Below are 218,570 nucleotides of genomic sequence, written 5' to 3' on the forward strand. Positions count from 1 at the left end.
TTCTCCTGCCACTGAATTCAATATCCATTTCCTGCACCACTGGCACACTTATAGTCTTATAGTATACAGAATGCATTGGAGCACCTCCATATTCTGTAGCCTCAGCTATCACCAAGAGGGACAAGAACAACAGTAGCAGAGCAACACCACTGCCTCTAAGCTCCCATTCAATTTATACGCCATGCTTTGGAAATGGATTGCCATTCCCTTATCGTTACAGTCGATATCCTGCAATTTAACAACTTAATACCACCTTCTCCAGATAACTAGGAGCAGGTAATAAATACAACCTTGCAAACGTGTGCTCTGATTGTGAAAACAAATTATAAAAATGTTGCAGTTTTAAATCACCCAGAAGAAATATCAATTTCTATTTCAATTTTGACTATAATGTAGATTAATGGCTCAAAATTAGAACTGTACTTTGTTCTTCAAGTCATTGATTTTTGGTCCAGATTATTTCCCTAACTGGATGAAAAATATATTGAAAGCATGTCAGAAAAGGGAGGCGATGGCCTAGTGGTTTTATCACTAGACTATTAATCCAGAAACTCAACTGATGTTCTGGGACATGGATCCAAATCCTGCCACGGCAGATGGTGGAATTTGAATTCAATTTAAAAAAAATCTGGAATTAAGAATCTACTTCTGACCATAAAACCATTATCGATTGTTGGAAAAACCCATCTGGTTCACTAACGACCTTTAGGGAAGGAAATCTGCCGTCTTCACCTGGTCTGACCTGCATGTGACTCCAGAGCCACAGCAGTGTGGTTGACTCTTAACTGCCATCAGACAATAAATGCTGGCCAGCCAGTGGCACCCATGTCCTATAACGAATATTTTTACAGCAGTATGAGCAGTTTTATTGTATCTTGAAACAGAAAAGATGAGGGTTTGTTCATGCAAGCATGGCTGAATTTTTTTTTAAACAGTTGGATACTTCTAATTACTGCCAAACTCTCTCGCATTGAAAGTTTACAAGTGCTGTTCGGCATTTCTATAGATATAATTATTGCTGGAGATTATATACAAAATAAAAATGGAAACAGTATTTTGAACTTTTCTTTCCATCTATTTTTGAAAAATGCATTTGCATTGAATTAAATATTTTATCTTACTTTTCCTGGTTCAGGTGGGATTTTATAGCCTCGCTCATCTCGAACTGTAAAATCCCACCTGAGGTCAATGGACCTTTCCATGTCCTGCCCCTCGCCTGCTCAGATTCCTGCAGTAGGCAGGAAGGAAAAAGTCTGGCCTGTCTCAGTCAGGATTCTTCAAACTGCTTATTTGAAAAGACAGAGAGCTGGTAGAGGCCTTGGAGGAATAGGAAACCATGCATACCCCAAAACACAGGTAAGTCTGTGATTCCATCAGGGCTGAGTTGACAGGCCCCATCAAGGAGAACAGGGATATGTTGAACAGGCTGGGATAGGGAGAGTAGACACTTGCACTGTGCAGAAAGCTGGAACACTGGGGTGAATGAAAGTAAATTCTGGAGGGCTGTGGCATACCTTTGCATTGGTTCCAGATGAAATGAACAAACCAATATTTGTAACATAGAAGGGAACTCGAGGGGAGAAGAATAAATAGTAGAACTGAATTTATAGCTCAAGTCCTTAATAATACTATTATGTTAGTAGTTCTTACTTTGTTGAAGTTTCTTTCATATACAATGAAGTTTGTTTTTATTTAAAATTCTGAAATCATGTGGCCCAGTTTTGTTCATTAATTCCTGGGTGTTCAGATGTTTCTTCTTAATAACATTCCCTGACAGGATCCCTAATGAGAGTTTGGATTGGCCAGGGTGAGTGGGGCCTAATTTTGGAGGATGTGGTTATAGCAGAGATATTAATTAAACATTTTGTTTTTTTTTTAAATAATGGCAGGAGTGAGAATACAGAACAAGAACAAAGAACAGTACAATATAGGAGCAGGCCCTTTGGCCCTCCAAGCCTACGCCAATCACGTTTATCTATCTAGACCAACCACTTTTATCCCTCTATTCCCCATTTGTTCATATATCTATCAAGATAAGTTTTAAATGTGGCTAACGTAACTGTTTCAACCACCACACTTGACAGTGCATTCCAGGTCCCCACCACCCTCTTGTGTAATAAACTTCTCCCGCATATCTCCACTGAACCTTCCCCCCACCCCTCATCCTGAACTTGTGCCCCCTTATAATTGTCATTTCTGCCCTGGGAAAAAGCTTCCAACTGTTCACCCTATCTATACCTGTCATAATTTTATAAACTTTTATCAGGTTGCCCCTCAGCCTCCATCTTTCCAGGGAGAACAATCCCAGTTTATTCAATCTGTCCTCATAGCTAATACCCGCCATACTAGACAACATCCTGGCAAACTTTTTCTGTACTTTCTCCAAAGCTTCCACGTCCTTCTGGTTGTGAGGTTACCAGAATTGAATGCAGTATTCCAAATGTGCCCCTTTTGACGAAGGCAAACATGCCACATGCTTTCTTCATCACCTTTTCGATCTGTGCTGCCACTTTTAAAGATCTGTGGACCTGTACACCCAGATCTCTCTGAGTGTCTATGCTCCAAATGGTTGTGCCATTTATTTTATAGCTCCCACCCGAATTGGATTTACCAAAATGCATCACCTCACATTTGTCCGGATTAAATTCCATCTGTTATTTCTCCGCCCAAATTTCCAGCCTATCTATACCCTGTATTCTCTGACAATCTTCATCACTATCCGCAACTCCACCAATCTTAGTAGCATCCACAAACTTGCTGATTAGACCAGCTACATTTTCTTCCAAGTCATTTATACACACTACAAACAGCAGAGGGCCTAGCACTGATCCCTACAGAACACCACTAGTTACAGACCTCCATTCAGACTAGAGGGACTGATGGTGGACAAGTCCCCAGGACTGGATGGAATGCATCCAAGGGTTTTGAAGGAAATGACAGAGGCGATAGTGGATGCCTTGGTGATTATTTTCCAAACCTCGCTGGATTCCAGGGAAGTGTCGGAAGATTGGAAAACGGCTAATGTTACGCCGCTGTTTAAAAAGGGTAGCAGGCAAAAGGCAGGGAATTATAGGTCAGTTAGTTTAACGTCTGTTGTAGGAAAAATGCTTGAATCCGTCATCAAAGAGGAAATAGCGAGGCATCTTGAGAAGAATTGTTTAATAGAGCAGACGCGGCACGGATTCGTTAAGGGGAAGTTGTGTCTGACGAATTTATTGGAATCCTATGAGGATGGGTCTAGTGCGGTGGATAGAAGGGAACCGGTAGATGTGGTGTTTCTCGATTTTCAGAAGGCGTTTGATAAGGTGCCGCACAAAAGGCTGTTACAGAAGGTTAGGGCTAAGGTGTTAGCGTGGATAGGGGATTGGCTGTCAAATAGGAGGCATAGAGTGGGTGTCAATGGGTGCTTTTCGGATTGGCGGTTGGTGACTAGTGGAGTGCCCCAGGGATCGGTGCTGGGGCCTCAGCTATTTACCATTTATATAGATGATCTGGAGGAGGGAGCCGAGCATAAGGTGTCGAAATTTGCTGATGACACAAAGATAAGTGGAACAGCAAATTGTGCGGAGGGTGTGGAAAGTCTGCAGAGGGATCTAGATAGGCTGAGCGAGTGGGCGAGGACCTGGCAGATGGAATACAATGTTGGCAAATGTGAGGTTATCCACTTTGGTAGGAACAATAGTAGGAAGGACTACTACTTACAGGGCGAAAAGCTGCAGCATGCTACGGTGCAGAGGGACATGGGGGTCCTTGTGCATGAGTCGCAAAAACCCAGTCTACAGGTGCAGCAGGTGGTCAGGAAGGCAAATGGGATGCTGGCCTTCATAACGAGGGGGATTGAATATAAAAGTAGGGAGGTCTTGCTGCAACTGTACAGGGCACTGGTGAGGCCGCAGCTGGAGTACTGTGTGCAGTTTTGGTCGCCGCACTTGCACAAGGATATTTTGGCCTTGGAGGGAGTGCAGAGGAGGTTCACTAGGCTAATACCGGAGTTGAGGGGGTTGACCTATGAGTTGAGGCTGAATAGACTGGGTTTGTACTCGTTAGCTTTTAGAAGGATGAGGGGGGATCTTATTGAGACGTATAAGATGATGAAAGGGATGGATAGGGTAGAGGTTGAGAGGTCCTTCCTGCTCAGAAAGGACAGCAGGACTAGAGGGCACAGCCTCAAGATAAGGGGGGGGTGCAGTTTAGAACAGAGGGTGGTGAATCTCTGGAATTCTCTGCCCGTTGAAGTGGTTGAGGCTACCTCACTAAATATATTTAAGACACAGGTAGATAGGTTTTTGGTAGGCAAGGGGATTAAGGGTTATGGGGAGAAAGCAGGAAAATGGAACTGAGCCACTTCAGATCAGCCATGATCTTATTGAATGGCAGGGCAGGCTCGAAGGGCTAGATGGCCTACTCCTATTTCTTATGTTCTTATTATGTTCTTATGTTCAGAAAAACATGCTTCCAACCCTACCCTCTATCTTCTTTGGCCAAGCCAGTTCTGAATCCATCCAATTCATCCTGTGAGATTTAATCTTTTGCACAAGCCTGCCATGAGGGACCTCGTCAAATGCTTTACTGAAGTCCGTGTAGACAACATCCACAGCCCTCCCCTCATCAATCATTTTTGTCACCTCCTCAAAAAACTACTGAGGTAGCTGCAGAGAAGGAATTGATTCTGCCAAAGCTAGTAAAATACATGGTGCATAATGGTATCATGGCTTACCCCACAGGCCATTCTTAGGAGCTCAAATTTTCAATTCTCAATGATGTAGAAATTGTGCCACAGGACTAGCTCATAGCTAACGTAATGCCATTGTTCAATAAGTAAAGAATAAACTAGTATCTATACAAAGTTAGTCGAATGCCAATTGTAGGCATATTTTAAAATCCATAACTTGAGTTAACTGATTGGACAAGAAAAAGAAATTAGACGCATATGGAGTTTAGAAGGTGCTCAATAAGTTGTCTTACATGGGGCTCATTAGAAGAATTCAGACATACTGTATGAGGAAATTAGTATGTTAACAGATAGAAAATAAAGAGTTAGGGTAAATTACTGTTGCTCGGTTTAGAAGTGGGTTGAACATGGTGTTGTCAGCTGTTCTTAGCTTCGAGGATGATATCTACTCAGGGTCCTGAGTTTCCACCTTTGGTCTTAACCCACAGATCTTTGGGCATGTACGGCAGGATGCCCCATGAGATAGTGGGATCCAGAATTGTTTCTTTTTTTTTCCTTCCCTTGCCTCTGGTCTACCTCATCATCAAGACATTATGACTCACACTGTGATGCAACTTGATGGACAAGTTGTCGCTACTCTAAATGATTGGTAGCAAGCTTCACTGAGTCATTAATGTCAATGCTGCCACACTTTCATAGGAGCTTAAGAGTGTTTATGAAACTTCTTTTTTGTCCTCCCTGGAACATTGGCCATGTGAGAAAACGGGCATTGGTATATTGGATGATGTACTTTACCAGTCAATGCGGAATCCATTTTTAAGGACAGTACATGCAAACGATTTTATACTTTGAGCACTATCTCAAAACTCACAGAAGGTGTATCATTAGACAGTGGGATGCATTTTGGATTATGTTAATTAAAAGCTAGCATGGGCACAATGGATTTTAATGACCTCTTTCTGTGCTGTAGGTATCTATAGTTCGATGGAATGAAAACTCTAGTAAATAGTGTATTTCACATTGTTAATGTTGGGCTTTGAAGTCTTTGTTGAATTTTTAATGAAAATGTCTAGCTCTGAAAATATGCAATGAGTTAGTTTCCGTTGCTCTGTGCTATTCAGCAGTTGCCACACATCGACCTGAGGGATTCTTGGATAATCAACAGCAATCAGCACATGGAAATTAATTAACTTGGTAAATTGTTGGCAAACCTACAAATTTCTCGTCAGGATGATAACAGAACATGCCAAAAAGGTTACACGGAAAAAAAAAAATCAGTTTTGGCATGGCATTTTGAGATGTGAAAAATGCCTCAGTTATTAAATTTATACAGAAACAATCAGATGCTTTCTTTGACAACATAAACAAATCATATTAAAGTGTTTGCCATTAAAATAATATGCTTCCCACACAAAAAAACAGTAAGGGCTAAATATACAAAAATAGCCAAGCAAATCAACAGATTTTAGGGTATAATTCATTAAGTTGGGTGAATGAATCTAGGGTTATACCTTATTATTCACAAAGGCTTGCCTTCTCAATCTTAACCCCCCCCACCGGAGGTGTGGTGATCCTCCGGTTAAAGCAACACCAATCAGCTTTCCCTCTGAAAGAGCATTTTTTCTAAGCAATAATTTGGTCATCTGGGATATGGCAACTTCATCTTTTTAGTATTCAGTTATTCCAAATATCTTGATGCATACTATATGAACAATTAAAATGAAATAAAGTCTTTGCAAAATACAATTATTGCAACTTTACTTTTTAACGTGTTATACAGCATAGAACAAACCAGCTAATACTTACTGTCTGTGTCAAAGAACATACCCAACCAAATAGTTCCAGATTGTGCAGTCCTTTTATACTGGTCGACAATGAACTGGTTTTCCTGCTCATTAAGAATGTTGACAATATTACCACCTGGGGCTGAGGGAAAAGTAATAGTCACAAACAAAATAAGAAGGGATCATAATTAAAGTTTGAATATTTGGCAAATTTAACTGCTTCAAAAGATACCTTCAAACCCATATAATGAAAATTGGAGCAATGAATGAGGCTGTCTGCAATCCTCAGTATCATGGTAAATTTGTTTGTTAACTTGAATCATGCATGTAGTTAAATTATCTCAAGACTAAAAATTTAAATATGAAAAGTGATATTTGTTTCAAGACATTGTGTATTGTAAAAGTTAATTAACGGTTCAAAAGAAGTACATATTAACTAAAATAGTGTTTCTGTTTAAAAATAGTCAGCATATAATATGTTTTTAATTCTTCAAGACGTCAGCTATCTTCAAATAATACTACACAATATCCAAAATATAGAAACGGTAAAATCCCTTCATTTGTTAGTTTTTTGGCACAAGCAATGATTTAACAATTTAAAAGACTGAGAACATTTCAGCAATGCAGGACAAGGTTATTTTAAACAACACGAAAGGAAGTGAAACAAATGCAGAAAATGCTGGGGAAACTCAGCAGGTCTGACAGCATGTGTGGAAAGAGAATAGAACCATTCTCTTGCCATAGATGCTGTCAGTCCTACTGAGTTTCCTCAGCATTTTCTGTTTTTGTTTCAGATATCAGCATCTGCAATATTTTATCTTTACGGAAGGAAGTGATCTGGCAGCATAGTACTTGAAAATTCTCAGTGCACAACTTCAGACCAAATGTGAACCACATATGAAGCACATTACCAGCAGTTAGTTCAGTCACTTGATAGCCTGTCTTACAGAAGTGTGATGGATAGGATTTTGTGGTGGTAATGGTGGCAAAATGATCAGCGTTTGACATTGACATTCCACTGAAGCTAAAAGCAACTTTGGGAGTGCACATGTGTCAAATAATAGAGAAGCTAAGGTGCTTTTCTGGAAGGTATAATGTTGAGGTCTCTCTCTCAATGGGATTTTTTTTTAAGCTAATGTGAACTTCAGAGAAGCCCATGCCACAGAGAATGCTAGATCTTTGTGGGCAACTTTCTTTGAGGTCAGCAGTGAGCACTGTTGTTAAGTCGCCCACAACAAAATCCAGGCCATTACCTTCCCTTCTGGTATGGGTATCCACTGAATCTGCCTCCACTACACCCTTAGCTAGTGCATTCCAGAATCTAACATTTGCAGGGAAAAAAGTTTTCCCTCATGTCACCATTGCTTCTTTTGCCAATTACTTTAAATTGGTGCCCTCTGGTTCTTGGCCCTTATTCAATGGGGAACAGATTGTTTCCATCTACTCTGTCTAGTTCCCTGATGTCTTTCAACACCTCAATCAAATCTCCTTTCACCCTTCTATTTTCTCAGAGAATAATCCCAGGTTTTCCAATTTCCATGCAACTGATCCCTAATTCCCTGCACCATGGAACCATTCTTGTAACTCTTTTCTGCACCCTCTCTAAACCTTTCACATCCTTCCTAAAGTGTGAAGCTCAAGATTTGGACGCAATACTCCAGTTGAGGGTGAACCTGTATAAATGTTTATCATAACTTCCTTGCTTTTGTACTCTATGCTCTTATTTGTAAAGCCCAGAATCCTGAATGCTTTATCCTTGGAACTTCAATGACTTGTGCAATATGCCCCCCAAATCACACTGTTATTGTACTTCTTTAGACTTGTATTTTTTTTAAATATTGCATCTTATTCTTCCTGTCAAAATGTATCAATTCTCTGTATTAAATTCCATCTGCTCCATATCCATCCATTCCATCAGCCTGTTTACTTCCTCTCGTCATCTCTCACAATCTTCCTCAAAGTTCACAATACTTAAAAGTTTTGAGTCACCTACAAAATTTGGATCTATTACATATATTAGAAAAATCACGTGTCTTTGGGAAGTCAATCATATGTCTTCCCCCAATCCAAAATACAATTGCTCATCATTACTCTCTATATCACACAGAGAAATTTGTCTTCATTCTGTCCCTTTTATTTCATGGACTCCAACTTCGTCAAAGTGCATTTTGGAAGTCATAGAATCCCTACAGTGCAGAAAGAGACTATTCGACCCTATGAGCCTGTACTAGGCCCTATCTCTTTAACCCCATGTATTAACCCTACTAGTCCCCCTGACACTTTGGCCATGCTAAATTGCCCCTATCAACTGAACTTCATTGGAGTGTAGGAGGAAACCAGAGCACCTGGAGGAAACCCACGAAAATACAGGGAGAAAGTGCAAACTCCACACAGATAGCCTTCCTTAGTTAATCCACACTTGTTCAAGTGGCTGCTAATTTTGCTCTGGATTATCATCTCTAAAAGATTTCCCACCACTCTGGTTAAACAAATGGCCTTTAACTGGTGAGATTACAACTTTTTTTAAACAAGAATGTAATGTTTGCATTACACCAGTCCACTGGCATTGCCAATATATCTAAGGAAGATAACGGTCAATGCCTCTGCAAATTTCACCCGTATTTACCTCAGCATCCTCAGTTGCATCCCATCCAGAACTAATGATTCATCAACTTTTAAGTACAGCCAGCATTTTGAAAACCTCCTGTTCTTCAATGTTTTGCCTATCCAATATTGCAATGACTTTCTTTTACACTGAGCTCGGCAGCACCTTCTTCCTTGAGAAACATAGATGTTTAGTTCATCAGCCATATCCTCCACTTGCATGATTAGTTCCCCTTTTTGGTCCATTCTTGGCCCTACCTCTCCTCTTACTATCCTTTTTCTATTCATATGTTGATTGTAGACTTTTGGATTCCCTTTCATGTCACCTATCAATCACACACTCTCTCTTTGCCTCTATGATTTCTTTGCTCACTTCTCTGAATTTTCTACATTAACCCTGTTCCTCACTTGTATTATCATTTGCATCTTTTTACTGCCTCATCTTGCCCTCTTTCTGTTTCATCATCCAGGGAGCTCTGCTTTTGGTTGCTTCATCTCTGCCCCTCATGGGGATGTACTTTCACTATCTCCTCTTCGAAGGCAGGCCACTGCTCCATTATAATTTTGCTGCCAATTTTATATTCCACAGGAAGTCAAGAACACCAGAAGTAGGGGCAGGAGCAGACCATGCACCTGTCAAACCCGCTCTGCCATTCAATATGATCATGGCTGACCTTGGGCTTTAGCTGCACTTCTCTGTCCACCCCCATGATTCACTAAGAGACCAAAAATTTGTCTATCTCGCCTCAAAAATGCAGCACCTTAACCCTCTGGGACAGATCATTCCAAATATTCACAACCTTTGACGACATATCTCCTTATTTCAGTCCTAAATGGCCGATATCTTATCATGAGACTGTGCCCCCATGGTTCAGATACCCCAGCCAATAGGAACAATTTCAATATGATGAGCGGGTCTCCCAGGGAAGAGGTCCCCACCAGTAAGGTCTACAGGCATGCTCAGAGGACACTGAGGCCCTCCCTGGGAGGTTGGGGGCGTGGGGGGGTAGGTTGCCCAATGGCAGTACAGATAAGCGTGGGGCCAAAGGGGGGCAGGATGATCAGTGGTGGGAAGGGGACCCACTGCCACACTGCAGTGGGATCGGGGTGGGGGGAGAAGGAGGGCGGCAGCAGCGGCAGAATGGATGGAAGAAGGGGACTAGCCATGGTGGGGGGGACTGGCAGCCTGGGAAGATATCAGCAACAGCGGGGCCAGCGATTGGGAGGCTGATGACGACAGGGCCAGAGTGCATTGTTTCCATCGTTATTTATCCAATGATAGCCACAGTCTCTCCAGCAAAGTGATCCCTGTGTTTCCAAACCAATACCTCTGGCATCCACCAATATCTTTCCTTGGCCATCTCTTCTTCCTCATTTACTTTCTGCCCTTTTGCAATATCATCCATAGACACAAACCCATAGATAGATAATCAATCTCTTCAAAACCTTGCTTAATCAGATCACTGTCTCTATGTTGTCAGCCTGGAAATTCCACTACCCAGCCTTGAATAAAGTATGGTCTCCTCTATTCAAACAATGTGAAGAATGAAAAAGTTATCTGCAGCACCTATGGACGTCAATACTCTCAGAGCCAATCTTACCTTCTCCCCAGCTACTGTTACAGCTATTTGAGTCCATATTTAGCTTCTCACCCCATGTACTCTCCTCAACAAATATCACCTATTTCTACATTAGCATTGCTGCCTCACAGCGCCAGGGTTCATTTCCAGCTTTGGGTGACTGTCTGAATGGAGTTTGCACATTCTCCACGTATGTGTGTCGGTTTCCTCCAGATGCTCCTGTTTCCTCCCACAATCTAAAGATGTGTAGATTAGGTGGATTGACCATGCTGAATTGCCTTTTAATGTTCCAAGATGTGCAGGTAGAGAGATTTGTGGGGTAAACATGTGGGATTACAGGGATAAGGACTGGGTATGATGCTCTATTATAGAATTGGTGCAGGCTTGATGGGTCGAATGGCCTCTTGCACTGCAGAGACTGTATGATTCTACCTCTTTAGCATTTGCCACCTCTTCTTATGTTAACACATCTGATGCTGAAACCATCATCCATGCCTATATCACTTCCAACTTTGATCATTCTATTGCTTTCCTGGTTGGCTTTCCATCTTTCACATTCTATAAGTTTGAGTTCATCTGCTGTCCATGACCTATTTCACACCAGATGTCACTTATATATCACTCCTTTCCTTACTGACCAAGTATGCTAATACTAGTTGCTCATCCTCGTCTTATATTCTTCCATGACCTCATCCTTCCCTATTGTTCCCTCTTGCTCTTCAATCCCCCCCCCCGCCCCCCCAAACCCTGATTCTGGACTTCTGTGCAACACCCCTCTCTTCGCCCTACCACAGGTGAATGTGCTTCAGTTGTCAATGTCCCAACCTCCGCAATTCCCTTCCTAACCCCCCAACTTCCTTCAATACACTCCTCAGAACTCATGTCTTTGATATGCTTTTTGACAATCACACTCATATAGATTTCACATACCTCTGTGAAGTGCCTTGCAATGTTGCTCTATGCTAAAGATGCTATAAAAATTCAGAGTTGTTTTATCCGTGACCAAATCTGAAACATTTGCTGCAATGTTGCATAATATCTTGTATGAAATGTACATTCAACGATTTTGAAAAATATTTTAGAAGGGAAACAGTACCATTTTCTTTGCATATTTCTTGAGCTTTGTTCATTGTGTAGCCATTTCCAGGAGTTGAAATGAAAGTGTACCATTTGCTTTCAAATGGAATCCATGAAGCACCAGAATCGAAATCACAGTCTTGCAAAAAGAAAGAATAAAACTTTATTACATCCAGCTTTCAAAATCACAGATTTTCAACATTAGTTTCAGGAAACCCACTACACTTGATAGCAATCAGCCAATTTTATAAGTTTGCATGGTGTGTTCATTGTAACCTACTTTGTAACCTACATTGTAACCACTCCATATTTTCTCCCCTATGGTTATCAGGGATAGAATTTCATGATTGTGGTGGGGGGGTCCCACGCACTGACTGGAAAACCAAATCCAATCCCTCCCCCAACTCCCGACAAGCTATTTTCAGGAGGCACTTACCTGTTCGTTCTTGGATTTCCTAGCTCCTATGAGAGAAATTTCTTCCCAGAAATCCTTCTGCAGGGCAGATATCCCACTTACAGAGAGCTGCCGCTCAATCAGAAGCTGGCAGCTTTTAGAACTGGCACTGCCATTGGGAGCAATGCCTCTTCTCACAATATGACTAAGTACAGGATCAATGATTGTGCTCCAGGAATAAGCTGAGAGTGGCGGCTTCGCTGGGTTCAGACAGAGCGTTTCTGGTGAAGGGGGATTGATTTGAAGGTTTGGGATGGGAGGGGTGTCTTACTCTGGGTCTTTGTGTCCTCACCAGCAGTTGCCACCACCCAGGAGAGACACCATCTCCTTCCTTATTATATTAGTACCTCCTAATTGTCTACATAGTCAGCACAAAAACTACTCTGCAAGTGCACACAGTATTAATAACGTTAATGGATTTTTTTTCACTTCTTTCAAGGGATCTGAGTAACAGTGGCAAGTCAAGATTTTTGTTGTTCATTCCTAATTACCCTCAATGTGGTGGTGAGCAGCCTTCGTGAACAGACGCCTCTGGTGCAGTTAGGGAGTTCCAGGATTATGATCCAGCGACAACAAAGGAACAGCAGCATAATTTCAAATCAGGATGGTATGTGGCTTGGAGAGGAACTTGCAGAGATTGCAATTCTTGTGTGTCTGCAGCCCATGTCTTTCAACGTGTAAAGGTTGTGGGTTTGGAAGGTGCAGTTGAAGGAGCATTGCTAAGTTAGAACCACAGAATCCCTACAGTGCAGGAGACCATTCAACCCACTGAAACTGCACCGACTCTGAAGAAACATCTTACCCAGGCCCTAACCCCTGTTCCTTTCCCTGTAATCCTGCACATTTACTATGGCTAATCTACCTAACATACACATCTTTGGACTGTGAAAGGAAACTAGAGCACACAGGAGGAAACCCACACAGTCACAGAGAAAACGTGCAAAGTCCACACAATCATTCAAGGCTGGAATTGAACCTGGGTTCCTGGACCTGAGTGTTACTGCAGTGCATTCTGTAGATAATACACATTGCTGTCGCTATGTGTTGTTGGATGAGAAATGAGTGTTTAAGGTGGTGGAGTGCCAACCAAGTGGGCTGTTCTGTCCTGGATTGTACTGAGCTTCTTAAATGTTGTTGGATCTATATTCATCCAGGCAAATGGAGAGTATTCGGTCACACTCTTGACTTTTGTCTTGTAGATAGGGAGTCTGGGAATTAGTTGCTAACTGCAGAATTCCCAGCCTCTGACCTGCTCTTGTAACCACAGTATGTATGTGCTGGTCCAATTCTATTTCTGGTTAATGGTAACCCCCAAGATATTTTGTATTTATTAGTGTCATAAATAGGTTTACATTAACAATTAAGTTATTGTGAAAATCCCTGACTTGCCAGACTCAGATTCCTGGTCAGGTACACTGAGGAAGAATTTAGCATGGCCAATGCACCTAACCAGCACGTCTTTTTGGATTGTGGGAGGAAACTGGAGCACGCAGAGGAAACCCACACCGACATGGGGAGAACATGCAAACTCCACACTGACAGTCACCCCAAGATCGGAATCAAACCTGGGTTCCTGGCACTGTGAGGTAACAGTGCTATCCACTGTGCAAACGAGATAGGGGAATGGATTTATCATTGTTCTAATGTGTTCTTAGCATAGTTGTGCCGTTTTAATTTAAAACCTTTTTGCATTTCACTCTAACTTTGTAATGCACAAGAACTACAATTAAAAAACCATCACACTCCAAAGATGTCCACTTAGTTTACACAATTTGAAATGCACTGACACTGCTAAGTGACAGTCAATTTGAGCACTGAAAATGTTCCACAAAGTACGAGTGACAAAATGACTAACTGATCCGTTCATGCTGACATTACTTGAGGGAGGATTTTTGGTTATGGCACCAGGAGAACTTAAATTTTCTTCTGAAAGTACCATGGAATCCTTTCCAACAACAGGCATCAATATGATGGCACCTTTGTCAGAACAGTGTTTACTTGATGCTGAACCGCATTGTCAATCCAGATCAGAGTTCTCAGTTGGGAGAACTGAGAGAAGATTTCAGAAGATCAAGTTGGTTTGTCTCATTAGTCTCCCACTAATTGGTTTCTCCCTATCAGTCGTCTTCTGTGCTCTCCTATCTATTGACAATCAGAATAGTGTCCAATACTAAAACTGTGTATGTGTTAGCTCTCATCATTAGATGCCATTTTCAATGTGGTCAGAACAAGTTCTTCCAACAAGTATCACTGGCTTCTATGGATTTATCTCACCAAGCTTTTTTTCAGCATGTCTACATTCATTGTAGCCCACTTGCTGGTTTTAATGATAAGATAAAACAGTGAGAGTTAGGAATTCTTGAAACCACAATTCAATGCAGGAAAATCAATGAATAGTGTTGCAGGAGCCAAGGTAGCAAGGCTTCCTTTCAACCTTTTTCCTTTCTTCTCTTACAGAAACCAGCCCTTGTAGGTTTGAAGTCTGTTACTTAATTTAGAAAAAGAGAAATCTTTTTCCACATTTAAGCGATAGGCGAGTTGGGGAGGGACATCATTAATGGAATGCTCATGTGTCAGGTGACCTTCAGTGGGGAGGGTCAGAGAAAAAGGGACTTAGTTGGTGGTGGTGAGGTGGAGGAGGTCGAGATTGAAGTGGTGGAGGCTACCTCGCTAAATATTTTTAAGACGCGGGTTGATGGGTTTTTGATAAGGAGAGGGGATTAAGGGTTATGGGGAGAGGACGGGAATGTGGAACCGAGCCACGACAGATCAGCCATGATCTTATTGAATGGCGGGGCAGGCTCGAAGGGCTACATTGGCCTACTCCTGCTCCTATTTCTTATGTTCTTATGTTCGAGTCAAGAATAAAAGGCATGGAAAGAAAGACTGGCCAATCTCTGGACCTGCAATAACGAGTCAGGATATAGTGTGATTCTCTCCTTTGTCTTCAGTCTACGTTCATACAATAGCAGAATGCATTATCATGGGTTCCCTTCATATCCAGACTCCAACCTTTATACTGATGGCCACATTCTTCTCTGATGGATGGGTAGGCGTGGTTTGGCTGTCTATATCTTTTGAGTGATATGTCTGACTATTCGTGAAGTAGTAAGAGGAGGAAAAGATTGATGGTGACAACGTTAGGTGAGTACAGTGGCAGACTGTCTAATTTATTTCTGGTTCTCTCTGATGTGGTTAATTTGAATCACTGGCTTTTATGCCATGTTGGGATTTGACAGAATTCAGAAGAAAGTTCTGTTTCCAAAATGGAGGATGTGAATTTGGAATATTAGTCCAGTTCAATACAAAAAGGGGACACAGTGAGCACTGTGTATTTTGTTCCTAATTCACTTTTTGGTAGGCAAATGGTTGGTGGAATGGAGCAGACCTTAGGCTGTGAAAGGCACATAAAAATTTATTAAGTCCTAAAATTGAATTATGTATGGCGCTACTTCAGGAGCACGAAAAATGACAACACCACTAAGGTAACTGTAAACACACATCATTAAATACATGCCTGTTTTGAGCAAGAGGTCAATGAGAGCGTGCTCTCCACCCCGGATGAACCTGTATCTGGGGTCACCATTACAGATGTCAGAGCAGCCTTCTCGAAGGTCAACCCAGAGAAAGCCACTGGCCTGGATGGAGTACCCAGACGTACACTCAGATCCTGCATTGACCAGCTGGCTGGGGTAGTCACAGGTACCTTCAACCTGTCTTTACAACAATCTGAGGTCGCAATCTGGTTCAAGAAGATGACCATCATCTTGGTGCAAAAAAGCCAAGCGGCAGACCTTAATGACTATTGTCTGGTGGGATGGCTCTGACATCCATCATAATGAAGTGCTTCGAAAAGTTAGTCACGGCACAAATCAATTCTGGCCTCCCGAGTTGCCTGGACAAACTACAGTTTGTCTAGCGCTGCAACAAATCCATAGTTGACACCATCTCCCTGGCCCTGCACTCAACCCTGGAACACCTAGATAACAAAAACATCCATGTCGACTAAAGTTCACCCTTTAACACCAATTTTCCTATGAAACTCACCTCTAAACTCCATGGCCTGAGGCTCGGCTCCTCCCTCTGCAGCTGGATCCTGAACTTCCTGACCCATAGGCCACAATCAGTATGGATAGACAATAACACCTCCTCCATGATCATCCTCAACATTGGTGCTCCACAAGGCTGTGTTCTCAGCTGCCTACTATATTCATTGTACATCTATGACCGCGTGGCCAAATTCCCTCCAACTCGATTTTCAAGTTTGCTGATGACACCACTGTAGTGGGGCGGATCTCAAACAACAAGACTGAGTACAGGAATGACAGCCAGAATCTGATGAACTGGTGCAATGTCAACAAAAGGAAGGAAATCGTCATTGACTTCAGAAAACGTAGTGAAGGACATGCCCCGTCTACATCAATGGGGACAAAGTTGAAATGGTCAAGAGCTTCAAGTTTTTAGGTATCCAGATCACCAACTTGTCCTGGTCCCACCTCCTTGCCAACGCTATAGTTAAGAAAGCCCACCAACGCCTCTACTTCCTCAGAAAACTAAAAGAAATTCGGCATGTCCGTTGTGACTCTCACCAACTTTTACAGATGCACTGGCTGTATCACAGCTTCGTATGGCTCCTGCTCTGCCCAAGACCACAAGAAACTATAAAGAGCTGTGAACGAAGTCCAGTCCATCACTCAAACCAGACTCCCACCCATTGACATCCACTACACTTCCCACTGCCTCAGAAAAGCAGCCAGCATAACTAAGGACCCCATGCACCCCAGACATACTCCCTTCCACTTTCTTCTGTTGAGAAATGTCTGAGGACACATACCGACTCAAGAACAGCTTCTTCTCTGCTGCCATTAGACTTTTGAATGGACCTACCCCGCATTAAGTTGATCTTTCCCTATACCCAAGCTATGACTGCAACACTACATTCTGCACTCTCCTCTTTCCTTTTCTACGAACGGTATGCTTTGTCTGTATAGTACCGAAAAAAACAAAACTTTTCACTGTATACTAATACATGTAACAATAATAAATCAAGTCAAATGATGCTCCCCTCCCCCTGCCCCACACACACAGATCACAGAACTTTCTTCATCAAGTTTAACCCTAAGGACTGAAGAACTCTTCAATGGTGAAGGTGAGTTTAAAAAAAACTACATTTGTCTTGCAAATCAAGGAAGTATGAAGACTGGTATTTAAGTTTTGGTTTCACTATACCTCAACTACAGGATGTAATTTTGTGCAGAAGTACTGTCAAATGATCTTCAAATGCTTTCAATTACAAAGATATGTATTCAATGCTGGTAATAAATAAAAACAAGCAACATTTTGACCCACTAAAATTCACAATGATTGCTTATAAAAGCTTGCAGCCTCATCCTACACATCAGTGCAGAAAATTGCGAAAGCAAACAAAAGAAGTGACATACCATTGCTAAGGGATTGATAATACAGTGTGCCATTGAAATTGTAAGGAAAACATTTGGAGATCAGAAGGCCAAGGAACCGGGGAAAAAAACAATGTCAAATGACATTGTCAAAGGATGGATTGATTTAATGTCAGAAGACAGTTTTGCTGTGCATTGATCAACTCAGAGGCAATAGCTTTGTTAAACAACTTGATGAAGCCATTCTAAGATTTCTAAGATGTATCATTTGTCTATGTTCAGTATGTGTGGTGTAAAGAAAATGTAGACGACCTATTTTGTAAAGAGTTCAAGACAGCAAAGGGTCGGTAATATTTTCAAAACATCGGATGAATTCATGAGCATTGTTTTTTTTCCCACCAAACGATATTTGCTGCAAAAGATATTGGATCAGATCTTCTTGGTGTCTCAGCACAGCACTAACAGTCATTAATTTTATTAAATTCGAGCAACAGATTCCAGATAGTCTGCTGGCTTTTGAGGAAGATGTGCAGCATATTTCTATGCTCATGTTTACAGAGTTAACTTGGCTATTATCAGGAAGGGCAGGTACTTTCTTAGCTGATTTAAGGAAGACTTAAATCAGTAAGGAAGGCAAATTAAAAGCATTGTTCACAGGCACACTCTCTGACCTGCCTAATTTTCTAGTATACCTGTTTGTAAAGTAAGGAAATCTTCCCATGGGGGCCTAATTTTCTATTTGATTAAAAGGGCCAAAAATTCTTAATTTGACAATGTAAATTCTGATCTGTTTTCTGAAACAAAAATAATGGCCAGAGACTGAATTTATTTCAGGAGGCTAAGGAAATTTGACATGTCTGCTACGACTCTCACCAATTTTTACAGATGCAACATAGAAAGAATCCCTTCAGGATGTATCTCAGCTCGATGTGGCTCCTGCTCTGATCAAGACTGCAAGAAACTACAAAGGATTGTGAACATAGGCAAGTGCATCATGCGTCCCATTCACTGACTCCATCTACACTTCCTGCTGCCTCAGAAAAGTAGCCAGAATAATCAAGGATGCCATGTATCCAGGAAATATTCTCTTCCACCTTCTTCCAGCGGGATAAGATATAAAATTCTGAAATCACGCATCAACTGACTCAAGAACAGCTTCTTCCCTGCTGCTATGAGATTCTTGAATGGACCTACTTCATATTAGGTAGATGTTTCTGTATACCCTAGCTATGACAGTAACACTACATTCCGCACCCCTTCCTTTTCTTCTCCTTTATGTACTCTGAACGGCATGTTTTTTCTGTAAAGTGATCAAGAAACAATACTTTTCACTGTATCCAGTACACATGACAATAACAAATCACATTTTAAAACAAAATCAAGCACAAAGCCTTCAAAGCAAACTGGCAGGCAAGAAAGATCTTTATATTTACATGTCAGAAAAATAAAGCTGAGGACTTAGAGATACCAAAAAGAGAACTATAACCTCTTCACTATCTTGGATAAGGAATTCCAGCTTACTAAACAATGCTAAATTACAGTAGTTGGCCATGTTGTTCAGAGCGGATCCAAAAGTATCACCAGAGTGGGGATGCATAAATTTGACAGCCAGTTTCACAAAAAAGATAATGAGGTGCTGTGGTTTAAAAGCCTTATTGAACAGATGGTGGAACGATAAAAGGATATGTATCCCTTTTTTTGTAATCACAGTCACCTTGCGCCTTGGGCCAAACATCCATCATTTTCACTTGTACAACTCTTTAGTGAAAAACTTAGGATCAGACACAATACTATAATTGCTCTAAACTTCACACACTGGGGAGTCAGTCTAATTTGTTTCCTAATTTGGTTCTTCCCAATGGAATTACCAAGCAAGGTCTTTGTAGTCTGCAGAATCCTCATGAAATCTGTTTGTCCCAATATGTTTTTGGGAATGGGCTGTGGGTGGAGTATCACTGCATTTAGTTACATATAAAATTTGCTTTCTGAGATAGATGCATCATAGACATGTTTATTTTTTTTTGTAGACAGGCTTAGATTGTTAAAGGCATAATGACTGTGCTATCATGCCATGAAAAATCTCCTTTACCATGACCAAATCCAGATACTGGTTTAGAAATGTCGATGCAGAGCAGAATTTTGCTTCCTCAGAAATGTACACAGAACCTTTTGCACACTCTCTCTCTTTGGTTCAGGACAGTCTGTACCAGTCAGCTTTGATGCATCAAGTCCAAATGCAGACTTGCTCTGAATGAAGCTCCTAGTTCTGGGATGTCATTTTCAGTTCAGAGTCCAAAGATACAGGGAGAGGTGGGCCCAGTTAAAAATATCAGTGACTAGCAGCGTGACCACACACAGTGTAAGGGATACCTTCTTCAGTATTCTCTCCTCTTTGTCCTTGCTTTCCCGCATTATTGCCTGTTTTGGGGTGGTTTCCTATAGTTCGAAGAACATTTCACACAACAGTTGCTGGTGCAAAACCAATTAACAAGAGCACTCAACTACCCTTTATTTCTGAAGGATATCTCCAACCAGAGACAGCAACTTTAATTTTGACATGCAGCCATGATTGGATGGAAGAGAGAACAAAGCATTGGCTAAAGCACAGAGAAGGAGTTGGAAAGTGGCACCAGGAGAAATAAAACACACAAGGGATGTGATTTAAGTAAAAACCAAGATCAAAAAGAAGAAATGGCTGCCTTTCTGTTCTTGTAAAGAACTGATTGGTTTATAGCCACCATGTGATATACCACAGCCAATCAGCAACTTCACAGGCTTACTAAGTAGTACAGATTTATTTTTACCTATAGAAGATAAGCTGCTTTTCTTTCGAAATACTGAGCAAATAAAAGTGTTACTTTGACAAAGCAGCACTTTTAACTGGGACGTTGGTTGTTTCTGTTTAACTTTTCGCAAAAGGCAAAATTCTTCTGAAGATAGTGAATGAAATGCAAAAATATTTTGGAAAAAGGCTTGTCAGGATCAGGGAAAACTTTCAAAATTCAAATCAATACAATGCAACCCTTGATTAAGAATTAAGTGTTTACCCCGAACAAAATTGTTTGGCCTTTAGAGGGCGACAAATATAGCCCTGCCTACATTAAAGTTTTTTTTAAAAAACGACAAATGTTTGTGTTAGTTCTTTTTAAGAGTCTGTGAAGACCATCTGGCGAAGTCACTAAGAAATAAAACTCTGCTAGGCTTCATACCGGGATTCTGAGAAGATAACAGTTCAGAGCAACTCCGGATTGAAGTGTAAAGAGAATTTGTTGGAGAATATCTCCCCAAACTTACACATCGCTTCATCCTAACTTTCTGACTCTTCCATCTAACGGGAAGTAGAAGGGGGAAAGCTTCGAGTTCGAAACTCTCCGAAGTTTTATGAAGAAATCAGAAACAGCGAGCGAAGGGGAGAAAGTCAGTTTAAAACTCACCCGCTTGGGCTGAGGGAGACACAGGAGGAAGGCAGCAGGCGACCAGGCACATACAGTACAGAGCTCCAGTCCTCCTAACGTCCATGTTTAAAACTCTCACCCCACTGTCTGAAAACAGATGTTAGGAGCCCATAAGCTCTAACCTCGTGAACATTTGAACTTTAAATGCGTCATGTTTGCGTTGCAAAACGAACTGGCAAAAACAGAAGCAGCCGGCCGAGCTCAGACAGCGGCAAGTGGACGCATGACAATGCAAGCTACAGCCAGCACACCTCAATACACATCCACTTATCAAGCTACACAAAACCTGCCTCGATTTTAACATACCACTGTGCTGTCAGATTATCAAGCACCAGAAAAAAATACTGAAACAATCCAAATGTGGTTGCAAATGGGAACGAACCTTATATAAGTATTCCAAAACTAAGGGTTTAACCTAAAAAGAAAAATAAACTTGTGACAAATGTGATGGGCCGAATGGCCTCCTTCTGCAATGTAGTTCTTTATAATGTCTCATGAAGAGGTTTCAAATGTTGTAGGGTTGAAGAATAACTGTATTAATAACTAAGCATATACAGGATAGAATCCTGACCAGGTGCTATCTTCAATCTTACTTCCATCGCACTCACCACGACCTCTACTATTACCATGTGACTCCTCCACATCATAATGTGGGTGGGAGTGTTTCCCCTGTCCCACATTAACCCTTATAGTCCCGAACAGCCTAATACTACACTTGCCCCCAAGCCTTTACCCAAATATATTTACAATCATATTTACTTGCAACCCCTTCTGCTCCAAATTTCTGACTTTACAGATCCAGATCTGGAGCCTTTAGGACTCTTCCAGTCTCATTCTTTTCAACTTTGAAGGAGTGGTAGTCTCAACTGTTTCTGGATGACTTTGTTGGTCTGGAGTTGAAATTGCAGTACTTAATGTTGCAATTATTTGGGTTTCCACCTTCACTTCGCTCAAATGTATGATAAGGATTTGTCATATGGAATGAGGAGCAGACTTTTCCTGTTCCCACTTCTGGGGTATGCATCAAGTGAGGCCTTTGTTGATTTTTATCCCTCAGGACAATGATGCCTCTCTGTCAAGATCCCTGATCCAAACCTTGTTACCCCTGTTTAACCTGGGCATATTTCTTCCACTCTAAGTGGAAGCTTGTTGTCTGTCGGACTGTCCTTGGTACTGAACCTCGTAATTATCTCATGGTTGGTTGTCAGGGACTGACTGATTTCTTTGGCCTCTTTTAGGTCAGATGTTGGCTTCTTTTATGTGATTTCTTTGGCAGCTTGGGTGTGAAGTTTTCTGCCCCGCCAGCAGCTCCGATGGGGCAAATCCACATTGTAGTATGGTAAACCTACATGTCAAAAACACGGTTGGAATGTCATCATGTTTCATCAAGAGTGTTTTAATAACGTGGACACCCCTTTCTGCCTCACTGTTAGATTGTGGATACCTTGGGGAACTGGTGAGATTTTGAAATCAGTAATTCCTGCAAAATGAGTACAATATTCATTAGTGAATTGTGGACCCTTGTCGGACACTACCTGGTCTGCGATGTCATGGATCACCAAGATTTCTTTCAATGACTTAATGACCAACTCTGTGGTCATTATGCTTATCCTTCATTTGGATCCACCAAGAGAAATAGTCAACAATGATGAGGAAAATATGAACATCCATTCCCAGACTTTCTCAAGGTCTGATAGGGAAGTGCGTGAGATAAAGGGCTCCTTCAAAACTGATTTGTGCAATGTGTACACATGACAGTTTTAAATCATCAGTTCAGTTGCCCTTGATATCCCTGGCCAATCACACTGCATACTGGGCTCACACTCTGCACTTTGTGATGCAATGTTGCTTTGACAGATTCATTGTAGGATCTCTGGCCAGAGTGAATGGGAATGATCAAACACTCATCATGCATCAGTAGGTCATCAGTAACAGTGAAGTGTTTCTGCACTTCAATGTAAATTTTCATAATATAGCTACATGAACACGGTAGTGGACAACTTTGTAGGCAGTACTGATAGATGTGGGTGTGCTCTTCGCCTTGTATCTGTTCCTGGCATATATGTTGAAGCTTTTTGGAGCTTGCTGACAGTTGAATTGGCATGAACTGGGAACATAACCCGAGCTCATCAACCAAATTGATATCATGTGTCACATTCTGGGCACTGTGTTCTGGACAACATGTCCGCAGTTGTTTGATGCTTCCTTTGGATGCAAAGCACATGAGACATAAGCAGAATCTTTGACTTCTAGGGGCACCCCTGGTGAGGTCTTTCTCATCCAACAGTGAGACCAATGGTTCATGGTCTTACATGATGATTACTTTCAGCCACCAATTAGGCAGAAAGTTTCTCACAAGCTCACATCACTGCGAGAGCCTCTTTTTCAATAACTGCATTTCTGTGCCTGACAGCTCCTTAGATTGCAATATACTGGTCAGTGGCATTCATTCTGCTGCTCTTGGAACAGAACTGCCCCTAATCCTATAGACGGGGTATCTGTTGTCATTGTACTTGGCAGGGATGGGTCATAGTGAGGCAGGATATCACATGAGAGCAGCATGCCTATAATCTGATGGAATACTTGCACTTGGTGTGCATCTCAACACCACTCTTGAGCCTTTTTCAGGAGGAGAGGATCTGTGATCTGCACCAGGTTGGTCAGAAATGGATTTCAGTGTTGGAAACTCACTAATTGCCCTTGCTTTATGTGGGTCCACCATGATTTCTTTACTGTTCACAGTATGACCCAAAAACAAAACTGAGGTCTTGGAGAGAATTTGACTTGATTTTGATTTGATTTATCATTGTCACATGTATTAGCATACAGTGAAAAGTATTGTTTCTTGCACGCTATCCAGACAAAGCATACTGTTCATAGAGAAGGAAAGCCTTTTCATAGAGAACTTGGACTTTTGATTCAGCATTGATCCTGCTTCCTGCAAACAGTTCAAGACAGCCTTGAACCTACTCTCCTGTTCCTCTATAAGCATACCACGGACAAGGAAATTATCCATTTGCCAGATGACTCCTTTCAGGCCTTGTAAGATGGCCAACATTACGCACTGAAAAATCTCAGGTCCTGTGGAAATGCTGAAGGGTAAATGACTGAAACAGAATCTGGCAAATGGGGTGCTAAAAGTTGTTAGCAATTTATATTTCTTGTCCAACAGAACTGGTTTTCTCTTTTGAAAATACTGCCCTTGGAAGAGCTTGTTCAAACTATCCTCCATGGGGAACATCAGATGGATTCTCTCCCCACTGCTTTATTATCTTGTGTCAAGTTAACACAGATGTGGATGGATCTATCTGGCTTTGTAACTGGGAGCATCCTGGAACATCATTCTGTTAGCTGAGTGATAGATGAGAGCCCGCCCTTCCACTTTGGTCATCTCATCAATTGTTTGCTTCATAAGCGGGTCTGGTATTTTCCATGGTGTAAACAAGCATGCAGAATTGGCATTGTTTCTCAGAGTTTTGTTGTAAGCAGTCACCCCAGCCCTGTAAATAGTTTTGGAAAATCCTTTTTAAAATTGGAACCAGTACCATGGTTAATCTCGTAAATCTTTTGGCATTGTTGAGGTTGATACAGGTTTTCCTATTCAGGAGAGAAATTTCTTGATTGTGGAGCACCTATAACATCTGCTGTATTTTTTTTAACACGAAAGCATTGCTTGCTATATACCTTTGACTTGGAGCTTGAGGTTTCCTTGTCACTGTGTTGTTGGAACATTGCTTCACTTCACCTTATCCAACAGGACTGCCACATTGGAAATTTGTGAGATGACCATTTACAGATATGTCAGCATTCCAGAATGTAAATCTTGGATCCTAAATTTTCCCCAAGAAGTATTGTTAGATTTCTTCTTTATTCCAATATGACATGTAATTGCTAGGCTGACCAAATTCCAAAGGAAAACATGCTCAAGTTATCACAGCAATTTGTATCTTTATTATGAGAATGTATGTGAACTGAAACATAGAAACCAGAAGCAAGAATAGGCCATTCAGCCCTTCGTGCCTACTCCGCCATTCATTTTAATCGCTGCTGATCATCAAATTCAATACCCTGATTCCCCCTTCCTCCAATCCTTTGATTCCTTTAGTCTCTAATTCCTTTTTGAATTCAGACAATGTTCTGTGGTAGTGAATTTCACACATTCACCATCCTCTGGGTGAATAAATTTCTCCTCATCTCAGTTCTTAAAGGTTTACCTTTATCCTCAAACTATGACCCCTAATTCTGGACTCCCCCCATCATCTTGTGTTCTGTTTGAGTATTGTTTTCCTCGCTCTGGACTCTCATTGATCTTTTGTTGCTTTATTAGCTGGAATGTTGGGGTTGTTCTGTGCCATTGTTTTTTGGTTTTGCTAGCAGACCTCCAATTGTCTGACAATTTTGATGGCTTTTTCCAAAGTTAGATCTTCTTTAGATCCCCTGAAAGCATTTCACCAGCCACTGACACTACTATTTGGTCTCTTATGAGTTCTAACTTAAGGTCACTATAGTCAGAGCCTTCAGCCAATTTGTGTATCTCATTTATGAGAGAATTTCCAGGTTCTCCAGGTTTTTGGATTCTTAGGATTTGGTTACTCCAAAATTTTATTGTTTCTGAGGTTACAGGAGTGTCAAAGGACTCATGCTTTCTCAAAGTCATCATAAGATTCATTTATTCCTTGCCTGGCAATTAAGTTGTTGGCAATTGGACCTACTGGATATAATAATGTATTTACTTGTTCAGTCTCTGTTTTCTTATTCAAACCAGGTGTTAAAAATCTTTTCCATAATGGCCCAATTTTGCACCTAGTCTGGCTCTTCCCTCTGCCTTAATTGGTCCAGAACTGTTGATTTATCATCCATGGCTGCTTTCAAGGAAATACAGCTTTAAGTCTTGCTAAATGACAGTGCAGTAATCATCTTTTCTCTTCCTTAATTTGTTAAACTCCCATTATGGTTACTGAACTGTTTTAAATTTAAAGGATTTTCAGAAAATCATTTGAAGGAATTACTTTGGTCAGCAACTTGCTTCTCTAAGCTTGGAAAATCAAATCAAAGCTGATCTTTTGCTCTGGCTTCTCTTTTTGTATACCTACATTTACCATGTATTATGGCACTGGTTCTGTATCTGGGTTATGCCAATCCTTCAAGCTAACATCATTAGAACAATCAGTTTGCAGTGCTGCCTGAATATTGCACCAAATTTTAAAAATTAATTTTAGCTTTTTTTTAGAAAAAGAGTTTGCTCACCCATTTTTCACTCAGGCTAGGTCCTTGGATTCTGTTTTCAATTGGGTCTCACAATGGACCTCTACATATACACTGGTGGAATCTTCTTACACTGCACAGTGGGTCTTTCTTCTGCCATTTTACCATTTTGATTCTAATTGGGGGGCAGACTTGAAACTGGGAATGTTTCAGATCCAACTTTTAGACCTATTCTCAGGCGCCCCCTTATGCACTCTGCCTGAAAAAAAATCAGCAATTCTGAATCGTGCTGCAGAAGCTTGTGGGCTGGGCTTAACACACCTGAAACCTTGCAGCTCCGATTGGTGCCTCTAACTATGGGCCAGATAATGTCCCCCCGCCCCACCCCCCCAACCCCCGCCCCACCCCCCCACCCCCACCCCGGTCCCCACCGCCATTGCCCCACCCCACAACATTACTGACGTCCTTGTCCCCCTATTCCCTCCACCACCCAGACCGATCACAGGCCTCTCCCCCCACTTCACCCGCCCACCAATCTCCGGCAGAGGAGCCTCCCTGCCTCCTCACTGATCTCAGGCAGAGTGGCAGCGGACCACCCCCTCCCCTCACTGATCTCAGGCAGAGTGAGAGCAGACCATCCCTTCCCCCTCACTGATCTCAGGCAGAGTGGCAGCAGACTCCCCTTTCCCCCTCACTGATCTCAGAGTGGCAGAAGACCCCACCTTTCCCCCACCCCACTGATCTCAGACAGAGTGGCAGAAGACCCTACCTTCCCCCCACCCCAGATATTTTAAGCAGAGAGCTGTCTGACTCCTGCCCCTACCGATCTTGGCACTTACCTCCTCACAAACTGGAGCGCTCAAATCAGACTTTTGTGGACCATATCTGTTTTGTGTCGACTCTGGATGGGCAAACATGGTGGTAAAGGGGGAAGTACTGGTAAGGTTGGGTGTGCAGCCCATTAAGTCAATTTAAATGCATGCCTGTTTCGGGCGCGGCCCCTATTGCAGCGATTTTAGGGCTTTGGTAAAGGAGGAATTGCTGCAGAGGTAGGCGCAGATTGTGCTACTCGCCTCACGCCCGACTTTACTTAGTTTTCACACCTGAAAACAGGCGCAACTTGAATAACTTGGCAAAATTGGGCCACATCTGCAGTGGAGCTTCTAAGGTAATCTCCAGCTGCGTATTTGAAGTCTTCAAGTTAGGTGTACTTCTCTCAGGTCAGACTGCAGTTTCTTTACTTACTTCTTAGGGGTTTTGAGGTCCTTCATCTGCTGCCATCATGTTGTATGTTATCTCACTGAAGAGATTTAAAGGCTTGTATGATGAACTTTGTTAAAAGCACATCATTAAACATATAAGAAATAGGAACAGTAGCCCCCTCAGTCCCTCAAACCTGCTCCATCATTCAATAGAACCATGGCTGATCCAACATTCCTCACGTCCACTTTCCTGCACTTTTCTTGTAACCCTTGATTCCCTTACTGACCAAAATCTATCTATATCAGCCTTAGATATTCACAAGGAGTCTGCCCCCACAGCCTCCATAGGGTATGTAGGTCTTTTGTCTGCTCTATATTGTCATAACTGGTAGTTTTATGCAGAAAACTAAAAACTTGAACATGGACATAGCTCCTCGAGAGTCAGATGTACAGAGAAAATACTACCAGGACAACAATCATCCAGGATTCTTCAGCAACTCCTGAAATGAGCAACATCTAGAAATGATAATATATCTGATCAAAATAATATAAAATAGATTAATGAATACTCAGCAAAAATGGAGGGAATTTTCCTTGACCATCTTTATTGAATTTTTGGGGAATTAATAGGTACAGTAAATAATGGTAATGGAGTAGATGTAATTTATCGGGATTTTTCAATGATTTTCAAAAAGGTGCCCCTTAGATTCATGAATAGGGTCAGAGAATGCTGGGAGATAGAATGGATTGCTAGCTAGCTTTGTGACAAAGCAGAGAGTGAGAGTAAATGGTAATTATTTCAAATGGCTTGGATGAGGCAATTGTGGGTGGAAGTGGTGTAACAAATGATCACTGCTGGGACTACTACTGTTCACAATTTATATCAATGTTTTGGGCTTTGGAATTAAAAACACAATTTCAATGTTTGCACATGACACCAAACTGGGGCAGTGGAGGGGCGGGAGAGACGGTGGTGGAGATAATGCTGAGAGAACTGCAACAAATTGCAGAAGAAATTAATAATCCTGCAGAATGGGCAAATAATTGACAAATGAAGTTCAACACAGATACATGGGATGAAGAATATAGCGATTACTTATTACTTGGAAGATGCAGGTAGAGGAACAAAGAGATCTCAAGAGTATAAGTGCACCAAAAGTTGTGTTACAGATTAGCAAAGCCATAAAATAGCAAACCAAGCTCTAGGTTTTATATCTGTATGGATAGAACTGACCAGTAGGGAAGACTGTGTCGAACCTGTTTCTAACCTTGGTTAGACCACACAGAGTACTGGGTACAGTTCCGGCTGCCATATTATAAAAAGGACATACAGAGCCATTGGGGAGGGTGCAGAGAAGATTTAAAAGGGCAATACTAAGAATGTACAGGCTTAAATATCAGAAAAGAATTGACAGGCTGGGTTTCTTGAAAAATGGCCAAGGGGTGATTTAATGGAGGTCCTTAAAACTAGAGAAGATTTTGATAGAATGGATACAGCGAGAATGTTTCTTTTTAAGGAGAGGAGCATAACTAGAGGCTATTGAAAAATAGGGACCAATAAATTCAGGTGGATTTTCAGAAGAAATTCTTTATCCAGTGAATGGTGAGAGTGTGGAACTTTCTGTCATAGGGCCTGGTTGAAGTCAATAATGAAGGTCCACTTAAAGAAAAACAGGACAGGCATATGAAGAAAGGGGGAATAATGGAGAAGTGCAATGGTAGATTTAGATGAGGAAAGATGGGAGAGGCTTGAGTGAAGCATAAGCATCAACATGGACTGGCTGGGCCAAACAGCCCGTTCCTGTGCCTTATTTCCTTAGTAACTTAAATCCTTGAATCATTCTCTTCTATCTTTATCAGCTTTGCCTAACTTTCTGTTCCCTTTCAAATAGTAGATTGAAACTTCAATCTTGTACCCATCTTAGAACATGACATCTAAATCAGGAATCAGCATCAAATAGTGCACCCTTACTTGTATAACTGTACTTTCAATGAATAACAGAATACGACGCAAGTGTGCATTTTCCTTTGCTACAATAAACTCCAAAGTAAATAGAAGCTAGTCTAGTTTTTAAATAAATTAAAATGCTGGAAATAATCTGAAGGTCAGGCAGTATTTGTAGAAACAGAGTTACTGTTTTGGGTTGATGATTACTCTTCATCAGAAGTGAGGAAAGGTAGAAATATAATGCATTTTGAACAAGTGAAAGGAAACAGGATAAGATGAAAGTAAACTGAATGTGGGTGGTTGGGGCAGGGGATGGGGGGGGAGGGAGGGAGGGTGGGTGGAGGTCCCCTGATAGATCATGGATTTGCAGGTTGTCCACTGCAGGGCTCAGAATAGGTCTTTTAAATTGCTTACTCTGGAGTTACAAGTGTTTTTGTCCTCTTTAAACTTTTTCAGAATTACTATCAGAACCATCTGAAGTTAGTGATTTAAACCGCATTATTGGATAGTTCCCAGCATGGCACAAATGTCCCAGGAAGTTCGCAATTCTTGTTGTAAAACAAAATATGACACCAGGTCACATTAGTTGACGTTAGGTCTGATGGCTTGGTCAAAGATATAGATTTTAAGAGTATCTTAAAGGAGGAAAATAATGTCCATGAACACAAACTACTAAAAATTAGTAGAGAAATGCAAAAAGTAATCAAAAGTGCTAATCTCAAGTGGACTGGAATATAAAGGGGAGGAAGTTATGTTTCAATTAGACAGGGCTTTATCCGTAATCCATTTGAGCACTGTATTCAGTTTTGCACGCTGATAGATACAGATGATCTTTACCAGGAGAATCCTGAAGAAAAGAGCAGAAGCTGACATTAACAAGGAAACACCATTTCCCACAAATAGTTGTAAATGTCTGAAATTTTCTCCCGATAAGAATACGAGTACTGGACCTTAAGAATATTGATTTTTGTTAGCTAAGGATATCTATGGAAATGGGCCAAAGTCTTGAAGATGCAATTAGTGTTCAGATCAAATATGATCTAATCGAATGGTGGACAGACTTAGAAACAGGTGTAGGCCATTCAGGTTTTTTTTTAATGTCGTTCACTTTAATGCAGTAAGAAGTCTCACAACACCAGGTTAAAGTCCAACAGGTTTATTTGATTGTAAATGCCACTAGCTTTCAGAACACTGTTCCTTTGTTAGGTGAGTGGAGAGTTCAATTTAATAGACAATTATTATTGGTATTGGAAGAAAATAGCAAATTTAGAAATTGATTTCTTGATAATTACAGAATTGTGAAACCTGCACAACAGGAAACTAGGGAGAGATAGGAATTCTAGAATTATAGCAATAAACCACGGGAGATTTGGAAGGATAAACCACATGCACCATGTTTCTACTGTTCTTAGCTTTCCTTTGTTAACAAGTTCTTTGTTTCTTCCTTGCTTGGGAACTGTAGTTTAAAAACACATTTCCTTTCCCTCATATATTGCTTTTTAGCTACATTCTTACTTCTCATTTTCCTGGACCACAAAGATCATTCGCTAGATGAACTGGTGACAGGTGGCATGCTCCCAGGGATCTGGCAGTGATGATCTGTAACTGTCTGCCAGGATGTGGGAGAAGAGTCTGGGGAAATGAGCATGGGTTACTGCGGTTTATTTCACTTAAAAGCTTTAATGAAGTGTCATGAAAATAATTGCATTGTGCCTTTAGGGTGAACAGTGCTTTTCCAGTTTAATAAACAACCATGGGCATCATTTACATAATTGTCATTCTATATCTTGGCTTTATTTTGAGAAACCATGTAAATCTACTTTTCCAAAAGTAATTATGGTCACAGTTAAAATAGATCTCCTAGGTCTCTTGTTTTTAGCTGCTTATTTTGTAATATGCAAAAACACACAACAAACAAACCTATGCAGTGTTTGTGTAGAGGTGCATTATTCATATTAGGCACCAAAAAAGTCAAAGGTACATCCAGCCCAGTCAACGCTACAAAGTCCTCCTCATCTGGGCTTTGTGCCAAAATTGGGAGAGCCATCTCAGACTCGTTGAGCAACAGCCTGCTGTAATCACATTCACAAATCATACCTTTCAGCCAGTGCCCTGAAATCCTCCATCACCATCCCTGGGAATGACCCGTCCCACCAGAAAAACAGAGTAGGAAATTACATTCAGTGCAGATTATTAATCGAGGTGAGAAAATTACACTAGATTTAGCAATTTTTTAACAATGCCACAGCATAAAAAATAACTAATCATGTTACAACACCACTTATTGTCTGATTGCACAGAAGTTTAATTTGATACCGATAAGACATGTAAATGCAGGAAATTGATGTTCCTTTTGTCAATCTCCTTTGGGTTCTGCTGAAGATTTTCATGTCAGTTCATTGTTAACTACCTCAGATGGCTATGCTGAATGTAGAAGCATTTTTGGCTTGCTGTTTGGTTGTAGGGACCATACATCCACATGCCTAGGCCATGATTTTCCATCCCACTAATTACAGGCATCATTGCAGGTGGGATGTGAAAATTTGGAGACCAGCCTAGACCGCTTTCCAAATTTTCTCTTCCAGTCCATGAGGGTGTCTGCTGTTCACAGGACAAGAAAATCCAGGTCAAGCAGGGATTACAGAACAAATTCTCCTCTGTATTTCTGAGGACAGTTGTAGTGTCAATCGACGGGATCCAGAACAGGTGCCATGGTTACACCCACCCGCATCATAGAACATCTGCCTTGAGCGGGTCTATCATGTCACTGGGATGGGAAGCATGGTGATGCAAAGCTGGGATGTTGACATATGATCTTATTGAATTACATTTTGTTGATGCTTGGTTGATTTCTGGTTTCACTGAATATGTTTAAGGCAGACATAGATACTCTTGCCATAAAACTTTCCCAAGAGCTATTGAAATGGTCACTCACCCCTTTGGAGACAATGGGCTAATTTTCAGCTTTGGCTTACACCTCAAAGTCTGGGCATTGAGTCTTGACCCTGCTACTGAGGTGGGTGCCTTACACAGATGTCCAATTAATGCAGTTGCGTTTAGTCAACAATAGCTGCAGGGCCAATAGGAGGTCCTCTAGCATAGGAGGCCTTCAGAAGAACTTTAAAATATTAAGATATATTGCTACAGTTATCAGACCATCAGTGTGGAGGAAGAACCCCTCCAAAGGGTAGACTATGGCTGCAGCTGTGATCCTATGGTTAGTGACTGCAGGACAGGGATTAGATTTAATTCTGATAATGGAGTGCAGGCCCTTCAACCTACTGCCAAGAGGCAGTCTCCATTTATCTGTTGGGTTACTGCAGGAAAGTGGCCTTTGTAGGCCCCTCAATTGGCTGAAATAGTTACTCGTCACTTGTGGGCAAGTAGCTACCCACAAGTGACAGGTAAATATTTCCTGAATCAGCTTGCTCCAAAATAGCCAGGAAGCTGGAACAGGCCAACAAACCCACCAACATGTCAGCCATTTGGAAGAAATTGTCAGTCCACCCACCCATGGTTCTGCCTTTCTAGCTGAACAAAAAATTGTCTAACATCTTCTTCTAATCTTTTTCCATCCCCTCTTTGACAATTTTCCTTCAATGTTCATGCTGCCACCTTTTATCCACGTCCCTCTGCTGCACCTTTTAAAATTTTTCCTTTTCCCTCTCATACCAAGACTTTGCGCCAAAACTTCCCAACCTCAGATCACAATGATTTATGCCCTGCGCAATTCATGCTGGCATGCTTCAGGCTCTTGCCCTTCTCCTCAGATTCATGCTGGCAATTAATAGCATGCTGCGTTCTGCTCCCACTTCCTTCTCTCCTCTCAAGCTACTCTTCTTCCCTTCACAGTAGAATTGCTGCTGGATTTGGGTATTTTGTGATACGCAATTTTCTTGACTAATACCTCATCCAGAATAGCATTTTGTATCGGTTGGCATGTGGTGCCCATGAGGAATGGCACTGATGAACCACACAAGAGCAGCATTAATTTTTGCCACTTCAGATATTTAAAGAAAGCGCGCATGAATACAATTTGGTCGTCAAAGCTGAAACTCATCTAATCTAAACAACCCAAGTGCAAAGCATAGTAATTTCAACATTTTGCACTATTTTATCATCAATGATGACAATGTATTCTCAGCTACTTAAGTTAATCACAAAAAAAGCAAGACATGATGAATGCTACTAATTAAACATGTGCTGATTTTAATAACTTTGTAGTAACATACATGATAAGTATGTGAAACAGAGCAATTTACACTAAAATAATCTTCACGAATAATGATTATTTTCCTCTCAGTTAATTTCACAGCTTCCAGAAACAGCAAAAGGCACATTTAGAACCCATATATACATACAAACATATTTTACAAGAACACTATTGACAAATAGGTCTGCTTAGCAGAGCAAGGATAAATTTACACCCATCCATATTTTAGGACATATTTTGTTCTTTATTTTCTCTTTGTTCTCTCTTTTCTCCTTGTGCAGTATGTGCACCAATCCACACAAGTAGAATTATTTGTACCACTGATTTCCCCATGATTATCAGTGATGCAGCTCCCCAACCACAAAGCTTATTTGGTGAACCTTGGTGCTCGAGTGTTAATTTTTAATTTTTTTTTCCGCAGGATTTGGATATCACTACCAAGGCCAGCATTTATTGCCCATCCTTAATTGCCTTTTGAACTGAGTGGTTTATCATGCAATTTCAGAGGGTAGTTAGGAATCAAATATGGGTGAGACTGGTTAAGGACAGCAGATTTTCTTCCTGAAAAGGATATTAGCGAACCAGGTTTTTAGAACGATCGATAAAGATTTCATAGTCACTATTATTGAGTTCAGCTTTTAGTTCCAGATTTCATTAATTGAATTTAAATTCCACCAGCTGCCAGGTGGGAATCCTCAACATTGGCGTAGGCCTCCAGATTACTGGTCCAGTGACATTATCACTACCCCACATTCATGTGCAGCACAGGGCGAGTGCATAATAAATTTATCTCAATGCGAATTTCAAAGGAGCAACCACTTGTGTAGTGGATTAACATTTTGTTTGCTTGCTATTGTTGCTGCCTCTGTGAGATTACCAAATGAAATGCATTTTTGTGCTATTCCATCTACTCACTACAGGAATTGGAGTGCCCCAGGGGTCGGTGCTGGGGCCTCAGCTATTTACCATTTATATAGATGATCTGGAGGAGGGAACCGAGTGTATGGTGTCGAAATTTGCTGATGACACCAAGATTGGTGGAACGGCAAATTGCGCGGAGGGTGTGGAGAGTCTGCAGAAGGATCTAGATAGGCTGGGCGAATGGGCCAGGAAATGGCAAATGAAATTTAATGTTGGTAAGTGCGAGGTGGTCCACTTTGGTAGGAATAATGGTAGGAAGGACTATTACTTGCAGTTTTTCACCCTGTAGCAGGCGACGGTGCAGAGGGACCTCGGGGTCCTTGTGCATGAGTCGCAAAAACCCAGCCTGCAGGTGCAGCAGGTGGTCAGGAAGGCGAATGGGATGCTGGCCTTCATAGCGAGGGGGATTGAATATAAAAGTAGGGAGGTCTTGCTGCGGCTGTCTAGAGCATTGGTGAGGCCGCAGCTGGAGTACTGTGCGCAGTTTTGGTCGCCGTACTTACGCAAGGATATTTTGGCCTTGGAGGGAGTGCAGGGGAGGTTTACTAGGCTGATGCCGGAGTTGAGGGGGTTGAGCTATGAGGAGAGGCTGAATAAACTAGGCTTGTACTCGTTAGAGTTTTGAAGAATGAGGGGAGATCTCATTGAGACATATAAGATGATGAATGGGATGGATAGGATAGAGGTGGAGAGACTCTTCCCGCTCAGAAAGGACAGTAGGACTAGGGGGCACAGCCTCAAGATAAAGGGGGGGGGGGGGGGGGCGGTTTAGAACAGAGTTGAGGAAGAAACTTTTTCACTCAAAGGGTGGTGAATCTCTGGAATTCTCTGCCTGTTGAAGTGGTGGAGGCTGCCTCACTAAATATTTTTAAGACGCGGGTTGATGGGTTTTTGATAAGCGAGGGGATTAAGGGTTATGGGGAGAGGGCGGGAATGTGGAACTGAGCCACGACAGATCAGCCATGATCTTATTGAATGGCAGGGCAGGCTCGAAGGGCTAGATGGCCTACTCCTGCTCCTATTTCTTATGTTCTTATGTTATGTTCTAATTGTGATACAATAGCCCAAAGCCATTTTGCATAACAATCTTACCAGGCAGAAGGGACTTTTATTGGAAATGGAATTGGTTGGCAGAGAGGAAACAAAGAGTAGGAATTAATGGGTGCTTTTCAAATGGTCAGGCAATGACTAGTGGGGTGCCACAGGGATCAGTGCTGGGACCCAGCTATTCACAATATATATTAATGATTTGAATGAGGGGACAAAATGTAACATCTCAAAGTTTGCAGATGATACGAGGTTGGCTGAGAGGGTAAACTGTGACGAGCAGGCAGAAGTCCTTCAGAATGATCTGGAGAAGTTGGGCGAGTGGGCAAATCAATGGCAAATGCAGTATGATTTGGAGAAATGTGAGGTTATTCACTTTGGAACCAAAAACAAGGCGGCAGATTACTACCTGAATGGCTGTAAATTGGGAAAGGGGAGTGTACAGTGGGACCTGCTTGTCCTTGTGCACCAGTCACAGAATGTAAGCATGCAGGTGCAGCAGGTGGTAAAGAAGGCAAATGGTATGTTGGCCTTCATTGCGAGAGATTTCAAGTACAGGAGCAGGAATGTGTTGTTGCAAGCTATACAGGGCCTTGATGAGGCCACGCCTAGAGTATTGTGTGCAGTTTTTGTCTCCTTTTCTGAGAAAAGATGTTCTTGCTCTCAAGGCAGTGCAGCAAAGATTTACCAGGCTGAATCTGGGGATGGCGGGACTGATATACGAAAAGAGATTGACTAAGTTAGGATTGGTTTTACTGGGGTGGATCTCAGAGACTTACAAAATTCTAACAAGACTAGACAGGGTAAATGCAGGGAGGATGTTCCCAATGGTGGGAAGTCCAGAAGCAGGGGGTCACAGACTGAGGACTTTGGATGAAGAAATGTCTCCTCACCTCCATTCTATATGGCCTATCCTAAGAGTGGTGAGCCTGTGGAATTCATTACCACAGGAAGTAGTTGTTGCCAAAACATTGAATGTATTCAAGACGTGGCTAGATATAGCAGTTGGGGTAAATGGGGTTAAACGTAATGGAGAAAACCCAGGATTAGGCTATCAAGTCGGATGATCATAATGAATGGCAACGCAGGCTCGAAAAGGCCATATAGCCTCCCCCTGCTCCTATCTTTATGTTTCTATGAAAGATAGTACATCAATCCATTGTATTCACTTTTCTGGACAACAAACTTAAGAAGCAAGGTCACTCAAAATGAAATACACAGAAACAAGTCAATTGTGGCAAAATCAGAATCTGGCAACTTAATGGGAATGAAGCACTTAATGTTGAGCTGCCCCCACCTCTTATACATCACAAAATATTTTTAACTCAAAAGAATGTCAGTAATATTAGCATGTAAAATAAAACCCTGAAAAATAACATTATTTATGTGCAATTGCATAGCTCCAAAGTCGCTATCTAATTCAGCATGGGGTGGCATTGTAGCACGGTGGTTAGCACTGCTGCTTCACAGCTCCAGGGACCTGGGTTTGATTCCTGGCTTGGGTCACTGTGGAGTTTGCACATTTTCCTCGTGTCTGTGTGGGTTTCCTCCGGGTGCTCCGGTTTCCTCCCACAGTCTAAAGATGTGTGGGTTAGGTTAATTGGACATGCTTAATGCGTAAGTTCGAGGGATTAGTGGGTAAAATATGTAGGGATATGGGGGTAGGGCCTGGGTGGGATTGTGGTTGGTACAGACTTGATGGACTGAATGGCCACTTTCTGTACTGTAGGATTTCTATGAAGGTAATTGTTTTGTCCCATTAAAGCTGTAAAATTTGTGCAATTAAAATTAAGTTTAAAAACAAAGACCACTTCATATTACACAAGGAAGGAGAGTACTTTTCATTATTTTTGTCAATTTCTCCAAGTTAATTTGAGAGAGATGAACAGGTAAATTGATCAAATTTAACACACACTCCTCTTCCTAATCCACATTTTAATGTTTGGCTGTTCTGACCTCAGATAATTATCGAGATTTTGTTAGGTAGTTTTTGCAATGAAATGGAAAAAAATTTATATACATTTCAACGAAACATAAAATGGAAAAATTATAGTACTGATTTATCCATTTGAGCACTTTGTTACAGATACTTAATTTTCAATATTACAATTACTAAATTTGGTTCACACGATTTAAAAAAATAATTCAAGATAAGGATATTTAGCAATACAGACCAGTAATGCTATGCCTTTTTGGTCTTTCTACTTCATAAATATGTACATAGCAATGTTATACTCTTCCCATTGTTGTATTCACTAAATTGAACAGTAGTATAGTCATATGCAGACGAATGTTCATCAATTAGAAGTGCTTCTGTCAAATCCCTCAATTAAAAACAGTACAACAATTAATCTCTGCTCCTAAATTTCTAACAGTTCGAGCTCTAAATACACACAAATAGAAGCACAGCAGAACCTCAAGACTAGAGATTACCAAAATATCCATAGAGATTAGATGCCGATTTTCCAAGTTAAAATGAACCTTGCTTTCGAGATGGTTTTACTGTAACCAGCAATTTCAATTTGTTGAACATGCCGTAATAGTTGTGAGTTTCTATTAATTAATAGCCCCAACCCTTAAAAAGAGTAAAGCAGCATATCATGTGTACCTTAATGTGACTTATTAATACTCATTATGGATAACAGATCAATTCACAAATAATTCTTAACTTTGAGGTTCTGCTGTGAGGTTACAAGGCACTGACATTAAAAAAAAGTAAGGAGGATTTCATAGACAATAGCAATTTTCCCCAGTTTACACAAGTCATTTAAAACCCAAACATGTTATGGCTTTTAACACACCTTACACTACACATCTTTAAAATATACACGCACATTTGATTTTTCATTGAAAATTTTATGTTAACAATGGCTTTATGATATACAGAGACATAATTAAATGCCTGTCACATAAGCAACTGCATGATATCGCAACATGATTGGCAACAATTTTTTTTGGAATTAAGATATTGCATATATTATGATTCTTTGCAACATTGGAATGTTTACTTAATATAGTATAAAAATATGTTTTTAAAGCAAATATTTCACAAAAGAACACAACCTCTGTAAACTGCTAGAGTAGTAACTATGTAGCAATGTTCATCAAAAATGTAAGTAGTGCAAGTAAGGAAATATTTAAGTGAAATTATTTAGCAATCTTTCAAATTAAAGACAAGGATCTCAATGTTATGAAAATCCCACTTCAGCATTTTGATAACAGAGATAACAGTAAGCTTCAGTCATGGAATTCCTTAAGTTCTGATATCATCACCGTACTATCTGAATCTGTGGGATCATTATAACTACGCTCATAGTGCACTGCTCCAAAGGGATTAGCCCATCGCCACTTATTCCTTTTGTACAAATACCACACCATTCCACCAAGTAGCAGGAGGATCAAAATCACTGTTATCACTAAAGCTGCAACTTTGCGACTGGATCCTGCAAAACAACAGATTTTAATTAAGTTTGTAGGTTTTTTTCATAAACATGTAAGCAAATCAATGAATAAGTGTTTTTCCAGTAAATGAAAATGCATCGTAATAGAATGATATGAAAATACTTTAAGAGTACAAATTCTATAATTTGGCTATAACTCACCAGTTTGACAAATGGAAAATTTGAACTGCTGGAAATAATTATTTGGCAACAATGAACGTGAACAACTAGACCCTAAGATTCCATGGCTGGTGATTCTCGCAGTTGTATTGGTAGCATAACCTGATTATCCTCAAACATTGTGAAGGCATATACTTTGGATAGCTGACCGTTCTGGACAGATGGTCAGTCTGCCAGCACATTTCCAATGATGTGAAACAGGCAGAACATAAGAACATAAGAACATAAGAAATAGGAGCAGGAGTAGGCCATCTAGCCCTTCGAGCCTGCCCCGCCATTCAATAAGATCATGGCTGATCTGTCGTGGCTCAGTTCCACTTTCCCGCCCTCTCCCCATAACCCTTAATCCCTTCTCTTATCAAAAACCCATCAACCCGCTTCTTAAAAATATTTAGCGAGGCAGCCTCCACCACTTCAACGGGCAGAGAATTCCAGAGATTCACCACCCTTTGAGTGAAGAAGTTCCTCCTCAACTCCGTTCTAAACCGCCTCCCCTTTATCTTGAGGCTGTGCCCCCTAGTTCTACTGTCTTTTTTGAGCGGGAAGAGTCTCTCCACCTCTATCCTATCCATCCCATTCATCATCTTATACGTCTCAATGAGATCTCCCCTCATTCTTCTAAACTCTAACGAGTACAAGCCTAGTTTATTCAGCCTCTCCTCATAGCTCAATCCCCTCAACTCCGGTATCAGCCTAGTAAACCTCCTCTGCACTCCCTCCAGGGCCAAAATATCCTTGCGCAGGTGCGGCGCCCAAAACTGCACACAGTACTCCAGCTGCGGCCTCACCAATGCCCTATACAGCTGCAGCAAGACCTCCCTACTTTTATATTCAATCCCCCTCGCTATGAAGGCCAGCATCCCATTCGCCTTCCTGACCACCTGCTGCACCTGCAAGCTGGGTTTTTGCGACTCATGCACAAGGACCCCGAGGTCCCTCTGCACCGTCGCCTGCTGCAGTTTTTCGCCACGTAAGTAATAGTCCTTCCTACCATTCTTCCTACCAAAGTGGACCACCTCACACTTGCCAACATTAAATTCCATTTGCCATTTCCTGGCCCATTCACCCAGCCTATCTAGATCCTTCTGCAGACTCTCCACACCCTCCGCACAATTTGCCGTTCCCCCAATCTTGGTGTCATCAGCAAATTTCGACACCCTGCACTCGGTTCCCTCCTCCAGATCATCTATATAAATGGTAAATAGCTGAGGCCCCAGCACCGACCCCTGGGGCACCCCACTAGTCACCATCCGCCAATCCGAATTGCACCCATTGACCCCCACTCTCTGCCTCCTATTTGACAACCAATCCTCTATCCACGCTAACACCCTACCCCCAACTCCATGTCCCCTGACCTTTTGCAATAACCTCTTGTGAGGTACCTTGTCAAACGCCTTCTGAAAATCCAGAAAGACCACATCCACCGGCTCTCCTCTATCCACTGCCCTAGACACATCCTCATAGAACTCCAGTAAATTTGTCAGACACGACTTCCCTTTAATGAAACCGTGTTGCGTCCGCCCTATCAAGCAATTCCCTTCAAGATGCCTCGCAATTTCCTGCTTAATGATGGATTCTAACATTTTACCTACCACAGACGTTAAACTAACCGGCCTATAATTCCCCGCCTTTTGCCTGGCACCCTTCTTAAACAACGGCGTAACATTAGCCGTTTTCCAATCTTCCGGCACTTCCCCAGAATCCAGCGACGTCTGGAAAATAACCACCAAGGCATCCACTATCACCTCCGCCATTTCTTTCAGAACCCTCGGATGCATTCCATCCGGTCCTGGGGACTTGTCCACAATCAGCCCCTCCAGTCTGTCGAGCACCACCTCTCTAGTAACAGTAATGTCATTAAGACCCTCCATTCCTACCACCTTTCCATCGCTAACACCCGGCAAATTATTCACGTCCTCCTCCGTGAAGACAGAAACAAAAAAGTTATTCAAGACCTTCGCCATATCCCCATCCCCTACCACTAGCTCCCCTTTCTCATCCTCTAAAGGACCAACGTTCACCCTAGCCAGCCTCTTCCTTTTTATATATTTATAAAAACTCTTGCTATCCTTTTTTATATTAAGTGCTAGCCCAGCCTCATAGCTTCTCCTACCCTCCTTTATCAACTTCTTTGTCAATCTTTGTTGACATTTAAACCTTTCCCAATCCTCTTCTCGCCCACTGCTCTTAGCTACTCTAAATTCCTCCGCTTTTAATTTAACACTTTCCTTCACCTCCTTCGTTATCCACGGCTTATTACCTCTCTTCCTACTGTCCTTTTTAACCATCGGAATAAATTTCTGCTGAGCACCAAGAAAGATCTCCTTAAAGATCCTCCACTGCTCCTCAGCAGACCTACCTTCCAACACATTCCCCCAGTCCACATTCGCCAATTCTTCTCTCATCCTACCATACTCCCCTCTATTCAAACAAAGGACGCGCGTCCGGGAACCCACTTTCTCCTCCTCCATCTGCACCAGAAACTCCACCATACAATGATCACTCTCTCCAAGAGGATCCTTCACCGCAAGGTCCCTAATTCTACCCGCCTCATTACATAGCACCAGATCCAAGATAGCTTGCTCCCTCGTCGGCTCCAACACACACTGTTCAAGGAAATTATCCCGGCAGCATTCCAAGAACTCCTCCTCGAGCCCACCTCGTCCAACATGGGTCGACCAATCAATATGCAGATTGAAATCTCCCATAACTACTGCCGTCCAATTCCTGCACGCCGCACTTATTTGCGTGTTAACAGCCCGCCCCACCTCCAGATCATTATTCGGGGGCCTATAGACGACACCCACCAGCGTCTTCCTCCCTTTGCTGTTCCTAATCTCCACCCACAACGATTCCACAACCAAAGGTGTACTCCAAGTAGTGCCTATGTTGAACTATATACATGCAAAGTTTAGCAAGTATTTATTACTTCAGAAATTCTTTGTGGAGACCAAGAAAATCTTACAACAAAAGATTGAACTCCATGAGGATTTGCATGATCAAATGACAATGCATATTGCAACTTAGTCATGAACTAGGTGATAGCTTGGACCTTCTAAGGCACTGTGTCCAGGAACGTGTGCGATGCCAGCTGCTTGGTGTTAGTTCTTTAGTCTTCCACTGCTCATATTCCAGTACAACCTTCCCATTAAATGTCTATACAGTCAGGTCGTCATTTAGAAAACACCTGTGTATTTCAGATGTGTAATCTCCAAAGAGATTACTATTTGCTCTTAATTTGCTTAATTCCATGACATGAATCTTGACTTGAAGCAAAGGACAGTTGAACTACCTAACTTTAGAATTTGGCATGATTTTTGTTGTCACAAACTGAAATATGTTTCTTTTTCACATGTTCATGAATCTGTTTTTAAGAGTGGTAATATATCACTGCTAAACATGGATTGACAATTAGCACTTCATATCAACATGACACCCCTTTGAATTCACAACACTTTTCCTCCAAAATAAACATGCAGTAAAATTTAGTTTGACATACAAGGCAAGAACGAAAGAATTGTTGAACCATTGGAGGCTATTCATGTGAAACTTACGCATTGGAGCCTTGCAAACAAGTCTGCTATAAGTATTTGAACAGTTGGTCAGAATCCATGTCCCATTTTTGGATGATATAAAGGCACACTTATTATGAGTTGGAACGGAGAGATTTTTATTAATCCAGTTAGCATAGGTAAGATCTGAACCATCCAACCACTGTAAGGATTTATCTGTATGGAAGGACAAAAGTACTCAATAAATTAAAGCAAACAAGTGCAACATGCACATTTATATTTTAACATAGGATTAAAATCACAGTGGTTGTGATTATAAAGACTTGCATTTTATAGCATCATAGAAAGTGTATGTGCATGAGGTGGATGATATGGGAGATTAGCAAGAGGAGCCAGTTCGTGAATTTTTCTTGCTTCAGTTGAACCTCTGCTCTCCAGTGCTGTGCTTTGACTTTGAAGCTCCATTTGTGATGAGATGATTACAACTTTAATGCAATATCATTTATAGTACATTGCAATTGCAGACAGCAACATCTTTGTAATATTATGGGCATCTCTTGCAGCAAATTTCATTCTACCAACCAAGAGTGATAGCTATTCAGAGCTCCATTTCTGGTGTTAGATGTTAGCACAGTTTGTTACAACAGTCATTTTAAAAATATATTACTTAAACATTTTTTAAAACCAGCCTCAACACATTGTGTCAAGCACAGCTGATTTGAAACAGCCAGTGTGAAAGTCTCACACTTCTCTGTTTCGGATTGTGATCAGTCATTGAAGTTAAACTGTCACTTTAATTTTGATGCTGAGCAATTTATATGGCAATGCAAAAAAAGAGAAACACATTATTTGTTTACTGGGTAATCTTAACATTCTTTAAATTAATCATGGAAAATAATTTTGACAAAACTGGAAAAGCAATACTTTGTATGGGGGAAGAAAGAATCAGTAGTCAAAAGAAGTCTGTTAATACTTAGTTCATATTTGAAGTGTGGACGTTTTAATTACTCGGTGATTAAAAGTAAAATTTAACTTTAAGTATGAAAATGTGGATTTCCATTAAATAAGAACGTTGCACTAAAATTGGGAAAGTATAACGTGGATACTATTTCCATGTTGGTGACACAGTGGTTAACAGTGCTGCTTCACAGCGCCAGGGACCCGGATTTGATTCTGGCCTTGGGTCACTGTGCAAACTCCACATGGACATTCTCCTCATGTCTCTGTGGGTTTCCTCTCAGTCCAAAGATGTGTGTGTTAGATTGACTGGCCATGCTAAATTACCCTTTAGCATCAGGGGGATTAGCAGGGTAATGCGTGGGAAGTTATGGAGAGGGGACCTGGGTGGGATTGTTGTCGATGTAGGCTTGATGGGCCAAATGGCCTCCTTCAGCACTGGAGGGATTCTAATGATTCTGTAAATAACTTAAAGGTTCTGGCTCACACTTGACAACTGCTCAGCACATCCAAGATTGGAAAAATACAAGTAAATAAATCACACATTTTCTAAAATTGCACATGGCAAAATTCTCAACGTTCACCATGCTGACAATTATTTTATTTTCTCTCCTCCTACACCTATATATGCCTTATATAAAAATTATAGCATTGCTGAGCTGGTAGAATTCCCAGCATCTCATCAAATGTTTATAGCTTATATCTTACTTCTGAACCCATGCACATAATTGAAACTGACATCCAGTGCTGTAGTCTTCCTATTGTTTGTGTTTTGTGTAAAATGGTCATCAAATTTGCTTACATTAAAATGTAAAAGCTAATTCAAAGTAGAGCACCTTCAGGGAAGTTTCTTGGGGACATGATAATGAACTGCGCAAATGAAAAGTGTTTGTTTTTTTAAATGCACAATTGCATATTGGATCAATAGTTTAAAAATGCCACCTAGTGGGCAGTGGTACTTTGCACCCATTTTCACCTGCACCACTATACAGTTAACTTCAGCTGATTTGCGAATGGGTGTTAAGTAAAGGAGAAAGACAATGGGAGAAGCATCACCTTAATAACTAATCTCAGAACAAAACTGATCACTGATCTATTTATCTTTCACTGAGGTGGTGTTTCAAGCTCCAGTTGAAAAATGGAAGAAAATAACTTGAAGATGCAGAGTTGCATATAAAAAATAAAGTTATTCACACAGTTTATAAATATAAATCTCCATGAAGAAAGGTTCCCTTACTTTTACTATGTTGAACAATTCCCAGCCAGATTCGTCCAGTGATTCCACGCTCTTCTTGTATTTGTCTAGTTACAAAATCATTTTCTTCCCTGTCTTTAATGCTCAAAGTAGTAGCAGAGGGATCTAGATATTAAAAAGTTCATAAGTTGCTATTAACAATGAAAATGAAAGTCATGAACCATACAAGTGCAAAGGGGTCTGAGAGTCATTTGGAAGTTTGCATATAGGTGTAAAAAGCAATCTAAACATTTAATGGAATGTTGACCTTTAGGGAAGGAGGAACAGAAATAAAAAAAACTTGTACTTCCATTTTAAAGTTCAAAACCTTGGCCAAGTCTCATCTGGAGTACTACATTCAGTTTTGTCCACTGTACCTCAAGAGAAACACAAATTGGCTGGCAGAGGGTCCAATGCAGATTCAACAGAATGACGTGGAGATGTCAGTAATGGACTGGGGCACAATAAAAAGTCTCACAACACCAGGTTCACCAGAATGATACCAGGGTTTAGAAGGTTAAAATATGCGGACAGTTGCAGAAACCTGTATTTTCTTCAACACAGAAGACTGAGAAGTGAGCCAATCAAGGTATTCAAAATATTAAAAATGATTTGAGAGAGTTGTTATGAAGTAATTATTCCAGTAATTGGGGGTGGGGTGGTGGAAGGGGAGAATTGAAAACAAATTGAGAACTCAAGGACAGCGTCTTAAAATAAGGACTAGTTTTTGCAGAAGCAAAATGAGGAAGTGTTTTTTCCTCAAAAAGAACAGCAGAAATCTGGACGACTTCTGCTCTCAATAGGCTGCAGATATGGTCAACAATATAGATAGAATTGTGTTAGGAAGAGATATGGAGAAAAAGCAGATAATGGTACTGAGGTACAGATTATCCATAATCTATCTGAATGCCATACTCTTGACCCTTGAAGATTTAAGTGAGATGATAATGTACAGGCAATAAATAAAAGGGTTATACAATACAGAATTCATTTATAGAATGTGGAGATGCCGGCATTGGTCTGGGGTGGGCACAGTAAGAAGTCTCATAACAACAGGTTGAAGTCCAACAGGTCGAAGTCCAACAGGTTTATTTGGTGACCTGAGGAAGGAGCAGTGCTCCAAAAGCTTGATTCCAAGTAAACCTGTTGGACTTTAACCTGGTGTTGAGAGACTTCTTACTGAATTCATTTCTAAACATCTTAACTTATTTTCTTTTACTTTTAGGCTCCATAAACAGACATTTTGGTGATTAAAGAATAGATCTATGTGAAATAGTAATGAATTACATTCCAAATTATACAGCAAAAATAGCACAAGCTCAAAGCAATAGTTTCAAACTAATAGTGAATCCAATATGTGTAGAGTGCCTCATTGCAAATGCTTTCTTCAGCACTTTCAGGTGCTCCAGTAAATTGCACCAATCATAGAAGCAGAACATACCTAGCTTATGACAAACTGATTTGGTCTCATCCATGGTAAATAGAGACCAGTTATATAAACCCATGTCGAATGCATAGCAGTGTTCTCTGAACCTAATCCACGGTGACTTCCCATTTTCCTGAGGGCAGAATCTTGAACTTTCTCCCTGCTGTTTAGGTAATGTTCCTGGAAAAATATGTTTTGTATATTAATTGATTAGAACAAATGCTTTTTGTTGACTCCAGTTAGATTAGTAATAAATAAAGTTTATTAGTCAGAAGTAAGGCTTACAGTAATACTGCAATTAAGTTACTGTGAAATTCTTGTAATCGCCATAGTGTGGCACCTGTTCAGGTCAATGCACTTAATCAGCATGTCTTTCAGACTGTGGGAGGGAACCAGAGCACCTGGAGGAAACCCACACAGACACAGGGAGAATGTGCAAACTCTGCACAGTCATCCAAGTCAGGAATCAAACCTGGGTCCCTGGTGTTGTGAGACAGCAGTGGTAACCACTGTGCCACCATGCCACCCATAGCTTGAAAATGAGCTTTCCTGTAAGGATGTGGGTGTCAAGGCATAGCAATGGTGCTCACTGTTAGTCACACTGAGCTCAACAAGTAAAGCATTTCCCAGCCTGGAAGAAGGAAAAACGTAACAGAACAAAGTCACGCTTTGGAATCTCAGAGATCAACTAGTGAAGGCAATGGTGGCAATGTCACCACTTCAACTCTGAAGACAATTGTGTGAATTTGCTAATTGCAAGTGTACTCCATGTATACTTCCCATTACCAGCACTGAATCTCCATTATCAACATTCTGGGGACTGCTATTGACCAGAAACTGAACTGGATTCGCCATATAAATACTGTGACTGCAGGAGCAGATCAGAGGCTGGGAATCCTGCGGTGAGTAACTCACCTGCTGATCTCCCCCAGAGTCTGTCCACCATCTACAAGGCACAAGTCAGGAGCATGATGGAATATTCTTTACTTGCTGAGAGAAGTCTAGCTCCAACAGTATTGACATCATATAGGGCAAAGTGACCTGCTTGATTGAAACACCTTTCACAAACATTCACTTTCTCCATCACTGAGGTGACAGCAGTGTGTATCATTTACAGGATGCATTGCAGGCTCACCAAGTCTCCTATGGCTACATCTTCAAACCCACAATTGTTACCCTCTAGGACAAGAGTGGCAGACATCTGAGAATATCTGGAGATTCCCCTCCAAATCAATCACCATCTTGACTTGGAAAATTACCACTGTTCCTCCAGTTCACTGGGTCAAAGTCCTGGAACCCCTGCCAGAACAGTATTGTAAGTACACCTAGAATACAGGAACTGCAGCAGCCAAAGCAACAACTTATCATTACTTTCTCAAGAGCAGATAGGAATGGGCAATAAATGCTGGCCTAGCCAGTGATGCCCATATCCTGTAAATTAATAGCAAAAGAAATTGTTGAAAGAAAGCACTACAAAAATCTGCAAAGAATAGTGGTAGTCAGATCATTTCAAGAACCAGCAAAAGACGACAAAAAAAAGGATAATTAGAGTACGAAAAATGCTACCTAGAAATATAGGGGGTGATTCTCCTATCTGGGACTGCTCATGGGGGCTGCAATCAGGCTGTGGGAGTGTCGAGAGGGGCAGCACTGTGAGGGTCCTGGACTGGCCAGCGATTGAGCTGGCTAGCTATCAGGAGGATGATACATAGAGGCTATTGCGCATGCACAGAGGTCCAGAACTGTCAGCCTCTGGCATGAATAGGTACCACCTGGGAGCTTTTAATTACATTCATGATTGTGATCTCTGCATTGCACAGTGTGGGAGATTCAAGTGTGAAGTTGCACTGAAAATACTGGCGTGATTTGCACCAGTTTATCCACGAATTAGAGAAGGAGTTGGTCCACTGAAGGACAAAGGAGGGAAATTATGTGCAGAACCAAAGGAAGTGGTGAGTGTAAACCCTTTAAAACAAGACATCATTGAGGGAAGAAGTGTTGGGGGAATTAAAAAACATTAAGGTAGACAAATCCCCAGTGCCAGATGGCATCTATCCCAATGTTATCCCATTATTTAAGAAGGTTAGCAAGGATAACTCAGGTAGTTATAGGTCAGTGAGCTTGATGTCAGTGATAGGAGAACTGTTGAAGAAGATTCTTAGGAATAGGATCTATACACATTTGGAACCGAATGGTCTTGTCAATGAGAGACAGCATGGTTTTGAACGTGGAAAGTCATGTCTCACTAATTTTTGAGAAGGTAACAAAAATGATTGATGAGGGAAAGACTGTGGATGTTGTCAACATGGACTTCAGTAAGGCATTCAACAAGGTCTGTCATGGCAGACTAGTGCAAAAGATTAAATCTCACTGGATCAGAGGTGAGATAGCTAGACGGATTCAGAACTGGCTTGGTCATAGAAGACAGAGGGTAGGGGTAGAAGGGTGTTTTTCTGAATGGAGGTCTGTAACTAGTGGTGTTCCACAGGGATCAGTGCTGGGACCTCTGCTGTTGGTAATATATATGTATGACTTGGAAGAAAACGTAGCTGATCAGATTAGCAAGTTTGAGGATAATACTAAGATGGGCAGAGTTGCGGATAGCGATGAAGATTGTCAGAGAATACAGCAGGATATGGATAGGCTGGAAAATTGGGCAGAGACGTGGCAGAGAGAATTTAATCCGGACAAATGCAAGGTGATGCATTTTGGTAGGTCCAATTCAGGTGGGAGCTATAAAATAAGTGGCAGAACAATCAGGAGAATAAACACAGAGTGATCTGGGAGTAAAGGTCCACAGATCCTTAAAAGGTGGAAAAGGTATTGAAGAAAACATATGGCATGCTTGCCTTCATTGGACGGGCTGTCAAGTTGGAAAATTACACCACAGTTATATAAAATATTGGTTAGGCCACATTTGGAATACTGTGACCAAATCTGGTCGCCACACTCCCAGAAGGTCATCAAAGCTTCAGAGAGAGTGCAGAAAAGGTTTACCAGGATGTTGCCTGGTATGGAGAATATTAGCTATGAAGAGACAGTGAATTAACTGGGATTGTTCTCCCTGGAAAGATGGGGGCTGAGGCGCGACATGATAGAAGTTTATAAAATTATGAGCGGTATAGATAGGGTGAACAGTTGGAAGCTTTTTCTCAGGGCAGAAATGACAATTACAAGGGGGCACAAGTTCAATATAAGGGGGGAAAGGTTCAGTGGAGATGTGCGGGGGATGGTTTTTACACAGAGGGTGGTGGGAACCTGGAATGCACTGCCAAGTGAGTAGGGTTGAGGCAATTACACTAGCCACATTTAAAACTTATCTTGATAGGCACATGAACAAACGGGGAATAGAGGGACATAAGTGGTTGTTTAGATAGGTAAACGTGATCAGTGCACGCTTGGAGAGCCGAAGGGCCTAATCCTGTGTTTTTTTTGTTCTTTGAATTTGACACTTCAAACTTTTCTTGGGAGAATTGCAACCATAAAAACTGATCATTGGAATTTCTATAAGCATTTACACAGGAAAAGAATAACTAGAGCTAGAATTTGTCCTTTAGAAAGTCTGGTGAATTAATGGAGAACAAGGAAATGGTGGAAGCATTGAACAGATATTTTGCATCTGTTTTAACGTAGAAACTAAGAACAGGAGTAGGCTATTCGGCTCTTCAGGCCTGCTCTGCATTCAATGGCATTTGAAAATCAGTAAGTGAAAGGAAGAAAATTAGAAACAACCACCATCACCAGAGAAAAGGTATTTTTTAAACACGTCCGAGTCTAAAAAAAGTGGTGCTGAGATAGTGGAGGCATTAATTAAAATCTTCCAAAATTCCTTAGATTGGAAAATAGTTAATACAACACTTTTATTCAAGAAAGGAGGGAAACAGAAAACAGGACACCATAGGTCAGTTTAAGTAAAGTTGGGCAGCACAGTGGTTAGCACTGCTGCCTCACAGTGCCAGGGCCCCAGGTTCAATTCTGGCCTTGGGTCACTGTCTGCGGGAATTTGCACATTCTTCCCTTGTCTGTATGGGTTCCCTCTGGGTGATCTGGTTTCCTCCCACAATCTGAAAGATGTGCTGGTTAGGTGCATTGACCCGACCAGGCACTGGAGTGTGGCGACGACGGGAATTTCACAGTAATTTCATTGCAGTGTTAATGTAAGCCTTACTTGTGACTAATAAATAAACTTTTTAACTTTAACGTGGCATACTTGGATTTCCAAAAGGAATTGTTAAGACGCCACAACAAAGGTTACTATACAAAATAACAACTCATGGTGCAGGGGTGACATATTAGAATGGATAAAGGACTGGTTAACCAACAGGAAACAGAGTAGGGACAAAAAGTAAGTTGTCAAAAGGAGGTGAAGAGTCTCAAAGGATATAGACAAGTTAAGTGAATGGACAGAAATTTGGCAGATGTATGTCAGTAAATATGAACTTGTTCACTTTGAAAAGAATAGAAAAGCAGTATACAATTTAAATGAGGAGAGATTGCAGAACTCTGTAGTGCAGAGAGCTGGGTGGCCAAATACATGAATTACAAAAGTTAATGGATTAGTGCAGCAAGTATTGAGGAGGTTAATGGAATGTTGGTGTTTATTGCAAGGGAATAGAATATAAAAGTAGGGGAATAGAAAATAAAAGTAGGGGAATTTTGCTACGGTTGTACAGGGCTTTGATGAGACCACATTTGATTACTTTGGATTCCCTATTTGAAAAAGGGATATAATAGCATTTGGAGTAATAAACCGTAATAAGCCGTGGATAACGAAGGAGGTGAAGGAAAGTGTTAAACTAAAAGCGGAGGAATTTAGAGTAGCTAAGAGTAGTGGGCGAGAAGAGGATTGGGAGAGGTTTAAATATCAACAAAGATTGACAAAGAAGTTGATAAAGAAGGGTAAGAGAAACTATGAAGCTGGGCTAGCGCTTAATATAAAAAGGATAGCAAGAGTTTTTATAAATATATAAAAAGGAAGAGGCTGGCTAGGGTGAATGTTGGTCCTTTAGAGGATGAGAAAGGGGACCTAGTGGTAGGGGATGGGGATATGGCTAAGGTATTGAATAACTTTTTTGTTTCTGTCTTCACGGAGGAGGAGGTGAATAATTTGCCGGGTGTTAGCGATGGAAAGGTGGTAGGACTGGAGGGTCTTAATGACATTACTGTTACTAGAGAGGCGGTGCTCGACAGACTGGAGGGGCTGATTGTGGACAAGTCCCCAGGACCGGATGGAATGCATCCGAGGGTTCTGAAAGAAATGGCGGAGGTGATAGTGGATGCCTTGGTGATTATTTTCCAAATGTCGCTGGATTCCGGGGAAGTGCCGGATGATTGGAAAACGGCTAATGTTACACCATTGTTTAAGAAGGGTGCCAGGCAAAAGGCGGGGAATTTTAGGCCGGTTAGTTTAACGTCTGTGGTAGGTAAAATGTTAGAATCTGTCATTAAGGAGGAAATTGCGAGGCATCTTGAAGGGAATTGCTTGATAGAGCAGACGCAGCACGGTTTCATTAAAGGGAAGTCGTGTCTGACAAATTTACTGGAGTTCTACGAGGATGTGTCTAGGGCGGTGGATAGAGGAGAGCCGGTGGATGTGGTCTTCCTAGATTTTCAGAAGGCGTTTGACAAAGTACCTCACAAGAGGTTATTGCAGAAGGTCAAGGGACATGGAGTTGGGGGTAGGGTGTTAGCGTGGATAGAGGATTGGTTGTCAAATAGGAGGCAGAGAGTGGGGGTCAACGGGTGCTATTCGGATTGGCGGATGGTGACTAGTGGAGTGCCCCAGGGGTCGGTGCTGGGGCCTCAGCTTTTTACCATTTATATAGATGATCTGGAGGAGGGAACCGAGTGTAGAGTGTCGAAATTTGCTGATGACACCAAGATTGGGGGAACGGCAAATTGTGCGGAGGGTGTGGAGAGTCTACAGAAGGATCTAGATAGGCTGGGCGAATGGGCCAGGAAATGGCAAATGGAATTTAATGTTGGCAAGTGTGAGGTGGTCCACTTTGGTAGGAAGAATGGTAGGAAGGACTATTACTTACGGGGCGAAAAACTGCAGCAGGCGACGGTGCAGAGGGACCTCGGGGTCCTTGTGCATGAGTCGCAAAAACCCAGCTTGCAGGTGCAGCAGGTGGTCAGGAAGGCGAATGGGATGCTGGCCTTCATAGCGAGGGGGATTGAATATAAAAGTAGGGAGGTCTTGCTGCAGCTGTATAGGGCATTGGTGAGGCCGCAGCTGGAGTACTGTGTGCAGTTTTGGGCGCCGCACCTGCGCAAAGATATTTTGGCCTTGGAGGGAGTGCAGAGGAGGTTTACTAGGCTGATACCGGAGTTGAGGGGGTTGAGCTATGAGGAGAGGCTGAATAAACTGGGCTTGTACTCGTTGGAGTTTAGAAGAATGAGGGGAGATCTCATTGAGACATATAAGATGATGAATGGGATGGATAGGATAGAGGTGGAAAGACTCTTCCCGCTCAAAAAAGACAGTAGGACTAGGGGGCACAGCCTCAAGATAAAAGGGGGGCGGTTTAGAACGGAGTTGAGGAGGAACTTCTTCACTCAAAGGGTGGTGAATCTCTGGAATTCTCTGCCCGTTGAAGTGGTGGAGGCTGCCTCGCTAAATATTTTTAAGACGCGGGTTGATGGGTTTTTGATAGGAGAGGGGATTAAGGGTTATGGGGAGAGGGCGGGAAAGTGGAACTGAGCAGCGACAGATCAGCCGTGATCTTATTGAATGGCGGGGCAGGCTCGAAGGGCTGGATGGCCTACTCCTGCTCCTATTTCTTATGTTCTTATGAGTAGTTTAATGATTTGCTTGACTTGTTCCTGAACTGACAGGCTTATCGTATGAAGAAAGGTCGGGCCTATGCTCAATGAAGTTGAGAAGAGTGAGAGATGATTTTATCGGAACATAAGATCCTGAGGAGACTTTACAAAAGGCATATTTCCTCTTGTGGCAGAGACTACAACTAGGTGACATCATTTAAAATGAAGTCTCCCTTTCAAGATACCAATGAGGGGTTTTTTTCTCCCTCAGATGAGTCAGTCTGTGGAATTCTCTTCCACAGAAAGCAGCAGAAGCTGGGTCATTGAATTTATTCAAGGCTGAATTAGATAGATTCATGAGTGACGAGCAATTCAAGTGCTATGAGGGCATGCAGGAAAGGTCATCTGGACTTGAAACGTCAGCTGTTTTCTCTCCTTACAGATGCTGTCAGATCTGCTGAGATTTTCCAGCGTTTTCTCTTTTGGTTTCATATTCCAGCATCTGCAGTAATTTGCTTTTATCAGGTCACCCAAGATCTTTTCAAATGGCAGAGGAGGCTCGAAGGGCTGTATGATCTACTCCTGCGACTAAGTCCTATGTACTTAAGCTCCTGTTGAGAATACCATCATAACTGGAATTTCAATCAGCTAAGCACAAGACACCTACTGCCAGCAGTCTGCAAGATGTGCTCCATTTTGTTATAAAACAGCATGAAAATGTGTTCATCGTTAACTGGAAGCTTAGCATTTTGAGTTGCAAATTGCAATGGAACCAGGGAACTATATTGTGAAGTCAGGGTATCAGTGATGTTACTTATGAAATTAATGAGCTGAAGCTGATGAACCCTACATATTTCAGTGAAAATATGATGAATTCAAAGTAATTGAAAATTGTCAACTAGTTTTGACAAATTAAGTTCATTGACGTTTTGCTTGTTTAATGAATTAATCTGGATTGTAAGCAAACATGAAAGAGACTTGCTTTTAGAAATTTTACTTACTTTTCTAATATTTATGTAATATAAATAATGCTATGTTACACTTACTAAAAAGTTGGTCTGACTAAGTTTTTTGCTAGATGAAAACAATTCTGGGAAGGAGTAAATTATTTTGTTGGACTTTGATACGTACTTTTATTCTGCGAAGCATAACATATGGCTCCTTCTCTCATGCTGTAACAACTAGTACGATTCCAGATGCCTTTTGTGTCCATAAACACACAATTGCCAGTTGAAGCAAGATGTCCATACTCCCAAGGTTTGTATTCTGGATTCCTTCCATCTGCCCACTCAAATGTTGACCCTCCCTAAAACAAAAAGGTAAAACAAAATAAAGGGTCAGTTGCAGTGAGCTCACTAAAATTAGATCTTAAACTGATCTTTTAACAAGAAGATGCAAAATATCTCATGGCATTATTTATAGAAGTGCCAGAAATTCTCCTAGGACCTAGCCAAAACCACAAAGTTAAATTGATTGGCCATTCATTAATTTGCTCCTTTTGGACTGGTGAGCTCTGTTGACCTCCTTAACAAGTAGCTGCATTGCCAGTGGGACATCCCACCACATGATAAAATATCTGACAAATATTTTTGTAAAATTCATCAAGGAGTTACAGTAGCAGTGCTAAACAGCCTCTCTAATCATAGAATCCCCACAGTGCAGAAGGAGGCCATTCGGCCATTAAGCCTGCACTGGCCACAATCCCATCCAAACCCTATCCCCTAACCCTATGTATTTACTCTGTTAAACCCCCTGACACGAAGGGGCAATTTAGCATGGCCAATCCGCACATGGAGGGAGGATTGGGAGGAAACTGGAGCACCCAGGGGTAAACCCACCCAGGAGCAGGCCGAACATGCAAACTCCACACACAGTCACCCAAGCCAGGAATGGAACCCAAGTCCCTGACACTGAGGCAGTAGTGCTAACCACTGAGTGAGAGAGAAATGTATTCTCATGTAGTTCTAACTTAGGCTACGCGGCAACTATTTTAAAAATGGAAGACAACTTTTAATTTAATTTTATATTTTTTATTCCTTTATAAAACATTCAGATAGCGAGAAAGCAATCAAATTTTTAAGATCTTGAACAATATAATTGTGTGGTTTTGAGTCACTTGTTGTTTCTACTGCCTGTATTTAATTCAGCAAAAGTTAGGCGCTTCCTGAAATGCAGCCTCCTGAATTGCATGCTAGAAACAAGTGAGTGCGTGTTCTTACCCCCTTATTGATCAGATTATAAAATACATGGATAGGAGATCTTGGGGGCGATTCTCCCATTGTGACTCACTAATTTTTTGGGGGTCAGAATGGGAGAAAGGCACGTGTGCCGATTTGCAGGATTTGCACGTGTTCTACACGCATGCGTTTCTTCCACTGCTGGAAAGCAGGCGCAGTCGGGACCACGCAAGAAACCGGTGGGAAGACGAGATAAGTGATTTTAATTTATTTTAAATTAAGTTTAAGTGTTATTATCGGGCCTGGGACAGAATTCTCCGGGTGCGATAGCATCTCCCACCCCGCCAGTGCAATTTCATTCCAGCAGGATTTAAGAGTAGCTCCCCACTTTTGGGGAATTAACGTGAGACCCTGCTGGAGTGAAGGGGGTGGGGTGGGGGGTAGTCAGGGTACCCCAGATGGCAGTGCCAGCTTGTGCCACCTGGCACTGCCCAAGGGGCAAAGTGCCCAAAGCCAGCAGGGCACCTTGGCACTACCCACCAGGCATTGGGCAGTGCCAACAGGGTGGGACCAAAGGGGTGATCAGTGGGGGCTCCTGCATGGGGATCGAATGGAGTTGGAGAGAGGTCAGCGATCAGGGTGGGCTGGGGGGGGTCTGCCTGCTGTGGAAGATGGGGTGTGGTGGGGGGGGAGGGGGAGGTGAGGTGCGTCTGTCGGTGTGACAGGGGTCATCACTGCTGGTGTGGAGGAGCATTGGAGATTGAGGCACTCCAGGATGGGTGGTCGGGACTAGCCCAGGAATGTTTGTGGGAGTCGTGATCAGGCCATTTTGCAGGGGGGTGGGGGGAGCGGCAGTGAAGAGGTGGAGTGTGGAGGGACAGCACTGTGGGGGTCCCAGGCTGGCCAGTGATCAGGAGGCTGACAGTTCCAGGCCATGGCGCATGTGCAGAGGCCCAGAACTATCAGACACTCTGGTGTGAATAGGCCCCATCTCCCAAACTTTTAATGGTAATTATGATTGTGACCTCTGCATTGCACAGAGTGTGGGAAATTCAAGTCCGAACTCCCACCAAAACAAACAATTGTGAATTACACAATTTTTCCCACCAATTCAGCATTTAGAACATTTTGGGGAGTATACCCCCACTTGGCTTTGAGAGAGAGTGTTAAATGGTGGAATTGAATTAACAGCTAGTTTCTGACATTTTCCCCATTAACTTATTTGTAAACATTTTAACTTGCTGGAAAACAAAACTTCAGCTGGAGTAGAGGAGCGAAAGAATCAGGGCACTGGAAGTAGTGCAACAGACTTAAGTTTCTAGAAGAGCAAAATACTGTAGATGCAGGACCTGTGAAATAGGAACAGAAAATGACAGAAAAACTCAGCATCCCAGGCTGCACATGTGCAGAGGGAAAAAAGCTAATGGGCAGTATTTTCCCAAAATCTGACAGTGTGTCGGGTTCAGACTAAAAACCTGCGAGCATCTCTCCAGATGCACAGCTGAGTTTTCACTCCAGATTTTCTGGTACTCTGTGCTCAGAGAATTTGTAGGTGTGGTTTGCACACTATGGCAAGTAATGCTGATAGAGTTGGCATGCTGATCTGTGCTAAAAAGAATTTTCTTTTTTTAAAAGACTTGCACATTCTGCAGTAAGCGCAAAGCATATTAAGCAGTGGATGGATCACGATGGTAATCTGTTGCAAGTTAAAAGATTACGAATGCAAGGATGGTCAAGTTTTAAGAGAAGATGATGAGTTGAAACCTTATGTGAAGTGAGGGATAGGTGTGCAGGATGGATGCATCCCTTGGGGGGGTTAAGGGTGGTTGTTTTACTCCCTGGTCCTTCACAAGTCATGGATGAAATTCATGAGGCTCATCCAGGTGCATCTAAAATCCAGCCAAGTTGTACGTTTAGGTGCCTAATATGGATCTGGACTTGTATTTATGGTGGAATCATGTTTGCCAAGTCAGATAAACCAGGAGATGGCACCATCAGCATCAATACATCCTTGGGAGTGGACTGATAAGCCGTAGTCCAGATTGTATATGGACTTCGTGGGTCCTTTCAGGAACCACATGTTTATGGTCGTCATAGATGCACGTTCAAAATGATTGAGAGCACATATCATGAGTAATATTACAGCTCCTGTGACAATTGAGAAGCTACATCCAGATTAGTTTGTTTCGGATAATGGCACTATGTTCAAGAGCATGTTGTTTCAAGAATTCACCAACACCAATATGTACTTCTACCATCTGCCTGATTTTACTCCCTTAAATTAGGTCAAGTCCCGCTTCCCTCTTTTGTGGGGCTTTCTACGTGCTGGCTCAGAAAGCTCTCCCAGATGCTTTTCACACTCTGCCTATCCCAATTAATATTGGGGAAGTTGAACAAAGAACAAAGAACAACCCAGCACGGGAAACAGGCCCTTCGGCCCAACAAGCCCGTGCCCTGCATCTTCCTACACCTACTCTGCCCTGTGTGTATGTGAATGGAACCCCTAATGTAGCCAGATTCAGGGGAGAATAGTGTCAATTTGGTACACCAATCAGCCTAAGAGCACATCTTTGGGGCGTGGGAGGAAACCGGAGCACCCGGAGGAAACCCACGCAACCTTTGGGAGAATGCGCAAACTCCCACAGACACAGGCCCAAATCCATGTATCTGCACAGCTAGCAGTGATAGTCACTGAGCTGTTGCGGTGCCCGTCTACCGGTCCAGGATTAAGCATACACAATGACACAAAGTACTAGGCCACTCTCAGAACCTCCAAGAGCAGCCCACGCACGACCCACCGTGTGCATGCCCCTCGTTTGACAACAAGGTGGACAGACACCTGTGGAAAAGACAAAACATTAACATGTAATACTACATCTCCGGTGTCGTCCCGAGGCTCTGACCCTATTTAATACCCTCTATAACCCTTCATCCCTGTTTCACTCATGTGTCTAAGTAAACCTTAAACAAGTCCAACGTGCCTACCTCCACCACCTTACTGGGTAGCACTTTCCATACCCCCACGACCCTCTGCGTGAAAAACCTTCCTCTCGTATCCAAATTATACTTCTCCCCCCTCATCCTTAGATCGTGACCTCTCGTAATTGTCCCCAATCTAGGGAAAAGCCTGCCACTGTTGACTCTATCTATTCCCTTCATTATTTTATACACCTCTATCAGATCCCCCCTTAATCTCCGTCTTTCTACGGAGAAGTCCCCTCTTATTGAGATTTAAGATAATTTGGCCAATTGTTCAGCCAAAAACTGAAGGAAAAAAAAAAAAATCACCATTTAAAACACTCTTCTTCCCACTATGCTTTTCAGTCAGGTGTTCAATCCTCCATTCTGTTTGACCTCAAATCAATTCTCAAGTCCTCAAAATACTCAGTAGGACATCCTTCTTAGTTCTACCCATCACTGATTCCTATATGGACCAAGACAATGGAGTTCACTCTTGCCCACTTCATGTTCATCTCCAGCTGACACAGATCTCCAACCCAGACACTGGCAGACAACACAACTTCTGAAAATCCTACTTGTACATGCAGAGAACAGTATCTATCCTCCTAACCGTGCTCTCCTTTTCAATTTCCCCACATGAATGGCTTCCTGTACGATGGTGCTTTGCAGTCCCTGTTCTCATCCACACAGGTAACAAGTATCTCGCACCTGTTATCAAAGTCCATGGTTACGGCTCCTCTATTACTACATCCCTGATCTCCCATAATGGCCTGACTCAATCACAACTTTCTATCCCTGACCACTGGTTAGCTCTAAAGTTCCACTAAATGAAAAAGTATCAAGGCAACACCCCCCTTCCCTGATGCTCAGCTAAGTTTGCAGTTCAGGCTCCAGCTCAACAACTCTTAAGCTGGAGTTACTCAGCTTGAAGGGGCTTAAGTTACTGCCGATGCGATTGTCTGGGATTGCAATGCTTTCCACAAACTTCCACTTGCTGAAATCATTGAAGACCACCTGCCCCGTCATATCTGTCTACCATTAGTCATTTAGTTGATTGGTTAACCAATTACTAGTTTAGTAAAGAAATAGCAGGTTACACTCCTAAGAGGAACACTCACCAACTGCTAGAGGTAAAGCTAAACAAAAAAGGAAATTAAATGAGTAAAAAGCAACACCACCTTTTCCTTTGCACCAAATTCCACTTTAATGCACAGTTTGCAAAGCATTCTGTTCCCTGACCACACTCTCACTCCACACTCTGGCTAGTAGTGAACACTGTCTACTTACATACTCACACCCATGTTATACCTGCTAAATAACCTTCCTGCTACAGCAATATTTACTCAGGTAAGCACTTTCAGTTGATTGCCAATTAACTATGATGGGGAGATGCCGGCATTGGACTGGGGTGGGCACAGTAAGAAGTCTCATAACATCATTTTAAAGTCCAACAGGTTTATTTGTAATCACAAGCTTTCGGAGCACCGCTCCTTCCTCAGGTGAGTCCAGTTAACCATCACTGATGGTCATCTTTTGTTAACTATGTATTTTAACTGGCTTACAGTTACTTTGGCAGTTTTAAATTTCTAAGCCAAATTCAAAATGTTTATTTGAATTACAGTTTGAAAAATACTTACTAGTATATTTGCACAAAATTCCTGACTTTAGTACTTAGTTTATGATGTTTCCTGATCACTGTGCCGCACAGTCTCTGTGCTGTATTTTCTATGTAAAACAGATTGCTGACTTGCTATTACCCATTTTATACTACTGCCCAAAATGAAGATCTACTTGACTTTCTCCAAATGGGATGTCAAACCAACAGACCACTGAGGGACTTTCCACAAGGGGAAAACAATTAATCAGACTGTTTCCCCAGACTGCTCTCATATAATTTCTACAGGTAAGATGCTTCACTTGGTTTGGGAACTTAGAACCAGGGAACATAATTTCAAAATAAGGGGGATGCCACTTTATGCTGAGACGAGGGGAAATTTCTTTAGGAGGGCTGTGAAACTTTGGAATCCTCTACCCCAGAGGGCTGTGGAAACTCTATTATTGTGCATGTTTAAAGCAGAGTTTGACAGAATTCTGATTAACAATGACGTAAAGGATTACGGGGATAGTAGGTGCAAAAGGCACGGAAGTGTTTCATCAGCCATGATCATGGGTGGCATAGTGGTTAGCATTGCTGCCTCACAGTGCCAGGGACCTGGATTCAATTCCAGCCAAGGGTCACTGTCTGTGTGGAGTTTGCACGTTCTACTCTGTCTGTAGGGGTTTCCTCTGAGTGCTCTGGCTTCCTCCCACATTCCAAAGACGTGCGAGCTAGGTTGATTGACCATGCTAAATTGCCCCTTAGCGCTCCCAAGATGTGTAGGTTAGGGGATTAGCATTTTAAATAGCTGGAGATACAGCCTGGGCAGGATTGTTGTTCGAGAGATGGTGCAGGCTTCCAGTTCAAAATTCAGACTTGACATTTTGCTGGTTTATCATACAAGCAAAGACGTAGAATAAGAGAAACAAAAGCTATTCAACAACTCTATTGGCCTGACAGAATTTTAAGCAGCAATTGGTTTTTGCTTGTGGGCATGTTATTAATAATATTATGATGATGTCATGTGCCTTTAAAAAAAAAACTTACATCTTGACTGAACAAGCCAATCCAAAGAGGAAAACCATCCGACTTCACCAAGCTCTTCAGGAATAAATGCTGAGATTCATTATAGACACTGACGAGTTGGTATCCAGACATTTGACATTGTTGTAGTGCTGAATACCAATTCACTTGGTTCTGAATTACCGTGTACTTGTGGTTTCCGTATTCTGTAGGCGGGGGCTCAAAATGACTTGGGTTTGGGTCTAAACATATAAAAGATGTTAAAATATGTTAAGATTAAAGCAAGAGTCTTTATTCACTATTTAAAGCATATTAATTCTAAAAAAGCTTCACATGACTGGGATAGGACTTATATACAGAAACATTTTAAGGATAACTAGAACCCTTCTCACTTACTGTGTTCAGACTGAGGCAATGTTACAAAATATAGGCAAAAATCACGTTAGATGCCTGGATTTTTTTCCTTTCCATATTGTTGAAGTTCTAGAACAAGCTCCCCAAGGATATATATGATATGATATGGATGAGCACAAAGGAGCTTATTCAAATAAATTTCCTAATGAAAAATTTCCATAAGTTCCTGAGTGACAGAGAAGATACAGGGTTTATGTAGGGCTTAGATTAGGCTAATTCAGGGGCAACCTTGGAGTTTGTTTAATTGCCTTATACAGTTTCTCTTAAGCTGTTCTAAAATTGGCTGCTATTTTTTGAACCTCTCTCCACCCACCCCTCACAAACCTAGAGGTGGCATTATTGGAAGGTAAGTGGCAAGCTCTGCTGCCGAGAACATGGAATGGGTTTTGCTGGGTTCGATTCTTTTGAATGCTCAGAAGCAACAAAATCTCAAATATGAAAAGAAAGAGTCTGAAAGAGAAGATTATATTAGAGCTAGACTATTCCCTTTGGCCCAAGGGACAGACAAAGCGAGCTGCTTTTTGACACTCATTATTTTAGCTTACAATTGAATAAGATACTAAGATTTGGATAACGTTCATTGTTCTGACTTTGGCAATGATAACAATTGTTGGATGGTTCTGCTCATAAGGAATAGGTTCAGGAATAATGGAATTTATCTTCAGGATTTTAAATGCCAGGAGTCATTTTGCACAAACCAAATTTGAGTGCAAGGCCTCACATATTGCCTCAGAAATGAGAGATTAAAAAATATTAGCTCTTAGCTGAAAAGCATTTGAATGATCTCAGGGAACCTGCCATTAAAACGCTGCTAGTAGAGAACCAAATATGTGTATTCCTGCAAGATCTCTAAACACGTATAGCAGGCGGCCAGGCTGACTATACAGTTGAATATTCTTCTACGCAATAACACCAACAATGACAGTTTATGTAACCCTCAAAGCAAATCACTATTTGGGCTTCTAGTGATGACATTAATACCTCAAATGACAAAATATCCATTTTAACAGCAACCAAATTCTGAATACTATCAGTATTTGTAGGAGATTTAAAATAGTACGTCCCAGAAAGACCTTGCGTATTATGTGTTAGCTTTTTTGCCCATTGGGTGCGCACCTGGACCATAGAACATAGAACCCTACAGTGCAGAAACAGGCCCTCCGGCCCATCGTGTCTGCGCCGACCACAATCCCACCCAGGCCCTATCCCCATATCCCTACACATTTACCCGCTAATCCCTCTAACCTACACATCCCAGGACACTAAGGAGTAATTTTAGCATGGCCAATCAACCTAACCCGTGCATCTTTGGACTGTGGGAGGAAACCGGAGCACCCGGAGGAAACTCATGCAGACATGAGGAGAACGTGCAAACTCCACACAGTGACCCGAGCCGGGAATCGAACCCAGGTCCCTGGAGCTGTGAAGCAGCAGTGCTAACCACTGTGCTACCGTGCCGCCCCACTGAGTGGACACAAAACACGTTTAGTGCCACAGATGGTCCTGGAGTGCAATATCACACTGACTGGTCAATTAATAACATGCACTCTGTGAAGGGCTAACCACTGCCAGGGACGGTGGGAGCAGAGAAAATGGAAAGTGCGAGCTGGTGTTTCTAATGTGCCCCCTCAGGGATCAGTCACTGTGGAGCTGTTGACCCATGAAAAATAAATATCAAATTTAAAGGGGGTCATGTGTTTTAAGCATGGGAGTGGCTGTGTTTTCACGAATTCTTCTGCTACACATTAATTTTGAACTTACTTTTGGGTCTAGTCAGAGGGTGGAGCTGAGCATAACTAGCAGCAAGAAACTGGAAGTCAGCCATGGCGAGTTCTGGGGAGGTTTGCAGCTTGCCCTTATAGTGCGGGTCGCAGTAGTTGCTGGTTAAGTGCTTTATTTTTAACCTATAAGTTGGGCAGTTCCTAAACCCGAGACACTACACTTGTAGTGTCCCCCACCCTTCCATCTCCTCTAACCTAAAAGGGGGTGAGTGAAAATCAGGCAAGCTCTTTCTTTCTTTTTCTTGTTTTATTTGCAAGTTATCTAGAGGGGATGGCAGGGAAGGCAATGCAATGTTCCTCCTGCAGAATGTTTGAGGTGAGGGTCCCTGCTGATTTCACCTATGGGAAGTGCACCCATCTCCAGCTCCTCAAAAACCATGTTAGGGAACTGGAGCTGGAGCTGGACGAACTGCGGTTTCTTTGGGAGGCAGAGGTGGTCATAGATAGAAGCTTCAGGGATGTAGTTACTCTGAAGAATGAAGATAGATCGATGACAGTGAGACGGGCTGGGAGGAAGCAGTCAGTACAGGATCCCTTGTGGTCGTTCCCCTCGGCAACAAGTATACCGTGTTGGATATTGTTGAGAGGGACAACCTACCATTAGTAAGCCATGGTGACCAGATCTCCAGCACAGACTGTCCCAGTGGCTCAGGGAAGGGGGGGCGAGCAGGAGAGCAATAGTTATTGGGGACTTGATAGTAGAGGGACAGATAGGAGGTTCTGTGGCAGCGAAAGAGACTCACGGATGGTATGTTGCCTCCTGGGTGCCAAGGTCTGTGATGTCTCAGACTGTGTTTTCAGGATCCTTAAGGGGGGTGGGGGAAGAGTCAAGTCATGGTACACATCGATACCAACGACATAGGTAAGAGAAGGGACGGGGATTTAGGGAGTAGGGTGGAAGCTGAGAGCCAGGACAAACCATGTTGTCATCTCTGATTTGTTGCTGGCACTACGTGCGAGCGAATTGAGGAACAGGAAGAGAGTGCAGTTAAACACGTGGTTGCAGGGATGGTGTAGGAGGGAGGGTTTCAGTTACATGGATAATTGGAGCACATTCTGTACAAACAGGACGGTGTGCAAATGAACCAGAGGAGCACCAATATCGTGGTTGGGACATTTGTTATGGTTCTTCGGGTGGGGGGGTGTAACGAGGGGTGTGTGTGTGTGTGTGTGTGTGTGTGTGTGTGTGTGTGTGTGTGTGTGTGTGTGTGTGTGTGTGTGTGTGTGTGTGTGGAAAACGAGCTGTAGTCCAGAAGCCATGTTGAGTGTAGCGTAGCGAGGTACTGAGGGGGGTATCAAGGTCACAGCAGTGTACCAACAGACAGGAAGGTGGGTTGAAGTGTGTCTACTTCAATGCAAGGAGCATCTGGAATAAGGTAGGTGAACTTGGAATATGGATGGTACTTGGGACTACGATGTTGTGGCCGTTACAGAGACCTGGTTAGAACAGGGACAGGAATGGTTGTTGGAAGTTCTGGGGTATAGATGTTTCAGTAAGAGTAGGGAAGGTGGTAAAGGAGGTGGAGGAGTAGCATTGTTAATCAAGGATAATTTAAATGGCTGTTGGAAGGCAGTTTGAGGGGGATCTGCCTACTGAGGTAATATGGGCTGAAGTTAGAAATAGGAAAGGAGAGATCACGTTGTTAGGAGTTTTCTATAGGGTCCAAAATAGGAAATTGCAAAGCAGATTATGGGTAGCTGTGGAGGTCACAGGGTAGTTATCATTGGGTGACTTTAACTTGCCAAATATTGATGGAAATCTTCATAGGTCAAATACTTCAGATGGGACACTTTTTTAACAGTATGTGCAGGAGGGTTTCCTGATGGTATTTGGATAGGCTGACAAGAAGTGAGGCCACATTGGACTTGGTACTGGGTAATGAATCGGGCCAAGTGTCAGATTTGTTTGTGAGGGGGCACTTTGGAGATAGTGACCACAATTCAGTGTCTTTCATTATTGCAATGGAGAGGGATAGGGCCATACAGCAGGGCAAGGTTTATAATTGGGGGAGGGGTAATGATGATGCGATTAGGCAAGAATTAGGGAACATAAGATGAGAACAGAAACTGTCAGGGAAAGACACAAATGAAAAGTGGAGTTTGTTCAAGGAACAAATACTGCGTGTCCTTGATAGGTATGTCCCTGTCAGGCAGGGAGGAAATGGCCGAGTGAGGGAACCATGGTTCACAAAAGAGGTTGAATGTCTTGTGAAGAGGAAAAAGGAAGCATGTGTAAGGATGAGAAAACAAGGTTCAGTTGGGTTGCTTGAGGGTTACAAGGTAGCAAGGAATGAGCTTAAAAAAAAAAGGGCTTAGGAGAGCTAGGAGGGGACATGAGAAGTCCTTGGCTGGTCAGGTAAAGGAAAACCCCAAGGCTTTTTAACTCTCATATGAGAAATAAAAGAATGACCAGGGTGAGGTTAGGGCCGGTCAAGGATAGTAGTGGGAACTTGTGCGTGGAGTCAGAAGAGAGAGAGGTGACGAATGAATACTTTTTTCAGCGTTCAGCAAGGAGAGGGTTCATGTTTTTGAGGATGAGTGTAATACAGGCTGAGGCAAGATATATTAGCAATTTTGAAAAACCTGAGGGTCGATAAGTCCCTGAGCCAGATGGGATATATCCTAGGATTCTTTGGGAGGCAAGGGATGAGATTGCAAAGCCTTTGGCTTTGATCTTTAGGTCCTCACTGTCCACAGGGATACTGTCAGAGGACTGGGGAATGGCAAATTTTGTTTCTCTGTTCAAGAAAGAAAATAGGAATGACCCTGGTAAGTATAAGCCAGTTAGTCTTATTTCAGTGATCAGGAAATTAATGGAAAGGGGCCTGAGGGATAGGATTTATGACCATTTGGAAAGATACAGCTTAATCCGGGATAGTCAGCATGAATTCATGAAGGGTAAGTCTTGCCTCACAAATTTGATTGAATTCTTTGAGATAACTAAGTGTATAGATGAAAGTAGAGCAGTTGATGTCGTATCCATGGATGTGATAGTGTACGAATGAAGCAGTGGCATGATGGGAAAAATGGCCAAATATTTAGTATGAAATAAGGACAGCAGACCCAGCCATTTCAAAATGCCAGACCCCTGTAAAACTGACTCTGAACAAAGAAATGACTACAACCAGAGAATGCCATATGCTTGGCCTCAGTCTGTTTTGATAAGGTTGACTCCATATACTGTGAGATAACATACGTGACATTAGATAAGGTCGGGGAGGAGGAAGTCAGAGAATTTGTTTATTACAGAAAACAAGGCATAAAGGAATAACAGCACCAAGGTCGGGGATGAAGGAGTCACAGAATTTGTTATGTTCATTGTACCACTGCTTGTATTACTAAAATCATGAATGCTGATAAGAAAAGGTATAATTATTGAATTGATCCTTGTTGTGGGCACGGTCTTGGGATAGAATCAGCAGTTTGTGCAGACTGCTCTCTGTTTCCAAGATTCTGCCATATAGTGCACGCAGTCTTTCAGAAATAAAGATGTTGTTTTGTTAGAGAGACTCAACAAAGTTCGTTCTATCACAGTCAAGCAGGAAAAATTTCCACTTCAACATGGATTTTAGTAAGGCGATTGATAAGGTTCCCCATGGTAGGCTCATGAAGAAAGGGAGGAGGTGTGGGATAGAGGGAAATTTGGCCGATTGGATAAGTAACTGGCTATCTCATAGAAGTGGAGATACCAGCATTGGACTGGGGTAAAAACAGAAAGAAGTCTCACAACACCAGCTTAAAGTCCAACAGGGACTCATAGAAGACAGAGGGTGGGGGTGAATGGAAAATTTTCAGACTGGAGACCAGTTACCAGCGGTGTACCACATTTGTGATTTTTATCAATGACTTGTAATCACTAGTGATTAGTATTGTAGTGATTTGTAATCACTATGTGATTTTTATCAATGACTTGTAATCACTAGTGATTAGTATTGTAGTGATTTGTAATCACTATTTGTGATTTTTATCAATGACTTGTACTCACTAGTGATTAGTATTGTAGTGATTTGTAATCACTATTTGTGATTTTTAATCAATGACGTAGGAGGGGTTGAAGGATGGGTCAGTAAATTTGCTGATGACACCAAGATTGGTGGAGTAGTGGATGAGGTGAGGGCTGTTGTAGGCTGCAAAGAGACATTGATAGGATGCAGAGCAGGGCCGAAAAGCAGCAGATGGAGTTTAACCCTGATACGTGGTAGAACAAATTTGAATGCAGATTACAGGGTCAACGGCAGGATTCTGAGGAATGTGGAAGAACAGAGAGATCTTGGGGTTCATCTCCACAGATCTCTGAAGGTTGCCACTCACGTGGATAGAGCTGTGAAGGCGGCCTATTGTGTGTTAGCGTTTATTAACAGGGGGTCTGAATTCAAGAGCTGTGGGGTTATGCTGTAATAATACAGGACCTTGGTGAGACCACATTTGGAATACTGTGTGCAGTTCCGGTCACCTCACTATAAGGAGAATGTGGAAGCATTGGAGAGAGTGCACAGGAGATTTACCAGGATGCTACCTGGTTTGGAGGGTAGGTTTTATGAAGAAAGGTTGAGGGAGCTAGAGCTTTTCTCTTTAGAATGGAGGGGGATGAGAGGTGACTTAATAGATGTTTACAAGATGATGAGGGGGATAGACTATTTCCTCGGGTGGATGTAGCTGTTACTAGAGAGCATAAGTATAAGGTTCATGGTGGAAGATATAGGAGGACTGGTCGGAGTACGTTCTTTACTCAGAGTGTGGTTGGGCTGTGGATTGGACTGCCTGCTGTGATAGTCGTGTTGGACACTTTAGGAACTTTCAAGTGGTTATCGGGTAGGCCCATGGAGCACACCAGAATGATGGAGTGGGATAACTTGATCTTGGTTTTGGACAAAGCTCAGCACAACATCGAGGGCCGAAGGCCTGTACAGTGCTGTATTATTCTATGTACACATCTTCTGATTTTTTTTCAAAATCCTGATGCACAAACCATAATTATTTGATCCTGATGTATATAATTTGTGCTATGTTCCTGGAAGATTCTGGCCAAACTTTGGCGCAGAGGAGTAGAGTTAAGTCAAAAAACTCCTCATTTGATTGAGGAGCTTGGAGACCATTAGGCTGTTCAAGTCAACGAACTGAAGATGGATTTTCAGAGCCCTGTCTTCAGTTCATGATTCAAAGGGGCATTGCTTTGCTGGGATTACCCGTTGCCACTTGGCTTCCTGGCTCTGTGCATCACCAGATTGAAACTGGAGCCAGAGCCAGAAGATTCAAAAAGGTCCAACATAAATGGTATATACACAGTTAAGTTGCAACTTTTACTGATCAAAAGATCTGGGCCTCTAATATTGTCATACTGTGGCATTCAATAAAATGCCTTTTGCAATCTGGTCGTGTATATTAGCAATAACTACAATTAACTGCGCTCAAAAAAGAGTTTGTTAGTTTCTTACCCATTTCTATTTTACAAGCAAAAAGGCTTTGCCAAATCAAACGTATCCGCTGCATAGGGAAGTCAAAATGATGCCAAGTACCACCCATATCAAGACCAGCTGCTTGAAAACGATATTGTTCATTCCGTAACTTGAGTCTTCCACTGTGCCAGTTTGAATATTGCACATAAGATCCATCATACCACATTGTGTGATTACCTAAAACAAAGAACAAAAAAATTATAGTTTCTAGAATTATAAAAAATGGCAAATTTACAAAAAGTTTTCAATGCAAAATAAAAGAACGTAAGACAGAGGGGGAAGCACTGTGTGACCTCTTGGTTGTTCAACACAATCATGGCTGATCTGCCTCAATTTCATCTTCCCACCCATTTCTGTGTCCCTTAATTCCCTAAGAAACCAAGACTGAGATTTTTTGCTCTCATTCTTCTTGGGTGGATTGGTGAAGGTAGCAAAAAATCTCGCCAGAGGCCCAAATTGCATTTTATGTCACTGCCATCCATTCACTATCCCACCTCCCCCCCACCCCACCCCCTGCCCCACCCCCCCCTGTTGTATCAGGAGAGATGGAGTCAGTTAAGATTATATCCTCTGCTGTTTAGACAAATAGGGGGGAGTGCGGCGAAGGGGTGGAATCTCAGAGACATATACAATTGTAACAGGACTAGGCAGGTTAGATTCAGGAAGTATGTTCCAGGGGCCACAGTCTAAGGATACAGGGAAAATCATTGAGAATGGACATGAGGAGAAGTCCTGCACCCAGAGTGGTGAGCCTGTGGAATTCTCTACCACAGAAAACAGTTGAGGCCAAACATTGCACGTTTTCAAAAATTAAACACAGCACTTGGGGCTAAAGGTACCAAGGATACGGGGGGAAATTCGGGAATAGGTTATTGAGTTGGTTGATCAGACATGATCATAATACATGGCAGAGCAGGCTCGAAGGGCCAAATGGCCTACTCCTATTTTCTACGTTTTGATGTTTCTAAAGATTGACAATATTACATGTCCAAGTTTATCTTGAGGAACATACCATATCATGACTCCAGGCACCAAGAAAGGAAATTAAACTATATAAACTCAAAGTATTGAATTATGCATCACTTACCGTTCTGCCTAATACTTAGCCACACCCATTTATATAGATCACTGCGAATTTTAAGTTGTTCTGTAACAAAGTTGTTCTCTTCTTCATTTCTAATAGTCAAAATATTGGATCGTGGGTCTATTTGGCAAAAGATATAAACATAAATTATACTTTTTGCCTGGTTTAAAGTATATGCACATCACAATTTGACTGAATTATTTAAAAAGGAAACCTAGGGATTAAAGAAACAGCTGGTTATATTATATTTTTCAGCTCTGCAACTGTATACACCAATATATTTTAAAGCATGTTGCATGAAAAAAATTTGAGGATGCTGAACTACTTCAAATGTGTGGTGTGCAGAATTTATTGGCTAGAACTTGTAAATTACAGGATTAAAACTGGCAATAGACATGCAGAATATTTCTCACCCAATTTCTTGCACATGCTGTGGACAGTGCTCTCTTCGAAATTTCTGGGCTTTTCAGAATTAAGTAGAAAAGCATAACAATTATTTCTGAAAGGTATCCATAATGGTCCTTGAAGCTTATGGGGGCACCTCACGGTTTCAACATCAGACTCTTCAGGTGCTAATTCTTCTGGAAAATTGAAATATATATTTTAAAACATGCAATCTAGATCAGACAAGAAGCAGAAACAACATAATCAATCATTGCAGACATACTGCTGTTGCCAAGCACAGAATTCAAAATCCTTGTCTTGTTTTACAAATCTTTCTGCAGCCTCCCCCACCTTTCCACTTCAGCAACCTCCATCAACCCAAGATCCATCATAAGCCTCTGACCTTCTGATTCAGGTTCCTACACATCTCAAACTGTCACAGGAACTCCTTCCCTCAATCCTCCCACTCGGTTACTTTTGTCTACATCTTCAAAATCTTTTTGATGAGGCCTTGTCATCATTCCTAACTTTCTGTTCAATGCGTATTTCCGCATTGTGATGTGTCTTGCGACAGTTAATTGTTCATTGTTGCTAGTCCCACTAAAGTAAAAAATAACATACAACTATATAATATGCTCAGGCTGTTTCAAAGTTCTTTAAACTATTAAGCGCTAATGTGCTCTACTTATTGGTGGAATGTCAGGACAAATGGCAGGCATATCTGCATATCTAAGTTCCCCAAAACAGCCTAGAAGGAAATGATCAGATAATCAGTTTCAGGGATGTTGTTTGGGGATAAATCCTAGCTATGAATGAAAACTCCCCTTCGATTCTTTGACGACAGGGCAGCACGGTGGCACAGTACGTCATAGCACCAGGGACCCGGGTTCGATTCCCAGCTTGGGTCACTGTCTGTGTGGAGTTTGCACACTCTCCCTGTGCCTGCATGGGTTTCCTCCCACCAAAGATATGCAGGTTAGGTGGATTGGCTATGCTACATTGCCCCTTAGTATCAGGGGGACTAGCTTAGATAAACGCATGGGATTACAAGGATAGGGCCTGGGTAGGATTGTGGTTTGTGCAGACACAATGGGCTGAATGGCTTCCTTCTGCATTGGTAGGATTCTATGATTCTACTGTTACAGAATCATTTGCATCCATCCAAGAGGATTATCCAGGCATTAAGTTTTATGTCATACCAAAAAAGTGAGGACTTATAGCAATCCATCAAATACAATTATAGAAAATATTGTGAATCAGATGAGATACTTACTTTGTTGAGAATGGCAAATAGCTCCTCCTAAAACTAAATCACAGTCTGAAGTTCTCCAGAATCCATCAACATCCATGTACACACAATTGTCAGTTGGCGCAGAATCATCGCTGCTCCAGTGACTAAATATTGTGTGTCTTCCATCTGACCAGCGAAAGTGTAACCCATCCTGATTTTGAAAACAGAACAAAATGTTACATTACACACCACAAACTCTCAGATATTAAACGCGTCTACAGTTTACACCTGCACCCAGAGACAGCTGAGGAGATCAGGATTGTAGTCTACACACAATTCACACATCACCAGCATTTTACTGGTCATTTTCCTCAATTCTGGAAACGCAAATCAATATTTGGGCTTCAAAGATTACAGAATAGATTAACCAAATCTTCAGCCTTCAACACGGAACCTGAATTCAACAGAACGTAGATTGGAAAATTGACAGTACGGCATTGTCACCTTAGAACCAAACACACTATCTGTGACGGTAGCTGTTGCAGTTTTAGTAGGAAATGTTTGCCATGTTCAACTGGGAAGACAGTATCGAAGTACTGGGGGTTCACCGGTACTTCAGTTTCATCACAATTTCACCAAGCAGCTTGCCTTTTGGGTATCTGCTCAAACAATCCAGTTGAGGTTTGGGATTTGGGAAGATCTGTTCTAAATAGCGTCAAGTGTTTAAAAAAAAAGTCTCACAACACCAGGTTAAAGTCCACCAAGAAACAAGCCAATTATTTTGAGGTGGGTGGTAGGTTAAATGGATTCAATTAACCTCAATCATTCTGTACATGCCATATAATTGACATGCAGTAAATTTTGCTAGCATCAAAAATTACAAGTGGATTCTCTCTCAAAAAAAATTCTAGACGTCAAAATCATGTGAAAACTGGAGTAAATCCTGCTTTTATTTTCAGTGGGAGTTTCAAAATGAATCTCCCCCACTTTACACTGCAGAGTGCACTAATGTCAGTTATTTTTAACACTGGCTGAAAGATATTAACCTAAAAGAAACATGCGTATTAACTTTTAATCTGTTAGCATAAGTGAAAGCGTGATCAAAACGTAGTGGGTGATTCTCCCAGCCCGCTGTGCTGCAAAAGCAGTCTTGATGTGGAGATGCCGATGTTGTACTGGGGTAAACACAAAGAAGTCTCAACATCAGGTTAAAGTCCAATAAGTTTATTTGGTAGTAAACGCCATTAGCTTTCAGAGCGCTGACCCTTCGTCAGGTGAGTGGGGAGTTCTGATCACAAACAGGGCACATAAAGGCACACACAGTTTACAGAATGCTGATTAGAATGTGAGTCTTCACAACTAATCAAGTCTCAAAGGTGCAAACAATGTGAGTGGAGATAACATTAAGCGTAGGTTAAAGAGATGTGTATTGTTTCCAGACAGGACAGTAAGTGAGATGTTGCAAGCCCAGGCAAGTCATGGGGGGTTACAGATAGTGTGACATGAAGCCAAGATCCTGGTTGAGGCTGCCCTCGTGTGCGGAACTTGGCTATCAGTTTCTGCTCAGCGATTCTGCGCTGTTGTATGTCGTGAAGGTTGCCTTGGAGAACGTTTACCTGAAGACCAGAGGCCAAATAGCCATGACTGCTGTTTATCAACAGGAAGGGAACAGTCTTGCCTGGTGATTGTTCAGAACACCACTCGACAATCACCAGGCAAGACTGTTCCCTTCCTTGTTGGCGAACACTTCAGCGGTCATGGGCATTCAGCCTCTGATCTTCAGGTAAACATTCTCCAAGACAGCTTTCACGACATACGACAACGCAGAAACTGATAGCCAAGTTCACATGAGGACGGCCTCGACCAGGATCTTGGCTTCATGTCACACTATCTGTAACCCCCCATGAGTTGCCTGGGCTTGCAACATCTCACTTACTGTCCTGTCTGGAAACAATACACATCTCTTTAACCTATGCTTCATGTTATCTCCACTCATATTGTTTGCACCTTTAAGACTTGATTAGCTGATTAGCTGTGAAGACTCACATTCTAATCAGTATTCAGTAAACTGAGTGTGTGCCTTTGTATGCTCTGTTTGTGATCAGAACTCCCCACTTACCTGATGAAGGAGCAGTGCTCCGAAAACTAGTGGCGCTTACTACCAAATAAACATGTTGGACTTTAACCTGGGTGTTACGAGACTTCTTACTACAAAAGCAGTGTAGGGGCTGGGAGACTCAAGTAGAAGCCACTTTGTGGACTTTTCGTTGAGTGCCATGGCCTCTGCTCGAGTCTCCCACAAATGGGGAGCTGTGGCCGGGGGATTGGGGGGGGATGCTAGGAGGCCCAGAGATTTCAGTTCCAGGCCTGCTAATGAGATTTAAATTGTATTGAAATTAGAATCTAAATTAATTATGCAGCTCCGCACCAATTTCTGGCAGCAGAACAGTATTGGCATCAGAAATCCAGCTGCTGGGAGACTCGAGCGGAGGCCATGGCACCCAACAAGAAGTCCATAAAGTGGCTTCCACTTGACTCTCCAAGTCTCTGCATTGCTTTTGTAGCACTGCAGGCTGGGAGAATCACCCATTACATTTTGATCATTTTTTCATTTACGCTAACAGATTAAAAGTTAATACGCATGTTTCTTTTAGGTTAATATCTTTCAGCCCGTGTTAAAAACAATTGCACAAGAGTGGATATGTGGAGGCATGAACAATGCTCCTCCCACACTGGATACACTGCAACATGTAACATTGCAATACTTCTTGCATTTTATATACACCTATTAATATCTTCAAAGGGGATTAAAAGACATATTTTATGCTGTATAGAACCACCTGTTACTTACTTAGATTGTACAACATTGCTTGCTGCAAAGGGTTCCAGTAATTAGTGGCAGCGTATACTGCATCGTAGCAAAGGATGTTTTATAAAGATATCTGATGTCAATTATACATACATGCAGAAACAACTGACCAGATGATCCAAGATATAGCAACGTATTCTAATATTGGGAAAGCTAAAAATATCTTTAGAAATGTATTCTATACTATTTTGGGTAACTTTAGGTTTGCAATGTGGTTCTGACTTCACAGCTACAATTACAAATTTTTTGCCGCATTAAGTTTATTTTTCTCTATTGGTTTTGAGCTCCTTGGGTTTTAGCAATACAACAAGAAATAGATTGCAATGAGTGTCACAATCATCCAGTTTCCAGATTTGTGTTAACATTTTTTGAAGTAATTTTTAGTTTTGGGGAAAAGAAAGTCAGAGGAAAACAGAGTAAAAGGGACAGCAATCTCAAAAAAAAAAGAATAGGTGCTTTGCTGGAAAATTGGAAACAGCATGCCTGGCTTGACCTGCACTGTCGTGTCTTTGTGGGATAGGTCAATTATTCATGCAAACCTCAGGGTTAAAAGCTTAGAACAACTTTGTAAATAAGGCATTGCATAGTGGAACCAGCAAGTCTGCAGGAGAGGACAATTATATTCATTAAACAAATAAATTATTCACGTGGGTCACAGAGTCACAAGGGATTGTTTTGAAGGCAAAACACAGTTAATATACATTGCTGTTTGGAACATCTCACGTAGGCCATCTTGCCACAGATATGGGCTGTACAGCTCAAGGAGATCCTTTTTTTTAAAATCTGTATGTTGTGCTAACAAAGAGACCAGCACTTCAGCTTGGAAACAGTGGAAGGGTGGCTACGAACTGTAAAGCAGCTCTTAGTAAAAGGGTTATCAGAAATCAGAGCCAATTTCTGAGGTGGAAGCTCTAAGCCAGAGTGCCGTGGAGCCCATTGTTCAACTCGAGTGTCCAGAACTGAGAGATGCTTAAGGAGGTGAAGGGTTACTTAGCTGCAGGAAGGTGGAAGGACCCCAAGAAAACTTATACTTTAGAGAACAGCAGGAACATGGAGGCAAATCAAAATGAATTCCTGAGAGCTGTGGCACTTTGGTTTGGTTTCAGGAAGTGAAGGAAGAGCTTATCAAGTAGCCAAAGGCTTTCTGGGTAAGGGACGTTATAATGAAAAAGGAAGTCTGGTTAAGAATTCTAATCTAAAGTATACGTGAGTGTTTTATTGTGCATTTTGATGTAAAGTAGTCTGACTATTCACCCACGTCAGTGTTTATTTAGTAGTGCTTGCTTTATTTGTATCTCATATTAAAATAAATTTGTTTTAAACCATGGAATCTTATGGCGTTATTTCTTTTAGGTAATACCCAGAATATTAATGATTTCTTCGGGGATCAGACAGCATTGGCTATACTCATCATTAGTTCTATTAAAACAGGACTTCCTATAAACCACCTTCCCCATTAAAATAAAACATATATACATACATCTTGACTATACAGTCCGATCCAGACTGGATACCCCAGAGTGTTCACGGTAACTGTGAGGAAAGCCTGATGATAGGGTTCAGTGATGCTAACTAACTGGTAACCACTCTTCTGACATTCAGTGAGTGCTTCTTCCCAGGTTAGGTTCTTCCTTATTATTGTATAGGTGTGATTGAGAAAATTCAATGTGTCATTTAGAGGCGGAGTGATCTTATCATGGGTGGAATGTCCTAAGGAAAAAAACATGGAAAAAACAGTTAAGTGAACGCTCAGATAAATACTTAATACACCGATTATAAAACTGCTAATGAACACCATTAGCAGCAGAGCCAACAACATGGTTTTAGCTTTCAGATATTATATCCCAGACGCTGAAGAAATAAATTCCAACACATTGAAGATGGTACACTCTATTTCAACAATCATTTCCACCAATTGGAGGCCTTCCTCATCTATATTGTAGTTTCAAGATATATTGGCCAAATATAAAGATGCAATATTCACATTTTTGTGTCCAACTTTTCTGAAATGAAGAAGGAAAAGTTGGACAATCGCTTCCAATTTATATAGAAACTTCCTCAGTGAATAAAAACTTTTACGTTATCTTTAAGTATTTTCCTTTAAAAACATACAAGATATTTTCTATGGGTTTTTTGGCTTTAAACAGTTTAAAATCTGATCAAGAAAATTAGCCTCTCAACTGCAGAAAAACAGAATAATTGGTTCTTAAAGAGGCTCATCACTTCACATGAATTAGTACTTATGAGCAGAATACACTATTATTTAGGACAATAGAAGAAAATTCTACAGCAGAGGCTGTCTAATATCAACTTTTCTAAAAGGAAACCAAAACTAATTGCAATCCTTTATTCTCTCTCTCCATTGCCTTGTATCACTACTTTTACAAATGCTGATCTGCTCTTCCAGTATTTACATTTTCCTATTTACTTCTCAGGTCTGGAATCTAACTTTTTGAAAAAAAGAAACAATGGTGTTAATTGAAATTTAGCAGTCGGGGGCAGTAATCTGGAGGAGTGGGTTTAAAGCAGACATGATGGATGTTAACAGAGAGCAAGAACAATGAGGGATTTGAACGTGGTGATGGGAAATTAATTTCAGGCAGCTGAGGGGCAGCAGACATTACCAATGTATGTTAGCAAGGAAAGATGTGGGTGAGCATAGAGTTGAATGCAGCCACAGTTTTGGATGATCTGAAGTTAGCAGATAGAAGATGGGTGGGCTGGCTCAGAAAGCAATGGAGGTTACACAGATATGGCTGAAAGTTTCAATAGCAGAAAGACAGAGGTAGGGGCAGACACAGACAATGTGTATGTTGGAGAGGATATGGGGAAACACATTCAGTTTGTGGTCCTAAAGGTCCAAAATTGGAAACAGTGTGGTGCAGCCTGAAGTGGCTAAGGAGAAGGGATAATATCAGTGGTGAACGCATGCTATCTGTAGTGGGGACTAATGATGATGGCTCCAGTCTTCCCAGTACTTTGATGAATAAAACTGCATTTCAAGTAAGTTTGTAAGTTATTTTGTTTTTCACAAGCATAGGATGTCTTAAAGTCTATACAACCAATGAAGTACCTTAAGTGTAGTCACTTTTGTGTGTAGGAAGCATGGCAGCTAAATTTACAGAGCTACAGGGAAAAGGCAGCACAGAAGATCTAGGTGAATTGTACTTGCAGAGAACTGGAGTGGGTATGATGGGCCAAATAGTCTTCTTCTGTGCTATAACCATTCTAGGAGTTACAGATGTACAAATGTAAGCAAGTTTATATCCAATTGTTGTTTGCCCTTTCAGAACTCTACCTAAATGTGCTAATTGAGATCATCTGGAAAGAAATCAATCCCAACTGACCCACAAACTAGGAGGAGTCACAGGAAATTTGAATGTGGATTTTTTTTTCGCGTGAAATGAGGAGCACACTGTTGATTAAGAGTGGGGTCTATAAGGTTTAATATCAATTAATATATAATTAATATAGGAACTAAATTAGAAATAAAAGTTTATAAAATACATGTAAAAATGTATTACCTCGATGCTCCTGGCACACTGCAACATACTGCATATCATCACATGCTGTCATATCCCATTTTCCAACAAATGCTGTGTTTGGGTCATTTAACAGAACAGCACACTGTTTTTCTATATGAAAGAACTAAAAACAGATCACAGGAAAATATTATAAGTCATCATTATTGAGGAAATATACAAATTCCAATCTTTTGCCGCGATCATGTTCTTATCTTTTCAGCCTGTTGGCCGATGGGTAAGACGAGCTGGTAACATTGCGAGAGTGCTGAGAAATCAGGTTTGTGCTTAATTTCTCAGTTCTCGCGAGCTTACCGGCATTAGATATCCAGCAAGACCAGCCTCACACTGAAAAAGGGTGCAAGGCTGTTCTCAAAATTTAGCTTGTATTAAAATTAGAATTTAAGTACTACAAGTGAACCTGGGACAGAATCGTTTGGGCTGACTTGCCTCTGCGGCTTCGCCAGTGAAGGTTCTCTCCGGTGGAGGATCACATGCGGTCCCCCTCAATGGGGACCAAATGTGGTGGGCTCGCTAGTAGGACCGGAGGCCTTTGAAGACCCCTGAAGAGATTGGGTTGCAGGGGCAAGTGCCTCTTGGACACCTGGAACTCTGGCAGCACCAACTAGGTACCGGGAATGCCAAGGGGTGATGCTGCCACTTTGTAGCCGGTGATCACCAGCTGGTCCACGTGCAAAAGTTGTGGGTGAGCCGGAATTGGCCACAGAAGCCTGAGTTTCGGCCCTGCTCCCTTCCCCTGTTGGCACGAAACAGGCTTGACTTCAATTTTTTTGACAGAGAGAGATTTGATTTTTAACTTGCCCCCCAAACAAAAGGCAGGAATTTCTTCCATTTTCACGCTTGTTTGGCACTTTGAATTTTTTGGTAAGATCAGCCCCTTTGACTCCTTGAATTCTCCCACAGGATTCTTTTTACAATCAGTGGTTAGCACTGCTGCCTTATAGTGCCAAGGACCTGGGTTCAATTGCCAGCTTGGGTCACTGTGCAGAATTTGCACATTGTCCCCGTGTCTGTGTGGTCTTCCTCTGGTTGCCTCCCACAGTCCAAAGATGTACAAGTTAGGTGCATTGTCCATGCTAGATTTTCCCTCTATACGCTCGAGCGGACGCCCGAGTGTGGCAACTATGGGATTTTCACAGTGGCTTCATTGCAGTGTTAATATAAGCCTACTGGTGACAAGTAAATACACTGCTTTAAAGCCAGCTTTTTGACAAATTCAGCATAAAAAGGGAATTACAAATGGTAGAAATTGGAGATTTAAGAAAAAAAATGAAGGGTCCACATAAGAACATTAAACTGCCTTTTCTCTTCTCAGCCACTGAATAAAAAGAACAACCGTGTATTTCCAGTGGATTCCTTTTTATTACTGTCTGGTCTATTCAATATTTACAACTCACTTTGAATCCACTCTGAAATTAGGAAAGGTCTGAGGGAAGACCTCTATTAGATCAATCCTCAGCCTTCCGCCCCATCACCACACTCTTCCACACATTCCCCCACCACCGTCCCACCGAGAGAGAAAAGACCTAGACATCAATCCTTTCCCAATATATTTTTGTTGTTACCCTTTTAAATCTCTTCACCCTCTCCAGTGCTTATTATATTATAACTGGGGTACAATGCAGACTGTACCACATTGGACACAGCTCAAGTAGGTCACTACAACTTCATGCCAGATCTATGATATAACTTATAAATAGATTTAAAATGAAAATTGTCAGCTGTCTAATAGTGCCAACATTTATTTTATTGCCAATCATAGGAAAATGGTGTTGTCTGGGAAAAATGAGTACGACGTTAAAAGCCAGATGTTGCTGTGCTATTTGCCTCTTCGACTTTAAACATTAGTTACATAGATATGATCCTTGTACAGCCCTCTACAAAGCAGGCCAGGAGAATCCCAGATTTGAACCTTATCTGTACTGAACTAGCATATTTTAGTTGGAGTAAACTTGGAGCACTATAAGTGATTTCACTGTCTCCAAGCTATATTAAGAAAAGGTAGGTAGTGTTTTCCATTTTTGAGTCATCCAGCAACATCTGCGATAACATACATGTGTTTTTTGGGCGATGACAGGGTTGGTCTTAGAGCTTAGATCCTTATAGTCAGACAGCTGACCATCAACCACTGAGTTCATCCATGACCTGCCAAACTGGATCAGGTACTCAGACTGGAATACTGAGAAAGTCATCATTCTTCAACCAAAATTTACACGTGTTTTCTTCCAAAAACAAGAATCCTCATCAATATTCCCCTCTCTTGAGCCTAGGGATGCTGAGGTCTGTAAGAGTCTATAACTAGGCATCATAGTCTTAAAATAAAGGATCAGCCATTTAAGATTAAGATGAAGAGAAATATTTTCACTGAAAAGGTTGTGAAACTTGGAATTGAACATACTCAATTGATTAATATATTGAAGATAGTGATACTTAGACACTGTGGAATCTTGGCATTAGGAAATGGGTTGGAAAGGTGGAGACTGGTGTAACCATCAGCTTTCCTGAATTGAAGAACAGGCTTAAAAAAAGGGCCAGAGGACCTATTCCTGTTCCAATTTCTACGTTGCTATGATTCAATATTAGAAGTAGAAGGATTTTTGACAAAAGGCTTCTGAGAGGAAAAGATCAATCAACTCAGTACAACTTAAAAGATGGTTCTGGGACCCATCAGACTCAGTTACTCAAGAAAGATAGAATAATAGAGGAAAACCGCTCTCAACTTATAAAGAATTGGCAAACATTTGTGATCCACATGTACTTATGACTGGACGCAAAGCAATCAAACACACAACAGTTTAACTCTACACAATTTAAAAATGAACCAAATGAACATTTAGCTTACATCAAAATCTAAAATACCCATATCCAAGTCAAATGACGGTTGCCAATTTGCGTAATTAACTGGTCTTCCGGTTATCCATTTGTTGGTTCCAATTCTACTCGAGGCCTGCATACCAAGCCAAATTTTGTTTCGAAGCGACGACAAATGGGATAAAATAAAATCTGTTGAACAGAAAGTGCAAACAGATTTAAGAAGTAAAATTCAAATCTATACGAAAATAAGATAATAATGTTCACTGGCAATTTTCTTCCTTCTTTGTCCCACCCATTTCTCATCAAGATAATAATGGGATGAATTTTAATCTTATTTACATGGCATTTGATAGATTGTCCAAGCATTGGGATCATTGATCGACAGCCTGCCAACTAAGAGGTAGTATTGCTTGCTGACATAGGATCAGCACAGGTCTTAAGATGTGATGAGGCACCTTATCAAGAGTTCTGCCTGATACTAATTTACCAGCTATCATAATTTTAGTGGCCTCCAAATTCCATAGGTTTTGGTTTTATTTTTAAAAGGTGAGATTTCTTTTGGTATTAACTTTTTGCTCCATGGTCCCGTAAAGGGCGATTTCAAACGTTTCTTCAATTGTTTGCAGTATGTGCGGAACGTTGTGATGCCATAGGACAGACACAAACAGGAAGATGACATATGATTGTTTGGCATCCTTAACAGCAAATTACGGTAGATGCTGGAATCTGAAACTAGAAGAGAAAATGCTGGAAAATCTCAGCAGGTCTGGCAGCATCTGTAAGAAAGCAGCTGATTTTTTGAGTCCAGGTGACCCTTTTGGGGGTAATCTGGACTCGAAATGTCAGCTCCTTTCACTCCTTACAGATGCTGCCTGACCTGCTGAGATTTTCCAACATTTTCACTTTTGGAATCATGACAGCAGGTCTAGAAGGCTGTCAGCGCTGACAGCATTAACTTAGGTTTAGTTAATGACCCGACTAGAACAGCAAGGATAAATGTCTCGCTGTCTCCATTTGTAAAAGTTGCAACCTTTCCAAAGCAGTTTCTTTTAAAACCTCCCCCATATTCCTCTGCAAGCCTCATTCTTTTCTCCTTCTCCCCATCCCATCCACTGCATATTTCTTCAATACTCACTAGGAGTCAGCGCATGCAGCTCTCCTCCTCGTTACAATTGCAAACTCCCAAGTCAACAAGTTGCATAAGCAGTCTGATTCATTCAGATTGTAACTGGAAGGCCTTTTCACTTCTGTCTTTTCTAATTGCAGCCACTCATCACAGCACTTCCCCATTTGAACACCTGCTGCTTCTCCTCTCAGCATGTTCTCTCCTTGAAGTAGCCCCACAAAGTGCTGCTACTGACTCAAGGCTGACAACACTACTGCTATGCAGAACAAGCATAGTGCATTAACTTCCTATTTTATACTAACTTGAAAATACTGAATGCCAACATCCTACTGGGGATGTTCAGTATTGATTGAAAGAGGGATTTTAATGGCAGGATGTTGAACACTTTTTCACTTTTGATGACTCCAACTGGATGTAGTTGCATTTACTTGATCACTGTGGACCCTACGAGTTCATCATGCCTTTAGTCTGGCTTGATTTGAACACAGATTGCAAAGCTAAAACGGTAGCAACATACCCACCTCACACTCCTCAATCTGCGCAAGCTGAATGGAAATTTAATTGAGTATTAAAATGGTGTTAATATTAGTTACGTCTTAGGAAACCACAGCTGTAGGCCTAGAAATGCAAAATATGCCCAAAAACTGGTATGCAGTTTGCAATCCTCGCACTCAAATGCAGAAACCGAAGGTGCATGTAATGTCAGGCCTTCAGCTTCCTCATCATTATCAAGTTGGTGGGTTTCAGACGCGAGTGGGCATTTCTTACCCTTCCTGGCTCTACATTCGGGCAAGTAGAATTTGCTGCTCGTCCATTAGGCAGCATTTAGAATTGGCTTAGGACATCTCAATCTTGGAGAGGATGTCAAACAGGCACCCAGCTCCCGATCTGAATATGCAAAGGATCTCACACCTGTTTCAGACATATGGCACACAGCAGACTCCTGGCTCATGATCAATGTGTACTTCCTGCCCACAATACTGTAAACACAATGTCTGTTAAGCAGCCAAAAAAAAGGGTAGGTGTCATCCAATCTCGAGGCAATTCTGCCAAAACAATGTCTTTAAATTAAAACAATTAACTTAAATATACAAAACACAGTAGGACATTTGTTCGAGTTCATTGTACACTCTGGTTCAGCCAGCAACATACCTTGTTCTACAGAATTGGCGATAGTCGGCAAGTTCCCACCTAGGCTCTGACAGAGTCGTGCTCCAGCTTCCCATGTAAAAACTCGTGGTTTTACAAAGTTATAGCACTAAAGCAAATGAAATACGATTTGTCACTACATCTTCTACTACCCATGCTTGACATACCAACAATTCCTTTTCACATTTAGAGAATTCTTATTCCAATTTAATGCTGTTTGTGCTTTGGAAAAGGACTTGGCTCACAAAAGAAACATTTATTCTATAGTCCTTTCATACAATAAGCCCTTTAAAATTTATAAAATTATAAATATTTGTGAGCAATTTGATTAAAACAACATTTGTTTCATTGATGTAAAGCAGACATAAACAATAACAAACATCTAATAGAATAATAAAATGCCTTTCAATTGTGAAAGGACACTGATTTCCTGTTGAGAGAGCACAATGGGAAAGATTTTTCACCATCTAGAGGGGAGAACACTGGGCCCCTGAAGATGGCAAGGTATAACCTAACATGTCATTCTGCAAAGAAAGCTCCTGCAAAGTCTTCCTAGACCAATCTTCAGTCTCCTCCACCCTGACCTCCAATGCCCAAGACAGGTAGTGAGAGCCCTGTCTTGTCAGCTTGGATTGGGAATGGCCCAACTTGGTGGGACTCTGAATTAGCTTTAATTTGACTTGATTAGATTGGAATAAAATTTAAGAAAAGTAACTGCAAAGAGCTTGTGGACTTCCATGTCATTAAGATCAAGGCCATTCAATTAGCCCCCACTGCTTCACTCCTTACACTAATCCATCTGGCCAAACCCACTGTAAACTTGAGGCCATATAAATTGCTGAAGCCTGCGTCCCTAATCACAGCACGTTCTATTCATCAATCACCTATCAATTGCTTCAAGTCAAGCAACATTTTGGGGGTGATTCTCTCACACTTTTGCATTAGTTTTCTAGCATGGCGTGGTGGGAAAATCTCGTGTCTGGGCACGTGCGGGATTCACGATGTGTTTCTGCCATGCGTGCATGTCCCAGTGCTGGATTTCTGATGCCATCATATCCACGCTGGAAACAAGCAGGAACACCAGTTAAGTAATTTACATCCATTTTTAATGTAATTTCAATGTGATTAATGAGCCCGGGACTGAATTCCATCCTGCCAGAGTGTTTCACTCTACTGGAGTTTACAGTAAGTCCCCTCTTCCACGGAAGAATCAGTATGACCCCAATGGAGGGAGGACGGGCAATTTGGGCCTGCCAGCAAGTCGGGCAGTTGGGGGTTGCCTCCTTGATATGTGCACCCTGGCAGTGCCAGCCTGTGCCACTTTACTGTCCAAGGGGCAAAGTGCCCATGCCCAGGAACAGTCAGGGAGTGGGGTGGAGAGCACAGTGAGGGTCCTGGGCTGACCAGCTATGAAGCTGCCAGTATACAGGAAGCTGTCAGATCGGGGCCACTGCACATGTGCAGAGGCCCCTCTGGTTTTGGTCTCCCAGATGAGGATAGGCCCTTCTGAGATTTAATGATATTCTCACTGGTGGCCTGCACGTTGTACAGAGTGTGGGAAATTCTAGTGTGAACTCGCACTGCAATAGCCAGCGTGAATTATTCCAGCTTTCTCACAAGTTTGACACTTAGAATATTTTTTGGGAGAATCGCCCTTGATTTTAAAATTCTCGTCATTATTTTCAATGGCTTCTCTAAGGCTTCACCCCTCACTATCTCTGTAATCTCCTCCTGCCCCATTACCCTTTAAGATAGCTGTTCTGGTCTAACTCTGACCTCTTGCGCATCCTTGATTTTGATCTATCATTGGTAACCATGTCTTCAGCTCTGTAGGCCCCAAAGCTCTAGAATGTCCTTCTTAAACCATACCGTGTCTGAGTCTACTTCTCTTTCTGCCTTTAAAGCAGTCACTAGAACTTTATCATTTTGATTCAGGGATTGGTGCTGAGTCCACTGTTATTTGTCATTTATGTTAATGAGTTGGACAAGAATTTAGGAGGCACGGTTCTTAAGTTTGCAGATGACACCAAGATTGGTGGCGTACTGGATAGTGAAGGAAGTTATCTAGGATTGCAATGGGATCTTGATCAATTGGACCAGTGGGCTGACGAATGGCAGATGGAGTTTAATTTAGATGAACATGAAGTGATGCATTTTGGTAGATCGAAACAGGGCAGGGCTTATTCAGTTAGGGTATTGGGGAGAACAAAGAGATCTAGGGGTACAGGTTCGTAGCACCTTGAAAGTGGAGTCACAGGTGGACAGGGTGGTGAAGGTGGCATTCGGCATGCTTAGTTTCATTGGTTAGAACATTGAATACAGTAACTGGGACGTGTTTTTGAATTTGTCCAAGACATTGGTACAACCAGACTTGAAATACTGTGTACAGTCCTATTATAGAAAGGGTATTATTAAATTAGACGGAGTGCAGAAAAGATTACTAGGATGCTATCAGGACTTGATGATTTGAATTGTAAGGAGAGGTTGGATAGACTGGAACTTTTTCCTGAAGCGTAGCAGACTTTGGGGGTGATCTTATAAGGGGTATAAAAAAAAATGAGGGCCACAGATAAGATAGACAGTCAATATCTTTTCCCAAAGGTAGGGGAGTCTGAAATTAAGACCGTGGATTTAAGTTGAGAGGGGAGAGATACAGAAGGATATAGATGGACAGTTTTTTCAAACAGAGGGTGGAGTGTGGCTGGAACAAGCTGCCAGAGGTAGTAATAGAGGCAGGTACAATTTTGTATTTTAAAAAGCATTCAGACAGTTACATGGGTAAGATGGATCTTGAGGGATATGGGCCAAATGCAGGCAATTGGGATGAGCTTAATGGTAAAAACTGGGTGGCAAGGACAAGATGGGATGAAGGGCCTGCTTTCTTGCTATAAACATCAATGACTGAGCTTTTGGCCCTAATATCTCATGTGACTTGTTGTTGTATTTTGCATTATAGCTTTCCTGGGGAGCACCTATGAGTGTTTTATGTTAAAGGTGCTAAATAAACTATAGGATTCTATAAATTCAAGTTGTTATTGTTGTCCCTGTGATGCCATGGCCGACATCATATTCCCAAAACTTATATATGTATTATGCTCTTAAATAAAACAGAAAAATAGAAAGCTTCTTTCTTCTTACATTGTCTCCAAAGGGGATCCAATTCTCAGTGCATGGGGTACTTGACACATTGGTTTCTGGAGACCATATTTCTAATGATGATATATTTAACTTTTGACAAATGAAGGGAAGAAGTTTGGAGCAGTCCACAAAATCATTATACTCTGTGGGGTAAAAATAAAACATTGAAGCACTAGCATCATAAATTGGTGAGCATTATGACTGTTATAAAATTAGACAACCGCCACTTAATTTATGTTTATTCGTAGTCCTGTATATGATGCTGCTGTCTTCGGTGGCACAGTGGTTAGCACTGTTGCCTCACAGTCCTAGGGACCCGGGCTGGATTCCCAGCTGGGGTCACTGTCTGTGCGGAGTTTGCATGTTCTCCCCATCTCTGCTGGTTGGATGCACTGGCCATGCTAAGTTCTCCCTCAGTGCACCTGAACACCTGAACAGATGCCGGAGTGTGGCAACTAGAGGATTTTCACAGTAACTTCATTGCAATGTTAATGTAAGCCTACTTGTCATACTAATAAACAAACTTTACTTTAACTTTTATCAAAAAGGAACTTCATCTCTTTTCCCCACATTAAGGTTAAGCAATCAGAGTTTCTCAGTTTTGAGGCTCACAATCATCACACCCAAGTGCAGCATTCCACACTAACATACACATTACGGAAACTGCAATAAAACATGGCATGACCACACACAAATTACTTTGTCAACAGATTACTTATCAGTGGTAGAACTCTTGCGGGAGTCAGAAGCACCACTCCAGACACAAGAACAACATTTTCTGTGCACTGCTCTGTTGTTGGAGGTGCTGTCGTTTACATAAGATGTTACGAAGGTTCCTTTTGCTCTCGCCAGTAGATGACAATTCAAAGAAGGACAGAGGGATTTTCCTAAGACCTTGCCAAAAATTTCACACTTATTGGGTGAGATTCTCCGGCCTCCCAGCCATGTGCTTCCTGGTGATGGAAGGCAGTATGCTGTTCACTAGCAGTGGAATTCTCTGGCTCCACCACTGTCAATAGGATTTCCCACTGATGTCACCCCATGCTGCTGCAAAACACACGGGTGAGGGTGCACTGCTGGCAGGACTGGAGAATCCCACTGGTGTGAGCAGCCGGAGAATTCCAGCCATTGCGATTAGTGGGATCCTGCAGTGTTCAATTTATTGTTGTAGTTCCATAGTGATTAAACTTATAATGTATTAGATTGGTTGTGAAGTGCTTTGTCATATCCTGAAAGTCAAATGAGAACCATTTTTTATTTGCCCTGGAAAAGGCTACATATCATTGTATTATAAAATGTCATTCCTTTCATAAATTATGCTATTCACAAATGTAACCATTAGACCCTCCCATCATCTGCAGGATCGCAAATTCTAGATCCTAGGAAATAATACGTGCTGGAACTCAATCAAATACATTGATTAGATAGGTGTCTGTACATTTTTAAAATTACAACTGCCAAGAACAAGAATCCAGAAGGCTATTTTACCAGAGGGTGGGAGGAGGAGGAAGATCCAGTTGTTTTGGTCCAAGTAGATAGGCAGGACTAAGAAAGATGTTCTGCTGAAGGAGTATTAGCAGCTAGGAATTTAAAATGGAACAACAAAGGTAATAATCTCTGGCAAGCAAATCAGCATAGTGAAAACCTGATTATACTGAAATGCTTGGCTCAGGACACTAAGCTGAGGAATTGGTGCAAAAGGAATGGGTTTTGATTCCTGCAGCATTAGCACCAGCGCTGGGGAAGTGGGAGCTGGAACATTGGGATAGTCTTCACCAGAACCATGTGGACCTATTACAGGCAGAAGTGAGTGGATTTATACTGGGAAATAAGGAAATGGCAGGGAAAACACACAAATACTTCACCCAGATTTTCATAACGATGGAGAGCTTCCCTGTCACGTCAACACTCACCACTTTTTCGGCTAACATCTTATCCACATGGTATTAAAGCAAATGTAACAATCTGACGTTTATATAGCAGTTTTAATCATCGGAAATTATGTTCCTCGTTGTTTATTACGTTCCCGAATTTCATATCATCGGCAAGCTTTGAAATTATGCCTGGTATATCCAAGTCTGGGACATTAATATATCAAAGACAGCAGTGGTCCAAATACTCACTCCTGGGGAACAGTACCATATTACTCCGTCCAGTCTGAAAATCAACTCTTAACTGTTATTCTCTATTTCACTGTCCCATAGCCAAATTTGTGTACATGCTGCCACTGTTTTATTAATTTTAGAGCTATTAGATTAATGAATCTACAATACAAATACAAAATAAATATACAAATACTCAAGTTACTTACCTCTCCATGCCACATAAGGAGTTATAAATGAACAATCCCTATATCGGTTATTGAAGAAGTGAAATCGAGGATAAAAATAAGAGGAACCGAAACTAAAAAAAAGGAAAAATAAACACAAGTCATAGTCCAATCAAATATATAACTGCTTAATTAAGCAGGTTAAACTTTTCCCTCGGCTTCGTGTCCTGTGCTCAAGAATATTCCCATCATCATAAAGACAGAAGTGGGGATAGTTGCTCATCATTACCCAAACGTTAAGTACAATTTGCGATTCTTTGAATACTGGGTGGAATGTCATACCCTTTGCAGCCCCATAGGCAGAGATTGCAGGGAAGTTGGTGTGTGATTGGGTACAGGGTGGGGATCTTCACCTCCATCCTCCTCTCCCCTCTCTCTCCCCCCCCCCCCCCCGCCTCCTTACCATTAAGTTCTCAGAGGGAAGGCCACCAGCAAGCCTTCTGGCCCAGAGGCCAAATGCCACTTTTGCTATCCAACTTGCTATTTGGTGAGACTGTTCAGTTGACTGGCAGCTCTCAGGGGTAGGACTTTCAACTAACTGTGAATGCCTTGTATTGACCAGCTGAGTGCCTGATGACCTCAGAATAGCATCAGGCTTCCTCACAAAAAGCAACAGAGGGCTCCCACTGGTTCTCCATCTAACAGGCAAGTATCCCCTCAGCCACGTTGGATGCCAGCTGTTAAAACAGTCAGTGAAGACGTGCAGCAATACCTTGGCAACATTCAGACTTGAGCTGATAAATGGCAAGTAACATTCATGCCACACAAGTACCAGGCAATAACCATCTGCAACAAGAGATAAGTTAATCACCTCCCCATAATGTTTATGGCATTACCATTGGTGAATTCCCCGCTATCAACATCCTAGGGTAATGTATTGTCCAGTAATTGAACTGGTGTGGCCAATTAATATTGTGGCTACAAGAACAGGTCAGAGGCTGGGAAGGACAGGAATGCACAAGCAAAGAAGTTGCGAATAAAGATGGTGTGGTCAATCGTGTCAATGACTGGGAGAGAGGTTGTGGAGGTTAAGAAAAGACAATGCGTCACAAGATTCCAAACATTTTAGTTTGTAACTGGTTGGAGTAATTTAAGTGCTGCAGTAGGGTTAGAAACACAACTGGAGAGATTTGAATAGGACATTGTCCGAAAGTTGGTTACACACAGATCTGTTCAAAATTTTGTAGAACATAGTATTACTACAATTAATCCAAATACAAAATCAAATAAATATAACTTGCATTGCTTCTGGATTGAATATACACAGAGATGGGCTACATTTATAGAAAAATAAGTTTTCACTAAACGCTTGGAAAAGACTGCACTACAAAGGCAAGTGTTGTTGAATTTCTATTACATTGCGAAAGCAGACCAAGAAAATGAATGAAGGGAAATTAATCAGAAAACCTGAAAAATACATTTTCTACGTGATTATATTTTATACTCACAATGGAATGCTCAGCATATTGTAATTGATTGCCTTTACCCACCACTTACGAAATGAAGGAAATTGCTGTGAGGAAGAAAAGTCAATTTATAGTTTTTATTAAATGCGGTTTCAAATTAGGCTCAAATGTAATTAGTGAACTGTTCAAATATCTTCCAATTTTAGTTCTCTCTGCCAAATAGAACTTCTGACACTCAGGCTTCCTCTGATTCCAGATTAGATGATCAGGCCTATCTCAGGTCATCATCGTTACTGTCTCTGACTTGGTTGCTGGGGTACTTGTTCAGTAATGGAAAAGTTCCCCTTCTTTAATAAGAACATAAGAACATAAGAAATAGGAGCAGGAGTAGGCCATCTGGCCCTTCGAGCCTGCCCCGCCATTCAATAAGATCATGGCTGATCTGTCGTGGCTCAGTTCCACTTTCCCGCCCTCTCCCCATAACCCTTAATCCCCTCTCTTATCAAAAACCCATCAACCCGCTTCTTAAAAATATTTAGCGAGGCAGCCTCCACCACTTCAACGGGCAGAGAATTCCAGAGATTCACCACCCTTTGAGTGAAGAAGTTCCTCCTCAACTCCGTTCTGAACCGCCCCCCCTTTATCTTGAGGCTGTGCCCCCTAGTCCTACTGTCTTTTTTGAGCGGGAAGAGTCTTTCCACCTCTATCCTATCCATCCCATTCATCATCTTATACGTCTCAATGAGATCTCCCCTCATTCTTCTAAACTCTAACGAGTACAAGCCTAGTTTATTCAGCCTCTCCTCATAGCTCAACCCCCTCAACTCCGGTATCAGCCTAGTAAACCTCCTCTGCACTCCCTCCAAGGCCAAAATATCCTTGCGCAGGTGCGGCGCCCAAAACTGCACACAGTACTCCAGCTGCGGCCTCACCAATGCCCTATACAGCTGCAGCAAGACCTCCCTACTTTTATATTCAATCCCCCTCGCTATGAAGGCCAGCATCCCATTCGCCTTCCTGACCACCTGCTGCACCTGCAGGCTGGGTTTTTGCGACTCATGCACAAGGACCCCGAGGTCCCTCTGCACCGTCGCCTGCTGCAGTTTTTCGCCACGTAAGTAATAGTCCTTCCTACCATTCTTCCTACCAAAGTGGACCACCTCACACTTGCCAACATTAAATTCCATTTGCCATTTCCTAGCCCATTCGCCCAGCCTATCTAGATCCTTCTGCAGACTCTCCACACCCTCCGCACAATTTGCCTTTCCCCCAATCTTGGTGTCATCAGCAAATTTCGACACCCTACACTCGGTTCCCTCCTCCAGATCATCTATATAAATGGTAAATAGCTGAGGCCCCAGCACCGACCCCTGGGGCACCCCACTAGTCACCAACCGCCAATCCGAATAGCACCCATTGACCCCCACTCTCTGCCTCCTATTTGACAACCAATCCTCTATCCACGCTAACACCCTACCCCCAACTCCATGTCCTCTGACCTTCTGCAGTAACCTCTTGTGAGGTACCTTATCAAACGCCTTCTGAAAATCCAGAAAGACCACATCCACCGGCTCTCCTCTATCCACCGCCCTAGACACATCCTCATAGAACTCCAGTAAATTTGTCAGACACGACTTCCCTTTAATGAAACCGTGTTGCGTCTGCCCTATCAAGCAATTCCCTTCAAGATGCCTCGCAATTTCCTCCTTAATGACGGATTCTAACATTTTACCTACCACAGACGTTAAACTAACCGGCCTGTAATTCCCCGCCTTTTGCCTGGCACCCTTCTTAAACAACGGCGTAACATTAGCCGTTTTCCAATCCTCCGGCACTTCCCCGGAATCCAGCGACGTCTGGAAAATAACCACCAAGGCATCCACTATCACCTCCGCCATTTCTTTCAGAACCCTCGGATGCATTCCATCCGGTCCTGGGGACTTGTCCACAATCAGCCCCTCCAGTCTGTCGCGCACCACCTCTCTAGTAACAGTAATGTCATTAAGACCCTCCAGTCCTACCACCTTTCCATCGCTAACACCCGGCAAATTATTCACCTCCTCCTCCGTGAAGACAGAAACAAAAAAGTTATTCAAGACCTTAGCCATATCCCCATCCCCTACCACTAGGTCCCCTTTCTCATCCGCTAAGGGACCAACGTTCACCCTAGCCAGCCTCTTCCTTTTTATATATTTATAAAAACTCTTGCTATCCTTTTTTATATTAAGCGCTAGCCCAGCTTCATAGCTTCTTCTACCCTCCTTTATCAACTTTTTTGTCAATCTTGTTATTCATTATAACCTGGCGACCTCAAGGGTGTTAATGACTGGAGAGGGTGGTTTTCCCAGGTTTGACAGGCGATACAGTTATGCTACCTATTTAGAAACATAGAAAAACTACAGCACAAACAGGCCCTTCGACCCACAAGTTGTGCCAAAAATGTCCCTCCCTACTAGGTGTACCTCTAACCCTCCATCTTACTAAGTTCCATGTACTTATCCAAAAGTCTCTTAAAAGACTGTATCGAATCCACCTCTACCACCACTGCCAGCAGTCGATTCCACACACCCACCACCCTCTGAGTGTAAAACTTACCCCTGACATCTCCTCTGTACCTACTCCTCAGCACCCTAAACCTGTGCCCTCTTGTGGCAACCATTTCAGCCCTGGGAAAAAGCCTCTGAGAATCCACTCGATCAATACCTCTCATCATCTTATCCACTTCTATCAGATCACCCCTCATCCTTTGTCTCTCCAAGGAGAAAAGACCAAGCTCTCCCAACCCACCCTCATAAGGCATGCCACCTAATCCAGTTAACATCCTTGTAAATCTCCTCTGCAGCCTTTCTATGGCTTCTACATCCTTTCTGTAATGAGGCAACCAGAACTGAGCACAGAACAAAGAACAGTACAGCACAGGAAACAGGCCCTTCGGCCCTCCAAGCCTCTCATTGGTCCAACTAGACCATTCGTTTGTATCCCTCCATTCCTAGTCTGCTTATGTGACTATCCAGGTAAGTCTTAAACGATCCCAGCGTGTCGCCTCCACCACCCTACTTGGCAGTGCATTCCAGGCCCCCACCACCCTCTGTGTACAAAACATCCCTCTGATATCCGAGTTAAACCTCGCCCCTCTCACCTTGAGCTGTGACCCCTTGTGATCGTCACCTCCAACCTGGGAAAAAGCTTCCCAGTGTTCACCTTATCTATACCCTTCATAATTTTGTGCACTTCTATTAGGTCTCCCCTCATTCTCCATCTTCACCCAATCTCTCCTCACAGCTAAGACCCTCCATACCAGGCAACATCATGGTAAACCTCTTCTGCACTCTCTCCAAAGCCTTCTTGTCCTTCTGGTAGTGTGGTGACCAGAACTGGACTCAGTATTCCAAATGTGGCCTAACCAACATTCTATACAGCTGCAACATCAGACTCCAGTTTTTATACTCTATACCCCATCCTACAAAGGCAAGTACTCTTAGTGGGTCTGAGCAGGGTCTCATACAGCTGCAGCGTTATCTCCCAACTCCTAAACTCAATTCCTTGATTGATGAGTGCCAGTACACCATACGCCTTCTTAACCACAGCCTCTACCTGCGAAGCTGCTTTGAGTGTTCTATGAACCCGGACCCCAAGATCCTTCTGATCTTCCACACTGCCAACAGTCTTACCCTTAATATGATAATGTCATCCTATTTGACCTGCCAAAATGAATCACCACACACTTATCTGGGTTGACGTCCATCTGCTACTTCTCTGCTCAGTCTTGCATCCTATCAATATCTTGCTACAACTTCTGACATCCCTCCACACTATCCACAATACCTCCAACCTTTGTCATCAGCAAACTTACCAAACCATCCCTCCACTTCCTCATCCAGGTCATTTATAAAAATCGCAAAGAGCAAGGGTCCCAGAACAGATTCCTGGGGCACTCCATTGGTGAGCGACCTCCATGCAGAAAAAGACCCATCTACAACCACTCTTTGCCTTCTGTGGGTAAGCCAGTTCTGAATCCACAGAGCAATGTCCCCTTGGATCCCATGCACCCTCACTTTCTCAATAAGCCTTGCATGGGGCACTTCAAATGCCTTGCTGAAGTCCACATAAACCACATCTACTGCTCTTCCTTCGTCAATGTGTTTGGACACATTCTCAAAAAATTCAATCAGGCTCGTAACGCATGATCTGCCTTTGACAAAGCCATGCTGACTATTCTTGATCATACCATACCTCTCCAAATGAACATAAATCCTGCCTCTCAGCATCTTCTCCATCAACTTACCAACCAATAAGGCTAGAATCACTGGTCTATAATTTCCTGGGCTATCTCTTCTCCCTTTCTTGAGCAAAGGAACCACATCCTCAATCCTCCAATTCTCCGGAACCCGTTTTCATTGATGATGCAAAGATCATCACCAGAGGCTCAGGAATCTCTTCCCTCGCCTCCCACAGTAACCTGGGGGACATCCCATCCGGTCCCGACGACTTATCTAACTTGATGCTTTTCAAAAGCTCCAACACATCCTCTTTCTTAATGTCTACATGCTCAAGCTTTTCAGTCTGCTGCAAGTCTGCACTATAACAACCAAGATCCTTTTCCACTGTGAATACTTAAGTAAAGTATTCATTGAGTACCTCTGCTATTTCTACCGGTTCTATACAAACTTTCCCTCCGTCACACTTGATAGGTCCTATTCCTTCACATCTTACCCTCTTGCTCTTCACATACTTGTAAAATGCCTTGGGGTTTTCCTTAATCCTACCTGCCAAGGCCTTCTCATGACCCCTTCTGGCTCTTCTAATTTCCTTGAGTTCCTTCCTAATAGCTGTATACTCTTCTAGATCTCTAGCATCACCTAGCTCCCTGAATCTTTTGTAAGCCTTTCTTGTTCACTAAATTCATTACAGCTTTCGTGCACCACGGTTCCTTTAACTTTCCATAACTTCCCTGTCTTACTGGAATGTTGCTGTACAGAACTTCAGACAAATATTCCTCGAAAATTTGCCACATTTCTTCTGTACATTTCCCAGAGAAAACCTCTTTCTAATTTATGCCTTTAACTTCCTGCCTGATAGCCTCATAATTCCCCTTACTGCAATTAAACACTTTCCTAGCTTGTTTGATCCTATCTCTCTCCAATGCCAATGTAAAGGAGATATAGAGTTATGATCACTATCCCCAAAATGCTCTCCCACTGAGATCAGACACCTGTCCAGGTTCATTTCCCAATACCAAATCAAATATAGCCTCTCTTCTTGTAGGCTTATCCACATTATTGTGTCAGGAAACCTTCCTGAACACACCTAACAAACTCCTCCCCATCTAAACCCCTTGCCTTAGGGAGATTCCAATTGATATTTGGGAAATTAAAGTCTCCCATCACGACAACTCTGTTATTACTAAATCTTTCCAGGATCTGTTTCCCTATCTGCTCCTCAACATCCCTGTTACTATTGGGCAGCCTATAGAAAACACCCAGTAAAGTTAGTGACCCCTTCCTGTTCCGAACCTCCACCCACAGAGACTCCGTAGACAATCCCTCCATGGTGTCCACCTTTTCTGCAGCCATGACATTATCTCTGTTCATCAGTGCACTCCCCCACCTCTTTTTTCCTCCCTCCCTGTCCCTTCTGAAACATTTGAAATTTTTTGAACATTAACTATTATATCAGCAGCGTACAAGCTATAGCTCCCAAGATCTGGAAAACACAATCTTTTTAGTGCTTATTAGTTTGAACTGTTTGAATGGTTTCTTTTTCAGAGGCTTAAAAACAGATGTTCTTAAAGCACTGTGTCATTGGTAGGCAGATTCTGAATCAGAAACAAAGGACTGCTGGTATCAATGTGAGTTTCAAGACACACAAGATATAGAATTTATGTCATCTCCAAGGATAAGTATTGCACGTGCAAGATCGAAGACTTTGGCTACCTGTTTTACAGCCAATATTTTAATAGAGCTTAAAAGTTCCTGCAAGCAGGTCTTTCACAAACACGTTAGCCTAATTATACCTCTTAAAGCAGACAGGAAAGACATTTCCTTTCTCCTTTATGCTCAGAAATCTTGGATTGTTGTGCTCTTGGTTGTGAGGCATAGGCAACAGCCTGGAACATGCAGGCCTAGTGTGTTGGATATCTACGTTTACATGGCAGCACAAACATTTGAAGGTGCTATGCATTGTTAAAAAAACTGTCTGACTTAGAATCAAATTTGAAAGGGAACATTATGTCGCTGATGGAATGCGCCCAAAGTCACTAAATTATCTGCATATGCTCGATGTTATCTCAAAGCATCCACTGAAAACATACTTCAGTCATTAACACTGCAAATACACAGACAAACACTTGACATCAACCTGATACACAAGACTCACCTTTTGAAGATGAGTTCTGATCATTTTTATTGCAGGCCTGGAGGTTATAGAAGCTAATTTGCTCTCATTCCTTGTACAATATAGTTCAGCTTCTTGGTATGTTAAAGTATTGTTCACAAACCAATACTCACTGCCATCAATAACAACAGTGGGCCCATGAATACTCTCTCCATCTAAAGAAATATACACAGGAAAATGCTGACAGTTAAGACAATAAAAGTGTTAATTTATGCATAATGTTATTAGAGTTAACGGTTTCTAAGATGTGAAAAAAGAGCATTTTTCAACTAATAGTACTTTTCTGGTAACTTTGATCCATCTATCATGAGCTTAGTCTTGGGTACTTTCCCATTGGCATTCTCAATTGCCTGTAGGGATGCAAATAAAGCAAGTTGCGAATAATGTATTGATTTGTCTCCTCTCCATCCAAGACTGTTTAGCTTTGGTGCATCTTGGTTTCGACTGGAAGCTCAGAGGAGAAATATGTATGAGAATATATTTAGATTCCATCAGTTTGTGCCATGGTCCATTTGGCTGTACACAACTTGAAAAATTACAACTACATGTGAGGAGAGACAGTGAGCTAGATTTTGCATGACCTGGCCACATTGTTTTGAGTGATATTCGGTGAGGGAAGAGATATCAGCCAGGGGATGGTTCTGTTTATCACCAACCACCCCAAAACTCGGAGCTTTTCTTCTGGAGTAGATAATTGATGCTGGGGCTGGCATGATAATGAAGGAAGTAATCAATTGTACTTTTCTTCGTCAATGTATTAACAATTTTGGAATCTAGATATATTCCTGGCTGGGGGGAGTGGGGTGGTGACTTCTCTTCAGAACGTTTGTCCACCTTCCTCTTTCCAAACATTCACACTTCAACACCAAATATGTCCATACTAATTTGCCTGTGGAATGTGCAGAATAGTCACTGGGAGGAGCACCTTGGTTGTGTTTGATCGCTCAATGCATCGTGTTGGGTACATTGGAATGGACTTCAAAACCCGTGGCTTAGTGTTGAATTTTGCCCCATTAGACACAAATACTCAAATTCACCCTCACTGAGGTCACAAAACAGGTATTAGGGGATCAGCTGTCCATTGTACCCAATTTTCCCCTCAACTAAAGACAACAATAAAGGAGGGAAGACGTGTGTTTAGAGGATAACTGAGGTACAACTACAGTTCTGTTTTCCCATTCTACTTGAGTTTCACCCCATAATTTCTGTTCAATGTAGATTGCCTGAGTGTCATTGTGAGCATAAGATGGTGTCTAAGTCTTTGTGTTCAGAATTCAATTGGTTGCTGCAGATGCTGTATCTAGGTAGTAACATTCAATTCCAACTTAATCAAATCAGAGATACTTGGAAGAGCAAAGATATTTCACATACCGATTCTGTTTCAAGCTTTCAGACAAAGTTGGTTTGAAGAGTATGAACACCTAATTTTATTAAAGAAGAATATCCGAAGCTTTGGAGAAAAGCAACTTTTAAAATTGGAGTGCACTTTGTTCCTCGCTTGATACATCCCAAATTGAAAATACATTTTCGTTTACTGAAAAGACCATAGATACATCTTTCAACTGGTCCGGGCTGTCATTTCCTCAAATCTGCTTTACAAGTTAATTAAATTTTCATATTCTGGAACAGGCTATTGGAAACATTAGTGGATAAATGCTTTACATGTTCACAGATTCCACTCTCAACTAACTTATTCAAAGAGGGACACAGCATTCATTCACCATAACAAAACTAGAACTTTAAATTAATTGCTTAATTCTACATTTATGTGCATTCATAAGCAGTACTAGTGAGATTCTGCTGGTTGTTGACACTAAGTTTCCTATTTTGCACCCTGGCACCATGTTCAAATTTCATGCAGACAGCCACCTTATAGCAAGCAGCAAAAGCAATATAACTTCTTTGCCAGCAAGTACGTCCATACTAATTTGCCCGTGGAATGTGCAGAATAGCCACTGGGAGGAGCACCTTGGTTGCCGTTTGATCGCTCAATGCACTATGTTGGTTAAATTGAAATGAACTTCAAAACCCGTGGCTTAGAGTTTTGCTGTTCACCTGAAATTGGCCAAACTGGTATAAAAAAAATCAAACATTTCGAGCACAAATTAAAGTCCCATGATTTTTTGCACTAGTATTAAAAGCTTTCAAAGGGCTTAAAAAAAAAATCGAATGAATCACCCTGAAGAATTTCCACGTTATATCTGTTTGCAAGCCTTTGAAGATGATTCTTAAAATAAAACTTCTTTTAATGCCACAAGTACACTAACAGGTATCTCTAAAGGCTTTAAAAATGTCATTTGCTCAACAGGTTACCATACAAAAATGGAACAATAGTCCTGTATATTTTTATAACGTCATTTTCAATTATTTAAAACTCGGTCACTTGCAGGTGGCGGACTAAGCACTGACCAGTATTGTTTTGCTCACAAAGTTATTTTCAATTACAGTAATAAAACTGTACCAAAGTTAGTCAGAAATAGTTTACACAAATTAACTTTCTAAAATGCTGCCTGATTGTGCTGACCTGGGGATGATTTTATCTTCAAATATTTGCAAATGATCCTGAGCAGAAAGCTAAGCAAAAGCTCCAATACAGAAAATTACCATAATTTATGCCCGGCTTACCAATTGTACCTCAACAGAAATGCCTGGCCCTTCTGTTAGCATCAATAAGCTGTGTTCTTCCACGTCTGCAATATTTCACATTTCCACTCCACCTGAGCTACTCTTATTATCTCTAGACTGGATTTCTTCAAAATCTTCAAGGCTTTCCAAATTCAACTATATACAGAGACAACTCATTAAAAGCTTCATGGCCAGAATTGACCTATTTGGTTTTCTTTCCCTGCCCCAGCTTTCCGAGGGCTCTGACCGTGCTGTCACTGCCAATGGCTCCTGAGAGCTGATAAAGCATCAGCACTGAAGAACACTGAAGTCTTCTTGGGTGATGCTGCATTGGAGTCATCTGAAGCAGACAAAGCTCCTGCATGAATTCAAACTGATAAGCTCTTGGCAGCGTGTGGTGCCTGTGTTTCATGAACACGGATTAACAATGTGCTCTTAGGATCTCAGGTGGCTATAGTTCAATTTTGTAGATTCACTGCACTTATCTGTCCTATTCTGAGTAATGTGGGAAACAAAATACTATGCAGCACTTTTTAAAATAATGTTTGATACTTGAATTCAGGTGGAGGCTAGTCTCTGTGCATTGACTTACCAGGAACGTACCAGGCAGGTCTCTTCAATTTAGCTCCTGCCAAATCCAAAGGGTGAAATTATTATTTTCAGGCAAACGATAAAATAACAAAGTAACATCTGATGAACTGTCAACTGGAATTTTCATGGAACCTCTCCTGCTCTCCATTTGTAACATCGATTACAATCCCACAGAAATAGTGTAAATGGCTGTAAGTGCATACTTATGCAGTTTTTACAGGGATTCCACCCATCTTCCTTGAAGATACAGCAAGAAACAGGGTACCGGTGAAAATTCTGCCCATAGCTTTTCTAAAATGAGCTTGTTTTATTAGTCACAAATCAAACATGCTGTGATTCACTTCCCCCCACTTAGGCTCTTATAAAATATATATAAACAAACAAATGAAAAGTTCAAAGCATCATTGCACAATAAATCTTAAAGTTGCTCCGTGTTAACTTTCTGCTACTAGCTGAGTCCATTTCCTAGCATCATCATCACAGATAACGTAATGAATTGAGCAATGCCAAGGCACTACATGAAATATTTAATTAAACTAATGATAATTGCAGCAACAAAGTTGACTAACCTGCCACAAACAATTGGAGTTAATTTGAATAAACAACGACTGACCTTTAGGTATTTGACACACCCACTCCAGTTTAATATCACAGTGGAAGGGCATTAAGTGATAGTCAAATTTCTTTCTGATGTCAATCATCATAAAATGCCGCCAAAGAGGTCTCTGGGTCTGTGAAAGTGCAAAACAAAATTGGTAACCTATTGCTTAATATCAAAATACTTACATTATATACTTAATGCTTTCAATGGATGCCATTAATAGCTGAACATTTCAGCTACAAAAAGGAGCTATAAAATTGGAGCGGTTAACTGCTGACTAAACAATCGCAGGTCTGTACTTGTACACCTACTCGAGTAAGGAGTTAAATTTGCTATTGCTTAACTGCAGCTTATTCTCGCAATAGCCCTTCAAAGCAAATATTCTTGTTATTTAATTTACAAAATCTCTCACCACTTCCATTATAATGAACTTTTTAAACAAATATTTTCAAACATTTACATGTTTTTAAAACTGATTCCCACCTGTTTCTCACCTGCAGATGAAGCTGCTGGTATGGGGGCGGGCTGAGGGTGACACTGCATATCCAAGGCTTAGCTGACATATGACAGAATTTAGCAGTGGTGACACAGATCCACCTCACCAGTTGAAAAAGCCCAGCACCTCCTTTCCACAGGTGACCCAATACTATTCTGAGGCAACCAAACACACTATGGACAGTGTCTAGCCTCCCACTGGAAAGGCTCATAGAACCCCTACAGTACAGAAGGAGGCCATTCAACCCATCGAATCTGTACCAACCACAATCCCACCCAGTCCCCATTTCTGTAGCCTCACATATTTACTCTGCTAGTCCCCCTGACATTAAGTGGCAATTTAGCATGGCCAACCTAACTTGCACATCTTTGGACTGTGGGAGGAAACTGGAACACCCAGAGGAAACCCATGCAGACATGAGGAGAATGCGCAAATTCCACACAGAAAGGTGACGCAAGATGGGAATTGGACTCAGGTCCCTGGCACGGTGAGGCAGCAGTGCTAACCACTGTGCTGTCCCCCAATGTGCTGCCGTGCTCCATTGAGGTGTGAATCCAGCTGTAAGGTGTGCCCAGAGGCTGGCAGCTCTGGGGTGCCAGCAGCACAACTGAGTGTGCTGGCCACTGCCTTTTTGCACTGGGGTTAATGCATGAATCCCCAGATAGAGATGAGCAGGATAGAGATTGCAAGGATTGCAAGGGCAGCTTCCAATGGGATCACCTACTTCCAAATGCTAGATTCCTTGCTCTGGAAGACTGAGAATGAGAGACGTCCTCATCCCTCAAAAAGTCTGAGGACAATTGGGTCTCCCTGGATAACTTAAGTACCCTGCCTGTCTGCCACAGGAATGGTGACTGAAGGATTTCAATTGGCCTCTGAGATGAAAGGCTGCCTTCCTGCCCGAGATAGGAGGCAGAAAGATGACAGGAGCTCCACCCTTCACCTTCCTGCCTGATCTCAGCCCCAAGGCATTAGATTCCACCTAGTATAGTTTTCAATTGGCATATAAAAATGTTAATAGCGTATCAGTTTCAAATGAAAACCCATTTAGATGTGCAAATTGTCCTACATTTGTTGTCGAGTTCAGATTGCAATCTAGAAGTACAACTATAAGGCATAGCTGCTTCACAAACGTAGAAGTAGAAAAATACTGTAATGTGCTGCTGACATCCCCATATATTTTCCACGTTCCAAGCTAATGACCAGATCAGAGTCAAAACCGAGCCATGTTTGGAACTCACCATAAGCTGCACCACAGCATGGGTGCCAATAGATCCCTGGTTGCATTAAATGGACCCAAATCTGAAAACAGCCTCAAAATGCTCTCTTCTGACAGGCAGCAAGGCCAATCCACCAAATTCACACAGGGGAAATTTTTGACTTGCACCCATTTTCTCACTCAAAACATCAAGGGCAAATTTTGCAATCCTGGCAAATGTCTCAGTTGCTATCACAAAGTTAACAAAAAGCCCAAAGCGTTGAACTGCACACCGTCTTCCAGCATCAAATATTTAAACAATTTGCATGAAGTGCTAGCTCAGCATTTTACTTTTGACCTTGAGCTGAAAGATGACATTGTGAGAATATGGAAAATGCAGCTCGTATCTCAAATTTAAAAGTTTGTGGTCACTTCAAGTCAAATAGCTGGCTTAGGAAACAAATAATGTTTCAGTCTATATAAAGGTTCAAATGCATTCTCAGTATTTATCAGTCTTTGTTAACAAGGATATTGGTGTGTGTGTGAAAAACTGATGTGAAAAAAGCTTCACAAGGATGCATGAAATGCTGTCACTGGCAAGTAACATGGCATCAAACTCCTGTTTGATAGCTCACAAAGCAAATGTGAAGCTACACATTGTGGGTATTCATTGTGAGTGGCACAATGGTTGGCACTGCTGCCTCACAGCGCCAGGGACTTGGGTTTGATTCCTGGCTTGGGTCACTGTCTGTGTGGAGTCTGCACTTTCTGCCCGTGTCTGATTGGGTTTTCTCCAAAAGCTCCGGTTTCCTCCCACAGTCTGAAAGACATGCAGGTTAAGTTGATTGGCTGTGCTGAATTCTCCCTGAGTGTACCCGAACAGCTGCCAGAGTGTGGCAACGGGGGGGATTTTCACAGTAACTTCATTGCAGTGTTAACGTAAGCCTAATTGTGACATTAATAAATAAACTTTAAATTAAACAAAGTCTCACAAGTGCTTGGATCTCCAAGGCACTTACCTAGAGGATGTCTTGCCTATATGCTTTAATACTAACCAACTTGGATGTCATTTCTTTGCTCGCTGAGCTCCACACAACAATACAGGACCACTATAACATTAAAAGGCAGCATGTTGCCATTTCAAGAAAATGAATACAGTTTTTCCACACAGGCCATACAGCACAGAAGCAGGCCATTTGGCCCAACTAGTCCAGTTTGACATTTATGCTCAGCTTAAGCCCCCTTTCATCTTTCCTCATCTAAATCTATCATAGCTCTCCATTCCCTTCTCATCCATATTTCTTGCAGCCAGCATTCTATCACGTTCAGTGCCTCGGGGGAAGGCAACAACATACAGCATTCTCCTTCATGCTTACATTCACTGAAGTTTGCAAATACTAATGCAGCAAGCTATACTCTGGAGAGTTTAACCCTCGAGTGCGGAGCACTGTTTGACACAGTACACAGGTGAAGAGTGGTAATTGTTAATGGAAAACATGGACAGGAAGTTGTTGTTTGGATAACTGGCATTAATGACTTCCTGCACTTTGGAAAATGCAGCAGTATCATCACATTAAGATGCTATCTGTGCTCCTCCAATTCTGATCTCATGTGCATCCAATTTAAATCACGCCATTGTTGGACCGGTTCCTTTCGCTGCCAAAGCCCCAAAGCTCTGCAATCCCTCCATCAACCTCTGTCTCTCTACCTCCCTCATTCGCTTTATGTTGCTCCTTAAAAATCAACCTATCTGACTAAGTTTTTGGGAACATGTCCTAATATCTCCTTCAGTAGCTCTTTGTTTCATTGTTAGGCAACATGCCTATGTAGAACCAAAAGGGGAAATTTTGCAAAATCTCAGCAGGTCTGGCAGCATCTATAAGGAGAGAAAAGAACTGACATTGAGTCCAGATGACCCTTTGTCAAAGCTAAAAGGCAAAGAAAGTGGGGGATATTTTCACTGTAGGGTGAGGGAATGAAAGATGAGTCATAGTCACAGAAACCAGGGGAAAGGCTGTTAATGGCTGTCTAGAGAGAGAATAAAGGGCGTGAACAGCCAAATGGCAGAGAAGCTAAAATGAGAGGGTAAACTGTGACAGAAGAAGATGTTGGTGGTGGTGGTGGTGGTGGTGGTGGTGGGGGGTGGTGTGTGGAAGAGAAGAAAATGGATGAGACAGGAGGTTAAAAGGGAAGAAAAGGTAAGGGGAGTGGGGGGGGGGAGGAAGAACAATGAAGACAGACAATAAAGAAATAAAAAAGGTAGAGAACAGTAAAAAAAATTGAACAAAAAAAAGGTTGATATGGGGTAGAGCAAATCATCTGAAGTTGTTGAATTCGATGTTGAGGCTAGGAGATGAGATGCTGTTCCTCCAGTTTGCATCGAACTTCACTGAAACATTGCAGCAGTCATGATGTGGAGGTGCCAGTGTTGGACTGTGGTAAGTACAGTAAGAAGTCTCACAACATCAGGTTAAAGTCCAACAGGTTTATTTGGTAGCAAAAGCCACGAGCTTTTGGAGTGCTGCCCCTTTGAAGAAGCAACCTGACGAAGGGACAGCGCTCTGAAAGCTGGTGGCATTTGCTACCAAATAAACCTGTTGGACTTTAACCTGGTGTTGAGACTTCTTACATTGCAGCAGGCCAAGGACAGACACGTGGGTACGGGAGCAGGATTGTATGTTAAAATGGCAAGCAACCAGAAGGTCGGGGTCCTGATTGCCTACAGACCAAAGGTGCTCAGCAAAGTGATCATCCAGTCTACGCATAGTCTCTTCAATATAGAGAACACATTGGGAGCAGTGAATGCAATACACCAAATTAAAAGAGGTGCAAGTGAAATGCTGCTTAACCTGAAATGAATGTTTTGGACCTTGGATGGGAAGCATAGAAGTAGTAAAGGGACAGACGTTACGCCTTGTGTGATTGCATTGGAAGCTGCCAAGAGTGACGGGAGAGGTGTTGACTATAGTGGAGGAGTGGACTAGGTTACCCCAGAGGGAATGGCCTCTGTGGAATGTTGGCCAACGGAGTGAAGGAAAGATGTGTTTGGTGGTGGCATCATGGCAGAGTTGGCGAAAATGGCAGACGATTATGCTTTGCATACAGAGGCTGGTGGGGTGAAATGAGAGAACAAGGGGATCTCTATCCTTGCTCTGGGAGGGAGGAGATGAGGGTTGTGGTGTGGGAGATGGACTGCATGCTGTTGAGGCCCCTGTCAACAACTGTATATCTATGTAGAACCTTGCTTTACTGTGCTAAAGGTGTTACATAATTCTAAATGTGCATTAATGAGTATGATATTGTTGTTAGAAAAAATGATTGAAGTGCTGGTCATGACGACTAATTTATCAGTCACCGGTTCAAAACATGTCTGGATGGCACATTAACTGATGTTGCAGTATTGGCCAGGAATAAGCTGGGGGTGTAACAATTAACAAGCAGGCAAAACATCATACCACAATGGCTAAACATCAACAAGGAAAATAAAATTGGACATTCTTCTTGCTGTGATGGTTCCCTTGCAGCCATATACAAAATTAAATCAAACGTGACAATGGAGACATTGATAATTATTGGGACACTATACCACGCACATTTGTATAGAACTACTGGGAAAAGGCTTGGGTTGGCAACTTCTGTAAATGTGTTGTTAGAGAGACCAACATGCTAATCATTCTGGCTGAGATTCTGTTTTTTTTTCCACACATTTATTTCTCCCTCTGATTCAGTGTGTCAGTAAAACCCTCAAAGGACTTCAGCCTGCATTTGTTGTTGCGCACATTGCACTGTAGCCGTCAGCAAGATTGTTGTGTGAAGAGTGGAGAAAAAATGTAATAGTGCAAAGATTCGGCAGGAAATAATAGAACATTCAAATTGCAACTAAAAGAAATCAAAAAAGGCATAAACAAGAGACATTAAAGTCAACATTTAATTGGGTAGGATGTAACAGAGCCCTAGCAAAACTGAGGTCATCTGTGGTCAACAGGAATAATTTGTGGGGCTGGAGTAATATGCAGCACAGGAAGGCGGTCACATTATCAGAACCCATGACATCTCTACAGCAGTCTCCTTTGCAGTGTTCTTGGCTGAATTATCTCCAGTAGCTTCAGTGACTTTCTTTTGTCTTAAGGTCAGAAATAGGGCTATTTGTCAACTGCTCTACAACATTCAACACATTTTCAACTCCTCTAAACTGTTTTACCAGCAAATTCTGGTTAACAACCATGCTTGGGCTGAAAACAGTCAGTAATTGTTGCATTGCACAGAGGCAGACAATAATCTTCTCCAACAAGCAAAAGCTTAGCCCCATTTTTTGACAGCCAAAAGACACAGTCATTGCTGAAACATGGCTCAGAAATATCCAGGAGGTCACTGCTGACCAGATGTTGAGTTAGACCAGTCATTGTGGGATGATCAGCATATTGAATGTGAACTTTCTGACTCCTCAAATAATCAAGTCAGGAGTGTAACGGAATATTCATCACTCAAACGGATGGATGAGCTGTAACAACGCTTAAAAACAAAACACCATTAAGGACAAAGCGGTGTGCTTGATTGGTGCTTGTCACTGAAACCAGGGTTCCTGTCCTAACTACAGAATGTACTGTAGCAACCCACCAAGCTTAAAGAACACCTTCAGAACAGTAGCAAGTGTACAAGAATGCCAACATATCTAAATTTACTTGCAAATCACATCATCCTAAAGTGAATGGATATGCTGTCCTTACATTGTTGCTTGGTCAAAACTTTGGAATTGCCTGCCTAACATAATCATGGGGTCAGCAGCAGTATAAAGATATAACAGTTGAAGCATGCAAACATGAGAATCAGGGGGAGTGGCCCCCTTATCCTTCAAGCCTGCTGCACCATTTCATTAGATCATGGCTGATCTGATTGTGGGCACAACTCCACTTCCCTGCCTGCCCAGCATAACCCTCAACTCTGTAGTTTATCAAAACCTGTCTAACTCGACTCTGAATATACTCAATGCCCCAGTCTCCACTGCTTTCTGGGGAAGAGAAATTTGTAGAATCATAGAATCCTTCCAGTGCAAAACAATGCCATTTGGCCTATCGAACCTACGCCAACAACAAACCTGCCCGGGCCCGATCCTCTTACCCCATGTACTTATCCTGCTAGTTTCCCTGACACTTAAGAGGGAATTTAGCGTGGCCAATTCACCTAGTCAGACCCGGAAGAAACCCAGACACAAACAGAACAAATAAGCTTCACACAGACTGTGACCTGAGGCCAGAACTGAACTCGGGTCCCTGGCTCTGTGAGACCACAATGCTAACTACTGTGCCATATACTGCCCATTTCATAGACGCAAATGGTTCACCATCATTTTCTGAGTGCAAACAGGGATGAGCAATGAATGTAACTTTGCCAGCATACAACACATCTTCAACAAATAAACTAAACAATTTAGTTCTAAAAAGTATCAGAATCTCACCAGAAATGCACCGCAGTCTCTGACAGCATAATCATCTTCTTTAAAGTCAAAGGGTAACGTCACCAAGGAAACCTACCAAAAATAAAAGATTAGAACATGTCTGGCAATAAATATTTGAGATAATATGCTCTTAGTGGGCATCAACAATCATACACAGGCCACAGCAGTCATAGGTGTCTGTTATCCATGCTCACCATGGGAGTGTCTTGCTGTTGGATTTGCAAATGACTTCTGGTAAGTATAGTTAATAATTGCTGCAAAATGCAATATGCTGTTGAAGTTTTTTTATTGCACACTAGCCAGAACAGGTTCATAAGGATGCAAATTATAAAGGAAAAGGCTATCTATACTGCATGAAGAGGGAATGCTGATTGGTTGGCAAGTGGACTCTGATTGGTAATCTTGAGTTTTGTCAGTAATACAAGTTCTATAATATCAAACCACAATTTAGTGAACCTTTACTGTGCTGCCTCCAATCTCCCCTCTGAAATGTGGGGACCAAAACTGCACACAGTACTCCAGATGCAGTCTCACTAAAACCCTGCACAATGACAGCAATTTATTATTTTTCTCCAATCCTCTTGCAATGATGGCCAACATACCATGTTTTCCTAATTGCTTGCTGCACCTGCGTACTAACTTTGTGCTCCTTACATGAGCATACCCAAGACTCTGAACATCAACATTTAGGTTTCACACCTTTTAAAAAAAATTCTGTTCTTTTATTCTTATGATCAAAGTGAAGAACTTCACACTTCCTTATATCATACCCCATCTGATATCTTGTTGCCCATTTACCCAACCTGTCTATGGTTGGAATTCTCCAACTTTGCCCACAGCTGGGATTCTCCAGTCCCACTGCAGTGAATGGAGTTTTGTTTTAGCACCAAATTCTCCATTCTCAGGGCACACAACATTGGAGAATCCTGGCCCTATCTCTTTACAGCTTGAGTTCTCTCCACAGCTTAACTTTCTACCTATCTTGATGTCATCAGCAAACTTAGATGATCTAAGTCATTAATATAGATGCTGCATACCAATGTACAGACACAGCAGTGGTATATTTTACATTTCAAGTTGTGCACTATTGGAACAAATTGACATTTGCATCAAATGGTGAATTAATGAAAAATCTTTAAAAGAAATGAACAAGATGTCCATTCAACGAAGAACAGAAGTGTTCAAATTCAATATAAACTGTTTGAGTCCAGAAAATAACACCGGACAACAAAAACAATTTAGAAGGGCTGAAGACTTAATCCAGTGGTGGCACAGTGGTTAGCACTGCTGCCTCATAACACCAGGGACACAGGTTCAATTCCTAGCTTGGGTCACTGTCTAGTGTGGAGTTTGCACATTCTCCCTGTGTCAGTGTGGGTTTCCTCCCATAGTCCATGGATGTGGGGGTTAGGTGGAATAGCCATGCTAAATTGCCCTTTAGTGTCAGTGGGACTAGCTAGGGTAAATGCATGGGGTTGTGGGGAGAAGGCCCGGGTGGGATTGTGGTCAGTGCAGATCTGATGGGCCAAATGGCCTCCTTCTGCACCTCAGGGATTCTATCGTTTAATAACCTTATACCCCAAGGCATATGAACATAAGAAATAGGAGCAGGAGTAGGCCATCTAGCCCCTCGTGCCTGCCCCGCCATTCAATAAGATCATGGCTGATCTGTCGTGGCTCAGTTCCACCTTCCCGCCCTCTCCCCATAACCCTTAATCCCCTTGCCTATTAAAAACCTATCTACCCGCGTCTTAAATATATTTAGCGAGGCAGCCTCCACCACTTCAACGGGCAGAGGATTCCAGAGATTCACCACCCTTTGAGTGAAGAAGTTCCTCCTCAACTCTGTTCTAACCCCCCCCCCCCCCCTTTATCATGAGGCTGTGCCCTCTAGTCCTACTGTCTTTTCTGAGCGGGAAGAGCCTCTCCACCTCTATCCTATCCATCCCATTCATCATCTTATATGTCTCAATGAGATCTCCCCTCATTCTTCTAAACTCTAACAAGTACAAGCCTAGTTTATTCAGCTTCTCCTCATAGCTCAACCCCCTCAACTCCAGTATCAGCCTAGTAAACCTCCTCTGCACTCCCTCCAAGGCCAAAATATCCTTGCGTAAGTGTGGCGACCAAAACGGCACACAGTACTCCAGCTGCGGCCTCACCAGTGCCCTGTACAGTTGCAGCAAGACCTCCCTACATTTATATTCTATCCCCCTCACTATGAAGGCCAGCATCCCATTCGCCTTCCTGACCACCTGCTGCACCTGCAGGCTGGGTTTTTGCGACTCATGCACAAGGACCCCGAGGTCCCTCTGCACCGTTGCATGCTGCAGTTTTTCGCTATGTAAATAATAGTCCTTCCTACCATTATTCCTCCCAAAGTGGACAACTTCACACTTGCCAACATTAAATTCCATTTGCCAGTTCCTGGCCCATTCACCCAGCCTATCTAGATCCTTCTGCAGACTTCCCACACCCTCCGCACAATTTGCCGTTCCACCAATCTTGGTGTCATCAGCAAATTTCGACACCATATACGCAGTTCCCTCCTCCAGATCATCTACATAAATGATAAATAGCTGAGGCCCCAGCACCAACCCCTGGGGCACTCCACTAGTCACCAACTGCCAATCCAAATAGCACCCACTGACCCCCACTCTCTGCCTCCTATTTGACAGCCAATCCCCTATCCACACTGACACCCTACCCCCAACTCCATGCCCCCGACCTTCTGTAATAACCTCTTGTGCGGCACCTTATCAAACGCCTTCTGAAAATCAAGAAAGACCACATCCACCGGCTCTCCTCTATCCACCGCCCTAGACACATCATCCTCATACCCTGCATTTAAAAAAAAAATCAGCTTTGGGATGATCAACCTCACTATTATTTGTATTAATTTTACAACAAAAGAACAGAAGTTATTTTGTTACAATGTGGGCACCAGTCTGTAATATTGTGGATATATACGGTGCATTTGTGGTCTCTATTGCGAGATTAACTTCATCCAGTTTGGTGTCTGAATGTAACAACACTGAAAAATACTTCTGAATTTGAGAGAGATGGATGCAAAGACAAATTTAACAAATCACAATGGGAATAAAACACAAGAACATATTTGCAAAGGGAAATCCCTGAAGCTGGAAATTTGGTGCAACACTGGACTTCTAATTAGCTTTTATTAACATAAACAAAATCTGTTAAACAGCAAGAAAAATAAAAAATTACCGGCCTGCTGTCACTCCATTCCCAAGAGCCTTTGGAATCTGGATTTCTTTTGTTCAATCCAATCCAAAACCATCGTTCATCACTGTAAAAAGGAAAAATTAACCAAAAACAGGTTTAGGAAACAGGGTTAGACCACTCAGCCCCTCAAGTGCAGATCACGGTTGATGTGTATCTCAATTACATTTACATCCTTGTGTTCCAAAAGCCTCAAAATTGTTATTTAACAAAAATCTCTCAGCTTCCATCTTTAAAATTTCAATTAATCCAGCATCTATCACAACCTTATGTGGACCAAGTGACAGGCTACCCCTTGTGTGAAATGATGTTTCCTGATTTGATTCTCAAATGTCTAGTTTTAAAGTCAAGATGCAGGGATATAGTTCTTTGTATCTACCTCATTGAGTTGCATAATCATTTTAAACCCAAATTCAGGAAAATACAAATCAGGTTTCCGCAACCTGTCCTTGTATTTGAATCCTTCATGCCTGGGTATTCTCTTGGATAATTTGCATTTCTGGTTACCATTCGTAACTATCTACTATACAAATGTGTACATGGATACCTGAACTGCTTTGAGCTTCCAAAGATCCTAGTCTCTCATCATTTGTCATTCTCAGATCCAAAGCTGATGATGTCACACTTCACATTGTACCAGATAGCGTTCAGTTACATTGCTTTCATTTAAATACTGTACAATCAACCATTCACATTACAAACCAGTTATGCTACTGCAACAAGCACAGAGAAAGCAGCAAGAGCAGCCCAACATCATGTGCACCCGGTCCGTTTACACAATGCAGTTGTGCTCTCCCTCCCAACCACAAGCAAAAACCCTGAAAGAATGTCTGCAGGCTTTATTTTTCTTAAACTGCAGTACAATAGGAATCATGAATCATATTAGACATGGTATTTACTTGTGTTAACCTGATCTGCCAAAGAAATTTAGGAGAACATGTGCGCAGAGAACCCACACAGAACACAACAGAGCTCCATTGTAACGCTCCCACTTGGCAAAACAATGTTCAATCTGATTTTTAAAAATCCTTCTTTGTATAATAGATAAGCCACTCAGCAGAACAAAAGGCATAATCATTAAAACAGCTGGGTATGTACCATTGCAGAAATAAGGAATATACATCAACAAGATGCTTCAATGCATCATTTTACATAAAGACACCATTGCCTGATATGCTGTTATACCATCTAGGACAGCACTTCACACCTACTGCAGCGTACTGATGCTCTAATTTCCCTTGATGTCCAGGTTTCTAGTAATTAAAGTACGTTTGCCCCCTCAAAGTTACTCCAATACTAGCTTGAAAGTACACCAATATTATGCTGTATAATCAGCTGATAATGAACCCAATAAAGGTAACTATTCTAAATCTAATATACTTTTACAATAAAGTTTTAGGAGGGTCCTATCTCAACACTATACATACACATAGGTGGTAGGATAGTGCTTTTGAAACTGAGAGAAAGAATCTTCAGTATCATCCCTCCTTTGCTCACTAATTGATTAGCAGTCTTGTGTGAACATATGCCCTGGTGGACCCAATTCCCATTTTTTGTGCTGTAGGTAAAAGTAATTCTATACAATTCATTAATGGGACTCTTATCACAAGATATGGGATGCAGAATTAGGCCATTCGGCCTATCGAGTCTGCTCCATCATTCGGTCATTGCTGATATGATCATAGATCATAGAACCCTACAGTGCAGAAAGAGGCCCTTCGGCCCATCGAGTCTGCAGCAAACAATTCCACCCAGGCCCGACCCCCATATCCCTACACATTGTACCCACTAATCCCTCTAACCTACGCATCCCTGGATTTTAAGGGGCAATTTCTTTAGCTTGGCCAATCAACCTAACCCGCACATCTTTGGTCTGTTGGAGGAAGCTGGAGTACCCAGAGGAAACCCACACAGACATGAGGAGAATGTGCAAACTCCACACAAACAGTGACTCAAGCTGGGAATCAAACCCAGGACCCTGGAGCTATGAAGCAGCAATGCTAACCACTGTGCTACCATGCTGCCCATATGTTTCTCAATCCCATCCTCCTGCCTTTTCCCTATAACCTTTCCCCCTTACCAGTCAAGAATCTACCTTGGTCTTAAATACGCTGACTTGGTCTCCACAGCCTTCTGTTACAATGAATTTTACAGATTCACCATCCTTTGGCTGAAGAAATTCCTCATCTAGGTCATCCTTTTACTCTGACGCTGTGCCCTCAGATCCTAATCTCTTCTACTAACAGAAACATCTTTCCCATGTCCACTCTACCCAGACCTTTCAATATCCTGCAAGTTTGTGACGATAAATCATGTGCATATGTAAAGTTAGCTACTTTGGTTACATGGCTGTAAAGAATAAATAATGGTTGGGAAGAAATGCGGGTGGTGTCACATAAGCTACCAAGGAGAGATTTTGAATCAACTACTCTCGAAATATTTGGCAACCTTGGCTTTGAGTGAACGATGCAGAAGTAGAAGGTTTTTCCACAAAATAACAGACAATGCTTCACATTTTCTTACCAAATTAATTTATATGCTGGCTCTCTCAGCATTTGGCATCAAAGTTTGCAATTAAGCTCAATAAGATGGATTGTCAAGCTGGCTAAAATTGAAAAGCTATCGTGATCCACTTGAAAAAATTAGTCCCTTATTTTCTAATGAAATATGTTTTTTTGAAAGAAAAATTATCTTTGAACACAGAATATTGATGCCACACATTCAAGACATTGTTAATCTGGTTACACAGATGTAGGCAAGTATGAAGGAGTACATAATCAGATTCACTTCCTAGAATAATTAATAATGGCATCACAATGAAGAAATTTGGGAACCCCGGGATAATACACAGCGGTGCTCTCTCACGGACTCTCAGAGGCAGGCTAGACACGCCATCTCTTTTGCATGCATGTATAGCTACTATAGAAACCAGGTATGGTTCTCGCAGCCTTACTATTATCAGGGTTGTCAGATTGTGTCGATACCTTTTTGTCTTCTTTCCTAGATGATTGCCCTCTTTTTATATATACTTATGCCTATTATTATTCTATCTTATTATTGCATGGAAAACAGCATTCAGCAGATTGATGATCATCTTGGCACTTTTGAATGAACTGAACAGTACATTGTCGCCAGATGGGTCAAAATTCTGAAACACTGTTCCAAATGATCACTAGCATGGTCAAAACCAATTCCCCTCGCTGTACAGACTTCATCTTGCCTATGCTCAACAACATTTCAAAGCTTTCACACAGCTATCATGACCCAAGGTCAAAAAGAGTAGCCTTGATTTCTGAGGAGCCAGCTTCATGCTCCACGTTACACATTAAATAATGATGGGAGGAAAGAGGGCCTTAAAATAATGATGTTGCTGCTCATTGGGAAACAGGCACTGACCTGCATAATCCTGTGCTGGTCATCACCAACATGCTCATAGTGCAGTTTGTATTAGGCAGATTTGTGTGGCCCTTAACCAATGATTTCCAGCAATTTCAAAAGGAGCAATAACATCTTATGCAGTGGCCTGATGTCCATGAGAAATTGAGTTGCTTGCTCTGACAAATAAAGCACTAAGCATCTCTCGAATGACTGCAGGTTAACTGAAATCAACTTTGCCCTGCAACAACTTGAAAAGAATCTCATGCAGAAAAATGCTGTGGTAACCTTGATGACCACTGATTATGCCATTCCTACATTTAGTTCAACTGTCTAATCTGTCTTCAGCAACAGGAATTCTTGAAAAATCCAAGTTAAGTACACTTCATCTTAGAACTCAGCTTCACAGGCAAATAGTGACTGGAAGGTATCCACCTTTGGTACTACACCTCACCTGTCTGTTACTGTTCCTTTGCATCTCTGCTTTCTCTGAAGAACAACCTATTCCTGATAATTTGACATAATTTTTTACACCACAAAATGTTTGAGGCATGGAATAATTTTGCTTCAGAGTTGAAATTTCAACATCTAAAAATTAAAGCAAATAATGTTAATTGAGCTGATCTGAATTCAGGAACAGATTGTATGTTCTTATTGGAAATCTGTGGATGAAACAATACCTAAAAATAGCAATGTTAAATCAGGCCAAAATAAATACGACAAAAACATAATATTCCTCTCCATCCAAAAATTCAAGATAATACATTTTTTGTGCACTTTGAATATTTGACGTGCATTATGATATTGAAATAAAATTCTTGCCCATTTTCACTAAGACTTTGCCACCCCAAGTTATGTGCAAGCAAAAATTATGAGGTACCACCTTGTAGATGAAGATCTGTTGAATGTTTTCAGCTGACATCCAACCTTCTGTACAACCCAAAACAGCTTCTGATGTACACACATCTAACTACAAACTAGGTATTTGGCATTCAAGGAATTACAGTTTACAAACTATACAAAGCCAAGCATGGAAGCAATAAAGTTAAATCATGCATTTCTTTCTGCATCTTTACTTACCTAATTGTACTTCTCAGCAAGTTATGAAGATATAATATCTCATCACTGTGACTGAAACTTGGCAAGTGTGCTCCAAGTGCCTCACAGAATCGTTCAGCCTCTTCCCAAGTTCTCTTTCGTACCACTCTCTCATGATGAAAAACCTACAAGGGTAAATTTGTTAACAATGGTACTTTTGGTGCTTTGTTATGAGTTGATATATAGTTCAATATGGAAGAAAACATTTAACTTGGTTCACCACACCATTCCTCCTCCAACACCTCTCCGTTGTCTCCCAGCTCACTGGGGCTGCTCTCACATGGTTCCATTCTTATCCATTTAATCAAAGCCAATGAATCAATTGCAATGGCTTGTGAAATAATGGAATCTGGAACTCGCTGTCTGAAAGGGTGGTGGACGCAGAAATCCTCATAACATTTAAGTAGTATTTAGATCTTTACTTGCATTGCCAAGGCATACAAGGTTTGGACCAAGCGCTGGAAAATGGGATTAGAATAGTCAGGTTGTTTGTCTTTGAATGCCACAGACAATATGGGCTGAAGGGTTTTTTCCTGTACTGTATAACTCGATGACTGCCTGCCCTCAAATTTTAACCTCAAGAATCTAATCCAGCTCCACCTGCTCCTCCTCAGCAGCATCATCTGAAGGTGGGCATTTAGTTTTCACACGTATGCTTATGACGCCCACCTTTTCCTCACGCCGCCACCACCACCACCACCTCACTCAACCTTTCTACTTTTGCCAAATTGTGAAACTGCTGTTCTGGCACTCAGTCTTGATTGAGCAGAAATTCTCCAATTAAATATTGACAAGACTGAAACCATTGTTTTCAGCCCTCACTCCAAATTTGTTTCCCAGCTACCAACTCCATCTGTCTCCCAGTCAACAGGTCAATATTGAGCCTGTTTGTTAATAACCTTGGTGTCAAATCTGATCTCAAGAGGAACTTCCGAGCTTGTATTTGTGCCATCAATAAAAGTTCCTTAATGTTGTTAAACTTTACCCATCCCAGCTCATTTGCTGCTGTAAGCCTCATTCATGCCTTCAGTATCTCTAGATTCAACTATTCCAACACACTTATACCCAACGTACACCTCAAGGTTTGAATTTTACATTTCCCCTTGCTGGGTTCTGAGGTGGGTGCTACATGAAATTGTGTGGATGGGAATTCCTCTGAGTTCCTGCCCAACCCAATCACAGAGTGATTTTACACTGGGATGGGGAGGTACTCAGATAGGTAACACTTATCCCAATCAAGGATCTTAAATGACCACTTAAGAGCCATTTCCTGCCTGGAGAATGGAATACAGCCTGGGGGGGGGGGGGGGGGGGGGTGTGTGTGTGTGTGTGTGTGTGTGTGTGTGTGTGTGTGTGTGTATGTGTGTGTGTGTATGTGTGTGTGTGTATGTGTGTGTGTGTGTGTGTGTTGGGGGGGGGGGGGAGCACGGTGCGCGCGCCACCTCCACCAGAAGCCCCTTTTGTCCAGGGGCACCCTCCCCTTAAGGCCCAGTGACTCCTGGACATCCCTCCCCACCTAGCCTATTTCCCCACCCATCCACCTCCAAAATGCCAATCACTTCCCTGGTAACCGCCCCCAGACCTTTCCTCCCTCTCCATCCTGGGACCCCTGACACTTGCTTTTTCCCTTTGGTTCCCTGGACTCCGGCTCAGGAAGCTTCTAGCAGTGTTTGTTCCAGCCACTGCAGCACTATTCTAGGAGGACTGGAGAACTACCAGCCAGATTGGCTGGCAGCTCTCCAAGGTGGGACTTCCTCCTGAATGAGGGGCGGAGTCCTGCCTTACAGCCAAATCGACTCATTAGCAGTGGGGGGAGCCGATGGGGACTCTTGGATGGTGAGGGCTAATCCTAAAAATTCTGGCCTGAATCATCAAAAACTCTGCTCCCTTGTCTTAATTTACAAGAAAGCTGGTTCCCTTATTACCCTGAACTGTGTTAGAAACTCCCACTACCATATCCTCCAACCCTCACTCATTTTCAATTGCTGTTCATTATATTACATGGCCAACAGTCTGGGTTGGATTTGAACACCAAGCATGGAAATAAATCAGAATATTATGACACAGAGACAGATTATCACATTTATAAAATTGAGGCCAGTGAAAAATCAACGTCAGATCAGCAGTACCATCAGGCCCCTGTGCATTGACTTTGATGGATTCAGAACTGAAGGCAGCATACACTGAAGATGGCCAGAAATGATATCCTGCAAACAACACAGCCTGGACCTCTAAACATGCCATCTCAAACATTTCCCAACTTGTAGCCACACTGTACTTCAGAGGCTGGATGTCAGAGACAACCTGCACAGAGCACAAACAAGTCTCTGTTCAAATCCCAAACATGTTGCCGCTATTGATGTACTAAACAAAGTGTCATACAAACTGTTTTGAAAGAACCTAAATTAACATGGTGTTCCAGACAACTATTCATGTCATCTATTCATAGGTCTTCTGCTAATGGCACTCAAGTCACGATTGGGAGTGGAAGCAATGGCTGCCTTTGGGAGTTGGCATTCCTGGGTGACATAAGAACATAAGAAATAGGAGCAGGAGTAGGCCATCTAGCCCTTCGAGCCTGCCCCGCCATTCAATAAGATCATGGTTGATCTGTCGCTGCTCAGTTCCACTTTCCCGCTTTCTCCCCATAACCCTTAATCACAGCCAGGTTAAATATTAGAATCTTAAACTATGGGGTGGCACAGCAGCTGGCACTGCTGTCTCACAGCACCAGGAATCAGGTTTGATTCCCGGTTTGGGTTGCTGTTTGTGCGGAGTTTGCGCGTTCTCCCCATGTTGGCGTGGGTTTCCTCTGGGTGCTCTGGTTTCCTCCCACAGTCCAGATTAGGTGCATTGGCCATGCTAAATTCTCCCTCAGTGTACCCGAACAGGTGCTGGAGAATGGCAACCAGGGGATTTTCATAGTAACTTCATTGCAGTGTTAAGGTAAGCCTACGTGTGGCAAATAAATAAGTAAACTTTATTAGTTCTAAGACATGGCAACAAGGTATCACTACAATAAATCATGTTATGGACAGCAATGATACTACCAGTCATCTCAATGCCCAAGAGGGGAAAAATGTGTCCTCCCAATTGCCATGGCCTCAGCCAACTTTATATCCCAAAATGCTCCCTTAGTTTTCTTCCTCTTTTCAGCACTATTTTCCCTTTCTTTCCTTTACAGAAAAATACTATTCTATAGACAATACTATTCTTGAATGTCTAAGTGTCAGACAGCAAATATTGGCAAACTATTTGACCGTGGGTGCTATCACAACTGGACCTTATCCTGCCTGCTTCTCATGTTCACATGAGATATTTCTAGTAGTAATCAAGAATGTGGATGTTATCCAATTATTTTGATATGTTAGCCAACTTTCACTTTCCTGCTCTATTTTGTGTCTTCAAATATAGTAAAATGGTCAATGCTAAGTGCAGAGCTCAGTTCCTGAGAATTTTTGCTGTGGGAATGGTTTCCCCAAAGGAACATGCTGCCAGATCTCTTAGAAGAATGGTGGTAAATATGCCTATTTCACTAATCAACAAACCAAAAATATTGCCTTATTCTGCTCAAATGTGGGAAAAACAACTGAAGATGAAATTAAGAACATAAGAACATAAGAAATAGGAGCAGGAGTAGGCCATCTAGCCCTTCGAGCCTGCCCCGCCATTCAATAAGATCATGGCTGATCTGTTGTGGCTCAGTTCCACTTTCCCGCCCTCTCCCCATAACCCTTAATCCCCTCTCTTATCAAGAACCCATCAACCCGCTTCTTAAAAATATTTAGCGAGGCAGCCTCCACCACTTCAACGGGCAGAGAATTCCAGAGATTCACCACCCTTTGAGTGAAGAAGTTCCTCCTCAACTCCGTTCTAAACCGCCTCCCCTTTATCTTGAGGCTGTGCCCCCTAGTCCTACTGTCTTTTTTGAGCGGGAAGAGTCTCTCCACCTCTATCCTATCCATCCCATTCATCATCTTATACGTCTCAAATGAGATCTCCCCTCATTCTTCTAAACTCTAACGAGTACAAGCCTAGTTTATTCAGCCTCTCCTCATAGCTCAATCCCCTCAACTCCGGTATCAGCCTAGTAAACCTCCTCTGCACTCCTTCCAGGGCCAAAATATCCTTGCGCAGGTGCGGCGCCCAAAACTGCACACAGTACTCCTGTACACATCACATAAAATGGATGCTACTCTCACCTTGTAGCATTGATCAAGGTCTGCATTAGTCTGCCATCCAGTAGGACAAGGACCTGTTGGGTGAGTTTCCTCAGTTTCTGTGATATTGCCAATACTCTTCTTACAAATGGACATTGCTTTGAAGCTTTTACAGTTTTTGACCTCCCACCGTCCGAGAGCTTTTCCTGTCGCCATAACAACACATTCACCTGGAGATGCTGGAACAAGCAAGGAAATTCAGTCATTTGTTTTGACACAGAAATTTTCTGTTTTACAGAAATTGCCACTTTTGAAAGCTCCATCTAAAAACAAAGCCTTTATACATTCCCAATTACCCAGTAATTGCAGAAAGGGGGTATTACCTTTTTCCTAGAATGGATTAAATCATACTCTCACTGCTATTGCTCTCAAAGGTGTAGTCATCTTTGAGGTGAAGGTGACCATGTCCATTGTCTGGGGTGTTTGCTAGGGTTTGATGGGTACATAAGTGACTGCTATGGCTGATCTGTTGCCAAAAGGGTCTGCTAAAACTAGGACTGGATACCAGAGAGGATAGAGTTCTGAGCAAGTTTCTCTTTTGGGATTTCCTCTGCCTGCGTTTTCTCTCTATCCCTGATATGTAATTGTTTTTGAAGGAAGCCATATCCCATTTTATTCTGGTTGTACCAAAGTTGTCACATACAAGGGGTGTATGTGAGGTGGGCTTGCTGTACTCTTTAGTGATTTTGTCCTATATTGGTCCTCATCACGACCCAGATCTCACTTGTGGTCCCAAGTAGCTGTGACGATGCAACAGTGGCCATCCTCTGCCCACTTTGACTCTGCAGCTTTGGGATTTGTCTACATTGGCATGTGAAGACTGATTCTGGCAGAGTAAGAAATTGAGATCAATTTGTGGTCTAACAGTTTTGAAGACAGTTTAGCAATATATGTTGTGGGTCACATTGAGCTTGGCAAGATAGAGAAGATCCTGGTCAACCAAGGCACCCAGACCATCTTGTCTTGACTTGCCTTGCTACTGAACCAAAACAGGTCAGGTCAAGAGAGTGAAGTGTGCAAATCTCCTTCCCCATAAATCGAATTCATAGATCAAGTTCATCATACTTCTATCACAATGGTTTGTGGCAGTAACTGCTGTCAAGCTCTTTGACTCCACTGGCATCGTAAATAAATCCAATTGTATATTTGTCTGATAACCATTTGCCAGCACATTCCATTATCTGGAAAGTTAAACAGTGGAGGTAGAAAGCTGGTTTTAACCTATTATAGCCTAAAAGGTGCCGAGGCTAAATGCAGCCCAATGCATTCCCACCACTCCTCTCCCCACACTCCCCAACTGCCAGTTAAGATGATCTAACTCACTGCTTACAGGAAATCAGTCCTGGGATCACCTTGATCTACATGGTTCAGTTCTAACTTAGATACGGCATTCACTAACTGAGCTAATGGGAATGAGCTGAAATTTTAGTTTTAATAACAAAAGATTATTTACTCTTAAGTACCTACCTGGCTGATATGCATTCCAGTTTGTATACATTACAGGCTCTTTCTCCTTGTGCGTAGTAAACCATGTATACTCTCCAGTACCATTCTTATCCTGAAAGCTAGTCCAGAAGTATTTGCCATTTTCTGTGGTCTGTTTTGCAATCAGGCTATTAATAAATTCTTGCTCAAACCTACAATTGAGAAAATATTAATTTACTTTTCAGAAACGAAACCAAAAGTTCTTTTCTATTGAGTAGAAGCCACAAAATGGATACTTCAAATTCATTCATCAGAGGATGCAGGTGTTGTGGACAAGGCCAACATTTATTGCTTATCCATAATTGCCTTTGAGAAGGTGGTGGTGAGTCACCTTCTTGAATACAATTAAGTGGCTTAGCTGCACTTTGAAATGCTTCGGTAAGAGTCTGGAGTTTGTTAGGATCTGATTAAGGACTATTAACATTTAAAATCTGAACATTCAGCAATTGACTGACAGAACTGTGCCGCAGGATTTCCCATTTCACAACCGAACTTTACCGTGCGCAGGAATTAAAAAAGCAAGCACTATTAAAAAGACTACAGTTTAGAATTACTTATGCAAGGCTCAATTCTACTTTTTAACTACCCCCCCCCACAATTCCTTTATACCTTAAAACAACCTTGAAGATTCATACCCTTCATTGGCAGTTAACCTAAAAAATGCCACAGCCCTCCCAATACACTTCATTTTTCCTCAAACGTTCCAGCTATTTTCAGAGGTGGTAATTTATGGGGATTCTTCCATAAGAACATAAGAAATAGGAGCAGGAGTAGGCCATCTAGCCCTTCAAGCCTGCCCCACCATTCAATAAGATCATGGCTGATCTGAGGTGAATCAGTTCCACTTTCCCGCTTTCTCTCCATATCCCTTAATTCCCTTCTCTATCAGAAATCTATCTACCCGTGACTTAAATATATTCAACGAGGTAGCCTCCACCACTTTAATGGGCAGAGATTCACCACCCTTTGGGTGAAGAAGTTCCTCCTCAACTCCATTCTAAACTGCACCCCCTCCCCCACTTATTTTGAGGCTGTGCTCTCTAGTTCTGCTATCCTTTCTAAGCGGGAAGAATCTCTCTACCTCTACCCTATCTAGCCCCTTCATTATCTTGCCTTTTGACGAGGCAACACTCAAACTTTTAGTCAATACCCGAGGGTGATGGATGAACTACTTGCTTCTGTCAGAAAACACACATGGATGGATAAACTAAATAGAGATCAACAGCCCAACTCGATCACAATATGCCATGCTTTGGGATGATCTCAAATGTAAACAAAATATTTTACCTTCAACATAATTCTTTAATTCTGTAACCCAATTGAATAATTAATATTTCTGATGAACGTAAGTTAAGTTCATTTATTAGTCATAAGTAACATCATTGTGATGTTAATGTAACAGTAACATCTGAATGAAGATTTGGCTGGCTGTCATTATCAAATCCCCCTAGTCACCACAGTCCGGTGCCTGTCCCGGCCAATTCACCTAACCAGCATGTCTTTCAGAATGGGTGGTGGTGGTGGTGGTGGTGGAGAAGAGAGAGAAGCCTGGTGGAAACCCAAGCAGATATGGAGAGAACATGGAAACTCCACCCATGCGGGGAATCAAACCCAGGTCCCTGCGCTGTGAAGCTGCAGTGCTAACCACTGTGCTACCGTGCCACCTCGATAATGACAGGTCTCTCTCCAGACTTCCTGATTCCACTAAGAGGTCCAGAGATGGGTCACCCATTGTTTGAAATTTTTCACCCCCATCTCCAGCTTAGACCTTGCATCATATGAGCAGTTTAGGTGGAATTCTCTCAAAACAGTTCTAAATGCCAAATTCACATAAAAACTGGAGCAAATTGCACTGGTTTTTTCAGCAGGATTTTCAAAATGAATCGCCCACACTCTGCATGGTAGAGTGCACTAATGCGAATCTCATTAAAAATCAGGGGTGGAACCAATTCCTGCTGGAGAGGCAGCTAAACAGAATGAAAAAAATCAATGCCGCACTTTACATTTCTACAAATTTTTTTGTTTGCTCTAAAGCTGCGTCTGAAAGCAACCCAAAGTATGTTGCAGCTAGTGCACCAAGGTGAAGTGCGGAACTAGAACGACTGCATGCTGTTTGAAAGAAAAAAAACATGATTTTTATATAAAATCACGGGAGAGATGTCACAATGCAACTGAATCATGACAAAGTGCATTCCTTGATATTTAGCAACTGAAAAACAATTTCATGCCGTTGTTATAAGAGTCACACTTTTCGCACATACAAATATTGGGCAGGATCCTCCACACCCACATCCACCACCACCACCACCCCAAAAACACAAATGTCTTTTGCAATGCCAAGGGCTGCCTGCCATAGACCAGCAAGAGAACCAGAAGTTCGCTCCCTACGATGCAGGAGAACTTACACTAGGGGCTCTCTGTCAGCAGGGGCAGATAATCTTTTTGGCAGGAGTAACCAGGATGTCAGGGGTAGGTTCTTTACCCAGAGGGTGGTGAGGGATTGGAATGCCCTGCCGGACGAAAAGGGATTGGTTTAGGTTAGAGGGTCATTGTTTTTTAACTGGTCGGCGCAACATCGTGGGCCAAAGGGCCTGTTCTGCGCTGTAATGTTCTATGTTCTATGTAAAACCCTATCCACTGGGTGGGATTCCATGGCCTTGCTTGAGCGAGACTGGAAATTCCTGCCTGAGGTCAACGGACAGCTCTGTTGTCCGCTCCTCGCCTCCTCCGATTTTGTGGCAGCCAAGTCAGCAGAATTCCAACAATTGTGTTGGAACAAGAATGGTTTTAAATTGTCACCATCTCCTAAAGTAGAAATTAAATCACAAGATTTTACACACCTGCTTTGTATTGTAAGATGACATTTTGCTTCAAACCCCACCATTGCTGATTCAACCTTGTAGCAGTAATTTCCATGCCTTTCCCAGGGCTTAAAAGGGAGAACATAAGATTTAGAGTTGTGTTAAAACTTCAAGAACAAAGGATGTAATAATTTTTTTATCTTATTGGTTTATATTTATGATCAATAATGTAGGAACATGCCATATATTAGCAAACATTAATTTATTATAAATGTAAGGGTTCATAATAAGAGTAATCTAAAAAATTCCAACTTTTGTAAACTCTTTCCCACCACCCCGCTGCCCCCCCCACCCATCTTCATCTACTTGGCTATTCTCATGCCAGTGTTCCACTGCAACCATCTGCCAGGCCCCATGTAACAGTAAATTAATGTAACTCATTTCCCTCGATGGGGAGTTCTAAGACTTCACACAATACATCTCAAATTAGATCAAACATTTGACAAGAATGGAGTTACAAGCACAAATTAATGTATTTCCAGCCCATAACATAGGTACATAAATACATGGAATTAAATAGCGTGAGAAACATCAACCGCTTAAAACTCAAATCAAGACAAGTCAATATTTAAATGAACTGATAATACCTGGGTGAAATGTTACTAAATTCAGATAACAATTACAATGAGCAAACTTTATAATACTTACAGTTGTGTTTCAAAATAATACTTCACTTCAATTTAGCCTGTGTATATTTAAAGCCACCAGAAACCTGTAAATTTCAAGGCTAACCTAAAAGAATCAACTTGATGCAGTGCACAAGTTACCATACAATATAAAGATTACCTCATTCTGAGGGCATCCTATATCAGACAGACCTGTTTCATTCCTAATTCTTCCTGGTTTCTTACATACATATGGTAGCTTGTGGTCACAGTCTGTCAAGCTCCACCGACCCCACTGTGGGATAAGAAAAATTTCAAGTTTTACCACCAATAAGTTCACATTCTCCTAGCACAATAATCTATATAAAAGGAAGAACTTACAATTACATATTTATGACTTCAGGACATCACTTTTTACAGCCAATGAAACATTTCATAGTTGCTATTGTAACGTAGGAGCCACAGCAACGTCCCACAATCATGTGATCATGATTGCTGTTAGTGATATTTGATGAAGAATGAATATTGGCCAGGACACCAGGGAGAATTTCTGTGGTCATCTTCAAATGGTGTCATGGGAAATTTTGTATCCACCTGAAACGTTAATGATTCATCCAAGGGACTGCACCTCCTAACATGCAGCACTCCCCTTAATACTGCACTCGAGTGTTAGCATAGACCTTGGATGGGACTTTCCGGCCATGCTCACTCCAAAACTGGAAAATCCCACCCGAGGACCTTTGCATGATCCGCATATTCCCCCTCCCCACCTGCTACAATTACCAAGGTGGGCAGGACGGGAAAACTCCCCTCACTTGTGTTCAAATCTCTGGAGTCTGACTTGAAACTAAATGTGCCATGGCCAGTACTGGAAATTCCAACTGATGTCACATTCAACAGGCAGACTTAAAAGCCAGTACATTACCAACAAAAAATAGAGTAATTCGTATTAAAAACTTAAATTAGTAAAATGATGCAATATGTTCAGGAAGAAGAAACATGTCAGAATTCAGAATTTACAGATCTATGATATTATGGATTAAGTCTGACGCTCAAAGGAATTGCTCTTAAATTGTTTTTGTTATTTTTCTTTGAAGGTTTTCATTGTTCTATTAACACTTTGGGGAGGTCAAATAGAGAAGATGATGGTCCTAAAACAGTCAGTACGTCAGTCAGCCACCGGTTAAGCTTTCATTATTATTTACAAGTAATCCAACCTGGATAGCCGATAAACAGTCTGACTCAGTTTGACATTGGATGTTTTCAACCAACAACAACTTCCAAAACTGTTCCTTTTTGTGTCCATTTTACACTCAGCTTACTAAAACATTAGTTACAGAGGGCTTTTCAGAGTGACTGGAATTTTTCTGGGTATCTTAAATCTGGCATTAACACCTATGTCATAAGCATAGTTTTTGCAATAGGAGGTCAAATAACTAACAACTTGATCAACCAGTTGTAACCATCATTATCATAATTAAAACTTTTTAGCCACACCTTAATTATTAGGTTGAATTTCCAGGCTGACCACCCAGCAGAATTGGACAATGGTGCCTCAACAATACTGGGCAAAGGATTAACCACCAACCTCTCAATCACTCTAATGCAGCAACATTTCTTGAAGTTTCTCCTGGCTGGCTTTGATGGCCCCTTGAGTCACAGTAGGCCCAATTAAAATATTGAATGTGGTCCTATGACATTTGACTGAACTAGTTGGACTGTGCAGTGTGAATATTCTGACCAATGTTAGTTGGCAGCCTGGCTGAAGAGGATCCCAAAGGCAAGTTCCTTTCGTAGGGCCAGGAGGAGCTGGAATTCTTCACCAAGCACCAGAAACCAGATTGCCACTTAGTATCTTTCACTTCCCTGACATTGGGGCCCTTCTCAGTGTCATGGAGAATATTCTCTTTGCTTGCTAAAGGGGGCAGTTGAGAGCTGTTGGAATGCCTCAACATACTTGGACTTCAGCCTATTGTTATGCTAATAGCACAATGGCAGTGGTTAGCACTGCTGCCTCACAGCGCCAGGTACCCAGGTTTGTTTCCTGGCTTGGGTCACTGTCTGTGTGGAGTTTGCACGTTCTCCGCGTGTTTGTGTGGGTTTCCTCTGGGTGCTCCAGTTTCCTGCCACAATCTGAAAGACACGCTGGTTAGGTGCATTAAACCAAATAGGCACCGGACTGTGGCGACTAGGAGAATTTCACAGTAACTTCATTGCAGTGTTAATGTGAGCCTTACTTGTGACTAGTAAATAAACTTTAATAAGTCCCAGCCCTAAAAATGGAGCAGCAACTGGTTGGTATTGTCCATACCAAACTCCACCACAAGGGATTAGATACAGTTGGAAAAGAAAGAGAAACATTACATCCACACACAACCAACCATGTTGCCACCTGCAAGCACAACTCCTGAGAAGGCAGTGCACCAAAAAAAATACAATTGTTCTCTCCAGCTTATTAGACTGCTGAATTGACATTGAGTCGAAGAAACTATTAAACACAGATTCGGATAAGCACCCAATAAGAGGATGGCTGCAACAGCCAAGGTTTCCTCTATTATTGGTGTGGGCTACTCCCCTCGATGTTGGGGATGAGCTGTTGCCACAATGGCCTACAAGTTGGTCACATCCATTGCACTCACGTGGGAATGTGCAAAGGGAAGGAAAGCAAATGTTTGGGGGATGTTGGGACAGAATAGAAGTGTGAGCTATTCTATTATCGTAGACTGATGAAGGGGCATTGGGTTGCTCCAATGTAAATGCCTCTCTTTTTTTAAAGAAGGAGGAGCAGAAATAGACTCAAATCATACAAAAGAAACTTGAACTAAATAACATTTACACTATCCATTATACCCATTGAAGGTCTCAAACTGAGTCGATGCTAGGTTGTCATGGAGAGAATAATGCCTTTGGAATGCAGCAGGGGAGGAAAGAAGGGAAACTGTTTTTGATGGCTTAGGCAAGAAGCCATCCTTGGACATGCAGCATCCATACAGGCAGTAAAAATCTCTCAGGTTTCATGCAGCCAATATTAGGACAGTTGTCACTTTTCTGATTTTCAACCAAAAGTTTTAAAAATAAGTCTATTAATGAATTAAAGAAATATACTCCTAGAAGAGAGAATGTAGAAATAATGGATTAGTCATGACTTGCCTTGCCTGCATAGGATACACAGTGTTTTGTTGTGTTATAGAGAACAGAAGGTTGAGCCAGATCCCAGTAAGTGAAGGTCATGGAAGATCCATCTGACCACTTGAACCAGGCTGGGAACTGATTACTTCTTAATCCTGTCCAGATAGCATATGTGTAATCTGAAAAAAAAAATTAAGTAACAATAGCTAAGGAAAATCGGAAAACAGATCAACAGAAATTTACCACATTAAATCCTGGGATAATTTATAGGACAGTTCAACAAATAGCATAATTGAATTTTGATTTTGCAGATGGCAGATGAAGTTACAAGGATTTAAAACTGGAAATAACACCATTTAGGGGCTGGGGATTATAACAGTTCTACAATATACACCAAGGCATTGATAATTCCTTTTCTTATTCCTGAACTTAACCCATATTTCTTCATTCAATGACTCTTCTAGCATTTCATCCTCCAATTACTGACAATGTTTGGCCTTATTCACTGGGCTGATTGCATTTAACCATATCCCACTGATCACTAAACAACTCCTTTGTTGTCTATTTTCTACCCTTCTATCTGCTTTCTATGCTCACTTAGTAGTTTCCTGCCTTTCCTTTTTAGCATTGTTTCCCTCTCTCCTAATCTATGCCACATTCTTAACCCTCAACACCTGCATTGGGGTCTCCCTTTCCAAGTTCTCTGATCAGAAAATAAATGCATTTTGATTTGATTTGAAAGGGGAAAGGGCAGTGGGTGGAATTTTACCAGCCCTCCCGCCACAGGAATCGGAGCTGGCAAGGGGTGGAGCATGGGAAGGTCTGTTGACTTCGGGCAGGACTTTATGGCCTTACTCATCCCAAAACTGTAAAATCCTGCCTGAGATCAAAGGACCTGCCTGTACCTTTGGAAACTGAATAATTTTGCTAAATAAGATTTGTGTTGCAATTTCCACCTCAGTAATTGTCTTCACAAAACTTGGCTTGTAAATCCGATAAATTTCATTGGGGTCGGCTCCTTGAGGACTGTCAGCTTTGGTGATGCTGTTGGCCAGCTTTTGATAGTTTCCCAGGGTAATACCTGTTAGTTTAGATTTAACCAGGGCTCTTGCACTACTTGTACTGCTCAGAAAGAAATTAGAGTTTACATGGGCTCTTACCTTCATGAAGCTTGCTGACAATGAGCTCCACATCTGCTAACGAATGTATGCTGATGAGCTGGCTTTCATTGGATTTACAGGAATTGTTTGCATCATCCCATTTCAACTCTTTGGTGTTCATATAAAAGCAGAAGCCATTGAATTCCAGCCAGCCAGTTTCACATTCTGTACTGAAGTACTTCCAAGGATCTGGTAATAAAGCAGCCATAAATCAGCTTGTAAATTTCGTACAACCTCCACATTCTTTTCGCAATTTCCTTCTCTTATATTACCTTCCCACAGCATTAGTAGACCATACAGTTGTTGTTTTTGAAGAGCTCTTGCTACAGATATAAATTCTGGGATGCAGAAAATATCCTACCTTAAACTGGTTCAGGCATATCCTGGATGACCACTGTGTGTGTCTGGCTTCATGCAAATGCTAATTTGGGACCTAGGGCAGCATTTAATACCCTCCATCGTGGTCTGCTAGATGGTGGGGCATTGGCAGGTGGGGACCCCACCACTTTCCTCCTCTATTCCAATTAAATCCATGGTGCAAAGGCCTGCGGATGACTTTTCCGATTCTGCCAACATTTGAAGAAGGGATCAGGCATCAGGAAGGGGGAAAACCATGCCTGCCCTTACTGCTAATCCCCCATGACCCCAATGGCATGATCCTCCTACCACCATTTCTCACCTGTGGCTTTGGGGAGGTGGTTGGGGGGGGGATTTGTTTCACAAGTTTCCAGTGGTCACAACTGAAAAGGAGTGAGCAAATATACATCTTCAGAGCCAGCAGGAGTTGAACTAATTTCACTGGCTTCTGCAGCTGTGATCAGCCCCTCTCCTGTAGTCCTTTCCCTCCCTTAGGATTTACTTGAAACTGTCACCATGAATTTTACCAATTTTTTGTGATCCTTAGGTCTCCATGTAATGATGACCATGGTAAATACCATTAATATTGTAAAAACTCATCTAGTTTATGAATGCCCTTTGAGGAAGAAAATCTGCCTTGCCCACCTGGTCTGGCTTACATGCGACTCCAGAGCATTGTGGTTGGTTCTTAACTGCCCTCTGAAATGGTCTAGCAACCCACTCATTTCAAGGGCAATTGAAGATGGGCAACAAATGTTGGCCTTGCCAGGTGACATCCATATCCCATGAAAGAATGCATTTTTAAAAGCCAACTGTCTTTTTATTTTGTTCTTAAATAATTCTGTAACTGGTGGTTCATGGTTTGACATAATCCTTAAACAAAGGATCATTAAGAATCGATATTACCACGAGACAAAGTGGGCCAGTCATGCAGCTGGTCGAAACATCACAGAACATCCGAGCTGATTTTGCAACTTGAGATGTGTCACAAGGCAGATTACCAACACTGGAGCATTTGGGGAAGCAGCAAGTCAAAGTAAAGCATTTGCAAAGATAGCAAAACAATTTACCGTGGCAACAATTGTGCACAATTAACTGGATGACTGGAAAACATAAGAGATCATTTCCTGGCCACTGACCCACGAAGTTTTAACATGTACATTTGTCAGGATAACTGATAAAATTAAAATAACTTATCCACGCATAGGTACAATGAGCAAGTCATTCGAAATTAGAATTCTGGATTTGTGACAAGATATTCTCGAGTGGCTTCAAACTTACATTTTTCCAGAGAGTACATTTTCACAGTTTATTTGATTTGATTTATTATTGTTACAAGTATTGGCATAAGTAAAAAGTATTGTTTCTTGCGCACTATACAAAGCAAACTGATCATAGAGAAGGAAACGAGAGAGAGTGCAGAATGTAGTGTTACAGTCATAGCTAGGATGTAGAGAAAGATCAACTTAATACAAAGCAAGTCCATCAAAATTCTGACAGCAGCAGGGAAGAAGCTGTTCAAGTTGGCTGGTAAGTGACCTCAGACTTTTCACGATAGAAGAAGGTAGAAGAGAATGTCGAGGGTGTGTGGAGTCCTTAATCATGCTGGCTGCTTTGCCAAGGCAGCAGGAAGTGTAGACAGAGTCAATGGATGGGAGGCTAGTTTGCTGATGGATTGAGCTATATTCATGACTTTTTGTAGTTCCTTACAGTCTTGGGCAGGGCGGGAACCATGCCAAAGTTGTGATACAACCAGAAAGAATACTTTCCATGGTGCATCTATAAAAGTTGGTGAGAGTCGTAGCCGACATGCCAAATTTCCTTAGTCTTCTAAGAAAGTAGAGGTGTTGGTGGATTTTCTTAACTATAGTGTTGGCATGGGGGAGGGGGGGGGGGGGGGGGGAGACCAGGACAGGTTGATGGTGATCTAAAAAACTTGAAGCTGTCCACCCTTTCTACTTTGTTCCCATTGATGTAGACAGGGGCATGTTCTCCTTTACGCTTCCTGAAGTCGATGACAATTTCCTTCGTTTTGTTGACATTGAGGGAGAGATTATTGTTGCTGAACCAGTTCACCACATTCTCTATCTCACTCCTGAATCCTGTCTCATCATTGAATTCTGACCCACTACGGTGGTGTGGTCAGCAAACTTGAAAATCGAATTGGAAGGGAATTTGGCCACAAAGTCATAGGTGTATAGGAAGCTATAGATGTAGGGGGCTGAGAACACAGTCTTGTGGGGCACCAGTATTGAGGAGGTGTTGTTGCCTATCTTTACTGATTATGGTTTGTGAGTTAGGAAGTTCAGGATCCAGATGCCGAGGGGGCTGCCAAGGCCCAGGCCACAGAGTCTGGAGATGAGGTTCATGGGAATAATGGTGTTGAAGGCTGTGCTGTAGTGAATAAATAGGAGTCTGACATAGGTGTCTTTGTTATCTAGATGTTTAAACCAGGCAGTTGGGATGTTCAGGCCCATCCCAGTAGCAGGATCTTCCAGTCGTCTGATGTTGAGCCCCACCGCAGGTTCCCCAGCGGCAGGACAGACGAGGCTTGCAAATTGCCATTGGCTTCAGTGGAACTGGAAAATCCTACTGGCAGCCAATGGCAAGTCAGCTCTGCTGTTGAAAATCCACCATTGTAGCCTGGAAAATTCCAGCTAAAGCGGGCAATTAATTCCCAATTAAGGGTCTCATCCCACCACCATTTTAACAGGCAGCAGTGGAGGCCTGTGCCCGAGGTGTAGCCCAGCAGGTTCAGCCCTACAGGCTGCTGGTCTGTGAATGGGGAGGGGGATGGAGTTTGCTTCCATTCTGAGCCTCCTCCGTCACCTAGAACCCACCCACACTCTCAGTTTTGCCTCCCTAAATCAGCCCTCCTTCTCCCTGCCTGTCCCTCCCTGTAGGACAAATTATACAAGAAGAAATATTGTGTGCTTGTGATAAAGAAATGGCAATGATCATGAATGATTTTAATTTACATTTAAACTGGAAAATCAGACTGCAGTTGTAGCTTGGTTGAGGAGTTCATAGAATGCTTCTGAGACAGTTTCTTACAGCAGCATGTTCTGGAACCAAGCAGAGTGCAGGTTGGTATTGTGTCATCTGTTATGAGCAGGAGAGGGTTTTATTTTAAAAATGCTAATTTCTACTCTCATGATCCATTTGTAAGCTTTGTTTCTAAAAAAATTGATATCCCTCTTTTATAAAACGGTGGTGTGTTTTCCAATCCTCTGAATAACTTGTGACACTGGTTTCAAGTTGACTAAATGAGGGTCTTTGTTGAAACCCATTGTATCTTGGAGCAGGTAATGTTTAGGCTATTAACACTATCTTGGGATAGTAAGAGTTGGGCTGGGACACGTACACTGTCTCTGGGGCTGGAATTCTGCCTTCGAAATGTAAAAACATTTGGTGTATTTCTCTGGAATTCGAACATCAGCAGTCACAGAGGGCAATTAGCATCCCTAATTAAGTCTATGACGGTTTTAAATTTCTCTGCTATGATTCATGGCTAATCCTGTATAGCCTTCTCCACTGAAGAAAAGAAATGATAACTTTTACAGGACCATCTGTGTGACTTAGCTATGTGTTTATTTTCCTTCCTGTTCTAACTGGGACAAATGTGACATAATTAATGATCTCAGAGTGAAGGCACCCCTACGTAGCAGCAACCACAACATGACTGAATTTTACACCTAGTTTGAAAGGGTAAATAATGGTCCAAGACAAGTTAATATTTTAAACTTAAATAAGGGAAACTATGTGGGCATGAAAGTTGAGCTAGTTGACATGAACTGGGACACTAGGCTAGGGGACACATCAACTGAGAAGCAATGGCAGGCACTTAAGGGGATATTTCAGAATAAGTATGTTCCTATTGAAAAGGAAAGTTTTAAGGGGAGGGCCCACCACCCATGGTTAACTAAAAGGGTTAAGGAAACTATCAAATTAAGGAAAAAACATTCAACTGCGCAAAAGGTGAGAGGCACAGATGATTCAGAACAGCAAAGAATAAATAAAAGGTTAAGTGTATGAGAGGAAGCTAGCTAGAACTGTAAAAACAGATGGCAAGAGTTCTACAGGTATTTAAAAAAAATAGTGAGTGTTAGTCCTCCAGAGAGAGAGAATGGGATGTTAATAGTACGTAATAAAAGAAATTGCAGATGAAATGAACAAATATTTTGTTTCTATCTTTATTATGAAGGATACAAAAATATTCCAGTAATAACTGTAAATCTGGAGAGGGAAGGATAATGGAACTTGCTGTAATCACAATCACTAGGGAAGGAGCAGTGGACTGACAAGTCTCTGCATCCTGTTGGACTTCACCCCAGTCAGTGGCTAATGAGGTGGTAGATATATTGGTGTTAATTTCCCAGAATTTGCTGGATTCTGGAAAGGTTCTATCAGAGTGTAAAGTAGCAAATACACCCTTCTATTCAAGGAAGGAGGGAGGCAGAAAACAGGAAACCAAAGGTCAGTTAGCAATATGTCAGTCATGGGGAAGATATTGGAATCGATCATTAAGGACGCTATAGCTGGGCACCTGTAAATTCTGATGTGGAGATGCTGGCGTTGGACTGGGGTAGGTACTGTAAGAAGTCTCAACACCAGGTTAAAGTCCAACAGGTTTATTTGGTAGCACAGCCACGAGTTTGAGCACTGGCCCTTCATCAGGTGAGTGGGAGTTGTGTTCACAAATAGGGCATATATAGACACAAACTCAATTTACAAGATAATGGTTGGAATGCGAGTCTTTACAAGTAATCAAGTCTTAAAAGGTACAGACAATGTGAGTGGAGAGAGGGTTAAGCACAGGTTGAAGAGATGTTATTGTCTCCAGCCAGGACAGTTAGTAAGATTTTGCAGCAAAAACTGACAGCCAAGTTCCACACACGAGGACGGCCTCAACTGGGATCTTGGGTTTACGTCGCACTACCTGTAACCCCCACGACTTGTCTGGGCTTGCGAAATCTCATCTAGTAAGTCCATCTAGTGAGCTTGGTCTGAACTCTCTCCAATGCATTTACATCCTTCCTTAAATAAGGAGACCTAAACTGAACACAACATCCAAGATGTGGTCTCACCAATGCCATGTTTAACATTCATAATTTTAATGTTCAATTTGTCTTGGAATAAAGGATAGCATTCCATTAGTCTTCTTAATTACTTGCTATACCTGCATACTAAGCTTTTGTGACTGATGCACCAGAATACCTAGATCCCTCTGCACCTCAAAATTCTGCAGTGGTTCTCCATGTAAGCAATACTCTCTTGTTTTATACTTCCTGCCAAAGTGAACAACTTCACATTTTCCCAAATTATACTCTTTGTGCCAGATTTTTGCCCTCTTACTCTATCTATCTCTATCCATCCGCAACTTCCTCATGTCCTCTTCACAACGTACTTTCCCACCTATTATGACAACTGCAAATTTAGCTACCATGACTCATGCTCACATCGAAGTCATTGATACTAAATTGTAAAAAGTTGAGATCCAAACTTGTCATCAGAAAAGACTCATTTATGCAGATTCTCCTGTTTTCTGCCAGCTAGCCAATCCTCTATTCATGCTAATATCCACCCCCACACCATGAATTTCACTTTCATAATCTTTGATGTGACATTTTATCAAATGTCTTCTAGAAATCCAAATGCAGTATGTTTACAGGTTCCCTTTCATCCAACATACCTGTTACTCTTTCAAATAAATCAAATAGATTAGTTAAGCTGTCTCTTCCTGATTATTATGGAATTTCCAAGTGCAGTAAGAAGTTTCAACACCAGGTTAAAATCCAACAGGTTTATTTGGTAGCACAAGCCAGTTGTGAGCAGGTTGTCTTATGAAAATAGGTTAGACAGACTGCGTTTGTTTCCACTGGGGTTTAGAAGAATGAGAGGTGACTTGATTAACATATATAAAATCCTGAACAGTTTTGATGAGGTGGATGTGGAAAAGATATTTCCTCTCATTGGCAAGTCCAGAACTAGGGAGTACTGTTTTAAAATTAAGGATCACATTTTTTTTAAAGACAGATGAAGAGAAGGTTGGAACTTTGCATCAGAAGGCAGTGGAGGTGGGGATCACTGAAATATTGTAAAGGTAGGTAGATTCTGATTAGGCAAGGGAATCAAAGGTTATCAGGAGAGATGGGAACATAGAACTTAAAACACAAACAGACAGATCAGCCATAATCTTATCAAATAGCAGAGCAGCCTTGAGGGGCCAAATGGCCAACTTCTCCTCTGATTTCATGTTTGTATGTTTGTAATATGATGCCTCCCCCTGCCCACCAATCCAGATGACAGTTTGGCTTTTTAGGGCATCCATGGTTCCATGTTCTCTCATGCCTCCTGCAATACCGTCAAAGGCCATTGATCCTGGTGGGCTGCAGAGTTGCTGGCCTCTGGTCAGCTTCTCGAGGCTGGATTTCCCCTGGAAATAAATGGAAATCTCGCCTCGTACTAATTAAAGAGTAGTCAGCCAAAAAATAAAGCAGGTCGAGCCTGCAAAATGGAGGTGGACTTGCCCTGACATTTCAGCTAGAGTCTAGGGATTCTGCTCCCAGTGTACATTCAGCACATTATCACAGGGAGATTGCTACAATAAGTGCGTTCTATGTTTTCTGAAACTGAACCACGCTGCTCAACTGCATAATTTTCCTTCAGTGAATGCTAGCTTTTTCTGCCACCGTCACTACTCCCCCACACAGCTGATCAGTGTGCATACTATTTGAAGGTGTCACATTTCTTCCTGGGCCCTGATCAGCATGCTGTCTGCGATGTTCCTTTGCTCAATGCAGTTGAATAATGCAGTCAAAAGATCAATCAGAAATGAGCTTAGGGGCCACAGTGTCTTAAACAGATTGTGGAGTCTCAAATTTCTCCTTGTGGATTTTTCCCCTTCCCTGCTCCAATAGATTTCCTAATTATTCGTTACTAAATAGGATGCAAGTTGTCATTTGCCACATTTTATTGAGGAGGAGGAGGACAGTTTAATTTATATTGTATAATTGGCAGCTGGAGCCACTGAGCTGCTTGCATTTTGGTGTACATTACAGCAGTTTATAATGGTGACTGTGCATCAAAATTGCCTCACTGCCTGCAAGTACCTGGGGACATCTTGAGGCAGCAAGTAAATGGTGCTATATAAATTCAATATAAAGTACTGAATTTATATAGCACCATTTACAGTCTAGACAACCTGTCTTCATTTTGACGGTAGTAGTGTGATTAAAATAGTCCAAACAAATATATTCTAGCCACAGAAGTAACAACTGATAAAGAACAAGAGTTGAATCAGTGAGATTGGTTGTGATTGAGTGTGGATTGGTTATAATTGAATGTAGGATCCAGCATGAGATTAGGTGCAATGACCTTTCTTGTCAGCTTGGATCTAGAATGGCCCTTTCGCAGGGTTCATAAATTGGACTCAATTTGAATTTGAATTGGTTTTTGCAGCAAGCAAGGAAATGGATTAAGGATGTGCCCTGTCCAATCTATGCATTAGTTTTGTAACTCTCAAGAAAGAAATACCATTTTTTAAAACAAAAAATCAGTGAGAGAGCAGGAAGAGTTGACTTCATGAGGGGAGAAAAAAATGAAATCAAAATTACACTCACCACTTGACTCTATCCTTGTCCGATTGAATGGTTTCTTGCATACATATGGTAGGGCAGCTTCACAAGGGCTAGTTTGCCAGCGACCATCAGAATCAGAGCTCAGCGTGGCACAGCTAGATTCCTCAAGATGATATGAACCAAATCCACCTAAATGGAATAAAGTGCAAAGTTTCAGCTGAGTAGTTGGTTTAACTTCAGGGGGCTCTCGAGGCAAGTTAAAGTGTGTATTACATTCTGCGAGATTCCACCAGCTTTGTGCGCTGACTGAAGAGTTTGGACAGTTTGGAAGAGAAATAAAACGATGATGGGAAGAAAACAAAACAATAGCAGTTCAGAGGAATGGTGGAGATAGAGTAAGACCCCAGTTACTGAGAAAAGCACAATCAAGAAAAGCAATAAACAGAAGGAAGAATCAGAAACAGAATGATCTGAATAAATGGAGGGATAGAGCAAAGAAGGAGCAGAAAAGAAAGAATATAGACAAGAGACAAAAAGAGAAGAGCCAAAAAAAGAGAAATGGCCCTTCCCCTAATGCTTTGGTTGACTTTACATGATCACTACCAAAACCATTTTTACACCTAAACCAAGAAAAACCCAACTGCATAATTTAGTTGCAAGTTATCACAATCTGCATTGAAATCTCATCTCCCGTAGCTTTCAGTTATTAACCACACAGTTTGAAAATAAAATAACAGAGCCTTGGAAATGAAAAGTTTTTACTTACCATCATCCCAATAAACAAACGCTAAAGGTGTTCCATCTGACCACTGCCAGCCAGCAGCCATGTTCAGCTGATTCAGACCAATCCACATTTTCTTCGGAACATTTGATTGCTCTATTAAAATAACATATTAGTTCTAAATGAAACATGTAGAAATATTTGATGCAGGTAATATTTAAAAGAGCTTTGGAACTACTATTCAGGCCAATCACATTGATTTGGTTAATGTTGGAAGAACAGCTACAGCATCTCCTAAAGTTGGAGTTTAAAACAGACAGACCAGAGTTGCAAGGTGAAGATAGTAAGTTACAAACCTGTCAAGGCTGAGAATATGAGGTCCTGCCCAAATTCAACAGCAAGATCTCAATAATAATCTTTACTGGCTGATTGCCAGTTGAGAGTTCCAGTGGCAGGAGGTGGCAGCCAAGGCCCTTGGGATTTGTAAATTGGAAGGATGGAGTTGGGGTAGCCATGATATCTGGGCAGGCTGATGGGGTAAAGCGAGAAACCAAAGGTTTTCACGAGGTAGGGAAGCTCTTGCTTTCTGGAGCCGTCATCCCTCAACTCCTTTTCATATGCCAGGTTTCCCCAAGTCCTGATAAATACAACTAGCCACAGTTAAATTTAAATTCAGCTTCCAAATTGCAGGGTAAACTAGCAATACATCATAGGACAACTGCAGAACTGGCCTGATCCTATAGTTAGATAATGCTTGTTGACCAATTAACATTCATGGCTGTAACCTGAACTATAGTGGAAGAGCTAAAAAAATGAGAAAGATAAATACCATCCACTATACTATGTATGGAAAATCCATTTGCCGTTGTCTGGATGCCATCTAGTGTTACAAATCAATTATATATGATATTTCAATACAAAAGTGAAAGATTTTAAAAGACCCTGCTGAGTCAGAGTTCCTGCTGCAGTGTAATCATTTCACAGGAGGCAATTATCTTTATTCATTCAAAGGATGTGGGCATTGCTGCCCAGGCCACCATTTATTGCCCATCCCTAGTTGCCCTTAAGAAGCAGGTGGTGAGCTGCCTTGAACTACTGCAGTCCACGTGGTGTAGGTACACTCAGTGCTGCTTGCAAGGGTGTTCAAGGATTCTGAACAGCAATGGTGAAGTAGTGGCTATGTATTTACAGGTCAATATGGTGACTAACTTGGATGGGAACTTCCAAGTGGTGGTGTTCCTCGGTATCTGCTGCACTTATCTTTCTCTAGATTGTAGTGTTTGTGGATTTGGAAGGTGTTGCCTGAGGAACCTTGGTGAGTTCCTGAAATGCATCTTGTAGATGATACACATTGTTGCTACTGTGTGTCAGTGGTAGTGGGAATGAATGTTTGTGGATGGAATGCCAATCAACATTGACACAAAGATAAGTGGAAAAGCAAATTGTGCGGAGGGTGTAGAAAGTCTGCAGAGGGATCTAGATAGGCTAAGCGAGTGGGCGAGGACCTGGCAGATGGAATACAATGTTGGCAAGTGTGAGGTTATCCACTTTGGCAGGAATAATAGTAGGAGGGACTACTATTTAAAGGGCGAAAAGCTGCAGCATGCTATGGTGCAGAGGGACCTGGGGATCCTTGTGCGTGAGTCGCAAAAACCCAGCCTGCAGGTGCAGCAGGTGATCAGGAAGGCAAATGGGATGCTGGCCTTCATAGCGAGGGGGATTGAATATAAAAGTAGGGAGGACTTGCTACAACTGTACAGGGCACTGGTGAGGCCGCAGCTGAAGTACTGTGTGCAGTTTTGGTCACCGCACTTGCGCAAGGATATTTTGGCCTTGGAGGGAGTGCAGAGGAGGTTCACTAGGCTGATACCAGAGTTGAGGGGGATGAACTATGAAGAGAGGCTGAATAGACTGGGCTTGTACTCGGAGTTTAGAAGGATGAGGGGGGATCTTATTGAGACGTATAAGATGATGAAGGGGATGGATAGGGTAGAGATTGAGAGGTTCTTCCTGCTCAGAAAGGACAGCAGGACTGGGGACACAGCCTCAAGATTGGCGGGGGGGGGGGGGGGGGGGGGGGGGGGGGGCAGTTTAGAACGGAGTTGAGGAGGAACTTCTTCACTCAAAGGGTGGTGAATCTCTGGAATTCTCTGCCCGTTGAAGTGGTGGAGGCTACCTCGCTAAATATATTTAAGACCCGGGTAGATAGGTTTTTGGTAGGCAATGGGATTAAGGGTTATGGGGAGAAAGCGGGAAAGTGGAACTGAGCCACTTCAGATCAGCCATGATCTTACTGAATGGCGGGGCAGGCTCGAGGGGCTAGTTGGCCTACTCCTGCTCCTATTTCTTACGTTCTTATTTTATGTTCAAGCACGCTGTTTTGTCTTGGATGATGTCAATTTTCCTGAATGTTGGAGCTGAACTCATCCAGGCAAGGATAGTTATGTAGAAATTACATATGGAAAAAAGCTATTTAATTTAATAAATTAGTGCTAGTGTTTTAACACACATTAGCAGTAGCCCTAATTTCATATGTTCATTGTATTTCCTCATCTTCAAGTTGTTTCTGTTGCGATTGCACCATTAGTAATGCATTTTTAAAAGTTGACATGGTTTCCCTGTGAAGAGTAAAAGGATCCTGATCTCTGAGCCAAATTTAATCTTTTACGTATTCCACTGTTTAAAAGAAACTCTTGATTCACTGGAAAAAGAGTACATCTCTGCCTAGTTTATTCTATCCCTTAAGAATTTTATGCACCCATCAAGTTATCTATTTCTGATGTAGTGATTTTGACTCAAACTGTCAGCTTTTTCCTCTGCTTTCCTACTTCCTCATATCAGGCACCATTTATGTGATTCCACACTGTACCTTTGATGTTGCTCAACATCTTTCTAACAGCACAGAGCCCAAAACTACAACTAGCGCTCAAAATGTGATCTTACTCAGATTTGCATTTTTACTTGCATGTTTTGTACCTAAAGTCTAGTATTTCCACATTTTTTTTTTACATCATATCCTACATGATGTGTTGTGTTTAATGTCTTGTGAACCTTCAAATTTCTCTCCTTTATCACATTACTGTAAAGCCTGGCTAAACATAACTTGATTAAAAATAAAGAAAAAGTTACAGCATAAATCGACTTCTACAGCAAAGTCTGACTGAACATTCTGCAGATCCTTATCTTCACTTTACCATAGGGCGGCACAGTGGTTAGCACTGCTGTCTCACAGCTCCAAGGACCTGGGCTCAATACCGGCCTCGGGTGACTACGTGTGTGGAGTTTCCCCATGTGTTGATTTCCTCTGGGTGCTCCAGTTTCCTCCCACACTACAAAGATGCACAGGCCGTGTGGATGGGGCACGGTAAATCGCCCCTTAGTGCCTCAAGATGTGTAGGTTGGGTGGATTAACCACGATAACAGTGTGGGGCCAAATAGGTAGGAAGTGGCAGAGGACTTGGGTAAGATACTTGTTGTCGACTCAATGGGCTGAAGGCCTCTTCTGCACTGTAGGGATTCTTTGTTTGGCAATTTTTAATGGAGCATTATAATCATAGTTTGTTCCATATTTTCACAAGCTGTCAGTATTAATAGAGGCCAAGTCATGGGCAGAAAGTCAGGAAATCTTTTTGTATTTTGACAGATTATTTCATGTGCGCCATGGATAAGAAACACTAACTCACCAGAAATGTACTTCTGTTCTTTCAGATCAGCAATACTCAGTAAATCCCCTCCTTGAATCTGACAGGAAAGACGAGCTTCACTCCAAGAGAGAAAAGACTGGAAGTTAAATTGGTAACAAGTCTGTTCTGTGCTATCTTTTTCCCAGAAAGTTTTGCATTCAGTATCTGTAAAACAGTGAAACAATATTTACTTCTACTGTGCTAAATAAATACAGCAAATAGCGATGAGTGTTTAATAGTTAATTTGAGAAAAAGAGAAGGAAAGGCAAAATGTATTCTTGATCATTTATTAAAATGCAATTAGAATAAAATAGTTGCAGATCTGCTGTGCTCAGTCCAAAAAGAAAGCTATAATGATAATCAAAGCACCATCTTTCTCAGTAGCCTGTGTCACAGACTAACTGGTAATTTCCCATCCAACTTGTCTGCGACTGAGGACATTTTGTTTCACATTACAGTAACCATATAGGAAAGAAGAACTCATTTCTGATGGAAGTAATGGACAGCATTGTGGAAAATTGCCTCAGGAATGAAAGCTGGCATTTTCTGTTTTACATTCCTCAGCTCACTCACAGAAAGTGAAGGTTAGCAATTGGAGAGCAGTTTTTACACCATCGGACATATCAAAATCCTTTCTAGCCAGTGAGGCGCTTCTGAAATGCAGTCACTGCTGCCATGGAGGAAACGTCAGTAAGAAGTCTGACAACGCTTCCAACCCTTGGACTGAAACCTGGTGTTGTCAGACTTCTTACTGTGTTTACCCCAGTCCAACGCCGGCATCTCCACATCATGGAGGGAATGTGGCAGCTGAGTTAAGTACAACAAACATCCACAAACTGTAAAGTGATAATGACCAAGTAATCTTGTGATATCGATTGAAAGATAAAACACTGACTAGAACAACTGGAATAACTGTCCTGTTCTTCTCTGAAATAGTCATGATGTGGAGATGCCGGTGTTGGACTGGGGTAAACACATTAAGAAGTCTCACAACACCAGGTTAAAGTCCAACAGGTTTATTTGGCAGCAAACACCACCAGCTTTCGAGCGCTGCTCCTTCATCAGGCAAGTAGGAGTTCTGTCAGAAAGAAAAAAATTGCTAGGTGGCACAGAGTGGAAAATTGCAAGCCTATACCAAGTTAGATTTGGTTCCAATTTCGGAGCGCTGGTCCTTCATCAGGTAAGTGGGAGTTCTGCCAGGACTTCCACTTACCTAACGAAGGAGCAGTGTTCCAAAAGCTAGTGGCGTTTGCTACCAAATAAACCTGTTGGACTTTAACCTGGTGTTGTGAGACTTCTTACTGTCTCTGAAATAGTGCCATGGGTCAGAGAGTTTTAGCAACTCTCCCTCAATACTACCCTGGAGTGTCAGCCTTGATTTTTGCGCTCAAGCCCTGCTCTTGAACCCAAAAGCTTGTGACTCAAGAGAGGACTGTGCTACCAAACGAGCCACAACTGATACAGTAACTTTCATCTATTAAAATGCCTGAGAGTGGTGGGAAGAGGAAGAAAAGGCAGCATAGAAGGAAAAAACAAAAACCGCTAGGTTGCACAGAGTGGAAAATTGCAAGCCTACACCAAGTTAGATTTGGTTCCAATTTTGGGAAAAGCCTTTTCACTTTCTTCCACACAAAACATTCACATCTGTGCTAATGTAAAAAAATAAATCACACACTGTAATTTCCCTATGAGTCAGAAATAGAATTATAGAAATCCTAGAAACTCTACAATGCAGACGGAGGCCATTCAGCCCATCAAGTCTGCACCAACAACAATCCTACCCAGATCCTATCCCCCTAACCCCATGCATTTACCCTACTAAACCCAAGACATTAAGGGTCAATAGCACGCACAATCCAACTAACCAGCACATCTCTGAAGTATTGGTATTGAAGACAGACCACTTATTTTTTCATAATAATGCCCCAAAGGTACATTGCTGGAATACGTATAGCTGATTTTGTAATTCATGTATTTGAGAGGTGTAACTTTTAATTTTAGGAATATAACTTTTAGGTTGGAGATTAAAGTGTTAAATGGAAACCTCAATTAAGAGTCTTGCAAACAACCTTAAAGTGCATGAAAATCAAACAAACTTGGGTTAATTACAGTTAACAGCTAACCAATGTTTATTTTACAAGGTCAGAATTAAAAAAAGTGTAAAGCCCAAACAACGAATCGTCCATCTCCGGATTTGCAATGGAACCAGAGGACTAAATTGTTTATGTCGTTCCCAGATGAAGAGATGCTAAAGGCAGTTGGTCACCAAGGGAATTCCTTAATTGGGACAGCAAGTCTAGAGCGGGGGCAATTATATCCATTAAAAACATAAATTATTTATTTGGGTGACAGAATCAAAAGGGGTTTTTTTTAAAGTTAATTAATGTTTTGTTTGAAAAAGTCCTCAAATATGTTACATTTTCTTGGAGAAAATGGAAATTTAGACAATTGTCTAAATTGTCTAAATTTAGAAATTTAGACAATTTCTAAATTGTGGAAATTTAGACAATTCTTTAATTTTTCCACAGAGAAGACAATTGCAGTTTTGGTCTTGTGTAGGCTGTAGCTCATCCTCTGGCAGGAGTAGGGGGGAGGTTGGAAATAAATGTTGGTGAGACCTGCGTCTTAAACAGGGATGATACTAAATTATTATTGTTTACCATGTAGGTTGCGATGAGGGGCTTGAGCTTAGAATTTGGGGAGGGGGGAAAACAAGCTGGAAGATCTGTCTTTCCATAACTATAATAACCCTCGCAGTGAAAACCAGTCAGGCTTCACTGCATTCTCTGACCCAAGTTTGAATTGAAAAGTTCACAGTTGTGAGGTGTTGGAGAATTTGGAGGATCACATATCTAAAAGCCAATGGAAAGATATTTTGAGGAAATTTCATTCCTCAAAAAGAATATAGTTGCAGTACTAAGGAGAAAATAAAGTGAATTTTAGAGGGATGCAGAATCTTTTGGACGGTACTAGGAAAAGTGATTGAACCTTCAAGACTTTGTACAATAAAACAACGTCTGAGGGGAAGTAAAAAGTAGAATTGAGTTTATAGCATAAATTTTTATAAGCTATAGTTAGCGTTCAATTGGTGGTGCTTGCTTTGTTTGGTTTCTCTTCCTATACAGTAAAGCTTGTTATTGCTTAAGAACATGAAGTCTTATGGCACAGATCTTTCAGTTAATCACTGGGTGTTCAGATTTGGTGTCCTTGGGGCCATAACATTCATGAAACGAAAACTCTCACCCGAATTTTTTGGATGGCGGGGGCTCAACCCATTGATTGGCAGTAGGCAGGATTACTGTTCCAATTTGCACAGATGTCTCATCTTGGAGAGTCGTTGGCCAGACTGCCTGACAGCAACTCTCCAGCCCACCCAGGCACAGTGCTGCAATGGTAGAAAAAGCATTGCAATGTTGTGCTTGAGGCACAGTGTCATGACATGGAGGCCAAGTAATTGGCAGGGGGCTCAGGGAGGCGAGGGCAGGGGACTCCTGGGGAGGTTGCCAGGGGAGCAGTTGGGTTATTGGTGGATAGGCCAGGGTGGGATGGGGTTGGATTACTGGAGATGTCCAGTCTGCCAATCTACAAAAACATCCAGGACGAGTACTTTGGCATGAAGTGCTGAATAATTGAGCTGTTGAAGCTCAAAATGACCTTTCTCTACACTGTACAACATTTTGAGGAGGTTGTCAGAGCTAAGGGCCATGGCAACTGAAAGCAAGATTGCCATTGGCAGAATAACTAAAATCAGGGAAGTACACAAGGCCAGAAGCAAAGTAGCACAGAGATACAGGCTTGGAGGGATGGAAGAAGCTGTAGAAAAAGGGAGGGGCAAAGTCATGGATGGACTTGAAAAGAAGCATGATGATTTTAAACTGAAGGTGCTGATCGACAGGGAACTGGCAAAAATCAGCAAGGTGAGTGAATGAGGTTGGAGCAAGACATGAACTGTGAAGTTTTATACATGAACGTATAAACTAAGAGCAGAAGTAGACCAAGGCCCCTTGAGCCTGCTCTGTCATTCAATAAGATCACGGTTGATCTAATTCATTTATGCCTAGTCTTGATATTCTTGATAAACAAGGGGTGAAAGGTTCTGTCCATTTCTGACTTCAAAATATTTGTCTCAAACCAATTTGTCTTAAATGGGTAATCACATATTGTTAAAGAGTGACCCAGAGTTCTAAATTATCCCACAAGACAAAACATTCTTTTCACATCCACCTTGTCAAATCCCCTCAGGATGTTACATATTTTAATCAAGCCACCATTTACTCTTCTAAACTTCAATGGATACAAACCTAGCCTGTCCAACACTTCCTCATAAGATAACTCACCCATGGCAGGTCTTAATGTAGTAAACCTCTGAACTGTTTCCAATGCATTCCATCTTTCCTTTAATAAGGAGTTGATTAGTGTACATAGTACTCCAGATGTGATCTCATCAATGCCCTGTATAACTGAAGCACAACTTCCCTGGTCTTGTATTCAATTATTCGTGCAATAAATGATAACATTCTTTGCTAATTACTTGCTGCACCTACAACTAACGTTTTGTGATTCATGCATTAGAGCACTCAGATCCTTCTGCATCTCAGTGCTCCATAATCTCTCACTTTTTAGACAATATGCTTCTCTTATTTGTCCTGCCAAAACAGACAAATTCACATTGTTCCACATTATTCTCCCTTTGCCAGACCCTTGCTTACTCTCCTAACTTACTTATATCCTTTTGTAGTATCATGTCCTCTCTACAAATTAACTTTCCTTTCTTTATGTCATAAGTAAACTTATCAATCATCCAAAGCACTTACACAAGTTGTAAGGATGCAGCCCTAGCACTGATCACTGTGGTAATTACTTGTCACATGCTATCAAACAGAAAATTACCCTTTTATGCCTGCTCTATTTCCATTTAGTTTCCTGTTAGCTGATAATCTATCTATGCCATATTTTCCTTTGATGTGGCACCTTTTCACATGCCTTCTGAAAATCCAAGTACAGTACAGCAACCAGTTTTCCTTTATCCACAGCATCTGTTACTTTCTCAAATAACTCAATCAAATTTGTTAAACATGATTTCTCTTTTCCAAAACCATGCTGATTCTGCCTGATTAGCTTGAATTTATCCAAGTGCCCTGTTATAACCTCTTTAGAGCTAACATTTTCCCTACGACAGGTGTTAAGCTAGCTGGCCTGAAACTTCCTGCTTTGAGTCTCCATCCAATTTGAGCAAAGGAGTTACATCAGCTATTTTCCAATATAATGGAACCTTCCCCAAATCTAGTGAATTTTGGAAAATTGAGACCAATGCATCAACTACCTCACTGATCACTACTTCTAAGACCTGAGGATGAAGTCCATCAGGACCAGGGAACTTAAATAGTTGCAACTGTGGGCTGACAACTGAGTTGACAGGTACCATTTTTCTGCTGATTGTAATTTTCTTGAGTTCCTCCCTCCCTTCCAAATTCCTGATTTAGGCTATTTCTGGGATGTTACTTATATCATCTACAGTGAAGACCAATGCAAAATATCTATTTAATTCATTTGCCACCTCCTTATTTTCTAGTATTAATTTCCCAGAATCATCTTTACCTTTTTTTCAGTTAGCCATGGATGGTGCGTCCACCCTTGGAATTTTTCCTTGCTCTGAGCCATATCTATTCTGCGTATTCTAAAATAGCCCCTTAAATGTCTGCCACTGCATCTCCATTGACCTATTCCTTAACCTAAATTGCTAATTTCACTAGCTCTGTTTTCTAGCCCTCATAATTTAAATTTAAAATACTTAAAGCCACTCTTCTCTGCCTCAAACTCAGTAAAATTCAACTGTACTTTGGTCACTGCTACCAAGGGTTGCCTTCACTACGGCATTATTAATCAATCCTTTTTCATTGCACAATGGGATTGGATTAATCTAGCCTATCCACTGGTTCACGTCAGAATATACTTATTTAACTATTCCAAAAACATTACCTGAATCTGTCATCTACTCTCTTTGCCTATCAGATTTTTCTGTTTATATGTAGATTAAAAGCCACCAAGATAACCGCCATACTGTTCCGAAAAGTTCCTACTACTTCTTCATTAATACCCTGTGCTACTGTGTGATTGCTGTTAGGGAACCTGTATCATTCCTCATCTCTACCCAGACTGCTTCTATATTCATTGAAGCTACAGTGCAGGAGGCAGACATATGACCCATCAAGTCTGCACCGAATATAATCCCACCCAGGCCCTATCCCTATAAACCCCCATGGCATTTACCCTAGCTAATCCCTCTGACACTAAAGGGGCAATTTGGCATAGCTAATCCACCTAACTTGCATATCTTTGGACTGTTCTGGTTTCCTAAACTTGGTTCATCCCCCTCTATTCTACTAGTATAGTCTTTAACAAACAAAACCGCCCTTCCACCTTTTCCCGAGCTTCCCAAGAGAGACATTTCCTTCAATATTTAGATCCCAATCTGTGTGATCCAGCAGGCATTTCTCTATAATGGTTTTTAGATTGTAATTAATTTTGAGATAAGCACAGGTTTTTGTTAAGTGAACAATAGGAAATCAGCTAGGAGGCCATCAGAATAGCGAGCTCTAGAAACAATGAAGGCACAGACAAGGGTTTCAGCGTAGACTGATTGACGGAGGATCAGAGTTGATCAAGAGGTCGAACTTGATAATCTTGGTGGTGGAATGGGGTTGTGGTCAGAAACTCAACTGAGATTGCAAGATGTCTTGTGCAGCTTAAGGTAATCACTGAGGATGGAAGAAGAGGACAGGAAATAGCTTGCAGCAACAGGAACCAAAATAGCTTCAACTTCTTGATATTTCATTGGGAGGGGTTCAAGGAGGTGGTTGGTGGCTGGACAGAGGCAATTGTTAACAGCGAAAGCAGGGGTGGGGGGGAGGGGGGGAATGGGTGTTGTCACCATAGAAAGCATTCTTTCTAGTTGTATCAAAGCTTGGTATCAGTTTTGCTCTACCCAAGACCACAAAGAACTATAAGAAGGTCGTGAACATAGCCCAATCCATCACGCAAACCAGCCTCCCATCTACTGACTGTCTACACTTCCCAGTACTTCAGCAAAGCAGCCAACATAATTAAGGGCCCTATGCACCCTGGACATTCTCTTGTCCACCTTCTTCCATCGGGAAAAAGACACAAAAGTCTGAGGTCATGTACCAACTGACTCAAGAACAGCTTCTTTCCTGCTGCTGTCAGACTTTTGACTGGACCTACCTTTCATCAAGTTGATCTTTCTCTGCATCCCAACTGTGACTGTAACACTACATTCTGCACACTCTCCTTACCTTCTCTATGAACTGTAAGTTTAGTCTGTAAGACGCACAAGAAACAATACTTATCACTGTATGTTAATATATGTGACAATAATAAACCAAATATCAAATCAAAAATGTATTTTTTGATAACACCAAAGGTTAGCACATAGATGAAAAATTGGACGGTCAAGAGAAAGATCCTGGGGAATTGCAAAGATAACACTGCAAGTGTGTGAACAGAGGACATTGCATGTAATTGTCTGGCTCCCATTAGACAGATAAAAAGTGGGACCAAGCTCAGGCAATTCCACCCAACTTGACGACAGAGCAGCAACCTTGGAGGAAGGTAGCGTGGTCAATTTTGTCAAAAGCTATTGACAGGTCAAAAAAGATGAAAGGGAATAGTTTATCATGATCAATCACAAAGAATGTTATTTGTGACTTGAACAAGGATCATTCAGTATTGTCTCCGGCCAGAAAACATGATTGGGAGGATTCAGACAAGATGGATAAGAATTTGGCAACACTTTCAAGAACTTCCAAGGAAAGGGAGGTCAGAAATGGGATAATTGTTTACAATAATGATCAAGAGTAGTTTTGTTTGAAAAGTAGGATGTTGACAGAAGATTTGAAGCAGAAGGGAGAGGAAACAACACCAGAGGAAAGGCAGCCATCAGCCAGATTAGCTAACAATGGGATCCAAGAAAGAAACTGAGCAGTCAACAGTTTGGCTGGAATAGGATTGAGGGAGCAAGAGATGAGTCTGAATTGTAAGGAAGGGCTAAAGAAATTGGCCATTGAAACCTGGAGAGCAGCGTTTTGAGTTAAGCCCAAGCAACATTATGGCCTAGCGAGCAGCTGGTCTATTAAGGAACACCAATGCTCAGGTCCAGCCAATGTTAATAGTTGGGCCTCATTGTCATGCTACTGGTCAAATTCCCAACCAAAATATACTGGAAGTTGTCAGGACTCAGCCAACCAGGTGTCACAATCAGATGGCAGGATACCAACATGTGACTACAGGAAATAGTCCTCAGCACTAAGCTAAGTCTTTAAAATCATAGGAAACATGGTTTAAGATGGTAAACTATCAGGAAACCCTTGTTCAGACAGTGTGTTGAGCACAATGAATAAACAATTAAATAATGAAATTGAGACAAAGGTCATGGAATCCTTTAAGAAACTAATGAGGTACTACAGATTTCTGCATGGATAATTCAAATCATTAAATAGCCTCCCTAACAGTAATGAGAAGTTAGACAATAAAATTATTACTACATAGTTTGCTTGCAATTTTGGCACTGCAACTGCAGAATAAAATATAGAATTACATATCAAAATGCAAAGAAATTTATACAATTTGAAAATTGGTTTTAAAATTAAATAAAGGCACATTTGATATGACACATGGTAACAAGTTGAGAAAGTAAAGGGAAAATAGTAATGGGTGAGGAAGTCTTAGTGGCAGGATGTTAATAGGGGTGTCCCTCGGGGATTGTACTGTAACCTCAACTATTCACCACATTCATTAACTTAGATTTATGGTACAATGTTAGCAAGTGTGAGGTTATCCACTTTGGCAGGAATAATAGGAGGAGGGATTACTATTTAAAGGGTGAAAAGCTGCAGCATGCTACGGTGCAGAGGGACCTGGGGGTCCTTGCGCATGAGTTGCAAAAACCCAGTCTGCAGGTGCAGCAGGTGATCAAGAAGGCGAATGGAATGTTGGCCTTTATAGCGATGGGGATAGGATATAAAAGCAGGGAGGTCTTGCTGCAACTGTACAAGGCACTGGTGAGGCCGCAGCTGGAGTACTGTGTGCAGTTTTGGTTGCTGCACTTGCGCAAGGATATTTTGGCCTTGGAGGGAGTGCAGAGGAGGTTCACTAGGCTGATACCGGAGATGAGGGGGTTGGACTATGAAGGGAGGCTGAATAGACTGGGTCTGTACTTGTTGGAGTTTAGAAGGATGAGGGGGGATCTTATAGGATGTATAAGATGATGAAGGGGATGGATAGGGTAGAGGTTGAGAGGTTCTTCCCGCTCAGAAAGGACAGCAGGACTAGAGGGCACAGCCTCAAGATAAGGCGGGGGGGGGGCGCAGTTTAGAACGGAGTTGAGGAGGAACTTCTTCACTCAAAGGGTGGTGAATCTCTGGAATTCTCTGCCCGTTGAAGTGGTTGAGGCTACCTCACTGAATATATTTAAGACACGGGTAGATAGGTTTTTGGTAGGCAAGGGAATTAAGGGTTATGGGGAGAAAGCGGGAAAGTGGAACTGATCCACTTCAGATCAGCCATGATCTTATTGAATGGCGGGGCAGGCTCGAAGGGCTAGATGGCCTACTCCTGCTCCTATTTCTTACGTTCTTATGTTCTTAGATGACAGGATAGAAAACTTTAAATGCAATTACGACAGTAGCATAGGCAGGATTGTAAACAGTGTAGATGGAAGTATAAAATTACAAAGAGATATAGACTGATTAATTGAATTGGCAAAATGATGGCAAATAAATTTCCACGTAGGAAACGTGGACTTAAAGGATAGGCAATGGCGTTTTCTAAAGAACAGAAAGCTAGAAACAGTAGAATAGTCAAGTACGTCATGAACATGTCAAAAAAGTGTGCAAAACTCAAAGGCTAATTGAACGCTGGCCTTCATATCTAGAGAACTAGAATACAAGATGGTAGAAGCCATGCTGCAACTACACAAAGCCCCGGTTTGACATCACCTGAAGTACTTGGAGTGGTTTTCGGCACTGCACCTTAGTTAAGATACGTTGGCCTTGGAGGCAGTGCAGTGTCGGTTTACCAGAGTGATAGCTGAACGGAGGGTAGAATCACAAAAAGATGACACAAATTTAGGTTTTAGTCCCTGGAATGTATAAAATTAATGACAGATTGGGTTGAAATTTCAGATATTAAAGAGAACAAATTAAGTGAAACTAGCTAAGGTTACTGAGAGCCAAGGACTCGAAGACCTAAAAAGGTTAGAGCTACGCCTTTTAAGGACTGAAATTAGGAAATGCTTCCACATATAAAAAGGAAGGCAAGTTCTGCAAACAACTGATGTTGAATTGATTCTTAATTGTAACACCAAGATGGATAGGTTTCTGCTAGCTAAAAGATATTAAAAGGGAAACAGGGCAGCAGACGAGTGAAGGAGCAGAGAGAGAGCTAAGTTTTTACCTGTTAAAAACCTGTTTAAAATAAGTTTAGAGCACTTTGTTCTTTGTAGAACTGTTTAAAGCATTTATTTTATTGTATTTACTGCTTTAAGAATTCTGAGGGAGTGTTTAGCAGGAGTTGTGGACCAGCCTGCTTTAATTTAATTATCAGGTGGCCACACGGTGAAGCCTTCCATTGTTTGCTGGAGCAGACAAGTGAAGGAGCAGAGAGAGAGCTAAGTTTTTACCTGTTAAAAACCTGTTTAAAATAAGTTTAAAGCACTTTGTTCTTTGTAGAACTGTTTAAAGCATTTATTTTATTGTATTTACTGCTTTAAGAATTCTGAGGGAGTGTTTAGGAGGAGTTGTGGACCAGCCTGCTTTAAATCAGCGCCAGGTTTAAAAGGAGGCCTGGTGTAGACAGCGGGCAGCGTCTGAGCGGGCAGCGGAGTGAGAGGGAAGCAGAGTGAGTTAATAGGGCTTAATATCAAAAAGGGCTGGAAGGAAAAAAGGCCAGGTGAGTTTGTTTGAAAAAACAAGGAAAAAAATTTTTCTCAAACCCACTACAGTGAATAATGGAGGGGCATGTGATGTGTGGTTTCTGTATGATGTGGGAGCTGGTGGGCTCCAGGGTCCTCCCCAGTGACCATGTCTGTAGTAAGTGCAGGTTGCTGGAGGAGCTCCAGCTCAAGGTGGATGAGCTGGCCTCTGAGCTACAGACACTGAGGCTCATCAGGGGGAGAGAGGGTGCCATTGTCAATGGGGTGCAAGTGACATCCACCCCCCCTAGACTGGCTAACTCTAAGGGTCAGGGACAAGAGGGGGCTGCTGGGAAGAGGAAGGGGGGTGAGGAGCGGAGGCCTCAGCCTCTTAATCTGCAAAACAGGTTTGAGGTTCTTGCTGCCAGACTGGAAGAGGACGAGGCAGGTGAGGTTGGTGAGCAAATTGCACACGGTACAGTGATGCAGCAGGACATAGGCAAAAAGAAGGGAAAAAGGAACGCAGTAGTAATTGGGGACAGTGGGGTGAAGGGTATTGACACTGTCCTTTGTCACAATAACAAAGTGCACAGAAGGGTGTGTTGTCTGCCTGGTGCTCGGGTCCGGGATGTCGCAGCTGGGCTGCAGAGGAACCTGGAGTGGGAGGGTGAGAATCCAGTCATTGTGGTACATGTGGGTGCCAACAACGTAGGCAAAGTGCAGACTGAGGATCTGGGGAGGGAGTATGAGAAGCTGGGAATGGAATTAAAAAGTAGAACCGACAAGGTGGTCATCTCTGGGCTACTGCCTGAACAGTGTGCAGACGGGCGTAGGGTTGACAGGATTAAGGAAGTGAATGGGTAGCTCAGAGATTGGTGTGGGAGGAATGGTTTGAATTTATGGGGCATTGGCACCAGTATTGGGGTAGGTGGGACCTGTTCGGGCGGGATGGGGTTGGTCTGAACTGTGCTGGGACCAGAGTGCTGGCGAATTGAGTAAAGAGGACTGTAGACAGGGCTTTAAACTAATTTGGGGGGGGGGGGGGGGGGGGGGGGGGGGAAGGAGGGAGGGTGCGAGGGTAGGTGACCGTACGAGGTCTAAAGTTAAGGAGAGGGTACAGGTAAGGGAAGAGGCCGAGGATGTCCCAATAATAGAGGGAGTAGGGGGCGTGAGTATGGTTGGTGGAGTTACGGCAAATAGGGTCCAGGTGAAGGCTGGGATGAAAGCGCTGTATCTGAATGCATGAAGCATTCGGAATAAAGTGGATGAGCTGGTGGCGCAGATCAACACAAATGGATATGATCTGGTGGCCATTACAGAGACGTGGCTGCAAGGTGACAGGGACTGGGAGCTGAATGTCCAAGGGTATCAAGTATTTAGGAAGGATAGGCAGGAGGAAAGAGGGGGGGGTGCGTAGCTCTGCTGATTAAGGATAGCATCAAGGTGGTAGCAAGGGATGATATTGGAGCCAAGGAGCAGAAGGTGGAATCGTTGTGGGTGGAGATTAGGAACAGCAAAGGGAGGAAGACGCTGGTGGGTGTCGTCTATAGGCCCCCGAATAATGATCTGGAGGTGGGGCGGGCTGTTAACGCGCAAATAAGTGCGGCGTGCAGGAATGGGACGGCCGTAGTTATGGGGGATTTCAATCTGCATATTGATTGGTCTACCCATGTTGGACGCGGTGGGCTCGAGGACGAGTTCTTGGAATGCTGCCGGGATAATTTCCTTGAACAGTGTGTGTTGGAGCCGACGAGGGAGCGAGCTATCTTGGATCTGGTGCTATGTAATGAGGCGGGTAGAATTAGGGACCTTGCGGTGAAGGATCCTCTTGGAGAGAGTGATCATTGTATGGTGGAGTTTCTGGTGCAGATGGAGGAGGAGAAAGTGAGTTCCCGGACACGCGTCCTTTGTTTGAATAGAGGGGAGTATGGTAGGATGAGAGAAGAATTGGCGAATGTGGACTGGGGGAGCGCGTTGGAGGGAGGGTCTGCTGAGGAGCAGTGGAGGATCTTTAAGGAGATCTTTCTTGGTGCTCAGCAGAAATTTATTCCGATGGTCAAAAAGGACTGTAGGAGGAGCCGTAATAGGCCGTGGATAACGAAGGAGGTGAAGGAAAGTGTTAAATTAAAAGCGGAGGAATTTAGAGTAGCTAAGAGTAGTGGGCGAGAAGAGGATTGGGAGAGGTTTAAATGTCAACAAAGATTGACAAAGAAGTTGATAAAGGAGGGTAGGAGAAACTATGAAGCTGGGCTAGCGCTTAATATAAAAAAGGATAGCAAGAGTTTTTATAAATATATAAAAAGGAAGAGGCTGGCGAGGGTGAACGTTGGTCCTTTAGAGGATGAGAAAGGGGACCTAGTGGTAGGGGATGGGGATATGGCTAAGGTATTGAATAACTTTTTTGTTTCTGTCTTCACGGAGGAGGACGTGAATAATTTGCTGGGTGTTAGCGATGGAAAGGTGGTAGGACTGGAGGGTCTTAATGACATTACTGTTACTAGAGAGGCGGTGCTCGACAGACTGGAGGGGCTGATTGTGGACAAGTCCCCAGGACCGGATGGAATGCATCCGAGGGTTCTGAAAGAAATGGCGGAGGTTATAGGGGATGCATTGGTGGTTATTTTCCAGACGTCGCTGGATTCCGGGGAAGTGCCGGAAGATTGGAAAACGGCTAATGTTACGCCGTTGTTTAAGAAGGGTGCCAGGCAAAAGGCAGGGAATTATAGGCCGGTTAGTTTAACGTCTGTGGTAGGTAAAATGTTAGAATCTGTCATTAAGGAGGAAATTGCGAGGCATCTTGAAGGCAATTGCTTGATAGAGCAGACGCAGCACGGTTTCATTAAAGGGAAGTCGTGTCTGACAAATTTACTGGAGTTCTATGAGGATGTGTCTAGGGCAGTGGATAGAGGAGAGCCGGTGGATGTGGTCTTTCTGGATTTTCAGAAGGCGTTTGACAAAGTACCTCATAAGAGGTTATTGCAGAAGGTCAGGGGACTTGGAGTTGGGGGTAGGGTGTTAGCGTGGATAGAGGATTGGTTGTCAAATAGGAGGCAGAGAGTGGGGGTCAACGGGTGCTATTCGGATTGGCGGATGGTGACTAGTGGAGTGCCCCAGGGGTCGGTGCTGGGGCCTCAGCTTTTTACCATTTATATAGATGATCTGGAGGAGGGAACCGAGTGTAGGGTGTCGAAATTTGCGGATGACACCAAGATTGGGGGAACGGCAAATTTTGCGGAGGGTGTGGAGAGTCTGCAGAAGGATCTAGATAGGCTGGGCGAATGGGCCAGGAAATGGCAAATGGAATTTAATGTTGGCAAGTGTGAGGTGGTCCACTTTGGTAGGAAGGACTATTACTTACGGGACGAAAAACTGCAGCAGGCGACGGTGCAGAGGGACCTCGGGGTCCTTGTGCATGAGTCGCAAAAACCCAGCTTGCAGGTGCAGCAGGTGGTCAGGAAGGCGAATGGGATGCTGGCCTTCATAGCGAAGGGGATTGAATATAAAAGTAGGGAGGTCTTGCTGCAGCTGTATAGGGCATTGGTGAGGCCGCAGCTGGAGTACTGCGTGCAGTTTTGGGCGCCACACCTGCGCAAAGATATTTTGGCCTTGGAGGGAGTGCAGAGGAGGTTTACTAGGCTGATACCGGAGTTGAACTATGAGGAGAGGCTGAATAAACTAGGCTTGTACTCGTTGGAGTTTAGAAGAATGAGGGGAGATCTCATTGAGACGTATAAGATGATGAATGGGATGGATAGGATAGAGATGGAGAGACTCTTCCCAGTGAAAAAAGACAGTAGGACTAGGGGGCACAGCCTCAAGATAAAGGGGGGGCGTTTTAGAACGGAGTTGAGGAGGAACTTCTTCACTCAAAGAGTGGTGAATCTCTGGAATTCTCTACCCATTGAAGTGGTGGAGGCTACCTCGCTAAATATTTTCAAGAAGCGGGTTGATGGGTTTTTGATAAGAGAGGGGATTAAGGGTTATGGGGAGAGGGCCGGAAAGTGGAACTGAGCAGCGACAGATCAGCCATGATCTTATTGAATGGCGGGGCAGGCTCGAAGGGCCAGATGGCCTACTCCTGCTCCTATTTCTTATGTTCTTATGTTCAAAGTCGGGTATATGAATTATGTCATAGCCTTGAGGCACTAAATGCCCTATATCTGTTCCTGTGATTTCTTGTGACAACATTTCCATCTACTATTTTTAAACCTCTGTTGTAAACTTCTTTACTTGCCTGGTTTTAAGCAATTTCCCCATTTTCTGTCCTTTTCGTAGTTAGCAGTTGTAGCACACCATTCCTGGCCATCATTTCTCTCAGTGGTGCATTCATGAAACCATTTTCTTCTGTACTTAAATGGAAAGACACAGGGTTTTCCAAACGCATTTCCATCGGTTGTGTAAATGTCTACGGCAAGAAACATTAAATGAATAATGGTAGAAGTGTATTGTGATGCATCATCTTAATGTTATACATTTGCTGAAAGGAGCTTTTTACAAAAATGCTCATAGCTTAGGCCTTTTTAAATGAATAAATTGCATTGCATTTTGCAACAGTGCGATTCATGTTTTCAGCAAACCTCCAAATTCTATAAAAACAATTAAATCGTTGTGATGTGTGATGGGGCAAAAATGTCAATTTCCAAAATGTCACTTTTCCTACAATTAGCATTAAGCAGCTGCTAAAATAATCTTGAAAATTTACTGCACATTTTCACAAGCAGCAGCAGCATAGATTTTTGCAATCCCAAGAAACCTTCTCGCTGACCAACAACGTACAGAAGTGCATGCAGCAGAGACACAGAAAACAAGGAACAACTCCTGAGAGAAGCTTTCCTGATTTCTCAGGATACGTTCAAACAAAGGAATGGTAACTCCATTCCCAGCACTGCCTATTTTAACTGGCAGCTGCAGTGACAGGACATCCCCTCAATCTCACAGGAAGCTGAAAATACTGCCAATACTGAGCAAACAAAGTGTTCCATTGTTTTGTCATGACCTGAAACTTAGTTAAGACATGTGGCAACTTCTAAAAACGAAAGCAGCAGCTGCTTGATATGCCCATCACATGACCCAATTTTGACATGATTAAAAAAACTCATATGCGTAAAGCAGATTACCAACTTAAAAGTACTTCACCCTCAGCCAGTGCTAAGATAACTAAAATGACTCTAACGATTCCTAAAATCATAATAAACATTAGATACCACAAATTGCTTATTATCAAAGTGACTCCTTTATTTCGTAAGCAAAACGGTTGATGTGGAACATCCAGCAGACTGGGGAACAAAAATGCTTCGGACCTGGGCCCTGCATTAGAAGTGAGAACAAATGAACAACATTTAAAAAAAGGAAGTGAACAAAAGGGGGAGGGAAATACATCGTAAGATTCGTTTGTTGGTCTCTAGTGAGTTAGCTGATCTTGGAGACGGTGCTGGCTGTTACTATTGGCCTCAGTGCCCCTAGATGAGAGGAAGGAAAATTGGTGGGCTTTCTGCTCCTGATTGCTGTTCAGTAGATTTCTGGTGCTGATCTGCATGTTCAGTGACAACAAAGATGAGTTCATCTGTAACGTCCCATATAGTCGAATAGCTAACTGACATTTGCTTTTTTGGCTCGTGCATGAAACGTGGCCACTTTTGAAAATTGCAATCTCAAGAAACAGTCTCGCTAACCAACAACATACAGAAGTGGGTGCAGCAGAGGTACTGTCCATCTGCAGAACTGTACCCCAATAAAGATTCAATGTCTAATAGAAAGGCTCACTCACATTACAAAGCTATTCATTTATTCCTGCATTATTTATTTTTCCACATCTTATCTGTTGTGAACACAACAGCAAAAAACCTCTTTGTTGCCACATACCATGTCCAGCAGACAGGCTGGGCGATTTGATTCTCAGGCTTTGCTATGGCTACCCACTTGCTGGAGATGAGCTTTTGGTCTTTGACTGTAGCAGAATGGGACACTTCAGTGCACAGATTTTAAAAAAATTGTCAACCTTCTGTATAAACCCTCCCATTGCCTTAAATACTGCTGATGCTGGGAATCTAGAACAGAAAGTGCTGGAAGGACACAGCAGCGGGAACTTTCCCATCCCACCTGCCATGGAAATCATAGTGGACAGGGAGGGATGGGTGGTCCACGCAAAGGGCTGTTGACCTCAGGTGGAATTTTCCGGTCTTGGGGTGAGCTTGGCTGGAAAATCCCGCTCAGAGTATCAGGCAGCCTCAATGGGAGAAGGAAGGATTTAACTTTGAGCCTAATATGACTTTTCTCAAAACAAATTCAGTTGCAATGAAACCTGTTCAGTTTTTTTAAGCATTTTGTTTTTATCTCAACATATTACACTCCCATGCAACTCCTCAGGTTTTTGAAGTGGCAAGGTGTGGTAAGGCAGAAGAGACTAGGCAGAAAGTTAGATGACGAAGGAGAAGTAAAAAACATTCAGCAGGCCAGAGCAGAAGATGCAAGCTGGAATGTGGAGTTGGTCCTGCTGGGCCACAGATAGTGCTGTAATGACAGTCACTTCCCTCGCCACAAAGTTGTCCTCCCCATCCTATCAGCTGACAGTTTCCCCACGGCCTGATAATCCAGTCAGCCACAATCAAGCTATATAAAGGTCAGAGTCTCCTTGCCCCATTAGAGAGTGTAAATTACCAATTCATTTCTTTGGGGAAGTTTGGCTGCCTGTTCCTGTCAAACCAGGTAGTAAGTGGGACAAGAAAATGACTTGTTTTACTCAGTGCAATGTGTCATGAGGGAGACCAAAACCTGAAATGAAAGCTAGTCACTGGGAAATTCAGGAGAATTTTTCTTTATTCAGATTGTGGTTTGAGAGGAATAGCATGGACCCAATTAAGGAGAACCTAGAAAAACATGAGGAAGAAAAGAATAAAAGGTTATGTTGATTAGATGATGAAGGGAAGGAGGTAAAAACAGAAAACACTGGAAAATTTCAGCAGATCTGATAGCATGCGTACAGAGGGAATAGAGCCAACTCTGACCAAGGATCACTGACTTGAAATATTAACTCTATTCTGTCCCCACAGATGCTGTCAGACCTGCTGAGATTTTTCAGTATTTTCTCTTTTTATTTCAGATTCCAGCATCTATAGTATTTTGTTTTTATCTAAGGGAAGGAGACAGTTTGGATGAAGCATAACTTAGTTGAGTTGACTGGCTTATTTTTATGTTGTACATTCAGTGTAATATAACACAAGAAAATGCAATTACTCCCTACTGAAAAGCCTTATCCTTCATATTGTCTGATTCCTAATACATGTCATCCAACCACTACTTATTTTTCACTTCAATATTTTTACATGTGATTAAATGAGTAAGAATGTGTCTTTTCACACATTCTTCCCTTTGTTCCACGTTAAATGCTTTCACTTCTTTTCAATTTTCACAAATAGCCCACACCCATAGTGTTGACTGCTTTTGTGTTCTCCACATTGCTGCCTGACTTGCTGAATGTATCCAGTATTTCCTGTTTTTCCATTTCCAATTAGGTCCTCCACCTAAATTAAATCATTCGACAAGCTTTGGCTGCAATGTAGCAGGTGAACTCACAACACCTACGTGAACAAGAAGTCTCACACACATTATTAACAATGAGTTGTCAAACTGTTTTCAATCAACACACTGACCCAGTCTGGCCTTGACGCTGGTAGAACTGGATCAGAGTGTATATTTTAATTTAACATAGCCTGGAAAGGCAGTCTGGCAGATTTGTCCTTTTGGACTTGGGCTAGCTCAGTCAACAGCTATGCCTTTTGGTGAAGATCAAGTGTCAGGTGAAGTCCAATTTGGGATGCCTTTCCTTGTGAGTTTGGATCTTCTTTGTCTCTCGTGGGGACCATGAATTGGGTTCAATTGGAATTTGAACTTCTGGAGCAAGCAAGAAATGGATTCGGGTTTGCCTGGCCCACTCTGAGTATTGGCTTTGTAACTTTAAGAATGGAATAAAAATATTTTAAAAAGTGGTGATACCAAGCAACTCTGATGAACATTGAAATCCCACACCCAGGGTACATTCTTTGCCCCTGCTACAAGTGTTTCTTCCAAATGGTATCCAATATGGAGTAATATTAATTCATAGTTGAGTGAGGGGAGGAAGGAGATGGCAATAAGCAAAATGATTTTTGGTCATGTTTGACCTAATGCCATGAGATACCACAGGGTCTGGAGTCAATGTTGAAGTGTCTCAGGACCGCTCCCTCCTGACTATATACTACTATGACAACATCTCTTGTCCTGTCCTGCCAATAGGGCAAGATATTTCCAGCGCTGGTGATGAAGCAGTCTATGATTCCACAAGTATGATTAGGTTAGTCTGTTACTTGACGACTTTGCGGAACTCCCAATTTTGGTACCAGTCCAAAGTATTAATGAAAAGATCTCTATATAGCATTGAGGACAGGGTGTGCCTTTATTATTGATTCTAGGCAATTTATCTGGTCTTATTCTAACTTGACCTTTCTGTTGTGATTTGGTACAATTGAGTGCCTTGCTAGGTTATTTCTAGGGGAGATAAGCAATCACATTGTTGTAGAATCATAGAATATCCACAGTGCAGAAGGAGGCCATTCAGCCCATAGAGCCTGCACTGTCAATGATCCCATCCTGAACCTATCCCCATAATACCACATATTTACCTTGCTAATCCCTCTGACACTAACGGACAATTTAGCGTGGCCAGTCCACCTAACCCGCAAACTCCACACAGACAGTGACCCAAGCCGGGAATCAAACCCAGGTCCGTGGCGCCGAGAGGCAGCAGTGCTAATCACTGTGCCAAAATGTCACCCCTGGTTTGGAGTCACTTGCAGGTCAGACTAGGTAAGGCAGCAGGTTTCCTTCTGTGAAAAAGACTGCTGAACTAGATGGGTTTCTTTTCACAACAACCTGGTAGATTAATGATCACCATTATGGAGACTAGCTTTTTATTCCCGTGTATTAATTAAATTTATATTGCCCCAGCAGCCATTTGTGGGCTTTAAACTCGATCTGAATTTTTTAGATGGTGGAGGGGCTCAGTCAAATGAGCATTGATTGGCAGCAGGCAGGACTTCAGTTTGTGCTTGGAAAGAAGTCCTGGCTTAGGGACCTAACTAAAGGCCAGATTGTCTGACAACTCTCCAGATCATGCAGGCAGTGCTGCTATGGCTGGAAAAGGTATTGTAGTTCTGTGCCTGGGACTAAGTGCAGGGAGTCAGTGTGACAGTAAGTGGAAGAGTTCCCAGGGAGGGTAGTGGCTGCCCCAAGGGGTCACGTGCAGGGGAGGGCAATCTCAGTCAGAATGGGGCTTCCATTGGAGGCAGCCCCTCCCTCTTGAGGTCGTGAATTTTTCTGTTTCCCACCTTCAAAGTTAGGTGGCACCTGGCAGGCAGAAAATTGAGGGTGGACTATAAAGGCTCTTCAGTGGCTGCCTAAGGTGCTTCACATTCGAGATATTGTACACGCTACAGTAAAATCATGTCCAGTTTGGGCGGGCAGGAACTGCTAGGTAGGAATGCAAAATTTAGGCCCATAAAAGCATTAGTCTAGGTTGCTGATTTAGTAAGATTGAGGTCAGTGTTTTGACACCCCAGTCTGTGAATCAGTGGAAGAGTTGGCAGCTTTTAGACTTTGATTCTAAGTGAAGAAAGGGCTCACAGCTAGTGTACCTCTTACTGTTGCTTTGGGAAAGCCGGACTGCGGGTCACTTTGATGTTCAATAATTAGGATCATCAACAGAACACGCCAAGTGCATTTAAAGCCGAGTGCTTGGCTTTGCAATTGCGAGTTTGTCTCTCCTGCAGTGTAGACCATAATAGGCGCAGCAGTAAGTAGGCTATGGTTTTAGCAAATACTAATCAAACTTCTGGCAATTCCAGTAAAGCTTCAGCCAACCTAAAAGAAAGCATTATGGCTGACTGTTTTAAAATCATTTTTAAAATGAGCGGCATGTTGGTACAGTGGTAGCACTGCTGCCTCATGTCAGGGACCCAGGTTCAATTCCAGCCTTGGGTGACTGTGTGGAGTTTGCTCATTCTCCGTGTTGGTTTCCTCCCGTAGACTGAATGATGCGCTGGTTAGGTGCACTGGCCAAACTAAATTGTTCCTTAGTGTCAATAGATCAGCAAGGTAAATTCCTGGGGTTACAGGGATGAGGTGTAGGTGGGAGTGTTGGCAGTGCAGACTCGACATTTGATGGGCTGAATGGCCTCTTTTTTGCACTACAGGAATTCTAAGAAAATGCCAGGAAGAATAGGTCAACTGCGAAAACATCAGTTGCATTCCAGACTGATACACTTGCAGGAGAAAAAATATTTTGTAGTGTCCCCAGAGTCACTGGGGCCCGTAGATTAGGAACATGCCCAGGAAAAAGGAGAAAATAAAGGAATAGGATCAAAACATTTTGGGCCGGCTGTGAGGAAGATATTTGCAGTTGGCTTATTGGAGAGGAGCTGCAACTTCTATTTTGTTGGTTCCACCGCACAATTTTAGGCAGGTCTAGTTTCAGAACTGATGATCCCCGTGCTGGCTTTAATCTTGAAGTGACTTCTCCTCCCCTACTCCACCCAGGAGGTCTTCCCCATTGATTGTTATTACCCCCTGTCCCATGCCAAGCCCTGCGTGTTTCCTATCCACATGGCACTGAGGAAATCCCACTAAGATGTACCTCGGAATTGGCATCTACATTTTTTTCATTAGTAAAATTTATTTAGTAGTCACGAATAAGGCTTACATTAACACTGCAATGAAGTTACTGTGAAATTCCCCTAGTTGCCACACTCTGGCACCTGTTCAGGTCAATACACTGAATCAGCATGTCTTTCAGATTGTGGGAGGAAACCAGAGCATCCAGAGGAAATCCATGCAGACACGGGGAGAGGGAGCAAACTCCACACAGAGTGGCCCAAGCTGTGAATCGAACCCGGGTCTCTGGCCCTGTGAAACAGCAGTGCTAACCACTGCAATCGTGTCACTCAGTAAACATTTAAACTTACATTTTCCAAATCACGACCATGGCAAGGAACACAATTTTGGGATTCCCCTCCTGAGGGAATGCCAATCCAGTTCAAACAGTTTGCATTTTAAACATAAAAATAGAAAATATTTAGTAAAATTCCTTCATAAGGGGAATTTGTAATGGGTTTTGCTCTTCCTGCCACTTGTATTACACTACCCCCACCCGCAAGCATCCATGTTATTTCTTCTTTAGAACCCCAATTACTGCTGTCCCACTTGTGTCCTGGAATTGGCTTTTATGAAGAATGCAGCCAGAACTTCAAAAGAAGTTCTAGCAAGTTCCTGTTGTTCCCCTAGCGTTATACAAAAAGCACAAGCTTCAACATACAATTGTTGTCAAGATCAGCCATTTACTACTCAATGTCAGGACACATTCATTTAACAACAATCTAAAAATACCATTTACACATCCCTAATACATTGTAATGAAAAACTATTTTGCATTTTCAATCATCGTAAATCAGTGGTTCTGAGAGCAAATTGTAAGTTACAGAAACAAATATTTGTATAATGTCCTTAACCTGAAAAAAGTCTCAAATTGCTACAATGAGGGGAGATCAAATAGACACCAGGTAAAGTAGGGGACATTAGAAATGAAGTGGGTTTTAATATCAGACTTAAAAAGGAACAAAAAAAACTTAGTGGGAAACTCAAATGGCTGAAGGCCCACTTGCCTTTTGGGAAGGAGGTGATACTCAAGAAGGTGATACTTATGTGAGGTTAGGGCCAGTCAAGGATAGTAGTGAGAACTTGTGCATGGAGTCAGAAGAGATAGGAGAGACGATGAGTGAGTACTTCTGTTTAGTGTTTACCAAGGAGAGGGATCATGTTTTTGAGGATGAGAGTGTAATACAGGCTGATAGGCTGGAGGAGGTTGCTGAGGGAAGATGTATTAGCAATTTTGAAAAACCTGAGAGTCGATAAGTCCCATGGGCCAGATGGGATATATCCTAGGATTCTCTGGGAGGCAAGGGATGAGATGGCAAAGCCTTTGGCTTTGATCTTTGGGTCCACACTGTCCACAGGGATAGTGCCAGAGGAATGGAGAGTGGTGAATGTTGTTCCTCTACTCAAGAAGGGAAATAGGATTGACCCTGGTAATTATGGGCCAGTTAGTCTTACTTCAGTGGTCAGTAAGTTAATGGAAAAGGCCCTGAGAGATAGGATTTATGACCATTTGGAAAGATGCAGCTTAATCTGGGATACCCTTCACGAATCCGTGCTGACTAAGTCTTGTCTCACAAATTTGATTGAATTCTTTGAGGAGGTAACTAAGTGTGTAGATGAAGGTAGAGCAGTTGATGTTGTATACATGGATTTTAGTAAGACGATTGATAAGGTTCCCCATGGTAAGCTCATGAAGAAAGTAAGGTGGTGTGGGACAGAAGGAAATTTGGTCGATTGGATAAGTAACTGGCTATCCCAGAAGACAGAGGGTGGTGGTGGTGGATGGAAAATTTTCAGACTGGAGACCAGTTACCAGCAGTGTACCACAAGGATCAGTGCTGGGTCCTCTGCTATTTGTGATTTTTATCAATGACTTGGAGGAGGGGGCTGAAGGATGTGTCAATAAATTTGCTGATGACACCAAGATTGTTGGAGTAGTGGATGAGGTGGAGGGCTGTTGTAGGCTGCAAAGAGACATTGATAGGATACAGAACTGGGCCGAAAAGTGGCTGATGGAGTTTAACCTTGATAAGTGCGAGGTGATTCATTTTGGTAGGACAAATTTGAATGCGGATTATCAGGTCAATGACAGGGTTCTGAGAAATGTGGAGGAACAGAGAGATCTTGGGGTTCATATCCACAGATCTCTGAAGGTTGCCACTCAAATGGATAGAGCCGTGAAGGCCTATAATGTGTTAGCGTTTATTAACAGGAGGTTTGACTTTAAGAGCTAGGGGGTTATGCCGCAACTGTACAGTACCTTGGTGAGACCACATTTGGAATACTGTGTGCAGTTCTGGTCACCTCACGATAAGAAGGATGTGGAAGCCTTGGAGAGAGTGCAGAGGAGATTTACCAGGATGCTGCCTGGTTTGGAGAGTAGGTCTTATGAGGAAAGGTTGAGGGAGCTGGGGCTTTTCTCTTTGGAGCAGAGGAGGATGAGAAGCGACTTAAGAGATTTATAAGATGATGAGAGGGATTGATAGAGTGGACGTGCAGAGAATATTTCCTTGGGTGGATGTAATTGTTAGTAGGGGGCATAACTATAAACGTTCATGGTGGAGATATAGGAGGGATGTCCGAGGTAGGTTCTTAACTCAGAGAGCGGTTGAGGTGTGGAATGGACTGCCTGCTTTGATAGTGGAGTTGGGCACTTTAGGAATTTTCAAGCGGTTATTGGATAAGCACATGGAGCACACCAGAATGATAGGAGTGGGATAGCTTGATCTTGGTTTCGGACAAAGCTTGGGACAACATTGAGGGCCGAAAGGCCTGAACTGTGCTTTGCTTTTCTAATGTTCCAAGAAGTCAGAGACAGCGGAAAGGAATGTTCAGATGGCTGGGCTGAAGAAGCTAGGAGTGGTGAAGCAATTAATTAATTTTAGAATGAGATCAGAAATGTTAAGTTATTGGAATTAAAAGGGACAAGGAACTAATCAGAACATACATACAAATTTTAAGACCAGGATTAAGCCATTTCGTCTCTCGAGCCTGCTCTGCAACTCTACATTCCAACCTTTTCTGATAATATTTCACCCCTTGTTTACCAAGCATTTTCCAGTTCTCATTAAAAAGATTCAGTGAATCTGCTTTCATTGTTTTTTTTTTGAGGAAATGCCAAAGACTCACTAGCCTGAGGGGAAAAAAAACTCCGCAGTTCTGTCTTAAAATGGGTGACCTCTTATTTTTAAACAGTGACTCCTGGCTCTAGATTCTCCCACAAGAGGAGACATCCTCTCTACATTCACTCTATCAAGATCCCTCAGGATCTTAGCAAGACACAGACGATCTTAGCAAGGGCAGGGGTGATAGTGGATCAGGACTTGATGTGGAATAGGGCATGAACAGACTATTAAATGAAATATAATTTACAGAAGGAGGATGGCCAGGAGAGCACTGGAATAGCTCATGAGTCTTTCAGCTGGGGTGAAGTGAAAGCATGGCAGCATTTATGTTGGGAGAGGATTATGGGATCATGTGGAGTCACTAGGACTAATTTCATCCAACTAGATCAAAGGATGGTGAGGTCAGTTATGCAGATATTTTCAAGTCTGTGCCTCTTGGGTTTTAAGAAACAAAGATGGGGGAACTTAGGATGGGAGATGGTGAATTTGGCTGGGGCAGGGTGAAAGAGCATAAGAGGTTAAGAGAACTGATGGCTAATCATGATAAATAGGAAGTCAAAGGCAGTTGTGTTTGAAAGCATAGATTTGAGGGAGTTTCCCCACTCCTCCCCTTTTAGAGACAAACACAGATGGAAGTGAGGTTGGATGAAGGTAGGTGTTTTGGGGTTTAGAGGGATACAATGAAATGGATGCAGCTGATCTTTCCAGAGATCTAGAGGGGGGCCTTTGAAGAAAAGGACGAGTTAGGCAGGAAAAGGGATATGAGAGAAGTTTAGAGAATGCAGAAGAGCAGTGAATTCAGAGATGGAGTGAAATGCCTTGATCGTCTCTTTGGAGAAATGTGAAGAGAGATTGGCAGCACGGTAACACAGTTGTTAGCACTGCTGCTCCACCGTACCAAGGACACGAGTTCAATTCTGGCCTTAGGTGCTGTCTGGAGTCTGCATGTTCTCCCAGTGTCTGTGTGGGTTTTCTTGGAGGGCTCTGGTTTCCTCCCACAATCCAAAGATGTGCAAGATGGGCTGATTGACCATTAATGTCAGGAGAATTAGCAGGATATATACACGAGTTCTGGGAATAGAGACTGGGTGGGATTGTTGTCAGAGCAAGCTTGATGGCCTCATTCTGCACTGTAGGGGCTCTATGAGTCTACGAGACACAAATGAACATTCATTCCAATGGATTCAAAGTTGGTGGTGGACAGAGAGTGTTACTTACATAGGTATGACAGACAGAATGAAATGTTAATTACAAATGGAGACCATTCATTATTTGACCACAGATAGAGATAAGTTGATATTTTTGTGCTGAGTAAAGTTGAGAGCTACTGGTATTGATTTTTGGTCTCCTCTTTCACCAAATGAGCACAAGATGTTTAAGGTGTGTAGAGAATGGTTGCCTAAAAATGGAAAAAAATCCTTGGTTTCAAGTTAAAAGGCAGAAGATTACAATCTGTGTGGCTTTTGTGAAAGAATAGCTGAAGGCAAATGTAAGTTAACAAGGTTCGATTACCTGCTGACGTCCTCAGAGTCTAAACCCGATTACCAGTGCAGGAATGATGTGGCTACGTGAACATGGGTTACGCCCCTATCAAAGAGGACACAATGTATGGCCTGGGTAAAACTGAAGCAGGATGCCAGTTAGATACAGTGGAAGGTTTGGATCATGAAAGTAGTTTACCAGAAAGATAAATTATTGGATGCATTTGAGACACAGTCATATTTTGAAAGACAGCATTCTGTGGGAGGAATACCCATAATGGGCTTTAACGGACTGTATAAAAGATTATAGAAATTCAGTTTGGAGACTCTTTGTTCAGTGTTCACATTTAAGTTTCTGAACTGTGCTAAGATCACACATGGGCAGGCTCCTGGTAGTAATTGGGGTTTGATTCTTAGAAGGAATTTTCTTTTGTAGCAGGTGTCTGCTGCCTTTAAAAAACTGTTGAGAGTACTCAATTCCAGCAGTCTTGATGACACAAATGGGACATTTTGTGGTGTCACAAAGGATGGGGACTCAGTGATTGTGACATTTCAAAGATTGGCCAATAATAGCCTTGGGCACCAGTACAGACAGAAGGCATGAAGATGAAAGCATATTTAGTAAATCTGGGTACCACAGCAGACAACACAATTGAAGTAGGTGAGTGAATCTCAGGAATGTCCAGAGAAGATTTTATAGCTCCTTCAGGTGTGACTCAGGGAATCATTATGTGAGACTGCTCAAAGCTGAGAAATAAGGCTCCCTAAGTGAACAATGACACAGTATTTGGAGGCTGAAGATGAAGAAAAAAGGAATTGTACGAGTTGCAAGATGCTTTTGTTAGTGCTGAATGTATCAGTCACAGAATGGTTTAACTGTGTGGTGTCTGATGGTAGATACACATGGAGATTGTGAAACAGATTGGCTAAAATGTTATCTAAGTTCACTCAGTAGTGAGGATCAAGATCAAGGAGACATGGTCAGGGAGTATGAGAGTTCTACTTGTTTAGGGTTCAGGGATTACAGTGAGGTCACAAAACAGGGCGAGTCCATGGAAAATAGCTGGAGTAAGCCACTTGATTAGTACAGATGTATTCTAACATTTACAGTTAAGCTTTCCACAAAAAAAAAGCACAAACAAAACTGGACATGGTGCATGACAAAGCAATTGTTTTTGGAAAGTCAGTTAACGTACAGTTTACCTAATCAGGGCATTATTGCATGTCTTAACAAAACCCAATGTTTTAAATCAGAATGTTAAAATGTATTAATGGGATTGGATGATAAGAAAAGCAAATTGTCTTAAAGCTGCACAGAAAATTTGCTTACTCTTTTTAGTCAAAGATTAAAAACTCTGCTGAAGGATGAAGGTGTGGTTGATAATGAGAATTCAAGGCTTAGAGATTTGTGAAAAATATGAATGATGTAACAAGCAAGGGCATCATTACATCCTTTTCTAAGCCTTACATTGACACGCAACTTTAATAAGGCAATTTTCACAAATTGAAAGTTGTGGGACAAATCCTGAAATATTTTCGTTTTATACTGTATGAATATGGCAAACAGATTGAGTCTATGGTTGTACATAGCAGAATCAAAGGGTAATTGTAAATAAGGTTGTGGAGAAATGGATAAAAACCAGACCTGGTGCACCAGCTAAGTTTCAAACTAATAAAGGGAGAACAATTTACTAATGATGAGTTTAAAGACTGACCACAGTGCAAGTCCTTACTGTGAAAGGAATCATGTAGTAGAGGAAATGCAAGATAAAAATCTTAGTCAATCAACCAAACTGCCCTTTCAGAGAGTCCGTGCAGACTTGATGGGTTGAATGACCTCCTTCTGCACTGTACGGATTTTATGATTCTACGAACTATACTGGCACAGGTAGTTTATGCAAAGAATTTACTTCAGATAGTTGGAGAGTATAATCCCCCATAAATTGCTCGATGGGAGGAATCCCAAAATATCTTCTGTTTTAGGCAATAGTCCCTGCTGTAGGAGGGGACTATGATTAGTTGCACTTTTCTGAACAACTGAATGCTTTATATGCAAGGAGAAGAGCTTTCACCAACAGCTAGGAAAACAGGAGAGAATTCTAAGGCATCTTGAGTCCATCCAAACGGACGTTAGTCTGTTACAAAGGAAGACAATAAGGAATAGAAAGGTCCTGGTAAGGTCATAGGCTGTGATACAAGACAGTGTTAATCAATATGATAATTAAACTATTAATTGCATTTCACTTTATAGTCCAAATGGAAATTCATTCTGGGTGCATTGTTCATTTGTTAAAATATTACTTATAAATGAATAACGAGAAAGGCCCTATCACAGAGGTCTAACTTTAATACAAGTATCCATTAAAAACCATCCTACTGTATTAAAATAAATCAGCAAGTCCCTCTTTGACAGCATATTCTCATATATACAAAGTCCTTGAGAGGAGGGCACAAATGAGTTCAGCAACTAATTTGTCCTACATCTAAAAGGACTGTTGCCCTTTTCCCTGAATACATCCTGTAGTAATAATACAGAAACAAAGGGTGATTCTCACTGTACATGACGTCTTACTTTCAAAATTCTTTGAAAATTCTTTCAAAATTCATCAGATAACCTTCAAGCCTGGTTCAGTAATCTCGGTACCCTTAAAGAATCTACTTTCCCCAAAACAACAGTACCAGGATCAACATTTGAAAAAAAGGTAGTACTCACTACAACTAAATGGGAAACTTTCATGATTCATTTTCATGACTCAGCAGGATTTGTATTTTCTTAATGTGTATAATCATGTACATCCCTTGGCCACCACATCTGTACAGTGTTCCCCACCTGCTCCCAATCAATATATTATCTACTCTGATATCTAGATATTAGTCAGTAACCTTTTCAATGTCCACATCATGAATCTTCACAGGCACAATATTAATTGGCTTTTTTGCAAGTCTATATCTAGTTCTTTCATCTTGTTTTTGATCAATTTCAGGGAATTGTCATCACACTATTTCACAAACTTCTCTGCTAAGTTCCTGTAATTTCCTTTGTGATCCCTCAGGTAATCAGCATACTTTAGGACTGTTCTGATTGACAACCATTTGTGTACAGGATGAAAAGCAAAAAGTATACAGCTTTGAGGAGATCCAGTATTTATTATTAAGGGTCTCAATTAAATCCCAGAAACTAACATCCATGTTGGGGTCCTGGTTCATTCTTCATGTTTAATTGTGAGTGATTACAAACTCTCAGGATTTCAGCAGTGATGGAATGCAATGAGGCTCTCTGTACCTCATATACTAAAGTGTTTTGCGATGAACGGGTAGACAATGCCGGACCAAACTAGAGTCCCAGGCTAGCTACACTGACTACCGCCAACTATGGCAAGGTCTGCAAGACATAACAGCCTACAAGATGGAGACATGTAAAATCGCTGGCTCCAATGCACTGCTCCCCGATGAGCTCAATGCATTCTATGCCCGTTTTGAGCAAGAGGTCAGTGAAAGCATGCCCTCCACCCTGGATGAGCCTGTATCTGGGGTTACCATTGCAGATGTCAGAGCAGCTTTCTTGAAGGTCAACTACGGAAAGCAACCGGCCCGGATGTGCACTCAGATCCTGTGCGGATCAGTTGGCGGAGGTATTCACAGACATCTTCAACCTCTCTTTACAACAATCTGAGGTCCCTATCTGCTTCAAGTAGGTGACCATCATCCGGTACCTAAGAAAAATCAAGCAGCTTACCTTAACAACTGTCGGCCAGTGGCTCTGACATCCATCATTATCAACTGCTTTGAAAGATTTGTCATGGCACAAATCAATTCCAGCCTCCTAGACTACCTGGATCCATACAGTTTGCCTACCACTGCAACAGGTCCACAGCAGATTCCATTTCCCTGGCCCTGCACTTAACACTGGAATGCCGAGGTAACAAGGACACTTATGTCAAACTCCTATTTATTGACTACAGCTCAGCCTTCAAGACTATTATTCTCATGAAACTCATCTCCAAATTCCGTGGCCTGGGTCTCAGCATCTCTGTCTGTGACTGGATCCTGAACTTCCTAACTCACAGTCCACAATCAGTAAGGATAGGCAACAACATCTCCTCCATGATCATCCCTCCACACTGGTGCCCCACAAGGCTGTGTTCTCAGCCCCTTACTATACTCCTTATACACCTATGACTGTGTGGCCAAATTCCCCTCCAATCTGATTTTCAAATTTGCTGATAACACCACTGTAGTGGGTCGGACCTCAAACAACGACGAGACAGAGTATAGGAATGAGAGAGAGAATCAGGTGAACTGGTGCGGCAACAATAATCTCTCCCTCAATGTCAACGAAACGATTGAGATTGTCATCGACTTCAGGAAGCATAAAGAACATGCCTCTGTCTACATCAATGGGGATGAAGTAGAAAGGATTGAGAACTTCCAAGTTTTACAGTGTCGAGGTCACCTCTGGTCCTTCAATGCCAACACTATCGTTAGGAAAGCTCACCAACACCTTTACCAGCCAGCATAATTAAGGACCCACGCACCTAGGACATTCTCTCTTCCACCTTCTTGCTTCGAGAAAAAGATACAAAAGATACAAATGTCTGAGATCACGTATCAACTGACTCAAGAACAGCTTCTTCCCTGCTACTGTCAGACTTTTGAATGGACTTACCTTGCATTAAGTTGATCTTTCTCTACACCCTAGCTATGACTGTACTACATTCTGCACTCTCTTGTTTCCTTCTCTATGAATGGTATGTTTGTCTGTATGACATGCAAGAAATAATACTTCCCACTGTATGATAATACATGTGACAATAATAAATCAAATGATAGCTTGGGAAATGAAATACAATAAAATCAACAGCTGGATGGTGGTAAGTGGAATGTTCATGATGCACAGGACAGGGCTATCACATCCAAAGACAAATTGTCTGAAGGACGTGGCTTCCAGAAAGGGTTCAGTGAATGGAGGGATGCAATCATTACGGGATTTGCAGGAAAAGCGACTCAAGTTTATATATTGGTTAAATGTTCAAGATAATGGCCAAGAAGTGAGGTCCATGAACTGGCAGAATGGGGTAAAAGAATAGAAATTAAATACAGTGCTAGTTCAAATAATGGGTCTGAGTGACAAGTGATAGAAAACGATGCGGTATTAGAGCAAAATTCGCCAATCACACAAGCAAGATCTTCCAGTCGTACTTCTGTAGTGCCAATAGCGGTTGCAACTTGAATAGATTACACAACAAACGGAGGATTATAGAATAGTCTGGACTTAGGACTAGATGCAGAAATGCTCATGACTGACGTTTTGGCAGCTGGCAACAAACTAGAATGCAAATTGATAAGAGACGAAAGGAAAAAGGAATTTATCGTAAAGAGGAATTTGGAGTTTATTCTTAAATACCAGATAGGAGCAGTCAGCTTTCAAGCACAGACAGTCTTATATAGAAAAGATTAAATCTGCACCTACTCTCTGAAACAGCAACGAACCTTGAACCTCCACATAACCCCATGCCTTTACCATGGCTAGTCCACTTAACCGGCACATCTTTGAACTGTGGGAGGAAACTGGAGCACCCAGAGGAAACACACCTAGACAAGGGGAGAATGTGCAAACTCCACACCCAAGGCCAAAATTGAACCTGGATCCCTGGTGCTGAGGCAGCAGTGCTAATCATTATGCCACCCTTGACTGGATAATAGTTTTGATATATTGGAAACAAGCACTATGGTGATGCACCATAAGATGTTTAAGGGTAAATAAAACATCAAAAAAATTTAATGTGTAGAAATGCATACTTTTAGGTTCCAACCTTGATCACCCAGCAAGATTTAAAAAAATATTTTTAGTGATGCCTTATGTCAATTTTCCTGATGAGTGCAAATGATTTCATAAAGTTTTAGATGGATGAAAATAGGAAATATTTCCCTTTAGCTTGGAAAGCTAAAAAAATTTTAACAAAACACTAACTCTTGTGTATGCAATCTCTTGAATATTTTTGGGAAAATTCTACATATAGGTGTACTGAAAACACTTCACTCATTGAACATTACATAGATAATCGTTCTTAATGGATAACATACAAGCTATAAAAAGTAGGAATAAAAAAGATTGATATACTAGCGTGAAACAAGTGTTAGGAAGGAAATCTCCAAGTTAAATGGACTGGTGAACGTCAATTATCTGATCAAAATGTTTGTATGAAGAGGCTATTGGGGATCCTAGAACAATCCTTTCTGTACATACAATATGAAACTTTTTTTTTGATTAGCTTCAAAATACTGTTGTGAGCATGAATTGTTAAAATCTTCTAATTGTATAAGTTAAGAGCAAGGATAAACAGCTGAAGGGCTTTCAGTATTTCAGCACATATAAAGGGACATTTATTGACACTGGGTAGTGAGTAGAATTAGGAGCTCTACACTTGTAATATTTCACTTTGTAAATAACAAAGTGAGTAAAGGTTTACTTCTGATCGCCTATTTCACCAAACGGTCATCAGATGTTAACATGAGGCAGACATATTTTGATCAAAATTTAAGTCTGAGGCATGGGACAAAGTTGATTTGCGGAGAGTGTGGAAACAGCTTGGATTATGAAAAGTGCCATGAACCAAAGTCAGCATTTCTTCCAACTCAAAGTGAGGAAGTTCACGACTGTTAGAAAATTTCATACATGCAAGAGAGACTATGACTTCCTGTTTCTGTATTATCTTGCCTGTCTCTTCCTCATTGCCTTTATATTCAAACTTGAAAATATTTTGAACATCAATGGTAAGTACAACTTTAAATGTTCACTGGCTGACATAAAATAGAATACAATGCAATAAAGATATTTTGTTGCAATTAAATCAAGGTTTCATGCCAAACCACTTTCTGGAATTGAAAGCAATAGATTAGGCATGAAAAGTTTCCTGTGGACCTTTGATCTAGCCCTTTCAGAATACAGCATCAATATGGCATCCAGAATTTGCTGGAGCATGGCATCTCAGTGTGCCTAGTTTATTGGATATTTCTCCTCTTGTCCATGCTGTTCAAAAAAAAAGCTGTGAGTGTTGCAAAGTGCTGGGCAAGTGAGCTGCTAATGGCACAACGAGATTAACGTTGGACCTGAGATCGACAGCATACATTCTCACCAAGAACAGGAGAAGAACAGATGGAGAAATGTGAATCAAGAATCGAATTAGGTGCAGGAAGAGAGGGAACAAAAGATTGGATTAAAAGTATGAAAGAAAAAAAAAAGTCTTTTGAAACATTACTGTCAGAAACTGTCAAGTAAATTGCTCCTACCCTTTCATTTTTCTACGAGGGTAGTATTGCAGGAGTACAAATCTCAACACTAAATTAATAACTGCCAGCCCTAGCTTTCAGTGGCAAATCTAATTTGTTTCAACAGCACACAGGCAACAATTTCCTGAATCTCAGAGCAATGTGACAGTGAGCTCCTGTTTTGGTGAGGCTTACAGTGGAGCGGTACAAATCATTCAGCAATTTGTGGAGATTTGCAGCTCTCAGGGCACTTCTTCCTTGGTTATTTACACAACAGGCAAATTAAACTCACTATTATTTTCCCAGTAATTTTTGGGCCAGATTCAGTATCTAAATTGTCTGTGCAGCTTAAACTGTTCAATATTAAATTGACAATTTGAGATTTATCAATAGTTGCATGAACTTTCACCTTCAATGAGATGATCTGATCGTGGCACTTTTTCACCCCTAAAGTTAAAAGTTCCACCCAATGTGTTATGAAAGGACAGTAAACACAGCTCATGATGATTTTCTATAAAGGTGCATGGATGTTCACATATAGGCCAAATGAGACACCACGTTTGTAAATTTTTCTCCTAAGAATATCCTTGTTTAGATCCCAAATTTCATTTCAGTGATGGTCACAATTGCATCAAAATATCTGGAAAATAAGAGGTCTTGTGGTACAGTGGGTAGCATTCCTGCCTCTGAGCCAGAAGTTATGGGTTCAAGTTTCATTCCAAGTCTTGATAGCCAAATCACCATACTCGACACAACTTGTAAATTCTTCTAACCTCCAATGGCAGGCAGTAAGAGCAGGAGAGATTCCTATTTTGCCAGTGATGAAAAGAAAATTTAAGCTTTTGCCAGCACTATTCATAGCCCTGGATCCTATAAAGGTGGATGTGCCAACTTGAACTCCTGCAGGGAAGTTGGGGGAGGCAGTGTTGATCAAATACATGCCAATGGCATGGGGTTCAATCCACATTCCGGATGGATTCGAGACCTTCTCCTTTGCCCTACCCATTGTAGAATGGTGGAGCTCATAGCATTGTGGGTTGGACCTGCTTCTGGAAGAGAAGTCAAGGAGAAAGTTCTAATGGATGAACAGTACAGATAATGTATTTTCCAATACAAAGGTTGCGAGACTCATTAACTTGCGAGCTAAATTATCTTTTTTACTGCACGTGATCCTTCGTGGTTTGTGGGCAGTGCAGACACAATGGGCTGAATGGCCTCCTCCTGCACTGTAGGGATTCTATAATTCTAAATGACCTGCTGCTTTGCACTAAAAGCTTATTCCCACCTCTCTGATGGAGACAAATGTGTTTAGCATGGAAAAAAAGTTAACTTAACCAAGATTGCATCATTTCTGCTCTCTCCTTTCCTGTCCTTGAAACAAAGTGCTCTGAACCAACATAAAAAAATCCCATAAGATTAAAACTCAGAACAGGTGCAAGTCTCCCAGGATGGATGGGCTAGTAACAGATTTCTCCATTCATCTCAGAATTTAAAAGAGCAACACTTAAGTGAACAAAGCAATCAATGATTTATCTTTTCTATGAGCCCCCAGAGATGTACACAATCGCTAATGAATGTGAGCACGAAGCCTGCTCTCAGGGCTCTGATATTTGTGTCTGCTGAAGCTTCTATTATGGTAATTTGGCACCTGAGGTATCCCTGTAATGCAAATCAACCAACAGCAGCAACAAACGCCTACTCATGTTTGGCTTTGCCATTAGTTCACTAGCACCACTCACGTCTACCACCTGCATATGAACTTACAACACAATGGGATGAGTACAGGCCAGCAACATGGCTCACTGCTGACACAAACAGACCTTTACATGATAATCAAAAACTTCATGGTTGGATTTGAATCAATTCAGTGCACACAAGTGCTTTAATGTCATTCCTAGTGCTGTTGAATTATTCTGAAATATAACCAGGGCGATTCCCCAAGTTTCCTACAGCATCACCACTGCAAACACTGCCCTTGATGCTTATTCAAGGGCATTGGCACAATTTCTTAACTGAAGCAAAAACTCCCTCTCATTTCAATTTCCTAGGGAAGTCCCTGAACTTGTAACAAGAACATAGTTTGGATAAATGTGGGCACCTCAATCTTGCCACTTCCTTGCTAAATACATCAATGCATTTTTATTTGACAACATTTAAAAGAACAAGTCAAATGTTCAACAACTTTGAAAAAACAAGTTAATTTATCATTAAAAATATCCAAATATGATTAGTTTAAAACTTCCCCAGGAAAAAGGAATGTCATGTTTAATGCCCAATGAACATAAGAACATAAGAACATAAGAAATAGGAGCAGGAGTAGGCCATCTAGCCCTTCGAGCCTGCCCCGCCATTCAATAAGATCATGGCTGATCTGTTGTGGCTCAGTTCCACTTTCCCGCCCTCTCCCCATAACCCTTAATCCCTTCTCTTATCAAGAACCCATCAACCCGCTTCTTAAAAATATTTAGCGAGGCAGCCTCCACCACTTCAACGGGCAGAGAATTCCAGAGATTCACCACCCTTTGAGTGAAGAAGTTCCTCCTCAACTCCGTTCTAAACCGCCTCCCCTTTATCTTGAGGCTGTGCCCCCTAGTCCTACTGTCTTTTTTGAGCGGGAAGAGTCTCTCCACCTCTATCCTATCCATCCCATTCATCATCTTATACGTCTCAATGAGATCTCCCCTCATTCTTCTAAACTCTAACGAGTACAAGCCTAGTTTATTCAGCCTCTCCTCATAGCTCAACCCCCTCAACTCCGGTATCAGCCTAGTAAACTTCCTCTGCACTCCCTCCAGGGCCAAAATATCCTTGCGCAGGTGCGGTGCCCAAAACTGCACACAGTACTCCAGCTGCGGCCTCACCAATGCCCTATACAGCTGCAGCAAGACCTCCCTACTTTTATATTCAATCCCCCTCGCTATGAAGGCCAGCATCCCATTCGCCTTCCTGACCACCTGCTGCACCTGCAAGCTGGGTTTTTGCGACTCATGCACAAGGACCCCGAGGTCCCTCTGCACCGTCGCCTGCTGCAGTTTTTCGCCACGTAAGTAATAGTCCTTCCTACCATTCTTCCTACCAAAGTGGACCACCTCACACTTGCCAACATTAAATTCCATTTGCCATTTCCTGGCCCATTCGCCCAGCCTATCTAGATCCTTCTGCAGACTCTCCACACCCTCCGCACAATTTGCCTTTCCCCCAATCTTGGTGTCATCAGCAAATTTCGACACCCTGCACTCGGTTCCCTCCTCCAGATCATCTATATAAATGGTAAATAGCTGAGGCCCCAGCACCGACCCCTGGGGCACCCCATTAGTCACCAACCGCCAATCCGAATAGCACCCATTGACCCCCACTCTCTGCCTCCTATTTGACAACCAATCCTCTATCCACGCTAACACCCTACCCCCAACTCCATGTCCCCTGACCTTCTGCAATAACCTCTTGTGAGGTACCTTGTCAAACGCCTTCTGAAAATCCAGAAAGACCACATCCACCGGCTCTCCTCTATCCACTGCCCTAGGCACATCCTCATAGAACTCCAGTAAATTTGTCAGACACGACTTCCCTTTAATGAAACCATGTTGCGTCCGCCCTATCAAGCAATTCCCTTCAACTTGCTTAGCAAAGCACACATTCAATACATAACAACTACATTAATATTTATAGTGTATGCCAAAATGTTACTTACTACGAAATGATTGTTCACAAACATCATAGCCATCAGCACTTTGTTTCCAGGAATCAGTTGCATCGATACTCACTGTTGGAGAACCATTTTTGACTGTCACTTTATAGGAGGAGGAGCCATACAGTGTGCTATTATTGCAGCGCCACCACAAAGTTGTAACTTCTGCATCACACTCGAACATTTTTAATGGTTGCTCCTTGTTGTAAGAATCAAGGCCAAGACATGTTTTACTGCCAATATTGAACAGCCGATGCTCAGACACCCACTTCCATTGCTGAAACTGTTCTTGTGGATTGCAATTTTCCATAGTCATTCTCGAAGGACCTACTTGGAGGCATTTTTTTGTAGCTTGATGCTGGATGGCAAAGATGCCATCACCTTAGGAATGAAATAAAGGACAAAAAACATGACACACAACATAATTTAAGCACTCTCTCACCTCACGCATGAGGAACAAAGATACAAATAATTAATACAATTAATTGGTCTAACTGACCAAGGCATAAACTTTCAAACTGGCATCCACAAGATCAAATTTTAAATATATGTTTTTCATTGGCAGCAGGATGTGCTTGATACAGTCTTTCATGAGTTAAGATTGACAGATTGCGCACTAGAAAAAGTGTAATGAGAGTGGAGGAACAAACCAAGCAATCTATTGTTGACCACTGAGTTATGCAAAAGGATGATTAATATCTGGCCATTAAATTTAGTTAGACTTCACACCCCCCGCCACCCCAAAATTAATGCCAAGAGTTGCAAGCATGGCAGGCACTATTTTACTTCTGCTTTTCGCTAGATGACACACTTCACTCTGAAAAATCCCATTAGTTATTCTGAAACTCTGATTTTAAAATTAAAGTTTTCATGGGTGAACATGGGTGCTGTGATTACATAAAAGAAAAAACATTTAACATTCAAATAACAAAATACAAAGTAAAAGGTCACCAGGCGATTTGAAGAGTCTTCATTTAAGTGATTTCCCATTAGCATGGAGTGTGAAAAATAAAAATTAATTATCTGAATCAGTAAATTTCACACCATGTTGTTATACAATGTTTAATGCAAAAGGATTTATAAAAAGCTATTGCTGTGCTAAATGGAAAAGTCAGTGAACAGTAATTTCATTTGCAAGTGAAGAATAAAACAGCAACCATGGTGTTTCAGAATGGATCGATACAGGACCCACATTTTGTATGCTTACTAATAATTTGATGAAACAAACAATTACAGAATTATTTTTTAAGCCAATATAAATCATAGAACCCTACAGTGCAGAAAGAGGCCCTTTGGCCCATCGAGTCTACACCTAACACAATCCCACCCGGGCCCTACCCCCATAGCCCTACATATTATACCCACTAATCCCTCTAATCTACGCATCCCTGGACACTAAGGGGAAATTTCTTAGCATGGCCAATCAACCTAACCCGCACATCTTTGGTCTGTGGGAGGAAACTGGAGTACCCGGAGGAAACCCACGTATACACGAGGAGAAAGTGCAAACTCCACAGAGACAGTGACCCGAGCTGGGAATCGAACCCAGGACCCTGGAGCTGTGAAGCAGCAGTGCTAACCACTGTGTTAAAGTAAAGTAAAGGCAGCAGAAAGTAAGGCAGCACTGACAAAATTGCTTTTCCTAACACATTACAAAGTAGGTTCATAGCAGTCTACTACATCCCTGTGCATGAACGATTTGTGCAACATTCAGGATTGGACTAAGTGGCAAGTAATATTCATGCCAGACACTGATCTTCAGGAGAGAATCTAACCACCTCTCTTTGACATTCAATGGCATTATCATCATTGAATCCCCACTATCAACATCCTGCAGGTTGCCATTGACCAGAAATTGAACTGGCCAGCCATTTAAATATAGTGGGCCGCAGGAGTAGGTCAGAGGCTGTGAGTTCTGTGATGAGTAACTCACCGACCCACTCCTCAAAGCTTGTCCACCATCTATATGGCACAAGTCAGGAGTGTGATAGAATATTCTCCACGTGCCTGAACGAGTGAAACATCAGCAACACTCAAGAAGCTCAACACCACCCAGAACAAAGCAGCCCACCTGACTGGCACCCAATCCACAAACTTCTACATTCATTCCCTCCACCAATGCACAATAGAAGCAACAGCCATTGCAGCAACTCACTTAGGACACTTCAACTGCACTTTCCAAACTTGCTACCTCTACCACCTAGAAAGATAAGGGCAGCAGCTCCATGGGAACACCAACACTTCCCTCTCCAAGTTACACACCATCCTGCCTTGGAACTATAATCACTGTTCCTTCACCACCATTTCATCAAAATTCTGGAACCTCCTTCCTAACAACATTGTGATATTTCAATGCTGCACATGAACACAGGCTGCCAAGAACTTACTTTGCAAAGTGTTTGGAAAAATACTTTTGTCAGTGCTTCCTTGCCTATATTGACTTTAAAAAGTATGCTGTCATTTAGTTTTTCATCAAGTTATTGGTAAGCATAGAAATATTTACGTGGGTTCTGTATTAATAATTCAGTACTTCATTCTATTGTACACTATGTTTGCTGCTTTATTCTTCACCTGTCAATGAAATTACTTTTCACTGAATTTTCTATTCAGCACAACAATAGCTACTACTGCAGAAAAAAAGCTGCGTGAAGATACACTTAAGAAAGGAGCACCTTCTGAAGAGCAATTAGGGATAGGCAATAAATGCTGGTATAGCCAGCAACACCCTCAGCCCATGAATAAAGAAAACAAACCGAGATTTATATCAATTCAGGAAAATGGCAACCCTGATTAAATGCACCCCGCTCGACAGACACTATGTTATTTGATTTTATCAACTAAAGAGAGGTTTCTGGAATGTTGTACTTTGAACAGCAGCTTAACTCAGCAACAGGACACCTGTAACTCCAATGTGTCGGCTGATATTCAGTGGGAATGAAAGCCACAATGGAATGCTAAATACCAATGTATCATTGCAGAGGGTGACACGGCGTATTTTGCACAATCCCTTGAACATTTCTGACAAGCCGTTCTAAGGAGGATTGGAGTTCCGACCCACTCAGCTGCGTGTGGGCTGAGCATCCTGAAAGCGATTTATTTGGGTGGGAGAGGGGGAGAGATGTTGAAAATTGGACTGTTCTCACTGACTTTAAAGTACACACAGGGATGTCTTTCTAGAAACCCGGTCTTTAGCTGAAATTACCAGTCCACCCCGACCCAAAAAGAAATAAGTAAACAGGTGACTTCCTCCTTCGCCAGTGATAGTTGGAACTGAGCCAGCGACTGTCGAGCCTTACTCCAGAAACAACTGTTTTCCTTCATGAAAGCCAGCAAGATAATGGCATCTTATTCACAGGTAATCGACAATTCGTGGAAAGAAGAACGGGAATTAACATACTGACAGAATATTAAATATCGACATCGTTATTAAAAGCAAGGCATATATATATATATATATGTATATATACGCATACATATTAATACAGTTCTAATCCTAACCGCACCTGTACTCTGAGAAGACGTTATTGCCCAGCACTCGGCAAAGATCAGAAGGAAGCAGAGATGAACGTGTGCGCTGCACCAGCTCTTCATGCCTACGCAGTTTCTCCAGGCTGAGTCGGGTAGTCACACTGCGATGCCGGCGGAATGTGAAATAAAGCGAGCCAGTCCTTCCCCCGCTGCTGCTACTGCTCTAGACAAACTGCAGAGTCGGATTGGCGGAGACACAAGGTCCTTCAGTGAGCAATCCCTTATTGGCTGCTCCCAATCCCCATAATATCTCAACGGCGAACTGAAACAAAAGTGAAAGCTCTTGCAACCCAGTTAATTTGTAAATCAAACCAATATTTTTAAACAAATAAATTGACCCCCCACCCTTCCATGGCAATTAAATGCGGTAACCGACCTAGTTTGGGCGATCCATATCTTCGTTTTATATTTTGTTCTATCATATTTGAATGGTGCGCGTTGTAAGTGGTTTCCGGGAATGCTTAAGTTTTTTGGGAACTGATGTGGGTGTCCTGTCTGTTCATATACACGCAGTGTCAGCTTTTTAATTCCAGACAATAACGATCCTAACAAAGAAGATTTAAAATGCTCGAGAAATTAAGTTGATGGAACTAGGACAAGCGGATTGAAAAATAAACGATCAAAAGCACAATCTTTATGACAGAAGGTCATGGAACAATAGTTTAAACTGTGATCCAGAGTTCAGGAGAATTGGTGGAAAGGGCAAGACTGTTCCTCTCTCCACAGACGCTGCCAGACCTGCTGAGTTTATCCGGCATTTTCTGTTTTTTAATTCAGATATCCAGCATCCACAGTATTTTGCTTTTATTTGAGTGTAATTCAGTACCATTTCTCTTCCTAGAATGCGTTGCGTGAAGAAGTACCGCTCTATCTTCTGACATGATTTTCCCTCCCAAACCCAACCTGGCAATCCCCTCCAGTCATTAATCACTTCTGACTTGAGGTCCAGCATGATAGCACATTGGGGGGGGGGGGCGTCTTTCGGGTCGATCTTGCGGGTCAAACCAAGTAAACAAACTCAAACTGCATTCGGACAAAGATGACAGCACAGTGGTTGCATGGGTTTTCTCTGGGAAATCCAGTTTCCTCCCACAGTCGAAAAGATGCGCTGGTTAGGTGCGTTGGTCATGCTAAAATCTCCCTTAGTGTGCCCAAACAGGCGCCAGAGTGTGGCGACTAGGGGATTTTCATGGTAACTTCATTGCAGTGTTAATGTAAGCCTATTTGTGACTAATAAATAAACTTCAAGCAACAGACAATGCTCAGTCACAGATGGGTGTCACGTGGCAGCAGCCAACGCCTCCCTTGTCATGCTCAGTTTTATAGAGCTGATGACCTCTGACTGTGTGGGTTTCCTCCAGGTGATCTGGTTTCCTCCCACATTCCAAAGATGTGCAGGTTAGATTGATTAGCCATGATAAATTGCCCCTTAGTGTCCTGGGATGTGTATGTTAGAGGGATTAGCAGGGTAAATATATAGGGTTTTGGGATAGGGCCTAGGTGGGATTGTTGTTGGTGCAGACTTGATGGGCCAAATAGCCTCCTTCTGAACTGGCTGACCACTCTGGACAAGAGGATTTCAGCCTCCAGTGTCTTTGACCCTGGGCAGGCACACCGCTACCAGTGAAGTGTCTGCATGCTTTATTTGGCAAATCTTCCTCAAAGAGACAAGGAAGAGCTCTTGCCAGGTCTCTACCTGGTGGGCCAGATCACCATTGCCTCCGTTAAACAGCAGCCATAGCTAACGAGCCCCATATAGACTCATCTCACACGCACGTTAAAGGGAGACAGTGGTGCAGTGGTGTTGGTTCTGGAGTAGCGATCCAGAGGCAGATCTGGGCACCGGGGTTCAAATCTCACATGACAAATGCTGAAATTTAAATTCAATAATAATCTGAAACTAAAAGCCTAATGATGACAATGAAATCATTGTCGATTGTCATAAAAATCCATCTGGTTCACAAATGTCCTTTAAGAAGGAAATCTGCTGTCCTTACCTGTTCTGGCCTACATGTGACTTCAGACCCACAGTAATGTGGTTGACTCTGAAATGACTTCTGGAATGGGGGGCAATAGAGGGATGGGCAATAAAGGCTGGGCCACTAAAAATAATTCTTAAAAATTTCCAAAGTGGCACAAAAACTGCAAGACGCAACTTCCTGCTCCCCCACCTCAAAGAAACTGAAAGAGGATGAGGAAGAACTGGCTGATCCCTCACCCCACCGCCACCACAACCACTCCCAACACCTGACACCAGAGGATGATAGTGAGGATAAAGACACAGCATCAAATAGTACCATGTGTATTTCTGAGGCCTGGGTGGAACACAGATCTGCCAAATGGAATGCACTGGGCAGCAACCAGTTTAGATGGGAGGGACTCCAGAGGTGGCACCTTTCCAGGGGAAAGGTCACATACAAGTGCGGCGAGAGAGGAGACAAATGAGGACTAGCTGTGAGTTAAACTTGTCCTTATTCTGATTTTTTTTTGTAATTTATGTTCCTCCTTAATCATTTTGTTTGAAAATTTCTCTGCTTTCCCATTTTTGCTTTTTGACCTTCATCTTCCCTCTGTCATCCTCTCCTTTATTGACCATGTATTGCGAGTCTGACTTTTACTTTCATTTCTGTTTTGTCCTTTTTTTTCACTCATGCGTAAACTGGCTTCATTATTAGCAAGAACATATTTCGCCTGATATAAAAACAGAAAACTCAGTAGATATGATGGCACTTGTGCAGAGAGGAACAGAGGGGCTGGGGCAGAATAGAAAGTGACATGGTAAAAGGGTTTGGAGGAGAGGAGAGATGAGAGTCAGCAGCAAAGGCAGGAAACTGATCTCCCTTTCCTGATGCCAGATCCCTTGATCAGGCACTGAATGACTTTGAATGAAGGACTCCACTGGGGAACCTGCAAGCAGCCCCACACCAATTTGTTTATGGTGGTACCTGCGTAATGAGCCTTCCCTCCTACCACTGGGTTATTCTTGGTGGAGGGATAACGTCCTTAATTGGGCATCAATTGAGGGCCTCAATTGATGGCAGGCATATGTTCTTGTCTGATTAAATGCACTCCACACCCCTCCCCCCACCAATCTCGCCATGGAGGGGGGCATTAACTTCCACCCTATATTTGGGATATGGAACTCAGGCGTAGTTCTGGATATATAAAGAATCTGAAAAGGCTGCATACTTAAAAATCTGGAATTAAAAGCCTCATGATGATTATTAATTATTGTTAATTGTTAATGGTTAATGGTTAATTGTTGTAAAAACCTACCTGGTTCACTAATGTCCTTTAAGGAAGGAAATCTGCCATCCTTACCTGGTCTGGCCTACATGTGACTTCAGGCACACACAGCAACTTGGCTGACTCTTAAAATGCCACTCAGTTTGAGGGCAATTGGGGATGGGCAACAAATGCTAGATTTGCCAGTGATGCCCACATCCCATTAAAAAAAGCTTCCAGACAGTGTGTTCTCTGCTCTGCCTTAACCACAGGAACTGTCACTTTCCTCCTTATTATCCGCAGCAGCAACATCTCAAGGGAACTGATCTCATAGAATCCCTATAGTGCAGAAGGAGGCCATGCACCGACAATAATCCCACCCAGGCCCTATTCCCATAATACCACATATTGATCCTACTAGTCCCTCTGACACTAAGAGGCAATAAATATATCATGGTACATCTTTGGAGTGTGGGAAGAAAATGGAGCACCTGGAGAAAACCCACAAAGACATGGGAAGAGTGTGCAAACTCCACATAGACAGTCACACAAAGCCAGAATTGAATCCTGGGTCCCTGGCACTGTGAGGCAGCAGTGCTAACCACTGTGCCACCATGGTGCCCTCATGAAGTCATGCTTCCCTTCCCTGATTAGGTCTTGCTATTACCTTTTTTGTGTTACCCATCTGAAAGAGAAAGAGAGTTGATTTTAAACAAGTGCAGAAAATTCCAAAGGTTCACTATCCTTTGAGTGAAGTACTTTCTCCTCATCTCAGTCCTAAATGATCATTTGGCAAACCTTCCTGAAAGAGGCAAAGTTGGGCTGGTGGCACACTCTGGTGTTGGCACACATCCCCCAATGTGGCACACAAACTGCACACTATCTCTTCTAGCTTTATCATTGCAGGCTGTCAGCAAGATCCGCTTTGCACCCTGACCCCAAGAAACTGGAAGTGGAGGAAGAATATTGGCTGATCCTCACCTCCACATCCCTGACCCCAGAGAAGAGGAATATAGTGAGGGTAAAGGCACAGCATGAATTGTTCGTACTGTTGTAGGCACTGGGTTGTGAGAATGGCACTATGCGTAACTCCTAGGCAAGGTTGGAGCATGGATTTGCACATTGGGGCCCACTGGTCTGCAGTCATTTCAGGTGGGAGGGACTTCAGTTTTGATTGGGGGGGACACTTAATCAGGCAGGAAGGCCTGCCCGCCTACCACTAATTGAGCCTCTTAAGTGAGCAACTGATGCCCAATTAAGTACACTATTCCTCCACCAAAATTAACCCAGTGGCAGAAGAGGAGACCCTCTATGCAGGGACCATGACAAACAAACCTGTTAAACCAGCGTGGCGTTTCTTGCAGGTTACCCATTGGAGTCCCTCATTCAAAATCACTCTGTGCCTGATTGAGGGATCTGGCCTCAGGAAGTGGGGACTGATTCAGAGCTACCTTGTGCCTTTGCTGCTGATCCCCACCTCCCCTTCCTCTCAACCCCAACCTTGTGATCCCCTCCAGTCATTACTCACCTATGACCTTAAATCCAGCAACAAACAATACTGAGTCTCAGGTGGGTATCACAGTGGCAGCAGCTACCGTCTCCCCTAATGTGCTCAATTTAATAGAACTGATTACCTGATTGGTTGACAGCTCTGGACAGGTGGGACTTCTGCCCCCAGCGTCTTTGATCCTGGGAAAGGCACAGTTAATGTGATTACGTGGGTGTGATGCCTCACATGGTTAAGGAGCTGAGAGACATGACTATGGAAAGATTGGTGACTAACCATAAACAAAGTGGGGCAGCTTGGTTGCACAGTGATTATCACTGATGCCTCACAGTGCCAGGGTCCCATGTTCAATTCCAGTCTTGGGTCACTATCTGTGTGGAGTTTGCACATTCTCCCCATGTCTGTGTGGGTTTCTTCTGGGTGCTCTGGTTTCCTCCCACAGTCCAAAGATGTGCAGGTTAGGTTGATTGGCCATGCTAAGTTGACCCCAGTGTCAGGGATTAGCAGGGTAAATGAGTGGGGGTTGCGGGAATAGGGCCTGGGTGGGATTATGGGTGGTACGGACTCGATGGGCAAAATGGCATACTTCTGTACTGTAGGAATTCTATGATTCTATGAAATCCTTGTACATTCTTACATTGTGAGGTTAACCATAGTTTGAAAACTTTTATCACTGTTGGGAACTGAATTTGCAATGCCCAATCAACAGGATCAAGAAGATGGTTGAAGCCAATTTAATACTTAGGCCAGACAGGATTAAAATTACATCCAGGCAGTTAATTCTTTTTCAAGTCATACATATGCTATTTAGCATGTAATAAACCTTTCACACAAAAGTACACAGCTACGTGGGAAAGCAAATGGCATGTTGACCTTTATTGCAAAGGGATTGGAGTACAGAAATCAAGAAGTCGTGTTATAATTGCACAGGGTTTTGGTGAGGCCACATCTGGAATACTGTGCGCGTGTCCAACAATGATAGCAGGGCATCCAGCCTCCTGCCATGACAATCGTTGCAGAACATGCATGTGCATAACTAATGAGGTGCAGAGTGCACAATTACGTACAATTCTGACCCAGAACCTAAGGCGGGACGGAAAGATTCCACCCATTATCTTTTTAAATTTTGCACTGAATGAAGGTAATTCAGAAATTTCATATTGCTCTTCCCTGTGACTGGATCTGGGGAATTCGTGTGAGCTGATTATTTAGTTCAGATTAAGTTTATTTATTACTGTTACAAGTTGGTTTACCTTAACACTGCAATGAAGTTACTGCGAAAATCCCCCAGTTGCCACACTCCAGTGTCTGTTCGAATACACTGAGGGAGAATTTAGTATGGCCAATCCACCTAACCAACATTTCTTTCAGACAGTGAGAGAAAACTGGAGCACCCGGAGGAAACCCATACAGACATGGGGAGAATGTGCAGACTCTGTACAGACAGTGGCCCGTGCCAGGAATTGAACCCGGGTCCTTGGTGGTGTGAGGCAGCAGTGCTAACCACTGTGTCACCGACGAGGCAGTGTGAAAGTCTTCAGAAGGAGCAGTATTCACAATCAGGACTGCATGAACTGTTAAAACATGGATTCCTTTTATTTCCTTCCTTACTCGCTCTGCTGGCTTTTGTGATCGTCTTAAGTGGACAAAATGCATGTTAACTACATTCTTGATGAGACATTAATAGTCATGTGGACAGAAAATAAATATTTATAATCAATACATAGAAAATTTAACTTACTATTCATTCAAAAAGTAAATATTGGATATGTTGTAAATCTAAAACAAGAGCGGAAAATGCTCAACAGGTCCGGTAGGAAACGAAATAAAATCTTTGGAAAAACATTGATGTCCTTTGTCAGATGTATTTATGTTATAAACAGTTTATCTACAATATCCTCCAGTTCTGAAATTCTGGGTGAGATTTTCCAACGTGTTTTCCAGTGGCAGAGATGGCTTGCCATTGGCCACCAGTGGGATCTTCCGGACCCACCATGTTGACTGCGTTTTGTTTGGCTCACCTGTCCCACTGCCAGGAAACATGACACGGGGAGGGGTGGCGGGGGACACCTTCGGCATGATTATAGGATCCTGACAACAGGAAATGACGGAAAATCCCACCCACAGGAATTACGTAATGCAAACAAATAAATTAGAAATTAAGTGAGAAATGATAAGGGATGACAGAGAAGAAAGTAAATTCAGTGGAGTCACAAACAGAGAAGTACAACAAAATTGCTGAATGTGAAAGGAAAGGTAAAAAAGAGAAAATAATGTTTGTGAAATGTTTGCTCTGTTGTGTTTTCATTTATATCCTGTGTGGTGTAAAAGCAAAATACTGCAGATGCTGGAATCTGAATCCTTTGTGGTGCATATAGTTACAACTGGGAGGGGGTAATTTAAAGTTTTGGCAATGGTGTAAAACGTATGATGCTTCACCGAATGTTAAAATTAGTCTCAGGGATTATTGAGGTTTATCATTTATAGTTTGCAGTTAAAACACCAGCATTGTCCCTGTCAGGTAGAAATTACAGTGAAATCCTATCCAATGTGACAAATGAGATGGACAAAAAGTGGTTCAGAACTAAGTCAACATGCAAAGGAATGAAAAAAAATGCATTTAAACAGCATATTTCATGTCCTTAGGGCATTTCAAAGTGCATGAGAATGAATTCATTGCTTTTGAAATGTAATCATATCGTCCAAAGGACAGTAGGATCTCCCAAACAATTCGATAAACAACCAAATGATGATGTTACTTGAGGAATGAATGTTGGCCTAAATATCAGGAGAATTTTTTGCTCCTTTTCAAATAGTTCTGTAAATTTTTTACATACACCTAAACAAACACAATTCTGACAATGTGGCACTTTCTCAGTACTGCACTTAAATGGGAGCCAAGATTATATGCGTCAATTCTGAATTGGGCCTTAAACATCTGACTTGGAGAACTGACCTAAGCAGATACAAAGGACCAGATGGATGAGCAAATGAAATGCATCAACATGGACTATCATTTTTAAAATTTAGTTCATAACATCTGAGCCTCGCTGGCAAGGACAAGAGGTTATTACAGAAGGTCAGGGGGCATGGAGTTGGGGATAGGGTGTTAGCGTGGATAGAGGATTGGCTGTCAAATAGGAGGCAGAGAGTGGGGGTCAATGGGTGCTATTCGGATTGGCAGTTGGTGACTAGTGGAGTGCCCCAGGGGTCGGTGCTGGGACCTCAGCTATTTACCATTTATATAGATGATCTGGAGGAGGGAACCGAGTGTATGGTGTCGAAATTTGCTGATGACACCAAGATTGGTGGAACGGCAAATTGTGCGGAGGGTGTGGAGAGTCTGCAGAAGGATCTAGATAGGCTGGGCGAATGGGCCAGGAACTGGCAAATGGAATTTAATGTTGGCAAGTGTGAGGTTGTCCACATTGGTAGGAATAATGGTAGGAAGGACTATTACTTACATGGCGAAAAACTGCAGCATGCGACGGTGCAGAGGGACCTTGGGGTCCTTGTGCATGAGTCGCAAAAACCCAGCCTATAGGTGCAGCAGGTGGTCAGGAAGGCAAATGGGATGCTGGCCTTCATAGCGAGGGGGATTGAATATAAAAGTAGGGAGGTCTTGCTGCAGCTGTATAGGGCACTGGTGAGGCCGCAGCTGGAGTACTGTGTGCAGTTTTGGTCGCCGCACTTACGCAAGGATATTTTGGCCTTGGAGGGAGTGCAGAGGAGGTTTACTAGGCTGATACCAGAGTTGAGGGGGTTGAACTATGAGGAGAGGCTGAATAAACTAGGCTTGTACTCGTTAAAGTTTAGAAGAATGAGGGGAGATCTCATTGAGACATATAAGATGATGAATGGGATAGATAGGATAGAGGTGGAGAGGCTCTTCCCGCTGAGAAAGGACAGTAGGACTAGAGGGCACAGCCTCAAGATAAAGGGGGGGGGGGCGGTTTAGAACGGAGTTGAGGAGGAACTTCTTCACTCAAAGGGTGGTGAATCTCTGGAATTGTCTGCCCGTTGAAGTGGTGGAGGCTGCCTCGCTAAATATATTTAAGACGCGGGTTGATAGGTTTTTGATAGGCAAGGGGATTAAGGGTTATGGGAATGTGGAACTGAGACACGACAGATCAGCCATGATCTTATTGAATGGCGGGGCAGGCTCGAGGGGCTAGATGGCCTACTCCTGCTCCTATTTCTTATGTTCTTAAGGACAGCATTTACTGCCCAACCCAAATTGCTGTGACCTATGTGGTGTAGATACACCTACCGTGCTGTAGGGAGGAAGTTCCAGCATTTTGACCCCGTGACAGTGAAGGAATGGTGACATAATTCCAGGTCAGGGTAGTGACTTGGAGGAGAACATGCGGGCAATGGTGTCCCCATGCACTTGCTGCTCTTTGGTCTTGCTCAGTGGTAGAGAATGTACATTTGGAAAGTTCTGTCACAGAAGGCTTGGCACGTTGCTGCTGTGTATCATGTAGATGATACACTGCCGTCACTATCTACCAGTGGTGGAGAACATAAGAACAAATGAACTAGGAGCACGAGTAGGCCATTTGGCCCCCTGACCTGCTCTGCCACTCAATAAGATCATGGCTGATCTTATCGTGGATTCAGCTGCACTTACCCACCTGCTCACCATAACCCTTAATTCCTTTACTGTTCAAAAATTTATCTATCCTTGCCTTAAAAACATTCAATGAGGTAGCCTCAACTGTTTCACTGGGTAGGGAATTACACAGATTCACAATCCTTTGAGTGAAGAAATTCCTCCTCAACTCTGTCCTAAATCTACCCCCCCCCTTATTTTGAGGCCATGCTCCCTAGTTCTAGTTTCATCCACAAGTGGAAATGACCTTTTTGCTTCTATCCTACCTATTCATAATCTTATATGTTTCTATATCTCCCCTCATTCTTCTGAATTCCAATGAGTATAGCCCCAGTCTGCTCAGCCTCTCCTCATAAGCCAACCCTCTCAACTCCGGAATCAATCTATTGAATCTCTTCTGCACTCCCTCCAGTGACAGTATATCCTTTCTCAAGTAAGGAGACCAAAACTGTACATAATACTCCAGCTGTAGCCTCACCAGCATCTTATCCAGCTGAAACATAACCTCCCTGTTTTTAAATTCCATCCCTCTAGCAATGAAGGACAAAATTCCACATGTCTTCTTACTTACCTGCTGCATCTGCAAACCAACTTTTTATGATTCAAGTACAAGGACACCTAGGTCCCTCTGCACAGCAGCATGCTGTGATTTTTTACCGTTTAAATAATAGTCCATTTTGCTGTTATTCCTACCAAAACGGATGACTTCATATTTTCTAAGATTGTATTGCATTTGCTGGTCCCTTCGTGCATTCGGGGGCTGTTTTGTCCTGGATGATGTTGAGCATCTTGAGTGCTGTTGGAGCCACATTCATCTAGGCAAGAGGAAAGCATTTCCTCAGACTCCAGACTTGTGCCTTGTAGATGGTGGACAAGACTTGGGAAGCCAGAAGGTGAAATACCTTCTGCAGAATTCTATCCTTTGACCTACTATTATAACCATAGTATTAATATAACGAGTTCAGTTTAGTTTCTGGTTAGTAGAAACCCTAAGGAAGCTGATGGTGGAGAATTCAGCAGTGGTAATGCCATTGACTATCAAGGGTACGTGATAAGATTCTCTCTTGTTGGAAATGGTCATTATGATTGTTACTTGCCACTTGTCATTTCAAGCCTTAATTGAGGCATTCAAGAAGGCATTAGATGATTATTTGAATAGAAACAATGTGGAGGGGTATGGGGAAAACATAGGGGAAAAGCACTAAATTATGATGCTCGTTTGGTGGGTCCATGCAGACACAATGGGCAAAATGACTTTCTTCTGCACGCTAACAATTCTGTGATTCTACCTAGGTCTTGGGTATATGGACATAGAAAGCTTCAATATCTGAGGAATTGTGAATCGTGCTGAACATTGTGAAATCATTCGCAAACATCTTCACTCCTGATCTCATAATGGAGGGAAGCTCATTGATTAGCAGCTCAACCAGGTTGGACTGAAGGAACAAACCTGAGGAACTCCTGCAGTGATATCCGGTCACTGAGCTGACTACAAGCAATTCCTGTTGTGCTAGGTATGACTGCAGCCCAATCCCTATTGACTTCAATTTTGCTCTGATTTCAATGCCAGATTTTAAATGCTGCCTTGATGTCAATCAAAGATTTTCAATTCACCTCACCTCTTGAATTCAGCCTTTGTTGTATTCAATGCCTTCAGCTGTTTCTTGATGTCACGTTGAGTGAATTGAACTGATTGAAAGACTGGCACTGGAATGTTGGGGACCTCCGGAGGAGGCTGAGATGAATCATCTGCTTGACAATCCAGACTGAAGATGATTGCAATGCTTCAGCCTTGTCTTTTGCACTAATGTGCTGGCCTCTCCCATCATTGAAGATGGGTATATTTATGGAGCCTCCTCCTCCTCCTCTTGTTAGTTGTTTATTTGTTCAACACAACTCATGACTAGATGTGGCTGGACTCCAGAGCTTTGATTGGATTTGACTACGGGATTGCTTTGTTCAGTCAAGAACAATTTAATGACAGATGATGAATTGAAATATGGCTACAAAAAGGAACGTATAGTAGATATAAAGTTTTAAACAATCAAGTTGAAATGTAATTTGGTGACATTCCCTATTTTGTTGCTTTCGCTGTGTGTCTTCTATTGTTTACTGTATTTAAATATTCAAAGCTGACTTTGTTCATTCAAATAATGCATGTCTGTTTAGACTTCTTGATAACATTACTTGCATTCTTGCCTTTCTAATGGCTGCTCAAATAAGTATTTTGTCTTTCATTGAAAAATGACCCCATGGAGAGCAAAAAGTCAATTTGAAACGCTTTTGTTTCCCGATAAATATAATTATTATGTTATAATTGAAGTATTTCACATTGAATTTATCAATTTTCCACAATGGTGAACAAAAATGAATTTATCTGACAAATTGCATCTTATGGGCTATTATATTGAGTTGGCTATTCTATGTTTCTATGCTAAATAAGCCTCCTTCCATGCACTCATCTAATCCTATCAACATACCCTTCTATCCCTATCACTCTCATTAATTACCTAGCTTTCCCTTAAATACATCTATGCCATTTGTCTGAGGACTACTTGTGGTTGTGCTGCCTTACTATTCCTTAGTGCATTAAATCACTACTGGATCTGTTCATTATATTGAAGGAAACAACTGGATCTATCAGTGACTAGATTATATTTAATACCTCTAGTTTTGGTCTTCCCCCCATGGAGCAGCATTCTGAGTACATATACCCCGACCAAACCTTTTTGTTTTCTTAACACCTCCATCAAGTCTTCTCCAGCCTTCTCTTTTCTAGAGGCTTGTTCAGTTTACACTAACTGCTATAAACTTTCATCTGGACTCACATAACCTTTGGTACCATCCTTGGGAATTGCACCTCTCCCAGTGCCTCTACATCCTTTCCAGATTAGAACTGGGTGCAGCAGTTCAATATAGAGTATGTAATATGCTTTCCATGCTTTGGGTAGTGCAGATACAATTCATCAAGATAAGGAGCAGAGTTTTATGATAAACTGCTGGTGAATTTGCAATTGGCGAGCCTGTAAAAATCTCTAGTAGCCTTTCTGCTTCCCTACCACCAACTCTGACCTGAATGCAATTTTACTTGGGTAGGCAAGGCCTAGGCCTTTCCCCAATTGAAGCTTTTCAAGAACAATTATTGGCCACTTACAAGTCACTTCATACCCAGCCGTGATTTTGAGGCTGGCCAGAGAGGCTCAGGGCAGGGGTTGGCCAGTAGTTCACCCTCCTCAAGGCTTTGAACTTGATCAGAAAAGGTCTCCATATAGTGGTCCCTTTCACGTCAGGCACACCCCCACCTCCTTCCATCTCTGGATTGACTGGCGGCTCCTGAAGATGGGACCTGCTCCCCCACTGCAGCTGGAAGGTGCTTCCCAAGCCAATTAAGAACATTGAACATTACAGTCCAGTTCAGGCCCTTCGGCCCTCGATGATTCGCCGACCGGTGAAACCAATCTAAAGCCCATCTAACCCATTCTATTCCAATATCGTCCATATGTTTATCCAACGACCATTTAAATGCCCTTAATGTTGGCAAGTCCACTACTGTTGCAGGCAGCACATTCCACGCCCTTACTATGCTACCAACCTCTGACATCTGTCCTTTATCTATCACCCCTCAATTTAAACTATGTCCCCTCATGCTAGCCATCTCCATTTGAGGAAAAAGGTTCTCACTGTCCCCCCTATCTAATTCTCTGATCATCTTGTATGCCTCTATTAAGTCATCTCTTAACCTTCTTCTCTCTAATGAAAACAGCCTCAAGTCCCTCAGCCTTTCCTCATAAGGTCTTCCCACCATACCAGGCAACATCCTGGTAAATCTCCTCTGCACCCTTTCCAATGCTTCCACATCCTTCCTATAATGCAGTGACCAGAACTGAACGCAATACTCCAAGTGTGGCCACACCAGAGTTTTGTACAGCTGCAACATTACCTCATGGCTCCGAAACTCAATCCCTCTACCAATAAAAGCTAACACACCGTACGCCTTCTTAACAACTCTATCAATCTGGGTGCCAACTTTCAATTAACAGAATGTTACCTGGCTGCAGGGCAGCCTGCTAGAGTTGGGGAAGTTTTATGATGAGGGAGTGGGAAACCCTACCACTTGCAAAATCTTGCTGTTCAAACTTGATTAGTTTTCTTCTCTCTTGCTGTCTTAAATTTTTTTTATATTCATTCATGGAATGTGGGTGTCACTGGTTGGGAAAACATTTATTGCCTATCTTGAGGGCATTTAAGAGTTGACCACATTGCTATGGATCTGGTAATGGGTTTTAATTGTCAGTGGGTAGGTATGAATCAGATACAACTGGGAAACACACCCAACTTCATTAAATTAAATTTTATGTCTGGACAGGTCAATCACATGCCTGATCCCAGAATGTAAAATCTTGGCCATGATGTTTCAATCTTGATTGGTTTATTTTTCAGAGGATTGTATTTCTACTAAATTCCAGATGATTATTAAATAATTCCCACTTCTGCTCCATCTCTTTATCAATTATTTTCTGTTTACCTTCTCAGCTTCTCAACTTCTTAAAATGTGTTTTTTTGCCAATCTATTAGTCTGGTCCTTGTTTCACTCAGGGACTTTTCAATCATTATTTTAAACTTCTTTATGCTCTGATTCTATTGCTCAAATGTTTGCTGCAATGGGGCTTTCCAATCGTTGGATCAGGGCCTCCAGTTGGGCATTGTGATGAGATTTGCGGGTGGTGAGCTCCAAGGCCATGAATCTTGGACTGAGTTCAAAGAGTGGTGAGGTCTCTTTACATCCTGGGATTTTTTTTGTTGGAGGCCTAATGACTTGCTATCTGAAGCCAGAAGGCTTCTGCTGAAAAAAATATAGTGAATAGGTATGTGCTGGATTTTTTTGGAGAAACTCCCCTCTCCCTGAGAGAGATGGGATAGGGGAAGGAGGGGGAAATGAGGGAGGGGAAGGACAGAGAATGGGGTACACTTGCTTAACAATTGAAACTACTTTCTCTGTTCTGCTCAACAACTCTCATACCCACCTCCCAACTCCAAACCCCCTTCTCCCCCCCACAACTTCCAACCCCCAGTCCAAATCTTCACCCTTGATCACACAAAGTATGAGGCATTAAATGTGGTCACACTGGGAAAAAGTTTGCCTCACATTCTTCTCTGCCTGAGTTTACTTCCTATTACTAGATTCTTTCTACACGCTGGGTCTAAAATGAGTCCTGACATACTGCAAAAACTCTATTCCCATGATCAACAAAATCACAGCAGTCATTCAAATGCTAGTCAAATTACGAGGACAAAAATAGACATGTGAACATGTGAAAAAAAAGCATAATCTAGTCACGCATAATCTTCTCAAACTTAAGTTTCTTTTTAAAAATCCATTTAGCTGTCAGACCAAAGCTAAGAATTTAAAGGTTTGGTGTTTCCTCCAGCAATGTCTCTGACAACAGGGAGTGAAGTACTCATTACAGAAGTAATTTAATTTCCTTATACTTTCTTCATTTTGATCCAATTGACCTATTGGATATTAAATTGAGTTAACTCCCAGGCGTGGAAACAAATATTTCTCTCACATGACAACCTCTCAATGCTTGAGTAGGTTTAGGGACAATCTCCAGCTTACATCTGAAGCGAAGCAGTTCTAAAATTCCAAGCGTGTTATTTTTGTGTATGTCTGTACAAATAAGATCACACCTGACTTTCATAAGATGTAATTATGCAAAACCACCGTGACTATGGGCATGATACACAGAGTGGCACCATGCCATATGGTGTCAAATCTTCTGCATAATTTTAGCGCTGCCCTTTGAGTTGTAAATGGGAAGAGAAGTCAGGGAAAGAAGTTTCCACAAGATGACTAATCTGTCTCAAATTCTGATAGACTATTATTTCTTAAATGTTTCTGCCCTATCAAATGGTGAAGATCTCTTTGGCGTATAATAGACCTGTCTTTGCTTGATATATGAGATCTAGAACAAAGTGTATCATGGGCCTGATTTTAACTCTGAGCAGATGAGTTGTGGCATGAATTAGAAACTCACTTGTCAATGAAGAATTGAGGAAAGGTTATTTCAACTCCTGGGCCAGATTCAAATCCAGTCTGTTCCTGGTAACAAGTCGTACAACCCAGAGACCACTGCCATTAGAAAGCTGGCATGATTGACTGTCAGGGCAACTAGCAGGAAAGAAGTTAAAACTATGGTAGAGAGGCCTAAACATTCCTTGATGTGGAGATGCTGGCGTTGGACTGGGGTGGGCACAGTAAGAAGTCTCAACACACCAGGTTAAATGTGAGGTAAAGCATTTTGGAAGGTCAAATACAGATAGGAAATATACGGTGAATGGCAGAACCCTTAAGAGTATTGATCAGCAAAGGGATCTGGGTGTACAGGTACACAGGTCACTGAAAGTGGCAATGCAGGTGGAGAAAGTAGTCAAGAAGGCATATGGCACACTGGCCTTCATCGGCTGGGGTATTGAGTTTAAAAATTGGTAAGTCATGTTGACGCTTTATAGAACCTTAGGGAGGCCACACTTGGAATATAGCGTTCAATTCTGGTCGCCACACTACCAGGGCGTGGAGGCTTTGGAGAGGGTACAGAAAAGATTTACCAGGATGTTGCCTGGTATGGAGGGCATTAGCTATGAGGAGAGGTTGGAGAAACTTGGTTTGTTCTCACTGGAGCGATGGAGGTTGAGGGGAGACCTGGTAGAAGTCTACAAGATTATGAGAGGCATGGATAGTCAGAAGCTTTTTCCCAGGGTGGAAGAATCAATTACTAAGGGGCATAGGCTTAAGGTGCAAGGGGCAAGTTTTAAAAGAGATGTATGAGGCAGATTTTTCACATAGAGAGTGGTGGGTGCCTGGAACTTGTTGCCGGGGGAAGTAGTGGAAGCGGATACGGTAGTGATTTTTAAGGGGCATCTTGACAAGTGCATGAATGAGATGGGAATAGAGGGATGATCCCCGGAAGTGTAGGGGGTTTTAGTAAAATCAGGTAGCATGGTCAGTGCAGGATTGGAGGGCCGAAGGGCCTCCTGTGCTGTAATTTTCTTTATTTTTTGTTCTTTTGTTCTTGAAGTCCAACAGGTTTATTTGGAATCACGAGCTTTCACAGTGCTGCTCCTTCATCAGATGAGAGGAGGCAGGTTCACAAACATGGCATATGTAGGCAAAGACACAATTGCAAGATAATTACACATTACCTGATGAAGGAATGGCGCTACAAAAGCTCATGATTCCAAATAAACCTGTTGGGCTTTAACCTGGTTTTGTGAGACTTCTTACTGTAAACTTTACTTGTAAGACCCAACTCCTGCTGGATCCACAATTAAAGTTAAAACAAATCAGACTGGCCTTCTTCAAGCTCCAATCTTTAGTCAGATTTTAAGTAGCAAGCTCTTGTCCCAAGGATACAGCTTGTAAGACTACGGCTGAGGTCCAAAGAGCTCTGGGAGTGTGGACTGGTACAGAATGAATCAATCAAGGCAACACCTGAAATTTTTGGACAAATCACTGTCTCCTGCCTACCATCTCCCCATGGGCTCCCTTTTTCCTTCCCGTTCAATACCATCAATTTACCATGCTCAGGAAGCAATGCCTGCATTACTGGATGAGCCTGATATCTGGAGTGTACAGAAAAAACACTGTATAGACATATTGAGGGAGTTAATGGCCTCGATAAGCTAAGTACAAAGTTTGTGTAGCAACTTGCTTTCATATCATCAGCTGAGACCCACAGTCAGTTTTGAGCTGTCAGTTTTTTGAAGGTCTATATCAGCTCCATCAAAGCTGCTGGTCAGTGACTGCACATTTTCTTGGTTAGTACGTATGCATCGATAAGCTAATGGCTATGGCTCTGACTGTTTTGGAGAGGACCTTCAGAGGAATCCATGTGCTCATTTGCCAGAGACATGGCAGAATTTACAACTTAGATATATTCCTCCACCATTTACTCGAAGCTGTATGTCGCCTCTGACAGGGAACAAATGCAGAGATGCCAGTCTCTGCATCTCCAGTATGTTTCTTGCAGCCACAGCTGAGGGCCCATCATTGGCATTGGGCTCATTATGGGCCTGGCCTCCAGCAGTCCTCCAACTGTCACATCCTTCAACAACTGCTGCGATGTGTCTGTGCTCTGTTCACCAGACTGTGACCCCCAAGCCTAATCATGAATGGTTTCTCAGCGAGTTGACTGACTTAGCCTTGGTGGAGTGTGCAGGAGAGTGATGTGAGAAGTCTCTGTCAACATCCTCAGAAGTGGAGTTTTGGCCTACATCAGACAGTGTATCCTGACTGCGATGTCCTATAGCAGAGACCAGAAAGAATGAGCTTGTGGTTATGTACAATCCCTTTTCCCAGCACTGTGTCATGCGTATCTCCTGTATTACCAGCCATTGATACCAGGTTGGAGACAGAGTCACTCTGTTATGTTTATACTCTGGTCTTGCCGTCCACAGCTAAGCATCCGACCTGCTCTGCTGACCAGTTCAACTGCCTCCTCCTCAACAGAGGTCAGGGACACTGCCATCAGTCTTTGAGTGCTTGCAGTTATGTGTTGTTTTGTCCTGCAGCCAGACTGAAGAACTGAGTGTCATCTCAATGGATAACAAAGCCTTTTAAGAACAGACAGGCCCATGACAGCTAATGCCACCTCTCCAGTATGTGTTTTACACACACACACACACACTCTCTCTCTCTCTCTCTCTCCTGTAACTGATGCATCTTTCATGACATGAACTGCCTCCCATACATGCAGTGCACACATTCCATCTGATATCGGGGCTGAGAAGCTAAAGTCCTGCCAGGCATATCTTACCACTTGCACATTTACATTTGTGTGGCACTTTGCAGTGACTGCAGGTGGTCTTTGAACCTTTGCAGCATTGGAACTAGTTTTGCTTATTGGCCCCATGGTTGCTAACCTCTGCAGCGATCGCTATCCTGGCTGCTTTAGTCAGACAGGAGGGCCTGCAGTTGCCGGCACAGAGAAACAGGACCTCCTGCCATTTTCAGATGGCCTGGAGGAGAACCTGCAGGGAGGCATTGTTAAACCATGCAACCACATTATTCAAAAATGCAGGTGGTTTCAAATGCAGCTTTCCAGGGAGAACAGGGATGTGCAGTATGTGGTATGAAATTCACAGGTGGTTGTAGCATCAATTTCACTTTTCTGAGGGAGTGATCAGATCAGCAGTTTTACTTTCAAAACATCCACTCGCACAGTCATACTGCTACTGCTTTATTGCAAAAAATATAGAAAATAGGAGCAGGAGCAGCTCATTTGGGTTCTCGTACCTGTTCCACCATTCAATATGATTATAGTCTCAACTCTATACTCCACAGTCTCCCCAGATCCCTTCATGCCTTAGGAGTCTAGAAATCTATTTTTTTCTTAAATATAAATATATCCAGTGACTTAGTCTCTAAAGCCTTCTGTGGTAGAGAATTCCATCATCCGTGTGCAGAAGTTTCCCTTCATCTCAGTCCAAAAAGTTTCTTTAGACTGTGACTCCTTGTGTGGGTGGCACGGTGGCACAGTGGTTCGCACTGTTGCCTCAGAGCGCTCGGGGCCCAGGTTCAATTCCCAGCTTGGGTTACTCTCTGTGTGGAGTTGGCACGTTCTCCCCATAAGTGCATGGGGTTCCTCCAGGTATGTGGTTTCCTCCTACAGTCTGGAAGATGTGCTGGTTAGGTGCATTGGCCATGCTAAATTCTCCATCAGTTACCTGAACAAGTGCCGGAGTGTGGCAACTAGAGAATTTTCAAAGTAACTTCATTGCAGTGTTAATGTAAACCTACTTGTGACAACAATGAATAAACTTTAAACTATATCCTTTAGCCAGAGGAAACAACATCCCTGCATCTAGTATGTCCAGCCCTGCCGGAATCTTACATGTTTCAGTGAGATTCCCTCTTGTTCTTCTGAACTCTATTGGATGCACGTCTAGTGGACCTAATCTTTCCTTACACAACAATCCTGCCATCGCAGAAATCAGTTTGGTGAACCTTCGTTGTGTCCTCTCTATGGAAAGTATGTCCTTTTTTTTGATTCGTGTAATTCTTCTGGGGTAGGTATACGTTTTTTTTAAGAAGTGCCTGTCAAGGTGTCTTTTAAACATGGCATCTGGACCTCTAACATCTGCGTGGTAACAGTAAGGTCATTAGCCTCCTGCCTATGCCAGCTGCAGGATTGGCCTGGTCCCTCAATTCCGGATATCTAATTGGCTAGCTGCCAGTGATTGTACATGGCCACTTGTTCCGCCTCTGAGTGGCAGTCCGGTGCACTTCCTGTCCTGCTGTCAGGACACTCAATGCAACTACAAGATTTCGTCCAACATTTTCAAGCTTGGTATTTTTCACCGGTTGCAGATTCTTGCAGCTGATTAGGCAAAAACATATATCTTTGCAACAAGAGAATATAAAGTTGCAAGAATGTTACACATTTTCATCCATATTTCTGCATGCATAATATTCTTGTGAGACTTATGAGTGCAGATCCCCTTTAAAAACTTCATTGAAGAGTGTATGAGAGCAGGTATATCTAAAAATGAAAATTGGTAAAGATGCAACACAGGACTCACGCATGATAAATAGCAGAAGCAACATGCAATAGATAGAGCTAAGCAACTCCACAATCAACAATCAGATCAAAGCGCTTCCAAAGACAAAGCTGAAGCTGTTGCGACCCATCCTCAGGACTGTGGAGTGGATGATCCATCTTAACTTCTTCCTGAGGTTTCTTCATCATCACAGATGCCTATCTTCAGCCAACTTCACCTCATGTGATAGCAAGAAATTATGTTATTATCCGAGACCCCCAATTTCTAGGTAAGATGCAGTTAGGGATCAATAATGTTTGGAATCGAATATGCATAAAATCACAGGATTCCATGGGTTTGAACACTCAAAAATAAATTTTACCAGAATTTGGCAGAGTCTTGGTCCCAGTGAGAAAAACCAGCGTGGGGGCGATCTTACCGGCTCACCCTGCCAGTTGATGGGTAGAGCAAGATGGTAAGATTGCGCTAGAAGCAAAATACCAGGTTTGCGCCTGATTTCTCGCTTCTTGCAATCTTACCAGATTTCCGGCGTGATTTTTTGAATTACCAAGCAGAATGGGAAACCTACAGTTTCCTATTGTGCTCTTCATGGTAACGCCTTGGCCAGAGTCAACTTGTTAACCAATCAGCCTAACTTTTCTACTCTAGCATGAATTTTTGTAATTGATTGAAATTTGGCATTCCTGTATTTGTTCCGATGAGTGTAAGGTGAAAAGTTTTGGCGACATCTCTCTTTTCAACAATGCTAAATGAAATGTTAAAGCTGAGGTTTGAAACATGGGGCGAGATTTTCAACCCATGTTCACTATCAGAGAGAACTGCTATGTGGATTGAAAATCCAGAGAGATCAGGGGAGGGTGGGGGAGAGATGCTGGCAATGATTGGGTGGGATTTGGGGGAGCAGATGCTGGTAATAATCGTTGGGGGTGTGGGGTGTAGGCAGTAAAGGAGATGCTGGTGATGAATGTTTGAGGGGAGGGGCTGATACCTTCCTGGTGCAGGGAAGGTTACTTTTTGCTCTGTGGAACTGGCTTTACCCATGTCTTTAAGCTCCACTTCTCAAAATGATGGCTTGATGGAGAGAATATCTGCTTGTTTCTTTGGAAACATGCCACTTTTCAGTCAGATCCAGATACTTTCCCATTTTTTGGTCAGATTCCACCCATGTTCTATTCTTCATCTTTCTTCGTTGCTAAATTGGTTATGGTTGTTTCTGGTATGGGCCCATTAAATGTGCACGAGAGTGTCAGATTAAGACTGCATTGACTGTTTAATGTCTGGTGTGGATGATGGAGGAAGAGAAAATCAGTCCAAAGATACGTATCTGGGAGACCAAGAACCACTACTTGTATCTGTGAAAGAAGTGAACAAGGAATGGGGGAGAAATAGGGTAATGGATAAGAGGAAGAGAGAATGAAGAATCATAAAAGAATGGGGAAGTGATGAATCCCAAGAAAGGAATGTAAGAAAGCTGTGAGAGAGAAAGAGGGAATATGAATAGGGGAAATAAAAGTGATGTGTGGAATGAGAAGAGAAAGAATAAGACAGGGAGAAAGAGAGAGAAGAATGAAAGCAAAATACGGGTAATAAGCCACCTAATTCAGATTTCAAATGAATAATTAGTTAACAAACATGGAAAAAGGTATCAGTAAGTTTGCAGGATGGGGTCAAAAGTTGCATAGCCCAATTCATGGATTCAAGAAGGTGTTCAGATGTACTAATAATTCCTTGGACCATGTGTTATCACAGAATCCCAACAGTGCAGAAGGAGGTCATTCGCCTCATCAAGTCTGCACCAATCACATTCCCCTGACCCTATCCCCTTAACCCCACATATTTACCCTGCTAGTCCCCCTGACACTAAGGGGCAATTTTCCCTGGCCAATCAACCTAACCTGCACATGTTTGGATTGTGGGAAGAAACTGGACCATCTGGAAGAAACCCACGCAGGCAGGGGAAGAACATGCAAATGGACAGTCACCCGAGACTGGAATTGAAGCCGGGTTCCCAGAGCTGTGAGGCAGCAGTGCTAACCACTATGCCACTGTGTCCCCACCTCTTATTGATTAGCCCAACTACAGTTTTTGATCAGAAAATCAATACAATAAAGACTTTTGCAGAATAATAACTTGATGCCTCAGAGTATGTTCACAAATGAAACCTTCAACCTAAAGGCACCATTATAGACTCAGAAGGTTCAATTAGAGTGCAAAATTAGCCTTCTACAGGAAGCATCCATTTTCTTCCTTCAGAATCCTTGCCATTGGATTCTTCGTAAATTACATTCTGATGATTGGAAGTCATTTCCAAAGCTTTACGAAAAATAGTTCCTGAAGAATATATAATCGATTTCAGTATTCTTACATTGAATCTCTATTCATTCAAACCTCAAAAAGTTTCTATGTGAGACACAATCAGTCCTGAGAGGGTAAGGTGTTATAGAGTTTTATTCATCAACAATGATAATGATATTGATATTATGGATGCTGTTATTGTTTCCAACCAAACAATTGCACTTACTTCACTTTATGTGCGCAGTATGCCCAATTATGGGTGATCGTTGTAAATAAGATGCTTGGAATTTCTGCTAGATTGTGCTGGTTTTTCTGAGCTATTTATTCAAAATTGGCAAAAGTTCAAGGAATTTCAGGTGCAAATTACATCTCAAATTTCTGCATCTACTGTACAAGCTTAAACGAAAAAACCACGCTGGAATCCAGCCACACACACAAAACAATGCATGAAGATTGAATTAATCATATTTGCAGGTTTCTGCTAATAATATCCATTTGTGGGCACAAAGCAAAGGTTCTCTTATGTGCAAATGTACCAGTACTCATTTTTTTAAAAATTATTAATATTCAACAATACTTAATTTAGGAGGAAACAGACAATCATGCAGCAATGAAATCAGTAAAAGGTTCTGCATAGTTCTTCAGAGTTATCTTCTGTTACTTACTATCAGGTTACTCACAGATAATAGACTTGACACACCAAGTTAAACAACTTACTTTTTACGATAGACCCATTTTCAGCTGCATTAATTAAACTGCCCACCTGGCATTGACCTAGGCACCAGAAATGATAATGACAAACTCAGCCCTGTTGAGGGATTGTGGCAAAATTGTGACAGCTGTTTTACACACTAGTCAAGCAACAGCCTGATGTAGTCATACTCATGGATCAGACCTGATGGATATGTCCCAGACACCACCATCATTACTCCCAGATTTATCTGTCCCACAGGCTGGACAGACCCAGCAGATGTGATACATATTCAGGGAGTCCTGAACATTTGAACATTGACTCTGGACCCCATGACGTCTCATGGCAGCAGATCAAAAATGGGCAAGAAACCTCCCATTGATTACCACGTATCATCCCTTTAAGCTGATGAAATCAACCCTCGTCCAGGAAAGCATGCAGGAGGGTATACTTGGAGCAGCATGAGGCAAACCTAAAAATGAAATGGCAACCTGGCCAAGCTACAACATTGGACTACTTGCATGCCAAAAACATCAGCAGCATGTGACAGATAGAGCAATGCAATTAATTCCATAACTGATGAATTAACTCTGGTATCCTGCCACACCCAGCCATGAAGGTGGTGTACAATTAAACAACTCACAGGACGAAGAGGGTCTATAATTATCCCCATCCTTAATGATGGGGGAGTCCAGCACACCAGTACAAAAGAATAAGGCTGAAACATTTGCAACAACCTTAGCCAGAAGTGCCGAGTGGATGATTCATCTTGGCCTCCTTTGGCAGTCCCCAGCATCACAGTCTTCATCAGATTAGATTCACTTCACATGATATCAAGATTATCATGGATATTGAAACAATGGATACTGAAAAGGGTATGAGCTCTGACAATTTTCTGGCAATAGTACTGAAGACTTGTGCTCCAGAACTTGTTGTGCCCTAGCCAAGCTGCTCCAGTATGGCTGCAACACAGGCACCTACCCAGCAATGTGGAAGATTGTCCAGGTATGTCCTGTACACAAAATGGACAAATCCAACCCTACCAATTACCCTATCAGTCTATTCTCAATCATCAGTAAAGTGATGGAAGGGGTTATCAACAGTGCTATCAACATTTGCTTAGCCGAAACCTGCTAACATTTTGGTTTTTGCCAGGACCACTCAACTACTGACTTCATAATAGCCTTGTTCAAACACCTCCTGAGGTGAGGGTGACTGCCCTTGATATCAAGACAGCATTTGACTGAGAGGAGCCCTAGCAAAACTGGAGTCAATGGGAATCAGGAAAAAACTCTACTAGTTGGAATCAAAACTAGCACAAAGAAAGATGGTTGCGGTTGTTGGTTCTCAGTCAGAATACATCCCTGCAGGATTTCCTCAGTCCTAGGCTCAACTCTATTCAGTTGCTTCATTGATGACCTTTCTTCCATCAGAAGATCAGAGGTGTGGATGTTCACTGATGACTGCACAATGTTCAGAACCATTCGCAGCTCCTCAGACACTGAAACAGTTCATGTCCAAATGCGACAAGATCTGGACAATATCCGGGCTTGGGCAGACAAATGGTAAGGAACATTCATGCCTCGTAAGTGCTAGGTAATGACCATTTCCAAAAAGAGAGAATCTAATCATTGCACTGCCCTTCTGGGGGTTACCATTGCCCTGGAAACTCAATTGGGCCAGCCATATAAATACAGTGGTTGCAAGAGCAGGTCAGAAGCTGGAAATCCTGTGGTGGGTAACTCACCACCAACTCTTCTACTCATCAAGGAATATATTTTTGAAGCAAAATGTTAAGAAAAAACTCTAGGGGTGATTTTACCATCGTGTTGAGCCTGTTTTTGGGCACAACACAGTGGTAAAGTTGGGCGTAAAGTATTTAATGCGATTGGCGTCAGTTTATGCGACTATTTTAAAAGTGCCGGATGTCCGGCATGGTCAATCTCTCACCGGAAATGGGCGGGAGGCAGATTAATATATGGAAATTTAAGATAATGCTATTTACATTTGCTTAGTTTGCTCGGCGCTCAATCGTCCAAGCCTGCTACCCCCCCTTTATGACATCACCGGGAAAGATCTGCACTGGCGAGGAACAGACATGCTCCTCATGAACGGGGGTGGGTGGGGGGGTTGCAGTCAACTTGGCCCCGCCGGTGGAACTGGGGGCCATTGCGGCCGCCCCCCCCCCCCCGCCCCAGGGAAGCCAAGGATGGGGAGGGGGGTCGGTGCCCTCAGGCTGGCAGTGCACCCTGGCACCTGGGCAATGCTCACTGGACAGCGTTGGGGATGGACCAATGGGGGCAGGGCCAGTAGGGGTGGAGCTAATGGGGAGGGACCAGTAAGGCAGGGCCAATGAGGACTCTTGTGGGGAAGGGCTAACGGAGGGAGGGGGCACTCTGCAGGAATCGGTTTGGGGGGGGATGTGAGAGAGGGCCCCCTTGCCATTCTGCAGTGATTGGTGGGGGGAGGGTGGAGTGTCCGCGATTGGTAAGGGAGGGGGGTCCCTCATCAATCTGGGTGGTGTAGGGGCCGGTGCGGGCTTTATCTTTAGCTGCTGGAGATGGGGTGGGGGTTCTGCTTCATGCTGCCTGCACTAGCAGGTGCCTAGCAGCTCTCTTTGACTGTCAGACCATTGCTACCGCCCAGCACTTAGAAATAAAATGGTGAAATCCTATGGGTGGGATTCTCCCCCAAAAATTCTAAGTGTCAAATTTGCATAAAAACTGGAGTGAATACCATTGGTTTTCTCAGCGGGATTTTCAAAATGAATCTCCCACACTCTGTGCACTGTGGAGTGCAGTTGTGTGAATTTCATTTACGGGCCTATTCCCGCTGGAGAGGCTGGCAGCATAGCGTTGAGTAGGCCACTGAGTATGCACCGATCTGTCAGTACTGAGACTGCTGCATGCACAGCCCTGCACTGACTGTCTCTCAATCGTTAGCCAGTCCTACATAACTGCATCGCCAGCTGTCCGACTCCCACCCATGCCCTAATTGCTGGTCCCCCAGGCAAATTCCCACCTCACCCTGCTCACCTGGCTTCCACCAGTAAGTCCTGATCTCCCAATCCTCACCCCACTGGCCCACCGACAGCCCCTCTCCCCACTCCACCACCCTGTAGTCCCAACCCTCCCCCCACCTACAGTCCTAAACCCCCGACCGAACCCCCTTAAGGCTCACCCCCTTGGTACTGCCCGATTCCCAGTGGGCATTGCCACTTTATCCCTTGGGCAGTGCCAGGGACCAGACTGGCACTGCCAAGCTTGTAATGCCCAGGGGGGATCCCCTATCTTACCTCTGAGCTCCTGGGGGGGCACCCATGGGGTCGGGCTGCCAGCTCCCCTCAAGTGGGGAGCTACTATAAACCCTGCTGGAGTGAACCAGTCCTGGCAGGGGAAGAGGCTAGCGGGCCTGGAGATTTCAGTCCCGGGCCCGTTAATGATAGGGAAGTGAAGATTTAAATAATTTATTCAGCTCTGCTAAAACAGGCAGTGGGCAGGGAGAATTACCCAAAACAATACCTGATTGCATTGTTCATGGAAGGGTTTATTTACAACAAATTAGTTTGAATGAAAATGAGCAAGAAATAGATTTGCTTCAGAAATCTAATGCAATTTTGAGTGCGACCTGCACCTGGATTATTGATTGGGCTCAAAGGGGAAACTTCAATCCTTAGACTGTAAATTCACAATAACATAATCTGCAATTTGATGGCTCTTGTAAGCATTAGAGATAATACGTCACTTTAACCTTTTGACATTTAAACATTTAACCTCCTTAATATCAATCAAATTGTTTATTGCCCTAAAGAATACTTATTTTAATTTTGGTATATCTTTATTGTTGCAGTTCAACAGCTGCAAAGTTCTAAGAGCAACTGCCATTTAGTGGTTGTCAATTGAAGTGGTCTTTTGGCTTGCAAGTACAACATCAATTGTGTCTGCTGCAGGTCCGTGAGTTAGCTGTCTTCATTAAAAAGTAAACAGCAAAAGCACCACATTGTACTTTTAAAAGCACAACACATTTTTAAGCAACACTAAACGGCAGTTTTGGAAACGGTTTCTCTTTATTTACTCTATCAAAATCCTTGTTAACACCTCTATAAAATCCCCTCAGCTTTCTCTAAGGAGAACATCCCCAGTTTCTCCAGTCTGCCATGTGACGATAATCTCTCAACCCTGGAACCATTCCAGCAAAACTCTTGTGTACTATTTTCAAAGTAATATTACCTCTTCTTGATTTCTTCCGCCTATCCCCTAAACACATCCATTATACATAGCCCACAGAAAGTGTTTGGACATCAGAGATGGGCCACTGAATGGCCATAAGAATATTACTCCCACCCTTGCTACTTTTCACTCACTTCCTGAGATAATCCAGTAAAACTAAACTGAATTTGTCCTTCAGGGGAAAACTTCCGGTTCAGGTTGTGAATTCAGCCTTTGCACTCTCATGTTTTAGGTTCCAATTATTCTCATATTGGTCATATTTTTCAAGGAGTAATCTCCAGCAAATCAATGGAACCAAAAAGCAGCTGTCTTTCCCTCATCCATTCTCTTTACCAAACTAATGAATCAAGCTCAGCCTTAATATTTGACCACATCCAAATCTGACCTCATCCCAGATGATGTTCACGTGTACATATTTCCACTAGAAAAAAAAATCAGGGGCAAATCCTCAGCCAACTTTACTTCCTATAGACTGGAGGGGCAAATTTGCGTGATCTTTTAGAAAACATTGGAAGCAGGGAGGATACCAGAGGACTGGAAAGTAGCAAATATAACACCGTTGTTTAAGAAGGGAGAGAGGCAGCAGACGGGAAATTATAGGCCGATTAGCTTGACTTTGGTCATTGGCAAGATTTTAGAGTCTATTATTAAAGATGAGCTTGCAGAGTACTTGGAAGTGCATGATAAAGTAGGCCTGAATCAGCACATCTTTGTCAAGGGGAGGTCATGTCTGACAAATCTGTTAGAGTTCTTTGAGGAGGTAACAAGGAAGTTAGATAAAGGAGAACCAATGGATGTGATTTATTTAGATTTCCAGAAGGCCTTTGATAAGGTGCCACATAGGAAACTGTAAAAAAAGTTAAGTGCCCATTGTGTTAAGGGTTAGATCCTGACATGGTTAGAAGATTGGTTGACTGGCAGAAGGCAGAGAGTGCGGATAAAGGAATCTTTCTCAGGATGGTAGCCGGTGACTAGTGGTGTGCCTCAGGGGTCAGTCCTGGGACCATAAATTTTCACAATATACATTAATGATTTGGAGGAAGGAGCTGAAGGCACTGTTGCTAAGTTTGCAGATGATACAAAAATATGTAGAGGGAGTAGTATTGAGGAAGCAGGGGGGCTGCAGAAGGACTTAGACAGGTTAGGAGAATGGACAAAGAAGTGGCAGATGGAATACAATGTGGAAAATATAGAGGTTATGCACTTCGGAAGGCAGAATGGAGGCATAGATTATTTTCTAAATGGGAAAATGCTAAGGAAATCAGGAACACAAAGGGTCTTGGAAGTCATCATTCAAGGTTCTCTTAAGGTTAATGTGCAGGTTCAGTCGGCAATTAGGAAGACAAATGCAATGTTAACATTCATGTCGAGAGGGCTAGAATACAAGAGCAGGGGTGTACTTCTGAGGCTGTATAAGGCTCTGGTCAAACCTCATTTGGAGTATTGTGAGCAGTTTTTGGGCCGCATATCTAAGGAATAATGCACTGACCTTGGAAAGGTTCCTGAGTGGGTTCACAAGAATGATCCCTGGAATGAAGAGCTTTTCATATGTCGTAGGTTGTCTCTACACCCTAGCTATGACTGAAACAAAATATTTTACACTCTCCTTTCCTTCTCTGTGAACGGTAATGCACAAGAAACAATACTTCTCACTGTATACCAATATATGCGACAATAATAAATCAAATCAAATTAAATCAAAAATCAAACATTGCCTTTCAGAGCTCACTGAATGCTTTTAAACTATTTTAACTCAAACTCCTAAAACATCTCTCTGGACCATTCTTCTTTGCAAGCAGTATTGTCATCATGTCTTCAGTTCTGCTGGTAAGGAAGCTCGCCTGCTGCTTTATAGCTCCACCTCTTCTATTCTGATTTTATTAAACAAACACGGGTGATCTTCTAAAGTGCCACCAAAAGAGAAAATGCTGGAAAATCTCAGCAGGTCTGGCAGTATCTGTAAGGAGAGAAGCCGTCCAGATGACTCTTTGTCAAAGCTAAAAGGCATAGAAAGTGAAAGATATTTATACTGGAGAATGAGGGAATGAAAGATGAGTCATAGTCACAAAATCAAGGGAAAGGCTGCTCGTGGCTCCATAGAGAGAACAGAAGGTCTGAAAGGCCAAATGGTAGAGAAACTGAAATCAGAGGGTAATCTGTGATAGTTGAAGATGTTGGGAGAGGGGCAAAATTGAGAAAGAGGGGGAAAAGGAAAACAAAGGTAAGAAAAGGGTGGATAAAATGTAGGGGAAGAGTGCAGGGGAAGAAAAATAAAAGAAGACAATAAAGAAATAAAATTTAGAGAACAGTTAAAAATTAAATAAAATGAAAACAAAGCGATCAAGGTGGGGTAGAGCTAATCATCTGAAGTTGTTGAATTCAATGTTGAGATTGGAAGGCTGTAATGTGCCTAGCCAGAAGATGAGATGCTGATTTTCCAGTTTGTGTTGAGCTTCACTGGACCATAGCAGCAGGCCAAGGACAGACATTTGGGCATGGGAGCAGGATTGCGTGTTAAGAAGTACAAGCAATATCTGTAATCAGCAATATCTAACAACATTGTCTGTATCTTTAAGACTTGGTTACATGTAGATTTACATTCCAACCATTATTTTGTAAATTGAGTTTGTGTCTGTATATGCCCTGTTTGTGAAGAGAACTCCTGACTAAAACCTGGTGTTGTCAGACTTTTTACCTGATGAAGGGGCAGAGCTCTGAAAGCTTGTGGCTTGTGCTACCAAATAAACCTGTTGAACTTTAATCTGGTGTTATGAGACTTCTTATTGTGCAATGGGAAGTTCAGGGTCCTGCTTGCACACAGACCAAAGGTGCTCAGCAAAGTGATCACCTAGTCTATGCTTGGTCTCTCCAATATAAAGGAGATCACATTGGGAGCAGCGAAAGCAGCAGACCAAATTAAAAGAGGTGCAAGTGAAACTTTGCGTAACCTGGAATGAATGTTTTGGACCTTGGATGGGAAGCATGGAAGAAATAAAGGGACAGATGTTACATCTTCTGCGATTAAGAACATAAGAACATAAGAAATAGGAGCAGGAGTAGGCCATCTAGTCCTTTGAGCCTGCCCCGCCGTTCAATAAGGTCATGGCTGATCTGTCGTGGCTCAGTTCCACATTCCCGCCCTCTCCCCATAACCCTTAATGCCCTTGCCTATCAAAAACCCATCAGCCCGCGTCTTAAATATACTTAGTGAGGCAGCCTCCACCACCTCAACGGGCAGAGAATTCCAGAGATTCACCACCCTTTGAGTGAAGAAGTTCCTCCTCAACTCTGTTCTAAACCGCACCCCCCTTTATCTTGAGGCTGTGCCCCCTAGTCCTACTGTCCTTTCTGAGCGGGAAGAGTCTCTCCACCTCTATCCTATCCATCCCATTCATCATCTTATATGTCTCAATGAGATCTCCCCTCATTCTTCTAAACTCTAACGAGTACAAGCCTAGTTTATTCAGCCTCTCCTCATTGCTCAACCCCCTCAACTCCGGTATCAGCCTAGTAACCCTCCTCTGCACTCCCTCCAAGGCCAAAATATCCTTGCGTAAGTACGGCGCCCAAAACTGCACACAGTACTCCAGCTGCGGCCTCACCAGTGCCCTATATAGCCGCAGCAAGACCTCCCTACTTTTATATTCAATCCCCCTTGCTATGAAGGCCAGCATCCCATTCGCCTTCCTGACCACCTGCTGCACCTGCAGGCTGGGTTTTTGCGACTCATGCACAAGGACCCTGAGGTCCCTCTGCACCGTCGCATGCTGCAGTTTTTCGCCACGTAAGTAATAGTCCTTCCTACCATTATTCCTACCAAAGTGGACAACTTCACATTTGCCAACATAAAATTCCATTTGCCAGTTCCTGGCCCATTCGCCCAGCCTATCTAGATCCTTCTGCAGACTCTCCACACCCTCTGCGCAATTTGCCGTTCCACCAATCTTGGTGTCATCAGCAAATTTCGACACCATACACTCGGTTCCCTCCTCCAGATCATCTATATAAATGGTAAATAGCTGAGGCCCCAGCACCGACCCCTGGGGCACTCCACTAGTCACCAACCGCCAATCCGAATAGCACCGATTGACCCCCACTCTCTGCCTCCTATTTGACAACCAATCCTCTATCCACGCTAACCACCCTACCCCCAACTCCCTGCCCCCTTACCTTCTGCAATAACCTCTTGTGAGGTACCTTGTCAAACGCCTTCTGAAAATCAAGGAAGACCACATCCACTGGCTCTCCTCTATCCACTGCCCTAGACACATCCTCATAGAACTCCAGTAAATTTGTCAGGCATGACTTTTGCATGGGAAGATGTCATGGGTGATGGGAGAGGTGTTGGATTAGGTGGAGGAGTGGACTAGGTTATCTCAGAGGGCACGGTTTCTGTGGAATGCTGCCTGAAGGAGTGAAGGAAAGGTGTGCTTATGGATGTGTAGATGTGTTTCTAAACTGCTATTTTCCTTTAGGCTTCCTGGCAATCTCTAAACACCAGCATTTTAGTTACTTTCACAACAACAGTTTTCCCAGAACTAAACAGTACTTCTAAAACATTAATGTGTACAATGAATTAGCTATTCATCATAATATATTGGAATTTAATCAGCATATCAAAATAATAAATGCAGGAAGGTGTCAAGGAGGTGGAATGCCAATATATCTCACCTCAGGATATAAAGTCTCTAAGGAAACAGACAACATATGCTCCATCAGAATGCTATAAGTGACATGTAAAACTGGTTGTAGTTTAAAAATGCACATCCTTGAACTTATCAAAATTGGCTTAATGCCCTTACCTTCTGCATATATTTGCTTCAGGTTACGATGCCAAACATAAAATGTAAATTAATTCAAAAGCCAAACATGTATGACTGAGAGGAAGGGTAAAAGGGTTGGGTGGTGGTTCGGATGAAGGTGGGTGGAATGCGGTGATAGAGGGTGTGAATTAAGTGCCCAGAAACAAAAGAAGTACTAGGCACATGATTTCACTCCGAGCCCTGGGCAAGAGTGCTATTTGTCAAAAAAAGACAGCCATGAACAAAAGACAACAGGCTGGATTCCTCAACCTTGCTTATACAGTACATAAAACATAGAAACCCTACAGTGCAGAAGGAGGCCATTTGGCCCATCGAGTCTGCACTGACAACAATCCCACCCAGGCCCTAGATCCGTAACTCCACATATTTACCCTGTTAATCCCCCTGACACCAGGGTCAATTTAGCATGGCCAATCAACCTTACCTGCACATTTTTGGACCGTGGGAGGAAACTGGAGCACCTGGAGAAAACCCACGCAGACAGGGGGAGAAACTGCAAACTCCACACAGACATTGACCTGAGGCAGCAACTGAATCCAGGTCCCTGACACAGTGAGGCAGCAGTGCTAACACTGTGCCACTGTGTTACCCCACAGTTGAGATCTTCCAGTTTCGCTGCAGTGAACAGAGATTTGGCTGAATACCAAGGGCGGAATCTCCCCCACTGCTACTTTTGGATCCCCATACATTCCTCACTTGTAGTCCTCGCCTCCTGTTCCTGACCACTAACAAAATCTGAAGTACCTAGCCTAAGGGGTGTGTTTGGCTCCTGGAACAACATTTTTGCACCTCTTTGTAATTTGCTTGTGAATATGTTCCCCTAGCTCCTTTTCAAAAGAGTAGTCTATAAAACACACCTCATGGCATAAAAGCTCCTCTACTGTTTCTTAATTCCAGCCAAATGATTATGTCCTTGACCTCTCAGGGTCATTCTCTCATTCTAGCACTGTAATATTTCTCTGAGTCAAAATTGCTATCCCTCCTCTTTTTTCTTTTCCATTTGTTTCCTAAATACATCGTACTTAGAAATATTAATGTATCCAATCATCCACATTTTTCGCTACGCCTCAAGATTAGTCACTGTGTGCTACGTCTTCTTTAAGATCTTGAAAACCCCTTAACGTACAAAAACCAAAATAAGATGCAGTACTTTTATATAGTGCAAGTGCAGCATTCTGAGTTTTACTGTGCATTGTTCAAGCAATTTGTTTTCATTTAATTTGCTTTTCATTGATAGATTGCTTGTGGACCATTAGTGTTTTCTCACTCTCTGGCCTCTATCTTCTTTCATAATTTTGTTAATGGATACTTTCTTACAGTACATACAAATCCTAGAATTATCCAGACTCAAACACAACATTGAATGTACTATGATCAATACAAGTTTTGCTTTACTCCAACCTTATTCATCTCCACACCACCAGCTGTTCCTCTGTCTCCCTGCCATCTACCCTTTAGACAAACAATTAGTAAAGTGGGAGCAAGAAAAACGTCACTGACAAGTCACAACTGCTGCAATTAGCGCCACTGGCCAAACTGGTTTAAAAACAAAATGTTGCAATAGCCTACTTCATGGGAGGTTGGAAAGAAGTATAAGTGAGAAATGTTTGTAGCCAGGCTTGGAACCCAACCCCCCTCCCCCAACCGGCCACACCACCACCCCATTGGGCCACATCAGCAACAAGGAGGTGACCTGTAAACTTGATTAATTCCAACATCCGGCTCTCTTGGCAATATGGAAGTTAATACTGAGGAAATGCTTGGTATAATAACTAGCAAACATCCCCAGCCCTATTTACATTGGTCAGAAGTTCAGCCTGTTCAATTTTCAATGCGAAAATTGGACACCAGCAAGTTGCAACGTGGAGAATCCTGCAGCCTTGGGTCCAGCTCAGAATTCTGCTTCCATTGGACTTCCTGATTACTGCTGTCCCTACATGTGAAAGTCAAATAAATTGAAAACCCGTTTCTGTGAAATATGTTTTATTAAAGGCAACTGACTTACGTTATTCATTAATAAACCAGAAATATATTCTAATGATCTAGCACACAATTTAATTCCCAACCAGTGCAGTATTTAAAATGTTTAAAAACACTTGCTGTGAAACGTAACATGTTTGCCAGAATTATTTTGCCATCTGTTATATACAACCATGTCAGGGATTTAAATTGAGATATTTCGCTCTTTACACATACAGAGTAGCAATAAAATTGTCCATTGTAGAAATGCATAGACATTTTTCCTTTTTCAAACAGGTATAATTCCAAATAAGTTCAGATAAACATTAGATAATAGCGCTTATTTGGAAAGGTTAATATGCTATATTTAATTAATAACAGAATAAGTTTAAAAAAATCCGTTTCACCTTGTCCTAAGTTTTTATCACATGTTCATTGTTCATCGCACACACACTGGATTGATATTAATACAAGTAAACTACATTACCACCACTGGTGAATGGGTATAAGCAAATGTGGCCAACAAAATTGTAACATATTTGAGAAAGCATGTTTTCAGAAGCTTGGTTAAAAAAATGTGAAACTACTTAATGTGTGAACAAGGTAAGTCAAACAAAGAAATTAACTGCAATTTGTAATTATCATTAAATATTTTGATTCACCACTTTCTCTGCAGGATAACTGGTCACTGCAAGTTTCTTTTATTACTATTATATGATTGAGGCTAAATATTTTGCACATATGGAAAATATAAATGAAAATTCAGAAAATGTGCTATACAACAAACCATCGCAAAAATGGAAACACTACATAATATCAGGCTACAATGGTTCATCCCATATATTACTATTTTACTGTAAATCCCAGCGATTATACAGCAACTGTCTGCTCAATTGGTCATTTCATTACATAAACTGTGATAGAAATTTGTTTATGTAGTGCCGATTGGTCCCCCTGGAGACAGGCTGCTCCTGCATGGTTCATGCAGCATTTTTCAAGCAGCACTACATAGGTGAATTTCTCCTCCAATACCTTCATTCATCCTTAGCTAAAAATGCAATCAAAAGGATAATGGATTATTGACTTTTATCTTAACAGCATTTGAAAATTGGAAGTAAGGAATGATGTTTCGCTGTACAGAAATGTGGTCAGAGCCCATCTGAAAGTACTGCCTTTAGGTGAGGTCACTGGGACTGGGAAATATATAATAGCCTTTTTGGGATTTTCAGTGCAGATTTATCAAAATTAATTTTTGTGTTCAAAGGGTTAAACTGTGAAGACAGGTTGCCTAAATTTTATTTGTTTAGAAGGCTACTTGGTATTTAGCATTTTTAAGGCATTCAATAGTGTTATATTACGGCACTCAAGGCATCATCAAGACACTTCGGGCTTTGTTCGGGACAAAAGGCACTTATTGAATAAGTGAAACTATCTACAGAGGTTTGCAGTCCTAGGCAGTCTACCTGGCTGCTCCAGTCTTCACATGTCGACTAGTTGGCTTCCAAGTGTATGCTGTCTGAGAAAGGTCTCCAGCTTCTGGGGTGATCATTCACTCTTGGTTCCCACTGGTTCGTCTAAACAGTTCAGCTGTGTTCTCTTAAGGAGATAGACCCGACTATCACGACAAATAGGATCAGTGCAGTACAATGATTTCCTTTGAGGTGGGAATCCATAATCTTAACAAGTGAGCTGGAGCAATAAATGAACAAGGGGCAGGCTTTTTCTCCTTCTCCATGGCATGTGGAGTTGGCATGCTGCTTGCTGGCAGTGGGATCTTATGGTCCTGCTGTTGTTAATGGGGTTTCCCATTGAATACAGCTCTTGTTGCTGGGATATCTATGGCGGGGGTGTGCCATTGGCAGGACTGTAAGATCACTCCAGCATGAATGGCAGCAAGATTTTGGCCATTTAATAATTTTACCCTGCAAAGAACGCAGTGAAAATCTGGAACTCCTTTTTCTAAAAAGTTGCGTTTGCTGGGTCAACAGAAATTTTCAAGACTTAGAGTGATAGGTTTTTGTTAGCCAAGATTAACAAGGGATTTTGAACGACGGCAGATTGAGTTGGGCACAAATGAGCCATGACCGATTAGAATGGTGGAACAGGATCAAGTCATCAAGTGGCTTCTCTTATTCTTGGACAAAGAATGTAACCACGCACTTTATCTTTATGTTGAAGACATCAGCAATTCAGCGAAACTTAGTGCAAAGATACACCTAATATACATTTTTTTACACAATATATTCTCTCATATATATTTTGTTTAATTGTATGGCTGTTCCATTAAGTGAAAGACAATGATTTACAAGGGGATCAAGGAGGTAGGCAGGAAAGTAGAGTTGGGGCCACAATCAGATCAGGCAACATCTTATCTTATTCTGCCATCACTGGTATTCACCGAGTGGCAAGTAGTAGACTGGTCATGTGGGGAGCCAGAAAAGCAAAGTCAGTCAGGGTTGTTTGTGGACTTTCAGGGTGAGTCTTTTGCTCAAAGGCACCCAGTGCCTGATTGAGGGACCTGATATCAGGAAGGGGGCTTGTTGAGTGCCACCCCCTTGTGCAAGTTACTGAAACCTCTGGCCTCTACCTTGTGACCCGCATCTTGCCATTGATTGCCTGTGGCCTGGGTGGGAACAATGGGCCTTGGGTGAGAACATTATTGGCAGCAGTGACTGCCTCCCCACTGGTGTTGACTGGCAGCTCTTGGGGAGTACAATTTCTGCCTCCGGGTCCTTGATTTTGGAGAAGGCACACCGCTGACCAGTTAAGTGCTTGACTGGCACTTAATATGGCATACCTTCCCCAATGGAGGCTGCTTGCTGGTGCTGTAGCACCGGTGGTGGAGGGGACACCCTTGTGACTTACATTGAATACCATCCTTTGTAACAATTCTTACAGATATTGTAGCACTTTTTGTTTGAAGGGTCTAATGTGAAGATGGATTTGAACTATTAAGTCTCAGTGGCTCAACTGAAACTTTCCTGAGTGATCAGTGTTTTTCTTTATATAATTCATAATCAGAATAAATTGTTTAACTGAAAGATTGTTGCGATGAGTTTTTGTTCTTATAAAGCATCAATATTTCACTGGTACTGTCAATTCACAAGCTGAAGCAATATCAATTTGGAATTTGAAATTCCAGCGTGACAGAATTATGTTCACCATTTAAAAAAAAACATGAATTTTGAAAAGCAAGCACATTTAGTTGCTGTTCCACATGCCAAGTCTAACACTAAGAATGCCTGAAGCAACAGGTTGGAATCTGTTTCAGGAATGATACAGAAGCATTTAGTCTTGAACCCAGCTATTCAATTTTAGCTAGTAATTGCACTTAATGATTATATAGGTCAAAATCAGAGGAGTAAAAAACTGCAGAAAAACTCTTGAGAAAGATTACATAAAATACTTTTCAAATAAAGAGACACAGTATATTCTGTGTCTCAATAGGTCAGATAGCCTGTTTCAGCACTGCAGGGTTTCTATTCTATGATTATTATATTGATAATGGAAGATTTGTTCATCTTCATTTATGCATA

At 42.1% G+C, this 218,570-nt stretch overlaps 2 protein-coding genes across 4 annotated transcripts in view; both read right to left on the reverse strand.

Annotated features, from left to right (window-relative positions):
* The window catches only part of LOC145350147 (CD302 antigen-like), a 42,326-nt gene extending 20,813 nt beyond the window's left edge, over positions 1-21,513 (reverse strand). The window contains exons 1-4 of one of the 3 annotated variants that reach the window (XM_080199142.1): positions 21,408-21,513; positions 21,005-21,112; positions 11,737-11,856; positions 6,479-6,598 (exon numbers count right to left, since the gene is read on the reverse strand). In XM_080199142.1, the coding sequence (XP_080055268.1) occupies positions 6,479-6,598; positions 11,737-11,856; positions 21,005-21,089 (325 nt within the window). In that variant the 5' untranslated portion in view covers positions 21,090-21,112; positions 21,408-21,513. Of the gene's footprint in view, positions 1-6,478; positions 6,599-11,736; positions 11,857-21,004; positions 21,246-21,407 lie in introns of those variants that run through there. The other 2 variants (XM_080199144.1, XM_080199141.1) reach the window with 2 other exon arrangements.
* A 16,919-nt stretch (positions 21,514-38,432) lies between these two features.
* On the reverse strand, positions 38,433-181,381 carry ly75 (lymphocyte antigen 75). The gene is made up of 35 exons (XM_080199145.1): positions 181,109-181,381; positions 177,609-177,986; positions 155,594-155,764; positions 140,433-140,597; positions 136,795-136,905; positions 136,071-136,217; positions 128,092-128,280; positions 126,953-127,110; positions 123,984-124,097; positions 123,177-123,265; positions 120,319-120,488; positions 118,834-119,030; positions 114,614-114,756; positions 110,144-110,225; positions 106,916-106,987; positions 99,779-99,896; positions 99,167-99,202; positions 95,932-96,104; positions 89,599-89,663; positions 88,133-88,224; positions 85,822-85,964; positions 82,687-82,792; positions 80,437-80,597; positions 77,577-77,700; positions 75,533-75,762; positions 71,226-71,394; positions 69,982-70,149; positions 69,572-69,688; positions 68,464-68,661; positions 60,858-61,075; positions 54,207-54,381; positions 46,326-46,490; positions 44,888-45,010; positions 42,736-42,909; positions 38,433-39,004 (listed from the first exon to the last, which is right to left on the reverse strand). The coding sequence occupies exons 1-35, from the start codon at positions 181,194-181,196 to the stop codon at positions 38,799-38,801; spliced, it is 5,235 nt and encodes a 1,744-aa protein (XP_080055271.1). The 5' UTR covers positions 181,197-181,381; the 3' UTR covers positions 38,433-38,798.
* Between the last annotated feature and the right edge of the window lie 37,189 nt (positions 181,382-218,570).

Source organism: Carcharhinus amblyrhynchos, chromosome 11, assembly GCF_965287045.1.
Source record: "Carcharhinus amblyrhynchos chromosome 11, sCarAmb.v2.hapA, whole genome shotgun sequence".
NCBI classification, from domain to species: domain Eukaryota; kingdom Metazoa; phylum Chordata; class Chondrichthyes; order Carcharhiniformes; family Carcharhinidae; genus Carcharhinus; species Carcharhinus amblyrhynchos.

What these genes read in the sequence shown, in the direction of transcription:
- ly75 (XM_080199145.1), bottom strand. Translation starts at nt 181,196, where the DNA reads ATGAAGAGCTGGTGCAGCGCACACGTTCATCTCTGCTTCCTTCTGATC. An exon ending in AATGGAGTGACAGCAGGCCG is followed by an intron (nt 106,988 to 110,143) that starts GTAATTTTTTAT and finishes TATTTTTGGTAG; the next exon opens with GTTTCCTTGGTGACGTTACC. An exon ending in AATTGTTCAACATAGTAAAA is followed by an intron (nt 42,910 to 44,887) that starts GTAAGGGAACCT and finishes CCTTCCATACAG; the next exon opens with ATAAATCCTTACAGTGGTTG.